This window comes from Panthera onca, chromosome C1, assembly GCF_046562875.1.
Source record: "Panthera onca isolate mPanOnc1 chromosome C1, mPanOnc1 haplotype 2, whole genome shotgun sequence".
In the NCBI taxonomy this organism is placed as follows: domain Eukaryota; kingdom Metazoa; phylum Chordata; class Mammalia; order Carnivora; family Felidae; genus Panthera; species Panthera onca.
This window is the reverse complement of record NC_138346.1, coordinates 176,949,761-177,238,118: the sequence shown is the minus strand read 5'-3', so window position 1 is coordinate 177,238,118 and position 288,358 is coordinate 176,949,761. Positions and strand designations below refer to the sequence as shown.

Below are 288,358 nucleotides of genomic sequence, written 5' to 3'. Positions count from 1 at the left end.
AGATATACAAAATAATCTTGAGCCCTGCTGGTGTAGGGAGCGTCTTTTTGTTTTGTTTTGTTTTGTTTTGTTTTAAGTTTCTTTATTTTCAGAGAGAGAGAAAGAGAGAGGACAGGGAGGGGCAGAGAGAGAGAAAGATGTAATCCCAAGCAGGCTTTGTACAGTCAGATGAGGGCTCAAATGCACAAACTGTGAGATCATGACCTGAGCTGAGATCAACAGACGGACGCTTAACCTACCAAGCCACCCAGGCGCCCCTTCATCTCATTTCATCCCTACCATGATCCTGTGAGTTTCATGGAATCCCTCCCCCACCTTTTGTTTTGTTTTTGTTTTGTTTTGTTCCAAATGAGGAAATTGAAGTCAAGAGAAGCTAAGGGCAGAACGAGGATTTTAACTCAGATCTGTCAGACTGTAAACCTCATGTCTTTCCGTTGCACTGCTATACCCACCCGCCACGGGCCTGGCACGGAGGGGCACTTAGCACAGTCTTTCTGTGACTTAACTGTGCACCGGGAATCTTGCTAAGATGCACAGTCTCATCCCGGCCATCGGGAGTGGGGTCGGAGACTGCATTTCCAGCAAGCTCCTGGGTGATTGTGACGCTCCTGGTATGAGAACCACAGGTTGAGAAGCAGGAGGTCAGAGCTCCCCTCTCATTCTGCGGCAGAAGAAACAGAGGTTTTGAGAAGTAGAGTGCCTTGCTTCCAGCCACAGAGCGAGTCAGTGGAAGGGGCAGGATAAGGATTCGGGAGCTGGCTTGGAGCCCCTAGCCTTTCCTACCTGGTGTGTCAGTTAGTAAGCTCCTGCCTTTCAGCTCCAGCCCTACCTTTTCACACTCGGCCGCTCTGAGGCTGGAGCTGGGACCGAGCAAACCACATGGGTCCGCTTTGCCCAGTGGCCCCGTGTCAGGATCTGTGCGCCTGCTCCCTTGGCAAGTGAGGAATGGGGAAAAGAAGAGAGAGGGAGAGGGAGGAAGCACTTGGCCAGCACTGGGTGGGTCGGAGAGAAGGGCCTTGCTCCTTCCCTCGTGCTTCCTGAGCACGTCGGTGGCTTTGATCTTCCCCGCGGGCCTCACCTCGGCGACACCTCTGTTGCACTAGCAGCTCCCTCCTGATCCAGTGCGTGGTTTCCCCCCTCCCTGAAGAACATCCTCACCATGCCTCCGCCTCGGGGGCACAGTGCCAGGGACCTGCACCTCTTCCCCAGGGGCTGGGTCCCAGGCCCCCGGGTCCCTTCTCCAAGAGTTCACTTTGAACAAGTCCAGCCTCTTCCCTTCACCCACCCCCAGCCCTAGGAGTGAGGCAGTCCCTGCCCTTGCTCCCTCCATGATATCTCAGTGTCTTCTTCTTGACCTTTCCGTTCCCGCGTCAGCCATTTTGAACCAGCTTTCATTTCTGCATACCAAATTCTCTGCTGGCATAACTGGACCTTGGCTAATATACTCTATGGTATATTAACTTAAAAATAAACGAGACATCTGGGAATGCAGGCTGGTGCAGCCGCTCTGGAAAACAGTATGGAGGCTCCTCAAAAAGCTCAAAATAGAACTACCCTACGACCCAGCAATCACACTACTAGGCATTTATCCACAGGATACAGGTGTGCTGTTTTGAAGGGACATGTGCACCCCCATGTTTATAGCAGCACTATCCACAAGACCCAAAGTATGGAAAGAGCCCAAATATCCCTCGATGGATGACTGGATAAAGAAGACGTGGTCTATATATACACAATGGAGTATTACTCGGCAATCAAAAAGAATGAAATCTTGCCTTTTGCAACTACGTGGATGGAACTGGAGGGTATTCTGCTAAGTGAAATCAGTCAGAGAAGGACAAGTATCATATGACTTCACTCATATGAGGACTTTAAGAGACAAAACAGAGGAACATAAGGCAAGGGAAAAAAAATAACATAAAAACAGGGAGGGGGACAAAACAGAAGAGACTCATAAATATGGAGAACAAACTGAGGGTTGCTGGAGGGGGTGTGGGAGAGGGGATGGGCTAAATGGGGAAGGGGCACTAAGGAGTCTACTCCTGAAATCATTGTTGCACTATGCGCTAACTAATTTGGATGTAAATTTTAAAAAATCGAAAAATAAAATTAAAAATAAATAAATAAATAAACAAGACATCCATGAGACTCTGAATTCCTGGAGGCAACTGTGGTGAGTCTAGCAACTATGGAGTGAGTGCCGGGTGTGCAAGTATACATGTGCGTGTCTGTGCACACACACACACACACACAGAAGGGATGAAGCTGTTGTACGCTTTTCTCTAATGCTGGACACACAGAAGGGCCTTTTATTACATAAATGCTGATTGCACGGAAGATACGTTTTTGGCTTTCCTACCGGTGGTGAGGACTGAAGGAAAGCCCAGGTTTCAGAGTCGACAGGACTTGGGCTTCTAATCCCAGGTCTTGCACTCAGCAGGCAGCCTTCCTCTCCATTTCCTCCTCGGGAAGATGGAGATGATAGTCCCTACGTTTGGGCTATTTTTGGGCCGAGAGGGGAAGGGCTGAGGCTATGGTTGGAGTGCACTGGGAGCACTGCCAGGGCACAATATGTTAAAAGGGGATTAAATGGATGTTGTTCTAATCAGGCTCCAGCAGAGAACAAGAAGTGCACGGGAGCTAGGAAGGTTAAATTGTCCATGAAGACCAGGTAGATGGGAGGCGATTTTCTAGCAGGGATGAAGTCGAGGTCTAAAGGCTTCTGGGGGAAGGTTCTGGGTTTATGAGGAGCCCGGTGACCACATGAGGACCCTCCACGTGCCAGACCCAGCCGGGCACTGGGGGCACGGAGATGAACAGGACAGTTGTCTGGGAGTGCAAAGTACATTCAATTCGTTCATTCCCCACCCCACACCCCCCGCCCCCACAGTGTTATTTGTGCTGGGTGCTGGGCCAGGGGCTGAGGCTACAAAGGTGAATTAAAGCGGACTCTGACCTTGAGAATTCAGGATTTCTTAAGGGGCCAGTGACACCAAAAGAATCACAGGCACATGAAGCTTAGAGGCCAGCCTGCTGCTTAAATGGGCTTATGGCCCCCATCTCTCCCTCTGCAACTCGTTCCACTAACTCACGGCCACCGCATTCACAATCCTAAAGTTCAGCTCTGCCCCGAGAAAGAGCTCAGCGGCTGAGAACTCTGGTTCAAGAGACAGGCATATCTGGGTTCGAATCCTCGTTCCGCCGCTTGTTCCCAGGGTGGCCTCGAGCAAATCTGGGCCACATTTCATCTGCGAAATGGGATAGCACATAGCCTCACAGGGATGTGGTGAGGGGTGCCTGGCACATAGTAACTGCTCAACAAATAGTTATTAGCTACCTTTTATTAAAGGCCTACTATGTGATGCGTGCTTTAGGTACTTTGTCTCATTTAATATTCAGATAATCATGGAACATTCAGATAATCCTGCAAGGTGAGAACTATGCGTTTACTTGAGAAAAACACAACTCTCCCATTGCTTCTGTCTCTGTGGAGGAGTGTGGCCAACATCTCGGTTCCCTGGGGGAGTGACTCAGCTGGGAGGTTTTAGAGAAGGAAATGAATGTGAGGGTCCTGTGTTTTGGGGAGGAGGGAAAAGGCCTGTCCTTGGCACATACAGGTTGTCTGACTTCAATACCCATTCCAGCCCATCACCTGCTCTATTCCTTGCCACTTTTCATGTCTCACAGCTGCTCAAAAACCTGCGATGGCCTCATTGCCTACGGACTAAAGCAGCAACTCCTTATCCTGGCATTCAAGGCCCTCTGAATGTGCCCCTGCCCTACCTCTCCGGCCTTTATTCTAAACTATTCCACAGCATGCCTTTTGAGCTCAGGACCAGCGTGGGGGACGGCACGTTCTCTGAGTTCTTCCCTGCCATGGCACACGGGTGCACCCTGCTTCCTCAAGCCAAAATTCTCTCAGAGCACTCAGTGCTAAACCTCTTCCCAACTCTTGAGTCCTGGAGGGTGGCAAGTGCCATACCCAGAAGCTGCGGGCCCTATCCACGCTTTCCCAGCCCCCCCCCCCCCGCCCCATGCAGCTGGGGCTTTGCAGTCAGAGGCATCAGCCTCTCCGGCTCAGTCCCAGCAGCTCGAGGTCAGGGAGGCAGGGACCGTGTGGACTCTGTCGTGGTGAGGGTGGGGGCAGCGGCCGCAGGAGCTCCGTTTGGTTTCCCGAGGCAGCACAGGACCCAAGTCATGGTGTTTGCTGTGCAAGCCAGAGCCACTGCACTGTGGCAGCAGTAGGGGCTCTAAGTGGCCTTGTTCAAGGCTACGTATCCTCCGAGGCTCGTCCTCCAGGCCTCCCAGAGTTGCACTGAGATGCCCAAGATCCTTTTTTTTTTTTTTAATTTTTTTTTATAACATTTATTTATTTTTGAGACAAAGAGAGACAGAGCATGAACGGGGGAGGGTCAGAGAGAGGGAGACACAGAATCTGAAACAGGCTCCAGGCTCTGAGCTGTCAGCACAGAGCCTGACGTGGGGCTCGAACTCACAGCCCTCACGGACCACGAGATCATGACCTGAGCTGAAGTCGGCTGCTTAACCGACTGAGCCACCCAGGTGCTCCTGCCCAAGATCCTTTAATGCATTGCTTTTCTGTCCAAATACCTGGAGTTGGGTTACGTCGCTTGCAAACGAATCTCACCGTCCACGAGTTAAGACACTGCACTATAGTAGGAAGTATAGTAGGGTACAGTAGGAAGAAGGGTTGGTTCCTGCTCTCAAGGACACACAATTAGTGGTGACGGGGGGCAAGCCAAGTCACCTTGTGCTTATTAATTCAACTAATTTTTTTGCAAGCATGAATGGTACAGTGGTCGAGGCCAAAACTAACGTGGGGAAGGGACAAGAGATCCACTTTTTCTTCCCATCCAGTTGGGCTAAGTGAAACCCTGCCTGTTCCTTGAAGTCAAGCTCAGTTACCGACAAAGCCCTCTTCGACCAGTGCCCCTGCCCCACCTCGTTTAAACCCTGGTTGTTCTTTATGCATTTGGAAGCAAGGTATTGCACACCCTGGTGGGGTCTATTCAGGGAACGCTGAATGAGAGCTCTGATGTGCTGAGCTCCGCAGGAGACTCCGAGCAGCCAGAAACAACAGTAAAAGCGCGATCCCTGGCAGCTGTGGGCTGGCCATGTTAGAGACATCACCTTATTTCTCTCAGCCACGCTATGAACAGGCAACATGAATCTACTTTTAGAGATGTGGCATAGGCCCAGCTCAGTTATGGAGCCATTTAAAGGCAGAGTCAGGAAATCGCTGCCCGCTGCACCTGCTCAGCCCGTCTGCCTTGCTTCCTGGCTGGGGTGGCCTTAGCATCAAGTCCCGCCTCAAAACGTGGACGGGTTATCACGGATGGAGGAGCGCCGGCTGACAAGGAGAGATTGTTGCTCCCGTCTACTGGCTGGGCCGGACCAAACCCCCAGAGGCCCTGGCTTTCCCGGCAGCTGCCCAGCGGCCAAGCAGCACGTTGTGGCAGTGCAGGGGGCTAATGCCCAGAGTGAGCAAGAGACGGGAACAATCCAGCAAATAAATCGCTTGCCGCCTGCCCTGCATGCTCCAGGGCTGTTCCAAAATACAGTGAGTCTGTCTTAGTCTGGTCAGGCCGCTATAACACCGTAGACTGGGGCTTAGACAACAGACAGGTGTTCTCGCAGTTCCAGAGGCTGGAAGTCTGAGATCACGGTGCCAGCAAGGTCGGTCTCTGGGGGAGGGTACCCTTGCCAGCTTGTAGACAGCAGACTTCTCATTGTGTCCTCGCATGGAAGACACAGAGAGGAAGTTCTCAGTTGTCTCTTCTTACAAGGACGCTAATCTCGGGGCACCTGGGTGGCTCCGTCGGTTGAACGTCCGACTTCGGCTCAGGTCACAGTCTCATGGTTCATGAATCTGAGTCCCGCATTGGGCTCTCTGCTGTCAGTGCAGAGACTGCTTCAGATAGTCTCTCTCTCTCTCTCTCTCTTTCTCTCTCTGCCCTCCCCACCACTTGCTCACTCTCATTCTCAAGAATAAAAATAAACTTAAAAAAAAAAAACTCAGGACACTAATCTCATCATGGGGCTCCACTCTCATGATCCTGTCTAAACCTAATTACCTACCAAAGGTCCCACCTCCAAATTCCATCACACTGAGGGCTAGGACTTCAGTATATGAACTCAAGGGACACAATTCAGTACATAGCAGAGTCTATCTGACTTCTCTAAACCCTTGCATTTACTCCTCCCCCCACCCCCCCCCCACCCCATCTCATTTCCCTTTCCCCTCCCTCTTGCTTCCTGGGAATGGTACCCTTTAACAAAGCTTTTGCCTCAGGTTCTTTTTATAGGAAACCTGGCTAAGATAGACATCTAACCCTCAGTGTGGTAGGTGGAAAACAAAACTGTGTACAAGGCACAGAAGTAACACAAGCAAGGCAGGGATTTCCCTGGTGGGGAGGTAGATGAAGCAAGTAAGTTTCACACAAAGGAAGAGTTGGACTGCATTTTGAAGGAGGAATTCATTCATTCAGTAAAGACTATTGAAGACCTTGCTGCCAGGGCCGTTCTCCATGATGGGGACACAGCAATGAAGAAAACAGACAAAAAAACTCCCTTCATGGAACCTACATTCAGGTGGAAAGAGTCAAACTGCAGAAGGACAGATGAATGTGTGGGCAGATGGATAGATGGATGGATGGATGGATGGATAGATGGGTGGTGGATAGATGAACAGATGGATGGATGGGCAGATGGTTGGACGGACAGATGACATATTTAATGACAGATGGAGAAAAATAAAGCTAGGAAGAAGAATAAGGAGGTCTGGGAAGGAAGGTCTACTATTTGAAAGGAGGTGAGGGAGAGGTGACCAGAAGCTCACCACATAGAGGATGAGAAGGATAAGTGAGGGGTTTCCATGGTCCAGACAGAGGTCATAGCAAGTGTAGACGCATAAATGAGTATGCTGTGCTCTGGGTACTCAGGGCATTCAGCAGGCTGGAGGGCACAAAGAAAGGGGCTGGAGAGGAAGCCATTCTTCAAGGCCTCAAATACAAAAGCGAAGAGTTTGAATTTTTCCACTGTTTTTTTTTTCTCTCTTCCCCTATCTCTCTCTTCCTTCTCTCCTGTCCGCCTCCCCCCACCAAACTCCCCTCCCTGCTCCTGTCCCCTCCTCTCTCCCCTCATCACTCCCTCTCTCCTTTAGCACACACCTCCTGAATGCCTTCAATGTGCGGGCAACTGTGTTACGCACAGGGACACAAAATCTAATAAGACCTCGTCCTTGCCCTCAAGAAGCTGATCTGTACTGTGAGATTGTGACAAAGGGTGGACAACACAATGACAGTAGCAGCACGTGCTCTGGGGGCATGGGAGAAGATCCCGGGAAGATGTCATCCCCAGAGCAGTGTTTTGAAAGACAAGTGGGAGCTAGGCCACGTGGGCAGGGCCCTCCTGTGTGGGTGCCCGCCGCAGGAGTTCCTAGAGAGGACTGGTGGGGTGTCAAGGTGAAGCCTGGGCAGAAGCGGCTGTGCCAGCCCCTAAGTACAAAGTGCAGACATTGTGCCCTTGGAAACAAGCCCGCGCAAAGGCATCAGACCAAGGGTAATATGACGTCGAACCTTTAAAAGAATCCTGTTTCAAGGATTTCATGTTGGGGCCTGAGGGGAAGATGGATGGAGGCAGAGGAAACTATCAATATTATCATTGATAATGATCAATGGCCTGGAGAGAACTGAGCAGGTGATTCAGAGAAGCCAAATGAGTATAATTGTCAAGTCTTTAACCCCTGCAACAGTGGAAGCAAGGGGCCAAGCATATGTTCTGCTGGTGGAATAGAATGTGGAACAGTGAGTGGCTCAGCCACAACACGAAGGATCAGAGGGAGCCCCCAAACAAGAGGCTCCTCCAGGAAGAGGGGCGGGGGGCTGGGATTCCAGACTACTGAGTGGAGAAAAATGTCTTGTCCTCCTGGCTCCCTTCTCCGTCCTGATCTGGAGATCTCATTTGAGGAAGACCTCTGTCTAAAGCCCTGGATAGGGGCCTCAAATGGAGGAGCCAGGGATACAGACATGTGTAACAGATTGGCTAGCCAGGCCTAAATGCTGACTGCAACTCCCCTCCAGGCGCACGGTGCATGGGCTGTGGGCCCCATGTGGTGTGGGCAGGCAGCCTCCCCCGAGGCCTGTCAGGTACAGCTTTGTAACAGCCATGGTCAGGCCTCAAAGATTACTCATCGGGTTTTGTCCTGGAGCCAGACTCCTGGAAACCAGGAATGGCTAACATTTATCAAGCGCTTATTATATGCTAGGTGCTGTTTCATTTATTTCCCATGAATGGGCTCATTCAGTCTCAGGAAAAGCCCTTGAGTGTACATGAAACATTGAGCACTGCAGGTCACACAGAGTAACCTGGTGCAGCTATGATCACTGCCCCTTTTTACGGGAGGAGGAGACAGAGGCTCAGAGCCATGAAGTAACGCGGTTACACAGCAATCAGCAGAGCCGTAGCACCAAGGCCCTGTTTCCTTGTTGACTACTGGCTGTGGCCTCTTTCTCAACCCTCAAGGCACCCGCATTCCTTCTCACGTGGCCCCCCATCTTCAGCAATGACGTGTCAAATATCCCTAGTGCCGTGGAAGCTTTGCTTTTCTCTTCTGCTTGCCAGCCAGAGAAAAGTCAGTGATTATATCAGACCCACGCTAGGCATCTTTCCTTCCTAAGGTCAGCTGTGCCATGTGATATGTAAGGTAACATAATCTTGGGAGCAATATCTCACCCTATTCCTAGGTTCCCGGGCTTCAGATATGGGGCTGGGGCAGAGCAGACAGCCGGAGGGAGAACAGGCAGGTGGGCAACTGACCTGTAACTTACCCAAAGTCACATTGCTGGGAAGGAGCAAGACTGACCATTCTCATCTCCATGTGCATGACCCTCGGGCCTTTCGATCTCACGCTGCCTGAAACCCTACCTGTCCGTACTCTCTTTCAAACCCAATCCTCCCCCAGTGACCCATGTCAGGAAGTGGCACCCTTGTGTATTGGCGGATAAGCCTGAAATCTAGAAGTTATGATTCTGGATGCCCTCTTTCCCTCCTCCCCATTTCCATCGCCAAGCCCCACTGATTTTGCTTTCTATGAATATCTGCAGTCAAGAGACTTCTCTCCCACCATCTCCCTAGCACAAATTGCCACCATCTGTCTCCTGGTCGCACAACAGCCTCCTCACAGGTCTCCCTGAAAGCCGCTTGGGCTCATTCCGATTCACTTTCTAGGTGGCACCAGGTGTTCTTTCTAAAATAAAGCACCTGATGTCAACCCTCTGCCTGAAGCCCTCACTCATTTCCCACTGCTCCTGGACGGACCTGGCCTGCAAGACCCAAAGCGGTCACCCACCACCCTCGATGGGCTCTACTTGCCTCTCCCTTCCTTTTCTCTCTGTGTTCTGGGCACACAGATCTCTTTCAGCACCTGTCATAGACCAGACTCCTGTCCTCCTCAGGACTTTTCTATGGACTTGTACTAGTCTGCGCAGGCTTCATAACAAAATGCACAGATTGACCAGATAACTTCACGAACAGAAATGGATCTTCTTACAGTTCTGGAGGCTGGAAGGCTCATATCAACATGTCAGCAGGCTCGGGTTCTGGTGAAGCCTGTCTCCCGGGCTTCCAGGTGGTCACCTTCTCTCTGTGTCCTCACATGGCCTTTCCTCTGTGCTCCCACAGAGAGGGAGGTCTCTCTAGATCTCTGGGAGATCTCTGGGAGATCTGCTTCTCTTCTTATAAAGACCCAGTCCTATTGGATTAGGGCCTCAACACTGTGACTTCACTTAACCTTAATTAAGTCTCTAAAAGTCCTATTTCCAAATATGGTCATATTGGGAGTTAGGGCTCCAACATATGAATTTGGGAGACACAAGCCAGTCCACACCCAGTGCTGTTCTCCTCATTCTTACTCTTCAGAGCCCAGCTCAAAAGTTCCTTCCCCAGGGAAGCCTTTCCTGAGAGCACCCAAACTAGAAACGATTCCCCTATTATTTTGCTTTTATGGCTCCATGTACATGTTTTTCCATGCATTTATCTTGGTTTCAGATTGTATATTTATGTGATTATTTGGTTAAGCTCTGTCTCTGCCCCCAGACTGTCAGCTCCATGAGGGTAGGGACCAGCTCTGTGTCGCTCTCCATGGGTCCCCAGTCCCAGGATAGTACCCGGAACAAAGTAAGTGCAGCCTGGATTGTCTGGTCCAGTTAATCTACATGATTGTACATTCTCCCCAACCCATAATGGGCAATCCTCGAAATCCCAAAAGACATAATACAAACAAAGCATACACTTATCCATAGGAAGGAGTCGTAAGCTATTGAGAGAGCATCATGGACCGCGGCTTTGGTTGAAATTACATCCCAGAGTGGGCATACTGGTGGTCTGTTGCTGATTAGCACTTAAATATTTCTTTTATTAGGGAGATGGGGAGGCAAATTTACTATGATCAAATCAACTTAGACTGGTTTTACCCTAAATCTTTGAAAGCTTTAGCCGTTGGGGTGAAAAATAACTCAAGCTCTCCCCATGAGACCACAAGGTGGCAGCACAAAGCAGCAGGTGACCGCATGTGCGGTGGGGGGGGGGGGGGGGGGGTGGTTCCCTCCCTCCTCCCTGAACAGGAGAAGGTGAAGCTGGTCTGACTCAACAAGAAATCCTAAACTAGGAAGTCTGGGCTCTGCCACCACTGGCTTTATCCAGGACGCCAGGAGACAGACACTGCCTCGCGCCCCTTGTGTCCAGCCCCCAAACCGAGTGATTTAAGTAAGCATAAAGGCAAGTATTCTTCCCTTCTTACCTCACCACTTGTTAGCCTTTCATCTCTGAGCTGATATCCAGAGACTCCCAGGCCCAGCTGGGCCCCAGGACCCCAGGTGAATAAGCCTGCTTTCAGCACAGCACATTACTCACTGGCAAGGGGCAAGAGGCACACAGTGGCAGAGGAGTGCCTGGGTGTGGCAGGGGACATGGAAGAGGGCAGGCAGGGCGCAGGTGGTCTGGGTAGAAGAAACCACTATGCAGGGAGGCAAGAGGGAGAGAAGCCACGGGTGGTTCAGGACGGCTGCTGTCCAGTGGGAGGGCGGGAGGCGGGGGCACTAGAGAGGTGGGCAGGAGCCAGTTTGTGGGGACCCTCAAGGAAGGTGCTGGGACTGTTTCCTGTGGAAGGCCTCTGGGGGATCGGGAGGGCTCTGTGGCAGAGGGATGGTGACAGACCCACACAGCAGGCGGGGAGGCCGGCAAGAAGGCAGTGAGATTCCTAGCCACAAGAACCAGGCTGAGTAAGTTGATGCCTGGATGCAGAGCTTTGAGAGAGAATCTAGAACCCTCCCAGGGGGCTCCTGAAGTGTGGAGTTGCACCCCCTGGGCAACATCATGTGACGGTGGCTGTGTGGGTGCGCGCTCACATGCGTGTGCATGAATTTGGGGTCGATGGGCCCCATTTTTCCCTCCAGCAGCCCTTGCACTGCACGGTACTCTCCAGGGAACGGCAGAGCAGAGCAAAGCATGACCCCGTCGCTCATCAGAGTGGCTCTGGCCTTGAAAAATGGGATGAATGAGACCCTCATTCCTGGAATCTGGGAGGATGGACATGTATACTCACTGTGATGGCAAAAACGCCAACCCTTGGGGTCAGACCTGAGCGTAGCCCCAACTCCACCTTGAACTAGCCAGGAGACCTTGGGCAAATCCTTTCACCTCTCTGAGCCTCAGTTTCCTCTTCTGCGAAACAAGGAAATGGTATCTATTTTGTGCGACCGTTGTGATGGTAAGTGATGTCTGTGGAGCACTTAGCCACTGTAGATACCTAAATACGAGTTTCCTTCCAGTCCTTTCTCCCCCACCCCCACCCACTGCAGCCAGCTAGGCGGGGGCGCAGCTCCTGAGACCGTAGCTAAGTTACCCGCAACTCGAGGGGTGCAAGGGGGGTGATGTTCAAAATGGCCCACAACTTCTTTCTGTCCAGATCAGTCCACAGACTGCCTGACCTCCCTCCCTGGGCCGTGGTGGGGAGGTCTGGAGCTCTGTAACGTCCCTTGGAACACTGGCCTTCCGTGGGTCTGGGGCCAGGCTCTGCACACCAGCCTGCATCCCCAAGAGCCTGTGGGGATTTATTTTCAAAGCTACCTTCGGCATTCATTTTAGGGAAATGAAGGGGAAATGAGACAAACAGGCTCCCTATGAGTCAGGCACTGCAGTAAAAGCACACGTGCAGACCTCCCACGACCCTCCAATTTAGAAGAGGAAATCAAGCAGTGCCTGGATGGCTCAGTCAGTTAAGCATCGGACTTCAGCTCAGGTCATGATCTCACGGTCCGTGAGTTCGAGCCCCGCATCGGGCTCTGTGCTGACAGCTCAGAGCCTGGAGCCTGTTTCAGATTCTGTGTCTCCCTCTCTCCCTCTGCCTTTCTCCTGCTTGCACTCTCTCTCTCTCTCTCTCTCTCTGAAAAAAACCAAAAAAACAAATAAACATAAAAAAATTTAAAAAAAAAAGAGGGAATCAAGTACGGAGAGGTGAAGGCACACAGCTAGTAAGTGAAGGCCACTTCCACCTGGAAGTGGTGGAATCACAATTGGAATGTCCATCTGACCCCAAGAAGCTTCTGCTTCTTCCGTCGCTCCACCGGACCTAGAGCCACAGAGCCGAACATGGGGCCTCACTGCTCAGACTCAGGGACCTCAGAGAGGAAGAGGAGTCTACCTCCTCTTTGCCGGGCTACATTTTATCATATAGTTAACCCAGGCCCAGAGAGGGCAAGTGGCTTTCTGGGGTCACACAGCAGCCTAGCTCTGCTCTCTCTCCCGATCTCCACATGCCCCATCTGCCAGCTTTAGATTTTATTTTATTTATAACTTATTTTGCTGGCCTCCACCTGCTTTACTTTTTGCCTACTTGCTCCGGGAAAGAGTTGCTACTTCCTTTTCTTTAAAAGCCTCAATTTCTTTTTTTACCTGACCTATTTCTTTCTTTATTTATTTAGTCATTACCGTCAGTTCTTAGGTATGAATAAGGGAAGCAAGCCATCTCCGACATAGGAAAGTACTGAACAGTTACTATTCACGGAGCTTGACTACAGATGAACATGTTTTGTTTTGTTTTTTACTTTTTTTTTTTTTTTAACGTTTATTCACCTTTTGAGAGACAGAGACAGTGTGAGCAGGGCAGGGGCAGAGAGAGAGGGGGACACAGAATCCGAAGCAGGCTCCAGGCTCTGAGCTGTCCGAAGAGAGCCCAATGTGGGGCCCGAACCCACGAACCTCGAGATTGTGACCTGAGCCGAAGTCAGACACCTAACTGACTGGGCCACTCAGGTGCCCCTTGTTTTTTACTTTTTTTTTTGTAACCCCCCCTTCCTCCATTTCTCTCACCTCTACCCTCACCTCGGGCAATCGTCAATCTATCCTCTGTATTTATGAGCTTGTGTTTTTGTTTTTATTCTTGTCTGTTTGTTAGTCTTTTAGATTCTACATATAAGACGGATCATCCAGCATTTGTCTTTCTCTATCTGACTTATTTCACTCAGCATAATGCCGTCAAGATCCATCCATGTTGTCGCAAATGGCAAGATTTCATTCATTTTTTTTTTTTTTTACAGCTGAATGATATTCCATATGCCTCAATTTCTTTATCCATTCATGCATTGATGGACACTTGGGCTGTCCATCTGTGTCTCTGTTATTATAAATAATGCTGCAAGGAACATGGGATGCATATATCTCTTCAGGTTAGTGTTTTCATTTTTCTTTAGGTAAATACCCAGAAGCGGAATTGCTGGATCGTGGGGTATTTCTGTCTTAAATTGTTTGAGGAACCCCCATACTGTGTTCCAGAGTGGCTGCACCAGCTTGCATTCCCACCTGCAGTGCAAAAGAGATCCTCTTTCTCCGCATCCTCGCCAACAACTGTTGTTGCCTGAGTTCTTAATGTTAGCCATTCTGACAGGTGTAAGGTGGTAGGTATCTCATTGTGGTTTTGATTTGCATTTTCCCTGATGAGGAGTGATGTGGAGCATCTTTGCATGGGTCTGCTGGCCGTCTGGATGTCTTCTTTAGAAAAATGTCTGTTCAGATCTGCCCATCTCCTAATTGGATTGTTTGGTCTCTTTGCTGCTGAGTTGAATGAGTTCTTAAAGTCTTTTGTGTATTAGCCCCTTATCAGATATATGATTCGCCAATATTTTCTCCCGTTCTGTATGTTGCCTTTTGTTGATGGTTTCCTCTGCTATGTGGAAGCTTAGTAGTTTGATGTAATTTCACTTGTTTATTTTTACTTGGGCTGCTGTTGCTTTTAGTGCAAGATTACAAAAACCATCTCCAAGACTGATGTCAAGGAGCTTACTTCCTATGTTTTCTTCTATGAGTTTTGTAGTTAAGTCTTATGTTCAGGTCTTCAATCCATTCGGAACTAATTCTTGTGTATGATGTAAGAAAGTGGTCCAGTTTCATTCTTGTGCATGTAGTCGGCCAGTTTTCCCAGCACCATTTGTTGAAGAGACTGTCCTTTCCTCGTTGTGTATTCTTGTCTTCTTTGTTATAAATTAATTGACCATATATGCATGGGTTTACTTTTGGGTTCTCGGTTCTGCTCCATTGAACTACATGTTCGTTTTCATCACAATACTACTTCTAATACTTTAATTACTATAACTTTGTAATATAGTTTGAAATCAGGGAGCATAATCTCTCCAGCTTGGTTCTTCTTTCTCAAGTTTGCTTTGGCCATTCCGGGTCTTTTGTGGTTCTATATAACTTTTAGGATTGTATGTTTTATTTCCGTGAAAAATGCCATTGGAATTTTGATAGAGATTGCATCAAATTTGTAGATGGCTTTGGGTAGTGTGGACATTTTAACAATATTAATTCGTCCAATCCATGAGCACGGATGATCTTTCCATTTGTTTGTGTCTTTTTCAATTTCTTTTATTAATGTCTTGTAATTAGGTCTTTGACAAAAGACACTGCTGGTCCCAGATGCACGTTGAGGAGCAGGGATTTAATGGGTATAGGCCAAGCACTGGGTACTATTAAAAATAACTTCTTCACATATTAATTTTGTATCCTTTATATATCCATTCTGCACATTTCTCCTACTTTTGTCCCCTGGAGGTTTTCTACAGAGAAATTTCCATTGCTCAGATTTCCCTTCTAGAAAGTTGACTCAGGTTGTAGCACAGAGAGATAGCCCTGGAGTCAAGAGTGGAGGTGGTGAGGTCCATAAGTAGGCCTTAGAAGTTGTACAGGATTGAGACTGGTGGTTTGGACTAGAACAGTGATGGAAAGGAGAGAAATGGAAGGATGCCCATCATATTTAGGTCTGCCAATTGGGTAGGATGGGAAGGTGGGGAGACCGGGGAGTATCCCCACTGTGGAAGTGGGTACTATTGATGGGCATGGGGGATGGGGAGGAGGGAGACTGAGGCAGGGAGGGGAGAAGTGGCTCTGGCAGGAGCTCAGGACATGGCACCCCCTGGGATCAAGGACCCACTGACCCATTTGCCTGGGGAGTGCTTGGGGCCTTGGCCTTGGGCCATCAAAGACCATTTGTGAACTCTCTGGGCCTGGAAGTCTGGGCTTCGGGCCCTGGGGACGCAGCCGTGTGGAGGTCTTTGGAGCCCTCACTTTTCCTGTGGCCCTTGTGGCCTGGGAAACCACAGCATTAATGTGTCCTCAGTTGTCGAAGCACCACAATTAGACATGTAATAGTGGCACTCACCACAAGGTGGCACTCACAGGGTTTGTTTGTTTGTTTTTAATTTTTAATTTTTAAAAAGTTTATTCATTTTGAGAGAGGGAGAGAGAGAGAGTGAGCAGAGGGAGGGGCAGAGAGAGAGAGAGGGAGAGAGAGAATCCAAGCAGGCGCCTTGCCCAGCACAGAGCCCATCGCAGGGCTCTATCTCAGGAACTGTGAAGTCATGACCTGAGTGGAGATCAAGAGTCCGATGCTTGACTGAGCCACCCACGCGCCCCTTTAGTGTTTATTATTACCACTCCCCCGTGATAAATTTGGGATTCTTGTGTTGCTGAACAAATTGAACCCTGACATAGTGTGCACAGGTTAGGAGGCCGTCTCCAAGAGCTGGTGTTTCCTACTCTGCATTTTGCAGCTGCCCCCCAACCTGGGAAATACAGGCCAGGATTCTAAGAACAAAACATAGGTCCTCATTCAAACAACTCCGTTCGGATGGCAGCCACCATTGGTGCAAGAATGCAACTCTTTGACGAGTTGTGCGATCTTGGGCACATCATTTAACTTCTCAGAACTTCAGCTTTCCAAAAATGGAAAATTGGGATAAAGATGATTCCTATCCTGAGGTGCCCGGGTGGTTCAGTCAGTTGAGCATCTGACTCTTGATTTCAGCTCAGGTCGTGATCTCACGGTTCCTGAGTTCGAGCCCCACATGGGGCTCTGTGCTGACAGCACAGAGCCCACTTGGGATTCTCTCTGTCACTCTCTTTCTGCCCCTTCCCCCTTTCTTTCTCTCAAAATAAATAAATAAACATTAAAAAAAAGGTCATTCCTTTCTCATACAGTTGTTGGGGGGGGGAGTAAAAACACATGGAAGCTGGTTGAATTATTCTTATTATTTTTAGTCAGAGCCCCTCAAACCCAGTACTGCACTATCACCTCAGTTGGATTCTTCCAACCAACATTTACAGAGTCCCCCGCTCTGTCCCTGGCCCTGTGCTGACTGCTGGGGGGAGGGGGAGGTGGTTAAAGGTGAATGTGAGGCCTGCCCTCGGGTACCCATAGCCTGGGAGAGTCTCTCATGAGGGTAGATCCTCCCTGGGCCCAGGATTGTGAGCGAGCCCCCCGGGGTCTCACAGCCAGTATGTGGCCCATCTGGAGCTGGACCCTGAGTGTCCTAACCAGTATGTGGCCCATCTGGAGCTGGACCCTGAGTGTCCTAACCATCAGCCCAAGATGACAGGAGCTCAGAACAGTGACTGCAGCTCTCACAGGTAGAACAAGGTTTCCTCTGCTACCTGCCCAGTGCGTGTTAACTCACTAGCATTGGGTTGTCCTGGTGAGTAAGGCTCCAGTTTGCACTCCCACGTTGGGATTTCCAAGGAAGCAGAGTCAATGGCTTCCAGGATGCCATGGCTTCCTGCAGATCTGGGCCCTTGGGAAACCATAATAGGAGCCATTGTCCACTTAGTGACTCAGGGCCTCCTGGATGGTGGCGAGCATGATACACGCCTCCTTGAATAAAATTCCCAGGAAAGGTTACCCTCTGTGCAAATGGTTTGGCCTACTTTCTCTTCCTAGGGAAGAGACAAGTGAGGCTGGTTTTGCCTGGATGCCTGCTAAGCCAGGGAATGACCGGAAGTCAGATTTGGTTATAACCAGCCCTTTGCCAGAGGCTGGTCTCAGTAGCTCTTTCTGCCCTTTTCAGCAGGCTCTGTTGACTTAGAAGTATAGCACTGTAGTATGAGCCCAGACCCTGGAGCCAAACTGTATGAGTTCAAATCCCAGCTCTGCTACCTGCTAGCGTGGTCAGGTGACTTAACTTTGCGGCGGTTCGGTTTCCCCATCTAGGAAGCGGGCTGCCGGGAGAATGAAATGAGGTGATCTTGTGAAGCGCTCAGGACAGTGCCTGCCATGTCACAAAGCGCTATGTGAGTGCGAGCTATTATGCGTCTTCTCCCCCTGCCTTGTTTTGCCCTCTGTCGAGGGGGTTGCAGTAGAGAGCAAGGGACACAAGCACGCGGAGGTTCCTTGTGGGGGAGCGGCAGATGCCAGGTCAGCCCCGCTGTACAGAAGTGACCAAGTCCTCAGCAGCCAGGCTGGGGCTTCCTCCGCTGTCCTCCTCATCTCTGGGCCCAACTGCTAGGCCCTTCATGGCCTCGTTCACTCACACAGTCCACATGCACCAGATACCGACTCTGCATGAAGCTCTGTGTTAGGTACTGGGCTGTAGGGATGAAAAATTCCTGCCTCTGAAGAATGTGATCTAAGCCCTGGAGAAATTGAGAGATAAGCAGGCCCTTTATGGGGAATCCAAAAACGGGGGCACTCATCCATTTTGAGAAGTCTTCCTCAGGAAAGCGATGTGTTGGCTGGAACGGGAAGGATGAGAAGGGCGGGGGTGCGCCAGCAGAGGGAACAACATGTGCAAAGCCTCGGGACCAGGAGAGCCTTCAGTCCCTCTTGACTATGCTGAAGCACAGAGCTCGGGGGGAAGGGACCGACCATCTGGACAGGCACTTAGAGACAGCCTGGTGGAGTGGAAAAGAGCCGTTCAGTCAGCCTCTCTGACTCCTCTGTGTAGCCTTGGGTGAGTCACTTAACCTCTCTGAACTGTTTCCTCTGCTGCAACATAGAGATAGTAGCTATTTCCTCTTGGGAAATGTTTCATTAGGGATAAGGAATAACTAAGAATTATTAATTAAGAAAATGAATATAAAATGCTAACGTATTACTTGGCACATAATAAGCATTCAGGAACAATCTATTTAATCAATTCCAAAGAGGCATCCCCCTCCCAAACATTAACATCTCTGATGTTGGGGTTTGTTAGAAAGGTCTCATTAGCAGCCTCGTTTCTTCCTCGGTGGTACTTAAGCTGATGGTGTCATACGACTGGTGACGTCTTACCATCAGTGAGATATGGTGGTTGTTTGGAAGGTCTAGAATAGAGGTCAGCAAACATTTTCTGCAAAGGTTCAGAAAGTAAATATTTTAGGCTCGGTGGGCCATCTGGTTTTTGTCACCGCTACTCAACTCTGCCACTGCAGGGCAAAAGCAGCCATGGACAGTATGTAAACGAATGAGGCTGACCGTGTCCAATACAACTTTATTTATAGACCCTGGCTTTTGAATTTCATGTAATTTTCATGTGTCCCCAAATATTCTTCTTCTTTTGATATTTTTTTTTTTCCCAACCATTTACGGCTGTAAAAACTACTCTGGGTTCAAAGCCTGTTCACGGGCTCAGCTCCCACTACAAAAACAGAAGGCAGACTGGATTTGCCCCATTGCACCCAGACCACAGTAACATCTACTGAGAGACAGTCAAGAGTGGCTCTTCACAAATGTCTGTGTTTTATGTTTCTGTTGCTACCCGGAAAGCTTCCAGATTTTTTTCAAGCCTTACTAGGAATTATTTGCCATGACGTGTGTGGCTATCTAGAGGCAATCTGAGTCTAGAAACTCAGCTTGGGTAGGCTGGAAGGAGGGATGTTTTTCTTTTTTCTTTTTTCTTTTTTTTTAATTTTTTTAAACGTTTATTTACTACTGAGAGAGACACAGAGCGTGAACAGGAGAGGGGTAGAGAGAGGAGGAGACACAGAAGCCGAAGCAGGCTCCAGGCTCTGAGCCATCAGCACAGAGCCCGATGCGGGGCTCGAACTCACAAACTGTGAGATCATGACCTGAGCTGAAGTCGGTCACCCAACTGACTGAGCCACCCAGGCGCCCCAGGAGGGATGTTTTTCTGAAGGAGAGGGCCCATGAGCTGAATTTTGCAGGATAAATTGAAAGTATGGTGTGGGGATGGAGAGGTGCAAAGTGAAAAGTGAAGCCAACCCTGTCCCTGTAGGCGTGGCTGAAGAATAGGTTCTGGGCAGAGGGGAGTGCAGAGGGGGGGAGACCAGATCATGCCAGGAAACCAGACAAAGGACTTTTACTCCAAGGCACGAGTTCTTAACTTGAAATCCACAGATTGAGCTTGAGACGGTCTACAAATCTCTTTCTCTCTCTCTCTTTTTAAAAGTTTTATTTATTTAAGGAGTCCCTATAACCTACTTGGGTCTCGAACTCATGACCTTGAGATCAAGAGCCGCATGCGTTGTTGCTGACTGAGCCAGCCAGGCACCCCGCCATCTCTTGAAATTGTATGCAGAATTTTGTGAGGACGTGCGTCTTCCTACGGAGGCCTGTGCCTTTGATCAAATTCTCGAGGGCCACGTGACCCCGACTGAAATGTAAGAGCAGCACTAAAATGAGTGTAGAGACATTTGCAGCAGCTACCATTAGCCCGAGTGGCTGCCTGCCTTGCTCAGTTTCCCTCATCTCTAGGAACGTTCTGATATGCTGAGATGGGCCCCGTGTGGCCATTTCCCTGCTACATGACCCCACTGCCTGGCTACAGGTGATTGGTCTGGGGCGGACACCTCACCCAAGTGATTGCCCCTGGCACCGTTTGAGCTTAGAACCAAAGCTTGTAGTTGGTGTTGGTGGTGATAGAGGGAGGAAGACAGGATCTATAAAGCTTGGCAACGGCAAGTGGCCATGTTCCCCATCCCATGGAGGGGAGAAGAAGGAGAGAGTGAAGAAGGAGAGAGTGAAAGCAATTGCACCAGGAAAGGCAGAAACGCAAAACGTCGAGCGAGAATCCTGGGAGTATTTGAGTCAAGGCAACATGGCCTTCATTCCAGCCCTTTTCACGGTTCCTTGAGAGAGTCCATTGCCCTAATGTTAAATTTATTCTTGCCTAGCCTTGATTAAGTTGGGTGTCTGACAAACTGAAGCATCTCAAGCAGAGGGCACCGCATGATCAGAGGAGAGTTTGCAGTAGATACTCTAGCTGCCAGGAGGGTGGGGCGGGGCGAACCGGACAGAGGAGGCAGGGCTGGGAGGGCATTTGTCGCATGGTCTTGGGGAGAGATGCCGAGGCCGGAAACAGGGGTGGTGGTCTCTGAATGGAGAGGAGAGGGATCTGGATGAAACATATTTCCAAGGCAAAATCAGCAACATGGTTATTGATGAGATGTGAAGGGTGAAGGAGGAGAAGGGACAAGGAGGGGCACTGGAGCCTCAGGAGGGTGCTGAGGGTATGGTCATGTGGTGTTGGAAATCCAGGGCAGTGGATCTGAAGTTCAGGGGAGAGGGGGCATGTAGAGGTTTATGGGCTTAGAAGTAGTGACTGAAGCCATGCCAGTGACCAGGACAATGTAGAAAGGGCCAAAGTCCAGTGTGGTCAGAGGACATCTGGTCACCAAAGAGGGTGGGGGTCACAGACTTCTGCCCAGGGCACATGGGAGTGGGACTGGGCCATATTATTTTTTCTTGGGGGTGGGATGTGGGAGTGGCAACGCCCTCCTCTGCAAGCATCAGAGAAGAGGAAGCTAGAGTTTGCTTGGTTGTATATTTCTTTCCCCACTTTTCATTTTTTAAGGGCAAAGTAGCATGGGACTAGGCAGGTGGTAATGATCTGTGCTTGTTGGAAAGAGAAAGGGGGGCATTCGAGGACATGGGATTAGTGGGGGCAGAAGAGGGCCAAAGGAGAGCTGGACATTATTGCTCACATCTTTGAGCAATGTTGCTCACATTTTAAGCGAGAAATACACCGAAAAGCCTGCGAAGATAGTGGGTGAGCCCAAGTGGCCCACAGAGGCCCTCATTAGCCGAAAAAGCGGACGTGGTGAAGGGTGTTAAGGGTGGGGGCACATAGGTGGAATGAGCTTGGATGACGTGGCCATCACTCATGCCTGTCAAGGAGACAAACCGATTGTGATTACCAGTGAGCATGCTCATGGCATGAGCAGACATGTCGCAGTTAAAAATGCAATGAGGGGAGCGTGGTCCCAGAGCTGTGTAACTAACTGTAAACCAAGGAAAAGCAAACAGATGTCCACTTTGATTTATTTTGTCCCGACGATTCATCCATGGCTTCGGATACTGGGTCAGAGACATTCGCTTCCGGAGTCGAAAGTGTCAAGAAGGGAAGGGCATCTGCCAGTTCCTGGGTCTGGACACAGATCAAGGTCAGGCAGCCTCAGCCACTACTCACGGTACCGTCTTCTCTTGCCCCACACCTCACTCCAAAAACTCTCCTATCGATTAGGGTGATCATTCAAGTTGGATTACTTGTTTTATTATGTTAAGTGGTCCTTGTATTCACTTATTTGATATATCATTTCATTATAATTTACATTATGGTACATGTCCTTTGAAAGAAAACAAACACAATGTGTGCCCAATACTGTGTAATGTCACTGTGTGTCAATAACATGCAATGAGGTCAGTACCTCATATTTTATAGAGGTTATGTACTTCCTATTATGTAGACACGCTCAGTGATTTGTTAAGTAGATGTTCAAGGGTGTTTTAGTGAAATTCAGAAAATTGGTTGGGCTTTGTAGATAGGCTGTGAATGCAATATTAATTTTTTTTTTGTTTAAAATAATGGAATATAAGCTCCTGCTGGCCAACTTTTCTCTAACTGCTTGGGGAGCCAGGGTGATTAAGGCACCTTCAATTGTTCCGAAGAACAATCTGGAAGCTTCCAGAATGATGAGAGGAGTTTTAGCTAAATGACCTAAGAGGCTTAATCTCAGAGTGCCAGAATATCATAGGCAGGAGAATAAGGGCCCCAGGACAGCAGGTAGGCCAACCTTCTCCATCCTATATAGGGGGAAACTGTGGCCTGACCTCAGAAGGAACTGGCCCAGGGCCACAAGGCGAACTGATAACTAAGCCTCCTGCTTTCAACATCAGTGCTTTTTCCACTTCCCCGAGTCCAAAACTCCTCTGGTCCAACCATCTCAACTACTGATGGGGAAACAGGTCACAGAGAAGAATGACTTGGCCAGGGTCACTTTGCAGGCTAATGATAGGTATGGAATAAAATCAGAGCATCCTGGCCTGCAGCAGGCTTAGACACCATCAAGTGCAATAGACGCTGTCACATGCAACCCTCGTGTTTTACCCGTTGAGAAACCAGGCCCAGAAAAGGTGGCGAGTGATTACCTTTCTGTCGGCATCCGGCTTTGCTGCTGCTGGTGAGTGGGAGTGCCACCTGCTGAACATTGGCCACGTGAGACAGGGCATCTTAGTGGGGGGGGGGGCGGGGATGAGGGTTTGGTTTGAATAGGCTGAGTGGGAGGTGCTTATGGGAGCCCAGCTGTTGGGTGAGTGGGGCTGGGGCTGGGAGTGGATTAGTACAGGATGCAAGAAATCCTGAGTTAGAGGCAGGTGACTCCAGAAGAGCCTCCATATACCTGCAAAGAAAGCGCTGACACTGGAGCACCAGTGTCCAGGATTTCTAGTAAGACTTGGATGGGAACTTGTAGACTAGCGAGTGAGTCCTTCAGGATAAGAGGAGCACGGAAAGGAAGAAAGAGAATTAAGCCCCGGAATAGAGTCCAGGAGCTGAAGAGGACCCCCAACTTTTTACAGACAGGGAAACTGAGGCTGAGAGGGGCACAGACTTGGCCAAGGGCACAAGTCACAGTCAGGACCCAAACTAGCCCCTCCTGTCTGCTAGGGCACCTCTCTCCCCCACCCCCACTCCACCCCATTTCAGCATATTGAGAGGCGGGCTTGCCGTATCTTTCTCAGGATCTCTGGAAACAGAGAGAACGGCTGGCTTTCCCAGAATCTGAGCCCTTTTACGTGTCTGCCCAAGCTCCCGGACGTCATCCCTGGAGTCAAGGCTGTCGCCAGGCCTCCATCCACAGACTGTCCCGGCTCTCAGCCCTTTGTTTTGGCTCCCAGACAAGATTTCCTCCTCAGACCCGACCAGGGCTATCTCCCCCATGCTCCAAGGCAGCCAGCCTACTCTCAGCCCTTCCAGAACGGGAGGCCCCAGAATAGCCTGGGGCCGTCTCACTCGGGCAGAAAATGTCTTCCAAGGAAGCTGAGGCCTTGAAGTCCTAATCCTCTTCTTACCCACAGATGGCAGTTTCCTTTTTTAGAACAGGAACTCAGAGGACGCAGCGTCTTGCCTGTCCGTGAATAGTCTCCCAGGCGCAGAGTTCCAGGAACCCGTGCGCCACTGGAGAGATGACCGGCCTTTCAAGGTTGACTGCGGGGGAAGAGCACGTCCCTTGCAGGGGTGGCTGGAACCAGCTCCAAGAGTCTGAAAAATTCATCCTGGGAGCACGTCGGGCACAACTGTGGCCCAACAGTTATGGTGTGGATTTCCCACCACCTCACTCTCTCACCTCCAAGCACCCACACTTCCTTACTCATCCTCCCCTTTGCTCAACAAGCATGTATTGAGCACCTACTATGCGTCAAGCCTCTTCTGGGCACCAGAACTTTTTGGATATATCGGATAAAGCAGACAAAGAGCTCCGCTGTGAAGAAATTAATATTTTAAAAGGAGAAGGGTTCAGAGACTTCTATACTATTTTATATATTTATCCAGAGGCAGGACCTATAGAGCTCTGATGTTGGACGGCCCGGAGTTTAAGCCTGCTTTGTTCTCTGATCTTGCGCGGCTGTTTTCACTTCTCTGAGCCTCAGTTTCCTCAACTAAAGTGGAGATAAAAATTCCTCCTTTATCCTCAGTGGGTTCAGTAGAGAGTTAGCGCATGAGCTAGGTTGTACACCTGAGGGAAGTGAAAACATACGTCTCGTACCCGAGCGGTCGCAGCAGCTGTCTTCATAACAGCCAACAAGTAGAAACAACGCGCATGTCCGTCAGCGGACGAACAGGGAAACAACATGTAATAGATTCACACAATAGAATATCTGGCAGTAGATAGGAACGAAATGCTGTTACACGCCACCACACGGACGAACTTTGAAAACATCATGCAAAGGAAGGACGTCGTTGTGTAAGACCACGTAGGTGTTTCCAGGTATATGCGATGTCCAGAGTAGGCAGAACTGTGGACCCAGGAGATTCGTGGTTGCCCTAGGGCAGGGGGCGGGGCACGGAGAGACTAGAGGGTGATGGGAAGGGGCACGGGGTTTCTTTTTGGGGTGATGAAGTTCTAAAATTAGTTACGGTGATGGATGCACAACTCTGTGAATATAATAAAAGTTACTGAATTGTTCATTTTTATTTTATTTTATTTTATTTTTTTTTACTAAAAACATTTTTTTTTTTTTTTATTTGAGAGGGAGAGAGTAAGAGAGCAGGGAAGGGCAGAGGAAGAGAGAGAGGGAGAGGGACAATCCCAAGCAGACTCCACGCTCACTGATGTGGGGCTTGATCCCGGAGCCTGATGTGGGGCTTGATCCCACGACTCTGGGATCCTGACCTGAGCTGAAACCAAGCTGAAACTTAACCAACTGAGCCACCCAGGTGCCCCCAAACCGTATACTTTCAATGGTTATGTTTTATGGTATGTGAATCAAATTTTGCAATAGAGCTGTGAACAAAATTCCTACCACATAGGGCCCTTTGAGAATTAGGACCTAAGTACACGACCGTAACTAACATAGTGTGTGGCATTTGGGAGGCAGTCCTTGGATGCTAACTTTGATTCTGTTTTAACCTTGAATAGGCTGGTTTATACAAAAGCTTAAAAATGTGTCCGTTGTTGGGGCGCCTGGGTGGTTCAGTCGGTTGAGCGTCCCACTCTTGATGTCTGCTCAGGTCACAATCCCAGGGTGGTGGGATCGAGCCTGGCATCTGCCTCTGCACTGAGCCTGCAGCCTGCTTAAGATTCCTTCTCCCACTGCCCCTCTTCCCCACTCATGCGCGCGCGCTCTCTCTCTCTCTCTCTCTGAAGTTAAAAAAATATACATGTCTATTGTCCACTTAAGAATGACATAATACCAGTCATCTGCGTCATGCCTTGAGCAAGCGGTCCTGCCTACCGCCAGTCCCGGACCTTCCCTTGCTTGTGGAAATCCTGCCTGCGTCACAGCCCAGTTCAGACGCCTTGGTGAAGGCTCCCCTTTGGTACGCCTAGAAATCCTGGGGCATGCAGAGGCAAGGTCTGCTCCCTATCTGCCTTGTTTCTGAATTCTTTCTGAACACCGTCTCTCCACGCGGGCGGTCTCAGCAGCAGGCGCACAGATCGCGATCCTGTGACGACAGTGTTTATGACACACGTGCCGGGTCTCCCCTGGCACAGCCCCATGGTGGGCAGAATTCTCAGATGGCACTCATGACCTTTGCCTTTTGGTTACACAGCAAGGGGAGTTTTGTAGATGTGATTAAGATTATAATCAGCTGACCTTAAGACAGAGATGAGCGAACCTAACCTCTTCACAGGAGCCCTTCGAAAGCAGGGTTTCCTTCCAAGGAGAGCAGAGAAGGCAGTCAAAGAGATGCAAAGGTGCAAAGATGTGAGGCTGAGAGAGGGTCTCTATTGCTGAGATGGAGGGAGCCTCAGGGCCGGACCAGAGGGCGACCTCTGGGAGCAGAGAGCGGTCCCCGGCTGCCCCCAGAGGGAAAACAAGGTGTCCGTCCTCAGTCTCAAGGAACAGGATTCTGTCAACAACCTGAATGAGCTTGAAAGCAGGATTCTTCCCCAGAGCCCCAGAAGACAGCCCAGCTCAGCCCACACCTTGACTTGACTTTGGTCTTGTGAAGCCCTAAGCAGAGAACCCAGTTGAACCCACCTGGACTTCTGACCTGCAGTGCCCTGAGGTCACAAACAGGCGTTATTCTAAATGGCTAAGTTTGTGGTAATCTGTTATGCAGCAATAGAACACAAATATAACACTCAGCTACGGGAAGACATTTTATCCCAGTTTTGTAGGTGAGGAGGCCCAGAGAGTTTCTGTCACTTGCCCAGGATTGCACAGCACATTGGTGGCAGGGCTGAGGCAGAAGCTTGAGCAGGCGCTGGCAGATATTTTCTGTATAGCCCTGGAAGTTAGTATTTCAGGCTTTAGGGGCCATCTGGTTTCTGTCACAATACTTAATTCTAATGCTGCAGTACAAGAGTGACATAGAAAGAATGAGCATGCCCGTGCTTCCATAAAACCTTATTTGTGGACATTAAGATTCGAATTTTGTACACTTTTGATGTATCATGAAATATTATTCTTCCTTTGATTTTCTTCAACTATTAAAAAAAGCACAAAAACCTTTCTTAATTCTAGGCCATACAAAAGCAGGCAGTGAGCGAGATCTGTGGGACATAGTTTGCCAACGCCTGTCCCCCACCCCTAAGTATCTGACTCCTAGCCCAAGGCATCAGTGATTCTGGATAGTGGCCAAGAGGCTGGTAAAAAGAGGCTCTGGCCATAAGGAGTTCCTCTTTTACTTAAGATTCTCTGTGTGACTTCAGGCAACTCGCTTTCCTTTTCTGGGCCTATAAAATAGAGATCAAAACAGATCAGTGGTTTTCAAACCTTTTCTCCACCCGACCCCTACCTCCAGAGGTTTTTTCCTTCCCAAAGAAAAGCCAGCACAGAAGCCTAGTAGCAAAAACAGACACAAAGGGCCCCTGTGCTGACTGGGAATGGGGCCAGGGTCCCTGCTCCCCTCTTTCTGTTCTTTTTTTTTTTTTAATTAAAAAAAAATTTTAAATGGTTATCTATTTTTTTGAGAGAGAGAGAGAGAGAGAGAGAGAGAGAGAGACATAGTGCGAGCAGGGGAGGGGCCGAGAGACAGGGAGACACAGAATCTGAAGCAGGCTCCAGGCTCTGAGCTGTCAGCACAGAGCACGATGCCTGCCGAACCCGTGAACCTGGAGATCACAACCCCAGCCTAAGTCCGACCAGAAACTGACTGAATGAGTCACCCAGGGCCCCTCTTTCTGTTATGTACAAGAGACACTCTGGTAAGTTTCCTTTAGCAGTTACATGTAAATTTCAGAGACTTTCCTAAGGCTCCTAGGAAAATGGGGTTGACTTTCTGGAATCTCAGGTTCATTCTCTCTTATATGTCTTTATATTATACAGTCACATTTATTTATTTTTCCTTCTCTCTGCAGAACACTGAAATCCTTTGAACCAAGCAGTCTCCCAAGCCTAAGTCTCAGCCAGGGTTTCTCAATCTTGGCACCCACACCTGGGATAGATCATTCTTTGCTGTGGGAGCATTATAGGGTGTTTTTAGCATCCCTGGCCCCTGCACTCTAGATACCCGCAGCATCCCTCAGCCCATCACTGTTGTGAAGGCAAAAGTATCTCCATACATTGCCAAATGTCTTCTGAGGAATAAGAGTGGGCAAAATCACCGTGGGTTGAGAACACTGGTCTAAACCCCCTCTTTCATGAAGCCGAGCCTCAGAGTCCTGCTGCCATCTGGCATTAGGGAATGTGCTCAGAGATTGTTCTTTAAAGATATTCCCACTCCTTGGCCTTGACTGGCTTTGGCTGCATTGCTGGCAGAACCTGCATCCCCTGGGAGCCTTCTCCCCTCCCTAGGGACATGTGCTGTGCTCGTAGGCAGGGAACAGAACCCACCACTGCACGTCCCATGCTGTTCGTGACACACACTCACAGTGGGCTTATGGTGTGCCAGCTTTGAGATGGCACGGGGTGGGGGAGAAGGGTGGGCACGGGACATGAGATGTCTATCTATGCCTGCCCACAAGATGCTGTCTGTAGGTGAGTGAGACATGTGAGCAAATGATGAGAGTGCAGTGACATGTGGAAAGGTATCCAAGATAGACTGTGTTAAATGAAAATAGAAGCTTATTAAAAATGGTATGCAATGCATGATCAGATTTTTGTAAGACGTGCACTTTTGGAAAAGCATTATGTCATAATGTCACAGGGGCTGGTTGTCTCTAGGTGGTGGGTGGTCTTGGAAAAGGCCAAGAAGCAGGAGGTGGAAGAGAGAAAGAGGATGCTCTTCCCAGAAGATCGTGGATTCTCTCACTGCTTCTTTCTTTGTACAGATAGAATAATAATAATAGTAATAATAATAGCCAATATTGCTAACACTATGAGCCAAACACTGTTGCTAAGCACATTATATAATAACTCATTTAATCCCCATAACAACCCTGAGAAGCCTGATTCCAGTGCTAATTTCTCGTTGCTTCTCCAAATGTGGCCCGGGACCATGGACCCCAGAGCAGCCTGCTCGAAAAGGTGAGAGTGCGAGGGCAGGGGTGAGAGAGTGAGCAGACCCTGTGCAGATGAGGCTATACTCAGGGAAATGTTTTTCTTCTCTTACAGGTCTCTGTATCTGTGAAGGCAGATATCCTGATTTCTTTTTAAAGTTTTTTTTTGTTTCAATGTTTATTTATTTTTGAGACAGAGACAGAGCATAAGCAGGGGAGGGGCAGAGAGAGAGGGAGACACAGAATCGGAAGCAGGTTCCAGGCTCTAAGCTGTCAGCACAGAGCCCGACACGGGGCTGGAACTCACAAACCACGAGATCATGACCTGAGCCTAAGTCGGACACAACCGACTGAGCCACCCAGGCGCCCCTGATTTCTTCTAATTTATTGATATATTCTAAATTCTCTGCAATCTCCACTATTTTTTTTTAAGTTTATTTATTTGTGAGGGAGAGTGAGAGAGAGAGAATGAGGGAGAGAGCGTGCACAAGCAGGAGAGGGGCAGAGAGAGGGAGACACAGACTCCCAAGCAGGTTCCAGGCTCTGAGCTGTCAGCTCGGAGCCCAATGCGGGCTCCCAGCGCAGAACCCACAGACTGCGAGATCATGACCTGAGCGGAAGTTGGATGCTTAACCGAGCCACCCAGGCGCCCCCACCTATTTCTTTTCATTGGAACGGAAGAAGGGAAGGCGTGTGGTTTTGTGTCGGCAGGCTCAGGGTAATGATGGACTTTACAGACTTGTAGGAGCTTGGGAGAGGGACCAGATTGTTCTGCTTTGGGGCATTGAGGAAAAGTCACCCAGAGGAGGTGACCTGTGACTTGAGTCTTAAAGGAAGTGTGTGAGCTCATCAGGTGAAGCTCACCAGATGTAGCAAAGGTCTGGCATTGTGCTTGGAACACCCTGGAACATGAGTTCAGGAGTGGCCTGAGGGGAGCACGGGGAATGAAGCCGGGGAGTGGATACTCGGCAGCTGGGGTCATCATTCTGAGAGGACCAGGGAGCACAGAAAGTCTTAGGTGGGCGAGGGACTGGAGGGACTGGTTGGGGTGCTGGTTTAGAGGCTCAGGCTGGTGCAGCATGAAGGGCAGACAGTCTAGGGGCAGAGAGGCCAGTGAGAGGTGTTAGCAGCAGCCCTGGTTGGAACCGAGGAGGGGCCAATATGGCTAAAATGGAAAAGTGCATATGGGTCTAGAAGATTCAGACCCATGTGGGTTTTAGAACCCCCTCTCCCCACCCGCCTCCCCTCACTTACTAGCTATGTAACCCTGGCATTCTCACTCAGCCTCGATGACTTAGCTGAGGTGACAGCTAATGGGAAAAGCAGATGGCCGGTGACATGTGATAAGCGGGTACAAGCGGTAACTCTCTTCTCCACCCCCTTGAGGCAGAAGCTGGTCACCGATTTTCTCCTGCGAGTCGCCCAGCTGGTGCCCAGGAAAGTGTGAGGTTGCTTGCTCAGGAAGGGTCTACGAGCACTCTGGTCCCGGCGGTGCTGGGCCTGGCTGGGTCCTGAGCCCAGCCACATCTGGTCCCTGCCCTTGGGGAGGTCACCATCAGCTAGGAGAGAATCACAAATAGAGCCACGATGCCATGTGAGAGTGCACCCAGGCCAGCTTCTTATGCATAAGGCCTTATTAACCCTCATAGCTACCCTGGGAAGGAGGGGCCATGATCTCCACTTTATAGATAAAGCAACAGCAGGCCCAAGAAAAGGATGTGGCCAGGGTCTTCTTGCCTGGAGGTGGCTGAGTCGGGACAGAACACAACCTGTCCAAGTCCAGGGCCTGGTGTCCAGCCTGGGCCAGGGGACTCAGGTTTAAGCAGGGTCAGGGGTGTCCCCAAGTGGGGACCTCCACCTCACCAACTTGTGACGTACCCCCGGTCCTACTGACGGAGGAGTGGCGGGGTCGATGGGTCCTGATCAGTGAGGGGCTCACGCCCTGCATGGACGCCTGCCCCTGCAGGAGTGAGTGGGGCAGGGTGCTTCAAGGAGGAGCTTCCTCCTCTTATCTCTGTCCTCGGAGCAAGTCCATGAGGGCACCACGGGGGCTGCTGGGGGCCTTTGGTCCCCACCAGCTTGTCCCCACCTCCAGATTGAGAACAGCAAAGCTGAAGGAGGTTCTGGTCTGAGGTCAGCTGCTTCTCAACTCTCTGTAGGCCTCCCAAGCTTCCTGAGGCTCACACACAGCCAAGATGAAAAGGACCTCACAGTCAGAGGAGTCTGTGCTCAGAGAACACTAATGCTCTTGGGTGGCATTTCCTTGGAGACGAGGAGTGAAGGAACCGGGGACCTGGGCCCCGCTGCTGACCTTCTGTATGACTGAGGCAGTGGTTTCCCCTCTCTGAGCTTTAGATCCCAGCTGGACAGGCTGCTCTGACCTTCTGTGTCCCTGGGCTGGAAGGACAGTTGGTCGCCACCAGTTTGGTGGGGAACTATTGGCTGTGGCTGAGGGGAATGTGGCCCAGTCCCCTGGCTTGTTGGAGCAGCAGGAAAAGACAAAAACAAAACCAGGACCTCAGGTAGTCCAGGGGCTGGCTCTCTTTGACCAACATGGATCTGTGGATTTTGCCCAGGCTTTGCACTCACTGCTCCTTCAGCCTGGACACGACGCCCCATTCCTGACGCTCTAGGAGTCCTCAGGTGTCCCCCTGTAGAAGACTCCATACACCTCCATACGCCTCACCCGACCTGCAGACTCCTAAATCACCTGTCCCCTCAGACCGCCTTTAGCCTGCACTTGGTAATGGCCTAGCACTTAACCTGCCCCACTTAACGCATTCAGTCCCGGAAGACCTGTGAGTTGGAATCATCAGCCCTCCTTTGCCACAGAAGGAAGAAGGTGCAGAGAAGTTAGGTCACACAGCAGGTGGGAGGCCCTGCTCCAAGCCCCAGTGTCCCCAGCCTCTCAGGGCCAGGGCAGCGACCTCCTGCAGGGACTGGGGGAAGCCGTTATTTCTGAGAACGCCTTCCTCCTCAGGATCTGAGGTCCTGGAGGGAGGCCTGCTCTCAGATTCAGTGCGCTGAGAAGCAAAAGCCAGTCACTACCAAGAAGTATGCGGTAAACCCTCTTTGGGCCTCAGTTTCCCTCCCTGTAGAGTGAGAGCGAGGAGGCATGGGTTCAGGTCTCCTAGAGCCCTCTCCGACCGGGACTGAGGTTTGGTGGCTCTGGGAGGAGTCCGTCTGGGCTCTCAAGCCCGCTCCAGTGGGGCAGCGGGGCGGGACGGCTGCGAGGACAGCCAGCTCCCCATGGTGGCCACCCTTGCCCGGCGCTCCCCGCGGCCTAGAAACCCTAACCCCTCCCTCCCCGGTCGCGCTGTCGCTTTAAGGTCGGGCGGGGCAGGCGGCCGCCGAGGCGCGGCACCTGGAGCTCCCAGAGCGGCCACCCGGAGTCTCTGGCCTGACCGACGGCACGCGGCACGCGAGGACCGGGATCGCAGGGGAGGTGGGGCGGCCGGTGCACCCCCAGCTCGAGCCCGAGTCAGGGGTGGAGGACGAAGCCCAGCCCGCACACGCCTGGCGCCCCAGAGCGCCCCTGCAGCTCGCAGAGCCCCTGCAGGGATCACAGCCCCCCCGGGGCAGGCACGCGTGGGGTGCGGCCTGCTGGGCACCTCGCTGCACCGCGTAGGGGGTGGCGGGAGCGCGTGGGACACACGGCGACTGCGGGCGGGGGGGGGGGGGTGTGCATTCGGATACCCTTGGACCAGACGGAGAGCCCGACCTTGGGGCTTTCGGGGGAATGCGGAAAACCGGGCTAGGGGACCTTCAACAGGGCTGCTCCCTAACTCCAGGCGCCTCCTGAAAACCCGAGGGACAGCCATCCCCAGGATTGCACCTCCCTCTGGTCCCTGCGCCTAGACCACGCCTGACCACCTGCCGCCTGATGGCTTCATCTGAGGTGGGTATAAGCTTCCTCCTCTCCTTCCTTCCCGAGCATTTCAGCGCCTCCTAATGCTGACCCCGCCTGGACCCCCTCTCTTCACCTTGACTTCGGTGGCTTGGCGGTGCAGAGTGGACACCCAGGTCCTCTTCCTGTGTTCTAACTGGCCGGGTGGCCTTGAGCATGGCAGTCAGGGCCTTAGTTTACCCAGAAGTTGATTGGGATGGTTTGGACCACTTCCTGTTCAGATGGCTTAGCTCTTCCGGAAGGGTGGCACTTGGAGTTCCCTTGTTGGTTGCACAGACAGTGTAATGGTGCCCATTTTACAGAGGAGGGAGCTGAGGCACGGAGAAGCTAGATAAATTGCACAGTGTCAGAGTCAGGGTCCATCCTTGTCCAGCTCTGTATCACCGTGCTTCATTACAGCTTGCTGTCTTGCCGCCTCGTCTTACCACTTGCTCTTCCCTGAGAGGCAGAATTTGAGCTCAGAGATGCTGAGCAGTTTCAAGGTCACAGGGCTCATGGAATGGCCGCAGTTAGAGGGAGCGATAAATCGGAGGCAGGGATAGGCCTCCTCTGGCTGGTGGGAGGTGGGGCTGTCAGCAGCAGGTGGGCCTCTGGGAGGAGGTGGTGTTTGGACTGGGTCTTGAAGGGGGGGATGTGAAATGAGGGCCCTGGGTGGGGACAGACGACTCCCCAGGACAAGGTCCCCAGGTCCCCAGCATTGGGTTCAAATTTGGCACTGACCCCAGGCAAGCTGTCACCCTCCAAGCTCCATGAGGCTGTTGCAAGGATTCAGTCGGGGGCACCGATAAAGCGCGGGGTGGTGCCCAGCCCGTGTAAATGCCCAGCACACTTCTGCTGCCTCCATCATCATGTACGTAGGGCAAGGGAGAGATGGAAAGGGGACGTTTCACATGCAGGTCATGTTCATCCTGAGGGGCGGAAGCAATGATGATTCATATGTTGCATTTTGATTCACTTCTGGGGTCCTCTCTTTTTCTCACCACGAGCAACTATTGCTTTTATAGAAGTCTAAGGGCATCTGAAGTTGCCCTGTGCAGAAGCAAGTTCTTCAAGGGTTGAGAAGCAAAGCAATTTCTGGCTTTGGGCAGAGTCCTCCACCTTTCTGGGCTAGGTCTCCTCATTTGCAAAGCAGGAATTTTCTTGCCCTGCCCTACCCACCCCCCTCGGTTGTGGGGAGTGTGAAGAGGGGCCTTGGTATACAGTTATGATCAGTTATGAACTGTTACTGATCTGCTGTGGGTTTTAAGTGGGTTTTCCAAGCTGTTTGCTGCAGCTCTCCCTCTCGACAGCCTCTCGTAGCTGTCTAACTTTGGAGAGGGAGGAGTCGGGTTCATCTCCTCCCCCCACAATAATGGAGACAGGAGGCACTTGCCCCACAGACCGATTCACAGGAAGAGAACGGCAGGTGATTTACGGATGACATTTTTCTACACGCTGCTGGCGGTCTGGGGGCTCAGAAAGATTTGGGGTCCACTCTTAGAACACCCCTGCTACATGTATACATTCTCTCTCATAGGTACACATGTACACACACGTGTATGTGTTTTTAAATGTTTGCTTATTTTTGAGAGAGAGAGAGAGACACACAGACAGACCCAGAACGGGGGAGGGGCAGAGAGAGAGGGAGACACAGAATCCGAAGAAGGCTCCAGGCTGTTGGCACAGAGCCCTACCCGGGGCTCGAACCCATGAACTGCAAGATCATGGCCTGAGCCAAAGTTGGATGCTTAACTGACTGAGCCGCCCAGGCGCGCCCCTCCCCCCCCCCCCCCCCCCCCCCCCCGCCAACGCACGTGTGTTTTTAAACAGAATTGACGACATGCCCTTTTGAAGTCTAAAGCTTCACCTGCTGTATCTTGAACATGATGCCCCTCAGCTCTCCTAGGAGCTAGCAGCTACACAGCAGGGCATTGTTTGCGTGCAGCATATTTGGCCGGGTAAGCCCTCATTTGGAAGGCATTCCTGATCCCTGAAGTCTCAGGTCTGTGAGTTCCCCAGCCCCCTGCTTCACTGACTCAGATTTTGGAAAAGGACGGTGTCTCTAACTTCTCCTAGCTGCCTGCTAAAGAACCTGACCTTTGTAAGGGTAAGGAAACAGGCCCGGAGCGGCTGGTAAGCTTACCCCAGAACTGCAGAATGGGGACCAAGGCCAGGTCTCCACTCCGTGGCTGGCTGTTGCAGTTGCCGACCTCCTGTGTCGCCTCCCTTGTCCTGGCCCCTCCCAGCTGTAAGGGAGGCTGTTCATATAACAAGTGTTTGCCCAGTAACGCCTTCCCTCACTTAAGAGAATTTCTTCAACAAATGTTCATTGAGCAGCTACTATGTGCTAGGCACTGGGGGATACAGCAGTGAATGGGGCCAATATGGGCCTGTCCTCAGTGTGCTCACTGGCTGGTGGGGAGGACAAGCAAAGGAGAGGCTGAGCACAGTCAGAGAAGTGCTGTGATGCAAGAAGGCCCGGGCACTTGGTGTTGAAGTGAAGGCTTCTTGGGTGAGGACCAATCTGAGACTTGAGGGGAGATAATGGCAAGTTATCAGACAGAGGGAACAGCATGTACAATGGCCTAGAGATTGGCTTTGGGGACAACGTGGACGTGGGTTTCAGCCTCTTCCTGTCTGTATGCTCTCGGGCCAGTTTTCCTCCCAGTTTGCGTTTTTCCTGTGCATTTTTTCTTTGTCCGATTGACATGCTACCCTATGCGTAATTTGGCATACAAAGCTGAAAAAAGAGGGGCGCCCGCGTGGCTCAGTCGCCTGAGCATCTGACTGTTTTTTCCGCTCAGGTCATGCTCCCAGGGTCATGGGATCAAGTCCTGCTTCCAGCTCGTGCCGAGTGTGGAGCCTGCTTAAGAGTCTCTCTCTCTCTCAAAAAAAAAAAAAAAAAAAAACTGAAAGAAGGTAGATATACACGTCTCCCCTGTTGTTAAACATTTGTACTGAGCTTGTTTTTTCAGACGAGTTGTTGGCATCCCATCTAGAGGGTACACCATGGTTTATTCACCAGTTGCCTATAGTTGGACGTTTAGACTTTTTCCAAATTAGGACCATTATCCATAAGGCCATGGTGAACACCTTTTTGCACAAAGGTGCCTCAGGTCGTGCATTTCAACTCGGGACTTCACTCTCGCTCCTTTACCCGCCCTGGGTTTCGGTGCCTTCCTCTGTCAAATTCGACCTCTTGGGATTGTGACCAGGGGAGGTGAGGCAATGCAGAACCAGCAGGTCTCGACCCTGAAGGCCTGCTGGACTCAACAGGTGTTCACTCTCTTCCCTCCCAGCCTGTAGTAGACGGGGTGGGGGTGGGGTGCGGAGTCATACCCACCAGGCTGATGGGGCCTAGGAGGCCCGGAGAGGCCCAGAGTGAACATAGCCACCCTTACTGAGCTCCTGGGCCCCAGGCATGGTGCTAGGTAACTTGAGACACATTCTCTGTGGCCTTCGAAACGGCCCTGCGAAGTCGGGAGTGTCATCTCCGTTTAACAGATGAGGAAACCGAGGCACAGAGGAGTCAAATGGCCTCTCCAAGGTTACACCGTGACCTCAGACAGGGGAGGCAGTACCTCAGCAGGCCTGTCTCATGGCCCATTACCTCCTGTCTCCCCTTCTCTGTGTTCAGACGTGTGACGTGAGCCGAGCGGCCTCCACGCTCCATTACTGCATGACGGTCAGCGGCACGGTGCTTCTGGTAGCTGGGACGCTCTGCTTTGCTTGGTGGAGTGAAGGAGAAGCAGGTGCTCAGCCCGGCCAGCCGGCCCCTCCCACGGGGCATCCGGTGCCTCAGGCCCCCAGTCCCCTGCTCAGGTCCGTCAGCTTCTTCTGCTGCGGTGCAGGCGGCCTGCTACTACTCTTCGGCTTGCTGTGGTCCATCAAGGCCAGCACCCGGGGGCCTCCCCGATGGGACCCATATCACCTCTCCAGAGACCTGTACTACCTCACTGTGGAGCCCTCGGAGAAGGAGAGCTACAGGTCAGCAGGGCAGGGTGGAGGTGATGGGCGGGAGTGGTGGATAAAGCACTGTCATCAGCAGAGTCCTGGAGGGGTTTCAAGCCCTTTGACAGACTTTGACAAACCAGGCTAGTTAGAGCTGTCAGAGAGGGATGGACACGGTCCTGTAGAGACATGGAGAAATCCAGGAAGGCTTCGTGGAGGAGGTGGCAATTGAGCTCAGCATGGTCCATACAGGGCAGAGTAGCAGAGGGGTTAAGAGCCCAGGCCCAGGGGTAAACCTCCTGGAATCCTCTCCTGGTTCTATCACTAACTAGCAAGTAGGGCTTCAAGTAGATTGTACAACCCTACTGAGCCTCAACTTCCTTATCTGAAATAAGACAGGAATAAGAATAGCACAATAATAGCAAATACCTGCACTTACCATCTGTGGGACACTGTTCTAAGTGCTTTTCATATATTTACTCATTTTGTTTTCCCAGCAGCTCTCTGAAGTAGGGACTGTTATTAACTCCATCTATAGATGAGGAGCCCAAAGTGCCAAGACATTAACTAACTTGCCCAAGGACACCCAGCTAACGTGTGTGTGAGTCGGGACTTGAACTGAGTCTGCACCCTCACTGCTCCCTAGCTCAGGGGACGTGGGGGAAATCCAATGAGATGATGTCTGTGTAGAACGTAGCCCAGCGCCTGGCACACAGTAGGTGCACAGGAAGTGTCAGCTGTTCCTGAAGTGGATAATGTAGAGACATGGTTGGGACAGGCCGAAGAGCATGTGCAAAGGCTCCGGGGTGGGTTGGGGGTGGAGACAAAATCTTGCATTAAGACCGTATTTCTCAACCTTTTTAAAAATTATCTCTCCCTCTAAGGAGCCTTTTAGGCATTTTTTTTCAATGTTTTTTTATTTATTTGTTTGTTTTGAGAGAGAGAGTGCGCGAGCGAGCCGGGGAGAGGCAAAGAGGGAGGGAGAGAGAGAATCCCAAGCAGGCTCCAGGCCCCGTGCTGTCAGTGCAGAGCCCGACGCGGGGCTGGAACCCACGAACTGTGAGATCATGACCTAAGCCAAGATCAGGAGTCTGACCCTTAACTGACTGAGCCACCCAGGCGCCCTGGCATTTTTTTCTTAATCCCACACCCCCTCCGTGAAATTTTCATACCACAGATATATTGCATATTTGTCTGCTCTGTATGTATCTCTGTATTATATACATCTACAGAGCATCACCAAGATACCAAGAGCTCTTTTTTTTTTTTTTTTTTTTTTTTTTTTTTTTTTTACCTGGGGGAGAAAATGATGCATTATGTGTGCCCTTGTTATATATGTATTCATTCAGTCAAGCATGGGCTGTGCCTCCATATTGGGCAGCCCGCATGCATCCCCAGTCTTGTCTGCCTGCAAGGTAAGAATTTCTGTTGCCGTTTATGGAAGAAGAAGGTGAAGGTTACACAGCTAAAAAGTGGCAGAGCCCGCTGGCTGCAAAGCTTGTGTGTGTTAGGGGCTAAGTCAGACACTAGCGAGCTGGTCTGGGACCTGGACACCCTTCTTCCCTTAGGGAGAGGGAAAAACAGTATTGTGAGTTAAAGAATGTAACAAATTCTTCCTGCAACTGGCCTGCGATTCCCTGGGGTCAGAGACAATAGAGTATTCACCAGGGGCCATTTGGTACAATGGTCTGGCCTTGGTTTGACCCAACTGTTAGAGAGGGAAGGGCAGGGCCTCCAGCCAATCCCCTCACGTCTCAGATGAGAAGCCCGGGTCTCAGAGAGACCAATGACCTACCTGGTCACACAGCGAGGTGGTGGGTGAGTGGAGGGGAACCAGGCCACGCCTCAGGGTGCTGCAAATGTAACCTGTCCCTGCTCGCCCTCCTAGCCTGGCCGGACTGCTGGGGGCGGATGTTGTCTGTACACACAGCCGTGTTGACTCAACGGGGTCTGGGCCACAGTAGCATCTGTCAGGTGGGACCAGTTGGATTTCATTCCCAGCAGGGCTGCGGAAGAAGCCTGCTCGGGCCGGTGCTCATGGCCCATCAGGTTCTGAGACCCAAGTCTTAGGTTCAGAACTAGGATGGCTGGATGTCGGGGAGGCTGCTTCTGTTCATGCCCCTTTCTTGTCCCCGAAAGCTGACACAGCCCAGCCTTGCTGCTGGTGAGCCCCGCATCTGGCCCCGCTGGTGGCTGGACAGGAGGCCTCCCAGGGCCCCTGTCCTCAGTGAGTATAGCAGAAAAAGCACGGGTCGGGGCGCCTGGGTGGCTCAGTCGGTTAAGCGTCCGACTTCGGCTCAGGTCATGATCTCGCGGTTCGTGAGCTCGAGCCCCGCGTCGGGCTCTGTGCTGATGGCTCAGAGCCTGGAGCCTGTTTCGGATTCTGTGTCTCCCTCTCTCTCTGACCCTCCCCCGTTCATGCTCTGTCTCTCTCTGTTTCAAAAATAAATAAACGTTAAAAAAAAAATTTAAAAGAAAAAGCACGGGTCTATTCAGACGTGAGGGTGTCAGCGTCAGCTCTTTTCTAAGCTGTGCGCCCTTGAGCGTGTTACTTAGACTCTCCGAACCATACCTAATTCTTCATCTGTCATGTGGCCGTGCCAGAACTTTCTCCTGAGATTGCTGTTAGGCTCAGATGAGGTGATAGATGGGGAAGTGTATGCCTGGCAAAGTTCGTGCACACTTTAGCTTTGTGGCTGCGTATGACTATGCCTTACAGCTTGCAGTGCACTCTAGTGCCCGCTGCCTGATTTGAGTCTCAACGGCTTGGGAGTTAAGTGTTAGGATTAGGCCTGTTTCACAGAGGATGACGCTAAGGTGTGGGGAGATTCAGGGCTGGGATGGGAAGAAGGGCGATAGGTGCCGTTGGCTTGAGCTTGGCAATTAGGACTGGGGGCTCTGCTGCTTGGTTGATGCTTGGCCTTTACTCATCTGTGCTGTGGCTGAGAGCCGAGCCCCCAGGGTAGTCCTGAACACGTTTAGGGAGTTTACACGTTGGGCAAATAGTATTCCGTCCTTGTCCCTTTCCTTTTCCCGACTGTGGTTGCCTGACTCAGCTGAAGGGTGGCAGAGCTGAGGCCAGGCCCAGGCCTCCTGCCCCTCCGGGGCCAGCCTCAGCCTCCCCTGGAGCTTGCTGGCCTGGGGACCAGAGCGGCGGGCCCACCCCACACCCCTGCAGGGCGCCGTATCCAGAATATACCACCCGTGTGTGTGTGTGTGTGTGTGCGTGTGTGTGATATGGCAGCTCTGCATGGGGCCTCCTGTTCCCCCAGTTCCCAGCCTCTGGACCATAGGAACAGGACTTGGGGCTGGCTGGGCCAGCAGGTGGCACGAGGGCCACTCCACGTCTGCCCTCTAAGCAAACTTCCTGCTGTGGGGTGAGCTTCCCTGGCATCTGTGCCCTGCCCTGCCAGCTGTTGCCTGCTGGGGTGGTCCCAGGCATACCCCAAATCTGTCTGGCATCTCCAGGGCTTGGGGAACCAGGGAGTGGCAGGGGTGTGGCTGGGGCGGGTGGTGGGGAGGGAGACATAGGGCTCTGGAAGCTGTATTACCTGCATTTTTCCGAGTGCTGTCAAAGCTTTTTCCATTTTCCCCTCCCCTGAATCTATAAAATGGGAATTCTCATCCCCATTTTACAGATGAGGAGAAGGAGGCTCAGAGGGGCCATGTGAACAAGGCACAGCACGAGACAGTGGAGTCTAGCCTGCTTGCCTCCAGAAGCAATATTCTTTGCCTGCCCTCACGTGCAAAGGATGCTGGGAGCTGAGGGGAGAATGAGACCCCTTATCAGCTCCCTCAGTAGCAGGGCTCCCGGGCTGCCTTCCAGAGGAGGAGGGTCTGTGGGAGAGATGTGTCACAGCACCGGATGGGGAGCCCAGATCTGGCTCCTGGCCGGTGCCCTCTATCAGATTGGCATGCAGGCTGGGGGTTAACCCTGAGCTCCCCACCAGCCTACTCCATGACTCCGTCTATGACTGGAAAAGCAAGCCTGCCTCCCCAGTGGGTCACATTGATGGCTGCGGTTGGCTCAGGCTGAGAAGACATGCTGTCCAGAGAAGGGCCATGTCCCCGGCGGGAGGTGGATGCTCAAGTGAGGGGTGACAGCAGGTACCCAGCACTGCCCCGTACCAGCCCCTGGAGTGAAGTTCCCTCCACTACCTCCTCCGACCCCCCTGGGGCCAGCCTCCTGCCATCAGCCCCTCCCCTGTCTACACCAGCAGAACCCATGGTATGCATTGAACTGCTTCCCCACCAGCTCCAGACTGATAACTTTGGGCAAGCGACAGCCTGTATGGCACTTACCGTGCGGGTGATCTATGATAACTTTTGTCCCCCACACCCCTTCCTCACAGAGACTTTTGAGATTTTGTTATCAGCTCCTGTTCATGGAACATGTGCTAAGTGCCCCTTCCCCTGTATTATCTCAATTAATCTTCATAAAGTCCTGGGAGGTAGGTGCCCTTGCTGTCCTCATTGTATAGATGGGGAAACTGAGGCTCAGATTAATGGAGTTACTGACCCATGATCTACCACCAAGAATGTGGCAGAGCAGAGAGTTGAACTAGCCACAGCCCAGGCTCATAACCAGCCCTTCAGCCACTTGGTGCGAGAAGCAACCTTCAAGGTCACTTGGTCAGCTCCTGTATCTGGCAGGATCATCCCCAAAGGGGAATCAGCTCAGACGTGGGATCAATGACACTCCTGTCCCCTGGGGTCCTGGGAAGGGAAAGAAGCACCACCTCCCCAGAGGTGACCCGCCAGGGTTCTGAGAGGACTGAGGGCCAGCCTCGTTCCCATCAGGATTGAGGCTAGAATACAGGTAACCTGTTTTTTGAATCTAACCTGTGGGGGCCGGTCACAGAAGCCACAGAGGACCTGGTCTGTGCCTCAAGTCCCTTCGGGGTCATTCATTTGTTGGAGGTAGGGCAAGTCACAGGAAAGCCAGGCTGTTTAGAGATGGATGTGGTTGACCTGGTAGGTAGTGAGCTCTGCATCTCTGGAGGTATGCAAGTGGAAGTAATCACTTCGCAGACTTGCCATATTGGGGCCTCAAGCATCCAGATGGGCAGGAGAATCGATGTCTCCCATCCTGCCTGGAGTATCTGCAACTCCGGATCTTGTAAGGGATTATTACAATAAGCTAGAAGTCTTTCTGCCGATGAGCCATCCTTCTTTCAACAAACATCCCCAGGCACCTGCCCTCAGCCCATGGTTGCTCAAAGTCCATCCTTGCCCTGAGGGACAACCTAGGGGACCTGGTAGGGTCAATGCAGTATCGGGGAAGAGCCCTCTGGGAGCCCAGAGCAGGGAGCGAGAGCTTTGTGCGGAGAGGGGGGACCAGTCAAGAAAGCTTCCCAGAAGAGCCTCAAAGGACAAGTGGGGATGGGCCAGCAGGGAGGGGGCGGGGGAGGATGGACCTTCCCGGCAGAGAGAACTGAGGAGTTGCAGCGAGCGAGCGCGTGTGGGGAACTCACAGGATGAGGCGGGCAGAGTGGGAGGGCTGCGGTTGGCAGAGCTGACTCATGCCAAGCTCTGAGTGTGTACCTGGGGCCCACAACGGGTTTGGACGGGGCGTGAAGTCTTCCCCAGCCCCAGCCTCCCTTGCTCTTTCCCTGGCGTGCAGTACCTTTGCCCTTGCCCCTGCTACAGCCTCTCTTCTTCTGTCCCGCAGGATCCCAAAGGTGGTTGGCATCCCCACTTATGAGGAGGCCGTGGGCTGGCCACTTGCCGAGGGCCCCCCGACGCCACCTGCCGAGGGGCCCCCGACACCCCCTGCGTACCCCGCGGAAGAAAGCCCGAAGGACTGTGCCTCCGGGGATGCCCTGCGTGGGACCCAGCCCCCCTTGCCACCGCCCAGCTACGAGAGCATCATCAGTGCTGTCAACGGCCTCTCTGGAGAGACAGTCCCCGCCACCGCGTGCTCCTGCCCAGGCCCGGCTCAGACGACAATGGGGGGAGGCACACTCCAAAGCTGGAGACAGATGAGCTTCTAGTGCATAATACAGTGCCTGGTACCCAGGAGGCGCCCAGCAAATGTTTGTTGCTGAATGCTGTTTTATCGACCTACGGCTGTGTAACAAACGGCTTAAAATAAATCCATTTTATTCTCTCTCGCGACCCCGTGGGTTGTCTGGGCCCAGCTGGGTGGTTTTTCTGCTGCACACGATGCTGGTGGGGCTGCAAGTCATGGGGGGGGACCCAGCCAGAATGTCAGAGATGGCTCATTCAGATAGCTAGCAGCCGGGAGATTTTGACGTGCAGATGAGAAAGTGGGGGCCCTCGGGCCACACACTGAGTTTGTGATCAGAAGAATGTGGGCTCTGAATTCAGACCGCCTGGGCATGGATTCCACCGCGTGCCGGTTGAGCGACCTTGAACAAGTGGCTTTGCCCTCTCTGCCTTGGTTTCCTCATGTATATGATGGGAATTGGGAACGACAGAGGCGTCGGCCCCTATCCGAGGAGCTGGGTTGTGACAGATAGACGAGACGGTAGCAGCTGGCGTTGTGAGCTCGCGTTGACCCTGTAGGCGCAGTACTAATGCATCAAATAACAAGTGCACGTCTTAACCCCATGGCAGGTGTCGATTAGCGCACAGTTGGTCTCTGCTCCCATACCTCCTGGGACAGGGAGCTCATTACCTACCCTTACTTTCCAGATCATGGCAGAAATGTCTATTTTCTTCCCAGCTCCATTCTGCATCCTTCTTTTCTACCTCCCCCCATTCGCCAGCTGAGAAAGCCAGCTCCGAGAGGTTAAGTAACCTTCCCAGGGCCACACAGCAAGCCCCAGGGCTCAGTCAGCTGGATCGGGGCAGCATTCCCTGAGGGCCTACTGTATGCCATCCTTTCACATCATCAAGGCTGCCTTGCTACAGGTGGTGTTCCCATTTAGCAGGCAAGGAAACTGAGCCCTTGCTCTGGCTGCAGAGGGTCCTTGCACTTGCCTTCCTCCTCTCCCACAGCCCACTCCTCACCTCCATCCCATCCCTCTGTGCCCCCCTTCCCATGAACTCCTTGAGCACTCCGGTAACACAGAAGCCCCCAGCCCCCCCACTCCATTGTTTAAATAACGCCTGTCACCGTTTAACATCTTACCTTTTAAAATTGGTTCTCGTTTCTTTGTTTATTGTATGTTTCTCTCCATCAGGAAACTCTGCTAGAACAGAGGTATTTCTTTCCTTTACCTCGGTGTCCCTGAGGCCTAGAAACGGCGCCTGGCACGTGGAGGTGCTCAGCAAATATTCGCCGACGGACCGAAGGGATAGATGTCGCTACTGTTCTCATTCTTGGGCCCTCTCAGCCACGCGAGCCAGATCTTGTGGCTCTTCTGTAATGTTCTCCCTCCCCATCACCGACTCCTGCCTCCTTCCCTTCCTCTCTTTCTCTCCCGTCTGTCCCGACCCTTCCCACTATTGTGGAGACATACATTGGAATCCTGCCTCCACCCTCCCCTTCCTGTGTGATGCTGAGCTGGTTACACACGCACACACACACTCTTCAGAGTCCCACACGTATCATGAGGATGGGGAAGGGGGATTTATCAGATCTCTGCAATTCCTAAGGAGTTAATGGGGTCCCAGGCTGGGACCCCAGAGCCCAGGGGACGCAGGGCTCTGGACGCAGAGCCCAGATTCCCTCCTTCCCCTAAACCGAGGAATCTCCCCAGCCAGGTGGGTCAGGGAGCCAGCAGCGGGAGCTGGAGGCGGCAGGGGTGGGTGGGGCTTATCTGTAAGAGCCCCCACTAGGGGCAGTGACTTGTTCAAGGTCACCAGTGTCTTGGAGGCCGAGCCAGACCACAGAGCCAGTCTCCTTGCGAGGCAAGCCACCGTCCCCTTCTGAGCCACAGTGGCCTGTCAACTGGGGACCCTCCGGCAGGGTGCAGGACGGGGGAGCCCCGTGAGGCTGGGTCAGCCACTCCCACAGCCCCCAGTAGGCACCAGCTTGCTTCCTGGACTCTTGCCTCCTGGATGCAGCCGTCTGGTTTCTTCACCCACCACTCAGGGTTTATATGTGGTGCTGCCGCTGGGCCTGGGACATCAGGCCCCTCTCAAGCTGTCCCTGGGCTCCTCCCAGGCTTCTGTTTCCCTCTGGGCTGGCTGGTCACCCTGTCCCCTGAAGCACGCCACCTCAAATCAGTCCTAAATTTTCCAGTAGGAAACTCCCTAGCTACCCCCTGGCCCCTACCCTCAGCAACTAATCGCTCCTAAAAATTGTTCACTTTAATTTTCCTCTCATAGGCTTCTGCTAGAGCCTGGCAACTGCTCCTCTCTTCCACCACCCTGTTTTGCTTCTTCCAACCTGTTTTTGGAACCAGAGAATAATTGTAGAATTAAAATCTCATCCATGTTACCCTCCCCTGCGTACCCCCTTTAGAGACCCCACGTTGGCCTCTCAGAGATGTCAGATACCTTGGCATGACCCCAGGAGGCCCCCCTGCCCGTGCTTCCCTTTCTGGCCTCCCTCTCTGGTGGAACTTCTACCCATCCTTCCCTTCCCCAATATCAGGGGAGAGCCTAGCCGGTTCTAGCCTCTGGGGATACAACAGTGCACAAAGCAAAGAGACAAGAGACAAGGCAAATAAATAGTGTATATAGCATGATAGATGGGGACGAGTACTATGGAGAAAAGTAAATTGGTAGAGAGGACAGGGAACACCTCGGTAGCGGGGCGGGGGGGGGGTTCTGCAGTTTTAGATGTCACAGCAGGGAGGCCTCAACATGAAGATGACATTTGGACAAAAGCTTGAAGGAGGTGCAGGCGGCGGAGGGGGGGGGGCATGCAAGTGTCTGGAGGAAGAGTTTTGCAGGCAGAAGGAACAGCAGGTGCAAAGGCCTTGGGGTGCCTTGTGTCCTGAGAAAAGCACGGAGCCAGGGCGCTGGGGTCCAGTGAGAGGGGGCAGGGCAGGAGATGGGCTCAGAGGGCAGAGGGGGTGGGCGGCACGGGCAAATTATCCAGGGCCTGGGGGCCATTTTGAGGTCTCTGGCATTTACTCTGATAAAACGGGGCCCCCTCCCAGGGTTCTGAGCAGAGCAGTGACATGGTCTGACCTGGCATTTGGGTTGAAAAGAGACTTCGGGGGGCAAGGGTAGAAGCAGAGACAATTACGGAGACAGAGATGATGGGGGCTGGGACCTGAGTGATGAGCAGCAGTTGGGGGTGAAAAGTGATTGGATTCTTACATCTTAGAGGTAGGGCCAACAGGATGCGGATGTGAGAGGGGAGGTAAGGATGCTGGCCAGGATATCCAGGTGATGGCCTGAATAATGCTGGAAGGATGGAGTCGACTTGGGAGGGGCAGGTCTGAGGAGGTAGGGGAGTGGAGGGGTGGGGAGGTGCATGGCACTTAGAGTTTTGGCTCCAGCCATGTGTCAGTGCTTGCTTGCCCCTGGGCCTTTGCACTTGCTGATCTCCTTGTCGGAACTGCCTTTCCTGCCCTGACAGAACTCCAAATGACTTCTCAAGGATCCCCTTCTATGAATCTGTCCCTTCATTCCTCCCACCTCCCCAGCCCCCTCTCCCCGCCCCCCCCCCCCCATCCCTCACTCTGCTTTGTGCATATACTGGACCTCACCCACGTCTCAGAGCCTTTATCTTACTGTGCCCCCCAAGCGCCATCACTCTCTGAAAGACCGTATTTATCAGAGTGCCTCCCTCACACTTCCCAGAGCATGTGTAGTAGGTGCTCAGCAAGAGACTGACTGGGGACCTGGTTTGAATTCTTGGCTCTGCTATTTACAGGTGTTGCCTCCATGAGCCTCAGTTTCTGCATCTGTCAAATGGGTGTGATCTGCCCTCCCCCCCCCCCCCCCCCCCCCCCCCCCGCCCCACGCCTCCGAGGATTTCCAGAGGATCCTGAATGCATCCTGGAGGAAGGAAACAGCGGTTAGCGCGCCCTCTGCTGGAAGATGACAGACCTCTGAACCGCTGCTCCCACGACCGCCCTCGAGGTTGGGAGGAGGGTGAAGGCCACCGGCAGGTGGGAGGGGAGCGGGAAGCACGGAGGGCCGAAAGTTTCCAACGCTCTGGACAAACATGTTCCCATTGAACCGCCACCGCGGCTCTGTGGAAGAGGTGACATCAGACCCATTGTACTGACCACATACTTGTCCCAGAGCTTACTTGTCGCTCCCCCCCTTTTTTTTAAGAGAAAAGGGGGAAAGGAGGCTGCGTCATGGCGAGGAACTAAAAGGTGGGGCGCAGAGGAAAATGCTCTGGTGACTTGGGAGGCTTTCCCTGAAAGTCTAAGGACCAGATTCATCTACACTGGGGCTGGGGCTGCACGGGTCCCGGTCCTCGTTTAGCCACCGACCCAGTTTAGGGAGATATTGGCCAGTCCCTGCTACTCCCCAGGCTCGGTTTCCTCGCCTGTGAAATGGGCACGATAACGTGGGCTGAGGGGCAGAGAAGGCCTGATTGCCCGGACCGTGAGCGTCTTGCAGAGCGGGTGCTACGACGGCCACCAGGGGGCGCGAGAGGCTCCTGCTGGACCGCGACCCCGCAGATCCACTGCCTGCCTGCCTGCGCCAGGACCTACCCGCATGGGCTGAAGCCCCTCTTCTGGGAAGGGCGCTTGTCGCTTCCGTTCTCTGAGCCTCTTTAAGATGATAATAGTACTGCCCTGGAGGGTCCGGCCAGGTTGATAATCAGATTGCAAAGCACTTGTTCCTCCATTAGGTCACTGCCTTGCCCGGTACCTAGGAGGTGGCCTGATAACCACCTATGGTGTTCAGGTGACAAGTCTCAAGTCCAGAGTGGAGCCACCAGCCCAAGTTCACCTGGGGAGTCAAACTTGGATGTGACCAGGTGACTCTCAGCCTTTCTTGACCCCTCAGCAACCTCTCACTGTGAGGGTCTATTACAGGGGATCCCTCCCCCTCTCCATCCCCCCCCCCCCCCCCCCCCCCACCAAGCGTCCCCTGGAAAAAGCGTTTGCAAGCCATAGCACCAGGAAGAGGGTGGGAGCGCAGGTGTGGTGCCCCGGAGCGAGCACAGCTCAAGATGGGGAGGAGGGAGAAGGTGGTGACAACAAACAGAACCCCCCTCCTCCCCCCCCCCAAACCTACTAAGTCACAACACCATCTGAAAGCCTTGTGTCCCGCGGTGGCAACTCAACCCTGTTAAGAACTACAAGTTATCATTTTCTTTTAGAGATCCTGATGGCCTTTGTTTCCATATAGTCCCATGAAGGAATCTGATGTGTCCCATCAGCCTGTTCCCAGGACTGACACCCCAACACGAGAATGCCATTCTTAGGGGCGCCTGGTGGCTCAGTCGATTAAGCATCGGACTTTGGCTCAGGTCATGATCTCACGGTTCGTGGGTTGGAGCCCCACGTAGGGCTCGGTGCCGACAGCTCGGAGCCTGGAGCCCGCTTAGGATTCTGTGTCTCCCTCTCTCTCTGCCCCTCCCCCACGTGTGCACTCTGTCTCTCTCTCTCTCACTCTCTCTCTCTTAAACATTTAAAAAATGCCATTCTTAGAATTAAGGCATCTTCCTAGGTCAGGGTGTCAGTCATTCACACCCTACAGGGGCATTAATGCACAGAGACTTTCTAGGGGGCAGCTCTTTGTAAGCAGGGGAGCACAGGGTATGAGAAAGGAACGAGGAACCCAGGGAAGCCAGGCCTGGCGGTCGCGCTGGTCCTGGGAGGTGCTGTTATTATCCTCCTCTGTTATTATACAGAGGAGGAAAACTGAGACACAGAGAAGTAATTTAATCAAGGGCATACTGCCCCCCGCCCCCAATAGAGGAACCAGAATCCAAGCCTGGCCCCCAGAGCGCGCCCTGCAAATTTTCATCTACAGTTAGGCAATATCACATGGTCGCCAGGTGCAGAGCCTCTGGGTTCAGATTCTAGTTGCTCTGCCTGTGTGACCTTGGGCGATTTACCCCTCTGTCCTCATTTGTAGCGTGGGGGTAGGAGTAGTTGCCTCCCGGGATTCTCCTCATTGGGTTAAAACCTGTGGCACGTTTAGAACAGTGTCATGCATGCAGCCGCCGTCCAGCAAATAGGAGCCATTATTCCTGAACCCCAGAGGGGCACACGACCTTGAAGAGTCCAGAGTTCTTCAGGACCCTCAAATGCTAGCCCGTGGGGCTCTGGAATCGTCCAGCGGCCTGCTAACGTCTTTCGGCCGGGGCCTCTTTGTGCCCTGCTTCCCGTGGCCGGATGGCGTGGGGCCACCCGTCCAGCCCAGCTCAGCCCCACGCAGGCAAATGAGGTGATGTCAAAGCCTTGGCCGGGGCCCAGCCCCTGAAACCTGCCCTGCTCCCTCCCTCATGTTCTCCCTCGCCCAGATTCACACGCGCACACACACGCACACAGGCTCTGGCCGGGCCCAGAGGGAAGGCGAGAGGGAGTCAAGGTGGGGGGGGGGGGCGGCCCTGGGCCCATCGAAGCGTAGCTCCTGCAGCCGGGTTGAGCTGTGCACCCCCGACTGGAGCTGGACCCGGAGGTTGCCGCCCTCCCTTCCACCCGAAGCCCAGTCCCCGGTGGTCCCGGAGCGCCCTCCTTCTCTGTGTGGGTGTGTGCGGGCGCGTGCCCTGGTTCCCCGGCCCCCCAGGCAGCCATGGCTGATGAGAAGACCTTCCGCATCGGCTTCATTGTGCTGGGGCTCTTCCTGCTGGCCCTCGGCACGTTCCTCATGAGCCACGACCGGCCCCAGGTCTACGGCACCTTCTACGCCATGGGCTGCGTCATGGTGATCGGGGGCGTCGTCTGGAGCATGTGCCAGTGCTACCCCAAGGTAGGTGGGGGTGGCCTCAGATGGGCTGCGGGCCCGGGCCCAGGGAGCTCGGGGGCCCTGCCTCTGTTCCCCGCATAGCGCCCCCTCCTTCACTGGTCTTTTCCTCCTCCCCTGTTTTACTCTCTTTTCTTCCCTCTGCCCTCATGAGCATCCATCCATCCATCCATCCCTTCCTCCTCATCAGGATTGATCAGAAGCCCCCTGGACCCGGAGCCCTGAGCCCTGTGGGAGACACAGTGAAACCCCACGCACAATCATGTGCTTGACATCAATATTAAGGAGCGTTTGCTGCCTGCCAGGCATCCCTGCACGCACGGTGCGGTTGTCCTCGTCCTGCGCTTTTTGGTACCGTCTGTAGTTCCGTATTCTCTTATCTTTTAAGCTTATGTATTGATTTTTGAGAGAGAGAGAGAGAGAGAGAGAGTGAGGGAGGGAGGGGGGGTGGAGAGAGAGAGAGGGAGAAAGAAGGGGCCAGAGAAGGGGAAAGAGAGAGAATCCTAAGCAGGCTCTTTGCCAACGTGCAGACGCGGGGCTCGAACCCACGAACCGTGAGATCATGACTTGAGCTCAAGTTGGCGGCCTAAGCGACTGAGCCACCCAGGTGCCCCTGTAGTTCCATTTTAGAGTGGAGAGGCACTGGGCTCAGGAAGTGAGGTCCCTCAGCCCCTAAGTGTCCAAGTTGGGGCTTAGAGCTCAGATGTGTGTGTCCACCTCCGAGGGCTATCCCTGTGTCCCAGAGCCGCTGAGAGTTCTAGGGTGGGTCAGGGGTAACTTTGACCGTGTGGCTTGGGCAGTGCTCTCTTCTTCAGTTTTATGTACTCCTAGCCTTATGAGCGACTTAATGATGAGAAGAGCACTGGTTTGGGAGTCCTGAGTTCTAGTTCCTGCTCTGTCTCAAACTTTCTGTGTGACCTTTGAGTGTCTGAACCTCAGTTTCTTTCATCTGTAAAATGGGCCCCAAGCTTTTATTTCTCCCAGCCTCCCAAAGTTATTATGAATAACAGAGAAGAGATGGGATGTAGGAATGTTTTATAAACTGTAGGGTGCTGTATTTAGGAGAAGGGCTTCTAATCGCACTGTTAATGGTCTCCCCCAGCAATGTGTGGGGCATGTCAGGCGTTGTGATCTGTCAGTGCCCAGGCAGGATGAGTGACTTTTCCAAGGTCACACAGCTGGTCAGACAGACCCAGGGAGACAAGGAGAGAAGCATGGATTCTAACTTGGGCTCTGTCTCCAACCGTCTGGAAGACTCTGGGCAAACCCCTTCCTTCGCTGAGCCTCAGTTTCCTCATTTGTACAACGCGTGTGTCAGGCAGAGGGTGCCGGAAAGGGGGTGCATCGAAGGGCCCTGCGGGTCCTGACATGTAGGGCTCCGGGCCCCAGGCAGCCCCCACAACCCGCACCCCCCTCCTCCCTCCCACCTGGGTGGCTGTGCTCAGGGGTTCAGGGGAGGAGGGAGGGAGGGAGGAAGCTCCTGGGGGCCGGGACCTGGCTCTCCCCAGCCCTGCCCCCTCTGTGGGCCAGCCCCGGGCTGTCAGTGTGTTTGGTGCTGGGGCGGTCTGGACTGGTTTGTAGTCATTCACCAGGCAGTTTACAGTCAACTAGCCTCTGTCTGTGCAATGCCCTGAGTGGAGGTCACCAGGAGAAGAGGTCCTCGGGGCCCCTGCCACCTGTGTCACCACCTCCGTTGTCACCCTCCTCCCAGAGAGGAGGCTGCATCCTGGGGCCCGGCGAGGGGACAGCAGGGGTGTGGAGGGCGGTGTCCTTCCTGCCCTCTCCCCCTTTACCCGAGGTTGGCTCTGGGGGGCAGGTGAGGGCCCGGGTGGCGGTGGGGAGTGAGGGAGCGAGGGGAGAGGGAATCTTACTGGGTATTAATGAGTAACTGTTGATAGATCCACGTGTTCAGCTGCTGTGGAGGCAGCGCCCGCTTTGGTGTCTACCGGGCCTAGAGGCAACTCCCTCCTCCCTACGCCCCTCTTCTGTGACCTTGGCAGGGGCTGCCCCCCACCTCCGGGAGCCTCGCGTGGCCCAGGGGGAGGAGTCAGGGAGGTCTTGTATGTGGGGGCCCCGTATCACACTCTCGTCCTCAGAATTGGCGTGTGTGGCGTCGGGCAGGCCTCTGAACGTGTGTGCAGGCGTGTGAGCACCGGTGCGGGGCTGTGTGGGTGTGTGTTTCAGAGACGCAGGCTGTGCGAGCTGGCATACCGAGGCCGGGAAGGAAGGTGTGTTGTTGGCTGGGGAGGTGTCGCCGGAGGAGAGGCCCCGGCCTCCCACATTGTCTCAGGGCCTGGGCCGTCGGGGCCCATTCTCCCCTGCCTCTCAGTGCCCGACAAATGGGAATTTTCCGGGTTGAAGCAAACACAGATATAAGGGAACGGAATCAGCCAGTTAAGATATGAGAGTAACGTGAATGAAGCGGTCCCTGTCCTGAGGGGCTGGGGGTCTCATGGGGGAGACCATTTTCTGCCCGATGGGGAGAGAGCAGGCTTCACGGAGAAGACGAGCTGGCCTCTGTAGGTTAAGTAGAAGTCCACCAGGCAGAGAAGATGGGGAGGGACTTTCCAGGAAGGAGGAACAGCGTGACCCAAGACACGAGGTAAAAGGGCAGGGGGAGTGGGTCGACGTGACTGCTGCAAGGGGAAGGTTGGAAGGAAGGTGGAGACGGAGAGGGCTCAGCTCCGCGGGGCCTGGGGACACGATTAGCCTTGCAGTTCAGGAAAGTTCCCAGGCTGACATCTGAAAGGATGGAGGTTCGGGGGCAACAAGGCCAGTGGAGGAAGACTACTCCTCACCGGTCCAGGTGAGAGATGGTGGGCCCCTGGACTGAGGCAGAATTTGAACCCAAGCCTGTAGGAACCGAGAAGAACTAGTTCATCACATGTGCAGGGCCTGCTGTGGCCGGGCATAGCACTGGCACGTCTCCTGAGTTTATCTCATGGAATTTCTGAAGTACACTTGGTCAGATGTGGTGGTCGGCTGGACCTCAGGCATGACAGAGGCAGAGGAATTGGGGCAAATCGGGTAGATGGGGCAGCAGGGATGCTGTGCCCGTAGGCTGAGGTGAGGCAGGGCTCCTGGGAGAAGGGAAGGGCTGGCAGAGAAAGCAGGGCCTCTCCCTGTCTGGCTTCTGTTTCTACCCACAGTTCCCCCAAATCCCTCTCCTGCTGGCTCTCCCGGAGCCCGGGACCAGGCCCCCAATTGGCGGCTGATGAATCTGTCCTCTCTATAGGTCTCCCTCGCTCCCTCTGCCACCTCCCTTTGGGGACTGCTCACTGCTCTGCCTGAACACAAATCTGCCCGTGTCCTCGTCTGCCGAGGACTCCTCCAGGGCTCCCATTGCTTCTGGGTAAAGACTGAACTCCTTAGTCTGATGTTCTGGGGTCCTCGTAGTCTGGTATCCCCTCACCAGTTTCAACTCTGCCTGTTCCTCTCTTAAAAGGACTTGTGTTCTAACATGCTCCAGCCTTTCCTTCCCCCTCAGGCTTTCCACTGTGGTGACAGTAGTGATGGTGTATCATGATGATGATGAAGGTAATCGTGATGATGATAGTGGTGTTGATGGAGATGATGGTGGTGATGGTGATGGAGATGATGTTGATGGAGATGATGATGGTGGTGATGGTGATGGTGATGATGTTGATGGAGATGATGATGGTGATAATGATGACGATGGTGGTGATGGTGGTGGTGATGATGTTGATGGAGATGATAATGATGGAGATGATGATGGTGATAATGATGATGATGGTGGTGATGGTGGTGGTGATGATGTTGATGGAGATGATGTTGATGGAGATGATGATGGTGGTGATGGTGATGGTGATGATGTTGATGGAGATGATGTTGATGGAGATGATGATGGTGATAATGATGATGGTGGTGATGGTGATGATGTTGATGGAGATGATGGTGATGATGATGGTGGTGGTGATGGTGGTGGTGATGGTGATGGAGATGATGTTGATGGAGATGATGATGGTGATAATGATGATGATGGCGGTGATGGTGGTGGTGATGGTGATGGTAAGGATATACTGATGATGTTGATGGAGATTATGACTGTGGAGGTGGTGATGCTGAAGGTGATGATGTTGATGGAGATGATGATGATGGAGATGATGATGGTGTTAATGATGATGATGGTGGTGATGGTGGTGGTGATGGTGATGGAGAGGATGTTGATGGAGATGATGATGGTGATAATGATGATGGTGGTGATGGTGGTGGTGATGGTGATGGAGATGATGTTGATGGAGATGATGATGGTGATAATGATGATGATGGTGGTGATGGTGGTGGTGATGGTGACGGTAAGGATATACTGATGATGTTGATGGAGATTATGACTGTGGAGATGGTGATGGTGATGGTGATGATGTTGATGGAGATGATGATGGTGATAATGATGATGATGGTGGTGATGATGGTGGTGATGGTGGTGGTGATGGTGATGGTAAGGATATACTGATGATGTTGATGGAGATTATGACTGTGGAGGTGGTGATGGTGAAGGTGATGATGTTGATGGAGATGATGATAGTGGTGGTGGTGACGGTGACGATGGTGGTGTGGTTGTGACACGATGGTGACGGTGAAAGAGATGATGGTAGTGGTGGTGATTGTGGGGTGCTAATCGTGTTGTTGAGGAAGAGGAGGAGAAGGAGGAGGCGGAGGAGGAGGAGGAGGAAGGGAGGGAGGTGGTGACTGAGCCATGAGGTAATGAGATAGAGGAATGGGCAGCTTCTAAGAAGTACAGAGCCAGCTGGCAAGTGCAGGGCATCCTTGGTAGGTGTGGAAGATACCAAGACCCTTGCCTTATTTCTAGACATTTGGGGGGAAGCTTACCACTCATAGGAGTTCTAAGAACCCCTCTACCCATCATCCCCTGCTCCCCAGCAGGAGGGAGCTTTTGCGGTGCAAACAAGTGTCTTTTACTTATCGCGCTCTGTAGGAAGAGAGAGACTATTCATGACTCTCGTATATTACAGTGGGGTCTCATCACATATTTGTTGAACGGATTTTCAGTTGAGGACAGCAGACTCAGAGAGGCCAGACAGCTTCATCCCCCGTAGCATCAAACTATGGTTTACCGAGCGGCCCCTATGTGCCCAGCATTGTTCTGGGGAATTCCTCATACGTTGTCTCATGGAATCCGCACAGCAACCCCAGGAGACGGGTCTCGCTAGCCCCATTTAACAAACATGGTGGTAAGATACACATCGCATGAAGTTTGCTGTCTTAACCATTTTGAAGTAGGGTTAATTAAATTCACATTGTTGTGCAACCGATCTCCACAGCCCTTTTCATCTTGCAAAACTGAAACTCTATTACGCCCATTAAACAATAACTCCCCACCCCCCTCCCTCCAGTCTGTGGCAACTGCCATTCTATTCTCTGTCTCTATGACTTTGACTATTGAAGGCACCTCATACAAGTGGACTGGTACAGAATTTGTCTTTTTGTTACTGGCTTATTTTTTTTTAATGTGTATTTTTGAGACAGCACAAGCAGGGGAGGGGCAGGGAGAGGGGGATAGAGGATCCGAAGTGGGCTCCGTGCTGACAGGCTGACATCAGCGAGCCCGATGTGGGGCTTGGACTCACAAACCGTGAGATCGTGACCTGTGCTGAAGTCGGACGCTCAACCTATGGAGCCACCCATGGCGCCCCTGTTACTGGCTTATTTCTTCAAGGTTCATCCATGTCGTAGCCTGTGTTAGACCCTCCCTCCTTTTTAAGGCCGAATGACGTTCCACTGCATGTATGTACCGCATTTTATCTATTCATCTGTTGTTGGACACTCGAGTTGCTTCCACCTTTCGGCTGTTGTGAACAACGCTGCAAATATCTCTTCGAGGCTAGCCCATTTTACAGAGGAGCACGTAGAGGCTCTGAGAGGAGGGATGAGCTGCCCGAGGGAGGAATCTCCCCGGTCTCCTGGATCCCCCAAAGCAGGGCTCCTTCTGTCTCATCCCACTGCCTCCTTTATGACCTGCCTCCCCTCTGCCACCAGACGCCCACCCCATCTGCTGCACCTGCAGAGACCTCTTGATCCCTGAAAGTTCAAGGACAGGGACTAGCGGGTGCAACGTCAGCCATTCCCTTCCCTTCCCCTGCCGCAGCCTCTGTGCCCAGAAATCGATGACAATGATCTGCTTTCCACTCACGGGCCAGATATGGATGAAGCACCCACTGTGTGCCAGGCACATTCTGGGCACTGGACGAGGACCCCGGGAAACGAGAAGACACCACCTCCTCCAGCGCAGGGATGTTTGTCTCATTTGCTCACTGCTGCCCCCTAGGGCCAAGGAGCATGCTTGACACACAGCTGGTGCTCAATAAATGTCTTTTGGGTGAAATGAAGATCCTGGTGGGAGTAGAAGCCTAGAGATCCAAACACCCTCCCCCTCTTCTCCCGCCGCCCCTGCCGCTGCTGGGTCCTGAGCCGGCCCCTCTCCTGTCACACGGCGGCGGGGCGAGGGCCCCCCTGGTCAGGATGGGCAGGGGAGCTGCAGAGAAGCCTTTTCTCCTTTGCTTCGCAGATCACCTTCATACCCGCTGACTCTGACTTCCAAGGCAACCTGTCCCCAAAGGCACTGGGCCTGCTGGAGAATGGGCTCGCCTCCGAGATGAAGAGGTAGGTGCCAGGCCCTCGGGGGTGGGGGTGGGGGGCAGCGGCAGCCCCTCAGGCCAGGCCAGCCTCCTCTTACAGAGGAGAGTGATGGAGTGATGGGAGGGGCGGGCGGTGTCTCCTCTGCTTTGCCGCAGGTTCCCGCTTTGCCTCCCCACGCACTGGGAGCATGCTATTAATAATCGGGGATTGTTCTGAACTCTCAATTCTACGACGTAGGCATTATTATTCCCACTTTACAGATGAGGAAACTGAGGCTCAGGGACTTTGCCCTGTCTTGGAGTGACGTAGTGGTGGGGCCAGAAGTCAAGAACAGGTGTGGCCCCAAATCCCAAATAGCTGTGACGGCTACTATGCCTTGTGACGGCAAACAAGGGGCATGTCGATGGCCAAGCACAGCCGTGTGGGATTTGGGGAAAGCGACTTACCTCTCTTTGCCCCGCCTGCAAAATAGGGGTACTGATAGCACCTTTCTCCTAGGGCTTCGGGGAGAGATAGGTGAGATAATATAAGCAAAGTACTGAGAACAGAACCTGGTACATGGTAGGCCCTCTCCCTAAGCGTGTCACCATTCGTAGGAACCGCTTCCTTTGCACCAGAGGCTAAACCGGTAATGCATTCGTGACTTCCTTCAGTCCTCATAGAGACCCTGTGAAGTGGGGGGGATCGGGGGGTCAGGCCCTTTATACAGATGTGGAAACTGAGGCTCAGAAAGGACAACCACAGGCCTTAAACCTCGTAGGGAGTCAGTGATGGGCCAGACCCTGGAGAGGGAGTGGGACCGGCCACCCTCCCCAGCCCTGGAGGTTGTGGCTCTGTGCTCAGAGTGCTAAGCTGCACGTCCAGGGTCTGTGACCAGGGCCCTGGAACTGTCTGCGTTGCCTAGGGAAGGAAGCAGGGATGGTGTTTTCTGTTCCTGGCGCACAGAGTGACCGAATGTCCCCAGGGGAGTGAGGTGGCTAGACCCTGGGTGGGCACAGGGGTCAGCCTCGGGATCGGCCCCACAGGAAGGGCCACTGCACAGAGCTGCTGCTCAGGCTGCTCTGAGTTCTGGGCTCACCTGTGTGATCCTGGGTGAGGGAGCTAGGCTCCGAACCTCACTTTCCGGAGGGGCTGCAGACAGCATAGAGAACATGATGGCTGGAGCCCTAGCTCTGCCACCTGCTGTCCGAGGCACGCCTTCTTGGCCTCAGTGTTCTTATCCACGAACTGGGTACAGTTACATCCCCCCCAAAGGCTTCTTGGAGACCTGGGGAGACCGGATGTCCAGAACAGGGGGGCCGGGGGAAGAGGGGGGAACGCCGATGTCTCCTCCTGTGTGGACCTTTGCCCACCTAACTGTCTGTCCTGTCTCCGCTGTCTGCTGTGCGCCACCCAGCTCCCAGCCCCCATACGTCAGGCTGTGGGAAGAAGCCGCCTATGACCAGAGCCTGCCTGACTTCAGCCACATCCAGATGAAGGTCATGGGCTACCATGAGGACCCCCGTCCCCTGCTGGCCCCTGAGCCGGGACAGCCGCAGCTGGGAGCCAGTGGTGGAGGAGAAGGTGGCCCTTGTGAGGCTCAGGCCTGGATAGAGGCTGCGGTGGTCATCCACAGGGGCTCAGATGAGGACGGGGAAGAGAGAAGCCCGACTGAGAGCAGGCTTGGGTGAGTGCACGGAGTGCAGGAGTGGGGATGCTGCCCAGTTCTGGGGTGAAGGAGGAGGGGCTGTAGGCCACTGATGGCTGGTGGGGGAACATCTGGGACCAGAGAGGGCATGGGGGTGGGGACACCCTGAGAGGCAGCAGATGTAGCAGACGCATGAGTCTGAGCTTGGTCAGCCGGGCCCGGGTTCGAATCCCAGCTCCTCTCCTGCGTAGCCTTGGTGAGCTTCTTATTCCCCTGGGCCTCAGTTCCCCCACGTGGGAATCATCACTCCTACCTCAGAGGGTTGTTGTGAGAACTGGGACAGTGCTTTCAAGTACCAGGCCCACCACCGCCCCCTGCACTCTCTGAATGCTCATTGTGAGTTCCCCTGGGGGCAGGGAGCCTGACGACCTGAGTTCAAATGCGGGCTCTGTTGCTGAGGTGCTCTGGGACCTCCGGCAGGGCGCTCCCCACCCAGCCCTTCCCTGGCTGTTTATGAACTGGGCTTCTCCTGCGTCCATTTATTCATTTATCCTACTGCCATTGCTGGAACCTACTGCCTGCCCCCCACCCCGAAGGCCCCCCACCCCTCAGGAGCTCCTGTGTCTGATGTGGGAGGCAGACGAGGGAACAGAAGGTGACCCCTGAGTGGCTGGAGAGGCAGAGGAAGGACCCGGTGTGGATAATAACATAATAATGCCCATTTCTTGAGCACCTACTATGTGCCAGGCATTGTGCAAAGTGCTTTGCACCCACTATGCGCTGTAATCCTCTGAGACAACCCTAGGAGTGAGTACGATTACTTCTCCCACTTTACAGGGGAGGAAACTGAGGCCCAGACAGGTGAACTCACCTGCCCCGGGCCTTGCAGCCAGTGGCTGGAATTTGGACCCAGGCACTCTGACTCAGGGCTACCCTCACCCTCTCGGCCTTTGCTCCTGCAGCCTCCGGGCCTGTCCCCAGGGCCCTGCACCCCTGGCTTCCTTCCAAGATGACCTGGATGTGGGCTCCAATGAGGAAGGCAGCCTCAACCCATCTCCGCCTGAGGAGGACGAGCCTCACCCCCCACCCGGGGAGCCCTGGGCCTGCAAGTGCCCGCTGGACCGCTTCCATGACTTTGCCCTGATCGACGCCCCCACGTCAGAGGACGCACCTCCAGAGCGGCAATGGTGGGATACCGCCCTGTCCAGCTATGGGCAGCAGTCCCAAAGGACAAAGAAGGAGGAAGAGGAGTCTTCAGACATAGGCACGGAGGAGCCAGAGCAGGAAGGGGAAGACTTGTACTATGGGCTGCCGGACAGCCCTGGGGACCCCCTTCCGGACAAGGAGCTGGGCTTTGAGCCCGACGCCCAGGGCTGAGATGGGACCATTCCCCGGGTTCTAGCCCTGCACCACTGCTAACCCTCATGCCACCTCACAGGGCCTCGATGCCCCTGTCTGCCAAATGGGGCTGTGTGGAGGTTTGCACAAGACAGTGGACCCGAGAGCACTCTGGGGGCTCCAAGAAGTGCATGGGGAGGGGATGTTTGCTGTCACTGGGCCGTTGCTCTCCAGCTGTTAGTTTCCTGTGGTGAAGCTTTCAAGGTACGCTGTGATTCACTGAGAAGATTCGCTGCCGCGGGGGCCCTCAAGAGCCTTTTCTGCCTCCCCCCAAAGCTGGCCTCTGAGCAGGACCCAACTTGGTGCTACCCTGATCCTCTGTGAAGGCCTCTCAGGGTTCCCGATCCTGCTCCCCGCCCCCCAACCCCCCATCCTGCCCCACGCCCCATTCGGAGCGAACCACGCCGTCTGCCTACGTCCCTCCTGTGGCCCCCTCGGCCCCAGATCCAAAACCTTCCATGAGTCACCTCTGCTGACCTCCGACTGTCCCCCTGGCCGGCCCCACGCCACAACCTCCTCTCTCTAATTCCACGCCCCCCTCCCACTACCGCGTCCCAAGCTGTCCCCTCCACCAGCGTGCCCTTTGCTTCCTTGCATGTCTTGGCAACTTCATGCTCAGCCTTCAGACCCTGGCACAGATGTCCCTCCTCTGAAAGCTTCGCCTGGTGTTACCGCCTCCCGGAATGAGTTACTTCCGGCTCCTCTGTGCCACCCTCGGGCCTCGAACACTTACCGCCGGAGCAGGGCTGGCTGCTCGAGGCTAGCACGTTAACTCTCCTCACCTCAGTATCTCCTGCGCTCCGGCCAGTGGTCACTGAAGGCTTACAAGCCTGAGCAGAGCCTTTTGTAGGTGGTTGCCCCCATCGCCATCCCCGAACTCTCAGCCCCCCACCCCTTCATTCTCTGGCATTCAGACCTCCAAATGGCATGCACAGGAGTCACAAAGGCGGGCAGAAAAGCCCCCACAGAAACCCCCTTCCCTGCAGAGTACATCTGCGTTGGCTTGGGACTGTGGGTGAGACGAAGCCTCCTGGCTCGATTCAGCTTGATTCCGGTGGTGTTTACGGAGCACCTACGGTGTCCCAGACACTACGCTGGACTCTTTAGGGGGAGAGAGACACGAACCTAGAAGGTTCTTGCCCACCAAGAGCTTACGATCTACTGAGCTTGGCATCTTGTAAGTTAGGAACAGAGTGCAGAGTGCAAGCCAAGGCGGGAGCCGAGGGGTTGACAGTGGACACACCGGGGGCAGTAGAGTGACAGCTGCACAACCGTCTGGGGCCATCGAATGCAGCGACGACTAGCTCAGGCTACCTGAGCAACCCCCGAAGGTATCACTGTCCCGCAGCCTCCCGGTGTAATGCTTGTATGAATCTGATCTCTGCCAACGCCTGTGTGCCCCAGCATGGACAGTGGCAGCGTCTGAGAGAAGGCCAGTGACAATGCTTCCCACTCAGAACTTGCACCCGGGGCCTCTGGGTTAGAGTTGGGGGTCTCGGCTGAGGGAGGGGAGGGACTCAGCCCTGTGCTGAGTCAGAAGTACACGCCCCTGGAGACGCACTCCCCCTTCATTCTGGGTCATTACCACCCCCACCCAGTAGGAAATCCTCTATGGTGAAGGGCGCCGTGGGGCACCTCCCCTCTGCCGTCGCATGCTCCTGCCAGTGGCCCTGAGACAGTGGACAGTAAGGTGCAGCGTCAGGGGAGCAGGTGACCTGCATCAGAAGGGGCGTCTGGGCAAACAGCTAAAATAAAGTGTTCGATGTTTAAAGGGGTCACCTTCACCTGCAAATTCTTTTATGTGAAACTACCACCCATCCCCTCTCTGGGCGGGATGAATAAGGCATCGTGCCCGGCGGGCACCGTGGGCACTCTCTGGAAAGTGAACACCACCCGCGGTGCGGTGACCATGTGGGACAGCTGTGTGGCACAGAATCTCAGGAGCCGCCCGTGCCCCTGAATCACAACTGCGGGGCGTTCCCCAGAGAACCCAGAGCCTCTGGCTGCCAGGCCCGCCAGCAGAGAGCCTAACCCTGTCCCAGGGAGTGGCACGTGGGGGGGGGGGTTGGGGCAGCAGAGAGAGATGGCGAGGCTCAGGCTTTGCCAGTCCTGGGTCCCCCCCCCCCATGTCTTGCAGCATGATGGGGATCCCGTATGCATAGCCTGCGCTGGGCAGTCCTGGTCTATGCCCACTGTCCCCACTTATTATTCGTGGACCCTTTCACTATCAAAATTGTCCCAGCTGAAGGATAAATTATGTATTCACCCCGCTCTGCAAACTGGGGCAAGTCTGGTCGCCTCTGGGGCCTTCACGTTCCTCGTGTGCAAAAGGGAGGTGAGATGGCCCCCTGCCTTTGACTTTTGCAGAGTTAGATGTTTGATAGAATCCATCTGCCAGTGCCCTGCGGGAGAAGCCCACCCAGAGCTCACGCATAGTTAATAGTTGGGTTCACTATGGCCGTGAGGGCGACAGACCCCAAGGCAGCCATGTCCCAGAGGGGGTGAGAAAGAGCTTATTGAGGAGTTAGGGGTTTCGAGGGAGGGTCTGGGGAAGTGGGGCTCTGCCCTACATCGGGTACTGGCGGGAAGCAGGACTAACCCTCTGATTAATCCGTCCGATCTAGAAGGAGGGAAGGCTAGGCCCAAGCTAATGCTGTCGTTGGGTCGTTGGCAGACGGGCAGAGCTCACGGACCAGCCACGAGAGGCGGGTGTGTGCTCACTGTTGTGTGTTGTGTGTTGTGTGTTCCTGCTTGCCTGGGCTCAGCCACAGTTAACGCAGTGGCCTTGATTTGCCTTGACCGTCATGGGCACAGAGGGGCCTTCGCCTGATGCCGATGTTCCGTGAAATTGTTCATGTTCAACAGGACTTGGAGGCCTAGCTGTGAGGGCCAGGCTGGCTCCTGGCTGCCAGGCTCTTCTTCCTCAGGGCTCACTGCCTGGGGGTCCTCTGTGGGGGGCTTGCCAACGACTATGGGGACGTGGGGGTGCCGAGGAGAACATGATGTGGATTCCGTTTGAAAGGAAGGGTCTGCAGCTTTTTAAAAGTTTGACGAGCAAGGGGGCAGCGGGGCTCTCGTTCCATTTGGCTCTGACCTTCCCAAAGTCCATGATTTGCCTCGCTGGCTTGTTACACCTGAAATCCCATCGCTGCGCTCTGTTCCCTTGGCCTTGACGACTTTCAGTCTCCTCTAAGAACATGGGCCTCTGGGACGGCCCCTCTCACTGGTTGATGAACTGGGAGGAGGGCGGGTGAGGTCTTCATGATGGTCCAGGGGTGGGTGGGGTGCCCTTCAGGTCTGGAGGCCTTGGTGAGCCCGGGGATGTCAGCCCTCAGCCCCAGGCTCCAGATCCATGTACCGTGGCAGAAATTCCGGCTCTTTTCACCCTCCAGTTGGGTCAGAGGGACTTGGGAAGTTTCCACTCTCTGGGGAGGAAAAGGCCCTGGAGGGATAGTCCCTGCCCTTAACTGGACAAAAAAGTGGTCCCGGGGGCAGTGAGCTTGGGCTTGCCCTGACCTTGGGCAGGTTGTAGCCTCCCCTGGGCTTCTGTCCCTGTTCGCCATGTGACTAGGTGGACACAGACAAGATTTCACTTTTATTAACAGTCCTTAAACACTGTGCCTTTTATCCCAACTGGTCCTCACCTACGACATGTTTGTTCTAAATCCCACACCCTGGGGCGCCTGGGTGGCTCAGTCGGTTGGGCATCCGACTTCGGCTCAGGTCATGATCTCGCGGTCCGTGAGTTCGAGCCCCGCGTCGGGCTCTGTGCTGACCGCTCAGAGCCTGGAGCCTGTTTCGGATTCTGTGTCTCCCTCTCTCTCTGACCCTCCCCCGTTCATGCTCTCTCTCTGTCTCAAAAACAAATAAACGTTAAAAAAAAAATTAAAAAAAATAAATCCCACACCCTGGACTTGCACTCAGCCTCTGCCAGTTCCTTGCTGTGTGACTTTGGACAAGTCGCCGTCCCTCTCTGAGCCTCAGTGTCCACATTTACGCAATGGGGAGGACGTCATGGAGGATTAAGGGATATCACGTGTCTGGCACACAGCAGGTGCTTGAACAACGTCAGCAAGTCCTTCCTTCCCACTCTGGGCCTCCGTGTCCTCGTCTGCACAGTGTGGATCCGCTCTGTCCTGCTTACAAATTGGCAGTCGGAGAGTGATGGCAATCCTGGGTGGATGTCAGGTCAGGACTGAAGCTTGGGGGATCCAGTCTCCTAGATTCCCCAAGGTGGACCACAAGCCCCGCCGTGCAGAACGGGGAACCCTCGGTTAGAGGCGGGATCTTCTGTGGGAGACACCAGAGTCCTGGCCAAGGCAGCCTAGTTCAGAGACTGCTTGGGGGGGGGAAGGGCAGTGAGGGCCCAAGAGACCCAGAAAGTGCCCAGGTCAGATATCGGGTCCCACAGGTGGTTTTTCACAGGGTGAAAATTTCCCAGGCCACCTGCACATCCTCCACGTTTAAACCCGGACAGGAGCAGACTTGAAGCAGTGGGGGGTAGGTGGGCAGCTGTAGGCCTCGGATGCCTGATCAGCCAGCCTGGGGGCAGGGAAGGGTAGGGGTAGACTTCATTATTCCTTCCTTCCTCCATCTATTCTGGCTACAGACACTCATCAGGCCCCTGCTTGATGTCACCCCGTGTCCCAGGCCCTGGGGATAGAGAGAGGCATCTGACCCGTGCCCGTCTGGGGGGCCCACGCTCCCATGAGAAGCACGGTGGGGGTCTGGCCCCGCCTGGGGAGTTCGCAAGAGCTCCTCAGAGAGGTCACTTGAACCGAGCTGAGTCCTGAAGGGTTCACCAGGGAAGAAAGGGGTGGGAGACCGGCCGGAACGAGGGCTGGGCGCCCCGAGTCACCCCACCACGTTCCAGGAATTGGCCCAGGGGTAGGTGTGCGTGGAGCCTAGGATAGGATGAGAAAGGCTGCAGGGGACACGGGCGGGTAGGTGGGGCCCGATCAGGTGGACTGCGGATGCTTCCCTGGAGCAGGTGCGGAAGGCCCGGCCGACGGGACTGACCAGGACAAGCTACAGTGTCCGTAGAAGGAGGACCTGGGACACTCGGAGCCGCCCAAAGAATGAGCAGTCGCATCTGACAGACAGAGGTTACCGTTCTTTACAGAGAGAGCTAACAACCAGGCAGGGTAAGAGAAAAGAGTGCAGCCACCGGAAAGATCTGCCACCCCGTAAAAGAGACAAAGGGAGAAACACGGTCGGCTTCAGGAATGATCTAAGGAATGCACACTGAAAACACCAAGAACCCGTATTTTACTCAGGACATCGGGCCCATTTCGTAAAGAGGGTCACGACGGGTGGTGTTAGCGGAGCGTGGAGGGACAGGGCTGTTTCTTACACTGCTGGTGGGAAAGGAGAGGACACAGGCTCTGGCGGGGGGGTCAATGTGGCGGCGGGCGGGGAGCGTCTCAGCACCGCCCACCCCGCGCTCTGCAAGGCCACACGCGGGAGCTCATGCCGAGGAACTAATCAGGGGTGCCGAGATGGACCGACAGAAGGGTGTTACCTGTGGCCTTGCTCAACGTCCAGCAACAGGAGACTGGCTGATCAGCTACGGCTATGCAACATAGAAACATGGCGGCATAAACATGGCGACTCTTCTGGCCGACTTCCCCTGCTCTCACAGGGCCACACTCCTCTCCTGGCCAGCCTACCCGAAAGCTGTCCCGCCACATTTACTTGGGGATCCTTTTGGTGTCTTTCCGCTTTCCTCATTAGACCCTCAGCTCCCCGAAGGCAAGGACGACGCCTATTAGGTTCACCACTGCGTCCTCAGTGCCTAACTCAGTCCTTGCGACACAACAGGCCCTCAATAAATGCCTGTTACGTCAATGACTGAGTCTTTCTTTCTTTTTTTACTGCGGTAAAAGGCACATAACATAAAACTTGCTATCTTCACGCTTTCTGAGTGAACAGTCACTGATGTTAAGGTGTCCACACCGTCGTGCAACCATCCCCAACACCCATTTTTGAGAGAGAGAGAGAGAGAGAGAGAGAGAGACAGAGGATCCGAAGTGGGCTCTGTGCTGACAGCAGAGAGCCTGATGTGGGGCTCGAACCCACGAACCGTGAGATCATGCATGACCTGAGCCGAAGTCGGAGGCTCAACCGACTGAGCCACCCAGGCGCCCCACCCATCTCTGCTTTTATCACCCCCACTGAAACCCTGTACCCACGAGACACTAACTCCCCACGTCCCCTCCTCCAAGCCCCTGGCGACCCCCACTCTCTTTTCTTTTTTTCTTTTTTCCAATCTCCCATCTCCTCCCCATGCCCCCGAGTCTATGTTTATGGGTGTGGAAAGAAGTTCTTGGTATAAAATGAATAAAAAGAGAAATTGTAAAGCGGAACACAGCAAACGCTGTTAATTCCCTCCTTCCTTGGTTTTGTATGGAGGAATCTCATGCCCACTCCCAGGCGATGAGTTCTGATTGATCCGAAGCCAGTCATGACGATTCTATTCTCTACTGCCAGCCCGGCTAATGAGACCTGCAGAGAAATTCGTCGGCTTGGGCCCATAAGGGGGTGAACCAAAGTCAGCCACCACCGGTGTTCCAGCTCTGCGGGGTAGTTTAGCCTGATTTGTTCCAGCCACTGTGTCTGCAGTTTGAACTCATTCCCAACAGATGTAGAATACGATCCCATATAGGGGCGCCTGGGTGGCTCAGTTGGTGAAGCGGCCGACTTCGGCTCAGGTCACGATCTCGCGGTCCGTGAGTTCGAGCCCCGCGTCGGGCTTTGTGCTGACGGCTCAGAGCCTGGAGCCTGTTTCGGATTCTGTGTCTCCCTCTCTCTCTCTGCCCCTCTCCTGTTCATGCTCTGTCTCTCTCTGTCTCAAAAATAAATAAACGTTAAAAAAAAAAAAAGGAATATGATCCCATATATACCTGTGTGTAGCTGTGAATAGAAAAAACTCAAAAGAGATCATCTCTGGGTGATGGGACTCTCCTTTAGGAAATTTGTGTAGGGAGCATGTAAATAATGATCAAGAAATAGCATTTTTACACTCAGAAAATAAGCAGTGATGTTAGCTGTATTTAAAAAAAATAAAATATTGGGCTTCCAGGAAGTCGTTCACCCCCATCTGACCAGAGAATTTGAGGGAAGCCAATGGACCGCCTGGGGGCATGCTGGAGAACAGATTCCGGCACGGAGTGAGGGCCCTGAACTTGACCTACAAAGGTCCCATCTGAAACAGGGTGTTATTCCAACCTTTTGAGGGAGGCAGGGCAGATGCCATGGTCCCAGGGAAACTTGCAAACCTGAGGTTTCATGAGAACTGGAGCGAGTAAGGTCCCCGGTGTGGCTATAAGGGGCTGGGACTCACCCCCTGTGGCCCTCCTGTCCTCCCCCGCTCCCAGCCAGCCCCTCCAGCACCCCCAAAGTCCCCACCTCTCCCTCTGGGCTTTGAAGCCAGACCCCGTGTCCCCGTGTTCCCGGCCTAGGCACGTCTCTCGGCTCCCACAGGACACGTCCCTCCTCACCCTTCTCCGCTGGCCGGTCTGCCAGCCAAGCAGGTTCTCAGCGGGGCCGGGCAGGTGACTGGGTGACTAGTAGGAAGGCCGAGCTGGGCCTCAGGGCCCAGGAAGACGGGGCAGCTGTGGGGTCTGCAAGGTGGGGCTGACAGGCAGCACCTGTATTGGCTGCAAACACAGGTTTAGACCGAGTGGCATTGCTATCTTTTCCCCAGACAAACCCGGATTATCTCTGTGAAAGTGACCCTGGGTAAAAGCAGGGAAAAGAAGAGGAAAAAGCCAGCAGAGACCGGTGTTGATTCTGTACTTGGCAAATGTCCCCAGGGTCACCGCTGTGCTGCGCGGGGACACGGGCTGTCCTGACGAGAGCCAGCATTCTTCCGTGTGCCCCGTGGTGCTGTTTGCTGATTCGTGAACACGTTAGCTAATTTGATCTTCGCCCCAAGGGTGGCAGGTAGTGGCATCCGAGATGAATCAAAGAAAACAGCCCTGAAGGAGAAGCAGGGGGCAGAAATTTACCAGGGGCAGGGATCACTTAGGGACAGCAGGGTTTTTTTCTTTCTGGGATGGTGATGATGGTGGCGGGGGCAGACTGGACCATCAGATGGTTTAGGCCTGTGTTCACTCCTCCGAGGAATCTGGATTATCAGCTATGACCCTCTCCATCTTTTTCCTTTGGAAAAAGTAAATCGGTCTGGGACAGTTTGATGTCCCCAGTGACTCCAGTTTTCTTCTCTCGCTTCCTTTCCTGCCTCTTCCTTCTCTCTGCTTCCTTCGTCTTCTGCAGTGTGATGTTCAAACCGTCTGCCTGAGCCTCGGTTTTTCCGATCAAAGTAACAGGATGCCAGTCAATGCCACCCCACGTCTTCCCCGGGGAACACCTTTATCTTCCCTGGCTGAGGTGGGGTGTCCAGACCCTACCCCTTATTCCCTGCGGGATCTTCCCCAGCCTCAGTTTCCGCACCCCTGCGATGCAAGGCCTGAGGGCGAGGGGCAAGGTGGTTAACTGCCCTGTGGATTTCAGGGCTTCTGGCCATGCGGGCTCAGATGGCTGCCTTCCCTGCATCATTAACACCCTGACCTGGAGGTGATGGAAATATTTTGGCCTGGGGGTGACGGGGTCAGTGGCTGGGAGCTGGGATGGCACATTCCTCCCAGTCCCCACCCCCACTTGCCTGGGGCTTTGGGTCTGCTGGCCGATTCTCTCCTTGCACCCCAGACCCCGGGGCAGTTGATGAAAATTGGGTGCAAGCACTTGGGGTCTTCTGGATGCCAACTGGTGATACAGGGGCTGTTTGTATGGAGGGATGCGACTGCCCTCCAACCGTTCCCCGCCTCTTCCACGCGTGTCCACTGTGATGGACCCCTCCCCTTGTGCCATGAGAACATAAAACATTGGCAGAACTGTCACCTCATCTGGCCTCACATCTCCTTGGAGAGGTCGGAGTTACCGTCACCATTTTATGGATGAGCACACTGAGGCTCGGAGAGGGGCAGTGACTCGCTCTGGGTCGCACCGTGGGTTCAGTTGGCAGAGCTGGGACTAGCACCCTGTCCTGGAGCCCAGCCTGGGGTCCCGTCTCATCGGCCTCCCAGGCCTGTCTGTTTCTGAGAGTACTGCCTAGAGGAGGCGGCCCTGAGGCCGTCTAGAAAGATGTACGGGCACTCCAGAAGGGAAGAGTGGACCCGCCTGCGGCTGCGGGGTGGAGTGGGGCAGCCTGGGCCACTTCGAGCACTGCCACATGTCCAGGGAGCAAGCCCACACTTTTTGGGCTGCCTCAGAATCTCCTGGGGGAGCTTGTGAAATGCAGATTCCCCGGCCCCGCCCTAGAGACTCAGGGGAGTCTGCACTTTCCACAGACCGGTTCCCTGTCCCCACCCCAGAGTTCGGACACACATGGTCCCTGGGGCACTCTTGAGGAGGGGCACAGCAGGACTGGGGGACTGAGCCCAGCTCAGTGTGCAGGGGTGAGGGTGGGGCGGGAGGTGTGGCGTGAGCCCTGGGAACAGTGGCAGGGGCCGGACCCTCTTGGACCACCCTATCTCTAAGTGCAGCTCTCCCACCCCTCCCCTTTCCATCTTTCTCCCGAGCTCTTCTACCACGGCGCATATTGACATCTTTGCGTATTATGTTCCGCAGGAGTGAGGGCTGTACGAGGGCAGGAGTTTATCTGTCTGGGGCACTGATGTAACCCCACGGTCTAGAACAGTGCCTGGAACACATGCGGTGACGGGGGGGGGGGGGGGGGCTTTGGGTCTGTTTTGTTTGTTTTTATTCTTACTGTGGAAGAGATCTGCGTGTGCTCAGAGGCTGACAAGAGAAGGGGACCGTAAGCCTTGGTGTGCACAAGGTGGAGACAGAGAGATGTCGGAGGATGGTTCCTGGAGGAGGCAGGGGGAAAGGATGGGGCCCCTCAACCGGCTGGACATCTCCTCCCTTTAAGCCTGCAGGGAGAGAACTGGTGTGGAGAAGCGGTGTATGAATACATGTCACTGGCCTCCATTTTCTCCATGAACTGGCATGGAGGGACACCCCTGGGGAGGGGGGGGTGGGGGGGGTGGAGGCTCGTAGGGCATGATGGGTCTGGTGTCGCTCCTGAGCAGGGGCTTTGGGAATAGGTTAAAGCATTACTGAGGCTGGCACTCGGGCCATGAATTTCTTTTGTTCAGAACCTCCCAGGAACCCCCCACCCGGGACGGGGACCTCAGGAGACATTAAAAACCAGCTTCCAGTCCCAATGTCTCCAGCCGGGCCCTGCACTGCTGCCTGTCGCTTCTTTATAGCCGGACCACAAGTCCTGAGTTGCCTCCTCCAGGAAGCCTGCCTGGATCCAGTGCCTATCAACTGGATCCTATCAACAGCACCTAACCTATCTCTTCCTGTGTGACCGTCTCCTCCCGCCTCTCATCAATAAGGCCGGTGCTCCTAACTGCCTCCCTATGGGCTCGCCAAAGGCAGGCCAGGGTTTGGTCTCAGGAGCTGAAGCAGGCCACCAGCAACGGTAGGGCTCTGCCTGGCCTGGGCGATGAGGCGCTGGCTTCTCACGCTGTGCCCTGGGCGCCCTCTGCTGGTCAAGCTGGGCACCGCCACCGCTCCTGAGGGGACTTCTTCCCTGGGCCCATCCCTTCCCTTCCTCCTAGTTCCTTCCTTCCTCCCTTCCTGAAACCTGCCACTGTGCCTGCCCTCAAAATCCTGGTCCTTTGCCAGCAGCCCTCTCGCCCTCAAATGCCTCTTGGAACGTTCCTTCCCCTTCTTGCTCTGCCTGGGGTCCCCTTCCCCACCCCCTGCTCCCCCACCCCCCCCCCGCCAAGGTCACTGCTGCCTCCTTCTCCTCTCCCACAGCCTGGGGCCCGAGGTGGGGAAGGGTCCTCCTTGCTCCTCACTGCCTCGTCCAGAGCGCTGTCCTGTTCTCCATAAATGCCAACATGGAAGCTCCTGTCATCAGGTGGCATCCCTATGTACAGAAGGCCTAGCTCACGGTCACCTTCTCCTGCTGGGTGGCTCCAGGGCGCACACAGATAGCCCTCTCGGGGCTCTGGAATCCCATTTCCTCCCCTGAAAGACCTTGCCACCACCCTCCCTCAGCCCCGCTCCCTCTGTCGTGCAAGGTCAAGAACCTTGTCGCTCCCTGTGGCTGTGTCTCCTCCAGAGCTTAGGTGTCGGACACCCCCCTTTCCCGGTCACCACTTTCTCTTTTTCTTGCTCACTCCCAGCTCCCGCTTTCCCCCACGCCCACCGCACCTACCACCCTCTGATGCCTCCAACCAACTCTTCACGCCTGGCTCCCTCTTGCCTCCTCACCTGTCTCCCTGCTACCCAGCCGGAACTTCCCGGGCCAGCCTTCCATCCACCCCCAGCGCACCCCCTCCGCGCCCTTGCCCCGCTAGGTACCGTACTCGGTGGGCGAAAACCCAGCTCTGCTTCCGCCCAGCTGTCCGCCAGCTCTGCCCCCCGCACCCCCGCGGCCGAACACCGCAAGGACACGTGCACACTTTGTGGCCTCCCTGAATGATCAGCCTCGGACCTCCAGGGGGCCCTTCAGGTTGCCCCCGAAACCCACGCATTCTAGCCCTTCACCCGTCCCCTCTTATTTCATTCTCTGTTTCATTTCACAGAAGCACGGAGGAGATTGAATGGCCCTGCCCCAGAGCCCACGCCCCTAAGCCCTGCGAGATGTGCCTTGCCCTGGGAGGACGACCTCGGACCTTCTTTCCCCTCAAACCTCCAAACCTTCTCCCCCATCCTGCCTTCCAGCTGGCTCCCTGCTTCCTATTTCAGTGAGAAAATAGAGGTGACAGAGAACCTCCAGCTAAGGCTCTGCACTGACCCAGGTGCTACGGGCACCTGTGCCCCCCCCCCCCCCCCCCCCGGCCCACTGTGAACTGCGCGCGCGTGTGTGTGTGTGTGTGTGTGTGTGTGTGTGTGTGCATGTGTAGCTGGGCCAGTTTGTGCTTTTGTCCCGATTAGGGAGCCTTGCAATCTGGGCACGTGGCTCCCCCTGCAGAGAATATGCGTAAGTGCTGCCTAACGAAATGCAGTACTCCTGCGTTCCTTGATTAATCCATTTAACAAGTCTGCTGGGACGCTACTCAGGGCCAGGAGCCCCACTGGATTCTGGGGACAGAGAGGACTCTGCTGTGACCCGGAGGAGGGGACATATGAGCTGAATGCGTGCTGAAGGCGGAGGAGTGGCCAGCAAGGCAAGCAAGGAGAGAGAGAGAGAGAGAGAGAGAGAGAGAGCGAGTGCTAGCGAGCAGGCGCGCACACAGCCTGGGGCCTGAGGCCTGCCCGCACAGGCCTTCAGACAGCAATCAACAGCTGTCTCCTCTCTTCCCTTTAAAAAACCACCGAGAGCTTCTTAATGAGAAGCCCTGGGGAGCCTGCTCTTAAAATGCACTTGGAAGAGGCTGATAAAAGCACAAGACTCTGAGTGTGAGGTCTGGATGACGCATTTCTGGAGGGCAGGGACTGTCTCAGGTCCATTGCTCAGCCTGTATTGAGCAAGGACTGCAGCATTCCCAGCACTGTCCGGGCGCTGGGGATGCAGACCCAACTAGCCCTTCTTTCCTGGGGTGTCCATTTCCGTGGGAGAGAAGGGCGGTAAACAAAAACGTAATACAGAGCACTTAAAAGGTGCTATGGAGGAGAAGCAAGCAGGGGAGGGAATGTCGGGTGGGGGTGTGTTTAGGAGAGGCCTCACTCAGAAGGTGGAGGACATTGTAGGGAACAGCATTCCAGCAGTGGGAACAGCCAGGGTGAAGACTCTCACACGGGGAGCCTGCCTGGGGGCAACAGGAGCAGACAGGAGTCCCGTGGGATGGGAACCCAGTGAGTCAGGGGGACCAGAGAGAGGACAGGACAAGGTCAGATGGGGCCTGAGGGCCACAGTAAGGACTTTGGATTTTGCCTGAATGAGCTGGGAGCCCCTCAGGGTTCTGAGCCCGGGGTGTGGGTGTGCTCAGGGAAATGGGGTGTCTGACCCGGGTTGGCACAGGTTCATTCTGGCCACGGGGAAGACTTCAGGGGACAGGGCAGGAGCAGGGGGACCAGCTGTAGACAAGCGGACACCCTCTGTGACTGTCCAGACCGAGGAGTGGGGCCTCTGTGCAGGGTTGGGGTGTGGAGCACACTGGAGTCTGAGGGAGGAGCCCGCAGACCGGATGGGCTGGATGTGCGGGGAGGGCTGCGGGGACCCCTGGGCGGATGGCGTTACTGCTGACTGGGAGAGGGAAGGCCGGAGGAGGCGTAGGGCTGGGGACGCGAGCTTGCTATTGGCGTGATGGACCCGGGCTCTGCAGGCCTGGTTCCTCGTGTGCTGCTGCTGGACACGCGTTTGCTTTTGTCCCTGGGCCCTGGCAGGTCACCGTGGCCTGCGAGGCGGGCTGGATGCTGACTGGCTGTGGCGTCCTCCCCCACCCCGGGCCTCCCACAACCTGGGACCTATGAAGGGGACAACACCCGTGTGGTGAGGAGCCAAGAGTTGGTGCAGGAGGCGGGGCCGGTGAGGAGGCCGCTGGCCGAAGCTGGTCTTTGCGGGGCGGGGGCAGGCGTCCCAGGGGTCCCAGTGCCTCCCCGCCCAGGCCTGGAGCCGTGGTCCCAGGCCCTGGCTGAGCTTTGAGATGGTTCCTCCTTCTCCCTTCTTCCCCCCCCACCCCTCCACCCAGCCTGGGCCCCAAGGGGCAGGGGACACTTCTAGCTTCCTGGAGCTGTGGCGCTGGCACTCGGGGGGACGTGGGCTCCCCGCCCGGGAGAACGTGACCGCTCAGCCTCGATCGCCCTGTGCTAAGTGGAAGGCCGGGTGAGCAGGGTGCAGGTGCCGGCCCTTCCGCTATTTATGCGGGTCAAGTTGCACTCAGCTTCCTGCCCGCCACTCCCGGGCGCCAACACAGGTGGGCAGAACGACCCCGAGGGCTCCGTGAAGGAGGTGATCATCCTCCCACGGGTGGGCAGGGGGCACTTGAGGGCTGGAAGGGGCAGTGAGTGTGAAACAGGGAGATGGCTCCTCACCTGCCCGCTTTGGAGAAGCCCGTGGGCTCCCTGATTAACCGATCAGTTTCCCACACCTATGGGGGTGCAGGCTGGATAGGCGCTGACAGGGCAGTGCTTCCCCAGGTCTGGCCCCTGTTTCCTAAGGTCCGACGAGCTTCTCCACCCACATTCTCCCAGGGTTTCAGAACAGCCCTGGGACAAAGGCAGGGTCTATTCTACCCATGGGATAGATGAGGACATTTGAGGCCAGAACGAACCATGGGTCGGCCGCCGGGATACCTTGTTTCAGGTCCTCGCTCCTTCGGGAGAGAGATCTTCATCAGTTGGGTGGCCTGCGGGCTCCCCCAGTCCCGCCACTAGGGCTCACCCGGGGAGACGCTTCTGTTGGTGATATTCCTAGGTCTACGTGCCCGCCCCTGAGCCACCGGCAACGGTGCCAGAGACCCAGCCAGAGGCAGGAGACCGTCCCAGGTGTTTGATGGGCGCCCGGGGCCTGTTTCTCCCAGCAGCCCTCTTCCCGCGCGGGTGTGGTGGTGGCCGTGCGCCCAGCATGGCCTGCGGGAGGCATCCCCCAGCGCGGACTTTGCAGTTTGCACAGGAGGCCGCGGGGCCCGCAACCCATCTCACCCAGCCCTCGCTCATACCCTGTGTGGGACACACGGCCACCCACACTTCGGGGAAGAAGAAACTGGGAACCAGAGGGGGGTGGGCGGCCAGGAAGCGAGGTAGGGCCTGGACGTAAACCAGATCTGGCTGTAAAGCCAAGCCTTTTTTTACTGCACAGGTTGGGCACCCCATCTTTGTAGTAACCTTGTGAGGATCCCAAGGGGCACTCAGACCTGAGGCGGGACAGAGCGCTGGGTGAATGGCGCTGGCAAGTTCACTGTGACTGGGGGTCGGGGGAGAGGGGCTTCTGAGGGGTGGAGGGGAAAGGCAGCTCCCCTCAACTCCCCTACCCCCACCCCCACCCAAACAAGAAAGATTCCTCTATTTGGTCTGTTTGTAAACAGCTGTCTCTACTGTCTTTCTACAGCAAGCTTTTCTAGACCTCCGTTTCGCTTTTATAACTCGAAGAAATTTATTCTGGGTTTTATGGCCTTTTTATTATATGGTGACTTGTAAAATAAAAACAGCTTGGTCAGGACCATTGTCTGAGTTTGACCGTCCAGGATGATGCCCTGTTTATACGAGGCACTTGATGAGTTCCTGGAATGGCTGTTAGTCATGAGCACATATGCCTGTCGTAGGATAAAATCTGCCTTCCCTGAGTCCCCTAGGTGGCTGGGCGCCCCCTCTTTGGGAACTGGTGCCCCTGTGGCATTCCTGATTCCCAGCCTCTGTGAGGTTGGGGAGGGCAGCGGTCTTAAGCGAGGCCTACCTCTAAGCAGCCCATATCATAGATGATAGGGGAATCTGCCTGCAAAACAAAAATCCTCCCAGACCGCATTTTCTGACCATTGCGCATCACGGAAGGTGTTTACTGCCGGATGCGGATGCGAACAGCCTGCGTGCCGGGGAGGAATGGTCTCTGCCCACAGGCACCTCGCCCTGCTATGCAGAGATGGACCTCCCCTCCCTCGCCCAAGGGGGCGCAGGGCCAGGGGTGGGTTCGGTAGATCTCCACGCTGTGGCCACTCCAGGACTGAGCGAAGGGAGAGCCTTGGGTCTTGCGTAGGCTGACACTGCGTGTGGGGAGTGGGTGTGCGCCCACAGAAGAGCCAAGTGTGGAGCAGCAAACATCCCAGGGGAGGGGGGCCATGTGCACACGCACAGGACATCAGGAGTGAGACAGAGACCTCTGGGGTCTAGCGAGAAGCCCACCTGGACCAGGGACGTGATTTATGCTGGGACCGCTTGGCAGGCCTAAAAGCTACAGGGAGACGTCCGTAGGCCATCAGCCTGAGTTTGGCACATGAACCCTAAAATGATCAGGCTATCCAGAGGAGAGAACCACACAAGGCTCAGAAGACCCGTCACCTCTCATCGTTAAAGGGGGGGCCTTATTCACGTCATCAGTGCAAAGTTCCAAAAGCAACCCCAGGCCACAGGCCCAGGGCACCCCTCCCCGCACCGTGCAGAAAAAGGCCGGCGAGACTCCAACTCTACATTTTTGAAAAATTTATTTTATACCCTTAGAAGCTAAGAACTCTGCCACTCATGATCCAAATTTAGGATTACGATTCTTCCCTAGTTTACCTACTTCCTTTTGAAATTTTATAAACAAGATTTTGTACACAAGAGGTAGCAGAGGAAAATTCCAGTCTGCTTGTTCCAAGCTCAGAAGGTAACTGCACACGCCTCAATGTTAGCAGGGAGGGTGGGGCAAGATAGGGTGAGTCCGAGGACACGATGCCCTAGGTCCTACAATTGCTTCTAGTGCCAGTGACCGTGTGAGCGCTCCAGGAGAAGTCATGGGCAAGATACCTGCTGGGCTGCTCGTTGGTTTTCCTTCCCAGACGCCTCTATGGGGCAGAGCGGGCACCCTGCGGAGGGCCTCACGAAGGGAGCTTCTTGAGAACACACAGCATTGAGTTAGTTGTGCAATTCCTATTCGATGTGCAGACCATTTTGAAAGATTTATAAAAACATCTTCGTCCAAAAAATTGGCAGTAAAAATGACAACTCTTCCAAGGTAAGCCTGTCGTAATTGTCACTTTGTTGTACATTAAAAAAAAAGTCATCAGCAGGTTTGCAGACTGCAGCCGTTGGAAATCAAGTGGTTCCCGGCAAAGAGGAAGTGATGTCCACTGCAGCGATGACACAAACAAACTTAACCAGCGCGTATGACACACAACAGTGACGGGCGATCCTGATGAAGCCTTACGGTGAGGACAGCAGGTCCTGGGGGTGGCGGGGGGTGTTGTTTCCATAGGAAATAAGGGACTAGAAGTGGCAATTTCACTCCTGAATTTGGGCTCCTGAGAGTGCAGTTGCCAGCGATGATATCCCAACACAGATCATCACGGGCATTTCAAGGTCATGTCCTACGCAATCGTTGTGTGAGCATGGGGGCGGAGAGAAGGTTGAGGGTGGGGTAGGGAAAACAGTAGGACAGGGGAGTATCCGTGTTCTCAGAATTGATTTTAAAACCTCACATCTGAATTCCCAAGGACGGCAGAACCATAGACAATTTGCCAACTGCTTCTGACCAATTCTCCGAGGGCGCAGTTCTGTTCTTAAAGGCGGCCTCCCTCTGCACAGCGTCCTTGACAATGGCCGCCACTGGCCTGCGGCGGGCTGTAGACACGGGTACCGGCTGCGGCCGGCTGCACAGTCACCTCAGCGCTCAGTAGTGACGGGGCCGGGTGCCGAGGTGCACAGCAGTGAAGGGCTGTCCTGTCACGTGTCCACACAACTGGAAAGCCACCAAAAAGGCACTTTGGGGCTGGCCACGCCTCTTCGACTTGGCAAATCTAACCGACAGGGGCAACCTGGCACTTCCTAAGCTTCCCTAGTTCTGTGCGCGGTGAGTTGAAAACAAGGCAGAGCACATAACTAAAGGTAAAATGTGACTCAAAATACAAAATGCACAAAATATATGAAGTACGGTGGCATATCCCTTCTCCCCTCTGGGATCCAAATCTGAAAGGAGTGAATGGTGCTAGAATTGGGAAATACCGACGAAGTGGCCAGTTGTTCAATTACTTCCTGCTTATTTCTGGGAAAGTAAATCTTGTCCCAATCTTTTCACTGTTCGCTAGTCATGTTGCAGAGAAACAAGGTCTCAAATTCCTTCTCCCCGTTCAAATTACTACAACTCACAGAGCAGTGTTTCTCAACTCAAATATTTAACTTCATACACAACCAGCGCCAAAGGGTCTCGATAATTATGTTTTAAGCAAAAGCAAATGATTGCAGATCACATGATTTAAGACTACAGTTTATTCAATATGTCTCCAAGCATTAGAAAGGTGATTTTATGAAGTCAAACTCCGTAAGGTTATAATTTAAAGTGCTTTTTATTTTGCTGTTTTCAAAATTTGGGGAAAAATGCCACAACTTCCTTAGTGATTGATATCAAAGAATGAACCCTGTACTTCTGAAGAACACTTTTGTTTTTTTAATTGCTCTTTTCAACCTGAATCATATCAGAAAAATACCTTAAAGAGCATAATAAATTTCCCAATTTTTGATCCTGGTAACATTTCATCACGGTCCAACTTCATGCCTAGGGCTCTGATCCTGACCCGTCTGAGATTCTATACAAACAGGGAGACATATTAAATACAAAGGTCTGTGTAAACGGAGTTCTTCAACTACTATTTTACAGTGGAAAGGAATTTTATTACCTATCTTTACATCATTTTAAATTGGATATTCCTATTCAATGTTACTGCAAGATTAAAAATTTGCCCCCGCCTATCTAAAGGCAGCTTGCTTTTTTTTTTTTTTTTAAATATAAAATCCAAAGGAACTTCCGTTGTAGCATCAAAGAGAAAGCAACGGCTTTACCCTCATTCACTCTTGTATGTTTGTGAAACGAAAAAGTCTGCCAGCGGCTTTATTTCCTAGAATTTCCACAGAACTGTGAATCCACATTTGGACTGTGCCCCGGGACAGGTGATCCGGAGGAAGGCCTCCTCCCACTGCCAAACAGCTCCTGAACCTTCTCCAGGGGCCAAGAGTGCCTTCTTTAAAAACACACGCTCCTCTGGGATCATGGCAGGCTCTCCTAGTCCGAGCTTCGGGCTCTTCTAAAGGGCTCAAGGGTGAGAACTGGATTTTGAGAGGGTGCTGAACACCCAGTACTGGAGCTGTGACTCCTCACCGCACGCTGGGCATGCTGTTCCTCTAGGGGTCGACATCATCCAGGTCGCTTCTCAACTCGCCAATCATCATGGGTGACTCTGAACCCTTTGAAAAAGAGAAGGAGGTTAAGTTCATGCACGGTCAAGTTAGAGAAAAGCTTCTCAACACCGAGGGACTTATTTGTGTTCGGTAATGTCCGCATTCAAGAGCTCCACGTTTGATCAAAGGGAAATAAAAACCTAACTGTAACACCCTGTGTTTGACAGTTCCTGATTGTGCAAAACTCTCATTTCTATGCTCTCGTGTGGTCACTGAGCCCTCGGGTCACCATGTTCCTGTACAACAATGCAGGCCGCGCTCGGGAAAGCCGCGCGAACCGCTGCGTCCCCAGCAGTGTGTTGCACTGCCTGCCGAAGACCAGGAAGCTTCTGGCTCACCCCTGAATTCTGTTTCTGTCACCAGCCGTGCGGCCTTCAGCCGATATGCGAACAAAGTTCTGAATGTCTGTCGTGTGTTGGGGCTGACGTGGGTGGGGGTTGGGTGGGGAACGGGCAAGCAGTCTCTGCAAAGTGACACATAAGCCGAGTGGGAGTTAGGGGTGAGTGGGGGAAGCCCCACGCAAAAGGAAAGAGGGTATCTGATCAACTCCGAGAAGGCCATCAGCATCCAGAACTCAGAACATGAGGGGAGAGAGGTAGGCAGGGGCCAAACCTAGCAGGCCTGTGCTTAGGATTCTGGCTTTTATCCTAACAGCAATGGAGACCCATTGAGGGAAGGAAGAGTGATGCAGGGGCATCCTCAGAGACCAAGGACACTCTGGTCCTTATGAGGATGCAAGAGACGCACGGGAGATGTTTAAGAGGGCAACCTGGCAGAATCGGTGAACGGACTGCAGAGTGCGAAGGAACGTCCAGAAAGACACCTGCTACACAGGGCGCTGTTTCTAATAAGGACACCAAGGAAGGCCAGCCCTCGCTGGGGTGGGTGGAGGCATCAGGCATGTTGGCTGTGAGAGGTCTTTGAGGGAAGGAGCTGGATGGCCCCAGCTGGCACCCAGGAGAATCACAGCCATGGAGACGGAGAGACAACAGGTGGAGGGGTTGGAGGAAAGCCAGGAGGGTGAGGCACCGTGGAGGCCCCAGGGGGGACTGTGTCCAGAGGCGAGGAGCAGCCGGCAAGGTCCCATGCTGCTGTGTGCTCCACTACGACCAGGCCTGACAAGTGGAGGCCACCTGTCACCCCTGCCTAGTGGTGAGCCAGCCACTAGGCAGGGGGTCAGCCTGGAAGAGGTCCCAGGAGGAGCAAGAGAGAAGAACTGTAAGTTCTGACAATTCTTGGAGAAGTCTGACTGTGCAAACGGGGAAAGAGGGAAGAGGAAGAGAGGGGAGAGAGTCATTTTTAAAGAACAGGAGAGAACAGGGTGTGTCAAAACACTGCTGGAAGGGACTTGCGGAGAGGGAGAGGTTCCAGGTGGGCGAGGGTGCAGGTACACGCGTGCGGGGACACATGCTCCTGGGGCCTGTGAGCCTGGCAGCCGCGAGACCTCTCGTCCCACAGCTTTGATCTTCTCTGCAAACAGAGTAGGTGACGAGGGCAACTGCTGGGTCACACCACATCACCGTGCTGGGCATCCATGTCCCTTCTGTGAAGTCAGGGTAACAGGGACCTCAAGAGGCTGTTGTGAGAATTTGAAAGGTTAGAAAACAATGGCACACACAACATCAACAGGATTCGTTTAATGAGCCCTCTGTGCCAAGCACTGTGGCGGGACCACGGAGGAGACCGCCCTGGCGCAAGGTGATACAGGCCGAGAGAAGACGCGACGCTCGGCAGGACATTCACAGCTGCTTCATCGGTGAGCGCGCCAGCAATGTTTCATTCCTTTTTCTACCGGAGCGACCCGTATCGAAAGTGTTCTTTTTTTCTTTTTCTTTTTTTTTTAATAAGCTTAAAATTATTCTTTGACTCCCCTGACAAGTAGGTGTTTCGATGGCCCTTCCTTTCAAGGGTCCGTGTTTCTGGGGAGGCTGGTGAAAGCGACAGGAGGGGGGCGGTGGGGGGGACTTGTGGCAAGCCGGCAGAGTGACGTGAGCCAGCTGGAACGAAGGCGTCTGTGGCCCGGCTGTACGAGGACCATCTTGGAGGTGGTCACCCGGGCCAGCGCGCACTGAGCCCCTAGCCCTGCAGTCCCCTCCCTGCTGCTGCTGTTCTGCCTTGTGAGCACAGGGCCAGAGAGGCCCCCCCACCGACGGCATCGCTAGAGGGCGGAGCTGGGGTCTCCTTTGGTCTTGATTATGGAAATTCTTTCTGGAAAGCTTCAGAGCGGGCGCGGTGCCCCTTCCCCTGGGCCGCGGGCCACAGCCGTACCTGTTGTAAATGCCTCTCCCCGTTCTCGTTTGCGGGACTGCTCTCCGAGCCGTTACTGCTCCCGGACTGCTCTTTCTCATTCAGCAGAGCTGTGGCATATGCCAGGGTGTCCTGTGAGAGACGTGAACACGAGAGGAGGGAGTCAGGGTGTGTGGTGCCACCAGAAAGACTCCCCGTCGCTTGACCCCCAGGGGCTGCCTTCGCGGCAGCAGCCAGGGCGCCCCCCCACCCCGGCGGCCCCCACTGCTTTTCCTCTGGCACAGAATTTGCCAGCCACATGACAAGCTGTCTCTTCACAGAAACTCCCTTCTTCTGTCCTTTCTCATTCGCCACCCACACCTCTCGTTGCTCCGAGGCCGTGGCACACGCTAAACGCACTACGATGTTTAGTGTGAAACACACTACAAATCCTACCTGTGGGATTTCAAGCCACACAAAACCAAAAGAGAGGCCTCACCTGAGCTGAAATCGTTCGCTGGAAGGTTTTTCCAGTTGATGTTTCATTAGAGACGTTACTCTGTGGAGTCCAGTAATGTTCTGACATCTGAGATGGAAAGTCAAAGACGCCATCAGACAAGCCCACAGGAGTCCACAATTTCCACCATTAGATATCTGAATATAAAAAGCATTAACACAGCACACAGACCCACCCAGGTCTAACACACCAGGAGATGCTTTCTTGGAGGGTTTCACGTCCCCTCGCAAGACCTCAGTGAGATCCTACATCTTACGTAATCACCTGCTCTCTTACCTATACAGTTAAGATGCTGTGTTAAGACACAAACTTAATGTGTCATGATAGGTATCAGCTGTACTGAAAAAAGTTTGAAGTCTGACCAAACGTTGAGGCCAGTCTCTAAATGAAGAGGTTTTTCCTGGTAAGAAGTGCTCTTGGGGCGCCTGGGGGGGCTCAGTTGGTTGAGCGTCCGACTTCGGCTCAGGTCATGATCTCGCGGTCCGTGAGTTCGAGCCCCGCGTCGGGCTCTGTGCGGACAGCTCGGAGCCTGGAGCCTGTTTCGGATTCTGTGTCTCCCTCTCTCTCTCTGCCCTTCCCCTGCTCACACTCTCTGTCTCTCTCAAAAATAAACAAACAAACAAAAAAGATGTGCTCTTACTGATTCCTATGTGATAGCCAGAAAAGTTCAAAATGCAATTACCTTCTTCTGTAGCCATTGTACAGCCCAACTCCAGTGGTGGGAATTCTCCTTGAAGTACTCCTTAGCAGCAGGACACCTGGTGATTGGGGAATATTCTATCAGCCAAATGCTTTCCTTGCAAATATACTTGTTTCATCCCCTTTGATTTTGATACACAAATGCTACTTCTGCTAAAGTTCAGTTGTCTTTCTAGAGTTTTTTACTTGCTTTTGGTTCAGATACATTCATACGTTTAAACTTCAAAAGGCAAAAGAAGGTAAACGTGTAGCGAAAGGTCTCTGATCTAGGACCAGTTCATCCACTAAGTCCTATTACAATTCAAAGACGGAAACTCAAAAATAAACAAGAAAACCCCACGACACACTGTACAGTTAACTACAGAAATGATTCTCGAAAGAATCAAAGCCAGTCTTTACACTTTTGTGACGTGAGTGATAATTCCCGGAAAACCAATTTTAAAGTATGGTCCGGAGCCCCCCTCTCTCTGCAGGTTTATTTGTCCACTTAGAAAGCTGCCCCTCAGAGTCAAAGACAGCACTGACGGGGATCCTGTGTGTGTGCAATGCAGGTTCCAGGAGGGACAGAGAGGCACAGATGAAGACACTGCTATCTGGACTATGTACCCGCATCAGACATACCATGAGGCCCCAACACTACCTGGAAATGCCACTTAGGCAAGTACTTCTCATGTCATGCCGCCCATATCAAGCCTGGTTAACGAACCCACAACCGTGGCAGGGATGATCTCCATCATGTCCACAATGCTATGTCACTGGGAAAACGCACGTTCACCCATTATTTCACCAGAGCTCTCATTTAATTTGTGTAGGACACTCAAATGCAGCAAGAGTAAGGCCAAGAGATTTCTTATTCTTATTCGGGTACAAATCCAAGGATGGCAATACCCATGCTGAAGAATCGGTAAAAATCTGGGGCAAGATAAATGGAGACCCAGTGGCGTGGCATAACGTGCTCTGTAGCCTCGTTACATGACTACATGTACTGTCACCATGCAGTCACGCTGGCTTTTTGTTTGCCCGTGTCCTACCCAGGGGAGCCGAAGCAGCAAACCACGACGGTTCCTTCTAACACCAACAACCTTGGCTTTCCGAGTGCCTGTCGACCGCCAAGTGGACAAAACGTGGTAGAGCCACACCGGAGAGTATTCTGGGCTTTGAAAACGGAAGGGGATTCTGGCACAGGCTACAACATGGATGAACCTTGAGCACATCACGCGAGGTAAACTCAGCCAGTCACGACAGGACAAACACTGCGGGATTCCACTTACATAAGGCACCTAGAGGAGTCAGGTTCGTAGAGAGAGAAAGGAGAAGGGGGGCTGCTGGGGGAAGAGGGAAAGGGAGAATGGGGAGTGACTGTTTAGTCGGTACGGAGTTTCAGTTTGGGAAGCTGACAAAGTTCTGGAGACGGGTGGCAGCAATGGCTGAGCAGCAACGCGAACGCGCTTAACGCCGTGGACTTGTACACTTAGGGGTGGCTGAAATGGTAACTTTTGTGTTGTGTGTATTTTACCACAATTAAGCAAAGGAGAAGAGAACCGTTCCGTGAAGCCCATCGCCTGTGCTCGAGCCCTCGCTCTGACCGCAGGCACGCCGCTTAAACCGCCCATCACGCGGGACTAGCGGTATCCAGCCGCGCGGAGCGGCTGCGAGGATTAAATGAGAGTGGGGCAAGGCACTCAGCACAGGGCCTGGGCTCCTACGTGGAGGCAGCTACAACATTGTTCTGTCTCTGGAGAGACCGGATGGAAAGCGGGGATCCACCCGCCTGACAGAGGTGCTAGCGGTGTTACCTGGCCTGAAGCCATCTCAAGCCCGAGTGCATGAACTCTGGTTAAGGTCCCCGAATCCGCCTTGATTCCTGCCTTGCCTGCACGAGCCCTGCCGGTTCAGCCTTTGGTCTTGGATTCCGCAAGACCTGCTGCTCTTCGGACATTCCCTTCACCTCTCCTCGAGATCACGTGAGCCGGTTTCTGAACCACCCCAGCAAGCACGCCCTGACTCAGGCTCTCTAGGAACTCCAGCGAGGCAGATTTTTTTCCTGGCCAGACGGCTTGTAACTGAACACACCATCTCCTCCCTGCGTTTTGAGTTGATACTTACTTTTGAGCAAGAGTCACGAGGAATTTGACACACTGGTAGCAGCGACTGCTGTCCACGTGATTACTGTGGTGCATCAGAGCTGAGTGGAGAGAACAGGAAATTGTGACAAGAAAGCAGGTCACTGCAGGCGGGTCCCGATAACACTACTCTCTTGTTCTGAACACTTACAGCCAGCTGGTCTGATCAGCAGACAGGGGACAGACTATCAGCATGGGGGGCACGGATTCGACAGGACTCCCCATATGCTGATGGGCAGAAACACTGAATAGTATTCAAGAAACCTATGTGGCGGTGGAGGTGTGACTTTTAGGAGAGCCAAAAGGAACTAAAACTTCGACTGATTATTCAACAGACCTTCAGGCTTTTCTACCCACCATGCTACTGACAGAAGAGTGGTTACAACACTTTCAGTTTGAAAAATGGAAATATAGGGTATTAGTTCAGTTCAACACATACTTCCTGCTCTGCACTTTGGGGATGTAGAAGTAAATAGTACTTGGTCCCTGCCCTTGAGGAGCGCATGGTCTGGAAGTTACAGGGAGCCTGGGTGCTGCTCAGTGGCCTTGAATGTCACGGCTTTTTAGCTTGCATTTCTTTTCTGGAATAAGAGGTCTTAAATCTCTTACTACAGAGCAAAATCTAAAATGACTCAGATTAATTGGAAATACAGGTGGGTGGTGGATGTTGAAGAGGACTATTTTTAACCACACTTTCTAAGAAACAGCTCATTAAAGCCACTTTAGCCTTCCGACAAAAAATTTACAAGTAGATAAAAGAAATCTGGGTGCATTCATACCACAGGTAAAAACAAAACAACAATCCTATCTCATGAGAATGACAACGTCCTTTTCCCTCCCCAGTGGCTGCAGAGCAGAATGAAAGACTTCTGACATCAGAAAGCAGCCTTTTGCTGTTGAAAAAAGTCACAGCATCCCTGACTCTTATCTGCCCCAGGAACGGGACCCCAAAGTCCCCCGCGGGGAAGAGCCCCGGGGCAGACCTGTCAGGGAGGAGGCCGGCCATAACAGGCCATCTGCCCGTCTGCTACAGACGTTTCTCAGGAAGGCCAGGCTACTCACCTAATAATCCATTTTCTGTCTCAAACACAAATTTGACTCGCTCCACCTGTATGGGATCTTCAATGACCTGTGACAGGAAGGAGACAAAGGCCGGTGAATGAAAGAAGGGACTTGTGCGATGGCACGCACTGGTGCCTTTTAAAAATAATTCTGTTCAAGAGGTTTAGTTCCTCACTTAACAAAACCCAATGCAGACAACGTGTCACTGACATGTATCTCAACAGTATCTTAAATTTTATTTTATTTATTTATTTTAAGTACAACTTAGTCCCCAACATGGGGCTCAAACTCTTGAGACCTCAAGATCGAGTCACATGCTCTACTGAATGAGTCAGCCAGGCGCCCCTTAAATTTTAAACTAAAGATGAAAAACTTCAGGAAGAGTTGCAGATCCATTCGCTTCCTGTCTATGTGTTCTTACCAACTATATCCACAGCTGTCAATAGTAACCTAGCGGGCTCTAAGGACGTGTATTGCACGATCCCAAGGGTAAGAGGTTTAGGGTCTAAACTGTCTGCCAAAACCACGTGAAAGTTTTGCTACAATACAGTCTCTCCACGCTGCATGGAGGTTTATGCCAAGCCGCAAAGGGCTGGATCTGTGTCCTGCTTATGGCCGTCCTTCTTGTGCCTGGCGTTGAACTATGCACAGGGCAGTAGGCCAAGTGGTTTGCTGCTGAACAGACCAACAATACACTGTCCTTCTCCTGAGGGGCAACAATCTTCTGTGTTTTGTAAAAGTGCTAGGACTAAAAAGGAGGCAAAGGACCAGAGAGATAGGCTTCTTATAAATGGTATCCATGGTGTCTGTCCTTATTCAGAAATGTTTACTGAATGCCCACCCTGTGCCAAGGCCTAAGCTAAGTCTCAGGGACCTACCGGAAACCCGGACTCTCCGTCTGCATAGCGAGCCCTGGGCTGGGCTCTTGCCGGCCCACAACCAGTCATCAAGGTCTACTGATTGCCTCTCCCACCAAACACGTCAAGACCTGTTCCTTGCTGCCTCTACCCTGTCTCTCTGCCATTCGGACCTTGTTATTTCACACTCAGGTTACTGCCACACATGCCTGTGTGGTTTTCCAATTCCAACCCGGCTTCCTTCTTCGGTCAGTCCTTCAAAACAAGTGCCAGGGGAACCTTTCTACGACCTAAGTCAGGTCCCATCACTCCCCTGTTAAAGCCTTCCCATGCCGCCCAACAGTGATGGCAGGGGTTGCAAAGTGAAATGTCTACACAGGCCAGGACAGCAGGAAATGAACCAAGTGGGCTAGGAATGACAATAAGGAGCAGTGAGGACAGAGGGGCACTGGACAGCATGTGCCTCATCTGAGCGGGGCAAGCTGCTAACTGCTCTGGGTGACTGGGGCATCCAGGAAATGGGGCCAGTGTGTCACATGACCTGGTTTCTCAAGAACCCGGCTACCAGTGTGCAACCACAGGCCTACAGGAAAAACGCGCACATGCGTTGGTACCCGGAGCCTTTCACGATTTGGTCTGGGCTTTGTTCCCCAAGCCCTACTCCATTCCCTCTCCTCCTGCTGACGCCACTTCCTTACGGGCCCTGCAAACGAGCTGGTGGAGAGCACGGGCTCTGGGGCCGGTCACCTGGCTCAGATCCTGACTCTGTCCCTTCCATTCAAGGGTGGCCTTGGGCAAATCCCTCCACATTGCTAAGGTGCAGTTTCTACCAATAATGGACTTCACTGCTTACAGCTGAGTTCTCCCCTGCCTCTCCTCCGTATCCGGAATTGGAATGCATCCTACGGTGGATTACATTCCCGTTTCGTGGCTTGTAAGCAGGAATTTTAGTAGCACGTGGGCAATCAGCGGGGTCTTAGATGTGAATGAACTGTAGAGCAGCAATTTACGTGACGGTTATCCTGAGGTCTGAAGGAGACGGCATCTGTGCTCGGCACAGTCCCCCGGCCACCACTTCCTTGCTCTCTGCACTGTCACTGCCTATACTTGGCGGGCTCCCTCGCTCCACTGTGAGTTCCCACGAGGTAGTTTCCTTACCACTAGCCTCCCAGTCAGTAATGACAGAAACATGACTGCGGTAAAGAGGACCCACTAAGTGCAGGCCAAGCGAGTACAAGACGATACAAGGACACGAACTTTCTGTTTGCAAACACAAGCTGACTAGAACAAGCTATTTTCTATTTTTTTAATTTTAGAAAGAGAGTGTGAGTGGAGGATGGAGGGAGAGACGGAGGGAGGGAGAGAGAGAGAGAGAGAGAGAGAGAGAGAGAATCTTGAAAAAAAAATTTTTTTTAACGTTTATTTATTTTTGAGAGAGACAGAGAGAGAGCTTGAGCAGGGGAGGGGCAGAGAGAGAGGGAGACAACAGGATCCGAAGCAGGCTGCAGGCTCCGAGGTGTCAGCCCAGAGCTCGAATTCACGGACCGTGAGATCACGACCTGAGCTGAAGTCGGATGCCCAACTGACTGAGCCACCCAGGCGCCCTGAGAGAGAATCTTAGGCAGATTCCACACTCAGCGCAGAGCCTGACATGGGGCTCGATCTCACAACCGCTGAGACCATGACCTGAGCTGAAATCAAGAGTTGGACGCGCAACCGATGGAGCCACCCCAGCGCCCTGACCGGTAACCCTAGTGAACAGCACAGGAGAATCAGAACGTTTTTCACTTACCAGTATCTCATGGAGGAGCTGGAACGTGTTCTTCAACTCATGGGGTGGAGCCGTTTCTAGTTGGTTCTGAAAAATTTTTTAGAAGCACAAAAATTCCAGTGAGTCTTCAGCGGAAAGCTCATCAGAGTGGCAAAAGCAACAGGGCTGGGCTCCCGTTCTAAATCCACCACTGTCGGCTCGACCCTGGGCCAGCTGTCCTCTCTGGGCTAAGCCTGGGACTAAAGCAGTCTCTACGGACTGTAACACTGTGAGACTAGGATACCACACTACGCAATTAGGAAGGACAGAGGAAGAAAGGCAGAGAGGAAAAGAGAATTTTAAGCAAACAGGCCCAAATTTCTGTTTCTATTTCATTCACACATAACCTACTCTGTTTTCCAGAACATACGCTCTGGGGTAAGGATGCTATGAGTGATATATGTGAGAAAGGTCAGCTCACGGAATAGAAAACTCGCCAAGGCACACTAGGTGAAGGGATCACGGTTCGTAAAACTCACGCTCCGCTGGGCGCCTTATCAGCCTCACGCATGTGGACCGTGGGGAAGGACACTGTGTTACAACACTGCCCTTCAAGGTGCCAGGTCCGGTACTGAGGGGGCATTCCGCGTGTCACACTCTGTTAAGTCATACTTCCCTCCCACTTAACAGAGGAGGAAACTGCCTGAGGCCGTATAATTAGTAAAGGGTAAGAGGAACTCAATCACCTCTGACACAGGTCTTCACAGAAAAGGCTCAGGGCAAACACATTTTGGGAACAGTCTGAACACACAATCCACTGCTCACCTGCCACTTCTTAACCCTACAGGTGTCACTATTACAAGTCCTGGTGCAGGTAAGAAGGTAAGAAGGGGTGGCCGAGATTCTGTGAGCAGAAACTAATATATATGGTAACGATTCACAAAAAGAGGCCTGAAAGGACACAGCGAAGGGGACAGGACTGACCCCTGAGGTAGGACGGAGAGGGGACACGGTTGCTTGGTGGACTTTGGCCTTATCACACGTCTTAATTTTTCACAAAGAAAACGCAGGCGTGCATTATCCGTATAATTAAAAACATTCAAGATTAAAAACTCAGAAAAATATGTGCTGGCTTCAAGGTTTTTCTAGTAATTCCCAGAAAGGCAGTACGCAATATGGCTGAGAGCACAGCCCTGGAGACACACTGCCGACGTTCAGATTCCCACTTTGCCACTTGCTAGCTACGGGACACCGGGCAAGTTACTTACTCTGTGCCTCAGTTTCCTCAACTGTAACATGGTAACAGTTGTAGTGTTTACATCGTAGGACCACTTGAGGGTTCCATGTGTAAATGGCTGGAACGGCACGTGGTGCCCAGTTAAGTGCAACGTATGGAAGAGTCCAGTACTGATCAGAGCTTCCCAATGAGTTTCGTCACCTCTTCAGGAGGTAAGAAAAACCTACTTTTGATGTTTAAAATGTTGCCTGGTGAAAAGGACCTGGAATTGGAAGCCCATCTTACATAGTAACGGTGGCCACTGCATATGATTAACTATGAAGTACGTTCTAAGTACTTAACAACTGAGCCCAAGGCAAACGTGCATCGCCAGGGAGGGAATGGCTAAGTAAATGATGGTAGACGAGAGGATGAAAGGGCCTCGAAGGTAACTTCATAACGTGGGAAAATACTTATAACGTCAGGTGAAAAAAGGACACAAAGTCGTAAAGACGGTAAAATTCCAATCATGGTAAAATACACGCACAGAAAATAAAAGGGAAACCTAAGAGAAGGTTTGTGGTGATTATCGGTGAATGGAAAGACTCTGGGTTCTTTTCAGTCTTTAGTTTTTAAGAAGGGGCCTACAGTATGTTTCTGATTAGAAACAGCAACTAGGTCGCTGAAAGCAGCATCTTTCCTGGGAGCAAAGGTGCCCTTCCCTACAGTCTCGGCGGCAGGCCCCCAGCCCGCGCCGGCTCTCTCTCGGAGACCCTACCTTAATGAAGTGCAGCATGGTGAAGGAGAAGTGCTCGTTACAGAAGCAGCAGTACACGACCATCTCGATGAGCGCCAGGAGCGAGCCCGTCAACTCTCGCAAAGCAAACATCACCTAGCGGGAGGGTATGAAAGGAGGAAACTTTCTCAGGGCGGGGTTAATTGTCGATGTGTTGTTTCTGACTTCAACTGAAATAGATGTATTCAGGGTCAAGCTCTTCAACATCACCTCACAGCAGGCTTTCTTAACTGCCAGAGGCCTAAGTCGGTCCGGAAAAAAAATCTGTGCAAATGTGCACAACACCTTCTTTCCCCAGGGGAGTCGCGTTCATCGGATATTCAAAGATAAATGCCCCAAATGCACCACCACCGCCAGCACTAAATGAAGAGAGTCACTGACAGATCCCTAAAGTAAACAATGTTAAGCTAAAGAAACCAAAAGATACAGAGTACAGCACTGTTGACATGATTAAACCACCAGTATGATATACGGCTTACAGATTTATACATGTAAATCAAGTTTCGGAAGAGGGTCTGGCAGATTAAATTCTTAGCAGTAGGCAGCTCTGGGCGGAAGGGGAAGGACGCCAGCTGCAGGTCGGCCACACGGCGTGTGACACGATGAAGGGCTGGGAGCAGCCCACTCCCACACTCCTGAGATTTACCAAAAGCGTGTGCTCCAGAGCGGTATGTAGTCTCCCACACAGAAGACTGGGAACAAAACCTTTAGATAATAAACTGAGTAACTGATGGCGTCATTCACTTCCTCCTGAGACCCGGGTGGGGCAGGGGGGAAATTAGCTGGGCTGGACCCCGAGGGTCCAATCCTCGCTTGTAGAAGGACTGATAAAAATTTTCTTCAGCGGATCATTTCTTTCTGACATATACCCAGGAAGAAAAATTGATTTGAAAGAATCTTTTCTTCTCTTAACAATACTCTCCTTCGTCGGAGCGACATGCAAAATATCACAAAGGGCATGTTTCTGCAAAGAGAAAATAATGAAAAAGAAAATGGTTCCAGAAGATCAAGAACTTACCTCTAACAGGTAAGGCTTCCCTTCAGACAAGAACAACAAGGCTTCTACTTCCTCATGGAGGGGCAGCAGAGGGCTGGAGGGGGCGATGCTAATAGGTGGCCGTTGTTTAAATACACCAGGAGCTTTAGGGGACCAAAAAAAGCAAACCCATCTCACTTGATGTTATCTTACAGAGCAGACAATCTACAAGGTAAAGCGACGCTCTTGAGATTCATATACGCAACTGCTCAGTACTTACAGCCTGTTCCCTCACAGTCTGGTGGGGAAGCCAGGCATGCAGACAGGACAGAATGTTTACCTACTTCTCACAGCGTGTGCCTAAGTTGTCAGAGCGACTACTTACATCTCCAGACTCCTAGTGACCCCACCCAAGACGATCTTTCAAAGAAGTAAAATGTAAATGGTATATGAAACAAAATGCTCAAATGCCCTCTGAAGGGACACTGGACGAGACATTAGTTGCTCAAACAAGTGCCCTCTAATAATGGCCAACACCATCGATGTGAAGCAGAATCACCCCACATGGAAGGGGTGAGTTGCCCCACGTGCTAGAAAACAAGGACTCACACTCTGACTTTCTTTTACAAACCTGTCTGAGCTCACAGATTAGGTAGCCTTGTCTTTTTAGGTGTATGAGTCAGAGTAAAGAAAACAAACTACCCCACAACCATCTGAGCGCTCCCCAGTGGTCCTCCGGAGTCAGGAAGCATTTCCAGATCAGAGTGATGCCCGGGACTTCTATCAGATCTTCCTGGTCAGATGACAGGGACGCCTACTACACCTGCTGGTGATCAGAGGCTTGCGCTCACATACCCACCCCTGTGCCACTTCCCAGCTGAGGCCTGTGTAAGCTCCGAGGCCTGCCCGTGCTCTGGTTCCCCGTCTGTGGAAGGGGACTATCCCTCACAGGTTTGCTGAGGGGATTTCACACACACAGAGCACACAGCACACAGAAAACACTGAATACTTTCCAGCTGCCCTCTTGTATTACTATTGTCACTGCTGTTGGTGCTGTCCTGACAAGGCCCGGGCACGGTATAAAAACGTGGTGCACACACAGCTTAGGATACTGGATTAAGCACAGAGGCGACTTGTGTCTCAGCTGCGCTAAATGAGGACAGACTAGTGGTTCTGGGGGACAAAGCGGGAAAGGTACCAACTATTGCCTCTTATATCCAAACACATGTCCACGACATAATTCACGTCTGAATCGTCTTCAGTTTTACAAAGTACTTTAACATTTTATCTCATTAATCCTCGTTATACCTGGGGAGTTATGCTTTTAATATTTCCATTTTGTATCTAGGATCAGAAAGGTCAAGTTCACACAGCTAGGAGACTGCAACCCACACTTGGCTATTTTCCCCACTAGATTAGCTGGGCCAATTATAGTAATGAATGTAATGAGTGAACTCTGCATTAGCCTCTAATCCTAGAGTATTTTTAAAAAATATTTGTATACCCCTCCCCACCAAATAAATGACTGACTTTCTCTTGTGACAAACTAATAAGGTGAAATTTAACATGCATTAAGACAAAAAAACTTAAGTGTTCCTCAAATATCAAATAGCCAAACGAGAATAATATTCATTTAATTGCTAACATTATTAGTCTCTGTGCATTACTGACAAATTCACTCTGCCTTCTTTCTTCTGCTGTATCAAGGATATATGAAAGCTCACCAACGTTCCTTTGGGAAGAGACATCTGAATGCAAAACAAGTAATGCCACTATATTGTGAAGATTCCCAAATTCTCGTGCTTGTGCTGAACTCCACCGACGTATCTGTCGACAGTGAAAACAGACTGAGCGTCACTGTGTGGGTTAGAAGTACCATGAAAAAGAAGGGAAAGGACAGGCTGGTTCATGATGTTTTGAACCACAAGTCTTTCTCCGTGTCTGACAGAAGTCAAAGCATAAAGAAAGTCATGGGTTTTAAGCCAGCCTGTATTTCTTTTTCCTGTAGACATATTGTGCTCTGAAACAGTTCCATTTACGTCGTGAAGTCAGGTATTGCATGCTTCTCGAGTGCTGGGTAATTTTCCTATACCTGAGTTTGATGGGGAAAACCCGGGAGGCTGGAGAGCCGGAGCCATGGCCCTCCTGTGCCATTCACCGCGCTTGCTGGACGGGGGCAAGTTCTCTGCCGTAACGGCACCTGGCCTCTTTGTGGAACAGCAGAGACAACATACCCGTCCGCTTCGTGGTTGTGTGGGTCACATGAAACACTAAAAGTGAAAATGTTTTCCTGGAGGGGCTGGGGGTGGGGGGATGGGCTAAATGGGTAAGGGCCTGAAGGAAGACCCTGGGATGAGCACTGGGAGTCATACGTGAGGGATGAGGCACTGGAATCTACTCCTGAAATCATTATTGCACTATATGCTAACGTACTTGGATGGAGATTAAAAAAATAGATATATACAGAAATGAAAACCAGAAAAAGAAAACGTTTTCAATATTATATGTGCTCCATAGAAGCAAAACAATACGAATTCTATAACACTATTAATTAAATTAAATCTTATTTAAATCACAGTCAGTATCAATTAATCGTCAGGGTCAGTGGAGTCTGAGAGGATACAGCGCGAAGTAAAACAAGCCACTGTAAATTTCAACATGGTATCAACCCACGGAACACGCTGTGGAGGCAGCACTCGGTTTTGATACTGGAGAGCACAACTGGCGGCACAACGGGCGGCCGAGAGGAGGCCTGGCCCGCAAGTCTGTGTCCTCTCACAGAGGAAGGAAGGCGCTCCTACGTGATGCGTTACACAGCAGGGAAAGCAGAGCTGGGTCTGAATCTCTGTTCCACAACGCTTTAGCTCTGTGGCCTGACATGACTCGCTGACGTTCTCTGAGCTTTGATTCTTGCTTGAGAATGTGGCGGGGAGGGGAATGCTTATTTTACTGACCCGTATCCGAGGTATACTGTGTAAGGTAACTAGCGTGCCTGGCACGTAATAAACATTCCGTAACTAGTGTTCATTCTGAGTGCACATTCACATGTTTCACAGTTAAGTCTATCAAACAGAAGAAATACAATAATGGGAGAAACACAGCAATATAGAAACTCCACACAGAAGAGTCCTCTTTTTTTTTTTTAATTTTTTTTTTTTTAGTATTTATTCATTTTTGAGAGACAGAGTGTGAGTGGGGGAGGAACACAGAGCGAGACACAGAATCCAAAGCAGGCTCCAGGCTCCAAGCCGTCAGCACGGAGCCCGATGCGGGGCTTGAACTCACGGACCGAGAGCTCATGACCTGAGCCAGACTCGGACACTCAACTGACTGAGCTACCCAGGTGCCCCAGGAGAGTCCTCTTTTGCTGTAACTAGCCTGACTTATCGCAACTTCCCTTTCATTGTCCGTGAGCATTATATCCACAGCATCACTCAGTGCATCACCATTCAACTTCCCATTTGAACTCTGCCCTTGTGACCAGCACCCCACTTACAACCTCCACCAGAATGGCCTTGCTCACAGTCCCAGGTGGCAAGGGGAGGTCCCAATGCCACTATTTCTTAAAGGCTTTTGAAACCCCCAGGCAGAGCCCATCTTTCCTCCTAGGACACTTTTTGACGGATATTCTAGTCATCTCCATGAGTTATTATCAGACTAATTATCTATGAGAAACTATTATCTTTGAGGAGGCCGTAAAAACAAGTGAACTCCAAAGAATTTTAAGGGCTTCATAGTGCTAGTATCTGGACTCTTATGAAATGAAATATATTCATCACCTACAAAGGGAGACAACGTGGTGACAAAACCATGGCCATCGCACTGGGCCACAAAGTAGAGGGCGTTACCTGATTGTTTTGCCGGTTGGCCCCAAGGAGAAAGCTGGTCATGTGTCGCAGAGCTGAGTGCCTCAGAAGAAGATCGCCAGCCCGAATACCTTGCTGTCACAAGATATCAAGAACAAGTTATACATCTCTCCAGATAAAAATCTGTATTAAAAACACAGTTAAACGAGAAGTTTTAAGGGGTCAGTGAGGTTTTTGTTTTTGTTTTTTTAACATTTACTTATTTTTGAGAGAGAGACAGAGCATGAGCAGGGGAGGCGCAAAGAGAGACAGAGACACAGAATCCGAAGCAGGCTCCAGGCTCCGAGCTGTCAGCACAGAGCCCGACGTGGGGCTCGAACTCAAGAAACGTATGATCAAGAGCTGAGCCGAGGTCGGACGCTTAACCGACTGAGCCACCCAGGCGCCCCAGGGGTAAGTTTTTAAATGCTATGATTTACATACAGAAAATACGGTTAAAAATGTAATTTAAAAACCTCCGGAGTTTCAACAACTTCACTTTGCTTCACAATGGCTGCCAGACATGCGAGGAGGCACTAGTTTTCATGCAGACCCCCTGCTAGGTCTGATACGAGTAACTGTATCTACCTGTATCAGAATTCTGGCAAGTAACAGAATCCACAAATAAAGATTTTTAAGAAGCAACGCTCATAAAACCCTACATTTAGATCCAATATTGACCTGTTTAAATTTTTCCCATGTATAAAAAGTTCCTTGAGACTAAAAATCTGCTATATAAGGAAAAGATATTAGAAGAAAAAAAAATCACTTACCTTTTGTACAAAAGTGTTGAATAGGAAAAAGTACTGAGCACAGTTTTTACAGTTTTCTGGGACATCCTTATCCAACAGAGCAAGTAGGACCTCCAGTAACTGATGAAGGCTTTTTAACTGGTTGAGGAAAGACGAAATCACGTAAAGAAAAAGAATAGAAGACAGACGTTTGTAACGGAATTAATCTGAAGTAAATCACCGCAAGAACAAAAGGAAGTCTGATTGATACAATCCAGTCTCAGATTCAGATGGATTTATGCTTTGGAGAGCAAAAACGGATCATCACTTTTATCCTCCAGGGAAAGACTGGTGCTGTAGAAACAATTAAGAGGAAAGCCTAGTCTTGTTTTCTCGATTGAAGATTCAAGGGCAGGACTCATTGGCCTAATGGTCACATTTTTTGCAGAGCCAATTTCTCTCTGTCTCTTAAAAGAAAAGTGGGGAGGGGAGGTTTAAGAGGAAACATTTCTGAATCCCTCCCTCCACTATGCTACATCTTCACATAATCACAGATGCAAAGAATAAAAAACACAGACACAGGCATAGGGGCCAGAAATCAAGCCAATGGAGCAAATGGAGAGCAACAGCCTGACAGAATGACAACGGTAATATCAACTCAACTGTGAACTTACTTGAGAGCCCGCGGACGCCTCATGGAAAGCTTTGAAAAACATTTTATTTGTTTAGAAACCATTTTGGTAATCACATTGCTTCTTCTTTCCCTCCCACCCCAACTGGTTTTGGACGAGTCCCTAGAAATCCATCTGTGACTGGAGAATTAAGACCAGCTCACTACTCCTGTTAGCTCATCTCCCCTGAAGATGGTGTTCACAGGCTTCTGAAATATTCCCACCCATCCTGTCACACTCGTCATAAATACAGTAAAACCTACCATTGATATAGCACTTCGTTTTCAAAGTACTTTACAATATAAGGTGGGTGGCCAGAGGCACCATTTCCGTTATGGGGGGGAAATACGCATAAAATACATCAGCTGGGTGTCAAACAGAATTCACTGAGGCAATGGCTTCCGTGCTTACGTCCTCCACCACTCCCTTCCCTCTCTACCACCTGTAGTCCTGCCTCTAGAGGTTGGTGGACTACTTACTACGCCATAGCCTGACCCCATCTGGAGGGAGACTACACTAATTTTGCGTTTATCCTCTGTTTGGGTTGGTACACGGGAGGAAGGAGGACAGCGAGAAGGCCCTTACATTAAGTATCGTAGAAGAGCTCCGTGAGGGTATTTCAGAGCAATGGTATTCGAACTGTCCTAAGCGGCTCCCAATGACTGATGTTACATACTCTGCATCCAGGTAAGGTGAGGTCTGAAAAATGGTCCTGCTGTTTAAGCTGACTGAAAACCAGTGCCTTAGAGTAAACCTTAGCTTCCTTGGAATTCCTGGAATTGAGCCATGGTCTTCTTCTAGGGCTTCCCTAAAGGGCCTATTTGACCTCGTTGTTCACTCTGGGCTGAGCAAAGCTCCTTAGGTTGTCTTACGGTGAACTTTGGGTCAGGCAATGTTGAAGAAGCTAAGTACTGTAACTGGATTAGCATCTTTCTTCAAGGACTTGGGGGGCACCTGGGTGGCTCAGTCGGTTAAGTGTCTGACTTCAGCTCAGCTCATGATTTCGTGGTTTGTGGGTTCGAGCCCCACATCGGGCTCCGAGCTGACACTGTACAGCCTGTTTGGGATTCTCTCTCTCTTTCTCTCTCTCTCTCTCTCTCTCTCTGCCCCTTCCCCACTTGCACTCTCTCTTTCCCTCAAAATAAACTCAAAAAAATTTTTTTTAAATAAAAACAATAAAAACAAAAGGACTTGCTCAAGGTGGAACAGCAAAGCCAATGTCTGAATCTGAAGCAGCAACTCTTAGAATTTGCATTTAGTTTATTGAGACACATTGCCTCCAGCCAATGTCTATAAGGAGCCAATCGGATCTGAAAACAACATTTTTCAAAGTTTTCCATGTGGTGTCAGCTGTTTGAAACAGCAAACTTGGGAAGAAGTGCTATATTTGCTAGGACTTAATAACAGATTGAATAATAATCAGACTTACAGTATATGTCATTTATTTCCCTAAGACTTAAAACTTAGGGGGATATCTGAAATTTGAGGACAGTCATAAATACCACGGTTTAGTTTAGCACGTGTGGAACTGTGAACCAGAAAATATGTTGCAGAAACAGAATCAGGAAGAAGAAATCCAGAAGAACAGGAGCAAAGATTAGGAGTAATGGAGACCAATGAAGAAACCATCTTGGCTGCTGCTCCTTCCTAGACGGACGGCACTATTTGCTTTGGCCGCCAACCGCAGGTTTGGATCATGGAAACAGCTTGTTAGGAAAGAGACAAAGCCAAGTGCGGCTCAAAATGTCTGTGGGTCTAGACTAGAGTCTCAAGACTCAGGTTAGTCTCAGTTCAGTGAAACTGAACAGAGTCTTGAGCGAAGACTCTGAAAAAGGAGTGCTCTAGAGAGAAAAGCCTGAAGCAGACCAGAGCAGACCCAAATTCCTAGCCTATCCTGACTTCTGGGGTACGAGGAGGCAAGGACAGTGTGCCTTCTACCCTGGCATTTACCAGAAAGGCAGACTGTGGGAGGTGCATTCTCTAAGGCAGAATTACCAGACTCCAACCCTGGGCTCTCTTTCTTGTTACGTGCAATTTAAGACACTTGGTAGAGACAGAATGTAGATGTAACGTTTAAGAAATGAGACCGACCTTATCCTGATAAAACAAGGCACTGTCTAGGGTTTTCTCCAGAACGGTGGCCACGGCAACTCGTACTTCTCGCACACTGCACTCCAGCAAGAAAATCCTAAAACACACAGAGAAAAGGTGCGTGCTGAGAAGGCAGAAGGAACTTCTATAACTTAACCTTCCCAACACCTGGCCCACCTACTGTGCAAGAAAAAAAATCTCTCCAAGCTCTCGGGTCAAGGCTCCTGAGAGCTTTGGGACACTGTCTCAAGCCACTGTGCAGGAGGAAGGTGGCCAAACAGGAAAACCAGACCCCTGGGCGCTGAAAGTAGATTTTCCCCCTTCTTCCCCACTTCTCCTGAAATGAGTATTTGTATAAATGTAACAGCATAACGAGATAAATGGACATAAAGAGATACGAAAGCAAAGGACCTAAAATTTTATAAATTCTGTTGGCTAAGGGGTTCTCCCAGGGGCATCCCTTGAATTTCTCAGAGTAACGTAATAAAGTTCACAGTCAAGACCGCCCCTCCTCCTCCACCCGTATGTCAGGATTTCTATCTCTTTCCTTTCCTCTCTTCTCCCCAAGCCTTATTACCCGACCCCTAAACAAGCGGTGGTGCTTCCCTCCTTTCTCCCTCCGTGATGGGGATGGAGGTGATGACCGCAGCAGTCAAGGTCTGTTACACGCCTCGCCGTCTCAGCACTCTTGGTGGTACGGTCAGCTACTGCACCGTGCCCCGCAAGTGCACAACCTAATTCAATCCTTTACACGCGTGGAATGGTGGTACGATGGCCTCAGAGGCAGGGGTGCTGCTCTCGGGGCTGAGGGGGGTGGGAATGCCCTGGATTGTGCTTCTCCAGCCACGCTTTGTGTTCTGCTTCATACACGCACTCCCGTGTGACAACTCATTCTGTAATCAGCAAAGTGAAAACCCGTCTATCTTTTCTAACATTTATTTTTATTTTTTAACATTTATTTATTTTTTTGAGAAGAGACAGACAGAGCATGAGCGGGGGAGGAGAGAAAAAGGGAGACACAGAATCTGAAACAGGTTCTGGGCTCTGAACTGTCGGCACAGAGCCCGACGCGGGGCTCGAACTCACGGACCGTGAGATCGTGACCTGAGCCGTAGTCGGACGTTTAACTGACTGAGCCACCCAGGCGCCCCCGTCTTTTCTAATATTTCTTAACAGAAAGTCCGCATTATTCCACATGAGAGGTTTAAATACAGCCGAATGTTGATGACGTCCTCCAGGTGCCAGCAGAACGCTGCTCTGGTCCCTGTTTGCGTGCAGCACTGGTATTTCCTTCCTCCCCTTTCAGGGGTATATGGAGAGCCTGCCTTCTTTTCCCCAGAGAGAGATCAGAGCGGAGCTCTCTATGGTCACTCTGCTGCTTATTCCCCGTAACTGCTAGCTGCCCAGGAGCTACCTAATGTGCACCAGACTGAAAAGGCTGTGTTCCAAATGCACTAAGACTTTAAGTGGCAGCCACAAGAAAGTTAGAGATAACAAGTGTGCCTATAATGTTCAGCTCCAGAGGCTTTGTCAGATTCGGGTGTAATTCTTCTGGAAAGCCTGTCTTCAGAGGTCACTCCACATTTCCTATCGTAGACACCAGGAGGCCCTATGAGAATGCAGACGAATCCAGAATGTGGGGACTTCTATAGGGCAAACGGCCAGTGTGCCCCTCAAAAAGATGGCATGACAAAAAAGGAGGTGGTGGGGGAAAAAGAACAATTATAGATTAAAAGAGTCTTAACAGATGTATAAACTAACAGCGTGTGGAGCTTGTGTGGATCCTGATTTGTATCAACTCAGTGGAAGAGTAAACCTTTTTGAGATGCCTGTGGAAATCTGAATATGGACTGGATTTAGGAGGATATAAGAGAAGTATTTTTGAGGGCGCCTGGGTGGCTCAGTTGGTTAAGCATCAGATTTCGGCTCAGGTCATGATCTCACGGTCCGTGAGTTCAAGCCCCGCATCGGGCTCTGTGCCGACAGCTTGGAGCCTGGAGCCTGTTTCGGATTCTGTGTCTCCCTCTCTCTCTGCCCCTCCCCTGCTCGTGCTCTGTCTCTCTCTGTCTCTCAATAATAAATAAATGTTTAAAAAAAAAAAAAGAAGTGTTTTTGTTTAGTGTGATAATGGTAAAGTGCTTATTTTTTTTTTAAAAAACTACCTTTTAGAGACACATGCTGAAAAATTTATAGTGAAATTATATGATGTCTGAGACTGACTTTAAAACACTTGCGGAAAAAAAGCAGGCCTGTGAGTGAGTGGTGGGCGCCAGGGGGTGGGCAACAGGGTGGGCAACAAGATGGGCAAAGTGCTGGGAACCGGGCCCGGGAAGTGGCACAGGACAGGGCTCTCACTGTGGCTACTTTCTGTATGTTTAAGTGCGTCCACAACAAAACCTTTTTAGAAGATGTAAAATACTCTTCGTTTAGTAGTTTTAATTTAGATCAATTTTTAATAGAGCTCGATTTTCTAGCAATGTTTACCACAGCTTCAGGTTTTTACAATTATAGTGACATTTGACCATTGCCTAAAATATAAAGCACAGCACTGAGAAGCTCTGACCTAAGAGACGGCAGCCCTTCACACGGACAGTTATTTTAGTTATAACAGTGGCAACCTAGGTTATCTTAAGAATTCTAAAGAATTATAAAATTACAAAATGTAAATTCAGCAACTGACAGTGACAAATTGACAGTGATAAAGAGACAAAAATATAATAAACTCTCTCAGGAAGAATTCAGATTAGGTAATTCATTGGGCTTCTTGACCGTGAGGAACACTAACAAACCACACATCCTCCCAGAGGAGTCACCAAGTTCCTCCGGAGATATTTCAAAGCAAGCCTGGTTGGATATAAGGGAATAAACTAAATATTTGCAATGTTCCTTCCAAATATGTGATGATTCTAGGATATTCAGCTTCTTACTATTGGGAAGAGACTTTGGAATTACACTGGACAAACGGGAAAGTTCATCTCAGTGCAAACTCCAGAGGGCCAGGCACACATAACACTTCACATGAATGGTTACTTGCTGTCTCTCCGTGTGTTATGTGCGCGGGTGCATACACGCACGCACGCACCCACAAACAGCGGAGTGCTTACTATGTGCCAGGCTCTTTGTGTACGGTAGGGAACCAAACACGCTTAACTCCTGCCCTCAAGAAGCCAGGGTTTAGTGAGGAGACAGGTACAACAGCAGAGCAGAGCAATCGTATACTGGCTTTAGATAGGGTCATCCGAAGGGAACGGCTTCTCTGACATCTCAAGGGTAAGATGCAGGACTGGATGGGGGAACATCCCAGATAGAGGCAATAAAGGTACAAGGGTCTTTAGGCAGGAAAGTAAGCTGAGCGTGTCGAAGGAATCAACAAACCCGTGTGAGGAAACTGAAGTGAGACCATATGCAAGGCCTTGTGGGTTATGTAAAGGCTGTGGATTTTATTAGGCGTCTGACAGGGATCCACTGAAGAATTTTCAAGCACAGAAGTAATGTGATCCAGTTTGTTTCAAAAAACCACTTTTGTTGCTGTATGAGGTAGATTAGAGAAAGAAGTGGAGACATCAAGTAGGCAAATGAGTGTCTGGAGCTCAGACCCAGAGATGAAAGGAATATGGGATCAAGAGTTTCGGTCAGCTAACATGCCACCAGACTGTGAGCTCCCTGTGAAACGAGCTTGTATTTCTGAATTCTCTGTTGTCTGTTCGAGCTGAGAGATACCAGAGCATATCCGCATGCTGACAGAAGTACTCTGTAGAAAATTCTAGAAGGTAAAGATGCAGAAGTAAGAGCCGATAAAGGGTTTGCTCATGTAGACGTTCATTTTGAGAGGAGACAGGACACTCCCCCACAGTAACAGGAGAAAAGATGACGAGAACAGGCTCCGACGTGCTGGGGATAGAGGCCTGCTCATTTGTGACTCGTATATTCTCAGTGAAGTCCGAGGCAAGGTCCTTAGCTGGAGGTGGGGTGTGCTAGCATGGCAGGCATGAGGGGTGAGGAGATGAAGGAGGGGCCCACTGGGGACAAGGGACACTGAGATCACAGAGCCTGTGCGTAAGTACTGCACCCCCCAAGGACAAGAGAAACTGGCCCAAGGACGACTGGGAGTACAGGCTAAACATCCACAGTGACTGGAGCATCTAGACTTTTCACCAGAAAAAGCTAATTATGTTTTATTACAGGTATGTAGGTAAATGTACTACCATAGGTATTATACTAGTAGTAAGTTTTTGAAAAATAGCAGAATCCAAACGTAGCTAGATGTCTAATACTGTGGTAATGCTATGCAGTAACCGGGCATTGCTGACCTCTCCACCTTGCCACCAGACTGTGAGTCCCTGAGGGAGGGGACGCATATTCTGGAATCTCCTGAGCCACAGCAGGAGTTCAGGCCATGCTTGCCTGTGACCGTGTGGCTATGTGCACACATGCTTTCCTTGCGCTCACGGAACACTCGTCTGAGTCTAGTCCATCAGAGACAGTTTTACGAAAGAACGATTTTAGAGTGACCTGAACAGTTCCTCATGCTTCTAGGGAAAAAAAGTCCAAAACTGACTCCAATCGGAAAAGCAATTTCAAGTAGAAATAAAAATAGTCACAAGAAATTGCAGCTCTAAATCACTAGAAGAGACACAGATTTCTTTTAATTAATTAAAAGATCTTGACACTTACTTTATTAATTCTCGTCCTTCAGAACTAATAAAATATTCAACGAGCCACTGACAAGCATCAAAACTTTTGGAAAGTAATGCTTCAATAGTGGCAATCCATTCTTCAGTATCAACCCTTTAAAAAAAGCAAAGACAGAGATGTAAGGAGTACGACCCCCGCAAATAACCCCGCGGAGTGTCACCTTGGTTTTAGTTAACCTATTTTTGGGGGAGGTTGGGTAGAGGGTAAGTTGAATACCCAATGACCGCTGACTAACATGGCTTCATGCACCCCAGAAGCCAGTGCTTTGCATCTTTTGGTATTTGTGATGTGATTCGCCTATCCCTGTCCCTCCTCCCCACAAAAATGTGTAAAGAAGCTTAAGTCTTAGAGTTTAACTTTTATCTTTTCATCTTCTTCAAACAGTTTTAATTGGGAAAAACGTCTGCCCTGCAGCATTTTGTTTTGCTTCGACTGACATTCACAAAATGCCCACCTTCAAAATAGGTTATTACATCATCATTTTTATACTTCATTGCTATAATTATTAATATCCTGCTTTATGGAAAAAAAACATTTGGGCAGACAATGAGGTATAATGACTAAATTGCCCATGACCTCACGTAACACCCCTCCACTCTCTCAAGCCCCAAAATGGTAAATATAAACAAAATGGAAACAGTCTCCGATGTACCAACAGCTCAAGCCACCTTCACAAACAAAAGTTATGCGATTCCTTAGTTAGTCCTATGCCAGACATTAAAAGAAAGGAACATAGTAGTCCTTCTTTTCCAATTGAAGAATAAAGATCAGTATCATTTAATATATCTTAATTACGCATGAAAATGAAGTTGCCATTATATCTGTTTCTTCTCCAGTGTTTTTTGATTGCAGAGTCTTTCTAAAAAACCTGCCCATACGTGGGAGAAGTGCACGGGACTGGCGAGAGAGGACAGAACTGTCCCGGTCTTCCGACTGTAGCTGCCTTCCTCACCCGAGTCCCTCCCTGCTCCGGGTACCTCCTCCGGCCAGTGGGTAACTTACTCTTCGCCTCTCACCCATTTATCCACAGACAGCTCTTCACCCAGCACCTACCATGTGTCGGGCACCTTCCAGGTGCTGAAGATAAAAACCAACGGTGGACAATATGCCGTCCAAATCTAGCGTGCCTCTGTGCATACTGCCCCCTGTTCAAAAACCCTTCATGGTTTCCCAGTGAACAAAGGCCCAGCTCCCCTCTGTGGCACTCAACGACACTTGACGGGCTCCTTCAAAGCCCACAGGTGACCTCACTTCCAGTGAGTCCTTACATGTATGAGCACAACACTAGTCATTCATAGCTCTTCAGGCAAGTCTTATCCGTTACTCAGGTTTTCCCCTTTCACCTAGATTATTCCCTCTGTTTGTTTTTGCCTTTCAAAATTCTCTGAGAACCCCAATGTCTTTAACACCTACCCAATCCCCATATTTGGATAGGACTTTGTCCAGTTCCCAAAGACGTACAGCATTTATGCCTTGGTTCTTCTGATTTATCCTTCCTATGAGATTAGAAATTCCTTAAAGATAGGAACCATGTCTTAGTCATCTGAATATATTAGGTAGGTGCCTTCACAATGCTTTGAATTTATAAATTCAATTTTAATTGAATTAATCAGTGCCTTCGGTCACAACAGACTATCAAAACATATCATTTCTTACCTGAGTTTTTTCTTTGTCCGTAGATAAGTTTGAAAAAGGAACTGAATTGCAAGCTGTAAGCTCACCTTTGCCATGCAAGGATAATATGGATGCTTTAATTTAGTCTGAGAGAGAGTGAAAAAACACAGCATTTTTCAAAGGTGTTTTATAGATTATTACATGTTATGAATTGAATGACTTATAATAAAGTTAAACACTAATAAGAAAAATCTAGCCAGCTTATTATAGAAAAAATGTTCCATTTAAATTTTTAAAAAGGTTAAGAAAAGACATCCTCTTCATTTTTTTATGAAGCCCTCTCAAAATAGAGCCTTTAGACCACAGGATGTTAAACACTGTCAACAGACTAAGAAAGTTTCTCCCTTATTGGCAAATCATAATCATGGTACTCAAGAAAAAGAAGTACTTGGAAGTTCATCTTGAGTCTGAAGATGTCTGATGACAAATGAGGACAAATTAATCTCCACCAAGCCCAATATTCACTGACCTCGCCTCATGGCTATTCTCAGAGATTCTTTATAAAATTAAAAAGCACTTTAAAAAGCCAGTATGTGGACACCCGCACCCATTCACAATCCGCAGTATATGTTCTGAGCACCGCCAGTATTTTAATATCACCCAGTGAGTGACATTATTTGCGGGAACGTTCTGGGCATCCAAGCTGAATGCTAACAACCGAGGGCTGTCACTGAACGCTTGAGCTGACAGCTTTCACTCTGCTTTCTTAGTCCTTTACTAACAAGCCAACTAGTACTTACGGCATTCAGTGACGCTAAAGACAAAACAAAACTGAAATAATCACTACTGTATACATCTCTATTCTTCATAAACTTGAGGTTTTCATCTCTCACCATCTACAAAAGAAAATCAGTAATTATTTTTAAGAAACGGCAAAATATTCAGCACGTGGAAGATTTTTAATGACACATTAGGTAGAAAGGATTTTACATTAAGTTAGAAAAGGTTCACAAAAACCCTTCTCTAGAGCTTTGAAATTTTAAACAGGGAGAGAGGAAAATCTTCCTTTAAATATAAGAAGCTGTAAGAAGGTGAATTATTATTCATCAAACCAAATACTTCTGGGAAATTTAGGAAAACCACCATATGAGGGACAAGTGAAGTCAAACCAGTTATTTGGGGTTGGAAGGGACACACAGAGCTCTCCCAAGCGCAACCAAATTCACGTTTTCCTTGTATCAGATGGCTTAAATCTTTCTCTCTTAACGAAACACTCCACAATTTTCTTAAATTCTCTGGTTCTGGCTAACTCAGCTTTGGATTACTTATGTATAAAGCCTGGACTGGGTAGTTGGACAGTTCCGAATTTAAATCCTGGTTCTGTGAAATGGTAGGTCATTTCTCCTTTCTGTTTTTAAAGTTTATTTTGAGAGAGAGACAGAGAGTGAGCGAGTGTGAGAGAGCACATGTGCGTGAGCCAGGACAGGGACAGAGAAAGAGGAAGAGAGAGAATCCCAAGCAGGCTCCGTGCTGTCAGCGCAGAGCCCGACACGGAGTTCAATCTCACGAACTGTGAGATCATGACCTGAGCTGAAATCAAGAGTCAGACGCTCGGGGCGCCTGGGTGGCGCAGTCGGTTAAGCGTCCGACTTTAGCTCAGGTCGCGATCTCGCAGTCCATGAGTTCGAGCCCCGCGTCGGGCTCTGGGCTGACGGCTCAGAGCCTGGAGCCTGCTTCCGATTCTGTGTCTCCCTCTCTCTCTGCCCCTCACCCGTTCATGCTCTGTGTCTCTCTGTCTCAAAAATAAATAAACGTTAAAAAAAAGAAAAAAATTAAAAAAAAAAAAAAGTCAGACGCTCAACTGAGTGAGCCACCCAGGCGCCTCACATTTCTCCTTTTCTGACCTCAGTTTTTCCATCTGAAAAATGGGAATAAAACCTACTACTTCACAAGAGTTTTTAAGAATTAAGGATTTGTTTAAAGCACGTGGCACAGAGCAGATATTGAGTAATTGGTGGTTATCACTATCATACTAGTTTTACCCAAAGATACTGAACCCTAACTTCTTTTCCTCTCCAGACGGTAAGTTAGTTTCAGCAGCGTTTGTCTCTACCGGCCACTCCCTCCCACTTGTGTATCTGTGAAAACCCCCAGCCGCATAGCAGGCCAGTGACAGTGCCGGCCCCCTTGAGTCTGTGGACACCTCTGTGACCTGCTATAAAAGACTCGTGAGATGAGGTGGGTTGGATGAGGCACGCAAGGTCCAACCGAGTCCACAAGGAGGCCGGCAGGAGTACTTCCGGACCTACGGGGCAGGTTTGGACTTTTATGTGATTTTTCTCCCTTAGAATTTCTTACGTGGGTCTTACCTGGTATATTCGAGCAGGCATTTTCTCCACAAATAGCCCTTTCTTCTCACCTTTTTTAACCAGCTTGGTTAGAATAGAGAGCCGGTCATTGTTAGGCCTATGGGGCCGAGGGGAGGACTGAGGTGAAATTTCCGGTGAGGACGGCGCTGACCTAAGGACAGAATCAGAAAACCGTGTGGTATAAAGTGGATGCCATTTTAGCACTTACCACAACCCGACACACTTACGTATACAGGGTACGAGGCTTAACAATAAACTGCGTACTTTACGGATCCAATATATTTAAACGCAAATTCGTAAACAAGACGGCCTTAAAAAAAACCCACAGTGCTGGCAAAGTGCCACACTTTGACTATAAAGTTTATTCGATAAATGCTGAGATTGGAAAAAAATCTCGATTCTAGAATGAAATAGTTTACATGCATTTTTTTTTTTTTTTTTTAATATTTTGAAAGTTTGTTTATTTTTGAAAGCGGAGAGAGAGGGGGACAGAGGATCTGAAACAGGCTCTGTGCTGTCAGCAGAGAGCCTGATGCAGGGCTCGAACTCATGAACCGTGAGATCATGACCTGAGCCAGAGCTGGACACTCAGCTGACTGATCCACCCAGGGGCCCCTACGTGCATGTTCCAAATACGAAATAACTTCTGCCAAGGAAATAATAAAAAGGTGGCCATAAGAAGAGGGGTAAAGAGATTTACTCACTTTCTTTTTAGAATTTCTCTCTAGTTTGTTTAACAAGTTACCTGTAAATCCTAAACACTGTACTCAAGATTACAATGACCACCTACTGAAATCACACAGCAAACTATGTGAAAGAGAAACTCACAGAGAGAGATCCTCAGCTTCCTGCCGTACCACACTGACTCGACTCTTCTTTGGTAATACTGGGGAGTTTTGATCAGAGACCCTTTGGTAGAAGAGCATATAGGCATTCCAGTATCTTCGGCGAACATCTGTATACGGGTTTGCTTTATAACAAGACATGAAGAAAGAAGCCTTTGTAAATAGAATAAAGAAGGTTTCTTGTCTCGACGATCTAAAAGAAAGGCTCATAAACCCAGCAAATGTTTACAAAACTTAAATGCAAAGTGTAAGTAAAGTGTGTGTCCTTGTACCATACTGCTTGGAAGGTGACACAGAAGACCCGTAAGGAAGCTGTACAAAGATGGGGTAAAGAAGATAAACATTCCTAGGCGAGTCTAGATTTAAAAAGGCAAGGAACATTTAAAAAGAAGTTCTGTGGCACAGGATGGGATTATAATTGGCTCACTTAGCCATTTTTGCATAGAACAACCAAATCTAGGTAAGTTTTGGCAACAATACTGGATTTAACCATTAGAGGTTACTATTATCAGACACAGGACTACCATGGCACGGCATCAAAATCTGACACAGAAATTTTTTTTCATTTTAATTCTTAATTGAAGCATAGTTGACATGTTAGTTGTAGGTAGCCAACACAGTGTTTTGACAATTATACACGGTATGAAATGCTCACCAAGATAAATATATCACCATCTGTTGCCATACAGCTTTATGACAATATTATTGACTTGATTTCCTAGGCTTACTTTCCATCCTTGTGACTTACTTATATTCTAATTAGAAGTCTGTACCTCTTACTTCCTTCACCTGTTTCTCTTATTTCCTTCCGACCCAAATACAGGCAGAAAATTTTAAATGCCCCTAAAATATTGCAAAATCAGGTTTCAGAAATGCTAAGATCTCTACAAAATGTCCCCCCTCCCCCCCATGGCAAATTCTGATTGGATTCTGTGATGTCCTTTTCCTCATAGTTTTTCTTCTGGGGGGGCAGTGGCTGTGGAGAGAAGGACTGCCACACTACGTAATAAATACGGTTTCAAAAACAGGCGTTCGAGGGGTCTTGTCTAATTCATCGTGCCTCTCTGAAAGTAAAAAGGAAATGTGAGAAGTTTAGCAGACAACTACTTCCTCTGAAGCAATTTTTAAGGCTGAAATTCTGTGTTCATTAGTTTCTCTCTGATATTCGTTTCTTCCTCTTCCTCTATCACCTGTCCCCCCAGGGCTGCTGCAAGGAATTATTTTAAAAAACATTCTGTAAGCAGCTTAAACATTTCCACTCTGCCTATCTATGAGCTTGTGGATCTATACAGCCTGAAAAGTGGTATGTAAAAAGAATAAAATTACATTTTTATGTAAAGAATACTGCTTCCAATTTGATAGAAAACCGTAAGTTAAAAAACAAACAAACAAACAAACTAATGTGAAACATCCACTTGTAAATACTTACTTTGATCATAAACTTTTGGTCTATATTCTCCTCCAAAGCATTCGTATTCCAGGGTCTCATCATTTAGGTCAAATTCTTCTATGACTGTGTCATTAAACTTGTACCATTTTCCTTTTCCACACCCCCTGAAGCCCACAGGGAAACAAATGTTATAAGATGGAAACCCAACATCCCCCTCCCCAGCCTTTATATACTGTCTACAAATAGAGCAGATGACTCTATTTGGGTATTTTCAAATGGACAACGCTTAAATTTCTAAAACAACTTTTCAAACCAAAGAGGTAAAAACTGTTATACTAAGTTTTAAAAATCCAATATGAAATATGACCAAAGAGCAGTGCAAAAGCTTCTTTGCACTACACTCATAAGCATGGATGATAAAGTAGGGCAGGGAGAGCAGAGGAGAGACACAGGAGGGCAGGGGGAGTGGAGGAGGGATAGAAGAGGGCAGGGGGAATGGAGGAGAGAGACAGGAAGCAGGATGGAGGCAGGACTACTGGAAGGCAGGGGGAGGGACCGCGTGAGACCCCTACCGTCGGTCCTTAATGAAGGAATAGTAGTGACCCGCATGTGCCTGCCCACTGTGGACAATGACACCGACAAGTTCATAGTTTTCAGTGAGGGCAACTTTTTTTCGTGGGGATCCTCCACCTCCCTGGTCCATACTTCGCCCGTTTTCACCAACTTCAGAAGACGAATCCTGGCGAGCCATTCCTGAAACTGTGTAGGGCTCCATGTTTAGCATCCAGGGAAACTATTTAAAAGCAAAAGGACAACATTAGTGTTGATGAGTAATATCCACGGCAATACCCAATTAAGTCAGATTCAAAAAAGAGGGATGTTTTCCTAGTTCTAGCTAGGATTACCTCCCCTCTATCACCAGATAGGAGGGTTGTTTACGGATCTGCCTGTCCATGGGCAGCAGTTGCTTAAGACAAGGGGCTGTGTACCCCTCAGAATGCTGAGACCATAGCCTTTCACAGTGGGGATGAAAGTTAAAAATATAAAAAGTAACAGCAGAAAAGAAAGTGAGGTAATGGTTGTAAGAAATTTCAGGGAAAAAAAAATAAGTTACCCTTATCTGTTCGTCATATTTAATGGAGCGTCCACTCTCCCAGTCAAATCCAAATCTCATTAGGTGAATTACCAAGACGCTAGGTAAAGACTTAATGCAGGTCCTTTTCACAGTGATTCTCTAAAGAAAAGCAAAACCCAATTATCTCCATGGAGGAAAGAAAACAGCAAAGTCATACAAAGGTCACAGATTTTCACAGGCCTTTCCTGCCCATGTGAAAACAGGGAAAGACACAATTTAATGGAAGCAACAATTGGAGCTTAATACTGTTCCTACATAAAACATAAAGAGAAACTAAATGAGTAACAAATTGATCTTGTTTTTCAAAAAAGGCAAGTGTAATACCTTTTCTTTACACTTTTCGCAGTAATATGCATTACTTCCTTCTAGAACTTCTCCTCTAACAAACTGGTCCAAAGAAATTTCCAAGCTCTGACAAGAAGTAACTCCAAGATTGAGGGCCATGAAAGCTTCCTCACGCTCGTATCTGATTAGCAAATCACAGAAAGAACATAATCAACCATGGAATTTAAACAATTTAAGATCTTGACACCACCACAGTAGCAGAGACTGAACACAGGTCTACATTCGTGATCAGTGAAATTAACACGTGCCATCCCTCATCCTTTTAAAGGTACACTGCCAAATACAAATACCAGTTTTTGGCAGTTCAAAATCACTCAACAATTAGGAATTTCAACGAAGAAATTTTAGACATGGAAACCAAAGAAACTTAACTCAATAAACCTTCATAGGTTTATTGCAAGTCTGTCAACAAATGCAAGATTCACAACACACTAGAAGCACTATTTAAAAAGGACGACGACTGGGGCGCCTGGGTGGCTCAGTCGGTTAAGTGTCTGACTCGACTTCAGCTCAGGTCATGATCTCATGGTTTGTGGGATCGAGCCCCCATCAGGCTCTGTACTGGCAGCGTGGAGCCTCCTTGGGATTCTCTCTGTCCCTCTCCCACTCACACATACACTCTCTTCGTCTCTCTTTCACAATAAACTTAAAAAAAAAATACTGTTAAAAAACTAAAAAATAAAAATAGAAAGGACAACGATCATGTACATTACGACTGTAGCCAATTAGCAATTTCCATGTTTTTACCTTAATACTGAATCCTTTTTCTACTATAAAAATATTGCTTCCAAATTTGATTTCTGGATCAGGATAACCCTGAGAATACGTATTTTCCTGTTTGAGGATTTGTGACTTCCTATGGAAATCCACATACTTACAAATGAAACTTAAAGCATTCTTAAAGCTTTGCCTTAAATACATGAGTAGGAAATCTGCTTGCATCATGATTTACTTAATACTAAGCATGGCGATGATCACGAGCCTGAATATTATAGAACTTGGCTGAATAAAAATGTATCAATAAATTGTTACAGTAGCTTAGGGAATAAAAATACTATTAAAAAAGATACTAGCTGGGGCGCCTGGGTGGCTCAGTCGGTTAAGTGTCTGACTCTTAATTTCAGTTCAGGTCATGATCTCCTGGTTCATGAGTTAGAGCCCCACATCGGGGTCAGTACTGACAGCACAGAACCTGCTTGGGATTCTCTCTTCCTCTCTTTCTGCTCCTCCCCGGTTCTCTCTCTCTCTCTCTCTCCCTCAAAATAAATAATCATTAAAAAGATTAACAGCTGAGATTTTCAGATATTGTCATTTTAGCCAAGTGAAATACGGATGAAAATTAATGAATAACATGCTACCTATTAAGAGAAAAAAAATAAAAACAATGATGACATTTTTTGATGTCCGTGGTAACTTCACTAACCTGTGAGGACAATCTTTACAGATCTTCTGATCAGAATAGATGCCCTGGAAAGTATTCTTAAAAATCTGGTCTCTCCCCATTTTCTGTTGGAATCAAAAGTTAGAATTTTAGCTGATGCCCCTAGAATTTCTAGGTCACTTAGATAGAATTTTATTTAGACCTAAGCTAAAGCACAGATTTCAACTAACAGCTAAAATAAAGAGTCATGATGGTAGTTTAAGTTGGGAATGAATAGGAGGCTTATAACCCATTGGCCCCACTGGCTATTAGAAGAGACTGAACAGCCGGCAAAGGAAGAGGAGAGGGGCCAGTCACAGCTGGTGACAAGAAAAGCTTGTCATTTCCGTGACGATTCCAAACTCTTCTCCCCACGCCGCAACAACCAAGTTAGTAGCAACTCTTCACAATCTTTTCTTCCTTGTGGATAAAATGCTATCAATTCCTAAGTTATTTGAAAAAGGACATCTGACTTATGCCTACTAAGGAGAAGAGGGACAGCTAATGGCAGTGATGGAGGACGCCCTATAACTAGAAGGCAGCACCACTTAGGAAGTTTGTCACACGTTACGCTGGGTGGAAGCAGGAAGCTTTGGGCTCAAACATCACCACAAATAACTTTTTAATCTGGCCCCTCTGGCTGAGTTGGGCTGCTATGCACAGGGCCGTCAGGTCACTGGCGAGGGCAGCACTCCCGAGGCCAGGCAACCTCTGGAAGAGCACGTGGACACAAATGGTTACTGTGGAGTACAGATTAAGAATGACATACTTCTCCATCAAGTGTTGGAGGAATTAAGAAGAGAAGTCCATCATTCAGTGATCTGTGTCTGTTTTGATGTTCAAACCCAGAGGAAATGAATTACAGGTGGGGTGTTACAGATGACCACTTTCTGATCTGTAGGTTTCACAGTCAGCCCAAATCCTGCAACTCTGCTCTCGTACTACAGTTTGAGGGAGGCAGAGGGAAAATGAGATGTTCTCTACCTTGAGATATTCGTCCATCTGATCAATAAGACTAGTGAAGAATTCATATGCATCCTGCTGCTCTCTCACATAAAGTTCTTTGTTCCACATCTTGAAAATCTGTGCAAGACAAGAATATATTGCTAAAGGAAAAGCAGCAATCTCTGAATAGAGTAGAACACGGATGTGAAAGAGCACTCAAATGCTTCTAAAAACCAAGTTCACTAATAGGACATTAGACACTTGTCCTGAAGTGAGATGAGCTTGGTTATCTATGCTTTTCCCTGGCTTCTGTGTAACCGAAACAAGTCTGGGAAACCATACCGGCTGGGACCTGAGGCCACAGAACAGTTTCTGTCTTAGAACTTTCCAAACTACAGGGGAAAATACAAGGTACTCCTCCTGCGAAACAGAGTAGAACAATGTTAAAAAGTAATGTTCTTTACCTCTTGCACTGCTGGTGGGAATTTAAACTGGTGCAGCTACTCTGGAGAACAGTATGGAGGTTGCTCAAAAAATTAAAAATAGAACTACCCTATGACCCAGGAATTGCACTACTAGGTATTTGCCCAAATGATACAAAAATACAGATTCAAAGGGGCACATGCACCCCAATGTTCACAGCAACAAAATTAACAATAGCCGAACTATGGCAAGAGCCCAGAAGAGCACAGTGACTGATGAATGGATAAAGAGGTGATATATCTGTGTGTGTGTGTGTGTGTGTGTGTGTGTGTGTGTGTGTGTGTATACATTTATACAGCTATCAAAAAGAACGAAATCTTGTCATCTGTAATGACGTGGATGAAGCTAGAATGTACCATGCTAAGCAAAATAAGTCAATCAGAGAAAGACAAATAGCGTATGATTTCACTCTTAGGTAAAATTTAAGAGGGTCGCCCGGGTGGCTCAGTCAGTTAAGCATCTGACTCTTGATTTCAGCTCAGGTCATGATCTCACAGTTTGTGAGACAGAGCCCCGAATCGGTTCTGCGTGGAAAATGGAGCCTACTTAAGATTCTCTCTCTCTCTGCCCCTCCCCTGCTCATGCTGCTCCCTCTTTTTCTCTCTCTCAAAAAATAAACAAATAAATAAATAAATAAAATTTAAGAAACAAAACAGATAAACATATGGGAAGAGGGTGGGGAGAGGAGAGAGGGAAACAAACCATATGAGACTCTTAAAGATAGAGAACAAACTGAGCGTTGATGGAGGGAGGTGGGCGGGGGATGGGCTGGATGGGTGATGAGTACTAAGGAGGACACTTGCTGGGATGAGCACTGGGTGTTGAATGTAAGAGATAAACCACTGAATTCTACGCCTGAAGCCAATATTGCGCTGTACGTTCACTAACTAAAATTTACATTAAACAAAAAAAGAATAAAAAAATATTTAGAACATTAATTTAAACAAATATCCAAAGAATCAGAATAAGAATCATGAGAAACATTCAAAATTGTTAAGATTAGCAAATCCCTAGAAATTATAAATGACTTTTCTTAATATTCTAATCATCTGAAATCAAATACTGATCTTAAGAAGAATGGTACAGCCCATTCTTCTATAGGTTCTTGGCAACGGGATTAGTCTGGAGTTAATAAAGACAGAAACAATTATCACTAGATCTAACTATCTAAAGTGACTGAGTGAAATACCTTCCAGAAGTTCTCAGGTACATAATACTGCAGCTTGCTTTCCATCAAATGCCCAAAGAGAGACTGCACCTGGTAGAATACGCTGTCGTCTGGATTGTCTGTGTCATCATCTACTGAAAGTAACGACTGGAAAGAAACGCAATGCATTAAGCTAGAGGTAGTTCACTCCTCCACAGGAAACACGGACATATGCACAGGTACTTCCCACCTTGCTTTCACAGTGCTACGGATGTCTGAGCGTGGCTACAACTCTCAGTATGTTTAGCCTCCATACTTCCTAGCTGGTGGAAACATGAACAAATCATTTCTTTGAGCCTGTTTGATTACGAAAAGCTAGAATGAGGAATACCAGTTATCTCTATGAGAGGTTAAACGTGCCATGATACACGGAGATATTCTCAACACTACTGACTGCGATACCACAAGCTTCTACTATACGTTGACCCTTGAGCGTGGGTTTGAACTGTGTGGGCCCACTTACACATGGATTTTTTTGTGATAAATACAGTACAGTATTATATTTTCTCTTCTCTGGCTTACTCTACTGTAAGAATATGTAATACATATTGCACTATATTACGCATATATACATATAACGTACAAAAATCTGTGTTAACTGTCCAGTCAACAGAAGAATATTAGTGGTTAACATCAGCGGGGAGTCAAAAGTTACGTGTGGATTTTTGACTGCATGAGGGGGGTGGTCAGCGCTCCTGACCCTTATATGTTGTTCAAGAGTCAACTGAACTCTTATAAAACACTGATGACAGACCCTAAATTTTTCTAAAATACTAAAAATATTAGTAATGTTATAGAACAGAATTTGACAGTAACTTAGTTCAAAAATCCCATTTGGTCAAGTCTAGCTGTCAAACAGGCAGCATATTCCCTCAGCAGATTTATAAAAACATGTGACTGTGGGGGCACCTGGGTGGCTCAGTTGAGCGTCTGACTGCAGCTCAGGTCATGATCTCACAGCTTGGGGGTTTGAGCCCCGCGTCGGGCTCTGTGTTGACAGCTCAGAGCCTGGAGACTGCTTCGGATTCTGTGTCTCCCCCCTCTCTCTACCCCTCCCCTGCTCATGCTCTCTCAAAAATACATAAACATTAAAAAAAAAAAATTAAAAAAACCCCCAAACATGCGACTGTAAACAATGTGTTCAGATGTGCACAGATTTCAGAAGTGACTAAAGAATCCCTAGTAATGTCTAGATTTTTAGTAAACCCAAAATGCAATATATAAATTATATTTTTGACTGCATGGTGGTGGTCAGTGCTCCTGACCCCTATATGTTGCAATATATGAATATGGGACCATTTTCAGCCACTGCGCGCTTTATCTGTCATACCAAACAGGAAAGAAGAAAGCAATCACCTCAGGCAGACCAGGCTGCATATACAGTTGCTGGAAGACTGCATTCATGTAACACGTAGCGCCGCCATTCCTCAGCCCCACAAACCCTGAGCTGGACCTGCTATCCACAGGGGGAAGATACTAGAAAAGAGAGGAGTAGGAACAGTAGAGAGAGAATTAGTGTATCTGTCAGCAGCCCATTTTCACCATGCTTATCTAGATGTCTGAGAGGGAAAAGAGATATACCCACAGATTTATCCATCCAGTGGCTTAGGAGTCACGCTAACAAAACCTATGTTCTGGAAGTACCTCCGCAGATGCTAATAATACTAATACCTCTATGCTCCTTTTCCATTCATAAAGTACCTAACGTGTCATGTTTGTTTGTTTGCCCATCTAGTAGTCACGCATTCTGTCACTTGATTACCATTCAACAAATATTTATTAAGAACCTACTGTGTGCCAGCACCGTGCCAGGGATAATGTCTCGAGGAGCTCACAGCCCGCTCGATTACAGAGACATCAAGCAAGTAAACAGATCTACTTACAAACTGAGGTAGCACTCTGCACAAATGGAATAGGGTTCTATGCAGTGTTTACTCTGTAGATTCCTGACCAATCTGGATGGTCAAGGAAGCCTCATATTCCCTCCCTTCCTTTTTAAGGAAGTAAGCTTCTTCTGTGGAACCACTGCTAATCAGCATACAGTTAAAGGAACAGGTAAATACGCTAGCATTTCACTTAAAGATGCTTTGTCCTAACACAGATCCCATTACAATGCTTTTCTGGTTAGAAATAATCTAGAAAAGTCTTCCTGGATAAAGTTGAACACGGCACTTCTCAAAGTAGAAATGGATAGGACACACCTTGCAATGCCACTTAAGCAGAATCTTGGTTCTAATGCCATGCCCAGAATCACCCGTTCTGCATATGTATTAAGTACCCGCATCCATATTATAACTAACCCACAAAACCCTGCAGGTCTTTTAGACCTCAAGGAATTGCTAAATATTATATATTTTCCACTTACATTTGACATACACGTAGAGCAGGGTGATTTCTAAGATCTAATCAATACGGTAATGTATTTGTGGAGTCCAAAGCACAGATTTTAAAAAGTTACAAGATAAGAAAAACTCGTTCACAACAGTGCTAAAAAATAAGTATTTACATGAGAAAAATGTTTTCTTCCTTACGCTGACATAATCATCCCTGACTTATGAAAAAAATAACATTTCCATTTAAATCTGTCAAATAAACTATGTACAACTAAAGCACACGTTTTGTAAACTAAATGTTTTGATACGAAAACCGTTTCCAATTTACACGCTCGCATTTCATTGTGCAAGTGCGATTTTCTCTGTCTAGAACACCTTCCTTTCCTGCCTAACCTGTATGCCGCACACGACTCAGCTCAGCTGTCCGAAGGGGTAGGCCTGACTCCACAAGGTCCGTGGAAAACACAAAAGCAGCTCTCAAAGCTCAAAGCGTCCTCCGGCTCCTGGTCTGCTGCTCCCCTCCTGTAGTTCCCAATGGACACTAAGCCGCTGCTTGGCTCCACAGCTCCGCCCACGTCCTTCTCATTGTGGAATCACCTTCCCACCAGCTTGTGAAGAAGCGTTGGGAGTTCTCTTTCCAGCTTCATCCTTTCTAAGACGCCTTCTAAGACGCCGCCGTCTGGTGGTAGAGTGCCCCTCTGCGAGGAGAGCCTTCAGGACATGACCCGGATCTTACAATCGATCACATTATATTGAAATTATCTGCCTGCGGGTCTGTCTCTTCCACTCGACACCGACTTTCTTGAGGGCTGGAATCCTGTCTGCATTTTTTGAGCTCCAAAAGCCCAACACACCTATTAGTGCATTCTAAACTCCATAAATCTTAGCTGAATTTAAATGAATGTAGACCGCACTGTGACAGAGCCAACGTTCGAGTATGTATCTCCGCAGCCTGGCCCTGTACCACGCGCAGTTACTCAAGACATAGGCTGCAATGCTACTTCTTACCGAGAGTAATTATCAAGTGACTTAAAAATGTCTTCTCTTTAATTAGTAAAAAGGGTATCATTGAGTAATACAGTATTACCATGGTATGAAGTAATTTAGTAGATTATGCTTGATTAGAGTATGGGAACATGATAAGCAAAAGAATACTACTGACTTTCTTTGGGATTAGGGTAATGCAGACACAGGCTTTAAAGTTATACGTTTGATTGAGCATCCTAAAAAAAATTCAAGTGTATCAAGGTCTAGGAAACGTACATCAAACTCCTTGGTGAGAGCAGGGTCAGGCTGATGATGCATGGAAAGCAGTTCTTTTGTGATAATTTGAAGATTTGCCGGGGAACTATCAGCCAGCATCACAAGGACTTCATAGGCTGCCAGTCGGCTATTCACTGTACTACACCTACAAACAAAAGACGCAAGTCAGTTCCAACAGTGAATAATCCACTTGAGTTGGTCATTAAACTAAATCAACATTTGAAATGAAAATATTAGAGCCGCAATTCCTCAAACTGAGTTAATCGGGTCTGATGGCAGAGCTCTAGGAATCCAGCGGGAAGTGTTTACTTAAAGGAAGAGGCCATGAATACAGGAGGAATGGTTACGGTTAAGAGCTACATATCTTCTTGGCCTGATAAAGTAGCGAAATGTCCCACTTAGGAGTCCAGAGTATTTTTATCTAAGGTTTGGATCAGCAAAAATGGAGGATAAAGAGTCTGAAACTTTTACCAAGGAAAACATGAGAATAACTCTCTCTCAAAGTAGGTAGCAAGGAAGCTTTTTGTAGACATTGTCCTGAAATTCAAATATCTAAATGGCAGGAAAAGAAAGCTATGTGGATCAGAAGAGATACCCGTAAATGTTTTTTATATGTGTCTGGTGATAAAAAATTCTTCGAGGACACTAATCAACTTCATCTTGCCGAGAAAACGGAGACAGAAATACGTGGTTTGCCAAATTAATTTGTTTCAAATGACAATAAAAGGTAACTAGCAGGCAGTCTGCAGGAAACCAAAGGCTTCTGATAATTGTTCACGTTTAGAAGAAATCACTTTGGGGATGGACAGTAATTTCTCACTGTCACCTAGGCCAACCTTACATTACTGAGGAGATCACAGGTTAGGAAGGATACACAGAAAAGAGGACATCGAACCTCTGAGAGAAACATGTATGGGGTGCAGTGTGGGAGATGTGTTCACGAGGGGCTGTGGGGCTCTTAGATCAGCACTGGGCCAGGCCCTGAGGACAATGGCCAGCAGCTGGCCCTGTCCTTTGCCTCTTCCTTGGACTTTTGGTTTGCAAAGGACAGGTAAAGAACAAATAGGAGGAACTGTACACACAGGCTAAGCATTACGAAATTCCTTTGTTAGTGTTAATAAGAATAAATGTCACTTGTGAAAATACTGTGTATTTTAAAGCTCTTTCTGGCATTAGGGTTCAGACGGGAAACAGCTGGAGTCACTGTGATAAGTGAGCCTCACTCAATGCACGGGGAGGGATGAAACAAAACACTGCCTTTTCTAATTAAGGCACTGTGTATGATTAAAAAACCCAACTCCTTGCTGATGGAGGTATTACTTTTAATAAATACAAGGAGGGTTCACGAATAAAAATTTCAATTAAACTGCTAAAGATTTATTTTCCCCGTTCACTGAAAACGGAGATACTCACGTATTTCTACTACTTTAATAAAAGACTCCCCACGGAGCCAGTGCCGGATCTTCCAGAACAAGAGGGGCAGGGGTGAGATGGGAGCCAAAGCCTGAGAGACACCCCAAGAGTTCTAATGAAGGTTGACTGCCTGAAACAGATTTTGCTAGTAAGGAAAGCTACATAGAGAAATACTCATACATGAAAAGATATCGCTTGAGATTCCATGAAATCTTCTTGCTTCTTGTGCCTTGCTCGTTTCAATAACCACTGAAATTATACAGGAGTGTTTTTCACTGGTTAAATACCAAATCCCCAGTTTCTTCAGGATTATTCAGTTAAGTCTGGTTTTCGTAAGAATGGAGTAAGCTGGATTCAGAGCAAGGAAGATGGCAGCATGGGGCAGCCTCCTCCTATAGCTCCAGGAGCACCCAAGTAGGGCCAACATTCCAGAAAGATCTTTCAAATTTCTACCCATAAAAACTAACACAGTATTTGATTCTAAAATTACCACAATAAGTCACTAGCAGTTTTAATCGTCAGGACACAGGCAATACCCAGCAAATCACAAGGTTCATGCACTAAAAGCACCTACGCTTTCTTCCTAGAAGAAACTCAAGATTCAGAGCCTATTTACTCTAACTTTGGATTTAATTCTTCTGATCTCGGTTTGTCTTGGAATTTGCTACCGACCAAATTAAGCACATTATTTACTACTTACTCTTCTTATTTGATGATAATAATGGCACCAGCATCCTTGCACAGCACTCATTATGTGCCAGGCAGGCTTATCCTGAGCCCCTTTACATGCATTTCTTCATAGGGTGGATAATATCTTATAACTACACACACTCACAAGATGGAAACAAACTCCAAGTTAAGAAAAGCTTTTTGGACTAAAGTTTCGAATTAGAATTTTTACCAAAACTGAACACAACGTGCATTTTCCATACTTTGGATGAAAGTCCTGTTGACTGATGGCGGCACTGCCAGCTGGAGAATGACTATTTAAAATAATTCTAGAAGCTCGGAAAAGGAAGTCATCTAACAATGGTTTAATGAGTGATGAACCTGGAATAGAGCATAATATTCATGTTGAGGATGAACACATTTTAATTCAAAGACTCTGTTTTTGTACTTTCATATCAGAGCAGCAAAGGCACCCAATGGCAGGGCATTCAATTTAATTTGATGCTTATTTTTTGAGCACTTATAACACATGGCAAAGGTCTGTGGGGCAGAGGGGTGGGGATGGGTGGGAGGGTCAGGGGACAGGGAACAAAGACAAGTGAGGGTACCTTCCTTTATGAGCTGACAATGGAGTGAAAGAAGTCATGCTTTCACTTTGGAAACACAAATGCCAAGAACACGAGGCAGAACGGTCCGAGTGAACACTTCATTCTTACTTTGGGCATAGGGGAGTCCACAGGAGGGTTTCTGAAACTTTTAAAATCCTGCCTTCCTTAGGTAAAGTGATGTACCCTTCTTAGCCTGGTGTAGAATCACTCTTTTCTATGTATCCCCAGTAGCCAAGAAGATTTTTATAGAGCTTAGTTCGTGTGATAAAAGTGGTAATTAATGTTTTGACTTGTTTTCTGAATGTACCTTCTAATACTGAATATGCCCTGACAAATTATACATGTACCCCAGGACATTCATATGTACCCCACGAGGCAGGGGGTAGTGGTTGGGGGCTGCCTCCCAGATGAGAATTACCCTTAAAAGAGGTAAGATCTATAATAGATAATATTTTATAAGGTATGTAACAGCAAGAAGAGAAAACCTTATTTTGAACTGTAAGTTTTACTTGGTATTAAGACATTATGTGAACCAACCGTTTTGAACGCTATCAACTTCTTCATATGGTTTAATGACACAGGTAGAATACACCTGAAGTCTGTTAGCCACTAAAATTCCAGACAACCTCATACTACCTGAAGGGTCAATTTTCTACAGAGCACTGAGCACTTATCCTATTCTCCTAATTACAAACACTACTACGGCAAGGACTGAGAAGGGAGGTATTCTGCCACATGGTAAGAGGAAGCAATAATTACCAAGCATTTCCTTCTCTGCCCCGCACAGTGAAAGAAGGGTCTTAATGAGCCGTAGGTGTCCTGCCAATAAGATGTTGTCTGCTTCACTGGTCTCACATTCAGCCGTGCGATTAGGCTCAAAGTTATCCAGCCAAGTGATCTCATCTTCGAGCATGGTAGCCGGGCTGATTCTTAACTGCTCCATTTCTGAGGCTAAGAAGGAAAAAAAAAAAAATCCATTTCAAAGAAAAGAAAAAAGGATTTCCCTTCATGGAGTCCAAATCCTGAATTAAAGCAGGCAAAGTCAAGTCCCACCCTTCCATTCTGGCGATCTGAGAAAGCTGTCACTAATCAACAGTGGGCTGCATCTGCTGCCTCAGAGGAACGTGACGGCTTCGCACACTCACTCCTTCCTCCCCACTCTCTTCAGTCCTAAGCCACACATGTATTGAGGGCCCCTCTGTGCGGGTCAGTGGGCCATATGCTGAGGATAGAAGACGAAGGGGCTAATCTTGCTCCAAAGAAGCTCCTGGTCCAGGGGGTGTCAGCAGGTGCCCCCTGGGAGCACACCCTTCTAGAGAAGGCAGGGATGGAGGGTACGAAGACAGCCAAGGCTCCCACGGCATCACCTAGGCCAAGGGGGTCCCACAAAGGAGACGGAGGTCCGCAGCACAGCAGCAGAGTGCAGGTTTCCAAATAGTGCCCCAAACCCCGAGAACCACCCTGCTCTACTGTAGTAAGTTACCTTACTTTCTTGTAAGCAAGGATTAAAGCAAGGTTCCATACTGGAAGATGGGACTGGGAAGGAGAAGAAGACGGACCGTGCTCTCCTTCCACTGCACTGCAGCCACAAGCGGTAGGGCCCCACAGCATCAGGTGAAAAGGAATACTTCAGGGTCAGAGCGGAACCGGCACTGGATCTGAATCCACTTATTTACAAAATGAGGCTAACACCTACACTCAGGGTGCTAGGTATGAAGTGCCTAGTACAGGAACTGGCATATACAAAATACTCCCCAAATGGCAAACATTGCTTGTTTCCAGACATATGCCCACTCTGCCCTCAACATCCCGATAAGGGATGCTGGATCCCTCATTAGTCACTCGATGACCACAGGGAAGGCCTATGTTAACAGCGTGCTCATGCCTTCTGAAGTTGTATGTATCATGTATACAGCCAACTCACGATTCCAGTCCTCGAGAAGCAAAGCAGAACACCCACCCTCTCCGAGTCCAAACCAGAGAGCAAACCTTGCCAGCGGCCTGGCAGAAGAATGTGGCATTCAGCTGGACTGTTAGATGGACATTCACCCATTCACTTCTCTGGATGACAGATACAACAGGTCTGACCCCCGCATCGAGACATCCACTCAGACTACATTATCTCAGGCTCCAACACAACCTTTTCACTGTCCTGCTCAGAGCACCGTGTCTCCCACTTTCAAGAGACACTTTCGGGAAACTGATGAAGGCATCTGCCTTGGAGACATTTCCTGAGGCTTACTAATGACTACGTCTTCACGTGTGCATTACACGAAAGACCTCTGCACCAAGTCTCTCTCAGATTTAAGTGCTGGCAAAAAGATCTGTTTCTTTTGAGAAACCACTCGGTTTTCTTCCTTTTTCACCTCTGTCCCCCAGCAAACCTCACAACCAAATTCTGACTGTGGAGGTTGACAGCCAGCATACGTGCAAGGTATTTCTTTGTAACTGCCCAGCGCTGACATTCTTTTCCAATTAATGTTTCCAATCAGTACTTTGGTTCAGCCTGATTTTTACTTTACTTATTTTCTGTAAGATGAGGCAAATCTTTTATGTAAAGAGTGGAAAATAAACTAACAGACTCTTGATTTGAACAACTAAAACTTACACAGAGCATCCCGACATACATTCGTGTTATACGAAAGTACAATCAAAATCCAAATGCTCTAACACTAAAATTTCTAACAATACTTCAATCACCTGACACAAAATAATTAACTGGCTTCTATCACTCATTTCTATTATTATCAATATACCTCAACAGAGATTCCCTCCTTCCTTCAATGATCAGCCTTTAAAATGGTCAGAATTCACTATACTAGAGAGAAAAGATTCTTCCTAATAGTTCTGTATCAGTGTGATTATTACTATTTTTTTCTTCAAAGAAGAAAGTAATTTTATTCAGTATGAACATGTTTTCCAGTCATTCTTTTTTCTTTTTTTAATATAATTTATTGTCCAGTTGGCTAACATACAGCACATAAAGAGTGCCCTTGGTTTCCAGGGTAGGTTCCCGTGGTTCATCGCTTACACGCAACACCCAGTGCTCATCCCAAAAAGTGCCCTCCTCAAGGCCCATCACCCACTTTCCCTTCTTCCGCAACCCCCCCCCCCGCCCCATATCAGCGTAATTAAAACATGTGTCTTTGACAATTTTTAAAACCAACAAATCTTCTCAACACATTAATGGTTACATATATAATTGGAGAACAGAGAACTGGTATATGGGTTTGCATGCTATTTTCAAGAAAATAAAACTCAACTTCGAACAGTAATTATAATCTCATTTTTATCTAAGATACACTCAGTCAGACTGAGAAATGTCCATTTGGCTTTCTTTTCTACTCTTCCCTCTCCCCTCCCCCTACATGAATCAAAGTTAGACATTTACTTACTTGTCAGATCATCTAATAATTGGCACCTTAGATCAAAATACTCCATACACTGAGATAGTAGTCTAAAAAAAGATAAGATTTCAAGTATTAAAAAATGTCAGATTTTGAAATAAAAAAGCATCTCCCTTGTAAGAAAAGGCTCATAAAACAGCTGAACAAGGGAATTTTCCTAAGCATGAAATAACCGCTTTTACATTAATTCAACTTCCATATCTTAGCAAGAAATACACTCGTGACTTTGCTGATACAGATACACTATAGAAATTGTGTATACCGACATTGACTAGGCACACTATATGCTTGCAACTGTTTTAGAAGAGCTGACAAAGAACAAAAAAGACAGTCAACACATTAGAAAATACATATGTCAAAAGGTGATATTAAGAAGGCAAACAGAGTGCAGTAAGAGAAAAAACAGAAGGTAAATTCTTTTATCCAGGGTGGTCAGTGAAGCTTCTCTGTCATTATCTCAGGAAAGAGCACAAGTTTTAAAGTCAGGCGACCTTGGTTCAAATCCTGGCTCCACCACTTACAGTTGGGCGTCTAGGGACAATGTGTCTGGTTTCTAATTTCTAAAATGCTTGTTAGAGTGTTGGAAATAAACATGCACACACACACACACACACACACACACACACACACACACAAGGCTCAAGAATGCACTAATGATGAGGAGATAATGAACTGAGAAATACGATGATTAAAGACAATAAGACTGTCAAACTCATTTGTCCATTGTGAGCATTACAGGATGACTATATGCAATGAACCTGGCCTACTGCATGGCACATAGTCAGACCACAGAAGTAGCTATTGTCGTCATCACTGTTAAGGAAAACATGTATCAAACACGGCCATTAGAGTAAGTTGTGAAACACCATTTCAAATTATAAAAAACATATAACTAAAGATTCAATTTTAGGTGAAGTTAAATGCTCTACATCCGAGAGATTCTTTGAGAAGGTATGTTAAAAACTCATCCAATGCTTTCTTTCTTTCCTGAGTTTTGAGAAATTTAATATCAAATCAAACTCTTAAATTTAAGTTCTATTAAATAATCTGAGTCTTACAAAAAGCACAAGTGCAATAGCTCACTTCTTAAAAAATGGCTTACACAGAGGTACAATTCTCTGTTTGTGGATGACGTGATCCTACATGTGGAAAACCCCAGAGTCCACACAGAAAGATTTAATCAGTAAATGCAGCAAGATACAAAATTGTGACACGAAAATCAGTTCTGCTTCCATACACCAACAATGGAGAATATGAAAAACGAAACAATTCCATTTACAAAAGCATCAATAAGAGTAAAGTACTTAGGCATCCACTTAGCAAATGAAGCAAAAGGCTCGCACGGTGAAGAGGACAAACAACGGTGGAAGAATTCGACAATGCTACGGCAATGAAGCCATGTGATACTGGCATGGAGATACACACAGATCAATGGAAGAGAAACGAAGAGCCAATCAATCAGTCAGCAAGCCAGCAGTCGAATGATTTTTCATCAGTTGTCAAAACCATTCAATGGGAGAAAGGTGCCGTGACCACTGGATTACCCACATGGAAAAGAATGAAGTCGGGCACCTTATGTTACACACAGAATTTAGCTCGAATAGATCAAACAAGTAAGCATAAGAGTGAAAACTAAAAACCTTAGAAGAAAACATAGAGGGGAAACTTTGTGACAGTGGATTTGGTGATCATTTCTTGGATGCAATGCCAAAAGCACAGGCAACAAAAGAAAGAACAGATAAAGGAAATATTTTTCAGTATTAATTAGAAATGAAATCCTAACTAACACATGCTATGACATGGAGGAACCTCGGAAATAGGAGAATGGATGGAGGAGGAATGAGAGGGGAGTTACTGTTTTATGGATACAGAGTTTCAGTTTGGGATGATGAGAAAGTTCTGGGAACAGACAGCGGGGACAGCTGCACAACAATGTGTATGTACTTAACGTCACTGAATTACAGACTTAAAAATCAGTAAAATGATCAATTGTATGTATACTTTGCTCCAGTAAAAAGAAAAAAATCTAGCAAATCTAAAAATAAAAAAACACAAACAAAACAACCCACCTGTATTTGTTTTGGAACCGTCTCTTCGTGTCTTTTGCCCATTTTTCAATTTGGCTGTTGGGTCATTTGTTTAGTGATTTCTAACAGCTTTTTATATACATTATGAAAATCAGCTTCTTGTCTGGCATGTTACAAATCTATACAGCCAGTCGGGCAACTGACTTTTGGATTTATGGTATTAGTTTCCCACACAGAGTATTTTAGTTTTTATGGAGTCAAGTTTATTAGTCTTTCATTCAACGGCTTCCTTAATGGGCAGAAGGTTTTAGTTTACGATGATGAAAAAGTTCTAGAAGCGGCTGGTGGAGATGGTTGCATAATAATGAGAATATACTTAATGCTACTGAACTGTATGCTTCCAAAGACTGAGTTTGGATCCAAATTTAGGGGTCTGGATCCTTAGCCACACTTAGGGGTTTGGAGTAGATCTAACATTCCTTCCCTTCCAGGGCTCTAATTTGTAAAGCAGATACACAAAGCAAGTGGACACCGATTTCACAAATCTCAGTGGCACCTCATGAGCCCCACGGCGAGGGTTCTCTGGTGAAACTAAGTTGGAGAAAGTGGAGGTCAGCATGGGATCCCCTCACCTCCCATCCTGGGCCTAGCCCGGGGCAGCCTTGCATGCGGGCTGGCCCACTGAGGGACAGTGGGGCAGGCAGAACGGACTTACTCAAGCCGCTCTATCAGCCTGGACCGCAGATTCCCTCCGTGCCCAGGCTCATGTAAAACCAGGGAAGAAAGCCAGAAGGATGCCTCAGCTATATCTGGACATGAAGTCAGGAAGCACGCTGCTCTGAGAGAGGGATGCATGCAAGGACGTGAGGAGTCGGACCTTCAAAAAGTGATCGGGCTCCAATAATTTCAGCCTCTCACCAACCAGCTTTCAGAAAGCAAGCTCCTCTTTCTCTTGAGGGTGGCGGACCACCTGGGGTGGAGGTGAGAATGGGAAGTAATTCAAAGGGAAGAAGGCCCGGTATTGTTTCTTCTGACTCTCCTGTCCTGAATGGGGATAATAAGAATGGAAATACCCTCTCTCTCGGGGCACAAAGGGTACAAGAGGAAAGGAGAAATTCTTTTGTCAACTGAGTAATGCACTGTGGACCTCAGCAGGGGGCAGCATGCAAATCATGATTCTCTTTCTGTATGCCGTGAGCTTTTTCATCGTGATTACATACCTCTGATTGACTCCTCTCATTATACTAGTTGGGGACCAGAGAGGTAGCTGGGCTGTGAGAATCACACCTAGGAGAAACTGGTTTGGCTTCTGGACATCTGGATGAGCTGAAGTATCTGTCTGACTAAGAGTATATAGTTGATCACAGGCAGCACGGCGAATCTGAAATTACATCGTGAGTGGCAAAGGACATACACCAACCGACACTTAGACACTGCTTACAAAAGGATTTTCCTCCAAAGTCCACGACCTGAAGGATACTATAAGGGTGTGAACGGTTTAATCACTAATGGTAAAGTTGACATTAAATACCGTAGGGCTGATTAAAAACAAATGCAGTCTGAGAACGGATTTCCCAAATTATTCTTCTCTCCTACGCCAATCAATAGTTTGATAATTTGATAAAAATGAAAATAAGAAAACTCTTCAAGTGTTTCCAAGTGAATTTTCAAGGCCGTACAAGAAAATCAGAATGAGAAAATCCAGTGAAAGTTCACGGCTTGCAGCTGGTCTTTCTTGATTGTGACCAACACGTTGACACTGAATGCCAGCGGCGGACGCTCAACGCCGCTGCAACGTTTTGTTTGTTACAAACACACACAACTGACCCTAGCACTAGTCTCTGAACTTCTGAATATGGAATAGAAGGGAGGGCAGAGAGCCCAAATGGTTACTCTGCTCTCAGAGTGGTCCCCGCCCCCTTCGGAGGACTTCCTGAGAGGGCTAAATGCCATTCCTCTGTACTCCACGCAGGGTCACAGGTCTCCAAAGGGCCCTCGACAGAGCAGGACCAAGGGGATTTTTTTTAGTACAGTCAAAATTCTTACCTCAGCACTTGGTGATCCAAGCAGAATATCAATGATAAAATCGGCAACACAGGGCAAGTTATAGAAAGATGCTAACGATAAGAATAAGGAGAATTGGGGGTGGGAAACAAGTCAGCAAATGCATTTTCAAAATTCTGAAAAATTTATGCTTAACTACAGAAGAATTTCGTCTCTTCTTCTACATGGAATCGAATTCAGTACTGCCCATAACTGCCTCCACACGTCTGAGTTTCCCCTCGAGAGACTCTTGGTCATCTCTGTACCTGCACATTTCAGCATGGTGTCTCGTACATACTGGCTATAAATATATCTTGCCTTGATAAACTATCAATACCTGTAACTATAAAATGTACCCTACCATAAAATTACAAATGATAAAAAAGCTTGAAGGGAAGTTGTAATTCTTTCATTTTGATTTGAGAATATCACTAAAATAATGATAGGAAAATTGATCTATGATTATGGCATTTGCTCAAAAGCATTTCATAATGACTTATACTTCCTATATATGTCTTCAAAACCATTCTTGCTCAAACTAACCATTTGGACACTACTTACCGTTCTACAAATGTCTGAGTTTTTTCTAGCTTTACCTTGAGTGTCTTATACAAAGAGGTTGGATATTCTACTAAACACATAATGATCAATTCTACACAACAGGCAGTCTGAATTGGTAATAGAAGGGAAGAACAGGACACCTATGGGTTGGTACAATTTTTAAAAGTGGAGCTATTAAGACTTTGTTGCTGAATAAATATTTATTGAGGGCCTACTACATACTGGGCAGTATTTGGGTGTGAGAGATTCAGTAGGGAACAAAATGGACAAAAGTCTCTGTGGAGCTTACAGTCCAGATGGGGAAGGGATGATGACGATAAACATAGTAAGTAAACAAATTATATTCTATGCTATAAAACAGTAAGCGATAAAGAAGAAACAAGGTAAGGAGTTTAGGTAGTGCTGGGATGAGGGGAGGGTTGTGACTTCATTAAAAAGGCGGGCAGAGAACAACATGTCACTAAGTAGGTGAGGTTAAGCACACTTGCAGGAAATGAGGAAGAGAGAGCCACGTGGGAAAGATGGGGGAAGAACACACCAGGAAGAGGGAACAGCCGGTGCGAGGGTCCTGAGGCAGGAACGTGCCTGGAGTGCTGGGGAACAGCCAGGACGCCGGGTGGCCAAAGCACAGGGAGTGAGGGGAGAGCAGTAGACGGTGAAGGCACAGAGGCATCAAAGGGGTGGACTCTGTCTGGCCTCGAATGCCTTAGTAATTGAGATTTGGCTTTTACTCAGTGCAACCTGAGAAGCCGCTGCCAGGTTTTCAACAGAGGGATGATACAATCTGACTTACATGGTAGGAGGTCCACTCTGGTTACTGTGTGGAGAGTAAACTGCAAGGGTAGAAGCAGGGAGATTAGTGAAGGTGCTACTGCTATAATCCAAGCAAGGGGTGATGCTGGATCAGAGGGTTGTGACAGTGACAGTGGTACCAGAGGGTGGAATCTAGACACAGTTGGAAGGAGAATGTGCTGACACATTAGAAATGGGTGTGAAAAAGGAAATCAAGGATGACTGCAAGGTTTCTGGCCAGAGCAAGTGAAAGAATGAAGCCACTATTAACTAAGCTGGTAAATGTGTGTGATATGGGCCAGCTGAGCATTTCAGCTGTGGAACCGTCAAGCCTGGGAAGTCTACCTAAGAGCCCGGTGGAGGGGTCGGGGCGGTGGTCCAGGCCAGAGCTCCAAATTCAGACATTATCTGCATCTGGAAGGAGTTTGGGGCTGTGACGGTGGATGAGATCATGGGGAGAAGGGGCACAGACAGAGAAGAGAGTGTGATGAGAACACCCTGCGGTGTTCTAACGTTAAAGTAGGATCAATAACAGCCCCAGTCTGCCAAAGCCCACAAATGAAGATAAAAGGGCAAATCTGAAGTTTCGTGACTTTGACTACTAGAGTCATCATCAGTTTAGAGACTGATATGTAATTCTAGTTCTATGGTTCATGGGCTATAAATGTGGGTTGTCTTAATTCCTCAACTAGACAGTAAGCTCCTGGAGGGCAGGCATAGTGCCCTTCCAACACCTACTGTGGAACCCTGCTTACAGAAGGTACTCAATAAATACTTATTCAGAATCTAACTACTCTAAGCACTATTCTTACTTATTCCACCTGCCAACTTTCCCCCCTTTTCCATTTCTATTAGCATGACCTTATCTATGAAGGCCAACAGAAACCTGGCCTTTCCCTAAAAGAGATGAAGGAAAAACAAGCCTCCTGCATACCCAGTTGCTGGCTCCGAAGCTGCAGGCACGTGACAAGAAGAGAGAGAGCCTCCCCGGCGATCAGGGAGTCTTTGGTGGACACAGACTGTTGGCGCACGCAGATGCCTGCGTGCAGGGCTGCTGGGTCCCCTTCGCTCCCAGAGCTGCAATTGCTTCCTGGGAAGAGGCAAGCAGGAGGTTACTGCGGACCCCACAGGACCCTCACGGTACCCTAACATCCTTTTAATGCGCCCCGGGAGCCTCAAGTGAAATTAAAGGGTGCGAAGAGGCAATCTGACATTTTGGTCTAGGAAACAAGAGACACTTAATCACTTTATCTGACCCTGACTGCTTTAAAACACATTTGGAGGCACTCAAAATATGCACTTATGAGGCGAAACTCATTTGAGGTGACAGAAGGGAGAACAGTGCAGTTTGGAAGGCATGAGAGAGTCTTGTGGGGATGTTAGAAATGTTCCTCATCCTGATCTAGATGGGTTATTCGTACAGAAAAATCCCAAAAAGCGTGTACATTTAACATTTCTGCGCTTCACTGTAAGAATGCCATACGTTTTTGAAACTTTTATACTGAGGTACACACACACACACACACACACACACACACACACAAACTGAAGAGGGAAACCAAATGAAGCTGAGAAATAAAGCTATTCATAAAAGCGTAGCAGAAAATAACCAGCCAAATCAAGAAAATGACTTTCCCAGGTAGGAATTCTAGATGCGTTTTTATTACAGCCACCATTATTCACCTCTTGGCACTTTTACAACCCTCAGTGAGCTAAGAACTCTGCTTGATTTGGTTTCCCCACTTACTCTCTGCGTACCAATGCTTGTTTTCTTCGATGAAGTATGGCACAAGTTCAGTAATGTGCACAAGTCTTAAGTGCACAGCTTCATGGGCTTTTTACTCATGTTCAAAAGCAAGAGAAAAGGCTTTCTTCTCGTGACTCTGAACAAGCCTATGCATAGGTTACTCTTACAGCTTCTTTCTTGCCCAACGAGCTCATTACTCTGTCCTTTTAAATCAGTACCTGAGCTGCTGAGTCTGTTTCGAATTCCAGCAGGAAACAGAGAATTGCTTTCTTTAATTGGCTGGCTACTCCCAACGAGGTCCAGTCGTCCTGCAGCCGCAGCCCATGACAACCTCATGAAACAAGCCACAGTAGACGTGAAGTCACTTACTTCCATTGTCTAAAGAAGTATGGAAAGAGTCATGAGAAAAGGTAGTACTGGAACATGATTATTCTACTGACTTCCAGAACCTTCTCACTGGTCTCAGTTTTGTGAGACTCTTTTCCGCCAAGATCATCCAGAAGGACAGCCTTTTTCATGCTTCCATACTGTTCAAAGACTTTCAGTATCTCTCTGCTACCTGTAACACAGAGACTGATCTCCACGCTCAGGCTTTCAGACACCTGCCACTCTCCTCTCCCACACTACTGTGTGAACGACCCCGTGACCTTCCCTACAAGCTCTGTTCTGCCTCTCTACCTTTGCTCACACCTGCCCTCCTGCTGGAACAATTCTCCATGCTTCGCCATCTGTAATCTCTCCTGTCTTTGAGGCCTAACACCAATGCCACCTGCTATGTAAAATCATCCACGACAGCTATGGGTGAAGGCGATTACTGTTCTTATTCTGAAGGCCTGCAAATGTTCTGCCCTTGTAGCGCTCCCGCAACCCTTGATGGTTCCCGCCTTGAATGACAGTCATTTCTGCACTAGTGGTCTCTTTCTTGCTCACTGGAAGTTCCTTGAAGGCCATATTCACGTCCATATTCGCGTCAATAACTTCCTTCAAAGAGGAAAGATGCCACACTGCTTGAATGCACAGATCACTTACTTGTATTGCAACTCGCGCAGCAGGGATGATCTCCTCGACCCTGATAGAAGACCTGTCGGACACGGACAACTGTCGGTAGGAGGACTTCTCTGGGGTACCACACAAGGACATCTGCCTGCTTGTCTGCCGGCTGACGTTTCGGAATGGGCGAGAAGAAAGTGCTTCTATGCCATCTTTGGTGAGGTCTTCATCTAACAATGTGGGCATTGTTTGCCCAACAAGTAAGAATCTTCAAAGGAAACAAAAAGCTACATTTATTTGAGGTCATTTCATAACTACTCAAAATGATAGGGCTTGGGAAGAAAAATACTGCCTTGGGAGACTAGTAGGATGTATTTACCTACCTCGCAAGCTGTAGGCAGATGGAGTAAACTCCCTGCCTTGTTTCATAGTCTACTTCTGAGGGGATGGAATCCCTCTGCATGACATTTACAACCAAACTTAAAAGAAAAGAAAACAAAAGGGCAGAATATGAAATAAAGACTTGTATTTCTTTCATAGGAAATTTTCTCTAAGTAATTAATTGCTCATGTAAATGCTATCAATTACTTACAATTTCTACAAGGTCCTTACATACACATGGACCAGATATATTTTTAGCAATGATTTCCCATGATACCTATAACCCTCCTGGTCCCTTTAGCATTAGATTTCCTGCTTAGCAAAAAGATAGAGCATTTGGATAGTCCTCCTTCTCGCTAACTGCTGTGAGTTCATTGATTAACCGTTATCTTATCACTGGAACTAACAGTTAAAAAACATACCTGGAACTGGTGAACTCAATAAAGCTATCACATCAGCTACAATCTCTATTCCTATAAAAGCTTCCTAACTGTTCTTCCTGCTTCTACTCTTGACTCTCCACCCCCAAAATCTACTCTCAAAAGATCAGAGTGATCCTTTTAAAATATAAGTGAGATCATCGCACTGCTTTGCACAAAATCCTCCACGGCCTCTGATTTCCTGCAGAGAAGAAAGTCTTCACGCGAACCTGTAAGATTCTACATAAGCTGACCTCTGGTATGTCTATAGCCTCATGTGTCCCTGTTTTGCCTCCTTCCCACTACCCCAACCACGCGGGACTGCTGGTCTCCAAAGGTACCAGGTCTGTTTCACGCAGGGGCACACACTGACTGCCCTTCTGGACGGCTCTCCCCCAGGGATCTCCAGGTCTCGTTTCCTCACCTCTTTCAGATGTTTGTAAAACATAACCCCATCAGTGACACCTTCCCTGATCACCCTACTGAAAATCACAACCCTGTCTGTCCCCTCTTGCTTGTCTCATTTTTGTCTACAGCTCTTCTCACCTCCCGACATATGCTTTTACCTTTATTTCTTTACTGCTCATCTCCCCCCTCTAGACGGTAAGCTTCACAAGGATGTGGAGTTTGTCTAATCTGTTCACTGCTCTGTTCTCAGTGTTCAGAACAATGCCTGACATGGAGGTTAACTGACATACAAAACTAAGCCAGCAGTAAAACGCCTTTACGCCAGAGCCCTGTAAGCGGAAGTGAGTAATCAGAAATGAGTGTTCACTGAGAACACCTCTGCGATTCTGAAAACAAATAAAGCCCCAAGCGGTAGGCCTTCCATACGCTTGGGGGTTCTTTCAGGCCCATTCCCTTTAAGGTCTCGGCTCAGCCTCTTCCCCACAAGGCCTCCCACAGGAATTCCTTCAACGGTCCTCCGGCCTTCATGGCTTCCTCACCTGAGGAAACGGCAGGCCTGCTTCTTTCCAGAGCAGAACCTGGCCCCAGGGATCATCCCTTTTCCTTTGGTCGTTCTTTTTAAGACAGCCTGCAAAGGCAACCTAGGCTTCCCCGAGATAAAAACAAAGGCAGAAAAGCAAACTTTCCCCTCAGCTATTCTTCTCTTCCGGTCACTGTCACCTCCTTCTCTGCTCACCGTAAAGCAGTGGCCTGCAGTCTGACTCCACCTCCTGCCCTCACGCTCACGGCTGAACACTCGTGCCCTAACGCCACTCACACACCACTGGCCCCTCCATGTCTCCAATGCCGTTCTCCGCTCCCCTCGAGGGCATCGCGACCAAAGCATGCACTTCACCTGACCAACCACGTCCGTCCCTCTTGATGTCCCGCACCCTCCATCTCCTTCCACGCTTACTTCCCACACTGACCAAATGTTCACCATTTGCTCACTGTCCCAGGCTAGGAATCACAGGGCCATTGTGAAATCTCCTCCGGTACTTCTAGTCATAAGACTTGCCCATGTTACCCTATAAATGTCAGTTACCGGCGCCCTACATTTACAACCTGTTACTCTGCTCTGGGCCACTGACACAGCTCCGCATGGCTCTCCCTGCCTCTACCTCTCCCGCTTCTATTTACTCATCGTCCCCACTGCAGCCAAAGCGAGCGTTCCAGGCAACGCCTGGCTCTGAAACCTCCTGTGTTCCCCGGTCTAGAAGCTAAGGTTGAAGTTCCTCAGGGTGGCCCTACTTTACATACATCTCTCCTTCTGCCTGTGCTCGGGACCTCCCCAGGCTACCGTGGTTCCCAGGACAGGCCACGCACCTTAGTGCCTGTGCTCACCCCGTCCTCTCCGGCTTAGCGGGCCCTCTCATCACGAGCCCCCTAGGGGATGACTGCTCACTTCTCAATTCCCAGCTCAAACGCCATGTTCTGTGAAGCGCTTCCTAATCTTATTATCCCATGAAAATTTAACCACTTAAGCACTATCTTCCATAACCTCTGCCCCCGCCCCCAAGGACTTTCTATTAGCCTGTTTTGGGACCTACAATAACTGTTATTCTTTGCTAAAACCATGAACCACTCTAGGGCAGGGATGAGATCTAAGTTATCTCTGCATCCCCAGCACGAGTGCCTCGTACAGCAGGCGTTCCCAGGAATCACATTCACCTGGTGTGAAATGGAGGTGGGAACGAACAGAAACAGATCTGCTTCCTCTCTTCTTCAAGAATTTCCTCCACTACCAGAGGGAAGGAGATGTGCTTCTGCCGGTTCTCCAAAGAACCAAAAGGCACAGAATGAATTCAGGCGTTCCGAAGACTGAAACGTCACTCCTGATTATACCTCTCGTGACGCTTCACATAATACCTTGTAGGCAGAAGCAAGGCCTGGCAGGAGAAGCCAGCCACGATAACTACACCCGTTCTCTGCAACTCGTGTAACATCACAGTGAGACTAACCTCAACCCTCCTGCTTTGAGGAAGTTCTCACAGAAGGATTTCGCACAATTTCTTGCCATGTCATCATCAGCTGTTGGCATGAGTTTGGAGCTCAGAACCTTGAAAACAGATAAATACAATTAATCATCCCAACATTTCCAGCAGAAATTACTCCTTCACTAAGTAAAAGAATCAGATAACTCGAGTCTGAGTCTCTTTAAGTGCTGCATGCTGTTCCCACCCCCCCCCCCCAGAAGTATAAGGAGGCTAACGTGTCGCAATGGAAATATTCACGTTTTCCAAGTTCTATTCGCTTGGCAAGAGAAATCTGTTTTGTTGAAGAAAGCTGGTGTGTTCTTTTCACGAAACCAGCAAAAGTGGATGTCTCAGGCTCTCAGGCTTAGACAAGAGCAGGGGCACCTGGGGGGCTCAGTCAGTTGACCGTCTGACTTCGATTCAGGTCATGATCTCACAGCTCATGAGTTCGAGCCCTGCTTCAGGCTCTGTGCTGAACACAGAGCCTAGAGCCAGCCCACTTCAGATTCCGTGTGATAGGCTAGATACGCTTTCGAAAAAGTATATAAAGTTTTATAAAATAGCCCATTCATTAAAAATGTTAGACGAGGGGCACCTGGGTGGCTCAGTCAGTTAAGCGTCTGACTCTAGATTTTGGCTCTGGTCATGATCTCACAGTTCATGGGACTGACCCCCAGTTGGGCTCTGTACTGGCAGTGCGGAGCCTGCTTGGTATTCTCTTTCTCTGCCCCTCCCCCGCTCACTCATGCATGTGCACGTGTGTGTACTCTCTCAAAATAAATATTTTAAAAAAATGCTAGACGAGCTCTCTAATAATGATTCTCAAACTCTTATTTATTGAGCACCTACAACAAAAGAGGATGAGGCTGTTAGCATGCCTTCTCTCTTATATCTCACCCTGCGGGTGTTATGTGTTTTACTTTACACGACTGAGACCCAAAAGGCTAAGTGACTTCAAACTCCCTCCTACATCTATGCCCCTTTTATGACACTGACACATGTACCTAAAGGAAAGCTTAACTGAAAATTCTGGTACGGCAGATATTATTTCTAGTAAATAATCATACTATTAGTATGAGACTTAGTAAACAACTGCTTATTTAGTTATGATTGAAAATTTAAAAAAAGAAAAAAAAAAGACCCACTGCCTCAGTTTCCTCAAGGTATTTAAAAAAAAATTTTTTTTAACATTTAATAATTTTTGAGAGACAGGGTGTGAGTGGGGGAGGGACAGAGAGACAGGGAGACACAGAATCCGAAGCAGGCTCCAGGCTCTGAGCTGTAGCACAGAGCCCGATGTGGGGCTCAAACTCACGGACTGCGAGATCATGACCTGAGCTGAAGTCGACCCTTAATCGACTGAGCCACCCAGGCACCCCCCCAAGGTATTTTTAAAGTAGATACAATTCAAGATCCTTCTCAATTCTAGAAAAGTCTGCTTCTATGAATCCATGGGTCGTATGTGCATAGATTTTTAGCATGGGATTTCTTTTTTACAGATGCTATCTTCCTAAAGTGCTCTTTGGGTAACAGGCTCTTCAACCTCAGGTTATGAGGGTTAACAATCCTTTTCTAATCCTTTACAGTGTTTTTCTAATCCTTCCTGTGAGAGGACAGCCACATGCACGTACTCCTCATGCTCAATGGACAACAATGTAGTAAAGAAGGAAGATTTCTTCAAAGGAATGGGTATTTGGAATATCCACTTTGAAGCTACCTAGTAGGCAAATGTAAGTGGAAGACTGAAATGCAAGGAAATTAGTCTTTCAGGAGTCAGTAAAAAAAAAAAAAAAAAAAAAAAAAAAAGTGCTTTTGAAAGTATTAGGTTTTCCAAATGTTTTGTGTTAAAGCAAAAAACAACCTATCAAAGGATTTCCCTGAAACTGTGCTGGAGGTATTTTACAACCACTGTCCTTAGGCTGTAAGATGTGGCAACCTAGGTAGTTGGTGACAAGCCAGATTCATTGTCATGCCATCCCGTTTTCTAGGTGCTCTCAAATGTGGGTGTTAAGGTTTACACTTTAACTTTTCTGAGACAGTCATTCAAAGGCAAATGATAAATCTGGCAAGTACTGAAAAATTTATAAGCTTAAATTGACCAAAAATTAATGGGCAATTCTGCCTTGGAATATTAAACATATTTTTAAACGTCCACATTAAATAAAGACATACTTTATCTTAAAAACATTTGCTAAATATTTTCTCGTTTCGAACCCCACGTATTTTTTTCACAAGAATGATTACTTTAAGGCCAATATGAAATAACACAGCTTGAACACACAGGCAATAAGTGATGCAGAAAAATGAATGAATAGAATTACATACTCCAAATTAGACTGTCAGATGAAATAAAACTTGGGACAAAGCAAAATCATTCAGGGCCTTATCTTCTCCAGACCGAAAATGGCAAGAGGGCCTGACCCTTCGCTCTCCAAGAACGGGACTATTTCCACCTGCTCACTCTCCCAACGCTTTGCTCTCAAGACTCAGAGGATGTAGCCTCCTTACGTTTCACTCAAGATTCTGGAGCAAATATCTTGCCTTTTCAGTGGTCATCCTTTAGCGACCGCAATGACTTGCACACCTTATACAGTTATCAGATGTTTATTGAACTAAATCTACTAGTTTAAAGATACTTTGGGGAAAAGAGGGTAATAAACATGCACTTTTGTTTAAATTCTTCCAAACCTTTTATTAAAACCTTGAAATAAGAAGGTTAATGTACTTCCTGACCACCCCCTCGCTGCTTCATTTAGAACAACAAATTACAATCGTTCTTTAAAAAGTTAGGATGCATTTAGTAATGAGAAGACTGAGGATAACAACTCGTGTTAGACAATTTGCTAAATTTCCAGAGGAAGACGATGGCGTATTTTACTACATAAGGCTTCCTCACTATTTATTTAGATGCTGTTTTGCAACTATAGCAACATACATAGGTATAAAGTGAAAAAAAAGCCTGAGCATCTTCTAAGGCCCCAAAACAACAAAATGTTTCAATTTATATTGTTTCTTACTTTTTTTTTTTTTTAAATCTAATTTTTTCACAGATCATCCAATACAAATAGAAACCTGTTTACTTATCTCTGGTATCTAAACGCAGGAATCTGCAAACGAAAACGAATCTGTCCAAATGAAACGAAAAGAAATGAGCCTTCTTACTTCTAAATTGTAGAGCACTCGGAAGGTGGACATTCCCGGAGCAAAAGAGCGAAACAGACTTTCCAAAATCGAGCTGGCGCTTGGCTGATGCTGCTGCTTTGAGGACAGGGATGGAGACTTTGAGGACTGAGAACTCGTTTCGGACAGTAATGTTTTCTAAGTTTTTCAAGAATGAAAACCAAGAATATATGTGTTAGAAGCACAAATTAGAGAGAAACACATCTTAATGCGTATTCTAACGTTCTTTTCTCTTTATTATAATTGCACCAAAGAAATCTTCTATAAATCAACCTCAAAGACACATCGCTTTGTAATTACTAACAAAACATCAAACTCCATCACACAAACTGTACGTGCTCAACAGCGTTCCAACCCTACCATGAATGCGTCTGAGAATGTCTTCCAGGCAACACTAGCAAGGTCATTTTTATTTGCTTCCGTGTTTTTAACATCTGCACTACTAAATACCGGTAATTAAAATGATAAGATTGTAGAAGTGGTAGTTTTGAAAACGTTTTCAGCCAGTACTAGTGATATGTTTTAGAATTACGTTAATTTTCTTCTCCCCACAAATAATACCTGAGCCGTGTACGACAAGACCACGAGCTGATCTAAACCTTTAGCCACTGGTAACGTGAATTCATACCTTCTAACGGCTTTGTTCCACATGAACTTATTGAGAACATAATTAAACACTATTACAGACAAAATACAATTTCAATACATAATAAAATCCTTGAGGAACAACATTCTAGAAATTAAGATGAACTTTAAATATCAGCTGTGGAAAAAGTGAAATGATATAATTATGCAAGCAACTCAAACACATACAACAATCACATTCAGAGAGGCATCATGACAGAAGAAAAACATCTTTGCTGAATCAGAACCAGAGTCTGATCTTGGACAAGACACTTCCTCTCTCTGGGCTTCAGTTTCTTAATACAGAACAAGAAGAACATGGAAATACATGATATTCAAATCTCTTCTGGTTCTAAAACTTGATGTCGTTACTGACTCTAGATCTCTTAAAAGTCAACATGAAGTTCTGATTTCCATTTACAGTGAAAGTAATTTTCTAAAGAAGAGCTGTTATGGGAAAGATGGTATCACATGGCCTTAAAGTGATTTCCGGTTGTATTTTTACTGAATCATGACATCAAATTTCCATGCCAGTTAGGTAACTGTCCAAGATGCTTATACCTTTCTTCCTAGAGAATCAAGTTGATCCAGGGCTTCCTGAATGGCTGGGTCAGTGGGTATCAACAGGAGAAGCTTTCGTACGCGTAGAGTTATCCTGAAATTTGTCAAATACAAGTTTTGTCATGTAAGTCAGGTTCAAGAACAAAGTCATTTGTTCCTGACAGATGTAAAGTAAAAATACGCTGGGCTCCCTAACTTTAATAGCTTTCTCTTTTTCATGCTTCATAAATATTTCCATCATACCTTGGCTCCTCCAGATTGGCGAGCTGGTAAAGCATGTCAAACACATTACATACAAGTGCCATCACAACACCAGGGAGGGACTTCTCCTGAGGAAAAAAGCAAAATATAAATACAAACTGACGAAAGAATTTTCTCTTTTTCTAATCAAATAGAAATATTGTGCCAACAATAAAATGACTAATTCTGAAAGACTGGCCACTACAAAGCTTGAGGGGAACAGCGTGCTTACCTGCCCTACGGAGCAACACCTGGGAACAGACTGGCGGGACCATTACTTTCTAGTGCATCTACTTACAGGGCTCTCTCCTACCCACCTGCAGGTGAGGGGCTAAGGCACCAAAAGGCAGGCAGTGGAAGAGAGGTATAATGATGGGCAGGTATAATGAACAGAATGGAGAGTAGACACCATTAAAAGCTGATCATGGCTCATCAGGAGCAAACAAGGTAATGAAAGATTTAAGAGCAAAATTATAGTAGTACAAATGTATAAACACACACAACACGCAGAAGAGATTTAGATGTGATTAAAGTACTATTTTTTGGTTATAAAGTTAAGAAACTAGACATCGCTACAGAATGTCATTATACAAAGGAACGTTTTTAATAAATTCAGGATAAATAGGAGATAATTTGAAAATGTTAAGCTTGAAGATGTTGTGTACAGACATACTTCAGATATTGCAGGGTCAGTTCCAGACCACAGCAAGAAGCAAATACTGCGAGTCGAGTGAGTTTTTGGATTCCCAGTGCATATACGTTTATACTCTACTGTAGTCTATGAAGGGTATAGTAGCATTATATAAAAAAAAAAAACCCCAATGTATCGTGTCTTAATTACACTTTATTGCTAAAAAAATGCTAACCATCATGTGAGCTTTCAACGAGTCGTAATCTTTTTGCTGGTGGAGGGTCTTGCCTGGATGTCGATGGCTGCCGATGGTGAGGGTTGCGGCTGTGTAGGCCGAGGTGTCTACGGCGATTTCTTAAAATAAGACAACAATCGAGTTGGCTGCACTGATGGACTTTTCCTTTCACGAACAATTTCTCTGTAGCACACAAGGCTATCTGATAGCATTTTACCCACAAAACTTTCAAAAGTGGAGTCAATCCGGGACATCTGGGTGGCTCAGTCGGTTAAGCATCCAACTCTTGGTTTCAGCTCAGGTCATGATCTCATGGTTCATGAGTTCGAAGCCCACATCAGGCTCTGCACTGATAGTGCTGAGCTTGCCTGGGAGTCTTCGTCTCCTCCCTCCCCCTCTCTCTCAAAAATAAATACATAAACATTTAAAAAAATGGAGTCAGTCCTCTCCAACCCTGCCGCTGCTTTATCAACTAAGTTTATGTGATACTCTGAATCCTTTGCTGTCCTTTCAAAAATATTCACATCTTCACAGGAGTAGATTCCATTTCAAGAAACCACTTTGTTCATCCATAAGAAGCAACTCTTCCTCTGTTCAGGTTTTATCATCAGATTGCAGCCATTCAATCCCATCTTCAGGCTCCGCTTCTAATTCTAGTTCTCTTGCTCTTTCCACCCCATCTGCAGTTACTTCGTTCAGGGAAGTCTTGAACCCCTCAAAGTCATCCATGAGAGTTGGTATCAACTTCTTTCAAACTCCTGCAAATGTTGATATTCTGACCACTTCCCAAGAATCACAAATATTCTTAATGGCATCTTAATGGTGAATCCTTTCCAGAAGTTTTTCAATTTACTTTGCCCAGATCCATCAGAGGAATCACTATGGATAGCAGCTATAGCCTCAGGACTTTCAGACTTGAAAGTGGAAATGAATGACTCCTTGATCCACGGGCTGCACAACGGATACTGGGTTAGCCGGCACGAAAACAACATTCACCTCGTTGTACATCTCCATCAGAGCTCTTGGGTCACCAGGAACACTGTCACTGAGCAGCAGTATTTTGAAAAGAGTCTTCTTTCCTGAGTAGCAGGTCTCAAGAGTGGGTTTAGCAAACTATGTTGTAAATAAATGTGCTGTCATCCAGGCTTTGTCGTTCCATTTATAGAGCACAGAAACTGTAGATTAGGCATCATTCCCAATGGCCCTAAGATTTTCAGGGGTGAAGGAGCACTGGCTTTGACTTAGAGTCACCAGCTGCATTAGCCCCTAACAAGAGTCAGCTTGTGCTTTGGAGCTTTGAAGCCAGGCACTGACTACTCCTCTCTAGCTAGGAAAGTCCTGGATGGCGTCTTCTTCCAATAGAAGCTCTTTCATCTGTACCGAAATCTGTTGCGTAGTACAGCCACCTTCATGAATTCTCTGAGCCAGATCTCCTGGAGAACCTGCGGCAGCTTCCACAGCAGCACCTGCTGCTTCCCCTTGTAATCTCATGTTATGGAGACGGCTTCCTTCCTTAAACCTCGTGAATCCACCTCTACTAGCTTCAGACTTTCCTTCTGCAGCTTCTTCACCTCTCTCAGCCTTCCCAAGAAGTGAGGAGAGTTAGAGCCTTGCTCCAGATCAGGCTCTGGATGCTGAGGCATGGTCTGACCTTCCATCCCGGCCACTCACACTTTCTCCGTATCAGCAATGCGGCTGTTTCCCTTTCTTATCCTTTGGGAGCTCACTGGAGTAGCACTTTCAATTTCCTTCAAGAACTTTCCCTTGTACTCAAAAGTTGGCCAAGTGTTCGGTGCAAGAGGCCTAGCTTTCCGCCTCCTCACTAAGCTTTGTCATTTCTGGCTCTTGACTGAAAGGGAGACACGTGCAGCTCTTCCTCTCACCTGAACGCCCAGGGGCCACAGCAGGGTTATTAAAATGGTGGCCTGATCCCAGTATTGCTGTTGTCTCAGGGAATAGGGAGGCCCGAGGAGGGGGGTAGAGAGAAGGGGAAGAGCTGGTTGTGGAGCAGTCGGAACGCACACAACATTTACTAAGTTTACCGTCTTCTATGGGCACAGTTCATGGTGCCCCAAGTAATTACAGTAACATCACAGGTCAGGGACCACAGGTCGCCATGATAAATGTAATAGTAAAAAGTCTGAAATGTTGTGAGAATTACCAAAACGTGACACCGAGACACAAAGTCAGCAAATGCTGTTGGAAAAAAATGGTACCAGCAGACTTGCTTGGTGCAGAGTTGCCACAAACCTTCAATTTGTAAAAAAAAAAAAACCCAAAATCTGCAAAGTGCAATAAAGTAAAAGGATGTTTGTACATTTTTTTTGTTGTTAATTAACTGTCATAATGCTACTCTTGAATGGGATCTTCCTTAAATTCTTACTATAAGTACGGTTACTTAAAAAACAAACACATTATACTAATACTGACCCTGAGGAGTTGAGATCAATGGCAAGATTATGCTAAGGTAAAAAAACATAATACACAAAGATCTTTTAATTGGAAATAAGGCAATATGTGTACATATATACAAATATGAAAAAAAAAAAAAAACCTCCACATGCTATTAGAATACCTTTACATAAGGTCTGGTGTGATGTTCCTTGCTGGACTGTAAAAGCTAAGAAGCACAACCAGTCTCATTGGTTTTTATCTCTGGTGCCAAGCTCGGTCCTGACACAGAGAGGGTACAAAGTACACGGGCTGATTTCAGGAAATCACTCAAAAAATCCTGACTGTGTACCTTTTATGTTCTAGGCACTGTTTTAGGTGCTGGGGATACAACAGTGAGCAAAACGGGCAGAAGTCTGCTCTCATGGAGTTTATATTTCACTGGGGAGAGAGAGACATTACATATGATAAAACACACGGTACGTTAAAGAAAACGTTAAGTCGGGACGGGAGATACGAAGTGCAGGGCTGGAGCTAAGAACGTAAATAGGATTGCCACCAAGAAGGCAACATTTGAGTGAGAGCCGAAGAACGTGAGAGGGGACCACCTGGATATTGGGGAGGAACGTTCCAGACACAGGGACGAGCAAGTGCACGGACGCTGCTAAGTCTGAGGACCAACGTGGAGGCCAGTGCAGCTGGAGGGGTGGGAGCGAGGCGGGGCCAAGGGAGGAGAGATCAGAGAGGTTCCACGAAGGTCTGTGAGGTTGGCCCTGTGGGGCCCGGCAGACCCTGGCTCCTACTCTGAGATGAAGTCCTGGGAGTCTTTGGGCTGAGGGTGGCACAACATGACTGCCGTTTAAAAAGACCCCGGGCTGCCAGGCACTGTACAGAGAAGAGACTGAACGGGTCTAGGGGCAGAGCCGTGAGAGCAGGGAGGCACTGTTGGAACACTCCAGGCGAGGCATGGCAGGGGCCTGGACCGGTGTGGAAGCCATGGAGGCAGATGACACTAACTAGGTTTTAGGTGTATTTTAAAGGTACAGTCAACAATCTGCTGCAACCCTGTCTTCACTCGGCTGTCAGGACTCACTTGGCTTTTCCCTTCCTCTCTGGCTCTTCTGTTGTCTCCCCTGCTGGGTCCTCTTCACCCTTGATCTCTATACAAAGAAGTTCCCTGGCTCGGTCCTTTGGCCTCTCCTCTGTCTACGCTCATTCCCTTAGGAACCTCATCGTGACCGGTCAGGACGTGTCTGGGAGAAGAGGACCCGGTCATCCAAGTCTCCGGGGGCTTCCTAAATTCTGACTGGTCACCTGACTCCGGCACCCCGTACCTGCTCCATGGCGTACGATGAGCTAAAGGCCCCACTGCCGCTGCTGCTGGAGCTGGTCGAGGAGTCCGCGGAGCTGCCGGATGGGGTCCCGCTGCCCGAAGTCTTCACCGTGAGGATCTGTTCATCAGAAAAGCCCAGCTGGTGGAGGAGCTTTTGATCTTTATTCACGGTCAGCTGCGAAAAGTGGTTTCTTAGTTACTGGCAGGAAGAGGAAGGCATTGACGGCGGGCTGAAGGGCCACAGAGTGTGGGTTTAAACCTACCAGACTATCGTTCGTAAATATCTGTATGTTGTCCACAGGTGAGCACAACTGCTTGGCTATCTTCCATCGCACGCTCCCTATGGTTTCATTACTGTGAGCCTGTACGACAAAATTAAACGCTGTTGGGAGTCTTTTGTTTACTTGTCCGTTTAAACAACTGCTAGTGAGCACGGACTACGTGCCAGGCACTGTTCCAGAAGCTGGGAACAGAGCAGAGGACCCACGGACAAAACTCCCCGCCCTGTAAGGCTTCCCTTCTGCAGTAATTCAATGTCCCGTCTTCCCACCCCCCATGCCTCGCCATCTCCTGTGAATCAAATCTCGAGTCCTTCTGCTGCTGCCGTCTCCACTCTTTCCCGTTCTCTCTACACTCCCCTCATACCAGCCACCTTGCTTGTCACTCAGGGAGCCACGCAAGTCCCTCGCCAGGGCCTCAGTACCTGCTGCTCCCTTTGCTTGGAATGCTCTTCCGCAGAAACTATTTGTTGTCACTTCGTTCCACCTTTGTTCAGATGTCACCACCTCGGAGAGAACTTCCCTGCCCATTTGATGACATTTCACACATACGCATTGGCTCTCTACCAAATTATTCTGCTTTATTCTTATTCTTCAGAACACTCATCACCACCCGATGCTATATTATATACTTATTCATGTGCCTCTGTACACCCATCAGTTCCCTTTCGCTGCAGGCCTTTAGTCTATATTTGTTTGCTAAACAGCTTGCAGAATAGTTCCCCATGGAGCTATCCCGCTCCGCAGTGCTCGTGGGAAGGAATCGAGACAGTATGAAAATGGCTACAGGGCTTAACGTAAACCTACCTCTACAGTGAAGGTATCTTTGGTAGACTCATACGTGACATTGAGAGTTAAAAGATGTCCATGAAATGAGGCACCATGAGGTAGAATAGTTCGTGGAACAGAGTAAAAATCCTTGAAAAAATAGAAGTCAAACAAGTCAGACGCACAGCGTCACTGTTAAGTCTCCAACGTACACACCTAACACGAGTCTAAAGACAGGATGATAAAGTTGCTTTAAAAAGAAAAGAGGCTTACCTCTATAGTGATCACATAGCGTTCTGCCAAAAGCAGCAGTCTCTCGATTATTACAAGTTTAGTGGATCTATAGATTAAAAAACTTTTTTTGAGCATATTTGAAATGAACTGAAGACTTGAACGTATTTGAAATAAGTCGCACGATTCCAGTCTGCTTCACCAAAACCACGCAGTTAGCCTCAGTGGCCGAAGGCTTAAATCTGCAAAGACTAAACTTCCCCGTCACCCAGGGCGGGAGGCGGCTCAGCCAGCTCACAGCCGTTGTGCATTGACGGAGCAAGGGAGGACAGGCAGGCCCCCTCCATGTTTCCTTTTCTGTCCTTTCCCTTCTGTCTTTTTACACAGTTGTTCCATAAAGGAGGACCTGGGCCTCCAGGCCTGTCTGTCCATCAATCCACCAAGAGTGAACAACCAGTAGGTTTGAGTCTCAATCTTACCACTAAAATATGCCACCTAATTCTGTAAACACATGGAATCTGACAAAGTTCTGAATTGGCTGAAAACCAGTAAGTGTACCACAAGTAAGACTTGCTGTTCTAAATAGTTTAAGAATGAGGAGGAAGGAAGGACAAACAACTGTTTATCTGGTTTAAATGAACATTCTGTAGAGTTAAAACACACAAGTGTGGGGCGCCTGAGTGGCTCAGTCGATTAAGTGTCCAACTTCAGCTCAGGTCATGATCTCACGGTCTGTGGGTTTGAGCCCCGCTTCGGGCTCTGTGCTGACAGCTCAGAGCCTGGAGCCTGCCTCACATTCTGTTTCTCTCTCTCTGTGCCCCTCCCCTGCTCACACTCTGTCTCTCTCTTTCTCTTTCAAAAATAATTTAACGTTAAAAAGAATTTAAAAAACACACACAAGTGTTAAGAATTATTATCCTATAGGTTTTCAAAGTGCTTGAGAAATCAACACTCATCAGGGGACAACCATCTCTGGAACAGGCAACATATAGCAAGGTTAAGTGCTAGCTTAACCCCTGAAAATGAGACCCGAGATCCCTTTTGGTCAGACTTAGGGAATATTACTTATTATCTGAATTAACGAGACTCTAACGTCCAGCAGCTTATGTACTCACAGCTCCATATTTGATTCTAAAGACAACATTACGTGTGTTAACATCAAGAGATGGAAATCCAAATGTCCTTAATTTAAACATGTGCTCTCCCAGAAAAGAAAGTCTAGGCATTTCAAACAGGCATCTTTCTAAATCTGAAAAGAGGTACTAACACTTTCTAACAATTGGTCTGGTTGGCTGATTAGCAGTACTGAAAATTCTACTTTAGAAAGAGTTTGTTAAATACGCTGTAATAGTACTGTTAAATATATTTAACAGAGTTCTAAATTCTTTCAGGCTACGGGCAAGAACTAGAATTTGATATTCAGGTGGGGAAGCTTGAGGAATATCTAAATGCTATAGTAAGAGGATTATTTAAAAAAAAAAAAGGTTTTTTTTAACATTTACTTATTTTTGAGAAGCAGAGTAAGACAAAGCGTGAGCAGGGGAGGGGCAGAGAGAGAAGGAGACACAGAATCTAAAGCAGGTCCAGGCTCTGAGCTGTCAGCACAGAGCCCGACGCAGGGCTCAAACTCATGAACCATGAGATCATGACCTGAGCTGAAGTCGGACGCTCAACCGACTGAGCCACCCAGGTGCCCCTATAATAAGTGAATTATTGAGTGAACTATCTTAATTGTGCCTCAATAATGAATTAAATCTCAGACAACATTGCAGACCACTGTAGAGATGAGAGAATAACTTTCCCCCGTCCGCCACCAAAGGTGGAACTATGGTCACTGAGAAGTTCTCTCAAAACCAGTGAAATAAGAAACTATAATGTCGTGGTTCAAATGCAACTTTGAAATTATACACTCCTATGAACAGTGTTTGCAGTTTATAATAAGAACAGTTAAGAACTATCCTGTGGCTGTGCTCTGTAGTCAGTCAAATATGAAATGAAATGATTCAGAATAAAAAACACTTAGTAAAAAGAGAGAAAAATAACACACTTATTTAAAGATGTTGCAGTTTGGAAATCCCAATCCAATAGTTCAAAATTGGATTTCTATTCTGGTTTGTCAGATAAATGAATCATTAAGGACCTAGGTCATAAAGATGGACCACATCTTACAAACATGTAACTAAAGACTCTTAATATGCATTTTTTAAAAGTTTATTTATTTTGAGAGAGTGAGTGAGTGAGTGAGCAGGGGAGTAGCAGAGAGAGAAGGAGAGAGAATCCCAAGCAGGCTCCGCACTGCCAGCACAGAGCCTGACGCAGGGCTCGAACGCACGAACCATGAGATCATGAACTGAGCTGAAACCAAGAGTTGAACACTTAACCGACTGAGCCACCCAGGTACCCCTACTCTTAACATGCATTCTTAATGAGAGTCTATTTAAGATACACTTCCAACAATGTGGGAACGCAAAGGTCATGAGTTGAATCTATAATCACTTTCCGCCATTTTAACTGGGTTTTTTGGGTAAGATTTTATCTTTAAGTAATCCCTATATATAACGTGGGGCTTGAACTCACAACCCCGAGGTCAAGAGTTGCATGCTCTACTGAATGAGCCAGCAAGGTACCCTGCTTTCTGGCATTTAAAAAAAAAAAGTCCAAGAGGGTTGAATTTTATTGGAGCCTCTCTAATATTAGTATCACTACATAGTACTCATTTATTTTTTATTTTTATTTTTTTAAATTTTTTTACATTTATTTATTTTTTGAGAGACATAGAGAGACAGAGCACAAGTTAGGGAGGGGAAGAGAGAGAAGGAGACACAGAATCTGAAGCAGGCTCCAAGCTCCCAGCTGTCAGCACAGAGCCCGACATGAGGCTCGAACTCACAAACTGTGAGATCGTGACCTGAGCCGAAGTCGGATGCTTAACCAACTGAGCCACCCAGGCGCCCCCACAGTACTCATTTAAAAAAAGATGATGAATGTGAGCAAGGCTATTGCTTTGATTCCTATTCTAAAGGGAGCCTTTAAAAACAAGAAGAACTGTAAATAAAAATAAATAACATATGTACATACATAGAGTCATTCCGAGCAGAGAGAGACAATATGTGCACCCATCACTTAGAGGGCAGCAGAGCAGGCCTCGTTCTGAACACCTGCCAAGGTTTCCTGGGCATCAGTGATTGGGGGCTGCTTACTAAGAATAGAAGGCTCAGAAAACCTCACAGTAGCATCTGAGCTATGCTTCAGTCTAATGTTTCTGAATACTCACCTATGTTCCTCACTGTATCAAAGAACTATAGCAAATACTGAACTCGGGTTTCACTGATAATATTTGAAAACACTAAACAGGGCAATCTAACAGGAGACTTCAGCTCAAAGTTTGAACACAAATATCTGGGGGTTAAGTTCTTGTTAGAAGTTATTGAAAACTAATTTTAAGGAAATAATATTTTAACTATGATGTTATTATAATGCACAGTTTTAATTAATTATTACCGTCCGTCTCATTTTGCGCGTGCTGTTAAGTGCCCTGGATTTGGGCACCAGGAGACAGGTTATGTCTCAGTAAGTACATACTTCAAACTTGAAAAATTACTCTTCACACAACGAGTATATCTTTAGTCTGTTGTAAAGAGTAGCTTACTCCTATTTACACAGAGTCAAAGTGAAAGAATTCAAATTTAAAAAAAAAGTAACAAAACAACAAAAGTTGTCCAGTAGGCACAGGATCGGGGCAGACCACTACTTGGTTCTGGTGACAATGACCTACGGATCTTCAGAAAAAAAATGCAGATCTGGGATGTATGACAGGAATACGCAATTTCTCAGGATACGACTCTCTGCAAAAACTATGATACAGAATGAGCAAAATCAACCAAAAAAGAAGCCAGTTATTTTTCCAAACAGGTACATGTGTATTTACGCATCGTGTGAGTACGTGCTGTAATTTCTGCACACTTACCTATATGGAGACTGAACGGATGTTGCTACGGTTGGCATAGCAGTTGCCGTAAGCATTTTTGTTGCTCTGGTCACTGCATGCGTCAGAGTGGGGCCACCAAGTGCTGAGCTGGCCGCCTGTGAAACATGAAACCATCATTCTATTATCAGGGTTTCTCAAACCTCGGGCCGATTGCTACCTTGGGCTGGATGGACGCTTTTCGTTGTTAGAGGGCTGTCCTGGGCTTTGCAGGATGTTTAGCCACATCTCTGATTTCTAGTCACTACCCACCTACTGCTACCAGAAAGGTCTCCAGACATTGCCAAATGCTCTCTGGGAGGCAAAATAACCCCTGGCTGAGAACTACTGTTTTACATATGTGAATACTTAAACAGTACCTCATTTAATTAAGGTACTTGAATACTTTAAATGGCTTTTTATGATGACAGATTTGGGTGAAGTCACAGATTTGGGTGAAGAACTATGAAAATCCTGCACAGATTCAAGCATGTATTCGTCATCACGAGGTTTAACTTCTTGACCTCTGGGGGCAGTAGCATTACGTTTCTGGAATAGGTAAAAAACTTAAACACAACTTAAGAACAGAAATGACTGTTTAACGCTTTAACCATCATGCTGGAGCCAAGGCACTGGAAATGTATGTGAGATAGTATCACACAGCAGGCTTCTAATGGACAAAGGCAACCAATACCACCTGCTATGGCCTTTAATAGCATCTAAGATATAATCGCAGCTGAAACATGGGCAAGGGTGGGAAAAACAAGTTCTTGCATAAAAACCCTGGGCAGAAAAGGAAAAAGGGGAGAAGAATCTACTAGAAATGTGGAATGTCGAGTAGGCCCGTTTTCTGAAGACAGTTCCCATACCCCAAAAGGGGGGGGCGGGTGGAGCGGGGAGGAGACGTGGTGGAAAGAGAAGCAAAGCTTCCCTACGGAGGACATTTCTGTACTGGGGGAATCCAGGCAAATGTCTGTTCCCTCTGTGACAATATAATACGGCTGACAAATTCTTCGACAGAATCCAGCCACAAATATCAACATGACACATGATCTCAAACAGAAAATTACAAAAGGAAAAATGTCAAAGCATTTATTTCAAAAACATGTTAAATAAAATTTGCCACTCACTTCTAATCTCGTGTAACAATCAGCAATAAATTTCTTATGTAACGATACGGAATCCTAAAAGTAAGAGGTACATGGAAATTAAAATTAGTCCGACATTTAATTGCCATCATTAGTAACGAGAAAACATCAAAATAAAAAAGCCAATTTTCAGGCATGCCAAAGGTCAGAACTTATCAAAAAATATATATATATAATTTTCTGTTTTGTCTGTAAGTACCTTCTGTCCTTTGATACCCACCTTCTTCAATCTGGGATTTAGATTAATGTAACTATAGTTTATGATTAACTGAATAGCTTCATTAGCAATTTCTTCATCAGGTGATTCCATGGCTATTTTCCAAATGAAATCCATTCCTATCAATTCCAGCTTTTCTACATACTGTTCAAAAGAAAAAAATCATACAGCACACCAAGGTCACAAAATTACAATTATTTTCTGTTATATCATTAAGTCCACACCTTTCAGTTTAATATGCATTAAGGCTGCGAAAGCCAAGACATATGAGAGCACTACTGTACTATATTTTAAATCAAAAACAACTAACCACAGAAACACTGGGCTATGTCCATGGCAACCAGGGGAGATATGGAGAGTTTTCTCCAGATGTTCCTAAACCCAAGCTGGAAATCTACCCAAGCAAGTTACAGAAAATAGCACAGGAGTGAAGGAGCACCAGCTTCAGGAGCTTGTCCTCAAAAGGAAACAGAGCCAGGCTAGAAGTGGTTAATAATCCTTGAGGCTCAATCGGGTCTTCCCAAAGCGCAGTTCAAATGGCAGGATCCAAGCTTACAAGATCTTGTAAAAATTTGTACCATGCACGAAGCCAGGCCTTGAACCAAAAGAGTTAGGTCTTAAAAAAGACCATTATTTACTGCCTTTCTTTTTTTAAGGTTCACATGTAAATATAAACATAAGTTGCATACATTCGACAGATCCTCACATTCTCCTGCTTCACTGTCTGTTCCTAAAGTTTTCTCCCCAAATCCCTGTCGCTATGATGAACCGAAGATTCATCTTCAGAATGAAAGATGTTATTTTTTTTTAATCTTTTATTTATTTTTTGAGAGAGAGACAGAGTGTGAGCAGGGGAGGAGCAGAGAGAGAGGGAGACACAGAATCTGAAGCGGGCTCCAGGCCCCGAGCTGTCAGCACAGAGCCCGATGAGGGGCTCGAACTCACAAACCGTGAGATCATGACCTGAGCCAAAGTCGGACGCTCAACCGACTGAGCCACCCAGGCGCCCTAAGATGTTGTTATTTTTTAGGAACACATCCATTACTGGATCTGAAGAGCTGGAAGCTTCGATAAAACTATCCCTGTCCTGCATTCACATAGCCACAGGAGGATGCTGGCTGCCCTGGGTCAGCAAGAAGCACAGAGGGATGAGAAGTCAACTTTGTTCTCCCGGGCAGTTAGCGAGGTGTCGCTGTGCCAGAAAGGGAGCCTCCGTTACGCTCTAAGAGCTCTGTCATCAAAGCAAAAGACGCAGTTGAGGCGATGCCCATTCTTTAAAAAAGGTCATGTTTTCTCTCAATTAGAACACCTTTTTTGCCATGTTTTACTAGACTATCCAGATTATCCAGATTTTGGAAGAAGGTACTTACCAACTGAGCTCCTTGTCGTTTCAGTCGATGATCACAAAGATTCACATTTTCAAAAAAAGTCTTAAATAAGTTAAACCCTGAAATTACAGAAGGTCAGATAAATTCATGCACTCTAAGTAACACAGATAACCAAGGAAGAGACTCAAAGTATATCAAGAGCCAAAACTGTAAAACTCTTGGGACACAACAGACATAAATGTTCAAGACCTCCAATTAGGCAACGGTTTGTTAGATATGGTACCAAAAGCACGAGCAGCAAAATAAAAAGTAGGTAAATTGAACCTCATCAAAATTAGGAGCTCTTGTGCTTCAAAGGACTATAAGAGAGTGAAAAGACCACCCACTGAATGGGACAAAATATATGCAGAGTGTCTATCGGATGAGGTGCCACTAGGCAGAATATATAAAGAACTCTCACAACTTAACAATAAAAAGACCAACAGCCCAATTCATGATGGGCAAAAGGTCCGAACAGACATTTCTCCAAAGAATATAGACAAACAGTCAATAAACACATGAAGAGATGCTCAATATCCTTAGTCATCAGGGAAACGCAGACCAAAGCCACAAGATAACACTTCACACACACCAGGACGGCTAGAATAAAGACGACAGACAGTAACGAGGATTGGTGAAGATGTGACAAAACTGAAACCCTCAGATGTTGCTGGTAGGATTATAAAACGGTGCAGCCACTTTGCAAAATAGTCTGACAGTTCTTCAAAATGTTAATTATATGATTCAATTACACTCCTAGGTATATACCCAAGAGAAATGAAAACTAATGTCCACACAAAAACTTGTACATGAATGCTTACAGCGGTGTTATTAGTAATAGCCAAAAGTGATTAACACTTCAGTATCCATCACTGATGAATGGATAAATAAAATGTGGTACATTCATACAATGAAATATTATTCAGCCATAAAATAGAATGATACTGATAAGTGCTACCATTTGACAACTGAAATGGTAAGGCCATATAATTTAAAGTGAATCACGAGATACTATTCACATAAAAAGGAATTAATCTGTGTATATAAACACAGGTATACACAGATATGTCTTTATACGCATAAAGAAAAGTCCAGAAGGATAATCCAGACTGCTTAGTTGCTTCTGAGAAGTGGGCTTACAGGGAAAGGAAAGAATCACATTTCTTAAAGAACTGAGAAAAAAAGACTTGAAGTTTTCTTCCTACCATTCATGGTGATTTCATATGACTCCAATTTAAGAATTTTCTCCTTGAAAAGCTGCTGCTGAACGTCACTCTCGAGATCATGTTGGCCTTTTGTAAACCATTCAAAACACATCTGTGGATTAAGACAAACATTACCCTATAACTAAAATTCATTTTAGGCAAATACTTATTCCAAAGTGGGAGACTTTGTTCTCCTGATAGCCCACTGATAGGCTATGTTCAATGCTGCAAAAATTTGTATTACCAGGGACAACGGAAATGCCTGGAACGCCAGAGCCAAATAAAGCAGTTCCTAGCAGCCCTTCCCTCAGATAATGAAAATATACACTCCTACTGTTCAATGAAGGTTAGACTTGGGCTTGCCCACTAACGTTTATTCATAAGCCTTGTTGTGTGCCAGCCGCTGTGCTGGGCACGGGCATTTATTCAGTCCTTTCAACAATCCTAGGAAGTAGTTACAACTCTGCAAACGGAGATGAGCACACAATTCATCGTTACAATACGCCAAGTCAGGTGTTCTGCTCCTGGCTTAATCTATTTTCAGCTGTTTAATTATAGTCAGAAAAAAATCTGTCTGGGCATTTATTCTTCTTTGTGTTTAGAATACAACAAAGAAGTTTGTGTTTGTGCTTCTGCCGTACGACATCATTGCAGGAACTCAAAGTTCTTGGTTGGTAACTTGAAATTAGTTCCATGGGAGGGAGAAAAATTATAAGACATACCGAGAATTCTTCAGCTGTGCTCTTTCGGCTCAATTTGGTTTTGTCCAGAATGGTATAAAAATTACCGAACTCATATGTTTATGTCATAGATATATATCATATAATGTATTTTTTCAGCACTTACAGCTCCTGGCCGATCAGCATAAATGTGTGCTTAGCAAATTGAGAAGCATTTAGAATCGACGATATGAGACCCATAAAAAAGGTAAACTATAGAAGCCCCACCTCTACCTTATTTTAGCCACACTACCATCTTCTTACCTCTCTATCCAATTCACAAACATCCTGGCCAGTCACAAGACACTCCCAGATTTCCTTGGCACGATTCCAACCCAGATACAGAGTGGCTTCTTGCAAGAAAAATGCTAGAAATTTTAGATGGGCCTCTAAATACTGCAAAAAGAAGTAATGCTGATTAGTTAACTCCAGGCATTCCTATGCAAAAGCAAAATTAAAACACACTTTTTAAAAATTAAAACAAGAATTCTACCTAACGCTTGCACATATAATTTAGGGTAAAATAAAAGCGAGACATCTGTTAACAGCACGATACAGTGGAAACTACTTCAAGTCTGTTACAACTTCTAGTCAAGTTGGATGGCAGTAAAATATCATCTCCGTAACCTCAAACTGAAATACCGCAAACACTGGTTAAGTTTTTTTTCTAATTTTTAAAAACAATATTACTAATCAACTGATTTGAAAAACGAAAGCAGTTCTCCACAGCATAGACCATTATCATTTCATATGAAAGGCAGAGGAAACATGGTCATCTTTATCACTTTATCGTATGCAGTTCTAAGGTGATTTGCTGAATGATTCGCCCACAAATAACAACTTCCTAAACTGTTATTTTAAAATGGTTATAGTTGGGGCGCCTGGGTGGCTCAGTCGGTTGAGTGGCCGACTTCGGCTCAGGTCACGATCTTGCGGTCCATGAGTCCTAGCCCCGCGTCAGGCTGTGTGCTGACAGCTCAGAGCCTGGAGCCTGTTTCAGATTCTGTGTCTCCCTCTTTCTCACCCTCCCCCGTTCATGCTCTGTCTCTGTCTCAAAAATAAATAAACGTTAAAAAAATAAATAAATTAAAAAAAATTTGTTTAAAATGGTTATAGTCAAAACATAAAACTGCTCCATCGCTACAAAGAAACCTCATGCCACCTCTTTAGCGCGACACCCTACCGGTATCGTGTTTATAGTTCGCGCGCAAATAGCCAAACGGATGCTGTAAAGCGCGACACGAAAGCACAGCTCCGGATACCTCCCGGTAAGTGTATCGGCCATCCACCAGCGTGGAACCAGTCAAGCCTCCGGGTCCAGCCACAGCGGCTGCAAGTCGATGACAAGCTATCAAACTTCCGGTCACCAACTTCACGATTTCAAAATTTTTCTTCAAGTCTTGAATGATGCTCTTGGCAAAAAACAACAAAAAGAAAAATGGCATGAGAATCTGCAGTCATTTTGTGAGTTTAGCAGAAGCTTCCGCGTCAGCACGTAGCCCTAGTGAGGGACTGCAAATCTAAGGATTGCTTCACTGAGGATTCATTCCCTACACAAAAGCAAACAAAATCATCTAGAATGTGCACTTACTAGGGAACTCATAAACTTCTCTGCTAATGTTCTGCTTCTAGAGACATTCTCTCTTTTTTTTAAAAGACGGGTTTCAGAAAAGAATCTTTTCGCTTCTTGCGTACTTTTCAGGTCTTTCCTCCCAAGTCTCGTACACTGAAGAAGCTCTGGGTCCTTTAAACAATCTCATCTTCCTGAGATCAAATGTCTTTAAATCTTTTCGAACACAGTTCTAAAATACCATTCAGCCTTTTAAAAACTGGCATAATCATGTCAATCAATTAAGGAAATAAAAAGGAAATGAATCAAGGATGTTGCAAAAGAAGAGCTCTTGTAGAAATGAAAGCAGAATGATGTTTGAACTCAAGATTATTAAAGAATATAAATGAGCTGTTTTAATAATCATAAAGATGTAAAATAGTGACTTTACAACTCAGCCATTTTATTTATGTTTTGTTATTAGAGAAGTTGTGTAAGTAGGTAGAATTGTATGCTGATCAAATATAGCTGCTCTCTTACCTTGTCTTGCTTTTGATAGGTCTGCTTTATAAACGAGCGGGTGATCTCGTGGAGCTGACGCAAGGCTGGCACCACCCACACAAACTGGGGATTATTAAGCTGAGACGACTAGAGTTAAAAAGAAGTTACATGAGTTACATCTAGAAATAAATGGCAGGCAAAATTTATTAGCTATAAAAATTTCCCAAGTCGATTAGGTTTGATGCTAGACATTCTATTATTTTTCTGTCCACACTGCTCATTTACAGCTCATCTCCATGCACTCGTAAGTCAGTCTTCAACTTCTTATTCTGCATGCAATTTCCTAAGGCCAAGAACTGCAAACAGGAGTGGATGTGAAGTGACAGTAAATGTATAGCGTACATCAGCAAAAAACAGACGACAAGGGATTAGCAATTTCAGAGGATAGATTAAGTAGCACAGGCTGCTAGGACATGTTGACATGATCAAATGAACTGACGGGCAAAGTTTAACTTGGATAATACTGGACTGGCTGGTGAGGAAAATGGTATAGAAGTATGATTTTCTACAATTATATGATTAAGATACCAATGATATGATCAAGACACTGATAGTGGTCTATATATTCAAGAAAATACTCATGACCTGCTTATATCTCCTAGTTAAAAACAATTTTGCAAGAGAGAATTCAATTTTTATTAATTATTACAGCCACTTTACATTTGTACTTTGTATTTTTCAGAAACACTTTCAAACGTTATTTCTGAAACTGGTACAGAACAATCCAGATCTTCGTAGTACGTATCTGAAAAGTCTGATGTTCGTGAAATAATCTTTAAAAACAGAACTGCTCTCTAATATAGAACAGCTTTCAAATTAAGAGATCTGTAAAATTTGGAAGGCTGTCAGTTTAACACTATTAATCAAATAATCGATTAAGTGTCTAAAAAACTGAGTACAAGTTTTAGGTCCTTAGCCTTTATTTTCAAGGCTGAATTTTGCTTTCGTTTTCAAAGCCTTCTTGCTTCTTCACGTCTTTCAGTAACCTGAAGACCTTTATGGGGCAGAAAATACTTCTGAAAAAACCTACTTTCTGTCTTTGGCAGAAAAACAGCATACTACTGAATATGTAAATGAGAGCGAGCTATTGCCCAAAACAAGACTGGTCTTCTTGGAGATCAGCCAACCAATCGCAAATACCGTATTTCCTGGATTCTAAGATACAGGTTTTATAAATTTCAACATTTCTGAAATTGACACTTTTTACAATTTTGTCAAAAGTAACTGAGCAGCCACTAGGGGGGGAGAAAGTTTTGACACAGCTGTCCTTACCTGCGTACGTGCACCCCTAGCTGTATATGAAAGGTATCTACTTGTTCGTCTACCCGTCATGTTAGTTGTGACCTCATATATGTAGCACCAAACAAGGATGGCTTCTTAACTTGAATTTAGATCACAAATTTGTTACTTAAACTGTCAAAGAGATGACACTACGATGGAACAGGATTAGCCTGTCGTGTCTGTCAACTCAAAAGCAAAGAATCCTGCCAGTGGTCTCAGTCTCAACGCCAGGAGAATTTGGTGTGACAGACTCATACCCTGTGAAGGGCCGTGTCACCCACCACTAAATGTCTCTGTCCGAAGGTTGCACCCAAAATTCAAGAGAAGCTGTTTATCTTGTAGTATACACAACTTGACTCAGTTAAGGAAAAAGCAGCTTGAGTTTTACAAAAAAGGACAAGGACACAAAATTCCATAGTCTTTAACATGCCTCAGAAGGATACAGTCATTCTTACGGAGGTCAAAGTCACTACCAGATAATGAAAAGCACTGTGCCAGTGAAGCCGTACAGACTGGTCAGAAAGAGGCTTAGATGCAAACTCTTGAGTGTGAATTTAAACTAAAGAATGGTGAAACTAAAATGGAGCTTCTTTTTTCCTTCTCTGCAACTTACGAAATCTGTGATGCGGGTTGCAGTCACTGGCATCTTAGAATCAGAGAAATAAGGTACATATTAAAGGCCAACTGTTTGCAAGACCACCTACGTATTTGTGCTAAAACAGAAGAGTTGCAAAATGACAAAGATTAAAACCCTAAGGCTTAAGTCCAAACTCATACCTACCAAAAGGATTATAAACATGAGGATATAAATATGAACCCTCTAGCAAATAATCAAATATATTAAAAAGCAGTCTTAGGACGATTTCAGTTAATTATGGTTAGAATATTTTTATTTAACATAGAAAATCATCCTTTGAAAGTAGCTCACCATCCAATAAAATTCAGGAAATCAAATAAAATTGGAATTTAAAAAGTATTTCTGATATGGCCTTTCTAAAGTTTAGCAAACAGGAAAGATGTTATTTATTCCATCATATCCACGACACGATGTTGCTCAGTTACAAGAAAAATTTAAATTATTTTTCTCCGCTTACCAAAAGGGCAAGAGACTACGGTGAACAATTAAAATGAGCACATTTGATAATGCCTGGTAATGGAGCTGAGATTTCATAAGTAGGCGGTAACGGTATGTCCAAATTAGACCTCAATATCAGATGAAGCCTTCAAAGTCAATTGGTATAGCCTGCAAACCTATGCCTAAATCCTCAGTCACTCTGGTTTAACGGCTAGTCTCCTAGTGCTTCCCGTGATGAGGAGACAGTGCATTCTACCGCCGACTTCTCACGGAAAGTTCACTGCTCTCTCATATTGAAACAGGCCTCCCGCGACTTCTTGGGAGACATAAAAAGTCGGTGGGATCAAACTTCTCTATCGCAATCTAAGTCTCTAAAGAACACTTTCATATTCTTTCTTGAATTTTCTTCTCAAAGCTGAACATCCCCCCTTTCTCATCTGTCTTCTTTTTCCAGACCTAGCCATTTACCCTAGATTCAAAGCACACATTTTTGCATGGGAGGACGTTTTTAAAAAAGTATTTCCTCCTGTGCTAACCACATCACTGTGAGGCTGTACTGAGGACATCTTGCTACTTTTGCTTTGAATTACGTGCTTTGGCAAGTAGAGGCCACTCCACTCTGGGTAAGTAATGATTTTAGTGTCCTCACAGGGTGAAGGGGCGGAATAAGAGGAAGGGGCGGGCATCCACCTAGAAGCTGCCAGGCACTGTGCTGGGGGGCAGGGGTGGTGCTGAAGAGAATGACTTAGGGAATACCCAAACACTGCTACTTGAGTAAAAACGACTTTTTTGGCTCAGTGATTTTTTTTTTTTTTTTTTGGATGCGTACATTTAAATTTTTAATTGAAGGGAGAAAAGGAGTGAAATAAGAGGGAGAGGGTTGGGGGTAAACAGTGGAAGGTATAAAGGAAGCAAAGGAAAGAGGACCAAGGGAGCCAAGGGTAGGTATCCTGGCAGAATCTACAGAAATAAAGTTAAGAAATAAGGGTCGGAACTTCCGAACACAACAGTGGAATCTGGGAATTTTAAAAGTGTCAAAAGCAGAGGGAAGGGGAATCAGTTGGGGGAACAGAGGTAGCTGAGGGTGGGAGGGGAGTAAGAGGTGGGTGATCTTGTCTTACCCTTTGCTTAGTTTCTGTGTAGCCTGGCAGGGAGACATAATCCCCAGTCAGCCCACCTTGCTGCCTGGCAGGAAAGGGCATAGCATAGAAAAACACCTTTAGTGGCAGGATATAACTCACCCCCCTGCCTGGAGCCAGATCCAGGGGGCTCTGATCTTCCCGCTGCCCCCCTCAGCCATGTGTACTTTCAGAGCGAATGTGCGAGAGCACTCAGTCCATTGAAAAGTGCTATGTAAACGCAAGGTATTATTTGGAATGAAATCATGGTACATCAGAATTTCTTTAACTGGGAGCAGTGGGAAATAAAAACGGAAGGGCACTCCTTTCAAGTCTCACAAAATGACTCCAAAAATCGCCACGTGACTTGAGCTTTGTTATAAAACAACAGGCATGAATGAAGTGACCGCAAAGAGGGGCAACAAAGAGGCACCGACACTACGACTAGAAGAGCGAAGTCATGCTGAGCCACGGCGAGGAAGGAGCAGGCGGCGGGAAAGGGGTGCTGGGTTCAAAAGCCATTTCCCTGGAGGCAGGAAAAAGTCCCTTGAGCTGGGACCCTCAGATTTATAGAGAAATGTATCTGCTGCTGAGAAGACAAGACTGTTTGTCTACAGATACCTTTTTGTCTTGCTATTGCTACTACTAGGGAAGGGTCTGAACTCCTCACACAACTCACTCTGGATGAGGGTCAACCGCAAAGACAGAGACTGCAACAAAGTATCTGAATTGCTAAGCTGAGAGAACTGGAAAAATTCACACTGTATCTGAGAGCGAGAGCAATGTTGTTGAATTAAAGGAACAATTCCTTAAAACCTGAGCATCATCACCTCCAGTTTGTGAGTGACTTTTTGAAAATCTCTAAGACTAGGTTATATGTAGAAAATTCACCTGATCACATTTCGGCATTAGAAATCTAAAACACAAAGTTCTTACGTGTCCCTAACTAAACTTTATGACCAAATATAACTTAATAAAAGCTCACTGAATCACCACGGCCTCTTAACAAGAGCTAAGAGTCTCTGAATATACCAATGAAAATTAGCAGTATTCAAGAACTTTTAAAGAAACACTTATTAATGAAAGCCAAGAAAAATGTTTAGCCAATGAAATTACTAAGCCACATTCACCAAAACCTTTTTTTATGTTACAATAAAACGAAATCCCTCCTGTTATGAGGCTTTCCATTTGGTCTGGGCAACCCAAGGGCCTCGGCTAGAGGAGGGCACTGCTTTGGCGGGGCGGGGGTGGGGGGTGGGGGTCCTGCCGCAACAGGGGAGGTCGCTCCAAGGAGCCGCCCCAAGATCAGCCCTCCGGAGCACAGACTGGATGTCTAAGCACTGCAGGGACGGGAGAGCTACAGTCATCACTGCTTACTCTGCTAACCATGCTTTCAAAGGGCAGCCCCTAGGTGCCCAGCAGGCTGGAGGCCGGAGCCCTGAGGCAAAGGGCTCCCAGAGCAGTGGCCCCATTGGCTGTCACCGCCTACGCCTGCCTCCTAGTATTGGGTCCTAGCAGCAAGACTCACCAAGGAATCACTTTATGAACACCTCTGAACTAGGCACCTGAACGACAACTATGTGCCAGCACTGAATGAACCTCCTTCTTCCCTTCTCTTTCTTCTCCCACTCTCCACTTCTCCCTCATGGCAGAAAAATGGGCATGGTATTTATGCAGAATCCATTGGACTCACTAAAACGGTGCACACTTCACATTTAGTTTACAAAAGAAGAAACTAAGTTAAAGGTCTTGTAATTTTATGAAAATAATAAAACTACCCTGTGAACGTGACCTTGGATTTGTGAATAGACGGCAGTTTCCGAGCATTACTCAAAGAAACACCAAAACACTTATTAAAAGAAATTATTAAATTAGTATACCTTTTGGGCGGTTCCATGTGAAAAGTCTTACCTTGAATCCGTCCTTCTTGTTTTTTTCCAAACCTGACCACTCTCCGGGCTGAAATGAATTTTGAGAGAAATGTAAGTGACTTGGTAGAAGTAGTACCTACAATTTCCAAATCTTGGACTCTAAGGTAAGAGTTTCCAGGTCGCACATTTGATTTACATAATAGGCTAAGAAATTCATTGGGTCCTAATTACTCAGACAATGCTACTGATGCTCTGACAACAAAAGGAGGTCGAAGGTAAGACCAACCCTTTTAATATCTTCTATGCACTTAATGATGTAGCTTCTCTTGATTGCTTCCTTCACCGCGTATGCGTCACTCAGGATCGTCAGGTGCTCCTCCAGGGCTTGCTGGATAAGGCTACTGGGCAGGGTCGGAAGATGGGCCAGTTCCCAGAGTACATCTAACACCTACAATAACACCACACAAGATGAGCCCACACATGCACGAACAACCGCATAAAGTATGTGGAGCTGGAAAGATTAATTTCATCCTCCTGCCTTTCCAGATGTGGTCTCAAAGCGAGCTTCCCGGCCTATTCGTCCAATCAGGCTCAACAGCTTCTGTCTTACTCTATCGCTTTCCGTCTCCCAGCTCTGCGGAAGGGAAAAGGCAAGACAATCCAATTGTATCAAACCGGCAAAATATGCAGAAAGTTTACACCTGAGCTAGAAAGGTTCGATAAAGCAAGAAGAGTGTATGTTTAGATGCTTCCAGCTTAGAGGGGGAAGCTTCTTTTAGAAAAAACTTAAAAAGCTAGCACGTTTGACTGGACACGTACCTTCTGAATGAGAACAAACAAATGATTAAGCTGATCTGAATTAAATTTGACAGCTGCTGCAGCAATAATAGTATGGATGTTCTCGATCACAGTAGATGATTGTCCCGACTGGAAAAGGAAACATGGGGGGCAAGTTAAGTCCTGGAACTTGGAAAAAACCTCAGCCTCCCATCCCCCCCTCCTGCAACTGACAGAAGAGGAAAGCAAAACAGCAATAAAGATAAACTGATTCTAGTTTCATTGGCATTTCCTTGCATGAGAATACTGGCAAAACTAAAGGAAGGGACCCTTGTTAATGGCCATCAGTTGGCCTTGGTTAAATTCCTAGCAGTATTAAATCTTTCAAAAGATGACAATTAAGTGCTCAATCTGACATATTCACTTCAACGGGAGTGCAAAGTATTTTCGACTGGCAAATAAAGATTCAAATTGATTTCAGGACTTTACATTCACTTCCGGCTGAGGGGAGTCTTTACCTCCTTTTCTATTTTGCTCATAGATACATTGTAACTTCAATGAATAGCTATTTATTCCTTGGGCAGTAAGTTTCTGCTTCAGAGATGTAGGTCCTGTGGCTGTCCTTACGGCTGAAACTCACTTTACGACCTCAACCATGACTCCATCATGCCTCACTGCTCACCATGTGGAGGACTTGAAAGGCAGGGACTTTTTTAGAGTCAATTCCATAAGAATTTTCCAGTATCTGCCATATACAAACATTCACCGCATGCAGTAGGGATATACATTGTATCCATCATGATCTCTAATCTTTAGCCTTATGTGGACTCACAACTTACACTCAAGACATTCTGTGAGGGTATTCAATCAACGAAAGTGGACATGGGAAGTAAGATCTGTAGGACCCAGGATGGTTTTCTGTCAGTCCTGCACCTAACGTTCTAGAGTCTGCTCCCTGCTGCCAGGCTGCCAGACTGCCAATCACATTTCCTCTACTAGCTATGCTCCCGCTAGGTCCTGCCCAGGGGAGGCACTGCGGGGAGATGAGAAGGCAGGGGGAAGAAAGAGGCACTGCTCTGTGCTCAGGGACTGGACGCAGGTGCTGGCCCTGGTGGCAGCACGGGCTTCCAGGAGCCCTGCTGGGGGTGCCAGGCTCACGGGCAATCCCGGCATTTGCAGCGAAAGCATCTCCAAAAGCAGATTCCTTTCCTTGCACTTTGTATGCCCTTTCCCCACTCTGCTCCTCCAGCATTCCTGCTTCTCTCTTTTGCTCTTCCCCCCTAGCAACACCTTTGTCAACAACCCCCAGTATCCACTTCCCTCTGAGACACCTAGCGAGGCTTCTGTTTCTTGACCAGGTTCTGACTGATACGATGTCTAAGAGGGTACAGTCGAGGTGAGCTCCGGGCCTCTTTCTGGCTGGGCAACTAGATGAAGGCTAACACCATTACTGAAACAGACCGAAAAAGGACTAGGTACTGACATACTGGATTTGAGACGCCTACAAGATGGCATGCATGAAGGCACAAGAGTTACATGTACATTTACATACACTGCACTGGAGGACCAAGAAGAGGTATGGATTAGGGACAGAATTCTGAGAGTCAGCAGCATCCAAAAGCAGTCAAAGCCACAGGAGTGGAGGAAACTGCTTAATGGAAAATTATACACTGAGGAAAGGGCTAAGGACTAAGGCTTGAAAGAAACTAACATTTACAAAGTAGAAGAGAATAAGTTAGTAAAGGAGACTTGAAGAGGGTGCCAGAAAAGTGGGAGGAAAATGAGTCAAATGGATATTAACAGAGCAAAGGAAAAAGAAAATGAAGGGTGTGGCTGACTCTGTCACAGCTGCTGAGGGTCCTGGTAAGCTGAGGTCTGTAAACTCAGTGTTACTTTCATCCTCATTTAACAGAACTGAACAGGAAACACCTATCCATGAACATAGATAAGCAAACACAGTGAAAAGAACAGGAGACTGACAGACAAAAGACATATAATTCCTAACCGCTGTGTGGCCTGTGGTAAAGCTTTTCATTTTTTTTCAATCTGAGACATGAGAAGACTAGACTAGCTGGGTAGTTTTACATCTTCTGAGTAGTGCAATCCTTTTTCACATATACAATCTTAGCAGAAGCCCTGAACTGCAAAACAGATTGGAGCAGCTCCGCTTTGACTAAAGCAGGATACAAGACCCATTTCCCTGCTTGTTCACCACTCTCCTTCCCTCTCCTTCTGACAGAAATGTCAGAAAAAGGCAAAATTAATTCTGATCAACTTACCTGTATCTTCCAAATTTTAGTAAGTTCATCTAAAGACAATTTACTGCCCAAGAGTTCAATAATCCCCTTTATACGATCACAGTATTGTGCTTGGTCTATGTTGCCTAAGGGAAGAAACACCCAAGAGGCAGACAGATTCAGTGAACATTGACTTTCTAAATACGATTCTATTAATTCAAAGCAATATTAACTCGCTACCAGATTTAAAGGCTAATACAGTCAAAACAACATTTTCACACCTTTCTTTGATATAAAAATACATCACTTACAACTACGTGTTAAGAAATATATGTTTTTAAAAAGCAACTTACCTTCCAGTGCAATGGACAGAACTGAGTTTTCAACCAGCCAATCTAACAATCTGTCTGTATCTATAGCATTCTTCACAGATTTGGATAAAGTGCTATCTTCTATTAGTTTGGTTACCTAAGAAGACAGGATTATTGTGACAGAATCCAGCGCAAATATGCACAATCAAAATCTTCATATATATGTATACATACCCTGTGACTTTTACAGTGTTGCAATGTAGTCTGATAATTAGCCAAAATGTATCAAAGGCCAGTTACTGTAATAAGTTAACAGACTACTTATTCCTGATGTCTCTTTAAAAAGAACGTGGAGCCGGGGCACGTGGCTGGCTCAGTCAGTTGAGCATCTGACTTCAGCTCAGGTCATGATCTCGTAGTTCATGAGTTCAAGCCCCACATGGGGCTCTGTACTGACAGCTCAGAGCCTGGAGCCTGCTTTGAATTGTGTCTCTCTCTCTCTCTCTGCCCTTCCCCCACTCGTGCTCTGTCTCTCTCTTTCTCAAAAATAAATAAAAAAATTAAAAAAAAAAAAAAAAGAATATGGAGCCAACAAGGGTACTCTCTGGGCAATTTCACAAAAACACTAAATATTTCCAAATATTTCAGAGAATGAATTTTGAATGTAACACATGTAGGAAGATCGCGTTAACAATTACGAACACAGATACCATTTTATATACAATCACTGTTACCTCTTTTTTGTACGATTACAAGAAATTATTCTGCTTCATTTCTCAACATTCTGATATTAATGACCGCAAGTTCTGGCAGAACTTAAAGCGTCTGTGCTTTAAGTCTTCTACAAACAAATACAAAACTTACTTCTTTGAGGGAATTCATTTTAGCGCTAAAATGTGGCGACTTCAGCATGCGCAGTAGGATGTCTAATCGAAGGTCATCCACCACGGTCACCAAATCCGGCTGGAAGCGCATGCAGAGTAACTTGATGGCAGACAAGAGCTCGGGGATGCTAACCAATCTCTTTTATTCAAAGCACACACAAACAGAAAAGGAGCCATGAGAACGTTTTGCTCCCAATTCAGACACGGGAGTACGGGACATTTTCAACAGCAATGGTTGGTGGTATCTCATACTCCATATGGTCAATTAACTAGTTTGCTTCTAAACAAAAGTTAGCACACAGGTGAGCAAAGGGAAGGATCCTGTGAGAATTTCAAGGTCAACAAAATAAAGACTGTTAAACTTAAATGCTAAAATTACTTTAAACAACTTTGGATAAGCTTGTAGTACTGAATTATTTAAAAGCTTCTTCAATGCTATACCTGTTAGAATACTCTCTAAATCAACACGTTAGTAAAATTCTGAATGGTATCACTTACTGAGAACCCTATAATCACTCTATTGATTTAATGCCAACCTGGTGCTTCAGAATACTGATGCTTTACAAAAAGCATTTCTTGGTTAGAAAATGTAAAATGAACTTGATGTGAGTTGTATATGACCAGAATCCAAAGAACGATGGTGTGTGAACCCTGCCCCGAGTCCTGGCTGTGCTTTGAGGACTAATAGGCTCTGGGGCCTACCTGTCTGGAGACGGGATTTACCTTATCTTTGAGGTCCTTTTCCTCCACGCTCCGTACATCCTGGATCGCAGTGAGGATGACTGGGTCTAGCATCGGCTGCAGAAAAGACATGCTGCGGTTAATAAAGACTCCGGATTCTGCCCCAGAGCTAGAGAGCAGACACTTCTTCATTCACACTTCACAAAGGACAGAGTGCAACGGAAGGATCTCAATTCTAGTACCCAGAGCCCCATAGCTAGCTAGCTCCTACCATCCCAAGTAGGCCCATACCCGACTCCATGCCCCAGCTCCTTTAATACCACATGGGTGCAATCCCTGTCATCACTATCTCAGAAGGGTCCTTTCAAAGAGCAACCAAAGACACATAAACTAACTTTTAAAACATGAAGCATGAGTAGGTATTATTTCTGTAATAAAGTAAATATTTGGTGGTTGATTTTAACAACTGCATATAAGCACAGACCACGAAAAAAAAAATGCTGTGATATGCACTATTTTTGTGTGCTGATATAAATGAGGCCTACAGACGAGACTCCTACAACACATAGCTCCGGGATGGTAGCATGATCAGATAACTAACTCTAAATATTACATGAGGAGGAGGAAAATACTAGCTAGGTCTAAATGCTCACTTCCAACTAAGTAAAATAATTTTTAAAAACTTATCTGGTGACAAGAGAAGATAGACAGCATATGGCTGTCAAAGCCAAGAAGACATTAGCAAAGAATTAAAATGACACCAGGCGATTATCCAACTGGGATTTCTTCCTCTACGCCTGCGTCCCCTGTCCAGGGAAGACTGGGGGCTGCTAGGGTAGGAGGCAAGCAGTGTTGTTCTCGTCAGTGGCACCCCCCGGCTGACTTCTCACTGCAGCTCAAAGGGCATGATCACCATTTTATAGACAAGAAGGCCAAAACACAGATGTTACATATGTCTTCCAAAGCATACAAGGGGCAAGTGGTAGAGACCGTTGTTAATTTACATCAGGTAATACGATGTGAACATGGTATGAGAATAAATTCAGAGCATGAATATATTGCTGAGTAAATTGAAGGTTGGCTAATTTGAAGCAGTCAAATATGCTTTGGTTGGAAATTCAATACTTTTTACTTTTTGAAGTCTGCTGTGCTTATTTATCTAAAACTTAGAATTTCTTTGTTAATTTTTTTTAGTCTTTATTCATTTTTGAGAGAGAGACACAGAGGGAGACAGAACACGAGGGAGGGAGGGAGGGAGGGGCAGAGAGAGAGAGGGAGACACAGAATCCGAAGCAGGCTCCAGGCTCTGAGCTGTCAGCACAGAGCCTGACGTAAGGCTCGAACCCATGAACTGTGAGATCATGACCTGACTCAAGGTTGGACGCTTAACCAACTGAGCCACCCAGGCATCTCTAAAACTTAGAATTTCTAAAGAATTTAATATTAATTAGAAGCTAGAACATTTATGCTAAATCTCTTTCCACAAGGCAATGCATGGGTAGGGAGCATTTAAAAATCCAATCCTGGCCCTGATGATTAAAAAGCCAATTATTAAATTATTAGTACTTATTATTAAATTATTAAAAAGTCAAATAATTTTGCCTCTTATATCTTAGTGTTTCAACTATAAAATTAATGATTATATGTTTAATAAGGTGAAAGAACATAAAATGTTTCTAATGAGCTCAATATCCAGAATGAAGAAATACATAAATAGCCCACCATCTGATTTCATGTAAAAATCTTGCAGGATTACTCTGACATTTAAAGAAAGCATTTAACACTTAGAAATGGTAGAAATTTCCTGAACCTACTAAAAAAATCGTATCTCCCTTGTTAAAATGAGATATTAGCAAGAAGGAACAGTGCATACAAAAACACTGCTCCCAAAGGACTCTATGCTTTCAAAGCCATTTATAGGGATTTTAAAAAAAATCTCTGGGAAAGTTACAGGTTTCACAGACCTATTTACAAAGAAAATAAAAAATGAAGGTATTTCAAAGTGACACTTTATTCAGTAAAACCTGTCAACTGAGATGGAAAGGAAGCAAGAAAGTATAATAGGCCTTAAGCACTAGAAAACTGACATGCACAGCTTTGACTCTTTGATGGCCTGTTGACTTACAACCTGCAGGGACAGGAGATCAGACAAGACGCGATGTTAAGCTGTTATTCAGCAGTGACTTAGCTAGCAAGGAAGCCCAGTGGGTTGTTCAACACTGATCTCATTTAATACATAATGGCTCTGAATCCTTAAACAATCCTGGGAAAAGGGTTGGGATATATGTCGCCTATTTTACAGATAAGGAAACAAAAATACATGCAATCATATATAAATTCTATTTGATAAAATGATAAACTGAAAAGGTAAATCATCTTTTTAAATATTAGAAGTCTCCTCTACCGGGGCACCTGGGTGGCGCAGTCGGTTAAGCGTCTGACTTCAGCCAGGTCACGATCTCGCGGTCCGTGAATTCGAGCCCCGAGTCAGGCTCTGGGCTGATGGCTCGGAGCCTGGAGCCTGTTTCCGATTCTGTGTCTCCCTCTCTCTCTGCCCCTCCCCCGTTCATGCTCTGTCTCTCTCTGTCCCAAAAATAAATAAAAAACGATGAAAAAAAAAATTAAAAAAAAAAAAAAAAAAAAAAGAAGTCTCCTCTACCTTATTTTTTCGTTATTTTCTGAGAGTATTTTTATTAGAAAAATATTTGATAAAATGATAAACTGAAAAGGTAAATCATCTTTTTAAATATTAGAAGTCTCCTCTACCTTGAGTTATTTTTTCGTTATTTTCTGAGAGTATTTTTATTAGAAAAATAGCTAATCTGAACAAGGAAAAGAAATAGGGCACAATTCTGACCAACTGATAAAAAGGTAATTATTACTGTCTGTATGTGTTAGGTCACCTTCTGAAGCAAATGTAAAGTGGCCTGTCTTACCTGAACCACCGAGGAATTGAGGTACTCCGCACACACCCCCAAGGGCTGCACCAATGCTGAGACCGCCTGAAAACAAGGACAGTGAAGGTCAGACATCAGTGTGAGAGGGTGTGTTTCCTTTCAGCATTATACACGTCCCTTTCAGGGACAATTTGAAATGGTGACTAGATCAAGTCACGAATGAATGACCAGACAAACCACACCCCCCAGATGGGAAGAACTGGTAACAAGACGTCAATCCATTTACATTGTTCCAGAAATTTAATAGAACTTAAATCATAATAATGCCAATAAAACCTCTTTGGAGGACTGGATGAAAGACTTTTAAAACTTATATTGTAGAATACTAACAGTCTTTATTTGAAAAAGAAGGGGATAGTAGGCGAAGGAGTGAAATGTGCCTTCAACAAACCACCGAAGTCTTCCGTGGAGGAAATTATAAAACTTTACTGAAACGCGTAAGGGAAGGCCCAGGTGAACAAGCAGATGCCATGTTGCCAAACGGAAAGAACCAGCACTGCAATTCTCCACACAGGGACCTATACGTTTAATACAATTCCAAACACAATCTCTGGGGGATTTCTGCAGGACAACCTGGCATGTTGATTATATTCAAAGGGCAGAAATACGAGAGCAATCAAGGAGATCTGAGAGAAGAAGGACGTGGGGCAGACTGGTACTACCAGGAAGGAAAGCTGTGCAGCAATAGTATAGAAATGGGCAAAGAACGAACGAACAAACCAACGAAAGGAACACACCCGCGTACACGTGGGGCTGTGACATGTGACTGAGCCAATACGTCAAAATAGGAGAGAAATCAGGGATTAGCCATTAGAGGCTCTGATGACAATCAGTTACCTATTTGGAAGAAAATTAAACTGGATCTCTATCTTATGTAATATATAAAAATAAATTCTAAATGAATTCAAGAACCAAGTATAAAAAATAAAACTGTAAAAGTATAAAATAAAACAGGTATTTTTATAACTTTGAGATGGGAGAATATTCCCTAAGCAAGTTAGAAAACTCTTAAAGCCATTAAAGAAAAAATGGGGAATTTTTATAAAATGTGGAAGCTTCTGTTAGCAAAAGACACTATCAATAAAAATAAAAAGAGAAGCAAAAGACTGGGAGAAAAAATTTACAGGTACATAAAATGGGCATGGCATTGATATGCTGAACATAAAAAGAATTCCTGAAAGTTAACAAGAAAACCCCAAAGAAACCTAAATAACGATGTCAATTATAGAAGAAATGTAAACAGCCAATAATCACATGATGAGATGCTCAAATTCACAGGAAATGAGAGTACAGCAAATTAAATAACAAAATACTATTTTTGTCCATTATAATGAAAAAATTAAAGATGGAAAATATTCAGTACTAAAGAGAGAAATAGGAAACGAGTTTATGGGAGTACAGACTGGTCCAAATAAATCTCTTTTTTGGAAAGATATTTATTACTATGAATTATATTAAAAATCACATTTTCCAGGAATTTGTCCTTCCGAAATGGTACCATATGCACATAAAGACAAATTTACATATTTACATGGTGCCCATGAATAAATGACAGCATCATGGTACAACAGTTGCAGGAACACATTACAGCCATTAAAATCAATGACAGCCGGATCTGGAAAGATGTCCGTGATATAATGTTAAACGAAAACTTGCTACTACATATAGCTTGATTACAATTCAGCCTTAAAGAAAGAGAAAGCAGGAAAGAACGTGCACAGGTATATTCCACATAAATTTAGGCAAAAGTCAGAAATGCTATGAGTTAAATGGGTAGCTATTACCTAGGAAGAAGGTAGAGGTGTGGGGGTTTGGGGGGATGGAGGACAGGCACCTTCCATTCCTTACTTTGTGCAGGTAATTTAAAAAAATTTTTTTAACGCTTATTTATTTTTGAGACAGAAAAAGTGAGAGCAAGCGGGGGAAGAGGCAGAGAGAGAGGGAGACAAAGAATCTGAAGCAGGCTTCTGGCTCCGAGCCGTGAGCAGAGCCTGATGTGGGGCTTGAACTCATGAACCGTGAGATCATGACCTGAGGTGAAGTCGGATGCACAACCAACTGAGCCACTCGGGGGTCCCCGTGCAGGTATTTTTAACTGATCAATTGTGAATGTTGCTTTTTCACAGTATTTTTCAAATTCAAAAATATAAAAATATAAATGTAAATGTAAAATGAATGCATTTACTTGTACTCAGTGGCCTATATTTATTCTAGGACACAGTCACCTTAACTGCTCAGGAAGCAGGCATTTATTGTGAAATTTTAATCCTTGTTTGATAAAATCAGAGTCTTAATCTTTGGAATCTCTTTCTCCTATGCCTGAATTTCATCATCATCTCAAATACAACTAAGCAATATAATTCTCTACCAACTGCAGCAAACAACACGGTTGTTTGAAAAATGGTCTGACCTAAGGGAAAAATCTTGGAGGAATCTTTAACCTCAAGATATTTAATAATAACGAGGGTAAGTCCAGATTCCTATGTATCTACTTTTAAGCCAATTTTCTTCCAAGTAGGGTAGAAACTTGGACTGCTCTGTATTTTTTTTTTAAATACATTAACTCTGCCAGAAATTAGTATTTTAACATTTTAAAAATATGAAGCAATTTCTTTTTTAAAAAAGTTTATTTATTTTGAGAGAGAGAGAAAAAGAGAGAGAGAAAACATGCATGCACACGGTGAGGAGAGGCAGAGAGAGAAAATCTCATGCAGGCTCTGCACTATTAGCACGTAGCCTGATGCATGGCTCGAACCCACAAACGGTGAGAATGTGACCTCAGCCAAAATCAAGAGTCGGATGATTAACTGACTGAGCCACTCAGGCACCCCGAAGCTAATCTCTAATATGACCAATGACCTATACAGCCAGTTTTTGAGAAATAAGTAAATTGGATAAAACCCTGTATCTGAAAAGGTTTTTGGTTTTAAATGGTTTTGTTTTAAAAAAAAATTTTTTTTATGTTTATTCATTTCTGAAAGACAGAAAGAGACAGAGCACAAGCAGGGGTGGGGCGGAGAGAGAGGGGGACACAGAATCTGAAGCAGGCTCCGGGCTCTGAGCTGTCAGCACAGAGCCCGACACGGGGCTCCAGCTCACAGACTGTGAGATCATGACCTGAGCCGAAGTCGGATGCTCAACCGACTGAGCCACCCAGGCGCCCCATAAACGGTTTTGCTTCTTAAATCATTACCCATTATTTTCCAGATCAGTAGTCACTTCTAACATGCTTGGTCCACTCAATGGGGATCAAAATGACGGCCAAACAGCCTAGTTAACATTCAGGGAAGGGAGAAGACACTCCCTGGTCAGTGTCAGCAGAAGGCTTGGCAGACACTTAATCTTTCAGGATAAACAGTGGGTGGCAAGAAAGGGTCAGTTTATTACCAAGCATACCATCAGACTCTCTCCTGGATGTTACTTCCCTCGCCCAAAGACGGACCAAGCGAGTTAGCTGATTAGTCGAGGTTCCACAGGAGCAAGCACTGCTCTAAGCACAATCCTACGTCACTTAGGGGCAACGGATGACTTTACCCCATCACCTTCTGTTCTCAGTACATCACGGTAGCTAGCACAGTGTCCTACATGTGGCCAAGTACGTAACGAGCAGTTAAGTGAACAATCAACCAGAAGACAGAATAAAATGCTCCTAGTTACAAACAAGTCAGCCTTCTGTGAAAAATAAAAGATTAAGTTATTCCCCTCACCATAAGGTTAAATGTCTTTGAGAAAATGAAGTCCCATGTAAAAAGAGGATGTACTGATTCTGAGGGAGGATTCTAAGCTCCTGTGACAGCCCTGTGTTATCTAGGAGTCCTATAATACCAAAAAACTTCCTACCAACCTTAAAATGAAATATTTTATTGTGCCTGGCACCAGGGAAGACTTTCTGATGTAACCGAGTCATAACACTGTATGTACACATATCTTTGCCACATACAGCAACTGTCCTTAAAAAGCAAGATGATTTCACACAACCATCACAAATTAGGAGGCAAATGCCAAAAGCAAAGGGAAATGGGGGGGGGAGGGGGAAAGCAAATACCCTACACTGAAATTTGGTTATGATTAGGAGCAAACATTCCTTTATCAGAGCCACTGAAACTGCTCCTGCAGAGATAACTTAACACTGTAACGTTTCATTGACTGTGTCCAGACCACGTCTCCTGGGTAACATACCAGCCCGAATAAAGCGAACTTCTGCTGTGGGCACACATACTGGTTTAACTTACCCCAAGTTCTATATCTTCCGAATGAAGCTTGGCTTGGATTGCTGCAAATCCGCCTAATTCTCCAAACTGAGAAGAGAAAGGGCACAAATTAATTTTAAAATGCTGTACGTTAATAATTTAAACAAGAAACAAAGGCTACCGTTCTACTCTGCCAACGTGCTCTGTAATACTGATCTAGAGAAAGCCATCACAAAGATAATTCTATTGCTCCTGTGATACACTGCAGGAGATGTGCTAAATCCTGACGCTGGTGCTCATCTGTATAAACAGCATATGATAAAGAAGAGGAGGAACTGAAAAAAATTCTTATTGTTCTTTCTAGCTGTCATTTACCTAAAATACCAAACTCTAAGCAATTTCATTAAAAGAAGGAAAATACGACTATATTAACAAAAGTTATATACCTTATTTACCAAATCCACAACCCATCCATGAGGCTCCTATGAGGAAAGAAAATAGAAATTGAGTTGGCAATATGAGAACTTCCCCATGAGCCCACAGATGTTTTTTTGTTTTTTTTTTTTTTAATTTTTGAGACAGACAGAGACAGAGCATGAGCAGGGGAGGGGCAGAGAGGGAGGGAGACACAGAATCCAAAGCAGACTCCAGGCTCTGAGCTGTCAGCACAGAGCCTGATGTGGGGCTCGAACCCACAGACTGTGAGATCATGACTTGAGCTGAAGTCAGACACTCAACTGACTGAGCCTCCCAGGCGCCCCTACCATAGATTTCTTTTTAACCTAAGTGAAGAGTTGGGAGAAGAAAATATTAAGATTTGAAAAATATTTCAAAAGGCTTTTCTACATGTTTCTTAATGTGAGTCTCTGACATTTGTATATAATTTTAGGAGTCTGCACGTCTGTACTTGGATGTCACTGCTACAGTATGGAGCATTCTTGCATTTCTGGGTAGCTGACGTCAGTTGTTTAAGCTCTCCAAGGTACAGGATAACTTGAGTCAAATTCTCTAAGAAAATTACATTTTAGAAATCCAGAATTATTACTAAAGAGGAGCAAATCAGGAATAAAAAGGTTAAATTTTAGCCCCTGTTGTCCCACTAATTGGTGCCCTGGAGCAAGTGCTTTCTTTTCTCCTCTTTTCTTCCTTCCTTTCTTTTTCTAAGCATTCACTGCTCTGGGGGCTGAATAATATTTGGGGAACAGTGACTATGAAGAGATGTGGTACCTGCTTTCACGGAGCTCATACTGGAGCAGCTTCAACAGAAACAAGCAAACCCACACACACCTAACAGGATTCACACTGTGCTAAGTCCCACGAAAGGAAAAACCACAAAAAGGTCTTCAAATGAGAGACAGAAGGAGCCTCCTTTGCTCAGAGTGGTGGTCGTGGAAACCCTCTCTGAAGAGGTGGTCTTCAAGCTGGATCCTACAGGATGAGACCGGTTTAGCCACTCAAACAGTCCAGGCAGAGAGGCCGAAATGGCAAAGGTCCTGTTTGGGGACGGCACTCAAGAGTAACTGGGGGACCTCCCCCACTACCCCGCGGGGACACAGCAAGTCGGGAGGAGCAGCACAGGTAGAGCTGTGGAGAGGGGCAGAGTGCACACCATGCAGAAACTTGCAGGCTGCGACTGGAAGGAAAGCAACAAAGTGCTTAAGCCAGAAGCGATGCATTTCATGCTTTACGATGACCAGTCTTGCAGTTGTGTGGAGGATGGAATGGGCCAGATAAACGAGAGTGGAGGGAGAGATAGTAGCTGGAAGACTAATGTGGTAACTAGATTAGACGGGATGGTGTCGGGGGGCAGGATGGCAGCAGTGGAGGCAGAGAGAAGGCAACTGAAGACACCTTTGATATGAATTCAAAGGACATGTTTATGGTTGCTTATGGGTCGTAAGAAAAGGGACAAATCGTGGCCGACTCCTATGCTTTTGGCTTGAGCACCTAGGTAGATGGCGATGTGGTTTACAGAGAGGGAGAAGAAGGAAGGCTGGCGAGACAAAAGGAAGTTCCATTTCAAGCACACTAAGTTGGAGACATCTGTGTGGCGACCAAAAGGAATGGTTGGCTCGTCAAGTATGGTGTGCTCAGAGGAGAGGTTTGGGCCACAGGGATACAAACCGAAGGGCCATCAGCACAAAGACTGCATTTGCTTCCGTGAGAAGGAAAGACAGTTCTTGGGGGAAAGAATACTGAACAAAGAGAGGGCGGCTCTGGATTAAAGCTGGACAGAAAGCAAGGAATCAAGAAAGGCAAAGTGACGTAGGAGGTAACAAGAGACTGCCAGACGAACCGATTTCGGAGAGGGACAAACTGATGGTGACCAACCACTGCTGTGGGTGGTGTTAAGAGACGTTTCCTTGGGTTCTGGAAACTTAGAAGGTGCTGGTGCCTTACCGAGGGTGGTTTCAGTGGTGCGGCAGAAAAAGAAGGCAGACTGGCACACTCTGAAGAGTTAATGGAGACTTTTGTCTAGTTGCCCTAAACACCTCTCTGACAGATGAAAACATTTAAAAAAAATCTTTAAACACACATAGCTGAGTTGGCACAAAGTGCTCAGAGGCTGAAAACAAAGAGAAAGCAGAAATTGTGTGGGGTAAACAGACTCAGGCTAGCCTTCACCGTGCAGGCGTCTGTGGAACCCTGGTGACCTCCTGCCTCCATTTTCACAGCCCTACGGTGCCTGAGAAACAGGACCCAAAGCCAAGGTGGGGGCTGGGAGACTAAGAGGAGGTAGTCACTTAAAACTGGAGCTCAAAGGGCTACAGCCTCAGGGTAAGGTGAGCTGAAAGAACTTACCTGGAGAAAGGGAGAGCAACAGGGAAGCCTGCCTACGTGGACTCTGGTACTGGATGCAGGGGAGAAAAAAAATTCTCTAAGAATCTGTGGCCACTGAACTGCCCTCACACGGCTTCACTTCTCAAATTCACGCTGATTTCACGGTCTGAAATACCATAAGCTGAGAATTTATTCTAGAGTGGCCCCAGACTGTAGTGGTTCCAGGCACCTGGAAGAAGTAAGTAAATCCTCCTTGGAAAGAAAGGAACTTTCCCTCACTCCAGGCCTCAAACCATCCTCCCAGATTAAATTCCAAGAAACAGGACTTCACAGAAAAACAAACAAGTGTAAATTTTTTTTCTGTGTATATACATACAGATACAAAACAAGTTAAAGTTAGCCAGAGCCAGCTGAATCAGACTTGTAGATATCAGACACAAGACAAACACACAGGAGAACGAAAATATGTGTTTAGAACATGAGATGGTAAAAAATGACAAAACAAATGAGAACCAAATAGAATTTACATAAATGAAGGAAAGTAACAAAACTGAAGACTTTTAATGAACAGGGTAAACAGCGTAACTGACACAAGCAGAAACAAAATTAGTGAACTAGAGCAGAGCTGAAAAAAATGATCACACCCTGTCAGAGCACAAGGACACAGAAAGATGGGAAACAGAGCAGAGGTTAAGGGACATGGAGGACAGGAGGGACGGCTTAACATGTATCCAATTGAAGTTCTGAAGGAGAGACTGATTAATGGAGGAGAGGCATTATGGACATATTTAAGAAGATAGTGGCTGAGAATTTTCCAAAATTGATACAAGATATTAATCCTTAGATGCAGACGCCCAATGTTTCTGATGCAAAATAATATGAATACCACAGTCAGTCACAGGAGAGTCAAACTGCCAAACATCAAAGCGAAACAGGAGATCTCCAAAAGCAGCCATGGGGGGAGAGGTGGATTTCTTACAAAGGAACAACAGATCAAACAGCAACTTGTCAACAGCAATAATCAAAGCCAGGAGACACTGACAGGGTATCTCTGATATTCTGAAAGTGTAACAGTCAATCTAGAATTTAAAACCCAGGGAAAACATTCTTTAAGGCATGGGGATTAACGTTAAGTTTAGGCCATCAAAAACAAAGACGTAATCACCAATGGACACTTACTAAAGGACATATTAGTAGGCAGGCAGAAGAAAAATTATCCCAACGGAAGAGATAGAGAAGGAATAGTACACAAAGAGAGAACGCCTAAATGTGGCCAAGTCAAAACACCGTATAAAATAACAATGCTGATACCTAGTTGAGCATAAAGCAAGGCGGGAAAAGACTAAGATGCCGCACGCTAGAGGAACTCTCAGAGACTAAGTCAATCAGGTGGGAAGTGAGCACACGAAACATTCCAAGGTCTAGGTACTGCTCAGAGGAACACAAAGATATTAATGAAATTTTGGTTTTGTTTAATTAAGTTAAAGTTTTGGAAAACCAGTAAAATAACTGGGAAAGGAGAACGTGGAATCTTCTCTGGTAAAGGTATGGAGGAGACGAAGAACCGTGCTGAAGCTAGACAGGGATGTGGGATCAAAGGCAGAATTTTTAAAGACAGGAAATACTATGGGGCACCAGGGTGGCTCAGTTGGTTAAGCATCCAACTACTGATTTTGGCTCAGATCATGATCCCAAGGGTCCTGAGATCGAGCCCTGCATCAGACTCTGCGCTGAGCGTGGAGCCTGCTTGGGATTCTCTCTTTCTCTCTCTCTGCCCCTCCCCTTCCCCTGCATGCACGCACGCTCTCTCGCTCTCTCTCTCTCTCTCTCTCTCTCTCTCACACACACACCCACACACAGAGTCTGCATTTCTCAACTTAAAAAAAAAAAAAAAAAAGATGGAAAATACTAGAGCACATTGTATACAACAGGAGTGATCCAACAGAGAGGAAAAGACTGAGGATGCCAAACAAAGGATAGAAAACAGGAGGAAAATGCCTCAGAAGGCAAGAGGAAAGGGGATGAGCAAGGGCCTCTGCAGGAGAGAAACTCCTTTGCAATAACGGGAGGATATGAACAGACTGGACCTTTCTGGGCCCCAGATGTCACGCATGTTAAGCTGAGGGGAAGAGAATGACCTTCTGCTGGGCACTTGCTACAGGGGAGCGCCGTGCTTAGTGTTTTGTATACTTGCCCTTTAATCTTCACAACAAAACTGAGGATCAGATTTTCATACTTCGGGAAGTAAGACTGCGCGTAGCTAAAGAATGCAGACTAGAAGGCTAGATTACATGGGTTCTTCCCATGAGTACTAGGTTTGCAGACTTGGACAAGGACTCAACCTCTATGTGCCTCAGTTTCTCATCCATGAAATGGGGTTAAAAGTAGTACCTAACTCACACAGTTTTTGTGGGGGTCAAATGCTGCAGTGTCTCCTCACTGCCCTCTGTGCGCGGCTGTCAACCTCCTCCTCCTCCTCTCTGGGGACTGCCTGGCTCTGCGAGACGGGACCACTCCCTCGTGCAGGCCATATTATTACAAGTGCACCTACTGCCTATGGTCCTGTAATATGTTGTTTTCCCATCTCCTCCACTATGCTGTAAGCTAGGAACCACGCCTTAGCACTCTTTATAAGACGGCTGAGCTAAACCTCTGCTTCCACTAAAGCAATGGACAAGTTTTCTATCTACCAAATTTACCGCTTTCCACTGTTTCTCGAAAGCCAGAGTTCAGTCAACAGATTGTTTAAATTATGTACTCTTTGTGGGTATCATGTCACTGGCACATTGTAGACCTTTAAATATAAAATGAAGATATTGGTTCTTGGCTTGAAAGAAAACAAAAGCTTTAATGCTTATGGAGCTTAAAAGAAAATGATGCACGAAACTAACTTCTAAATTATTTTTTCTAGGCTTAATTAGTCATTTCAAACGATTTCAAATGCTCTGGATTCTCAAACATCTATAACGATTTCAAATGCTCTAGCCTCTCAAACATCTATAAGAAACTGGGACACCCATTAAACTGGGGTTCTGACAATTCAATAAATAGGGCATTGATGTCATGCGGTCATTCCACATTTCACTAAACATCATTTCGAATCTATAAAATTCTTTATGATGTTAGTTAACAGCTATGGAAAATTATGCAATATCTGAAAAAAAGTTAAGCGATTTTATGAGCCATATGGAATAACTGTCATTTTTCACAGACTGTTTTAATCTTTCCACGTAAATTTTTATAGCACAGAAAAACTTTTTCAATATATTTCTCTATAAAATGACAAAACTAGACTATATTTACCTTTTGGAAAGTAGACACAGGTGAAACAGCAAACATATTTCCCTCCCCAAACACTTCTGTCCAATTCCTTTGAGATGTTTTCATTCTGTTTTTAAAATGGTACTCATTATCGGGATTGAAAGCCTAGATTCAAAGAGAACAGAGAAGCATTATTATTACCTATTTCTATAGCAACAATATTAGCAGGAGAAAAGAAGAAAAATATAGCCTTGGACTCCTCCATTAGCGGAATCTTTCAAATATCCCTACAGCGCATACTCCTTAGCCGGTGCAGAGGAGTGAATGCCTGAAGCAGGGCTCTCCTATCCGGTTCAGGGCTCGCTGGGAGGGAGACCAGGATTCGGGCCAGGTGAGGCCCGTGCACCAGGGGCCCTGGAGCTGCCACAGGGACAGGTGGGCCGCAGGGCAGTAAAGTCCCCTTCTTCACACAGCTACTGTGACCAGTCAGGGAAAAAGGCCAGAAACCAAACCGCAAGAACACCCCATGTGAAAGCATTTATGTGAATAATCAGGAAGACATGAGGGAAAGCTATTTAATCGTTCTAAGAGCTGAAAAAGCTATTAAAATTAGAAAGGTATTTCGTTAAAACTGAAAACACAGAATGAATGGCTGCTCTGTGTTTAAAATAAAAAGCAAGGTCCCTAACAGCTAAATTAAGATCTTTAACTATATTAGTTATCACTCATCATTAATTACAAGTCAGAGGACAGACAGAAGGTATTTTAAATAAAAGCAAAACACAAAGTGCTTCATTTTAGAGATACTGTACCATCGTAAGCACACCCAGGAGACCTGTGGGAATCGGATCTTGTTTAATTCTCTCTGCAACCAGTTCTATTAATAGCATCAACATGTTGTAGATTCCTTCGTGAATTTCAGTACCCCACTTGTGAACAGCACTTGATGTTAGGAGCTACAAAAACAAAGGGCACTTTATAGAGTCGCACTTGAAAAGAAAAAGTCTATTGTTTACCAGTTCAATCTTGAATAATCAAGAGATTATTACCATAATATTACTCTTATGCAGATGTCTTGCTTTAAGGAAAGCCTGTAGCCCGTCTGCTCGTTCCTTTATTTCAGAGTCAACACTGAGTTTTGTTTTTGCATGTTAATTCCCTTACATGGAAGCAGTTTGTTTAAAAGAAAATTTGCATTTGTTTCTCTACTTTTCATTATTACTGGGGGGAGGTCAAGTGGTGTAGAGCAAGTGAGAACATGAGACCAAATCCTGGAGCTACCACTGTTTTCTAGCTGTCTGATCTTGGACAAATTTACCTGAGTTCCCAAGGCTCGGTTTCTTTCATGTAAAGAGGCAAATTCTTACCCACTTCACACAGATGTGCTCAATGTCAAAAGATAAAACAAATGTGAAAAGGTATCTTATACATAGTGCAGTACTGTTATTAGATATATCGTGGCCGCCAATACTAACTGATATTCTTGGAATCTAAGCAATGGATGCTATATTTCGTGATTTGAACACACACATTCTTGTCAGATTTTTTATATGTCAGAACTGCATCTTCCCACCTGTTGACCAGATGGCAACAGGACTACGAATGTGGAAACAATTTTAGAAATATTTTATAGACTTTGCTTACGTTTTCCTTTTTGATATGTATAAAAGTAATATTCAGTTTTTAAAATTATTTAAGCCAATCTAAAATAGCTCTAAGTGATAAGGCACTGTAATGCTATTTACTTTGGCACTGCTTCTCTTAAATATAAAACATAAAATACACAACAATTGTGCATGTTACACTCAGACAGCATCTCAGATTCATTAACAAGGCGGGAAAAGGTGCACAGATGAAACTAAGATAATCATCAGTGGATTTCTCCACGCCTCAGGCTTCTAGTCCTTGGGGAAATCTAATGCAGGAATAACTTCCCAGAATGGGGAATGAGAAATCAAAGGGTTTCACTTAATAAAATAATGGCAAATTGGTATGCTGGTTTCATGTTTTCCAAAGATTTCCCTTTAGAGGGAAAATGCTATGCAATAAAAATGCCATCTTCGTCACACTGAGAATCCCTTAACAAGAGCAGCCTGAAAGAGCCCAAACTTCTCTAGCTGCAGAGAAAAACCTCAGTTCCAGATTTTCTAAATACCAATTAATCGCACGATTTGCTCCAATGAGCAATAATCATAACACCGACTTTATATAAACCAATGAGTTACTACTTTTTTTGCAAGAATTTTTTGCCTGCCTGTATATTCCTCCTATACCTAAATTATAAAGCAAGATGAAGCAGAGATTAGCACTCAAGAAGCTTCATACGACTATAAAATAAAATTCAGCACCACTCCTTCTGTTGCCATCTCACTGTTCAGTTTTTAATCTGAAAAGGGAATTCAACCTACCTTGCAGAAGAGGGGAAAGACAGGCAGCCCTTTGTGGGGAAGCTGTGCTCAAGGTTTAAACGTAACTATGCGCTATGGCCAGACCTAGATTTCCTTCCCTGCTTGAACACATGGTAAAGAATCCAGGCTGGCCTGAAGGTAACAGGTGAAGAAGGCAGACACGACAACAGAGTCCCTTTTGTGCGCCTCATTCGTACAATTGCTTATTACTCATACCTTCCTTCTAATAAAACATTTGAGGTGGCTTGTAAGAAAAGCCAAGGGAAGAGGGTAGAAAAATAGTCATCATACCCGGAAACACAGCTAAGGAAAGCAATGGCAATTATATAAAATACCACTGAGTTTTCTCGTAGCCAAATCAAAGGCACACAGAGTCCTTAGCTCTTCTGATTTAAAAAAAAAAAAAAGGGGGGGGGTGCCTGGGTGGCTCAGTCAGTTGGGTGTCTGACTTCAGCTCAGGTCATGATCTCAGGGTTTGTGAGTTAGAGCCCCGCGTCGGGCTCTGTGCTGACAGCTCAGAGCCTGGAGCTTGCTTCAGATTCTGTGTCTCCCTTTCTCTGCCCCTCCCCTGCTCATGCTCAGTCTCTCTCTCTCTCTCTCTCTCTCTCTCTCTCTCTCTCTCTCTCTCTCTCTCTCCCCCCCCCTCCAAGAATAAATAAACATTAAAAAAAATTTTTTTTAAAGTATGCTTTTTTGATGGGGACAAGAACCTTTTTAATAGCTCTTAACTGTAAAGGGAACTTAACACATACATTTTTCTATAAACATTGAACAACAGAACGTAGGGTACCTCTGTGCTCGTAGTTTTCTGGGAAAAAACAACCTAGCAACCAACCGCTGGACCACTTATTATGCTATTACAAACAGCTGAGCACATAATATAAAACTGTTCTCTGGACTGTCTCTGCACACAGAGTAATATACTCCAAATATGCAACTTGCCAATGACCCACGTTGACACAGGGCTCTCTGGATCTGGAGATCATCAACCTAAAGGTCCTCTCCTTACACTGATAAATCCTTTTCCGCGACTTTGAATAAGCCTGCATTTTCTTTGTCTGTAAATTTATACATACAGTGCAATGTGCTACAGTATTGTCACACTGTAAAAATTCCGCTATTAAAAAAATTACTGTAATTCTTAACAGAATTCATAAAAGTTTAAAATAATCTTAAACGATAAATTGGTAGATGAATTCATCCAAAATGAACATAAGCCTTGATTCCATATAATCCCCGCCCAAATGACAATTTTAAAAGATTTTGCACTTTTTTCAAAGATGCAGCTGTTTTTGTTCCTAAAATTAATTTTGGTATTTTTTAAGCCTTGAAGCGAGGGAGATGCTACCAAGATGTAGATGAGAGTGATAGTTTACAAATGAACAGTTTATTTTACGGGGTTTTAAGATAAATACAATCTTCACCCATCTGTAGTTCTAGTGACTTCCTTGCATATGGGACAAAAATGGATGTCAAAACCCAGAAGGACAAGACAGCAGGAGACTCATTTATTCATTCAACAAAGATTTACTGAGCTCTTTCCCAGAAGAGGCAGGCGCGGGCTATGCACTGGGGAAAACTACAGTGTCTATGACATTGTCTCTGCTCTTTTGGGGATTCAGGACTCATGTCCCGCAAAGGGAGTCATGCTGAGTTAGACTGCTTTCAGAAACACAAGTCCTGTGATCTCCTATTCTCCCTGTTAAGAAAAATTGCTTTCTAAGCGATGTGACCGGAATGGGAGGAAGCACACTGCTCTAGCTCTGACAGAAATGCTGCCATACTCGTGCCATTTGCCATGAAACATACTCAACCCAGTCAAACTTTGCATGGTTTAAAACCCCTGCTTCTGCCTCGGTAGAACAATCAGATTAAATGGCTTGTATTTGGATAAGTATTATCTTTCCCAATGCCACAGGCCTGAGTTTAGGAAGATGTGCAATTTCCAAGTGTAAGTAAGCCTTCACCTATTCCTCGGCAATTAAAAAGATGGAAGTAAATGTGACAGGGCGAACAGTTAAATGTAAAAGTGAATCCTTCGTAAGCCCCAAATTCATGTGCATACTGGGGGATTCTTCACATGAACAAGACCCATAAACTGGCCTCCCACAAGAAACTAAAACAAAAAGCCTGTTTGGTCCCTCCCCCTCCAAAAAAAAAAAAAAACCCAGACTCGCGCATTTTTTCTTACCTTTTTAAATGCTTCAGGCATACACCTATCCATAAATCTTTTACAATTCTCATCAGACTCGGAAAGACCTTAGCAAAATAAATGAAACAATATGCCTTACTAAGATTTTAGGCAGTTTGCAGAAATCATATGTATCATTCCAAATTCATGCCCATGGGACTAGTTATTTATAGAAAACTTCTTAAGGGATTATTAAAAGCAGAATATATATATATATATATATATATATATATATATACACATACATATATGTATTTTTGCTGCTGAAGGAACAGACCGAGAAACAATCACAGTATTAATGTATTTGTTAATAGCACAATATGTTAATATGAACCAATTCCTATGCATTGGTTAATAGTATAATAAGTTACTAATTAGAAGTGAAACGGTTGAACTTAGTTTTCCATTTTCAGAGTAACTTCAAATGATCTGATTAAACAGCTAATAAAACACCAACAGCAGCTTCTTACTATCCATTACTGTTATCTTAAACAGCTCTATAAAAACAAAAGTATTCTCAACAGATACCCAAATCACTCTTCTTCCCTAAAACAAACTGATGAACTCTGTGTTATCAAATGCACAGAACTGTGTCTGGCACACAGTAAGTGATGAATACTAGCTAAGTGAATGAATGACTCCACTGCAAATTATCCTCTGGAATACATTAAAAACACACACACACACACACAACACTTAAAAATGTATTTTGCTTATCACTGGGAATACCGCTGGACACATTTTCTTTTTTTCAGACCCACCACGTAGCACAGCACCCACATCCTAACAGGCGCGCAATAAATGCTGCTGCTGAGAAGCCAGTCAGAACGTACCACGAGAGGCCACGAGGATTAAACCTGATCCCAGTCAAAATATTTCCTTTTGATGTGCCTCATATTTAATCATGGTGGTAAATTAAACCACGTATACTTTTAATGAGGAAAAGAAAATCACAAAACAGTGGACCAATTCATCCTATAACTGAACTGAATATGAAAACTATTTTTCTTCAGTACACAGTCTAGAAGCGTCCTTACACTGATACCCATTCTCCAACCCAGAGATAGCTTATTACTCTATTAGTTTAATATTTATAAAGTACTGAAGACAGTGCCAAACATTTAATATGCGCAAAATGTTTGCTAAATAAGTAGTACTTTTTCTCTTTAAGGACAAAAAGCCACTGAACTGAACCTTAAAATGCTCCAAGCTTTTGTGGACAATGTTCCTTTCAATTTCTACAAAGCTTCTCAATTATATTTTGAAGACTCTCATACTCTATTGGAGCTAGGAGACAACAGGTGGTTCAATTCAAAGCTTTTATTCCACGGGGGCTAGACGGAGACCAGGAGAGTAAATGATCGAATGTCACCCAGATGGGCAGGGACAAGAGGGAGGATTAAGGCCAGGCCTGGTATCAATCCACCCGCCCACCCCCTCCTCCTGGGGCCTGCGGGGGGAGAGCTTACCGAGTCTGGCCAGGTAGGTGGACGCCAACAGGCATTTGCCCAGTGATTCTTCCCGCTTGTAGGGGATGGACCAGTGATCGGTCAAAACGCGGCTTTCCAGCTCGTACAGATTCGTGGTGGGGAACTCGATCCCTTCCCCCGAGCAGTTTCCGTTTTCATCATTCTTCTGATAAACAGGGATCACAGCAAAAACACAAGCAAACGCATCAGTGACTGCGTGACAATGCGTGTACGTTGAGCTCAGCGGAGATGCATGCCCAGCGGTAGCGCCCCGTACGGAGTGTGGATCCCCTACGGCTCCCTCACGGTCACATCTGCGGGACCAGCTGGGCCACTGTCCACTCCCCTCACAGTGACATCCCGCTCTCGCAGAAGTCATTTCACCTTTCTTCAAAAATGAGCTCTCTCAGTGTCTCATTACAGAACAGCAAACTACCTTCACCTACAGCCATCCTTGCTCTCCCACTGCCAGAGGGGACGGGTTTCTCCAAAGGGTCCTCTGTATTGCTGTCCCCATCTCCCCACACCGAGTGACCCCTGACCCCGCACCAGTATGGCTTTTCCAGAGTCCTCACTCTCCCACAGCCACTGTTGCTCAGGCCATTACTGGACGCCACGACATTAAATCCAATGAGCAGTTTCAGTCCTCCTCCTCCTTCCCCACAGTGTCTGCCCCTCTGCCCGCTCCCTCTTCCTGCAAGACTAGCTCACCCCTCACCTCCCTGGGGGTCTGGCTGTTCTGCCCTCTCTCTTCGCCCCCTCTTCCTGGCCATCAAATACTGGAGCTTCTCAAACCTCAGCGCTAGGCTCTCTTCTCTCCTCTCGGTGTTCTCCATCCCAGTGAAAGGCACCACAGCCAGAAATCAGGGACTCGTTCTTAAAACCCTGTGTTCCCATCCCCACTCCAAGACCTGGTGATAAGACCTCCTAAATTTCTCTCCAATCCATCTACTTCCGTCTACCCCCATGGAGGTACCACTACTCCTGAATTCACCCATCCACCTTCTTTAACCTATGTAAACTCCTGTACATCCTTAACTCTTTCAGAAAAGCCTTTCCAGAACATCCGAACTATACCAAATTTCCCTAATTATTTTATACTCTTGCCATCCTGAGCTTCTCCTCGTAGCTCAGCTCACAGATCTAATTTTACATTTATTTGTGATTGATTTTTGTTTTAAGTTTATTTACTTTGAGGGAGAGAGAGACAGACAGACAAAGAATCCCAAGCAGGCTCCACACTGTCAGCACAGAGCCCGATGTGGGGCTCAAACCCATGAGCTAGCTGTGAGATCATTACCCGAGCCAAAGCCAAGAGTTGAACTAACCAACTGAGCCACCCAGGTGCCCCATATTTGTGAATGATTTTATGTTTGCCCCCACTAGACCAAGCTCCATGAAGACAGGAACCCGGGCTGGTTTTGACCACCTCTGTATCTGTATCTCCAGAACCCAGTGGCTAACACAGAGTACGTGTTTAATATATATATAAGGTGGAAAAAGACTTTGTGCAAACAAAGTTTCAACTACTAATAGGGGACCTGCCAGGCTTTCCATCAATTCTTACCACAGTAATCTGTTATAAAGCAAACTGGGCCCCTCCTCCAAACTGCCTCATACCTACTCTGGTTTCTTTAAAACCTAAATATTTTCACAACTCACTCTATAATCATTCCATTAAAAGAAATTACCTTTAGCCTCAATTAAGGAAAAGACCATAAATATACAGCAGAAGTGATAAAAATACACAGAAGAAAACAGTTTTCAATCCCACATGAGGGCTAAAGGAACGGGACACTCTAGTTTTTTTAGGTTCACGGTTAAGCTGGGAAGAAAATAAGACAATAACCAAAAAGGTGATGAAAAGCTAAAAATGAAGTAGACAACAATGGAAACTGGGGGTGAAGGGTGGGGGTGGACCAAGTAGGTTTACAATCGTAACATATGCGGAAAACTCAGTTCTCTTCAGAAAGACACGTAATTAATAAGTTCTGTAAATAAAATAGTTTTACTTAAAGGAAGCTGAGGACACTCTAAGAGTAAAGATTCTGTATACTTTCAAAATAGCATACTTGCTAACTGCCTCAATTTATTAACTTAGGATCAAAGTACAACTAAAGCATATACAAATAAAATTCAACTGGATGACAGGTTATGTCATTACTATGAAATATCTATTGTTAATTTCCACAGGAGTTAATAGATCAAATCATATATGAAATCATCAACTGCACCCAGCAGTTACTAAGTGAAGAGCCCCCAAGAGCTTCCTAAGAGTCACAAGAGAGCTGCGTTCTCTCCCTGCTCTCTGCCAATGTGAGAGGACACAATGAAGTCGGCAGCCTGTGACCTGCACAAGGCCCGCACCAGAACCCAGCCATGCGGGCACTCTGATCTTGGACTTCCAGCCTCTGGAACAGCGCAAGATGAATTTCTGTTGTTCATACGCCAAAACCAACCAACCGAAAAGCTAAGAGCTTCCTTTGGGGGGTAGGGGTGCAAGGTCTTTAACAGCATCAGTAATGAGACGAACTTCATGTGCATACCAAAGGGACGTACCGTGAAGTCACGACAACATCACTGCTGGGGTATTCCTGCCAAAAATGCGGAACCCGAATCCAGTCATGAGGAAACCCAAAATGAGGAACACTCTAAAAAATAACTAGCCTGTATTCTTCACAAATGCCAAAGTTATGAAAGACGGAGGGTGACCAGACAGCCATAATAACTGAATGCAGCATGGGCTTTTGTTTGTTTTAGCTTATTTCTTGGCTTCAAAGACTTTCGTACTGGATCAGTGTTAATTTCCTCGTTTTGGTAACGTACTAAGGTTAAAAAAGAGAGTATCTTCATTTTTAGGAAATACACACTCAAGTATTTAAGGATGGAGGGGCATGATGTCTGTAATTTATTCTTAAACAGTTCAGGAAAAGCAGTAACAATACATACACACACGTATTTATATACACGTGATAATATACACATACAGAGAATGATAAAGAGAATGTGATAAAAGGTTAACATTTGAAGAACCTGAATAAAGGTTATATAAAAATTCCAGATTTATGGTAAAGTTGTAACGTCCTTTTTGCAGTTTGTCTGTAAATCAGGAATTATTTCAAAATTAAAAACTATTTAGTTAGATAAATATATAAAAGGCATAGAATTCTGGTGCCATACAGAATCTAAGAAAATTCCGTACTTTACACAGAAGAATCTAATGAATCTAGAAAGATAGGGGTGTACCTATAGGGGTTAAAAAAAAAAAAGTTACATTATACTTAGTATACTCTACTTAAGAACTCCATTACAGTTGGTAACATAAATAATTTAGCTTCTAAATACTTTTATGTTTTTGTCTTAAATTACTAAATAGGTACACATGTTCTTAATAGAAAATACCAAAAACATGAATAGCAAAAAATAAACCTACCATTTATTCCACCACTTAAAAATTAATCACACTGACATTTTAATAACTATTTTTCCAGTAAAAGCTATTTCTTTACAGATTCTATTTTCTTAAAAATGCACAAATGTGGAACTAACCTTGCTCTCACCACCTCCATGAGCCCCCATCATCTCGCTCATATAAAGACAGTATTAATGTAGTATTTCTTCTCCTACCTGATTTAAAAGGCTGATGCACAAAGCAATAATTATAAAACTGGTAATGGAGCGATGTTTTGTACACTATTGAAATTAAGTTGATACTAGGGGCGCCTGGGTGGCTCGGTCGGTTAAGCGTCCGACTTCAGCTCAGGTCATGATCTCACGGTCCGTGAGTTCGAGCCCCAGGTCGGGCTCTGTGCTGACAGCTCAGAGCCTGGAGCCTGTTTCAGATGCTGTGTCTCCCTCTCTCTCTGCTCCTCCCCTGTTCATGCTCTGTCTCTCTCTGTCTCAAAAATAAATAAACGTTAAAAAAAAAAAATTTAAAAAAAATAAAAAAAAAAACAACAAAAAAAAGAAATTAAGTTGATACTAATCTGAACTATACTGCTACAAATTCAGATGTTAATTATAATCCACAGGGCCACCACTAAGAAAATAACTTAAAAATATATATATAGTGAAAGAAAAAAACAAGGGAATTAAAATGGTATACTCAAAAATACCTACTTAATACAAAAAACAGGAGTTATGGAAGATGGAAGAACAAAACAGCATAAACCATAGAAAACAAACAGCAAAATGGTAGATGTAAATTTTGTCTTCTCAATTAAATTACAATTATCAGTAATATGGTAAACATAAATGGACTAAACACTCCAATGAAAATGGGAGAGATTTGCAGAATGGATTTTAAAAAATGATCCAACTATATGCTGTCTAAAGCCACACTGTAGATTCAAAGACACAAAGAGGGTGAAATAAAAGAATGGGAAAAGATATATCACACACACATAAAGGAGCAAGAGTGGCTATACAGGTATCAGACTAGATGTTAAGACAAACGTACTGCCAAAGATAAAAAGAGACGTTTCATAACGATAAAAAAAAAAAAAAAAAAAAAAGGTCAATGCAGGAGGAAGATAAAATAAAAGGATGAAAAAAGACATACCATGAAAACAATAACCAAAAGATAGCTGGAGTCGCTACACTAATATCAGAAAAAAAAGATAGATGTTATGTGAAAATTTGTTACTAAAGACGAGGGATTTTTTTATGATAAAGGGCTGATCCACCAGGAAAACATAATGATTACCAAAAAATGCATGCATTTAACAAAAGAGACTCAAGGTAAAGAAAGGAAAAAGTGACAGAATTTAAGACAGAAATACACATTCGACAAGAAAAGCTGGAGACTTCAATACCTCACTTTCAGTAATAGATGGAGCAATATAAAAGATGAACAAGGATATAGGAGAGTTAAATAATACTGCAAACTAAATCTAAAAGACATTTACAAAACTCTTTAGGATAGAGCATGTTAGGTCCTAAAACAAGCCTCAATAAACCTGAAAGGATTAAAATAATACAAAGTGTTTTCTGACCACAGTGGAATGAAATTGGAAATCAACAGCAGAAGGAAATTTGGGAAACCCAAAAACATGTGAAAATTCAACAACACAATTCTAAATAACTAATGGATCAAAAAAAAAAAAAAAAAAAGATAATGAAAATGAGAAAGTGCTTTGAGTGGAATGAAAGTAAAAATATAACAAAGCTTATGATGCAGTGATTGGAGGGAATTTTTTTTTTTTTAAAGAAGAAAGATCTCAAATCAATAACCTAACCATGAACCTTGGAAACTAGAAAAAGCAAACTAAGTCCAAGGAAGCAGAAGGAAGGAAATAATAAGGATCAGAGTGGAAATAAATGAAAGAATAGGAAAAACAATGGAGACAATAAAAAAAAAAACAAATTGGTTCTTTTTTTTTTTTTAATATTTTTTTAACGTTTATTTATTTTTGAGACAGAGAGAGGCAGAGCATGAACGGGGGAGGGTCAGAGAGAGAGGGAGACACAGAATCGGAAGCAGGCTCCAGCCTCTGGGCCATCATCAGCCCAGAGCCCGACGCGGGGCTCGAACTCACGGACCGTGAGATCGTGACCTGAGCTGAAGTCGGATGCTTAACCGACTGAGCCACCCAGGCGCCCCACCAAATTGGTTCTTTGAAAAGAGAACTCCTTTCAACAAAAAGGAGAAATTTTTAGCTAGACTGACCAAAAAAGAAAGAAAGAAGACTCAAATTACTAATATCAGGAAAGAAAAGAGGGGGTTATCAACACTGACCTTTTGGAAATAAAAATGACTACAAGGAATACTATTGATTGATTACATGCCAACAAATTAGATAATCTAGATGCAATAGACACAGTCCTAGGACATAAACCGGCAAAACTAACTCAAGTAGAAACAAAATCTGAAAGGACCTACACCAAGGAAATGGAATGCTTTGTAATCAATAGCTTCTCACAAAGAAAAGCCAAAGGCCAGATGCTATTACTGATGAATTGTACCAAATGCTTAAAGAAGAATCAACATCAATCCTGCACACTCTTCCCCCACTCAAAAAAAAAAAAAAAAGAAAAAAAAAAGAAAAAGAAAAAGAAAAAAAGAAACAAAGAAAGAAACAAAGAAAGAAACAAAGAAACAAAGAAAGGAAGGGAACATTTACCAACTTATTTTAGGAGACCAGTATTACCCTGATATTAAAACCAGACAAAGATACCTGCCGTCAACAGATGCTTGATGAATAAGTGGATAAACCAAATGTGGTATATACACACAATATATTGTCTTTAAAAGGAAGGAACTTCTGATACATAGTACAACAGGCATGAACCCTGAAGACATTAGTGCTCAGTGAGATAAGCCAGTCACAAAAGGACAAATATTGTATGTTTCCACATTTATGAGGTAACTAGAGTAGTCATATTCATAGAGATAGAAAATAGAATGGCGGTTGCCAAGGGATGGGCGCAAGGGACAATAAGAAGTTACCGTTGAATGAGTACACAGTTTCAATTTGGGAAGATGAAAAAATGCTGGAGATGGATGGCATGAAGGTTGTAGAACAATGGAATGTACTTACTACCACAGAACTACGCTTGAAAATGGCTAAAATGGTAAATTTTATGTTATGTATGTTTTACCACGATTTTTAAAAAATGGACAAAGATATCAGAAAAAAAAAAAAACAAACTATGGACAGACCAATATCCCTACAAATCTGGATACAAAAATCCTCACAATAAACTAGCAAACCAAATCCAGCAGTATATAAGATTATACAGGAGAGGAAGTGTGATTTATCCCCAGTATGCAAGGTTAGTTTAGCATACAAAAACCAATCAATAGAATACACTACATAACAAAAGACAAAACAACAACAACAACAAAAACCATGATAATCTCAATAGATCAGAAAAAAAAATATTCACAAAATCCAACACCTTTTCACGATGAAAAAAAAAAAAAAAAACCTCAAAAAAGAAAAGGGAATTTCCTCAACCTGATATGAGGCATCTACAAAAAATCTATAGTTAACATCATACTTAATTGTGAAAGACTCAATTATTTTCTCTAAAATCAGGAAAAAGAAGGATATCTTGTAATCAAGTATCTGGCCAGAGCACTTAGGCAAAATAAGAAATAAAAGGCATCTCTTCATGTCGAAAAGGATGAAGTAAAACTATTTACATTCACTGATGGCATGATCTTGTATACAGAAAATTCTAAGGAATCCACCAACATCCTGTCCCCCAAAAACCTACTAGAATAAATGAGTTCAGCAAGGCTGCAGTTGCAGAATACACTATATTAAACAGTAAAATTCAACTGCATTTCTATACACTAATCATGAACGATACTAAAATTAAGAAAATTCCATTTACAGTAACATCAAAAAGTATAAAATACTTAGGAAGTACAAGACTCATACACTGAAAAGAAAACATTATGCAAAGAAATTAAGGAAGACCTAAATAAATGGAAAGACATCACATGTTCATGGACTGGAACTTAACATTGTTAAGATGGCAATACCTGCCAAATGAGTCTATCGATTCAGCTTGGCATCAAAATTCCAGCTGACTTCTTTGCAAAAATTGACAAGCTGACTCTAAAACTCACACAGAAAGGAAAAAAAAAACCTGAACAGCCAAAATAATCTTGGAAAACAAAATGAAGAACAGTTTGGGGATCTAGACTTCTCACTTTGAAAACGTGTTACAAAGCTACAGTGACCAAGACAATGTGGTACTGGCATAAAGATAAACATACAGATCAATGGAAGTGAATTGAGATTTCATGAATAAAACCCATACATTTTGGTCAAATGATTCTCAACAAGGGTGACAATGTAATTTAGTTAATCTTTGACAAAGGCATAAAAGCATTCAATGGAGGAAGGTTAGCCTTTTCCACAAATGGTAGTCAACTGAATATACATAAGCAAAAGAATGAAACTAAACCCCCACGTCATACCACACATACAAATTAACTCAAAATGTAACATAGGAATCAATCTACGTGACCTTGGATTAGGCAATTATTTCTTAGATAGGACACCAAAAACACAATGTTAAAAGAAAAAATATATAAATGTTGAATTTTGAACTTCATCAAATTAAAAACTTTTGTGCATCAAAGGACATCATTAGGAAAGTGAAAAGACAATCACAGAAAGGGAGAAAATAGTTGCAAATTTCATATCTGATAACAGACTTTGATCTAAAAAGAGCTCTTACAACTAAAGAACAAAAAGACAAACACCTCAATAAAAAATGGGCAAACGAGGGGCCCTGGGTGGCTAGGTCAGCTAAGCATCTGACTCTTGATGTGGGCTCAGGTCATGATCTCCCAGTGGTGAGATCTGGTGAGACGGAACCCCCTGTTGGGCTCCACGCTGAGTGTGGAGCTTGCTTGCGATTCTCACCCCCCCCACCCCCTCACCCCCCGTCCTCCCCACCGCCCCATCCCTCCCTCACTTGTATGCACTCTCTCTCTCTCTCAAAATAAATAAACATTTGTTTTTAATTTCAAAAAATGGGCAACCAATTCGAATGGACATTTCTCCAAAGAAGATATACAAGTAGCAATGGCCATTAGTACATGAGAAGATGCTCAGTATCATTGGTCCTCAGGGATATGCAAATCAAACCCCAAAGATGCCACCTTCACATACATTAGAATGACTAAAAATAAAGAGAGAAATAAGAATCGGTGAGGATGTGGGTAAACCGGAACCCTCATACATTGCTGGTGGGATTACAAAATGGTGCAACCACTTGGCAAGACAGTTTGGCACTTCCTCAGGTTACCCAGTTACCACAGGACACAGCAACTGTAGTCTTCTCTATGTTTACAAGATATACCCTAAAGAGAGGAAACATATGTCCACATAAAAACTTGTACATGAACGTGCACAGCAGCATCGGTAATAGTCGAAAAGTAGTAAAAACCCAAATGTCGTCAACACTGAAGAATGAATAAATACGGTATATCTGTACAACGGAGAAACAGGGATAACCTTCAAAAACACTATTGTAAATAAAAGCCAGACATAAAAGGCCATATATCATATGATTCTGTTTATATAAATGTCTAGAATGGGCAAATTCACAGACAAAGAAAGTCGATTAGTGGTTACCAGAGGATGGGAGGAGGGAGAAAAGGACAGTGGCTGTTAATGGCTATAAGGTTTCTTTTGGGGCGGGGGGGGGGGGTGATTAAAATATTCTAAAATTAAAGAGTAGCGATGGTGGCACAACTCTGTGAATGCATACTTTAAGAGGGTGAATTTTATGGTATGTGAATTGAATCTCAAGGCGGTTATTTGAAAAAGTTGAGTAACAAAAATGAACTCAATAGTTGTAGTCACTAAACATGAGTGAGTATGTAAATATATCTAAGAATTTCAAAACACAAGGTTGTACCTAATGATCTGTAGTAAAAATAATACATATGCCCATTTGACAGTTTTCAATCTGCAGTTTTAGAAGTAACATATTTGAGATTTAACAGGCAAAAAATCTCATCCTAAGCAGTTAACATTCTTGACCTTGAAAGAAAAGAGAACTGGCACAGTATACATGAGGGCTAACGAACGATTCAGAGCAGCGTTACATTTACAGGAGGTTGCTGCCACTACGGAGAGAGGGAATCGCAAGAGAGGAGGAAATGGTGACACGAACCCAAATTCAGGTTGGTTTAATATTTTGAGTCATCGCTTTGAGTAGAGCCTGTCCTTGGCAAAAATTACCTATTGAGCAAGAGGACACACGCAAAAGCAGCTCAGAATCGTCCTATTGCAAAATAGCTCCCAACAGAAATGAGGTATTGGGCTTTTAATAGGAATTAAGGAATGCAATACACCATTTTCTCATCAGATGCCAAATCCAAACAATACCCAAGTAACCATGAATGATTACTGGTTCTAAATCAATTAGAAATACACTTATCAAAAGCTTTCTACGTTCCAGCCAAGGTGCTCAGCATTGGAGAGAGATAAAGACACAATTCTTGTCTTTAAAGAACAGGATAATGTGAATGTTGGGGGCCGGGGGATCCACTAGCCTCTGGGTGTTGTGCATGCATTTGTGGTGGGAATGAGTGTATACACAGCTGAAGAAGTTTAAGGGAAACAGTAACCCAAGCAAAAGGTTACAGAGTGTTATTTCAAAACTAGTATTATTTTTCAAGTACATTAAGTAATAAAAACTCAGTTTTCAGCCTTTTGAGGCAATGCCTTTACTTACTGTGATATTCCACCAATGTCATTTAAAATGTAAAAAAAACCCTTAATTTTAAAAACTATTTTATAATATTTATGTAAATTTAGCATTTGTTAGAGATGCACAATTCTGTCATTCAGGCAACAGAGAAATGAGCTTGCAAACAATTCTTGAATGTCATTTTTAACCTGAAAATTTTCTATTAACGCTGAATCTTGTGTTTAATCATCTAAGGAAAATAAATGAGTTCATGTTGTTAAATTAGGGTTTCTGAATAGGCCAGAAGGACAATCAAAACAATTAATATTACTGGATATAATTTAGCCTGTTTCCTAAATAAATAATGTTACTTATGCCCATAAATACGGATAAAAATATAAACAAAGCCTCTGTAACTCCCCTAATACTTCACAGTGCTATAAACTAGCTAGGAATTCAAGCAGTGGCAGTTGTAATTCCATCTATTGGCAAACTGTTCAGAGTGAGACTTACTATTTACTATTTACCTACTTAAAATGGCAACTTAATCCTTAGTACTAAGTATTTCCAACTTAGGGAGTTGGAAGTAAAGTTTTTCATGGAATTGACAAATGTTGTCAAGTGTATAGTGTAAACCTACCTACACAGTTTAGCAAAGATCTTTAGATTGAACAAGTAGGTTATTCTGACAAAAGTATTTTTCCTTTTATATTTACAGTTAGATATGTTAAAATATGTCACTGCCCATATCCAGAAACTTGCCTGTTTGAAAAGCGCAGCTGAACCAATGTCAATACAGGCAATACCTTACCTAGTGGCTGAGTATACAAAACAATATAATTTACTTAACTCTCGTAAATGAGCTTTAAAATATCGTTACATAAGCTTTTAAGTTAATCACAGAGTTATTTATTTAGAAAACTGCCTTTGAGTTTTAAAAAAGTCTTGAACTCAACAAGGATGTATTATTAAAATTTAAGCCTTTTTTGATCAAAGAAGCAACACCTACTCAAGTAGGCACAGCCTGTCAGTTTACAGATAAGTTCCTATCTGCCCACTGACTCAACAAATACAGATAAAATTATTCAACTTAAAGGAGAGGAGATGGGCAACGTTGCATCAAGTATCTTTTAATAAAAATTCATATACTGAGCTATTTTATTAGCCAACAATGTACTCAGAAGAGAATCTACATTTCCGACCAATATAGAAAAATGAGGATGCCAAACTGATCTCTCTATGATTTTAAAAATAAATCTATTAACTCAAATAAACATATTGCAGGACACCTGGGTGGCTCAGCTGGGTGAGCATCTGACTTTGGCTCAGGTGATGATCCTGCGGTTCGTGAGTTCAGGCCCCGCGTCGGGCTCTGTGCTGACAGCTCAGAGCCTGGAGCCTGCTTCTGATTCTGTGTTTCCCTCTCTCTCTGCCCCTCCCCTGCTCACATTCTGTCTCTATCTCAAAAAATAAATAAACATTAAAAAAATTTTTTTAAATAAACATATCGCATCCTGTATGTCAAGTACTTAAGGAAAAACGTGAAAACACGAACACTTGACTCCGTATCACGAATTTGTAACAGTCACTAAATCTTGAGATGGTCAGTCTTTTGTATTAAATATTTTTCAAAGTAATTCAGAGACAGTGATGTACAGATCTGGTGTTCCTTCTATTATTTCGGACCAGAGAAAATGATTCCTAAAATACTGACTGCTTCCTGGAAAAAGAGAGATGACGGACAAGGGCAGGGAGTCCCCAAGCTACTAATACATTGTGTCTCGAGTCTGGTTGCAAGTTATTTTTCTTGGAATTCATTTTCATTCTTTTATAAGCAGCAGAGAATTTTCTAACTTTTCTACTGACATTTCTTATGGCCCTTCTTTCACAACTCTTAGTGGGTATTCATGTATTTAGATGATCACAGAAATGAGGTTTTCGCGAGAAGTTGTCTTGTATAGGTGAAACTTGAACAACACAGGTTTGAACTGTGTGTGTCCGCTCATACACGGATTTCTTTGATAAATACAGTAAATACCGTCAATGCATTTTCCTCATGATTTGAAATAACATGTTCTTCTCCCTAGCTTACTTAATTGTAAGAATCTAATACATAACACGTATAGCATGCCAAATGTGTGTCAGCCAACTGTTCCAGTTACAGGAAAGGATTCTGATCAACAATAGGCTGTTAGTAGTGAAATTACAGGGGAGTCAAAAGTTACAATGTGGATTTTCAACTGTGCAGGTGGTGTTTCCTAGCCTTGTTTTCATGATCCCTCCTTCAGGGAGGTTTTTCCATATGTTCTTCCCAATCATCTCATCTCCGTTAATTAAATATTAAAGAGTAAGGCTGTGTTGGGGGGGGGGGGGTGAGATCTGGAGAAAACCACCAGAATACCTAAGATTTCTTTTCACCCCTCAAGAGCCAGTGTTGGTCCTTTTGGAGTGCCACTGGCCTTTTGAGAGGCTGAGTCTCTTGGTTTTAAATACCACCTCTAAGCTGAGGCTCTCACACTTTAGCTCCAGTCCAGACAGACACCTTCCCCCGACTCCACGCATCTATCCGATTTCCTCTCTGACACCTCTCCTCGGACGTTTAATAAGCGTCTTGAGCTAGTAAGCCCCCCAGACAGACTCTGGATCCTTCCCACTAGGTCGTGTCACCTTCCTGTTCAGAACCCTCAAGGCTTGCCTTCCTCCTTCTGACAAAGAGGCATCAGCAGAGTTGCCTCTGAGGCCCTGGTGAGGACCTGCCCCCTCCTTCACCTCGGACTTCGTTTCCTGCTCTTCCCCTCTTTGCTAAGTTCCAGCCACGCTGGCCTTCCCGCTGCCCCGCAAGCAGGCCAGCCTTGCTCCCCGCCAGGGCCTCTGCGCGAGGCGTTCCTCCACTTGAGCGCAGGGGTCGGCAGGGTACGGTCCCCTCTCTCCTTCTGGATATGAGGCTGTATCGGAACACAGACCATCTTGCCGGTTTGTGTAGTCCGTGGCTGCCTTCGCACTGCGACAGCGAGCTGGGTAGCTACAACAGGGACCGCTCGGCCCGCAAAGCCTAGAATATTTACTGTCTGGCCCTTTACAGAATCTGACTCGGAGCGCTTTCCCCTCGGACGACCACACAGTTTGCTCCTCACCCACTGCAGGTCTTTGCTCAAGCGCGACCTTCTCAGCGAAGCTGTCCGCAAATAACCTATTTTAAAAAGTGGGCCTGCCATACCCATCCCCAGCCCAGCGTGCTCTCCCCGCCGTCCCCTGCTTTCTTTTTCTCTGTGGCACTTCTCAGCTGCCATCCTGCTTGTTACCCTGTTTGCTGCCTGCCTCCCTGAACCTAGGATGTAAGCTCCACGGGGGCGGGACTTTTGTTTTGTCTGTTGCATTATGTGCAACGGTCCCCCGACACAGAGCAGGTGCTCGATACGTTTTGGTGAGTGGATCGATGTTAAGCACCAAGTGAATTAAATCCTTATGAAATGAAAGAGAAGGCGACGGGATTCTAGGCACAGAGAATTGTGTGTGAGGGTCTGCCACCAAAGGCAGAGTGCAGCATAATGAAAGTGCTTTCCTCTGTTCCCAGAACATCAGACACTGAGGTACAGGAAGCTTTACCTACTCACAGGTTTGGCGTCCCAATTAGATCGTGTTACTCAATGACAGAGCCACATCTTGTCTCCATTCTACTTCCAGTGTCTGAACTTATATCTGATATGTAAATCCCTTCTATACCCCCAGAAAAACCCCAGAGCCTCTGCTTAAATATGTCCAGTGACCAGGAGCTTACAACATTTTGAGATGGCTTGTTCCTTTTTTGCACAGATAAAAGTTCAACTGCAATCTCTCTTCATGTAATTTTGACGAATACCCACTGAAGCACAGTCAGACGGGATATGTCACTTTTTGTGAACCTTTATTCCCTCGCTTGTGAAAAGGAGACGGCCACTTGTTTGCTTTTAATACAAAGGGTTTTGGTGAATACTCAGTAAGATAATATATGTGAAAGCGTTCTATACACTCAAACATCATATAAACAGAAGTGAAGTGCTATTATGATGATCTAAACTGCTCCTAAAGGTTATTCTGCACAGATTTTTATTATAGGAACAAAATTCCACTGAAAGCACTTTTATGTTTCTCTTAGAAAGATACTCCATGCTCTCTCCAGCAATATGTTCTAATCCATCTTAATCCTTATAGCCAGAAAATAATTCACTAGGCTTAATCAAAAGGTTCAGCATGAAGAAATGAGGATGAAGGGGCGGGGGGGGGGGGGGATCAACGGGAAACAAAGCAAGGTGCTGTGTTTTTCACGTGTGGACAGAAGACAGAACTGACAGTCAAGAAATGAGTTTAAGTCCCGCAGTTAGCTGTGTGATTTTAGACCAGAGTGTCTTAACCTTAGCATCACTGACAGTTTTGGCTGGATAGTTCTTTGCTGAGGCGGGGGGGGGGCTGTCCTGTGCACCGTGAGATGTTTAAGCAGCATCCCTGGCCTCTACCCATGAGGTGCGAGAAACACCCCTTTAGTTGTGACACCCAAAAATGTCTCCAGACACTGCCAAATATCTCCTGGGGCAAAACTGCCCCTGGCTGAGAACCACGTTCTTGCATAAGATTTGGTATCTTCATACTTCAGTTTCATCTCTAAAATGAAAATGCTTACCTATGGATCCAAGTTCTCTTCTGAAGCTCTAAAAATGCTAACGTTTTGTAAAAGTCAGAAAAAGATGATTGAAAGTGCAGCCATACTAAGGAGGAAAAAATTATGTGGTGGAAGAAGTTAATATTTTTGTTCAGTTTTCCTTACTGCCTTAACAGATCATGATAAAACTTCCTTGTGTATTTTTCAATTATAAAATCTTTAAAAAACAGAAAAGAGAACTGGGTTGTTTTAAAAAATGTCAGTATGTCAGTATCCAAAGACTAAAAAGATACAAAGACTATTCTAGAAACTACATTAAAGGGACATACTGAATCCAATGCACATTCTTTAGTTCAATCCTGGGTTATTTTTAAAATGTCTATAAAGGCTATTTTTGGTATAAGTGGGGGGAATCTAAATATGAATTAAATGATGGAGAATATTAATATATCATTGTTAAATTCCTTTGCTAAGATAATGGTATTGTGCTTCTGTAGAAGAATGTCTTTGTCCTTAGGAGATTCATACTGAAGTATTTAAAAGTCAAGTGTCATGACGTTTACAACGTATTTTCAAAAGATTCAGAAAGAAAATGCGTGTGTGCTCACGCGCGCGTGTATGTATGTGTGCCTTTAGAGAGAGAGGAGAAAGAAAGCAAATGTGACAAAACGCTTGCAAATGTTGACTCAAAGTGAAGGGTACAAAAGGTGTGCTATTGTTTTAACTTTTCCATAGGGTGGAAATTGTTCAAGATGAAAACTTGGGAAAAATACATCTAGCATACCAATCAAATTACATCCACACTGGATTTGTAGCTGACCACAGAACACGCACCTTTTCTAATGCTTTATTAAGCAGTCTTACCCCGTACTCCCTACTCTGGCATATATCCTGGGACAGCTGGAAGCTCTGCTGGGGACAAGCTATTCTGAAAAAGCAACCCAATTGATTCTGACCTGGTGCTGGCCATCCCTACCCACCATTCATAACCACTGCAATAGGCTGTAAACTCCTTAAAAGCAGGAACTGTGTTTTAGCAATCAGAGAACAGACTAGAGCCAAAGGCATTCAATAAATATTTGTTCAGTGTTAAACAAATGGTTCCCATACTACTGTTTCTTTCCTCCTCCTTCTTCCTCTCTACACATCTTTTTTTTTTACATTGGGGTGACAAAAGAGGGATAAAAAATGAACATCTTAATAGCTTTACTTGAAAATAAACCCACTTAAATCAACAGTAACATCATTAATGATTATTATAGTGATAAATGAAACAAAAGAATCTGAAACAAAAACTAACAATAAAAATCCGTTTCCTGTTTTAATTCTACTGGAGCATGTTTTCTCTTTCTTCTCCAGAAACGATAATCTCTGCAAATAATCTTCTCCCTACTGAAGTAGAGCTCAATGAAGCCATGCAATAAAACCATAGAAAAACAGACTGGCAAACCGTCCTACCTAAGGCTAAAAAAAAGGCTTGCTTCTTCCAGCAGCCATCACGTTTTTTCCTGTGTTCAATATTTTTCTGTGCAAGCCATAGAAAAGTTTATAAAGCAAAGGGAGTGGTACTGCATACCAAAGTTGAAATTTAATGTGCTATTATGCACCAAAATGGTGCCCGTTTTAACGACGCTGGCAACAGTTCAAGAAAAGTTCCTTCCCACAAACTGTAAAACAAGATAAATCCCACAACAGAAATCTGTTATAGGACTCCCAAAATGTTTATGTTGCCTTCAAGCTATGGAGTAGGTTCTTTTAGGCAAGATTAGCTTTCAGATGCTATCTGATACTTGCAAATGAAGGAAAATGTGTTCCAGAATGGTGATGCAAACTACCTATTTTCCAGATCAGAATTTTTCACTTCATTTAGCACCTTCTATGTCAAGTGTTACCCTGAACGCTACAGGAAATACAGAAGATCAGACCCTGTCCTCAGAAGACTCACAATTCAGTCTGCATGACAAGTAAGTGAATAATTCCAACGGGAAAGATAAATGCTGTGGCAGGGGAATGTAAGGATCTCTATTCAAAGTCAAGGAGGGACTTTCAACCAGGAAAAACAGAACCATGAATGGGAGGAAAAATAATGGAAGGTATCAAGCCCAACCAGAAAACCAGTAGCAAACCTGATCAACAGTACATGTGGTATGTTAGCATTAGGATTGGCTGTACTGAAATAAGGAGGGCGTTCATTACTCTCCGTCAACCGCAAGCCTGTATGAAATCTACTTTGTAGAGAAAAGATGAAGTGCAGAGATCACAGAGGCAGTGCTGTGGACTAACTTCCATGGTCCAATATGACAAGAGGGGAAAAGGGGTAAGGAGGACACGCCAGGTAGGAGAAAAAGCACGCACACAGTCATTAAAAAAAAAAAAAAAAAAAACCCCTAGCATATTTAAAGGCTGGTTTTTTCAAGTTATTCTCTAAGGGTTAATCAATATACACTGTTTTATTTCTGTACTCATTAAGATATTTAATCTAAGGCACATATTATGCTGTTAGCATACTGATACCTTTCAAGGTATCATTAAAAATGTTTAATTTCAAACCTACAAGTGTATAACACATCCCATTGATATTTATTTAAAAAAACTTTTTTTAATGTTTATTTTTTAGAGAGAGAGAGAGACAGAGTATGAGTGGGCGAGGGGCAGAGAGAGAGGGAGACACAGAATCCAAAGCAGGCTCCAGGCTCCGGAGCTGTCAGCACAGAGCCTGACATGGGGCTCCAACCCACGAACTGTGAGATCATGACCTGAGCCAAAGTCGGATGCTAAACCGACTGAGCCACTCAGGCGCCCCCATCCCAGTTGATATTTATAATAAACACTGTATCTGATACGCAGAAAAAAAAAAAAAAGTTAAGGAAGAGATACACATGTAAAACAAATTAGGCGGTATACTGTTTCAAGACATTTGCATAGTGATTATTGAGCTTATTTTTAAGTACCCAGCGCATGTGTGCAACTGTGGGTGGACCAAGGATATCACTAATCCTGGTCAGCTATACAGGGATGCTAAAGTGGACAGACACAGACCTTCACAAGTGACAGCACTTACTCAACCTTCCCTTCTTCAACCCTTACTACCTTTTATAAACATCAATAACCACGGACATTAAAAAACACTGAATGAGAAAGCAAGACAAATACTTGGAGGGGGGGAAAATGAATCAAATATCAACTTTGCCCATGTAATGCAAACTAATACCTAACAAAGGAAATGGTGGTGATTAAAATACAGAGAGTTTAAGAGGAAGGATATATTAAAGATGACCTACAGTCAAAGACTTCCTCGTGTCAGAAGGACAGCGTGAAGAATACAAACTACACGCTGAAAGAGGCAGAAGGCTAGACTCCCTTCCTGACTTTGCTAATGATCCAGGGTCAAGGTCCTCATTCCTAAATTGGCAAGATTTAACACCACAAGATCCCCATGGTCCCTTCCAGCTGTGAACAAATCTTCCATTTTCATCCTTAAATTTACCACTTTCAGGGGTTTTTTTCTCGGAGTAGGGAGAGGGGCAGACAAGAAACACTCTCAGTTCTACAGATAATTTTTCTGTCTCATAAAGTGTATCTTGCTAAGCATTGTTGATATCTCTCTCCCACATTATAATCACTATGAACTGGGTGAATCTCTGGTCATCCTGCACCGATCCTCATCTTTGATCCCCCTTAACAAATGCTTAGAATTCCTCTATCACAGACATGGTTTATACTCAGCCATAAAAACCTCAAGAGTAATGAATAGCAAACAGGACCCACTTGTTACTCTGCACAGATGTAAGTGTATCTATACACATAACATGAACCAATTGTTTTTACGGCACACGTTACACACACACACACACAGGCCTGGCGTGATTTCAACACTTACAGTACCAACTGCCCAATAGATAACTGACATTTTCTCAAAAACAAGTATGATGTCGAAAGGATGAAACATAGGGTGATCTGTGCTACTGTAACTCCCCAAAACACTTCAAATGAGGCAGATATGAAAAGTAAATCTTACAAAATGAAAATTACTAATTTTTTTAAAGTATTTTAGGAAAGACAGTCCACTCCGACGTAAAACTGACCACAAAAACCAAAATACTAATAATAAACTAAGGACTTCTTATGTTACTAATCCCAGACAAGTTTTCATTTACATAGTTACTGCTATTTCTACCATCCCAAGTCTTTCTAAAATCAACACTGCTCTAGCTTTGAAACAGCCTCTTCTGTATGATCCACAACCATAAGGAATGTTTAGCCTGAAATCAGACCAGTTTCTAGAGTAATTTCTCATTTCTGGTAAAAACGCATACCTTCATGATTTTAGAACAAAAAGTAACAGAATTTGAAGGAAATAATTAGCACCATTCTTAGAAGAGGTCCTAGTTGAGAGAAACATCAACTACTAATATTAAACATCCAACAAGTAAATAAATACAAATTCTGTACATTCCATGGTGCTAAAGACGTATCACTTGAGAAAAATACCACTTGATTTCCGGGCAATGGATCCCACTATAAATCAAATTACCACAAAAGATTCTTGAGGCACTATTTAAATGCTTTTGATAGATGTAAGCTCTTTCATATTCAACCCCCGATTCTTCAAAGCCTCTAGTTTCTGAATTAGAACATCATGATGTATTCCACTTAGAGCACAAGAAATCTACCAGACTTCAAACTATCACAGAGAGGACACTATGTGTGACTGGTTCACCATTATATTCCCAACACTTAGCTAAGTGCCTAGCACACCATCACTGCTCAATAAAAACCTACGGAATCAAGGGCTGTTTTGGTAAATGGGCTATTTACTGTTCTGTTGCTCTAACAATTTTCAGCTGAATGTCTGTTTTTATCACTAGAATGTGAACTGTATCATTATTTCAGACGTATCTAGAGTTTTTATTGTGAGAACTCTTTAATTATCTTCCATTTAATAAGAATACCAGAAACAGCCATCCCACCGTCTTAAAATTGTGCAAAAAGACATGAGAGAGTACTGTCCATTAAAGTATATACGTGACAGAAAAAGTCGAGGGAGTGGAATGCTTCTTGGAAATAATGGATGAAATTGGTTTGGAGCCTACTAAGAGCCCAACGATCATGAGTAAAACTGCTTTAGGTCACAGGAAACAGGTTGACAAGGGAAGGCTGTGTTGGCCAGACACACATCTCTACTCCATACCTTTGGCAAAGCAAAACAAACAAAAACCCCTCTGCTCTAAAGACAGCTGGTTTCAAAATATAGTTGCAGACCTTTGAGGGTCTTTAAATGCTGGCAGATAATCTAAAGGCCAATTAAAACATACTGGAGTCATCCAAAAGAATATCCTAAAACCAATCAACAAGGCAAAATGCTGAGATACTCGGTGGCAGGGGAGAGCATGCAAAAAAAAAAAAAAAAAAAGAAGAAGAAGAAAAAAAAGAAAAAACCCCACTGAACAGAAACTCTATTAAAGCTTAATCTCTGACTCAAATTTGGAAAGTCCTACTGAATCACATCTTCCAAGCCATGGTTTTCTTAGAACTAAAAATAATTGGAAACTAATAAGTAGATAATCAAATATGAATTCTAGGTTAAAAGAAAATTGTTCCCAGTGATATGCTAGGAAATAGTAATCTTTTTTTTTTCTACATTTTAATTAGATAAAACACAAATGAAACAATAGCACAATTATAAAATAATTTTGGGGTCTAGGCAAAATTTTCCTAAGACTCACAAAATACTTTTTTTTTTTTAAAGCTATTTCCATTTTAATAAACACCATAGTTTGGTTGGTCTTTTTAAATAAAGTTTATATACGTTTTTAAAGCTCATTAAAAATTCGTTTTTTAAAAGTTTATTTATTTTGAGAGAGAGGAGAGGGGGAGGGGCAGAGAGAGAGAGAGAGAGAGAGAGAGAGAATCCCAAGCAGGCTCTAGTCTGTCAGTACAGAGCCCGAAGTGGGGCTCAATCTCATGAACCATGAGATCATAACCTGAGCTGAAATGAAAAGTTGGATGCTTAACTGAGTCACCCAGGAGCCCCTAAAATTTTTTTTAATTGAGAAATATAGTAATCCCATTAGCCCAAATAATAGTATTAATACCTTAGCACCAGCTTACTTTAAACATTAAGCGTATATATTTACATACGCTGTTATCTGAGAGGCCTCTTCGCTTTTAATTTCTCAAAGAAGTCAATGAATGAAAAAAATTAACTACAGATCTAGTCCAAGATCACACTATTTTACAGATGAGAAAATGCAGACTCGGGGGCAAACTGACTTGCCCAGTGGAAGAGTTAGCAAGCAACAGAACCCTGAACAAAAGGTACCATCTCCCAAACCACAGGTTCAATCCTCTTTCCAGTATCATTTGACTTTTTATTTCATTTAAAATTTTCTTTCCATTCATTCGTCACTCTATCCAATCAAATATTGTGAGCTGGGGTGCCAGAGACAGAGAGATAAAACGAGACCTGTTCCTCAAGCCTAGTGGAAAAACAGATACATGTAAGGTAAACATAACTTTTTTAACTAAAATATGACCACCACTTTACTTTTGCCTTAAAGAGATATGGCACTGGAGCTAACAAGAATGAATTGGTGTTAGTCAGGCAGATGGAGACTGGAGATTAGGAGAGCGAGTGGGCCAAGAGATGGCCCCTGAACTGCAAGGGAGAACACAAAACTGGGAAGTCAGGAGATAGGAACAGATGGGTAAGAATGGAGACCTTGAAAGAAAAGAAGTTTGCATTTGGATTTTACCTAGAGAAGATGAGGAAGCACCAAACATTTTTGAGCAAGGTTATCATGGGATTAAAATTTGCATTCTAGAGAGATCATTCTGGTGCCAGTGAGTGGCAGAGAGAAAAGGTAAGAAAGGAATAGAACACAGAGCAGTAACAGTGGGGATAGACAGAAGAGGCAGGAGAGATATTTAGAGAATTAATAGGCTATACAATAAGAAAAGAAAAGAAAGAGTCCCAGAATAAATTAAACAATTGCTAGATGATGTTGCCATTTGCAGTGTGGAATACCTTGAAAATTTCTAGGATCTGTAATAGATTTTAAATCGTTACCAAAATGCTTCACTCTAGATTTCCAGCTACAGGTTTCAGAAAGCATTTCAGTTTTCCACCAAAATTGACAATGTAGAGGTGAGAAATGAGGGGGGTGGGGGGGAATGCTGACCTGTTTTTGATAAGCTGGATTCTTAAAAGCACACAAAGCAGAAACTGGAAAGTCTTGACAACAGAATATCTAACCAATAAGTCTTTCTGAAAAAGATTTTAATTTCAGAAACCATTCGGAAACTTATGATAAAGAATGCACTGGGGCATCTGGGTGGCTCGGTCGGTTAAGCAACTGACTTAGGCTCGTGGTTCGTGAGTTTGAGCCCCGTGTCGGGCTCTGTGCTGACAGCTCAGAGCCTGGAGCCTGCTTCGGATTCTGGGTCTCCCTCTCCCTCTGCCCTCCCCTCCTTGCACTCTGTCTCTCTCTCTCTCTCTCTCTCAAAAATAAACATTAAAAAAAATTTTTTTTAAAAAAGCACCATGCCTTTTACTCAGTTTTTTGGTTTTTTTTTTTAGCAAAATATTTCTAACACAAACACCTTAAACTTAAGTGAAAGCATATCAAATAGTGTCAACTGAATTTTATAACACAAATAACTGGCTGTGATACCACAGAAAAGCAAACCGGGGTCTGGAACAAGGAAGCTCATCTTTAGAAGTGAGAAGACTTGGGTGGGCACCTAAGAGGTTATTTATGTGTTAATATTTATCTGTAAGAGGAAAATCAAATCTTCAACGCAGTCCTACCAAAAGATTCCACAGAACTCTGCATCACGGCTGAAGCATTTCAATTTCTGGAAAGATTACCAGAATAATATTTCGACTTAATTGTGTTAGCTCTTCTCTTCAGAACAAACAAAAATAAACCAAATGTACAGCTATATGTTCTATTAACCAGCTTAAAGTTAAGAGCTAACACCAAGTAGACTCCACTTCCCTTACACACACACACACACACACACACACACACACACGCACACACACAATGTAAGCCAATGGTGGAAGCCAGGTTTCCCATTGCTGGATAGAGAAGTGAACTCACAAACATACCATAAAAACAAAAAGGCTACAAAACGCTTTGCCAAAAACTCACCATAGAGATGATCAACACTAAACAATAAATAATACCTCCTACTGCTAACATGCTAATTAACAAGTAATTTTCATAAATCCAACTGTGAGTAAAAAATGTTCCAATACTAAGCAATAAAAATTCTTATGATACTAATGAGAATGAGAATTACTAACTTAAAAAAGAAACTAAAACACCCTAGGAGGAAGGTGAGAGAAAACATTTATTCTTTTAAAAATGAAGCACAACCTTCTTAGCAGGGCCTTAGCAGTCCAGAGCCCTTCCATTGAAATGCCCCATGTGTCTGAATTTCCAAGGCACCTGAAGCTTACTTCCTCATGCGCCCAACTTTCTTCTCCTTTCCTTCTCTTGGTTAAAAACTAAAACCTTGCTAAACTGTACTCCACATTCCTGACCCATTTTTTTTTAAGTTTATTTATTTCTTTTGAGAGCAAACGTGCATGCGGCAGGGGCTGGGGGAGAGAGAGACAGAGAGACAGAGACAGAGAGAGAGAGAGAGAGAGACAGAGACAGAGACAGAGAGACAGAGAGACAGAGAAAATACCAAGCAGGCCCTGTGTCCAGCGCAGAGCTCAATCTCATGACCCTGGGATCATGACCTGAGCTGAAATCAAGAGTCAGACACTCAACTGACTAAGTCACCCAGGTGCCCCTTCCTGACCCTTTTTTTTTAATGTTTATTTATTTATTTAGAAAGAAAAAGAGAGCTCGCATGTGCTCCAGCATGCGCAAGCAGGGGAGGGGCAGAGAGAAAGAAAGAATCCCAAGCAGGCTCTGCGCTTAAAAGACTGAGCCACCGACACTGGGTGTTGTATGGAAACCAATTTGACAATAAATTTCATATATTGGAAAAAACAAACAAACAAAAACTGAGCCACCGAGGTGCCCCAGCGACCCTTCCTAAACGGCATACTGGAACCTTTTCTTGAGTGCAACATCACTAAGACCAGCCATCCTCTGGGGTCACGGAGCACACAAAGCTGTTTTATTTGGCCCTGTACACACGGGCCGGCCTGCTTTGGGTGGGCCCACGTTTCAACTTTTCCTGTCCCCTCCTGTACCACTGAACTGCTACCTGTCACTTCTCACTACTATCAAATATGGTTCCCTCTAAATGCTCATCGCCTCATGTTGGGACTGCAACAAAACCTCTTCCAATTTGCTAGGACGTGGAATAACAGCATTTGCATGAACTATGTTTTTTTAAAAGAAGTTAAAACAATAAATGAGTGAAGCGCATGTAGTGAACACACTGAATGTGGGGGCATGTTTTGCAATGGCTCAATGTTACGTATTTACGTGTCTACTTACTTCTCTCCGGGTTCAAATGTGAAAATTTCCTGGACAACTGAACTCTAGATATAAACAGTATTATTGGACTAAATCTTTCTAACTATAGTTCTTATCAGAAGTGAAAACTTTTCCTCTTCATACTCTGATTCAAATAAAATCAATGTTATATGGTACCTGGCAGTAAGTACGGAAGTATGCAGTACACTGATATCTGCTATTTAAGTTGTATTAAAGTTGAAATCCTTGCTTCAAATTGTTAAAACCGAAACATCTACTTTTCTACCATCGCGACTGGTTTCCAATTTTAAGCTAACGGCACCATTATGCTGTATAAAACTGTCACTACCTCCTATGATTCTGCTAGAACTGCACTCACCAACACACAAAAGGTGCTTCCTTTGTGCCAAATTACACTCGTTCTAACAGCATATGGCCAGGTAATTATAAGGTGAGAAGCCAACTGTTAGATGAACTCATAGGCCTAATTCCCAAAGGAGATTCGTATACTGGATTATAAGGAAATACTTATTTCAAAAATTAGGCTATGCTAATTAACCTTGCAGATTCCCTATTTTTATGTCATCACTTTCAACCAATTTTTTGGAATTAGTTTACTTCTTAGTTTAAAATCTGTATATGGATTCTTCTTTTTCCTTTTTTTTTTAATTTACCAAATCATATTTGATATTTACCCCACACTCAAATGTAGCAGGATTGTTTTATTTGAGGAATATGAATTTTAAAATAAATAATATAAGCACTGATGATACTAAAATTTTAATTCATTTAGAACTATCACATACTATCAAAGGAAAAAAAAGAGGCAGAAATGAGGTAAGTTAAAGAACTACAAATTAATGTGATTTAGATATACTGGAACAGGACCAACTTTGGGGCTTTAATTAAAAAAAAGAAAGAAAGAAAGAAAGAAATATAGACAGAAATCTTACAAATACTTTTCACAAAATACCCCCAGAAGTTAGGTCCACATTAAAAAAGGAACAAAATAAGAATTTACCAATATTTGTCAGATCACAGTATTAAATGTCACTTCTGGGAATATTATCACAGAACTAGACAGTGAAGAAAGGTATTTCTTGCTGTTAGCTGATATCTCCTTACAAAAAAAAAAAAAATCCATTTTCAGTATTTTCTAAAAAATAAGACAATAATGAATAGAGTACGTATCGCAATTGTTCAATTGTCTCAAATGCCCACAACAGCACCTGGTTGATTCCTACTGATCCCATGGACCAGATCAAGGATCACAATGCTTAAGGGAGAGATTCTCCCAGCTCTGGGAAGGAGAGAACCAGAGGGCATGCCCTTAGTAGTGGCCATCAGGGTAAGAAACAGGAAAAAATTCTGAGTGGGGGTGATAAACATCTGGATAAGTTACTTAGGGCAGCTGTGAGATTCCATTTTCCTAAATAATAGAACAAACTCTTATCTGCCTTCGGCAGGTTTTGAAGTAATGCTATTCAGAATCAAAACTGGGTAGTTTCTCAAAGTCCCTTCCAGACACTGAGCCCATGAATCCCGTGTACCCAACAATACTCGTAGCGACCAAACACAACATGTGTGAAGCAACACCTTTACTTAATTGGAGGATATGGCAAAGGTGGCTTTCTGAGCAGTTTCATGTGTTCTGGTACATTATCTGGGTGGGTTGGTTTTTTTTTTTTTTTTTGCCCCCTGTTAGCTATCTGGGTGTTTTTTATCTGCATTCTTCTTGCTTCTCCTGAACCAGAAGTTAACTGCTTTTATTTTCCAAAATTTAATTTTTATACCAAATCCTAATTACGGCATGGGCCCAAATTACTAAACTGATTGCCCTAACTAACTACATGACCTTGGGAAGTCGCTTCTTGTAAAATGAGAGGCTTGCACTGAGAGCCACTAGAATGTAACCTTCACCTTCACTATCTACTCCCACGCCCCCCCCCCACCCACCCCCCCCCCCCCCCCCCCCGCCCAGGGGACACTGAAGGCACTGAATGTTTACTGCCTGTTTCCAAACTACAAAAACAAATGTAATCCTTTTTTTCTTTTTTAACGTTTATAATTTAATCTGTTTATCCCTAAAACGTTCTGAAGAAGACACTAAAACTGAAATTTCCTGTGCACCAAAAATAACTTTACAGAATTTAAAATAAGGTACTCATTTTTTAAGAAACAGAACAGGTAGGTTCTATAAGAGCTGATGAACGTCAGCCAGTTTGTTACACTTCCCTTGTCTTCCTCCCCATTAAGCCACTGCTGTAGCCTGACCCTTCTTCATCTGAAAGGAAGGCAGTGGGAGGGAGACAGTGCACGGGCCATGCAGTGAGAAGGCCTGAGTTCTAGATCCGTTTCTTCCATGAACTGGTTCTGTGGGGACAAGTCACTTCCCCTTTGGGCCCTGCCAGGCTGTTTGTTTAAACAAAAGAGCTGAACAAATTCTTAATTTCTGAAGTCTTCCACCCTAAAGATCTATCATCCTTTCATTCCACTCATTATTCTACTCCTAATGCCTTGATTCAGTGCTTGCCATCATTCCTAGCCTAGTTCCCCAGCCTCAAAATCGTCTTTTTCCCTCTTAATTTTTCTTTCTTATGCTAAAATGAAGCCGATCCTAAAACCATGAGGAGAGCAGAGTAAAAAAAAGCACACTGTCTTTGAAGCCCTAAGAGCACCAGGTTCAAGAGACTGCCACGAACTAATCGTCTCTCTCAAACAGTGATGTTATTAACAACCTCACTGAGGACTAAAAGAATGTATAGTAAAGCATCTGCTACAGTGCCTGACATGCTGGAGATGCTCAACAACAATCAGCATCCTTCCCAGGATCAAAAGCCTCAGTTTCCTACTGTCTACAGCAAGGATGACCACCCAGCTAGCTGCACAGGTGACAGGCAGAAGATTTGTAAATCTAGAGGCAGAAATTGGGTTAAACGTTCTCAACAGGCTCCCCATGTGCCTGCAAAGTGTCTGCTCGTAGCCCGCCAGTATGCTTCTGGGTAAAGCAGCCTCAGCCAGGAGCCCCTCCTGAACTCTCCAAATCAATGGTGCAGCCTCCCCAGGCCAAAAATCCCCGGGTCAAGAGGAAATGAAAACTTGACACAATTCTTCGAAAAGATAAAGATTCCCTGGATTTTACTTAAAATCAAACTCCTCTGCCCGTTATTCATGTGAAAAGATGCCAGTCCCATTTCTTTGCACTTAAATCTATGGACGGTACAGCTGATGCTGAAGTACCACCAAGCATCGTTTAATTTGATTTTTCAATTACAGACAATTACAAGGTGTGACAAAAGAAACAAAGAATAAGATTCCTCACAAAATGAGGATACAATGAACATCATAGTTATACAAATACTTGCAGAAAAAGCGACGGCTTTCTCCTTGATTGCAAAACTGGGTCAAAACTGGAATGAGCAAGTAGGGGAGTGATGGGGACTTGCAAAGAGAAGCTCATTTCTTAAAGTGACTTAAGTACACTTACTTAATAATGTGGGATTATTTCCCCAAATCAGGAATAATAACAATCTTTACTTTCACACACTAGTCAATCATATAACTGAGTTACAGGCTAGTTAAGGGCGACCAATCACGTGTGTGGAAGTCTGGGCACCTAAGAAATCTTGTGAAGAAACCGGTTTTTTGAAGTGCCACCTTCTCCCCCCAAGTGACTTCAGCCCGAGCAACTGCTGCAAAAGCATGTAATTAAAAGGCTATAACATAATTTAGGGAAAATGCTTTCAGAAGGCTTAGCTTCATTAAGAATTATGCAAATTCAAGTCTCTGTTTTAAAAACACAAGCCCACTAATCTGAGATCTGTGAGATCTGCGCACTTCTGGGATTGGGCCAAGCTGCTCTCTACCTGACCCTCAAAATGCACTATTCAATGAATCTGACCAAAATTCTTCAGGTGAGCTGCCATTTTCCTGCAGAGCAATTATTTCACAAGCACTGGTGTTTCTGGTTGATCTCTTTTAAAATTGCAGTTAAAGTCGGTTTTCCTCCCCATGGTCTTTGCTCACATCCCCAACCAAACAGGCCTGATTTTCTCCACCCAGACTTGAGATCTGTGATCAGAGCCATTCGCTTAGATGGAACCCTTTCTCCTTAACAGATGCCTCCACTCCTCCCATTTCTGTCCCACCGTGTCCCCTGTCCCTCTGCACAGCACCCTCAGTATGACTGCAATCCCTTTTCCCCTCTACTTTTCCCTCATTCCTGACCTTGCCTGTGACCCGTACTTTCCTTGCCCAGACCTGGTCCCAGCTTCATCCTTCAATTCCAGGCCTCTTCAGCTTCGATTCCCAACCTGGCCTCTTGCTTCTAACCTCCTCAGTCCAATCCCCACCTGGCCTTATTAACGTCAATCCCCCCAACCCAGACCTTATTGCACGTAGCCCCCTCCCCCGCCTGCCTTATATCAATTCCTCTCCTCCCTGGTCCCTACCAGCCCCTCTTCATTTTTTAGACCCTGTCCAATCTTCCCTCTTTCCGGCCCTTGGCTAAAACCCCAACCCCATTCCTAACCCCAGCAGTCCTCCTCTGACCCTAGCAAAGGCCACTACTCTGGCTGGCCCATCCCACTTTTTCTCAGACCCTGAACCTGGTGCCTCCCCTACTCCTTCACTAAAAGCCGGTGCCACGAAATTGCAGCCCCCAGCCCGGCCTACGAGTATCCCATTTCTGACCCCTCACACACGCGCCCTCCCCATCACACACTCCAGGCTGGCGCGTCGATCCTCCCGCATCGCAGATGCACGCCTTGGACCCTCCTTCCCATCGCCGGCCGACCGGCCCTGCGGCGTGCAGAGCCCGAAGCCCACGAGACCCCCTCCCCACCCTGCCGCGCAGCCCTGCCCCGCGTCCCTTAAGGCCCATTCAGCCCCTCCGGGAGGGGTCCCTCTCCCCACTTGACCCCGGCCCGGTGACCTCCGCCCCCGCCGGGCCCGGGACTCCATTCTCTCCGTTTCCGAGCCAACCCCCGCCCCAAACGCCCTCCGCACTCCCAGCCCAGTGGGGTGTGTCCCCCGTGCCCGCGGAACTCCAGCCGCTGGCCTCTCCCGCGGGGTCACGGTCGCCCTCCTCACCTCGGCGTCCACCACCTCGTGGTAGGCGGGCGGGGGGTCGAAGCCGCCGCCACCCCCGGTGCTCCCGCCGCGGGAGGGGCCGCCGCCGCCGTCGCCGCCGCCGTCGCCCCGCGAGCCCCCGCCGGGCCCGGGGCTGGGGCCGCCGCCGCTGTCCATGGGCTCGTAGCCGCCGTAGTCGAGGCCCGGCCGCTCGTTGGTGAGCAGCGCCACGGCCTCGTTGATGTCGTTCTTGGCCAGGCGCAGGGCCTTGCGGATGGTGGCGGGGTCCGAGAAGCCCATGCACAGCAGCGTGGTCATGTGCTGCTCCTCCTCCGATTCCATGGCTCGGGCCTCCGAGCCGCGCCGGCCGGCGAGCGGCGAAGCTGCGGCTCCCCGGCCTGGCGGGCCGCGCGGCGCTGCTTCCGCGCCGCTCCCGCGCCCGAGCGGGCCCCTGCGCTGCCGGCCTGCGCGCTCCGCTGCCGCCCGGCCAGGCTGGGCGCGGGCGTGGACGCCGGGAGCCGAGCGAGGGCGGTGGGGCGCTCAGGCGCGGCGGCGGCCCGGCCCAGCCCTGCGCGCCGCCATGTTGGCCTCCTCCTCCGCCTGCGCCTCCGCCTCCGCCTCCTCCGGCCCGCGGGGCCGCGCCTCCGCTCCCGGAAGCGGCCCGGGCCGCCCCAGGTTCGCCGAGGACGGGCGCGGGTGTTGGGGGGGGCTTTTTTTTTTTTTTTTTTTTTTTTAATTTAGACAGCAAAGGGAGGGGCCGCGCCGCGGAGCGTACTCTGGGGTGAAAGGGCCGCGCAGACACCCGGGCGCAGGCGAGGGAGGGTCCTCGGCCGTCGCCACCGCCCGCCTATTTCTCCGGCAACAGGTTCCCGCGGGAGCGGGACGGGTGGAGGCGAGGTGCCCTTCGCTGCGCGGAACGTCCCCGAAGTCCCCCGAGCCGTCCGTGCGGCCCAGCCCCGACGGCGGTCCCCTCGCACCCCGAAGCTGCTCAGAGCCCCCGCTGGACTCCTCTCCCGGCCTCGCTCGCCCCCGCGCGCCCGAGACGCACCCCAACCCGGGTGGGATTCATTCGGCCGCGGCTGCACTTCGCCGCCAGCCCGGCCTGAAACGCGCGCCGCAGTCCCAAAAGAAATTCGCCCCAAACCACGGAAATTGGCCCGCCGCGCTGCCTGAAATACACCCCAACGCCCTCCTCAATTCATGCCCACACAGGGCACATCGGTCCACCGGGGCCGAAAATCACCCCCACGCAACCCGACCCAGATCCCTCCAGCTCTCACTGAAACTTCCCCAACCTTGCTGAAATGGATTCCCAGCCCTCGCTGAAGGTTCCTATCGTCACTGGCCACCTGCCCCTCACCAAACCCCACCGTATTCCACCAAACTCTTAACACTGAAATCCCCTGGGCGTCTGAAACGTATTTTTACGAACTCCGAACCCCAGCGCTAGCGAAAACCTCCGAAAAACTCAGACTGCCTCACATGGCCAGCCACAGACTCATTCGAACTCCTTGGACCTGTGCTCCCCTCCTGATGCTGACCCACCTACTCATACTACTGTATCTCTTGGCTCCGGACTCTGTTTCTGCCTTTTGAAGGAGAACCCTGCCCCCTCTGCTTCTGCCCTTTACGGGAGGACCCCACCGCTGTTCGTTTCTCCCTTTAAGCACTCATTCCTCTTCCCTTTGAGGCCTATTTGCCTTGCTTTCTTTTTCCACCTTTAACATTAGCCCCCAGGGGCTGCGTCTTTAGTTTCCTTGACTCCACTGTCCAAGCCTTGGCCCTTGCTCCTTTCCCCCTTCAGTTTCCTTTAATTCATGCTTCTAGGTTCTTTCCCCACCATCTCCCAAGATCCTGATGTCTTTTCTTTACCTCACTACGTATTTAACTCAGCTTATCTCCTAATGCCCTCACCCTCGTTTCTTCCAGAACCCTGAAGTCCGCTAACCTTTCTCATCCCATCAAACCCCTCCCTGTGACAACCCAGCACTTACTGAAATCTCCACCTGTCCCAAATCTTAAATTAGGGTCGGTACCCAGAAAATTCTCTGCACTCTGTTAGCACCTCTTCCCCTGGACCACAGAACCCTTCTTGCCTATTACTTGCTACCTATATTTTTAAACACCAACAATTTGATTTCCAGGGTGAGTTCATCGCTGTTTACATTTAAATGAAGTGACTACATTTGTTGTATACTGATTAAAGGTTGTATTGTGGAACAAAGGCTAGGCCTTATCCCCAAAGGAAGTAAAGTCAATTTGTGAATGGAAATAAAACAAATCCTTCTTACATTTCTTAAACAGTAACAACAACAACAACAACAACAACATCAACAACAACAAAAGAACCTACCAGGGAAGAATGCCTGGAACTGAATCAGGTTCCAGGGTAGGTATTGAAATAAAATTTTACTAAGTGGCATTAACTTTCAAGTACCTCAATGGTGCTTAAATATTTATGTGTGGTATATGAGGACCAAAAGTAATGTAAATGAAACCAAGTAGCCGATCATGAAGTATACGCCAAGATACTTCATTTATTCAACAAATATGTGCTATTTATCAGGAACCAGGTACTGTTCTTGGCACTGGTGATGCAGGGCTAAACAAAGCTGACAAAATTTGATGATGGAAAAGTGATGGCATTCATTTTCGCCCGGTGTCTGACGAGGTAATTCGGTGACCAAATTAAGAAACGGATTACAAGGGGGGAATAAGTAACAGGTAAAGGGAAAAATTGTTTGCCACTGAGATTTGAGACAGAACCCAAGAGGTAATGAGACCGAGCCGGCCAATTCAGATGGCACATAAAAAGACTCATCAACAGTGGCAGGTTTATAGAACATGACAGAGGGAGCTGTGCCGAGCTGAGAAGAGGAAGCAGAGAAAAACAAAGTCTGTGATAAAAACTGGAAAGGAGCCACAAAAGGCTACAAAAAACAAGGAAGGCCATTTTTGAACCGGATCCTGGAGTGGCTGAAAAGCCAGAATGTCATTTGAGGATGCAAATAGTTGTAATCACACTTTTTTGCATGTAAGAAAGCAAGTGAGGCCTTAAACCCTATCGAATTGGGATAATAGGGGACGGGCCTGTGGTGTGAGTAGTCATGCTTTCACTCACATTTTAATTTTTATTGCAGTAAAATCTTGAAAATGTTATAAGGACTAAAAAATTTTAAATAACATTCAGTTCACATTTATCCTTCTCTAGAATCTTCTAGAAGAAAAAAAAAAAAATAGCCAGGTCTTGAAGAGAGGTATGATGAACTGTGTGGAAGACAAAATATGAGGGCTTTCTAATATTAACAGGTAATTTTAAAAATATTTAGTGAGGGTTTATTTTGAACCAGGCTGAGGACTAGAGAGACAACTCTAGGTGTCTAGGGAGCAAGACTAGAGAAAAAAAGACTAGAGAACAGGACACAGTTCCTGCCCTTTTAGAACTTGCTGTCTTTAAAGGGAGACAGACAATAAAGGAGTAATCATAAAGAGTGATAGGTGCTTTGATAGGGAAGTTCAAGATGTAAGGGGCAAATTTCTTGCCTTCTATGGGGGTAAAATTACCGAGCGTAGGAAATCTGGAAAATTTTCCGGAGGGTATTTAAACTATAATCTGCCAGGAAGTAGGAAAGCCAGGAAAATGAATATGAGATGAAAAGAGAGCGATCCAAAGACTGCAACAGTATGTGCGAAGGTCCTGGAGTGAGTAAGGGGAAAGCAACTGAGAAGAATTAAAAGCCAGCGGAATATGGCTGGAGCTCTAGAGAGGTAATAGTGGGAAGGGAATCTGGGAATGTGGCCAAACACCAGATCTGAGAGGACTCCTTAAACTTGATAAGGAGTTTGCACTTCATTCCAAGGGAATGGGAAGCCACTGAAATATTTATGTGAAGGAGAGAGGTGCTGTTATTTAAATTTTAGGAAGAGTACTGTGTGAAGGATGATCTAAAAGGGAGAAAGGCTAAAGGTAGAGAATTGAGTTGATTGATTAACTTGGTTGCTGATTAATCAGCAAGCCCATTAAAGGGAAAAGCAGTGCCAGATGACGGGCTTACCTGTCTGTACTTCCTTTCTCTTTGCGATTTGGCCCTTCAAGTTCTCCCTCGGAAGCTTTCAGTGCCTTCAAGCACCTATTCTATTCTGCCCAGCTTGTCTAGTTGGTGTCAGTAAGAGGGATGATCTTAAATAAGCAAATCTGTCATAACTGGAAGCAGAAACCCCATAGAAGAGAAGAAGATGGAGAAAATTCCTTCAAGGCAGTGGGTAAAAGGAGCAGACCTTGACAGAGGGAGATTTTCCAAGACTAGGAGGAAGTTAGTATTTTGGATATTCGATGAGGAGGAAGAGCCTTGCCTTGCTAGCTTGCAGTGCTCCAGGAAGTAGAAAGAGCTCAAAGGGAAATGACGGCCTGAGTCCAAGATTTGCAGCCTCTACAAAATCCCCCAGTCTCTAGCAGGGCAGGGAATCCACAGAATCACCTTCCTCCAAAAGACCTTAGCCTATGCAGGCTTAGATTGTGATCCCTTCCGTGTTAATGAGTATAGACCACAGGCCAGAGGACTCCTTCCGATGATGCTGTAGATGCACAAGCCTGTACAATTTGCATAAATCCCCCCTGCAGTAGGAGAGGGAACCCTAATTATGACTGTTATTCAATGTCTCAATACACTGGCAAGGGGGCATTGAGTGAGCTTTAATTTGTTTCTGAAAAAATAAAATGACATTAAATTTTTTTTTTAATATTTATTTTGAGAGAGAGAGGGGCAGAGAAAGAGAGGGAGATACAGAATCCAAAGCAGGCTCCAGGCTCTGAGCTGTCAGCACAGAGCCCAACACAGGGCACGAACCCAAGAACTGTGAGATCATGACCTGAGCTAAAGTCGGATGCTTAACAGACTGAGCCACCCAGGTGCCCCAATGTTTTTTTAATATTTACTTATTTTTGACAGAGAGAGAGAGAGACAGAGAGAGCATGAGCAGGGAGGGACAGAGAGAAGAGGGAGACACAGAATCCGAAGCAGGCTCCAAGCTCTGAGCTGTCAGCACAGAGCCTGATGCAGGGCTCAAACTCACAGACTGTGAGATCCATAACCTGAGCCAAAGTCAGATGCTTAACCAACTGAGCCACCCAGGTACCCCTAAAATGACATTTAATGTCCCACATTTAAAAAAAAATTTTTTTTTAATGTTTATTTATTTTTGAGACAGAGGGAGACAGAACATGAGTTGGGGAGGGGCATAGAGAGAGGGAGACACAGAATCTGAAACAGGCTCCGGGCTCTGAGCTGTCAGCACAGAGTCTGATGCGGGGCTCGAACTCACAAACCGCGAGATCATGACCTGAGCCGAAGTCGGACGCTTAACCGACTGAGCCACCCAGGCACCCCTAATGTCCCACATTTTGATGGAAGCAAATTTATCCCCATTGTATATGTTTAAAAACCAATGAAAACAGCCACCAGAAAAATTGGCATTAATGGCTACACCATGAATACTCTACTTGGGCATTGATATTTTTTTCTTTTCTCTCTTTCTTTTTTTAATATGTAACAGCTTTCTCGAGAGGTAATTCACATACCATACAGTTCACCCATGTAAAGTGTACAAGTCAATTTTAGAACAGTTTTCATTACCTAAGAAGGAAACCTCATACCCTTTAGTTATATCTCTTCTGTATTCTCATTCCCCCCAGTGCTAAGCAACCACTAGTCTACTTTCTGTCTGTATGGGTTTGCCTGTTCTAGAAACTTCATGTATATGGAATCTTACAATATGTGATCTTTTTTGTCTGGCTTCTTTTACTTTGTACACTGTTTTCAACCTTTATCCGTGTCCTATAGCATGTGTCAGTATTTCATTCCATAGTCTGGCTGAGTAATATTTCATTATAGATATACCATATTTTGTTTATCCATTCATAATGGACATTTGATGTCCATTGTTGTTTTTACCATTTGGGTATTATGAATGATGCTGCTATCACTGTTTATATGAATGTTCTTGTGTGGACATGTTTTCATTGCTTCTTGGTCATTTGGTTTTTGTTTTTTAATTTTTTTAATCTTTATTTTTGAGAGAGAGAAAGAGAGAGAGAGAGAGAGAGAGAGAGAGAGAGAGAGACAGGGTGTGAGCAGGGAGGAACAGAGAGAAAGAGGGAGACACAGAATTCAAAGCAGGCTCCAGGCTCCGAACTGTCAGCACAGAGCCCGACATGGTGCTTGAACCCATGAACTGCGAGATCATGACCTGAGCTGAAGTCAGATGCTCAACCAACCGAGCCACCCAGGCATCCCGCTTCTTGGTCATTTGTATATCTTCTATTCAAGTCCTTTGCCTTTTTTTTGAATTGGGTTATTCATCTTTTTATTATTATGTTGTAGGACTTTTGTATTCTAGATCCAAGTTCTTTACTAGGTATATTATTTGTAACTATTTTCTAATGTAATGTGGCTTATCTTTTCACTTTTTTGCTAGTGTCCTTTGAAGCACATAAGCTCTTAGATTTGATGAAGTACAATCTATTTATTTTCTTTATTGCTTGTACTTTTGTTGCTTGTACTTTTGGTGGCATATCCACGAAATCACTGCCAAATTTCCTATCATAAAATGTTTTTGCCTGTGTTTTCTCCTAAGAGTTTTATAGTAGATCTTTGATCGTTTTGAGTTCATTTTTGTATATGGTGTGAAGTAAAGGTCTAATTCTATTCATTTGTATTTGGCTATCTAATTGTCCCAATATTATTTGTTGAAAAGATTATTCTTTCCCCATTGAATGGTCTTGTACACTTGTCAAACATCAATTAAACATGGACACATAGGTTATTTCTGGAATCTCATTCTATCCTATTGATCTATATGTCAATCTTTATGCCTATAGCACATTGTCTTGATTAAAGTTTCTTTGTGGTCAATTTTTTTAGTTTTTATTTTTTAGAGGAGAGGGGAGGGGCAGACCCTGGGATCCTGACCTGAGCCAAATTCAAGAGTCCAACCAACTGAGCCACCCAGGCGCCCCTAACTTTGCTCTTTGTCATGATTGTTTTGGCCATTCTGAGTTCCTGGCAATTATATGTGAATTTCAGAATCAGTTTTCCAACTTCTACAAGGAAGTCAGCCGGGATTCTCATTAGGGATTCCATTGAGTCGGTAAGCAGATTTGGGGACTGTTACCATCTTGCCAATATTAAGTCCTCCAATCCATGAACATGTTACTTCTTTCGTTTCTTTTAGTAGGTGTTTTGTGCTCTTCAGAGTACGTCTTGTACTTCTTTTGTTAAATTTATTCCTAAATACTTTACTCTTTTGGATGCTACGGCACATGGAGTTGTTTTCGTAATTTGGATGGTTTGATTGCAAATGTATAGAAATACAGTTGCATTTTATAGATTAATCTTCTAACCTACAACCTTGCCCAACTTGTTTATTAATTCTAATAGGTTTTTTTTTTAGTGGATTTCTTAGGTCATGTTATCTGTGAATAAAGATAGTTTTGCTTCTTTCTTTCCAATCTGGATGCCTTTTGTTTATTTTCTTGTCTAATTGCCCTGGCCAGGACCTCCAGTACAGTGTTGAACAGAGATGCAGACAGCAGTCATGGTTGTTTAGTTCCTGATCTTAGGAGGAAAGCATCTAATCCTTCCGTTAACAATGATGTTTGCTTTGGGGTTTTTGTATATGGCTTTTATTATTTTGAGATAGTTTTCTCCTATTCCTATTAAGAATGATCAATGTGGGGGCGCCTGGGTGGCTCAGTCGGTTAAGCGGCCGACTTCGGCCCAGGTCACGATCTCGTGGTCCGTGAGTTCGAGCCCCGCGTCGGGCTCTGTGCCAACAGCTCAGAGCCTGGATCCTGTTTCAGACTCTGTGTCTCCCTCTCTCTCTGCCCCTCCCCTGTTCATGCTCTGTCTCTCTCTGTCTCAAAAATAAATAAACGTTAAAAAAAAAAAAAAAGATCAATGTGGTTTATGTTTTTTATTCTACTGATATTGTGTATTGCATTCATTGATTTTTCATATGTAAAACCAATCTTGCATTCTGGGATAAATCCCACTTGGTCATGGTGCACAATACTTCATATATGTTACTGGATTCAATCTGCTAATACTGTATTTTGTTTAAAAACACAGTAATAATATTGCTGGGGGAAAGAGAGCGATTGCTTTTATTTTTTATTTTTTTTACCATGAAAATGGAGTAACTTATGAACTAAAATGATACAAAAATAATGCAGACCCAATTTTGTATTTTATAAAAGCAGAGTTAAAAAGGAGGAAATACTGTTTTTGCAATCAAATGCCTTCATGTAAAACTCACATAGATAGCTTCCCCCCCAGAATTATCTCAAGATATATTCTAAGACTTGCAAACCTTTTGATACTATTATTATTATTTTATTTTAAATTTTTATTTTAATCCTGATTAGTTAAGAAATAGTGTTCTATTAGTTTCAGGTGTGCAATGTGGTGATTCAACACTTCCATACATTACTCGGTGTTCATCATGACAAGTACACTCCTTAGGTGAGGGGATGGGTCAAATAGGTGATGGGGATTAAGGAAAGCAATTACTTTTAGAGGGATGCGATTCTGATTATTTAATGTAAAAAAAAAATCAGTATGAAAAATGGAGAACGCTAGAAGAAGGAAGAGGAAAACATAATTTTTAAGTCCAAGGCTCCTCCCACCCTTTACTAAAGACTGTATGTTGCCAAATGGGGAGTCATTTAAAAGTTAATGTGGTATTTTCCTTCACTTAAGAAGATGATGTGACAGGCCTGATGGTAGTCCAACATTAGATTTTGTTTTTTTTTACCAGCAGCCGGAGTGAATTTTCCCTGGCGCCCCGTGACTAATGGGCAGAACTATCCCCTGGGCGTGCAGATTCCTTCCCTTACCTCCACTTTGGAAGGCCTTTCCCTTGTAGCAGGTGAGTTACAAATCCAACCATCCACAGCATAAATATATGCTATTAGATTGTCAAGTGGAGAGGAGGCATGCAAGGTAAGGCCAAGGAGTTGACTGCCAAACCGAGGAGTTTTCTTTAATTTGTTAGGCAGTGGGCAGCCATTCAATGTTTTGAGTCAGGGAATGATGTGGTTGAATGTGCTTTCTGGAGATTAAAATGGTATTAATGTGTCGGACACAAGAAATTAAATAAGCAGGTGTGTGTGTGGGGGTGGAGAATGAAAAGAAACATATGCAGAAGTAGAGTAGATTCTTCAGGATTTGGCGATTGGATTTGACGATCCAGGAAAAGGAAAAACTTCTGGATTTGAAGGCTAGGTAATCTGAAGTCAGAGTTTGAACCAAAAGGGAAGATGATGACTTTGGCCCTACATGAGCTGACATTTCACTAGGAAAGTTTGCGTGCAGACTTCCCCAATCATATCACACGTGTACATTGGAAACAAAACAGTTTAAGCTGATAAATATTTACAAGGAAAGGATACTGGGGATATTTAATTTGGAAAGTGAAACGACTTTACAAAAAGAGAAAGATGAAAGGACCCATTTATTTCTCTGATGACCTAGTGCCTGGCCTTTAACTCAGCACACTCACCTCCACATGGCACTATGTGCCTGCTGAAGAAAGCAAAAAGCATTTTAGGAGAAGCACACACGCCCATCTTTACCCACTGCTCTTCATTTTCATCTCCTTGCTCCTGGGTAGCTGGTTCCGTATCTCGTTTCACAAACTGAGCCCTGTACACGGAGGGCCAGGAGAGACCGACGCAAGAGGCAGACCACTCCATCACTCCATGTTAGTAGGTGGCAGTTTTAATAGGCAAGCAAACTTACTTAAATGAGGCTTGTCTTGGGTGGCCATAAGACAAATGAATCTCTGCACCTGCCTGCTAAATCTTAAAAGTCTATGTAGAGGCATTAACAGGGTTCAGTAATGTATACTGTTCAGATGGTCTCAGTACCACATTGTTATCTCAAGGCTCTGATGGGGTAGCTTCTAGCATGGCGAAGGCAAATGAAATGCCCGTTCTAAGGACAGGGAAGGTGGGTGAGAGGCCTCTGATGGCCCAAGTTCAGCTTGGGTCAACTGGCAGTCACGTCTTCTTGACGACCTTCACAGCACCATATTCGAGCCTTCCATATTGCTTTTAATCTGCTTGTTGCCTCCTGTCTACAGTAACATGTGATTTCCCTCCCTGCCTATTGGGTACCTCTTTCCCTGGGCTCAGATTTCAGCAATCTCAGTTTCCAGGAAAAGATTTCCTCTGCTAGTCTGGCCCTCGGAACCCTCCTGCTCAGGCTGACCTCAGGGTCTCTGCCAGAAGGTAGAGATTTGGACACTTTGTCTTCATTGTATCAGCAGGTTTCATTTCTCCAAAGTTGCATTTTAAAAGTCATACATTGTATGACTATAATGTAACAGGCTGCAATTCTCCGACTGACTGAAAATTGCAATAAGGGATATATTTACCTTAATAGCAACGTTGAAACTCGGTTGTCGAGAATACAGTGAAGGACTCCTCTATCTTTAGCTAGAAAATCAAGATTTGAGGCTTTTAGTTCCCTCTGAAACCAGGAGGACCCGGCTCTCAGACTTCAGCTGGATTCCAACACGATTTAGAGGTCTGTTTCATTTCCCCAATGTTGACTCACCAGGCTGGATTAATTTTCCAGGGTGTTGTGCTAATTATAGGCCAGTGGAGCTAATGGGCTGAATCAAAATGGCTACAAGTGAAAAAGTAGCAGAGCACTCTGGGTTCTGCTAGGATGCGGAGCTATTTATAACTTCACAATTGCATGGTTACTATTAATTAGTGAGTATTGCAGTGACCCTCAATTTTCAAAGGCGTCTCCCATCATTTTCGAGTTAATCTCTCCCATCCCTCACTGCGTTTGTTTTATATAAAGGGTGGAGCTGACGAATTACTCGCCTGAAGTCATGTCTGTGGGAAAGCCAGAATTAATACTTTAAACGTTAGGAATAGTAATAAAAATAATATATTCGTGGAGTGCTTTGCAGTTTTCGAAAGGTTTTCTCTTTGGCATCTCATTGACACTTACCAGCATCCCTAGGAACACTACGGGTTCCTGTTGGTTAGCTGATGGTCACAGAAGAGAAGAGGGTTTGGTTCACAGCTGTCTTGATCACATTTCAACTGAATAAGAACGGAAAGAACCCAATGCTTTTCAGGACTCGGAGTCTGAATCGTGACAATCTTTGCTCTCTGCCTCTTGCTGAAGGGTTTTCTTGGCCTTTGAGGACCCACAAGGGAACATTGTGTCATTTTAACCTTTTGTTTTATGAGGCCCCATAAAACAATATACAAACCCATAGAATCCAGTACTATTAGAAATTTCAATTTAAGAGAGGTGAGAAAATCCAGAGATTGCTATGCCAGAACGTTGGCATAAGATCCCCCCCTCCCCCCAAAATGGAGCTGGTTCTAGTGATGGCTGTGAGCCCTCATTGCATTTCCCTGTTTCAGCTCACTTCTCCCCACTCAACTGCCTGGGCCGTTTTTGACCTTCCTAGGCCCAGAGTGTCCACTGCCCCCTGCATTCAATCCTCTCAGAACCTTTTATAATCCCACGAGCAGAGGCCTGGGTAATGGGATGGGTTCTTGGATGTCGTGCAGTCTATTATCATCACCTTACTGGTGACCGAAACGGAGACTCAGGGAAAGCAAGTGACTTTCCAAGGCTCATGGCTGGTAATCATCAGAACGGGGGATGAAAAGCTGCTGGACTTCTGCTTCAGTAGAAAAAGGACTGCATGACAGTCAGGTTGTCCCCGAAGCAGTGTTTGTGATAGCACAACTCCTGAATTGGCCACAGAGGCCGCGGTTCCCAAAACGTGTTCACAGATGCTTCTTGACGTAGGGCCCTGTGGTCATGTGACTTTGCCCAAGCTGGGAATTCAAGAGGCAACATAGAAGACTGGAGACTCTGGAAAGTCCCTTGGGAAAGAGTTTTGTTTAACCAAGCCTTCATCAAATTATTTAGTCATTTTTTCAACTCAGAGAAAACCTAGTTACAGCCTGTGTAGTTAGAGTCCCTTGGCACGCACTGAAGAACAAATAAAAGGTACCTGTTGAGATGGGACAGTCACAAGCCGGGTGAAAGCTCACTGGCAGTTTCTTCATTACATGCTATTTTAATTTCACCACATCTGAGGTGTAGACGTTATTAGGTCTACTCACGGATGAGCTCAAGACTCTGGTTGCATGGGACAGATCTGAATGCAAATTTGCTTCGGTGAAGAGGGGCGTCTTTTGGTTCATGCAACTGAGAAGCTTGGAGCATTGAAACCAGCAAGTTCTCTTTCTTGTACCTCTGCTTCCGTCTGTTTGCCAAGTCTGTTCATTCCTTTTACAGACTGATGTCCTCGCGAGAAAGGACACAGGCCTATGCACAGCTTAGGTCTGTGTGCAGCCAGAGAGGAAAGGATCCCACGGCCCCCCGCCCGCCCAGCCAGTGCCACTTAGCAAAATCTTAGAAAGTAACTCAATTGGCCAGTGGGGGTCATGTGCCCCTCTGCTGTCCATCTCCATAGCTGGGAAAGGGGTATTATGGTTGGTTTTGCTGTCTGACTCCAAAATCTGTGTGTGTGTGTGTGTGTAATTTGTTTCAATAAGATACAATCTCCACTCTTAAGGAAGGAATAGTCTGCTAGGAAAGATGCACACCTCTATAGTAACAATGGTAAAAGGTGTAAGAAACAGAGACATTCAGAAGATGGAGAGACCATATCAAGATTATATCATAATCTCCAACCTAAAGTTCCTAAGTCTTTTGGCATTATGGGCACTTTTGAAGATCTGATGAACCCCTTGAACTCTTTTTCCCCAACACACACACACACACACACACACACACACACACACACACACAGATTTTTGTATCCATTTTTAACATGCCTTTGAAAGATTTATGGACTTCTACAAGCTGATCCTTGGTTCTCCAAGGAACTTAAGACTTTGGGTTAATACTGCTTTGAAAATATACTTATGTAGAAGAACCAGTTCAAAAGATCTGCCCTTGCTGTAGAATCATGGTATTGCCAGCAGTAAGCTGATCAACCTCAGATCTGGCTTTCAGTACTAGGAAGGCAGGCCCAGGAAACCCAAGTTAGATCCATGTAGAAACAGGAAACGCTCAGGAAATAATGTATTCCTTGGAACACACTTTAGGACACGCCGATAAACAATGAAATGGTACTTGACCAAATGGGGCAATCACAAGCAGGTGGGAGATATTCTTAAGAGTTACCACTGCTATTTTTAAAGTTTTTATTTGTATTTATTTTGAGAGAGATATAGAGCAAGCAGGGGAGGGGCAGGGAGAGAGGGAGACAGAATCCCAAGCAGGCTCCGAGCTGTCAGCACAGAGCCCGATGTGGGGCTCAAACCCACGAACTGTGAGATCGTGACCTGAGCCGAAATGAAGATTTGGACGTTTAACCACGTTGGACGTTTAACCAGAGTTGGATGATTGAGCCACGCAGGTGCCCCCCCCCCTCTATTTTTAATAGAAATAATAGAATCAGAACCATCTAGCTTGACCTCATTTTAAAGTAAAAAGAAACATGGAAAGGGTAAAGAGATTTACTCAAGGACAGACAACCAAAGAATGTCTATGTATGGCTTAACCAAGCAAGGCTCACTGATGCTCTTGTTCAACGCTCTCTTCGTTCTGTGGCACCACACAGAGGGAAGCGAATGAATTGTAAATAATAGCCTTCAGGTATTGTAACACTCGCCCCATTTCATTATACCTTCTTTTTAACTGTTTTCTCTAGTAAACTGAAGACTCTATGGGAGCAGGACCTCCTTTGCTACATTCCCAGGACATCATGGACAGTGGACACTCAGTACACGTCCCTCCTCTGAATGACTGGAGAATGGCTGGCTGGCAGGAATTCCACTCCTCCAGTGGGAATGAATGCATCCAACGATGTTTAAGTATCTCCTGGTGTGGCGGCTGTCACCCCACCCTCGCTTTTCTCCCTTGGAACTTTGTGCAATTTCCCAGTCCTCCTGACTCATGTCAGGGAGGCCTCCACCTTCCATACATTTGGAAAGCCCAGGGACTTCTAACCACTGGGTGACTGGCTGATTGAGCCCCGGAAGCCCTGTGCTCTCCCATGTTTCCTTCTTGGTTCTCAATGGGAGAATTCCAGACCCCTGGGAAACAGAGGCCTCTGGTGTGCCTAGGAGAGGACCAGCCACCCCATAGCAAGTAGTTCTTCCTCCTCAGTAGCTGCCACCACCCAGCCCCAAGGGAGTTAAACCTGTTCTTTATCTCCTTGAAACCCAGGCCAACTTTGATAAGAGGAAAAATCTTTCCTGGCGTTTGTTAATCAAAACAAATGTCCTTACTCACTCGGTAGAATGTGGGCGTGGATGCTATGCTACGTCTATCAATAGGTAGTTTGTGTCTAATTTATCCAAAGGAAATGTCTGTGATGTGCTTTTTTTAAAAAAAAATTTTAATGTTTATTTCTTTTTGAGAGAGAGAGAGAGAGTGCAAGTGTGGGAAGGGCAGAGAGCGAGGGAGACACAGAATCTGAAGCAGGGTCCAGGCTCTGAGCGGTCAGCACAGAGCCCGACGCGGGGCTCGAACTCACAGACCACGAGATCATGACCTGAGCTGAAGTCAGACGCTTAACCGACTGAGCCGCCCAGATGCCCCTGATGTGCTTTTAATTTACTGAAGACGGATAAGTGTTCAAACCTTTGCAAACTTACACTGAAATTAAGTTTTTAAGGTCCACATAGCTGCAGCTCTCTCAAATCATCCTTTAAGACACACTTCCTTGGGGCACCTCAGTGGCTCAGTCAGTTAAGCATCCAGCTCTTGATTTCGGCTCAGGTCACCATCTCACAGTCATGGGATTGAGCCCCATGCCCAGCATGAAGCCTGCTTAAGACTCTCTCTCCCCCTCTCTCCCCCACCATGCTGACATGCACCCACGCACACATATTCTCTCTCTTTCAAGCGAAAACAAAAAACCCCACCCTTCCTTTAAAGTGTGACTAGCCATGATAAATTATACATTTTTATAAATGTCATCTCTCCTAGTGTTGTGAAACTTAAAGAAGATGAAAACCACCCAAGACTATCCCTGTTATATCAGTTGCCTTTAATTCCTATACAGGCTGGTGATAGTTTTGGCTATAAGTAGCAGAAAACTTAACACAAGCACTTAAAGGAATAAGTGCTTTCTCCCTTATACAACACCAGGTCTGATGGAATATGCAGATTTGGTTTTAGTCTGGGAGCCCAATGAACCCACAGCCAGTGGCTCTTCAATTCTCTTGGCCTTTTCCTCAGGCATATTGCCTCATGGTTCCAAAATGGCTGCTGCAGCTCCAGACATCATATTCATATCTGAGATAGGTAGGAAGGGTAAAACATTCATGTAGTCATTATACTAGAAAAGCAAAAAGCTTTTCCAGACCACTATCCACCCCCCAGCACTGTCATGTCTCACTGGCCACTCAACCTCACTGGAAGTTGGGAAAATGAATGCTTAACTTTTCCAGACTTCCTAGTTGAAGTAGACAGGGGACAGGTGGTCTGTCAGTGGTTCTTCCACCATCCATCTTGAAGTGTTGCCGCACTGAAGCTTTCAGCATGCCTGTTAGCTGTTCTGCAGAGCTGGAGATGAGGGTTGAGGGAAACAGCCTCAGTAGCAAAATTCAACTTTTGCCTTCTCCCCTGTGTCTAAAGACTCAGCATAGTGGGATCCCATCTGGGACATATATGGGTCTATTAAGCTGCACCGTGGGGTGCGGGAGTTGGATCCTAGGTGTCATGAGAGCCAATTTCTAAATTTTTAGGAACGTTTTGAGCCAGCTGATCCATACAGTCATTAAAGTTGAATTATATGAACTTCTTTTTTTTTTTTTTTAATTTTTTTTTTTTTAACATTTATTTATTTTTGAGACAGAGAGAGACAGAGCATGAACGGGGGAGGGTCAGAGAGAGAGGGAGACACAGAATCCGAAACAGGCTCCAGGCTCTGAGCGGTCAGCACAGAGCCTGACGCGGGGCTTGAACTCACGGATGGGACCGTGAGATCATGACCTGAGCCGAAGTCGGACGCTCAACTGACTGAGCCACCCAGGCGCCCCGAATTATATGAACTTCTAATTCAATAAATTTTATTGAAAAAGGCAATACTCAAAGAAAAAAAGCCCCATCACTTCCTAATATGTTACTACTAACTATGCTTTTTGACGTCCCATGTGCTGTGTCTGTACGGTGTTTAACAAAGGTACTACTATGCATTTCTTCCCATCTCTGTGTTTAGTGACAGCATGTTGGTAGCTCTGAATTGGCCATGGTGGGAGTATTTGCACCACAGATCCCAGCAAATGTTACAACTCTGTTTTGTTTTTGTTTTGAAGGAGTCCACTGTTGGACATTTATCGGTACACCATTATGCACAGTCCTAGAAAACAATAATTTGGAGATTGGATGCATGTACATTTGAGGTAAATAGGTAGGCATTTCAAAACAATTTTCAGAGCCCTGCCAGAGATAAAACGCTCAGAGATAGTGCCCTGGTGATTTATTTTTTTTAATTTATTTTTTTCCTGGTGCTTTAAACCAACAAAGAATGCATTCTATAGATTGCTTTAAAAAAATTTTTTTTAATGTTTATTTTTAAGAGAGAGAGAGACAGAGAGACAGAGCACAAGCAGGGGAGGGGCAGAGAGAGAGGGAGACACAGAATGTGAAGCAGGCTCCAGGCTCTGAGCTGTCAGCACAGAGCCCGACACAGGGCTGGAACTGACAAACCGCGAGATCATGACCTGAGCCGAAGTCAGATGCTTAACTGACTGAGCCACCCAGGCTTCAATAGATCGCTTACTTTTTTCAGGAATGCAAAGTGTCTTTTGTTCAGCTCCTAGTACTTAAGAGTCTTCTTCAAACAATACTGTTTCTCTTCATGGTCACTATCATCATTAATAAACATCTACTGCTTACCTATTATGGGTTAGATTCTAAGTTTGACTAAGCACTATTGAATATGGTCTTTATTCTCAAGGAACTTCGACTACACCGGAATATGTGCAGAAATGAAAGTAGTCTATTCCAAACATCCCATACTTTGTCTTCACAGCACGTATCTTGATTTGTAGCTCTCTCTCTTTACAGTGCATATGCACAACATATACATATACACACAAACATAATGTGTACACATATATGCTTGTGTGAACCTTTATTTAATGCTAGACTATAAATTCCATTGCATCCCTTTTGGTCACAGCTGTGTCCCAGTATCTACAAAGTGCCTGGAAGATAGAAAGTGCTCAATGAATGTTTCCTGACTGCATAAGTGAATTAATTAAGTACAATGAGTAGTGTGGACAGTAAGAGCTGTACGAGCTGACAGGAAGGAACAATTCCCAGCTGACTGGAATGGTTAGGAAAGCTTGAGGTGGTTCCAAGATTTGAATGACATCTTGAGGGCAGGGTAGGGCATAAACAAGGTACATGGCACGTCGAACACAAGGACTTGTATGGCCGGAATGGAAAGTTTCTTTCTTCTTGCTGGAGTTGGAGCAAACTCATTGGAGTTGGTGGGTTAGGGTCACCAGGGTTATATTCAATCAGATTGTAGTGTTCCTTGGACCCAGGGAAGGCAAACATAATTTCAGAAGCAAATGCAGATTAAGGTTGAGGGAGAAGCTCAAGGTTGAGAGAAAATAACAACATTTAACTAGTTTACTAACTGCCAGTCATGCCCTTCTATCCATTCTCCACCAAGAAACCAGAGCAATCTTTTAAAAGTAGAAATCAACCAATATCTCTCAGGAACTTAGGTGTAAAAATACCCAACAAGATGTTAGCATAGTGAATCTGGCAATATGCAAAAGATTTTTTTAATTAAGTTTTATTTTTATTTTAGAGACAGAGCATGAGTTGGGAGGAGGGGCAGAGGGAGAGGGAGAGAGAGAATCTTAGGCAGACTCCACACCCAGCATGGAGCTCAATGTGGGGCTCAATCTCATGACCCTGGGATCATGACCTGAGAGAAAATCAAGAGTCTGATGCTCAACTGAGCCACCCAGGTGCCTCAATGTGCAACAAAATTATATACTACAACCAAAAAGGTTGTTTATTCCGGGTATGCAAGGCTGGTTTGTATTTGAAGATCAATCAATGCAACCCATCATATTAACAGGCTAAAGAAGAAAATCCACATGATCATATCAATAGATGCAGAAAAGGCATTTGACAAAAATTCAATACCCATTCATGAAAACTTTCAAGAAATAGAAATGGAAGGAAACTTCTCAACCTGATAAAGAGCACCTACAAAAGGAATCCTACAAGCAACATTATACTTAATGGTGAAAAACTAAATGCTTTCTCCCTGAGATTAGGAAAAAGGTAAGAATGCTCACTCTTACCACTTTCAGCATAGTACTAGAAATCCTCGCCAGCACAATAAGGCAGGAAAAAGAAAGAAAAGACATACAGATTGGAAAGAAAGAAATAAAATTGTCTTGATTTGCAGACAACATGATTGTCTATCATGTAGACAAACCCAAGGAATCAGTGGGGAGTGGGGAAAAAGCCCACAAAACCTCCAAAGGAAACAAAACAAATCTCAGAACAAATAAGTTCAGCACGGCATCAGATTACAAAATGAACACACATAAAATTCTATACACTAACAAGGAAGATGTGGAAGTTGAAATTAAAACCACAATACTATTTACAACAGCCCCTCAGCAAATGAAATACTTATTTATATCTAAATATAAATCTAACAAAGCATGTACAGGATCTGTATGCTAAACGTGATAAGATGTAGATGAAAGAAATCAAAGAAGGTAAGTTTCCTTTATTATTCATTTACTGAAACTCAACATGGTGAAGATGTTAGTTCTCCTCCAGTTGATCTACAGGCTTAATGAAATTCCTGTCAAAAGCCTAGCAAGAGTTTTCATAGATTAGAGAAGCTTATTTTAAAATTTGTCAAGGCAAAGGGCCTAGAACAGCTAAAACGGTCTAGAAAGGAGGAGTAACTTGGGAGGAATCACTCCCAAGTTAAGTTTACTATATAGCTGCAGAAATCAGGACAGTATGGCACTGGCAGACGGACACACAGATCAATGGCATAGAATAGAGGACCCAGAATTAGACCTAGACATACGCCCAGCTGATTTTTCACAAAGTTGCAAAAGCAATTCAATGAAGAAAGGATAGCTTTTGCAAAAAATGGTGCCAGTACAACTGGGCATACATAGGCAAAAAATAAATAGAATCAAATAAGGTAAGAAATAAAAATGTGACTTAATCTTCACAGAATTAGCTAAAACTAGGACCAAGATTTAATTGTAAACCTAAAACCACAAAGCTTTTAGGTAGAACATAGAAAATCTTCAAGATTTAGGATGAAGTAAAGATTCCTTAGATTTGACACCAATGGCACAATCCCAAAAAAAGGAAAAAATGATAAACTGGATGTCATCAAAATTAAATATTTTTGCTCTGTGAAGACTTTGTTTAAAAGACGAAAAGATAAGGCGCACCTGGGTGGCTCATTCGACTAAGGGTACAACTTCGGCTCAGGTCATGATCTCACGGTTTATGGGTTTGAGCCCTGCATCAGGCTCTGAGCTGACAGCTTGGAGCCTGGAGCCTGCTTTGGATTCTGTGTCTCCCTCTCTCTCTGCCCCTCCCCTGCTTGCACTCTGTCTCTCTCTTTATCTCTTGCTAAAAAATAAATATTAAAAAAAATTTTTTTTTAAATGAAAATATAAGCCACAGGTCAGAGAAAATATTCACAAATCACCTATTTGGCAAAGGGCTTCTCTCTAGAATATACAAAGATCACTCAAAATTCAACAGTAAAGTTCAAGAAAGAATCCAATCAGAAAATGGGCAAAAAAACATGTTGAGACACTATTGAAACACAAAGGATAAGCAATGACAGAAGAAGGTGTTCAATATCATTAGCCATTAGGTAAATGGAAGCTAAATCCACAAATAATAAACTCACATACCATACAATGCAGAAATTGCACCCTTGGGCATTTATTCCAGAGAAATGAAAACTTATGCTCATGTGGAAGCCTGCACACAAATGGTTGTATCATTCATAATAGCTAAAACCTGGAAAGAACCCAGATGTCCTCCAATGGGTAGTACATACCTACCATAGAACATTACTCCATAGTAAGGAGGAATGAACTCTTGACATGGGCAACAAGTTGGATGATCTCAAGGGAATTATACCCTGTGCAAGAAGCAATTTCAAAAGATTACATACTGTACGATTCCACTTATGTAATATTCTTGAAATGTTGTAATTATAGAGATGGAAAACAGATTAGTGATTGCCAGGGTTAGTGCTTGTGGGGAGAGCGTAGGCATGGCTACAAGAGGGCCACACGGTGGGTCAGCTCTGAATCTTCATTGGGGAGGTGGTTGTGCAAAGCTCCGTAGTACAAAATTGCCTAGAACAATTGCCTATAGATACTCGCACATGCACACACACACACACACACACACATGAGCACATGTCTACTGGAGAAATCTGGGTAAGCTCTGTGGATTGTAGCAATGTCCATTTCATGGTGCTGTTACCGTACTGTGGTTCCATAAATGCTAACATTGGGGAAGGGGGGGTATAGGGTTCTCGAGACCTGTCTGTACATTTTTTGTGTAACTTCTTGTGGATCTATAATTATTTCAAAATTAAAAAGTAAAATACTTAAATCAGATCATGTCAGATTTCTTACTTAAAATTATTAGAAGGCTTACTATGCCAATTAAAAGAAAATCCAAGTTCCTTACCTTATGTCATCTGTTCCCTGCCTCTGTCTCTGACCCCATCTAACTTCATTTTATTTCAAAAAAGTTTTTTGAGTTTTTATTTATTTATTTGAGGGAGAGAGAACGAGTGGATGAGGGGATGAGTGGGGGAGGGACAGAGAGTGAGGGGCAGACAGAGGACCTGAAGCGGGCTCTGTGGTGACAGCAGAGAGTCCAATGCGGGGCTCGAACGCACGAACCATGAGATCATGACTTGAGCCGTTATCAAGAGTCGGATGCTCAACCAACTGAGCCACCCAGGCGCTGCTCCCCCCTCCCCCACTCTTTATCTTACCGATGAAGTCGAAGCCATGCAAGGGTTATGAGGTCAGGCAACCTTACCCCTCAGCTCTTGGTCAGCTTGGGACTGGGTTAGCCCATCCTTCTCCCACATCTGGAGCATAGGTGCATGCTAGATATTTTGTGGATGGAAGAGGGAAGAAGTAAAGGCTGTGATGAATTCCTGGATCATCTCTCTCATTGGGTTTGAGGAAAAGGCACAGAGGTAGGCCTGGGTAAGGGTACAGGACTCGGATAGAGAATCTGTATATGGAAGGTTAGAGACATAGGGAGGAGGCAGCCAATGGGAAATCTCAAATGCTAAGCCAAGGCACTGGGGAGCTGTTCAAGGTGAAGTTGGGGATGCTTGTACATTTTTTAACTCCACCTTCACCTGCTCATTTACCTAGGTGCTGTTTTCATTATTTGGAGGAGGCGTGAATCATTGCTTCCTCTAGGACTAAGCTTACTGCCGTACTCAACGCAGATACAGTATTAGGCAATCCATCAGCCGTAATGGTGTGTGTGTGTTTACCACAACTCTCCTGTGTCAAAAATAATAAAGGCACACCTAACATGCCTACTTGTCAGCTACCATAAGGTGCCATAGCAGAGTCAGAGGAAAGGAACAAAGATTAGGTGGAATGTGGGCTATGCAAAAGTCGGAGGCATAGACTACACTCCAACTCCAGCGAAAAGAAGACCTTAAGAAAGACGAAGTGACGTCTCTCTTCTGAGCCACCACCACCAGTGTGGCCACCAAAGGACCATACTGACCCACTATTACTCAACAAATACTCTCTTTTGATGGTTTCTCCATTTTTTTTCTCCGGGGGTACGAGAAAGAGACAGACAGACAGACAGACAGACCTGGGGGGATACAGGAGTGAGAGCCTGCTGTATAGGAAAATCAGATACACTGCTTTGGAATTATTCCAGGACTCTGAAGAGCTGTCACAGGTCACTAACAGCTGAGTATCACTAGCTACCTTTTCTCCTTCCTTTCCTCCTCTCCTTTCAAAGCCCCGGAGCAGCATGAAGGGAGGACACAGGTTTTTTACTTACTTCAGAATTTTACATACTGCCTGTTTATAGAAGCCAACTCACTGAAAATTAACAGACCTTTCCTTGTTAATCAGTGTTGCTCGGTGTTGCAGGGGGAAAAAAAAAAACATCTAAGTCAACCGACCTTCGGAAATGTCTTTTGGTCGGAAATTTAGCCACGTTGGTGAGAAACACGAGCCGCGCCCACCAGGAAGTGTTTCTGAGGCAGGTTGGGGGAGTTTGCTTTCAAAAGTCAGGAATGTGCAAAAATTCGAGTTGAGTCCCTGCCTGACAGTCACTTCTCCCGTGACTTTATGGTTGTGTGACCCCTGTTGTCATTTGATTTTTCAACCGTCTAGCCCCTGCTCCCCTAATGAAAAGGGACAAGGGCAGGTGTGTCAGTCAGGGTCCTGTGGCAGGAAGCAGAAATACACCTGGATGGAACTTGGAAGTGAATTGGACAAAGGGATGATTTCATAGAGGCAAGGGCAGGAAGGGGAACTGCCAGGACTGCGGGGGCGACCGGGACTAGCTGCGGTGGGCAGTCTCCGCCACCACTTAGGCCTCTCTGGAGCTGGAGTCATGAAGGAGGGACTCCCCGGGGTTGGGGGCTGAGGTCCTGGAGGGGTGCAGCCATTACTGGCACGTGGAGGGATGGGTCTAGCTCTCCATCTCCTGCCAGCGCCAGACCCAACTGGAACTCAGAGAACAACGGAGCCCAGGTTTGTGGCCCACAGCATCAGCTGCTTGGGACGCAGAGCAAGCGCAGGAAGGAGGGGAGTGTGGTGGAGGGTGGGGGGTGGGTGGCAAAGAGAGCGAAGTTTCCCGATTCACGATTCACGTCGGTGGGTTTGGTATTCCCGGTGAAGAGAAATGCGACGCAGCAGATTCCCTCCGGATAGGACCACCCAGGAGAGGAGGTGGAAGTGGATGAGAAATTTCGTGGTGGTTTCTTTTTCTCGAAACAAGCGACGAAATCGCCCAGACCTGGACTCTGCAGGGAACGAGTGAAGCAGAGGGAGGAGATTGGGCGCTTGAAGCTCGTCTCCAGAGGCCACGGGCGGCCTGGCTTTGAAGCAGTTGTGCTATGTTGGGGGTGATTTCTGGCCTGTTCCTGCCAAAAATGTGCTCCGTTTTGCAAGGAATTCAGGCAAAGGTTGATTTAAGAGGCCTGGGCTCTCTGAGAACTCGTCTTGGCCGAAGAGGAGCTAACTTAGGTCGCAAGGCCACACTCAGAGGTACACCTTTCCTCCAATCTTCTCTCCTGACATTCAGAGCCTCGTCTTTTGCCCTTTCCATTCAAAAGTCTCAAAGGCACCTCGAAGTCCATTTACTTAAAACCAACCTCATGGTGTCTCTCTCAAAACCAACCCTTCTACACTGCCTCTTTTGGTGAATAACTTCACTGACTCTCCAGCAATGTGGCGTCCTTCTTAACACCTTCTCTCCCATCTCCTCAAACGCCGAGTCCTGTTGATTTTACATCTCTCTCCAGTCTGATCCTATCTCCTGACTCTAAGCTACCATCACCTCCCCCTTGAACTCTGGCCACCACCTGCTAATTTGCTTGCAAATACTCCCCTCTAGTCTCTTCTCCAATTCGTTTTCCACAGGGCAGCGACGGCCATCTTTTCAAAGGACATATGGCCACGTGTCTCTCCTCTGCTTAAAATCATCCCATGCCTGCTTGTTGCCCTGAGCAGACTCCTTCACAAGGTTTGTAGGCCCTAAGTGACCTCACTCCACCCCACAGTTCAGCCCAACCCTTCTCATTTTTCCCCTTGCCAGGCACATTGGCCTTCTTTTAGTTTCTAGTCCTGGGCTTCTCTTTCGGGACCTGTGAAGGCCAATCCTTTGCCTAGAATTTTCCCTCCCCTCTTCCCACCAGATGAACTTAACCAACTTTTAGATCTCAGCTCAAATGTCACTTCCTCAGGGAGTCTTCCTTGAATTCTAGACTAGAAAAGGCCCCTCGGTGAAATGCTGTTCTAACAGCCTATCCTTTTCTTAGTTATTGTGTTTGTAGTTACACGCCTGTGCGATGATTTGATGAACATCGGTCTCCCTCCTGCCCTGTGATGTTCATGGTATCTGAGTCCATTTCTGATTTCCTCCCCATAGGATCCTTAGTGCTTTGTGTAGAGTCAGGCATGTGGAGGTACTCACTGAATCCTTTTCAGAGGAAAGGAAGCTTCTAAAGAGACTTTGTAACCTGGAAGGGCCCAGAGGGAAAGTGACTGAGGGTAGGTAGGTTATGACATTTGGAATGACTCGGGAAATATATAAACAATTTGGTGGGTAGGCCATGACAGTGGTGACCCCCGGGGAGGAAAGTACGGACCTGTCCCGCTCTGGTGGTGGGTGTGGGGGAGGCATCCGAGATGGAGCACAAGTCAGGGACAGAACACATCTTCTGTGCCTCTGTAAGCCTGCACCCATGTGAGAGAAAGCACCCTAAACTGTGTCAGGGGCCTGCTTTTGAGGCCTGGATTTGATGCGAACTAGATGTGTGTTTTTCCCTCTCGTTCTCTTTTTTTTTTTTTAAACACTTTTTTTTTTCCAATGTTTATTTTTGAGAGAGCGTGCGTGCACGTGCGAGCGAGTGGGGGAAGGGCAGAGAGAGAGAGACACACACACAGAATCTGAAGCAGGCTCCAGGCTCTGAGCTGTCAGCACAGAGCCCAACATGGGGCTCAAACTCGCGAACTGCGGGATCATGGCCTGGGCTGAAGTCGGACCCTTAACTGACAAAGCCACCCAGGCACTCCTGTCCTCTCGTTCTTAATTGCTTCTGTAGAAAACAGGGTTGGGTTGTTCAGGCACTCAGGGTTCTTAGTTGTAAAGAACAAATATTGCCTCTGGGCAATTTAAACAGAAAAGGAACTGATTGAAAGGACATTGGCCCGCTCACAGGCTTACCGCTCACAGGATTACCAGGAAGCCTGAAGAACCAGACCCTGAGAACTGGCAAGAACAAGGAAGATTATACAGGCCAAACCAGGACCAGAATCTCAGTGAGGGACCAGGCTCCATAAAGCCACTGCAGCCCATGTGCCACCAAGTGCTTAGTATCATGCCACTCCTCTCAGCAGCGGGCACTGGACCATTGGCACCATTGGCCACAGTGCCCTTGGGAACTAGATGTCGCTGCCTTTGCTGTTACCCTTGGAAAGAATTCTTTGCCCTCCCTCCTTCTTTGAGTCATTACCTTTTGACTCCAAAGCCTGAGCAGGTGAATCTGACACCCTGAGTTTGGTCATATGTTAGAGCCCCAGCTCCAGTCGCTCTGGGGCCACTAGAAGACAGCTTCCTAGAGAGGGAGGCAAGTTCTGTTGATCGCCAACCCTCCTCAGACGGGGGTTCCCCACCGTAGGAATCAGAGGGTTCAGACTGGGGGCAGCCAATCCACATCAAATATCCAGTCTTAGGTAGTCTCTAAGGTCCCTTTCATGCTAACAATCCCAGCAAAATGAGAAAGGATAAGGCCATCACCCCGCCCCCCCCTTCCCATTAACCTGAGCAGCCTATGAAAGCTACGGAAAACTTTGCCAAATCATTGCTTTGCCACAGAAAACTTTGTTCTGCTTTATTAAAAGCCCTTAGTTCTAGATACTTTGGAGACGTACTCTGAGTGTCCTTGCATTATGTGTTTATTTGAGCCACTGAAGCCAGCCTGTTTTTCTTGGCCTCCCAGCCCTAAAAATAGGGCATTATTAAATAGCCTAATAACCTGGTCAGTGCTCTCAGAGTGCGGCAGGACTGTGTTGCTTCATATTTTTAGCGGGCAGATGCTCTTTTTATTGGAGTATCTATTTTTAAATTCCCCAAATGTCAATTCCCTTTCAACTGTCGATCCCATTCTCAAAGACCTGCCAGTTTGTTTCCCGTTTGTTTTTATGACAGAATTTACTGTGCAATGCAAAAGACACACTGTTAACGTTTTTTGGGGGGGGTGGGGGGTGGATAGAAGTAACTTTTTTTTTTTCTTGCCCATACTTCCTTCTTTTTATGTAGCTGAGAGCTAGGAGAATCAACTAAGAAGGAATTCTGGAAGTAAAGGGTCCAGGATCTTGGAGTGATTTATGAACCTTCTTTTAATGCCGTTTCCACCCTATCTGCTTCCTTAGGCAAGTCGCTTGCATTTAAAATAGCCAGGCTGTGGGAGCAGAGAAAGTGTTATAAAATCATTCAGTGTGAATAGCTGATTCCAGCTTAATTTGTTACTACTCCAAGGTAACATAGAGGTGTGAATATAAAGTAATGTGACTGAGGCTTTAAAAACCTCCAGTGATCTTACACTTCCAAATGACTGCAGAACTCCTCAAAGAACCTCCTTTGGGAGGGAGGCACTGTCTGACATCATCGTTTCGCTCAAAGCGATTTTTGGAGTACTCTTTTCTGAACTGCCTTCCCAGGTGCGGCTCAGGCTCTGGGATGTCCTCGGTGACGGCAGCCCAATGTGCTCGGGGAGGGTGGGGGGCCACCACAGGAAAAGATGCTGTCCTGTCCTGGTGGCTGCAGGGGGTTGTTGGGTGGGGAGGCATGAGCGTGGTCATGTGGAGCGGGTGTGAGCTCTGGGGTAAGAGGATGTGGGTTCCAATCCACTTTCTACCCCTCAGGAGCTTCGTCAAGCTGCTTGACATCTTAGAATTTCAACCGCGTGGAGTGGAAAATGAGGGACATCCCACCTCCCTTGCGGGGTGGTTGTGAATAAACGTGTTCGCATGTGCGGGGCTCCAGCACCTGGTAAAAATCCAAAAAGCGTTAATAGCCTTTTCTACGCCACGGTTTTTCTGACACGCTTGGTCCCAGCCAAATGGGGCTGCTTTGCTCTTCCGCATTCAAGGTCTCTGGGTCTCTATCGATGTTCTTTCCCGTCCTGTCCTCCACCTCTAGGTCTCCTTCCCCCATACACGCTCTGTAGGTCCAAATCCCATGTCTCCTTTAACGTCTGCTTTGAATAAAAGGAATACTGGTGAACAGAGAGGTTGAGCACTTTGCCCGAAGTCTCACAACTTTTTTTTATTATTAAAAAAAATGTTTTAATCTTTATTTATTTTTGAGAGACAGAGACAGACAGAGGGAGAGAGAGAGAGAGAGATTGAGAGCAGGAGTGGGGGAGGAGCAGAGAGACAGGGAGACACAGAATCCAAAGCAGGCTCCGGGCTCCGAGCTGTCAGCACAGAGCCTGACTCGGGGCTCGAACTCATGAGCCGTGCGATCATGACCTGAGCCAAAGTCCGACTGCTTAACTGACTGAACCACCCAGGCACCCCGCCGTTTTTTCTTAAAAAAAAAAAACAAAAAAACAAAAAAAAAACTTTCCTAATGAAACATTACCTTTCCACATGACATTGTGATCATCTGGCAACTAGTCTCATTGCCCTGCTACACTGAGTGAGTGCTCAGCGAGGGTTATTCTGTTTCCATAGTGTTCTTCTTAGCGTTTTGCATGATCTTTGTAGGTCCTCAAGAATATCCGTTCAGTGAATTGTTTAAAAACGCAACTCTGGTCATGTGTCTCCCTTGCTTAAAACGTTCCATTTACTTCAGGGTCAAAACCGGATTCCCCAGCAGAGCCAGAGGGTGCGAAGTGATGAGTCTCCATGCCATCTCCTCGGCCGGCACAACCCTCCCCCCTAGCTCACTGCTCCCAGCTGCATACGGCTTTCAGCCCACTCTTCTATCCACCTTACTCCCTCAGGGCTTTCCCTTCCTTTCTTGCTCCCCGGAAGACTGCGCCCTCTTTCCCCACCTTGACCAGGTCTCTGGTCATGTCTACTCTCATGACCTATGCTTGTTATGTCGCCACTGGGTACCCGGAGGAAGCATCCCCTGCTCGGGGATAGATGTGTCACGTCCTGGCCAGGCCTGCCCCTCCCCGTGAGAGGAGACCCCCCTGGTGGCCCTGGCTCTGCCCTCACTCTCTTGCTGGGAAAGTCAGGCTGGGTGACACTTGGGGATTGGGGTCTGCAGGGGCCTCTGGGGCAACGAAGCCTGCTTGTCCAGTCCAGCTTGGCCTGTCACAGAGGAGGCACGCTCTGACTTCATGCCACAGATTGATCCTGGCGGTGGCGTTTTCTGAAGGGAATTGTACCCTTCATCTCCCCTTGGTTCATACATTCTGACTGCCAGCAGGCCTGGCACAAAGCCATCTTGGCAAAGAGGAATTTTTATAGCCTGATTGGTTTAATTTTGTTTTCTTCCCAAATTCCTATCCCCAGGCAGAAATAATCTCCAAACAGCTTTTGTACCGTGGGGGATAGGATGAGGGAGCCATGCAGGGAAGGAAAGAGGACGGGGCAAGGACATCTAGACTGGAAGTAGGTTAGTCTCTCATTTAGTAATAATGTGTTAATTTTATAATACTCGGAAATATTTGCTAAGAACTAATAAGTTCCCGGGTACCGTACTAGGAATTTGCACATGTATTAGCTCATTTAGTTTTCCTAATTCTAACCCTTTGAGTTAGATTCTATTATTATTCTCACTTTATGGATTAGAAAGTTAAGGAGGTCAAGGTCAATAAGTAGCAGAGGTGGGCTTATAACTGAAGGTAGGGGAGCCCTTCCTGAAATGTTGGCCTTGGGGTTAAGAATCTCAAATTAAGTCATGGTTTCCGGTGCAGGCACCCAGCAAAGAATGATCATCAACAGAGCAGATTCTGGCGAGATCCACGCATACCCAGGACATCCCCCGGGTGTCTGTCACCTGGCCGTGATTGCTTTTGAGATGCTGATTCCAGTTCACTGGGAAGCAGTCCGATGTCAAAGAGAGAACGTGAGCTTTGGAGTCCCACAGACCTGGGTTTGAAAGTGAACTCAGCCTCTTCTGTCCGTACAGCCCAGGGCACAACATCATTGTGACTCAGTGTTCTCATCTTTAAAATGGTCATTGTGATTCGTAACTTGCACGCCTGTGAGGATTAAGTCCGAAAAAACAATCAAGCTTCTTGCACTGGGCCTGGCATGTAGAGAGTGAGTAATAAATGGTAGCTATTAATATGACACTAATGTGAAGCCCTAAGTATTTTTATTATCATTGTCCTCCTCTTCCTCCTCCTCCTCCTCCCATATTTTGTGACGAGCTGATAAATTCCACCATTAATATTTGCACTAAGGTGTGCTGTCTCTGGAATACCTGAGTAAAAAGAAAATACCGTAAAGGGAAAACCCGTTGAACTGCGATCAAGCTAAACGATTTAAGTCCTAATTAGTAATTAAGCTCTTTCCTGTGCAAGCTGGAAAGTAAGAGAGTAACTTGGGAAAAAAAGGAAAAATAAAAAGCCTTAAGTTAGTAATGCCAACAATGCCTGCCTCCATTTAGTTAGGGTTTATTACGAGTTTGATGCCTTTTATTTTATTGTTAATCCTTGATGATAATACCAGTCCCCTGTGGGGATGGTATTATTACCATTTGACTTATGAGGCTTAGGATGAGATTAAGCAACGTGTATGAAGCCGCCTGAGAGTCAGCGGTGGGTAGAAGATTCAAACACACACCTATCCATGGCATCCACGCTTTTCCCCCTTATGCCTGTCTTCTTTAGGACTGGTGTTCCCATTTTGGGGAAAGTGTCTTTTATTTAGTATAAATTTTTTTTTTATGTTTATTTATTTTTGAGAGGGGAGGAGGGGCAAAGAGAGAGGGAGACACAGAATCCGAAGCAGGCTCCAGGCTCTGAGCTGTCAGCACAGCATGAACCGGAAGATCATGACCTGAGCCGAAGTCGGATGCTTCACCGACTGAGCCACCCAGGCGCCCCTTGGACAGAGCAGTTTAAATGTATTCAATGATAGAGAGGGAAAGGATACATAGAGAACCAAGTGTTTTAAAAAACGAGGTAGCTTTTTTTTTTTTAACTATCTAGATTTAAGTGCTGAAACTAAACACAAACAGAAAGTGATTAGTATCTTGAGAGGGATTTATTTATGACAATGTTTCCTCATCTGGAATTTGAAGATTCTTCGAGATGTGTCAAGGTAACGAGAGAGGGGCTCTAGATTTTTGCTGTATTTGACAAAACATAATGGAAATCTCACAGTTTGGTTTCATCATCTTGGCGATAGCTAAGGGCACTAGAGTCTGAGTTCTGTTATCAGATCACTGGAATTTGGATCTCAGCTTTGTTATCTGCTTGCTAAGTGATGCTGGCACGTTAATCTGGTTCCTTGTCTGTAAAACAGGGTCGATAATAATGCCTACCTCAATGAGTGACTGCGTGGCACAGGGTGAGTTTTCTGTAAACCGTTCTTTTTCTGTTTTTTTTTTTTTTTAAGGTTTTATTTTTAAGCAATCTCTACACCCAACATGGAGCTTGAACCCACAACCCTGAGATCAAGAGCCCCACACTCCACCCATGGAGCCAGCCAGGCGCCCCTTAGTAAATGATTCTTAAACTATAAAGCTTCTTTCCTTTGATCTGGGATTATATCAATTCAGCCCTAATTTTGTTACCTCAAGCAAATCAGAAGACTCATTTGCCAATTGTTCCAAGTACCTTGGAGCGTCTGTCTCAGTAGATCCTTACAGCAAGCCTAGGCAGCGGGAGTTATTATTTCCCTTTTGCATTTGAGGAAACGGAGGCAGAGAGACAATGAGAAACTGGTTCAAGGTCAAAGGCTAAACAACCAGTAAGTGGAGGGGCCGGGGCAAATATCTCCAGCCAAAGACATTCCTTGAGACCTATCTCACAGTGGCAAAACATCAGCAACACCCTCAACTGGAGGCAAACAGGTGGGTAAATTAGGATACCCCCCTAAAAACGGAATGAGGGTACTCAGGTTGTCCCTTGCCCCCATCCTCTGCAGAGACTCTTGCCACTGTGAGGCCAGAGGGACACCAACGTGACAGCAAAGATGAGGGGGTGTGCTGAAGACACTGGTATGGAAGGCACTGTGACAGGTCAGGGAACAGAAGAGAGAAAACGGGAAAACAAACGTTTAAAGACCTATTCTTATCGTATGCATCTCCTTCCTGGGTGTTGGAAAACACAAGGGGCTGGTGTTCTCCAGCAAGCACTTCCTGGTGGCCGAGCTCAGCTTCTTCGGCAGTGGAGGCTCTTTGCAGCAGGGCCAGGGGAATGGTTTTACCTGTACTGACACGGCATTGTCGCAACGTCAAGGGTTGACGCTGCCGGGCAGAGGGTCCTCGACACCACCTGCACCGGAAGGGCCAGGCTGAATAGGCAGGTACGGAGAAATTCCCAGGTGCCAGTGCCGGAACCCCATTCGAGCAGGGATATGCCACAGCCCTGGGCTTTCTGGAGCTTCTGGCTTAGTGCAAGATGCAGACACAGACCCACGCGGTTTTGCCATAGGGCAGTCAGTGGCCTGGTGGTGGTCTATGTGGCAGGGTGCACAGGCAGAGAGGAGCTCTGCTTCGCTTGGCAGCGAATAAGGCTTCCTAGAGGAAATAGCAGCTGAACCAAGTCTCGGGAAAAGAGAGAAGCGGGAAGATGTTCCAGAAGGAGGGGCTTGTATGGGCAAAGATAGAAAGGCAAGAAAGAGCCTTATGCTCTCAGGGGAAATAGAAGCACCTCACTGTCACCAGAGAAGCGAGTCAGAGGTGGGGAGTGGATGCCGCTGGGGCTGAGGAGGAGATTGGGACCAGGTCCGGGCCACTGTGGCCTCTTCAGGCATCTGGGCCACTGGCTCTTGACTGTAGGGTTTAAAGCAAGGGGCATTTTGTTGCTTGGCTTGCATTTAGGATGGGAGAGACTTGAGCGAGTCTGCGGGCTTATTGGTGGAGGTGAGACGGCAAGGTTGGATACCGGAGAGAGGAGAGTCTGCGTTAAGGGGCTGGGCCCTTAGGGAGCAGGAGGCATTGTGGTAGCAGTGGAAGGGGCAGAGGGAAGATGGGGATCTGGGTGCAGAGGTCAATTCTCCTGCAGCAGGACAGAAGGCTCAGGGGGCACATGCACAGTCATGTCTCTTCTCGAAGAAGCTGTTCAGAGTGTATGTGTTTTAAGGGGTGGGCAATAATGGAACGAGACGGAGAGCAAACCACCCCAGTAGCTAAGGCTGTCAGAGGGGAGGGTCAGCTGATAGGGAAGCCAGGAACCCGTCTGCCAGTGCCATTTTCTCCAGCAGCACCTGGGGAGCTGGGAGCAGGAGCTGAGAAGAGCAACCGAGAAAGATGAGGCAGGAGCGCAAGGTTGATGAGGAGGTGGAGGAGGGCTGCTTTCAGGCAAACCAACCACGGGCTGAGCTTGAGCAGCAAGGAAGGGACAGGAGATAAAAAGGGGGCTCGAAGGCGAAGCAATTATAGCTAGGCCCGTAGTTTCGCCCTGTGCTGGCATGGCCTGCTGTTTGTTGGCTGTACAACCTTGCTGCTTGGCCTTGAATGAGTAATTTCACCTTTCTGGGCCTTGGCTTCCCTATCCGTAAGATTATATACTCAGTATGGGGTTCTCCAGCTCCAGCCATGTACGGTTGTGCAAACCAGCATGTTCCAACCTCTTGGGCCTCCGGGTGAGTCATTTTCTGTACCTTCTACTGGAGCTGCCGAGCCAGTGTGAATCATTTTCTGCCCAGAAGGAGCCAACCCTGGAGTTGGGAACGTGATGTGAGATCTCAGTTCATCAGGGCCTGGGCCAAGCTCTAGCTGCCATTGGCCAAAAGTTCACACTCAGGTTAGTTTGCCTCAGGGGTCTCAGTAAACGTTAACTACATACCAGCTGACCTCGGACAAGCCACTGAACAATTCACCACTTGGTTTACTCAACCATAAAGGAGTAGCTGTACGCTCAGGGTGGCCACGAAGAAGCGTGTCTCAGAATGGCTGGGGAACAAAGGTACAAATAGAAATGAGTATTCCTGGAAAGGCCACGGCCTTAAGTTGGATCCCCTAGAAGCAGAGCCTGAGACAGGTATTCTTGTTTAAGAGGTTTACTGGGAGAACACTCCCAGGAGAAGGGGAGAGAGGGAAGTGGTGTAGGGCAGAGGAGAAAAGGCAAGCAAGAGTGTGGTCAGCTCCAGCGTCTGGTTCCCATCTGCTCTCATGGGAATGTTCTGGAGCACAAAGCGTGCCATCTCACAGTAAGCGACTGGGGCTGTTGTACCCGAATGTCAATCCGTTATTGGTTGAGGTCTGCGGACAGGTGGAAAGGAAGAAGGAGGAAGGAGTGGTATAGCCTCTCTGGTGAGGGCTCTCCTGTTGCTTCAGGGCAATTCTGTGCAGAAGATGGCAGCAGAATTTTGTCAGCAATATTCACACCGGGTAGGGAAGGGGGCACCAGTGGGACCCACTATAATCCACTCTTTTCCTAGAAATAATAAGCAGAAGCTGTATCTTCATATCTGTGCAGGATGGAAAATGATGCATAGGTAGTTTAAAAAAAGAAGAAAACAATGGTAGCCTTACCATTTGTGCAGAATTAAAAGTCGTAAAGGTCACATACATCTCATAAACATTACTCACCATTTCAATAACAAAGCACTAGAACTGCTCTCAGCCTTTCCACACATATATCGTACATTTCACACTGCCGTCAAAGAATTAATACGCTTAATATATAAAGAACTCCTACAAGTCAATAAAAGTGAAGACCCTCATAATTATGTAGGTAGAATATATTAATCAATGATCTACCAAGGGGGGAATACAAATAGCTAACAGGTATTTAAAAATTTTTTTCAACCTTGCTGATAAAAAAACACAAAGGAAAGGAATATACAAATTTTCACCTATCAAATTACAAAGACTTTACCATAAAAGCACATACAGCTGGCAAGGATAAGGAGAGACGGGTGCTCTCTACACAGCAGGTGGGAACGTAGATCAATCTAGCCATTCTCAGAAAATATTTTGATAATGTGTTTCATGAGATTTAATAATGTTTCTTTTTTTTCAATGTTTATTTATTTTTGAGAGAGAGAAAGAGAGAGAGAGAGACAGATGCAAGCTGGGGAGGGGCAGAGAAAGAGGGAGACACAGAATCCAAAGCAGGCTCCAGGCTCTGAGCTGTCAGCCCAGAGTCCGACGTGGGGCTGAAACCCACGAACCGTGAGATCATGACCTGAGCCCAAGTTGGCCGCTTAACTGACTGAGCCACCCAGGTGCCCCTAAAAATGTTTAAATTCTTTGATTTGCCCTTCTACTCCTCCTTAGAGTCATTCTAAGGAAAGAAGCCGAATATTTCGCTGTTATACACAGTAGTCCCCCCTTATCCATGGTTTTACTTTCCACAGTCTCCGTGACCCATGATCAACCACAGTCTGAAAGCGGATGATCCTCCTTCTGATGTGTCTTCAGAAGGTCAAGAGTAGCCTTGTGCAGCGTCACTATGCCTTCCTCATCCCCCTTAGCACAATATCATCTTGAGAGAGAGAAACCACATTCACGTGACTTTTATAACAATATGTTGTTATAGATGCTCTATTTTATTAGTTGTTGTTGCTAATCTTGTACTGTGCCTAATTTATAAATTAAACAACATCATAGGTTTGTATATACAGGAAAAAAACCTATAAACATAGGTTTAAATATACAGGTTTTTATATTTATATATATGGTTCCGTACTAGCTGAACGTACTTGGATCTTGGAACGTACCCTCCATGGATGAGGGAGGACTACTGTCATGGGATAGAGAAATTGCTACATGTTAGGCATTGTGCATGAATATGCATTATTTATGAATTATTCACATTAATCATACTACGTTATCAATATGAATTATTTTATTTAATCGATACAATTGCCTTATCAATCAGGTAGGTACTTTCACGAAGTCTTTCTTTACAGGAGAGGAAACTACAGCCTAAGGAAGTTAAATAAAGTTTAACTGCGAAGAAGGAGGGAAGCTGGGATGATCTGAGTCTGGTGTATGAGCTCTTAATACCTTTACTTCCTCTAGGGACTCATTAATACACAGGTCCAGGAAGAGGGTGAAAGACTATCTTTTTTACAAAATAATTAAGTCAGGCAAATTGTTCCTTGCTCCATTGATCAGAGAACCTCCGTGTTTCTAATTAAACCAGAGAGATTTAATTAGGGTTCCTGGGACTGTCACCTAGTCCTTTGGAAAGTTTTGTGATGAGTTTTACATAAAAGTATCAAACAGTCCAAGGTTCCTGTGTAGAATGGTGAAGTCAGCTACTGGATTTGGCACCTTTTTAGGTCGGGAGAGCGGTGAGCTAACAGAGGTTTGTAACAACAAGCTGTTGCTGCAGCAATCAATTGTTTATACTCGCTTGGTTGCCAGTGTCTCCCCCGAAAGTGCGAGCTCTCTAAAAGCAGGGATCGAATCTGTCTCAGTCATTAGGATAAGCTTGAAGGTGAAAATGGACTGTGGGAGAGCTTCCTGTGGTGTTTGCTAAGCTCTAGTGTGTATAAGAAGACATGTCACAAGAATGGTTATTAAGTGGCATTGTTGGCATTTGTAAAACATTTGCAAGGACATCTGGATTGTTTCTAGTTTTTGACGATTTACAGACAAGCTGCTGTAAACATCTATGGGCAGGTTTTTACATAATGGACATAAGTTTTTGTTTTTCTGGAATAAATGCCTGGGAATGCTATTGCCGGTTTGTATGGTAGTTGCCTGGTTAATTTTTTTTTTTTTTTTAAACTGCCATCCCGTTTTCCAGAGTGGATGTGCTATTGTACATTCTGACCAACAATGCATGAGTAATCAGTTTCTCAGAATCCTTCCCAGCAGTTGGTCTTGTCTCTGTTCTATTTTAGCACATTGGAATAGATTTGTAGCGGTATCTCCCTGTGGTTTTAATTTGCATCTCCCTAATGGCTGACAATGTTAAAAATCTTTTCATATGCTTATTTACCATCTATAGATAGTCTTCAGTGAAATGTCTCTACACACATTTTTGCTACTTTCTAGTTAGATTGGTTTTTATTTTGACTTTCAAATTTCCAGCGATATGTATCTAGCCCTTTGTCAGATACGTGGTTCGCAAACATTTTCTCCCAGACCGTAGTCAGTCTTTTTCTTCTCTTCACAGGGTCTTTCATGGAGCAAAAAAAAAATTTAGTATCTATAAAATATATTCTTTCCATTTTTCCTTTTATAGATCTTGAATGTTTTTTAACCCCTATGTTTTCCCCCCAAGATTTATAGCTTTACATTTTATATAAAAGTGTGTAATCCATTTGAGTTAATTTTTGTAGAAGGTGTGAGACTTAGGTTGAGGTCCATTTTTTTTCTGCTACTTTGGATGTTTAATTACGCCAGCACCATTTGTTGAAAGGGCTATTTTTCTTCCATTGGGTGGCTGTTGTATTTGGGTGTATTTGTGTGGGTCTATTTCTGAGTTCCCTCTTCTGTTCCACTGATTTATGTGTTTGTCCCTCCACCAATGTCACACGGTCATGATTACTGTAGCTACAGAATAAGTCTCAAAAGCAGGTAGTCTGATTCCTCCCACATTCTTCTTTTTTGAAATTGTCTCAGCTATTTTAGTTCCTTTGTTTCCGTATACATTTTAGAATAAGCTTCTCTATATCTACAAAAAGTCTAGCCGGAACTTAGACAAGAATCCCATTACACGTATAGATTAATTCGTGAAGAACTGACATCTTTACTGTGTCAAATCTTTCAATCCATGAACTCCGTATGTCTCTCATTGTTCTTCTTTGAGTTCTTTCATCATCATTTTGTAATTTTTATTTTTTTATTAAAAACATTTTTTTAATTTTTTTTTAAATTTATTTTTGAGACAGAGAGAGACAGAGCATGAGCGGGGAAGGGACAGAGAGAGAGGGAGACACAGAATCTGAAGCAGGCTCCAGGCTCTGAGCTGTCAGCACAGAGCCTGACGCGGGGCTCGAACTCACAGACTGTGAGATCATGAGACCTGAGCTCAAGTCGGACGCTTAACCAACTGAGCCACCCAGGCGCCCCTAAAAAATTTTTTTAAATGTTTATTTTTGAGAGACAGAGAGAGAGTGTGAGTGGGGGAGGAGCAGAGAGAGAAGGAGACACAGAATCTAAAGCAGGTCCAGGCTCTGAGCTGTTGGCACAGAGCCTAACACGGGGCTTGAACCCATGAACCTGAGATCATGACCTGAGCTAAAGCCAGAGACTTAACTGACTGAGCCACTCAGGCGCCCCAATCATTTTGTAATTTTTAGCATACAAGTCTTCTACATGTTTTGTTAGATTTCCACCTAGGCATTTACTTTTTGAGTAAATGGTATTTTTCATTTGTTAGCGTATACAAATATAATTGATTTAAGTATGTTCATATTTGATGACCTTTCTGAACTCAGTTATTTTAGGAGTTAAAAAAATTTTTTTTGAGGATTTTGGGGATTTTCTACATAGACAATTACATCATCTGAGAGTAGGGATAGTTTTACTTCCTCCTTTTCTATCGATATGCTTTTTATTTCCTTTTCTTGCCTTATTGCACTAACTAAAAGTCCCAGAAAGCTACTGATTAAGAATGGAAAGAACAAGAGAACACGCATCCTTGCCTTGGTTCTGACCTTAGGGAGAAAGCACTCAATCTTTCCTCATTAAGTATAATGGTAGCTGTCGGATTTTTTTGTAGATGATCTCTGACAAATTAAGACGTTTCCTTCTACTCCTATTTTTTTTTTCTGAGAGTTTTATCATAAGTGAGTGTTGAATTTTGTCAAAAGACTTTCCCCCATTGATTGATACGATCATATGATTGTTCTTCTTTAGCACAGTAGATTTTTGAACACTGAATCATTTTTGCATCCCTAGAATACATGTTACTTGGTCATGGTGTATAATTCTTTTTTTATATGTCCTGGATTCTATTTGCTGATATTTTGTTAAGGATTTTACATCTATATTCATAAGGCATATCGATCTGTGGTTTTCTTTTTTTAGGATTGTCTTTGTCTGGTTTTGGAATCAGGGTAATATTAGCTTCAGAAAACGAACTGAGAGGAACTCTATCCTCTTCTATTTTCTGAAAGAGTTTATGTGGAACTAGTGTTAATTCTAAATTAGACCTTTAGTAGAATTGTCCAATGAAAGCATCTGAGGCTAGATATTTGCTTTTGAAGAGTTTAAATGGATCCAAGTTCATGAATAGACAGGATTATAGAGGAAGTGAAAAGATTGCCGAGTGTCAGAGATGTGAGAGGAGAAAGGGAGGGGTGGTTAGGGGAAGCAGGTAGGAATTTTAGCGCAGTGAAACCATTCTACATGAAACTGTCATGGTGGATACGTGTCGTCATCCATTTGTCAAAGTATGTACAACACAGGAAGTGAACTCTGATGCAAACCACTCACTTTGGGTGGTGGTCATGTCCCCACGTAGGTTCATCACTGTAACACAGGTACCGCTCTGGTGGGCGATGTTGACGAGGGTGGTGGGCTAGGCTTGGATGTGCGTGGCAGGAGTATGTGGGAACTCTACATTCTGCTCAGTTTTGTTGTGAAGCTGAAACTGCTCTCAAGAATAGACTCTTAATTTAAACCCCCCCCGAGTCTGTGTGGTTACAAAATGGGCGCCTTATCCTCCATTGTCCCCATCGCCATTCAGCCTGTGACGCCTGTCGTACCTGTATTCAGCTGCCCACACATAGACTCCTTGGGTCTTCTTTCTGTAGGCCATTTTGCCTAAGCCTGGGGCTGCCCTCCGCTGACTCCTCTGACCTGCTATTCCTGCCATCTCCCTCTTCCCTGTGACTTAGCAGGTCTTGAGCCTGGGGATCCACTGGCTTGAGTGACAACCTCCCTAAGCCCCATTTCCTCCTCTGTATACGATGGGGGATACCTGAGATGAGGATACGAGGTACCCAGGGTGCTGCCGGGAACAAGGTAGGATTTCTTCCCTTTCCTTCCTCCTCTCTCCATGCTGCTGCTGAGGGTGCTGTGGAAAGGTAGCCCTTTCAGAGTAAGAAGGAGGGACACCCAGTGAGGGAGAGAGTGAGGAATGGGGACCCTCTGGGACCTGCAAGCAGCCGCCGGGCAGCCAGCACCCTTCCCCACAACGGACGCACATCTCAAGATAGGTTTGTTTCCCGGGTCCCCAGAGAGTGGGGGTGGGAGCAGGGAGCACATGGGGTTATGGGGGAAGGATGTTGTTTTTCAACAGACAAGAGTGACTCCATTTCCGATTCTCACAGGCGACCTGAATGCCCGTCACATCAGGCAGGGAGAGCTGCCCAGATCTGACACTATCCCCTTGTAGCAGCGGCTGGCAGGCCCCAAGGGGCGAGAGGGGATGCCTGCGGGCTGGTGGAGGCTGAATGAATTTAGTGCCTGTGAATGAGGCGGGATTGGCAGCCCTTGAGACAAACTCCCTCTTTGTCCCTGAGCTGTACCTCCCAGACGAGGGCAATGCCAACTTTCTTCGCTCCATCCTGTCCACATTCTTTGGCCCAACTCAGCTGTGAGGAGAGGCACAGAGGCTCCCATGTTTTAGGCCCCCAAAAGAATCCGTTAATTTGCGCCTCGGAGACCCGCAAGCAGCCTGCAGCCTGCGTGGCTGGAGTCACAGAGCCGACAGTTGCCAAGACAGCAGTTCTCGAACATTTCTGACTATAGCCCACGGTGAGAACTGAATTTCGCGTCATGACCCAGGGACACACACAGACATGCACGTTCATGTACGTTCTCACACAGAGTTTAGACACGGGAAAAAGGAAGCGGAATAGTGCAGGAAAGACGGATTTTATTTTGTGCAACTTGTTTCTGTGCGCACGTGCGTGTGTGGTCGCGATAGAAATCATATTTCTGGCTGTGGATGGTGTTAAGAAAAGACCGAGAAACACTTGTGTAGATCACGCTTCCCCCAACTCTATATTAAACCGCCAGCTCGGAGAGTGACGAAACATGTTAGCATATTTTAGACCCTGGAGATTCCTGCAGGAAAGAGATTTGTTGGCTTTGCTGACCAAGTGCATGAATTGTCTCCCTCCTTTTCCTGAATGCTTACTCTACTATCTCACGGAACCAGTATTTCACAGAACGGAGGCCTGGAAGGAATTGGAACAGTCCTCTAGAATTTCCTCAGGGGTGTTAGTGACAGGGTAAGAGGGCGTCTGCCTCAGCAAGAACAGAGCTGGTAAGTCAGATCATTGGTTTCCAAGTAAGATTTTGCTTGAAAAAGTCCTCTTGCCGAAAATGCTTAAAAACTACAAGTCTAGTCCAAATCTCTCATGGGAAACGGAGGCCCAAAGAAGGGAAGTGACTAGGGCAGGTCACCTGGGGGGGGGGTCCTGTTAGAGTTGGGACCCCCTTTTACTGAGTTCTTTTTTTTTTTATGTTTTATTTATTTTTGAGGGAGGCAGAGAGAGAGACGGAGCAGGAGCAGGGGAGGGGCAGAGAGAGACACACACATAGAATTTGAAGCAGGCTCCAGGCTCCGAGCTGTCAGTACAGAGCCCAACGTGGGGCTTGAACCCACAAACCGCGAGATCATGACCGGAGGCAAAGTTGGACCCTTAACCGACTGAGCCGCCCAGGAGCCCCTGCTGAGTTCTTAACTGTAAACCTTCTGACTCTAACTCCAGGGTGAGGTAAACACTCTGGTGCAGGGGGGCTGGAGGTCTGGGGTCTGGGGACAGTGGGGGGGGGGCATCAGAGGGCCTGGCCTTGTCCCTCTTCCCTTGCTCCGTTGTTGACCTTTTGAGAATGGTTTGACTTCTCCATGTTTGAGCTTTCTCATCTGTAAGATGGTGAGTAAAGATACTACCTTAAAAATGAGATAATTTGTGGCACTTTGAAAAGACAGGTATTATATAATAAATATAAGGAAATTATTTATTTTTTCTAAGCCTCGGAAAGGAAATTCTATAGTACTAACCAGGAAGTTTGTAGCCTCATTGTACTGTAACTTAATGAAAACTTTGTTGTCCAGTTGTAAGAAAAGTTGCTCATTACTATGTTAAAAAAAATAAGGATGTTTAGAAACTCCTCTTTTGTCCAAATAAAACTCAATTATTGTTTTCCCAGAGGTGACTTTGCCTAGATTGTATTCAAACTAGCAAAGAATGTCTACTCCTTGTTCACGGGGGTTTAAAGTGAAGTTGGTTTACATCCAATAGCGTCTTTAAACAGTACTGTTCATTCAGCTTTTGTCGGACAGATATATGTTTGAATTGTGTGTGATTGCTTGTACTTCTGATCGTCTCTCTGTCCCCTGCCACCCTGCTCCTTGTCCCTGGAAGCTATTTTCAAGGGACTCCATCAATGGTTTTCCTGCCTTTGGCACCTGGTTGAGGTTGGCCTAATGGAAGCCTGGCAGGAGCTCAGAGGGCAGAGGAGAGTGGGTCTGGGGTATTTGTTCCTTGGCTGCTTCCTTGTACTGAGGGCCGCAGCTCCCTGCTGTGTAGGGTCCATTACCCGCTCCCTCCTCTGGGTCTGGCCTGGGGTAAATGTCCCGTAAACTGATCCTCTATTCCACTCTGATTATACTTCTGAAATTCCTTTATTCACTCTCTCCAACTGACCCAATTTGAGTGAGACGTCTATTTTCTGCTGAGACTTTGACTTTCACGTTGTTTCATATACACGTTCTCGTGTTTCACATTTTCTTGCCTTTTTCTGTTCAGTGTCACACAAAATGTGCGAAAGTATAGAAGTCCCAAATTTTTCTTTCTTGTGTATCCTTTGTGTTGAGAGGCAGCGGTAAGCAGGACATCACCCTGGGGTGCTTTCAAAATCACTGATGCCTGAACCTCCCCCAGAGATTCTGATCACTGGGTCTGGATGGGGACCCAGTGTCCCGTTACCAGGATCTCTATCTCTGTGTGGGACCCACGGACGTAGGGAAGGAAGTCTGGCTCTGTAATTTGTTTCTGCCAGGTCTGCTCGCTGGGTCTTAGTGCCGTGTGTGTGTGTGTGTGTGTGTGTGTGTGTGTGTGTGTTGGCACCTCCACTCTCTGACCCTGGATCTTATATTGCTTTTCCTAATGCTGATCGCAGCAGCTGATGGCAGGGGGAGACCTTTGGTTCAGGCCACACACACCGCTGCCCTCTTGTGGACGTGGGCACAGCTGTGTCGGCGGGCCGAAGTGGCCGCCTGTAGCATTTTCTTCTTGCCACCCACCGTCAGGATGGAATAGGGTTTCAAGATGCAGTTCAGTCAAGAGTAGGAGGAGGCTGCCCATAACCACCCCCAGAAGATACTATGTCCTGTTCTCTAACAGCCTTTGGTAAAGAGCTCCTCTTAATTCCTGTGCGTTCTTCTTTTAACAGTTTCTTAATTTGTTTAGGATTAGCTCTCCCTGAGGAGGGGTGGGGTGGATTAATTGCGGTGCAGAAAGGTAGCACGTTTAGGAAACAATTGAAAAGGGCCACAAATGAGCCTCTGGGAGGCAGAGTCTGCAGATCAGAGTGAACGAGTCCTGGGACAAGGGAGTTTGCTGTGACTGGCCAAGCTGCTGGAATGCCGTACCCACTCTCCTCCCTGGAGCCTCTTGCTGTGCCTTGTCTAACTATCACCTGGAAATTCCCTCCTCTGGCTTCAGCCTCCTCTTGCCCGGGTCTCCTGAACTTGTCAGTTCCTGCCTCTAAGCACGCTCCTGGCCACACACCTGTCCCTCTGTCCCCTTCCATCCAGTAGACGTCCACTGGCCCCTTCATAAGAGAGTTGGTAGCAATCCGTTAACTGTTTTCCATCAAACAATTCATGTGATATATTGTGCGTTAATTACTAGAATGTTTTAGATCATATTATCATTGTTAGCAGTGATGTAAGAGGAAATATGCGTTAGTGATTAGTCTATTTTGTATCAAATAATTTTTATTAATTTCTTGAGGGCAGATCTAAGAAAAAAAAGGATAACTGTGCTCTTAAGAAGTAGATGTAATTTTGACCATTTAAACTTACATTAAACAGGGGCGCCTGGGTGGCTCAGTTGGTCAAGCGGCCGACTTTGGCTCAGTCTGTCATCTCAAAGCTCATGAGTTCGAGCCCCGCATCAGGCTCTGTGCTGACAGCCCGGAGCCTGGAGCCTGCTTCAAATTCTGTGTCTCCCTTGCTCTCTGCCCCTCCCCTGCTTATGCTCTGTTTCTCTCTCTCGCTCTCAAAAATAAATAAACATGGAAATATTTATAAATTTACGTGAAACAAATTTTTGTGCCATATTTGGAGAACTCTTATCATGATTTTGGGTTATCCTTGCTGTCTGCCGTCACTCGTGTGCTACCATTATCTGGGTTAATGTGACTCCGCTTGGGGCGCCTGGGTGGCTCAGTTGGTTGAGCGTCCGACTTCAGCTCAGGTCACGATCTCACGGTCTGTGAGTCCATGAGTTCGAGCCCCGCGTCGGGCTCTGGGCTGATGGCTCGGAGCCTGGAGCCTGCTTCCGATTCTGTCTCTCCCTCTCTCTCTGCCCCTCCCCTGTTCATGCTCTGTCTCTCTCTGTTGCAAAAATAAATAAACGTTAAAAAAAAAAATAATGTGACCCCGCTCACTTGTTCAGTAGTGTTTTTTGAGCACTGACCCTGTGCCAGGCACTGTTGTAGGTTCCAGGGAGGGAGAAGGAACAAAACCATCTCTTTTCTCAGATTCTGATGGGAAGTTAATGTATACATATTTGCTTCAACAGTTCCTTCTCAAGTTTTGGAACTAGGACCAATCCCTCAAGCTCCTTTTTTTGGGGGGGGGTGGGTGTCAATTCTTGGGAACACTTTGCTCTTCATTGGCAACTTCTGGTGATGGAATTTGATGAACTGTTCACAATCTAGCAATTTTTCTAGTAGCTGAGATCGCAGTAGGAAGAGGAAAAAGGGTTGGACGAGTTTTCATGGGGCCACTGGCTTTTGCACAAAGCTGTGGGTGTGAGTCGGGCTGCATCGAGCATGGCGGTCCCCACCTTGGGCCCTGCAGACACAGATCTGGCTCCAAATTCTGGTTTTGCCACATATGTATCTATAACTGCATGACTTTGGGCCGTTCACAACCTTTCTGAGGCTCATTCTCTGCCGGCTCCCAACCCTACCTCCCACAGAGGAGAAAAGTGATAATAATCTACCGAAGTGGCTCTTGGAGTGATCATTAGGTGAGATTATATATATATATGTATGTGTGTGTATATTTATGTAGTGCTTAGGGTAGTGAGTGTCTGGAACAAAGCTCAATATGATAGCTGCCACTACTAAGTATAATTTAGTGTTTCTTCCTCCCTACCACATTTACTGAGGTATGATTAACCAATAAAAACTGGATATATTGAAGATGTACAACATGATGTTTTGGTATGCGTATACATGGTTCAATGATTGCTACAATTAAGCTAATTAACACATCCACTATCTCATGTAATTGCTAGTGTGTGTGTGTGTGTGTGTGTGTGTGTGATAACAACACTTGAGATCTACTCTCTTGGCAGATTTCAAAAAAATTTTTTTTAATGTTTATTTTTGAAGGAGAGAGAGAGAGAGAGAGAGAGAGACAGAGTGTGAGTGGGGGAGGGTGAGAGAGAGACAGAATCCAAAGCAGGCTCCAGGCCCCGAGCTGTCAGCACAGAGCCCGACGTAGAGCTCAAACGGGAATGGTGAGATCCTGACATTATGGGGACTTCTAGATTAATTGCACTGTAGTCAGAGAACATATTCCAATAGTCTGGCAAGTGCTGAGACGAGGGAAATATAGGTTGATACTGTTGCGTAGAGCAGGGACACCTGACAGTCTAGGCAGGCTACCTGGAGGAGGGGTGACTATTAAGCATAACACTGAAGGATGAGTAGGGCACTGGTAGAAAAGGTGTATATGTATGCTTATGTGTGTGCTGGGAATATAGCAGCAGAGGGACCTCAGTCTTATGGGGGAGACCCTTACTTGGACAGGACAGGTTCAATGTAATGTAGTAAATGTCATGACCGAGGGAAGCCTTGAAACTTTGGGATTGTGGCAAAGTATAGCGGTTCTGTTTCATGAGGTTATGGATAGGTAAAGCTAAAAGGTATGGTCAAGTTTGTTGGGGCCAGCCCTGGGTTCGGATACTCTTTTGCCTCTGAATAATTTTACCACCGTCTAGATATTAAAATTCTTTTTTTTTTTTTTTTATTTAAAAAAAATTTTTTTTTTCAACGTTTTTTATTTATTTTTGGGACAGAGAGAGACAGAGTATGAACGGGGGAGGGGCAGAGAGAGAGGGAGACACAGAATCGGAAACAGGCTCCAGGCTCCGAACCATCAGCCCAGAGCCTGACGCAGGGCTCGAACTCACAGACCGCGAGATCGTGACCTGGCTGAAGTCGGACGCTTAACCGACTGCGCCACCCAGGCTCCCCTAGATATTAAAATTCTTAAAGCCTCAGTTTCCTCATCGATGCACCGGGGGGTACAAATATCCCCACCTGGCGGGATCGACACGATGCTATCTGAGATTCGTCAGATACAATCAAGCAATTAGCAAAAGGCTGGTGTCAGGGCTCTGTGAGCGGGAGTGGCTTTAATCCCTGGGTGTGAGTTCTTATGATGTCACTCTGGGTGTCTGGCCCTCAGAGGAACTCTGAGGTCCCTCTGTCACTACAGAATACCCAGGAGGCAGCGGTGGAGAGGACAAGAACAGCCAGGAGCCCCGACCAGCACGGAATGCTGTGGCCAAGGCAGAGCCGGACAAGCTGGTGAGTGCTGAAAAGCCACATACGCAGAGCGCCTGGCCTGGAGGACTGGCCTGGAAGGTTGTCCAGATTCGGCAGGAAAGAGCATTCAGATCAGTGCCATCTGCCCTGAGTGACAGGGGAGGGTGGCATGTGGGTCATGTATTTTCTACCCCTGGAACTTGGCAGGAACACCTAATCCTTGTTGCATGCTTATTTTTTTTAACAACACACCACACTAAATTCTTTACGCGGCTTGTATCGTTTAACGTTCTTAACCCTATAAGGCCGGGACTCTTACTAGTCTTACTTTACAGATGCGGAATCTGGCACAGAGAGGGTAAGTAACTTGCCTTCTGTGTCACGGTCATTGGTTGTGGCTCGTCTCTGCCACGTTTCACAGTCTATTGAGACTGGAAGCTCTTTGAAAGGAGGGGCACGATTGTATCTATTTTGGACCCTCCGTGGCCTCGTAGGTGTTTGGATGGTATTCATTGCTACACTGAACTCAGTGGTTCTCGTTGGACACACGGTCGCTTGGGATGTTTCAAAAGCTTCTCGCATCTGGGCCCAACCTCACATTACTTGCATCTGGGTCTCTGAGGTTAGGGCCTGGGCATCTGTGCCTAGGGAGTCTCAACAAAGCTGAGAAACGTTGGGCTAAACAAAATTCTTTGTCAAACTGCAAGCCTTTCTTCCCGCCTCTTGGCACTGGGGGGTGCTGTGGGATAGTCTAAAAAAAAAAATAGTATTTCCTTTAACCCAAGGAACACATTTCTTTTTGTTTGCAAATTTATTTTGTGTATCTCCTCTCAGGGGCTTGGTAGAAAGCTTGTCAAGACAGGTAATGGCCTGAACTAGCCTCTTTGTGGCTCTTTTGAAGGTAGACCACTGAAATTTAAGCAAGGCAGACCTAGAAAATTTCTGCAGTCTGCAATTCATTTTGTTTTCAGCCTTGCTTCAGGAGCAGTTGGTCTGTGCTCAGGACGAAGAGGTTTGCAAGGAATCACTTGAGGTGCGGCAGGCTGAACAGCCACCCGGAAGGTGTCCCTGTCTAATCCCTAGGACCCGAGACTGTATGACCTTACATTGCGAAGGGAGATTTGCAGGTGTGATTAAGTTAACCATCTTGAGATGGGGAGGCTATCCTGGTGGGATAACCAGTGTTCTCACAAGCCACAAGCCTTAAAAGCCAGAAGAGGGAGCAGAGGGTTGGATCAGAGAGGGAGATAGAGGAAGGAGGCAGAGTCAGGGGGCACTCTAAGACCCTAGGCTGCTGAGGAGGAGGGGCCACAAGCCCCGGCTGAGGGCAGCCTGTAGAAACTGGAAAAGAGTTTTCCTCTAGAGCTTTGCAAAGGAACTCAGCCCTGCCGACACCTTGACTTTAGCCTGCTGAAGCCCATTTGGGACTTCTGACCCCCAGATCTGTAAGACCCTAAATTGGTGGTGTTAACCACTAATAAGTTTGTAGTAATTTGCTCCAGCAACAATCTGAAACTAATACATAGAGAATGCCTGAAATGCCTCCCCTGGGAAGCATCATTGCTCGTCTGCCTAATGGCCATTTCTAACAACCCTCCTTCCTTGCCTTCTTCCCAAGTACTAATACTCCCAACCTCTTTTGCACTCAGGGATGATCAGGAGACCCACGGAGTTATAAGGAAAAGCCAGCTGGGGAAAGAGTCTCTTTCGGATAAAAGGAGGTAAGTATTCCACAAGAGCTCTCTTTTACTGCCTTGGCCACCCCCTTGACGTTTGACTTTGGAAACACACTGTGAGAATGTGAGGTCTAGGGATACAGCAGCCATTTTGGGACCATGAGGTGAAAAGTCCATGCAGGATACCCTGACCTGTCCTTAGGATTTGAGACCACTGTTAGCTCAGTCCTGCAGTTACACTTCACCTTCCCGAATAGGCCTTCAATTACTGTTTCAGGAGCCACCATTTCTTACAGAAAATCATAGAAAACCAATAAATACTTAATTGAATGCCCCAGGCTCTGGGCTGGGACAAAGGCACAGAGGAAACAGGCCTGTTCTGGAGGAGTTTGCAGTCTCTGTTAATCAGATTTCCTTTGGTTGCAAGTGCCAGAAACCCAGCTTTGCAGCGGTGAGGGCAGGGAAATGAGGCAGGACATAAACCTGAGGACCCAGTCTGGTGCTTAAGAAGTATCAGTGTTCTTCTCATAGTGAGGACTTCAGTTTAGAAAGCTCTTTCACACGCTTCTCATCTCTATTTCCACCTGCACAAAGATCTTGAAGATAAGAAGAATAGAATTGCGCAGGGCACCTGGATAGCTCAGTCGGTTAAGCGTCCGACTTGGGCTCAGGTCATGATCTCACGGTTCATGGGTTCGAGCCCCGTGTTGGGCTCCGTGCTGACAGCTCAGAGCCTGGAGCCAGCTTCAGATTCTATGTCTCCCCCCTCTCTCTGCCCCTCCCCTGCTTGTGCTCTCTCCTTCAAAAAAAAAAAAAATAAAATAAACATTAAAAAAATGAAGAAGAATAAAATTGTTGTTCTCAATTTGCAGGGGAGGCAGCAGAGACCCAGATTTTGAGATCCTTCCTCAGTGGCACTGAAAGAGGCAGGGTGCTGCCATGGCCCCAGGTTTCCTGATTTCTGCTTTTTTTTTTTTTTTTTTTTTAACCCCTCATAGATCACACAATGTCAAGACTGGTAAAAATCCTTAGAAATTATCTAGCTCAGGGATGGCAAGTAGGTTTTACTTATTTTATGTGCCAGTTCTGGCCTCTGGTGACAATGGCCTGAAGCACTGGATTGTGTCCTACTTCCTGGGAAAGGGTGCCGAGATTGATTAGTAATGTCTGCATGGGCTTTGGTGACTGAGCTCATGGGGCACAGACACATACATGCTTTAATTCACCTAATCTAACCTTTCATTTAAACAACAAAGAAATGAACCTCAGAGAAGGGAACTGACTTACTCAAGGTTATACAGTGAACTAGGGGCAGAACTGGGACCAGTGGGTTTTCTCATTGATAGTCCAGCTGCCAAGACTGCCAATCAGACTTAAGTATTTTCTTCCCACTTCAGGATTTCCACTGTTTATCTCACTGAGGTAACCTAGACCATTAGAGGCCATAGGTTCTAACACCAGCTGTGGCGCTGTGTAGCATTAAACAAATTGACTAATCTTTTTGTGCTTACAGATAAATCTGCTTCCCCTAGATAGCTTCCTTTATCTCGAAGAAAATGCACACTTTGTGCGTTATCAACTAGACTAAGAAATGTCAGCCAAGAAGGTCAAAATGAAAGAAACATGGTGGCTTAGCATAGCCTTGACAGGCAGCCGGAGTTGGTAAATTGGGCTCTCCTTGTCTGTTCCGGGGCCGTAAACTTCAGGGGAAGGACAAAGGGCTAGATTTGCCCTTTGCAAGAAATAAAACAAAAGAAGCAATCCTTTTATTTCTCGGGTTACAGAACTCTGGCTTGATTCCATTACATGTGATTGGGCATTCCAAAGAATCCCGTTTTCCCATGGGCTTTTGGCCCTTTGCAGGTGGGATGGGTTGCTCTCTGGTTTTCAAGTAATTTTATAAGCCCTGGGCCCATGGGGTTTGGAGGGAGAGCAGTGACCCAGGCTGACGTGGGGATCTCTGGCTGGCTATTCCAATCAACTGTAGAGTCCTTAGCACGGGGATGTATGAGTGGCTTGTAAACTGTGAAGCACCTTCAGATGAGAACTAGAACTCCTGTGGTCTGAGCAACAACATAAACTGAACATAATTTTTTTTCACTTTTCAGAGATGGGCATGGGGAAAGAGCAAGGAGTCCATGGAAATTCTGCTTGTTAGTGATGGTGAACTGGAGTGGCCTGGATATTTGAACCGGCACCCTGGGTTTTTCAGCAGATACCGGGGTTTTTCAGGTATTTCAGAACTACACAGTCCTTCCATGTTATCATCCTGTTGACTTTCCACAGTGAGTGGAAGGGGTCATTCTCCCTATTTTAGAGAAGAGGAATGGAAGTCCAGGGAGGCTGAGTGACTGGAGAGCAGGTCATGTGGCGAATCATCGGAGAGGCTGTGATGTGAACTTGGCTTTTTGGGTGCTGAACCCAGCAGTATTTCTTATCTCATGGTGGTGACCTTTGCAGGGTGACTGGTTTATCCGGCGTTCTGGTGGATTGGAGGTCAAGGCCAGGGGAGAGGCCTGTGTGGTTAGAGCAGCTGGAGATGTTGAACTTGGGGTGGGTTTGTATCGGTGGAGGGCGGGGTGGCCAGGATTCTGGGAGCAAAGGACATGGCATAGCCAGGAGACTGGTTTGCTATCAGCTGCTATTTACTGAGTTGTTTTTTTGGCGGGGGGCGGGGGGGGGGGCAGTGAGGGTGGGGGGGGGGAAGGGGGTTGGTCAGCCAATGTGTTAATTTGTGGGCAAACGCCATTATTTTTAGGGTGTGAAACCTGAGTCAGGGAGGCTGAATACCTTGGCCAAAGTCACACAACAGAGCAAGGGATGGAGTCCGGATTGTGAGCCTGTAAGGTACAGTGTTGGGAAATAAATTTGTAAAAATCGGCCAGGGCCAGTTGGGGAGGCTCTGAGAGGCCAGATTAAGGAACTTGGGGCATTGTTGTCTTTTGGGCAGCAGGGAGCCACTAGATGGGAAACACAGGCAGAGTCTGCTCCTCCTTCCCCCCTCCAATGAAGTTTTACTTGCTTTTTTATTAAAAAAATTTTTTTTAAATCTTCATTTATCCCTGAGAGAGAGACAGAACATGAGCTGGGGAGGAACAGAGAGAAAGGGAGACACAGAATCCGACGCAGGCTCCAGGCTCCGAGCTGTCAGCACAGAGCCCGACACGAGGCTCGAACCCACAAACCATGGGATCGTGACCTGAGCCGAAGTCGGCCGCCCAACCGACTGAGCCACCCAGGGGCCCCTAAAATGGATATTTTACTTGTAAGTCAAGTGGGCACACACATGGTAATTGCTTCCGCCCCATTTCCACGGGCTCTCGTGCTGCTTCACCCCCTCTGAGAGGGATATCGTTGTTCCCGCTGCACTCTTCCAATTTCTTTTAAAAATAAAATAAAAATTATTTAAAAGCCTCTTTTGGCCTCATAAATTCTGGAGCCATTTTTGCCGAGAGTTTGGCAAGGGTCCTGTGAGGGTGCAGAGGGACGGCCTTGGGCTCGGCCGACTCTTGAATCTCTCTGGCCAGCAGCCCGTGTAAGGCTGTTCCCCGGGGACTGCGCACTTTGGCGTCCCCAACTTACTTCACAGGCCCCTAAATAAACCATGTGGGTTTCAATGCTCCCACAGGGCCTCTCTGGAGAGAAGAGTGTTCCTAAAACAAAACCTCGGATGACATTCACGGATGTCCAGCTCATCAGGCATGCTGCCGAGGGACTGACTTCCCAACGTCCTCCCAGGTGGTCATCACTGACGCTGCAGGGTCGGCCGGACTCCTCGCTGGCCTCACGCGTCAGAGCAGAGGTGGCCGTGAGGGATCTGGGAGCTTGCCTGGACCTGTGGTCGAGGAGTGATGTGCGCGCGGTCATGGGTATGACAGAACTGGCTGAGACGTGTCCTTCACTGGAGATGTGGCTTCATATCTGTGCCCTCCTGCCCCCATCACATGTGATGGTGCGTATCTGTAGATTGCTTTATACTTGAGAAGGATGCAACGCATTCACGAGCTCACTGGATTTTCACACGGCAACTCCAGGAAACCCAAGCTCTTATCTGAAATGTATACGTCAGAGCACTGAGCACTGGTGGGTGTCTCTTGGACAAATCCCAGTGTACTATCCTTCTTCCCTGCAAACGTGGGATCGGGTAAAACTGGATTTTAAAGACTGTTGAGTCAGGCACGACAGGGAGCGATCTTTAGGAACACCCCAGGGTGTGCTGCTTAGCTGAGGGGTTGTATGCTGGATCAAATGCCATTTGTCCTTCCAGCCCCATTCTCTTCTCTTCTTTGCCCTGTGCCCTGGGAAGTTGATCCTGAAAGACTGCTTCTATGGGTTCCATTGCCCTGTGGCTTCTTCTGGTTGGAATCAGACAATGGCCAGCACCGGTAGGAGATTGGGGTGGCAGGAGGGGGGCATCGCAGGGTATTCTCCCAGCCAGGAGACCATGGCTAAGTTCAGGGAGCCTTGCTCCTGTGGACCCCAGGGAGTTGCAATACTCCTTGTTGGTTTCCTTACACTCGGCTCGCATCTTTAAGAAGAGCCCCTTTTTGCACTCCCCCGCCCCCGTTGCAGATATCATGTACTACCTGAATCTGCTGGGAGCTCATACAATTCACTATGCAGGTAGGGAGCGGACTTGAAAAAGTGGTTTGTCACACGCATTGAAGAGAGTATTGAGTGTAGGCATCTGCTCTTGATCGGCAGGCTGAGTAAGGACCGGCTGTGTCTCTCCCGGCACTAATTGGTGGACTTGAATCATCTCTCCTGACAGATAGCTTCTTTTCCTCCAGTTCCTGCCCCGTCAGGAATTTTCCACATGGTAGGATTTCCAGATAATGAAATGTCCACTTGAGAGGCTCTGACTCTGAAAGAGTGGCCCAGGGGCCAGTGGAGTTTCTCCTGGTGCCGGCGGGGGCCGTTTTGTGCCTTGTGTCCAGTGGGGTGCCAGTGCCAGTGATGGTTTCCGGGGTCCAGAAGGGTCCACATGGTCCCTGCCACAACAAAACTCCTGGTTGGCGAGAAGGCTGAACTTAGAGCCCATTCAATTCTGTACAAGTGCTACTGTTCGTCGATAGCTTTGTAAACTACGTGTGAGGATTATCATAGCAAACCCTGACCAAAGCAGAGAAAGGAGAAAAATCCACGAAGAGTTCTGGGTCTGATGCAGCTGTGCTCTGATTTCCAGGTCAGGAGTGGCACTATCTCTGTTTCTTGAAGGGAGTGGACGGTTAATCCTGCAGCTCTGTGCTCTGACCAGAATCTGTCATTTGTATCTGGCCGATGGCTAAACAAGGCCCCTGTGGGTTGATTTCTCCTAGGTCCACGTCCCTCTGTGCTGTGTCCTCACTGCTCCTCCCACCCACTGGTGGGGGGTTCATTTCTCCACCCTCTGGAATCTAGGTTGGACCTGTGAGTTGCTTTGGCCGGTAGAATGCGGCAGAACGGACATTCTGAAATTTAAGAAGCTTTTTAAGAGAGCTTTTGCTTTCAACTTGGAGAGAAACATACTTGCCGTGTAAACAGCCCAGAGTATCCATAGAGAGAGAGGTCACAAGGAAGAAAAAAAGAGATTTCGGGGAGCAGAGAGGAGTGGTCCCTAACGAGCCCTGCCAGAATTTCTGATCTTTAGTATCAGGAGCGAGTGGAATGATTGTCTTTTTCTGCCACTAAGATTTGGGGCGATTTATTAGGCAGCAATAAAAAAATGGATACATTATCGGGGCGCCTGGGTGGCTCAGTCGGTTAAGCATCCGACTTCAGCTCAGGTCACGATCTCGAGGTCCGCGAGTTCGAGCCCCGCGTCGGGCTCTGGGCTGATGGCTCAGAGCCTGGTGCCTGCTTCCGATTCTGTGTCTCCCTCTCTCTCTGCCCCTCCCCTGTTCATGCTCTGTCTCTCTCTGTCTCAAAAATAAATAAACGTTAAAAAAAAATTAAAAAAAAATGGATACATTATCATGTTCACTTTCAAGTGACACCCAGGGTGATGGGGTTGGAACCCTCGAATTTACAAATATGAAACAAATGTTTTTTTTAGTAAATACTTTATGCGTTGTCATATATTGGAGAGAGTCCAGTCTTGGATCTGGGTTTGGATCCTGGCCCCCGTGAGTGATCTTTCTGACCGTGAGTTTCCACATTGGTGAAACGAAGGAAGAGTATCATGAGTATTATAGGAGATAACAAAAGTAAAGCATATGGGACATAAGGAGCACCCGACAAATGATGGCTATTAGTTTACTTTTGTTACTGCAAAGAAGGTGGGTTGCTTGCTTCCAATAGGATTACCATTTAGTGACTTTGGGGAATGAAGATGATAAATTCTAGACTAACCGCCCAACAGTACAGGCAAAGGAGAGAGGGATTCCTTCCGGGGAGTGGCTCCTTAGAGGAGGTGGCATTTAAACCAGGACATGCAGGCGTGCCTGGGTGGCTCAGTCGGTTAAGCGTCCGACTTGGGCTCAGGTCATGATCTCACGGTTTGTGGGTTCAAGCCCACATTGGGTTCTGTGCTGACAGCTCAGGGCCTGGAACCTGCTTTGGATTCTGTGTCTCCCTCTCTCTCCACCCCTTCCCCTGCTCATGTTCTGTCTCTCTCTCTCTCTCACAAATAAATAAACATTAAAAAAATTTAATAAAAAAACAAACAAACCAGGACATGCAAAAGACTTAAGATCTTAGCAAGCCAGTGTCCTAGATGACAGGCAGTCTCCTTAATGACAGCAATTCTTGTCCCCTGGGGTTTTATGTATTGTTGAGTTTTATTCCTTGTTTGTCTTTACAGCTTTTTTTCTTTTTTTTCTTTTCTTTTTTTTACTTTTAATGTTTATTTATCGAGAGAGAGAGAGAGAGAGACAGAGCATGAGCAGGGGAGGGGCAGGCAGAGAGCAGGGACACAGAATCCTAAGCAGGCTCATCGATGGGAGGAGGCCAGCATCATGGTATGTGAGAAGACAGCAGGTTTGAAGAAGGATTGGAGTTCAAATCCAGAGGCAACCGCTCACTGCCTGGACGGCCTTGCGAAAATTACTTATACTTCCCGAGCGCCCGTTATCTCATTTGCAAAATGGGCACCCAAATACCGCCTTTATGCAGTCCTTAGGAGCTGAAACGACCTCACGAAGGAAACACACCCGATCCGGGGGGCTACTAAGTATCTCTTCCCTTCCTCCAGGAATGTGTAATCCCCTCCCACATTCCAACTTGTGTTTTGGCCAATAACTCTGGTTTGTACATACGCTTAGCAGGCAAAAAACCGAAGGGACTGAGTTTAGTAATGCCCCTTGGGTTGTGTCCTCTGGTGACTCATCTGGAAAATAGAGCCAGGTTATTGAGCCAGTGTTCTGTTGGCCTGTCCTTGAGGTCTGGGTGTCCTAGCTAACGGGATCCAGTTTTCCCAGACCAGGTTCTGGAAGGCTGTGGTTCAGGGAGGAGTTGGATTCATGGCCACTGCGTGCCAGATGCTGCCCCAGGCCCTGGGACTACAGAGAAACTCTGCCTCTGAGTAGCTCAGAGCTTAGCAAAAGAGACCCACTGATGTAAGCAAAGGGCCTGACCTTGTAGCTTGGGCTGCAGGTATGGTTCTCCCCAGGGGTGTCCTGGGATCTTCTAACTGTTTCCTGTTCTTATTACTCCTCCTGTAACCCAGTGAGATGCCCTGGGCACTTACGAGTATGTGAGGAGGCCCGGTCCTGTGGTCTCTTGGGTCATCACAAGAAACCAGGAGTTAAACCACCCTCTCTAAGGCAGGAAATCCCCACCTTCCCTATGAGACAGCTGGTGCTGGGTGGCTGCCTGGAGGAGGCAGCTGGCACTGCAGCAGCAGGAGAGGGAGTCTGAAGGGGCCTTTCCCCTTTATTTTTCTTGCTGCTATCCATCAGGTTTCTCCTGCCCAAGGTGGTTTCTGTCTGGTTTTTGTTTTCAATCAATTTACTTAAATTCTAGTCAATCTCCTTCCCAAGGCTAAACTTGGTAACTAACCAAACAGACAGAATCTTGCCCGATAAACCTTGCCAGGTATGGCCGTAAATGCTTTACTCACCAACATTCGTGTTCTTTTTCCTTCTTTCCAGGCGTGGAGCTCGACGACATTTCCAGACTCCCTTGCAGCTGGGTGTGGCCCTGTGACTGGGGTCTGGCCAGGGAAATGGGAGTGGAGGTCGTTCCACCTCTTCTGCTTTCGATCCTTATTCTGTCCCTTTGCTCACCTGCTGCACGGAGAGGTCTCTGAGCGCCTGGACGGTGGTGGGGGTGGGGGGTCCGGGTTCCTGGCCAGGGCCGAGTCAGGAGTCCCAGATGAAGGAGAAACAAGGAGCCCTAGGGCAACAAGTTAAGATCTTGAGTCCTGTGAGAACTGGCAGTGTTGCCTTGCCTTTGGGACGCAAGCCTGGGGAAGGGCGTTTGCGATTCAACAGGAGGTGAAGCCATCCGAAGTTTCTGCACTGCTGGAGATTGGCTGGACCTAGGCAGGTTCTGCAGGGACGTGCCGATGTGCATCCGAGGTATTCCGGGTAGAGGGTGGCGAGGGATGGTGGGCTTGGGATCCGGCTGGATTTGGCGACGCATGGGAAGGGAGGAGTCGAGGCCAATACCTAGGTTTTTGGCTCTGGTGTCCAAGTGGATGGTTGTGCCCGTCATGCACAGAGAGGACAATGCTGCAAGTTGGCAGAAAGAAGAGTCTGGTTTAGGGAGTCTTGAGTTTGAAAGGCCTCTGAGACATCTGGTAAGAGAAGTTAATAGGAGTCTGGGACTCGTGCGTAAGGTGGGAGCTGGAGGGGAGTAATGAGAGGAGCAGGTCAAGACGGACCTTTGCGGGACTGATGGACAAAGGAGGGCTGGGGAAGGTCCTACAGGCCCCCTGGCTCCAAGCACCAAGCCTCCTTTCCTGCTGAGAACACAACCATGCAATGCCTGGATGGTTTCTTCAGCCTCAGCAGCATCCTCCTTAGACCAGCTATCGGCCGAGGCCCAAACATGCCCCCTTGGTGGACCCCAGCCACCAAGGCAAGTCCCATTCTGGATTGGGCCCCTGCTCTCCTAAGGCTCCTTCTCCATACTTTGGTTTTCTACCTTCCTTGCCTCAGCCCTGGTGCTGGATTTGGAGTCGGTGGCATAGGCCTCTGGCTGCAGAATTCATTATGGGCCCCGCTCTCCTCCCCACTGACAGTCTGACTCAGGCGTGAGTTCACACTTTGGGAATTTTAATGAATGCTGAGCATCCCAGCCAGCCCAGGTTTCTCTGTTTCTGTGCCAATGTCTTCTCTAAGGTGATCCCTTCCCATCTGTCGTCCTCTGTACCAGACCTCTTCTGGCCACTTAATTAAAGTCCCCCTCAAAAGAAGAAAGCATTTGCAAGGTGTGGTGAATGTTCCATTAAGCTAATTGACCAACATGTCTGAACATTCATGTGGTTCTGTTTACAGAGTCTGACCTGGGTCAGATACATTTGCCTCAAGGGGCTCATTTTTTTTTTTCCTTCTTGAAACTTTTTTCTTTCTTTTGTTTCTTTCTTTTCTTTGTTCTTCTCTTTTCCTCTCTTTCTTTCTTTCTCCCTTGCAGATTGATTTGAGCCCAAATATTCCTCTAACCTGCAAAGCAGATAGGTCTATCTGCTTTGGTGTTACAGGCTGTAGAATGATCAGGTTTGGTAAAAACCACTCAAAGGACTTCTTGCAGACCTCACAGAAGCGTTATTGGGCACTGCTCTTGACATCCTCAGTCTGGAGATGCCACCGTGGTCCTTGATTGACTCCCTTAACCACTGGGATTCCCCTCCTATATCTAAGTCTGCTTTTCCAGAAACCACCAGGTGGGGAGTGGTCTCATTTGTTAAGAGAGGATCCTCCAGCCACCCTGGAGGCTAGAGACTCCACAAGGAAGACAATGCAATCTGCCACTCCAGTAGAGAGGGGCAAGCCTTATGTTTGGACTGGATCTGATAGGCCTCTGTCAATCTCAGGCTAAACAAAGCTATCACCGTGAAGTTAGTTTTAGATTGCAAAGGGCTGATGCAAACGTTGGTCATTTGTTACCATTTCCAGTGAGTTCTGAGACCCTACACTCTCAGAAGACAGGAAAGGGAGGGGAGGCGAGGGCTTCAGCTGTGGGTTCATGAGAGACAGCCGCCCTGGTCGGTGAGCAGCGAGCAGGGAGGAAGCACGGTGCAGGATTACCGGTGCTAGGATTGCAGAAGGTTCATTTTTCTAAAGTGCAGAGTAACAGGTCTTTGTGGTGAAAGGGAGCTTCTGAAGTGTTGGACGGGAAGGAGGCCACCGGGATTGCTTAACCCACTTGCCTTCCCTCTGCTGCTCTCTCTCCTTCCCACCCAGGACTCCACAGTCAAGGGAGCCGGGGTCCAGGGAGGAGAAGGGACCAGCCAAGGTGTCACAGCGAGCCAGCGACAGGCCTGGACTGGAGTCTGGGCCTCCTGACTGGCTCCAGCTATTTTTTCTCCCTATGCATTTTTTTCTGGTTCTTGGTCAGGGACACTCTTAATTCAATAAAAAACAAAACCCACAATTTCCTTTCTAACCGAAGACATCCCATTCTGTCTTTGGGTGTAGCAGCACAACTATAAACCAATTGGCAGCCCGGCAGTGTGCTCTCTGACAGGCTGGGTGTGAGCTGGGCCCTGGCCTGGTGCCTGCGTCTCTGGGGCCACTGATGGTTAGGAAAAGGTCAGCCCAACAGTCGGGTGGTGGTCACGGCGGGGTGTGGGAGGGGCCTCCCAGCAGGCCTGTAAAAATAACCAGGTCTTGGCACGCACTGGACAGTCCAGGGACACCCTGAACTTGCCCGCCTGGAGGCCTGCTTTGCCCTAAGCCCGTGGATGCCTCTCCTGCAGGCTCCGGGTCCCCGAGGCACTCTGACTGGGGGGCAGGTCTAGCTGTTTGGCCTCAGCCGTCTCTCCCTTAGTGGGTGTGGAGTGGTCTCGCGGCTCGGAATGAGGCTGGGGTGGCCCGCGTGCCTTAGGAGGATGGCAAGACCTAACGCTTACTGAGATGTCACAGTCCGCCAGGCGTGACTGGAAGTGCTGCACTAAGTGCTGCTCTAAGTGCTGTTACTTCTAAGTGTTCAGTCCTCCTGACAGCCCTCGGAGGAAGGTGCTGTTTTGAATATCTGTAGCATGCAGATGAGGAAACTGAGGCACGTAGGGCACCCCTCCACAGCCAAGCAATAGCCGAGCCTCAGCAACCAGAGCTGTGATGTCCAGCTCTTTGGACCCCAGTTTCTGGCCTGGAACATGGGGTGATGCCTCAAAGCTTGGAGGGCTGCTGTTGGGATTAGAGAGCCTGTGTGTGTGCACCGCCCAGCTTCGGTGCCTGGGAACTCACTCGGGCCATGTTTGTGACTGAGGCTCACGGCTCTGGACTTGAGAACCATCTCTAATGAGGACCCCAACGTTAGCTGGTGGATCCTGACGTTAGCTGGTGAGCATGACAAGCCTGGGGGGCTTTTTAGGATGGGCGCCACCTGTGAGTGACCAGCTGCTGTGTGTCAGTCTCAGCTCACTTGGGCGATGGCAGAGCACACAATCCAGAAGATCAAGAAGTGGCTTGTGCGTCACTCAGAAAATGGCAGGCACACTCAAATGAGGACCCACCGGGAAGTTCATGTGGGAGCTCTCCATGGCGCCGTGGCAGGGTGTAGGGAACCCACAAGGGATGTTGTTGAACCCTGGAATAAGCAACAGAGAGGCTCCTTTACCATCCCCAGCTCTGAAGGAGCCAAGGAAGAGAAGGCTGTGTGAAAGCCCCTGCCCGGGGTGGCAGCTAGACCCGGGTAGCAGGTGGGAGATTCAGCCAGCCTATGGCGACCAGAAAAACAGGGAACTGGGCGGGGGGAGGAATAAGTACACCAGCCTCTATTTTCTATTCCTCTAATCTCCTGATTGTATTTTCCATTGTTCCCATTGTCCAGAGGGCAAGGATGCCCAGCCATATAATCTATACAAGTTAGCCAGCAAGAAGAGAAACATGGTCAGTGGTGGGAGGGGTGTGGGGCTTAGCGGACATATTGGCAGGTGACCTTGTTTCTGCCTTGGGGTTAGCGGAGATGTGAGTGTTTATTTACACAGAGGAAAAAGTGCTATGCTGACCTGGTCTATTGTCAGTGCGGACCACGGGCTGTTTCAGACCAAGGGAGGGCTCTGGGTGGGAGAAGAGAGATGAACCCAAGACAAACCACAGTTTAAAGGGTGGGGCCCACTTTAGTGAATAGCTTCTGACTTTCGGAGGAGGTGGGGCTGGAACCGAGAGGTCGAACATCCACCTCCAATTCTGAGTGGTCTTTAAAAGCACAGGCTGCCTGAGTTCAGATTCTAACTGTGCCAGCTATGCAAGCTTGGGAGAGTTACTTAACCTCTCTGTGCCTCACTTTCTTCATCCGCAAAATGGGAATCATGCCATTACCAGTCTGATGGGGTAGTGGTGCAGATTAAATGAGTTAAAATATTCAAAGCACTTAGGACAGAGTCTAGTATATTGTAAGTGTTCAATACTTGTTAGCTACTATTATTGTTACCAGTAAGAGTGCTGAACAGAGTCTTTAGACTCATATACTAGTCTTTGCTCTCCCATGACTTCCTTTGTGACCTTGGGCAAGTCATATTCCCACTTCGGCTTTGGCTTTCTCTTCCCTAAAGTTCCTGAGCACACATTTTGGCTAAAAAAAAAAAAAAGTTCCAAATGCTGCAAGTCCCAAGTCCATCACGGATTTTGCAAAGCCCCCCGCCCTGGGGAAATGTGTTTCCAAGGCTTCTCTGACTCCTGCCAAAAGAGAGCTCAGGTTTCTTCCCTTAGCATCAGCTGGAGGAGTTTCCAGCAAGAGGGTTGGTAAGGCTCCTCCCTGCAGGTGTCTCAGGGCTGCGTGCTAATCTCTTTTTGATGGCCTCCACCTGCAGTAGGTCTGGAAGCTGCCAGGGGAAAGGACAGGCCCTCTGCTGCTGGTCCTTGGGGCAAATCTCTCACTTCTGAAGGTCTCCCCCTAGAGGCCCGAGGCCCGCCTTGCGGAGGGCCCTGAGCTGGGGGTGGGGTGGGGTGGGGTGCAGGACTGCCAGGAGGCTGTCACGCCATCCCTGGCTGGGTAGCGTGGCCCAAGGCCATTGCATACTCTGAAATCCCATCCTGGGGTTTTCAACTGCCAATGGGATCTCCGATGGCTTGAACTCAGGAAATTTGCCTTCTAGCCCTCTCTCTTCCTGTTTCCTCCTTGTGTTTTTTCTGTTTCTTTCTCTCCATAAAACAGAAGCCCCTTAAACACGGCCCAGGGCGTCGGCCCAGAGGTATATTCCAGCTCTCCTGTTGTCAGTGTTTTCTCGTTCTCTGAGCTCCAGCTACTCTGGCGGCCTCCCTGTGCCTGGATCATGCCACGTGTTCTGCACTTCAGGGACTCCGCACATGCTGCTCCCCTGCCTGGAACGTTCTCTCCAGTCCCTCGTTAGCTCACTCCTACTCATCCTTTGGATCTCAGCCTGAAGCCCATTTCCTCCCTGGAGCCTCCCCTGACACCCGAGGTGACCAGTGGTTTAGAGCATGTGGTCAGCATCTATCTGGATGGTGATGGCGATGGTGAGGGCAGGGCCGTTTCTGCCCAGTTCACGCCGGACCCCCTGCACCTAGGACGGAATCTGGCCCCAGTCGCTGTCTGCAATGACTCGGTCCTTCTCCATTCGTTGCTTCTTCGCTTAGTCCTCCTTCTTGTTTTTTTCCTTCCCATTTCCTCATCTACAATGTAAACCTGGGGATGTCAGACCCCTACTAAAGACGGTCTGACTTTCTCACCTTCCTGGCTAAAGGTTTGCCCCATGAGGCTCAGCAAGGACAGCTGCCCTGCCCGCTGCACCTGTGCCCACCGCATGGTCCCTCAAGTGCACACTGTGCTTCCCTGGCTCCAGGCTTTGTGCAGGCTATTCTCTGCTCCATCACCCTCACTGGCCATTACCTGGTTATCTCCAGTTCTTTTGGTTCACAGCTCAAGGCTTCCTCCTCTTTTTAAAGTTTATTCATTTTTTGAGAGAGAGAGAGAGAGAGCATGAATGGGGGGAGAGGCAGAGAGGGAGAGAGAGAATCCCAAGCAGGCTCTGAACCATCAGTGCAGCGCCTGTCTCATGAACCGTGAGATCGTGACCTGAGCCAAAATCAAGAGTCAGATGCTTAACTGACTGAGCCACCCAGGCACCTCTCAAGGCTCCCTTCTCTTGAAGATCTGCCCACAACCTTCTGGGCCAGCCAGTTTCCTCTTCCACCTCCCACAGTCCCCTGAGCCTCCTTTCCGTGGGGTTCTGGCCGTGCTTAGCTGGACTTGTGTCTTTGCTGGTCTGCATTCCTCCCTGCAGTGGGAAGGACCTTAAAGGACTATGCTTTTCACTTCAGAATCCCTGCTACCTCCTTATATGGATTGCCTTGCACGTAGCAAGTACCCAGCAAAATTTACTGAATAATGGGTTTTGTTAATGATCTTAGTTAACCAGGTCACATCCAGCTTTGTAGGAGAGGACTTATCATTTACTACCCGGATGACATTGTTGGCTGGGTACATAACAGCTATTTTACCCTTGCCGAGGACACTCAATTTGGGGACATCCTGTGCTTATGGGAGACTATCCTCAGCGCCAGGAGGATGAATCGTGACTGGTTTAAGCCATCCTTGGTGGTCTCAAACTCTTTGTTAGGATTGGTTTGGGTATGGACATATGAATCAGTCATATGGGAGATAGGACCTGAGCAGAAACCCCTTGGGGCTTCTGGGAAAGGATTTCATTGCTGATAAGAGAAATCCACAGCAAAAAAAGTGTCCTCTTTGTTTGGATAATGTGTCCTTAAGTGACCCTTGCTGCAGCCATCTTGTGACCACGAGGAGAGAAACCAGCAACGTGCTGAACCTTTGACATCTTCCTGCCCTCGAGTTAAGCAAACAGAATCTCCCCTCGTTTCCAGTTCCTAAGCCCTTTACTGCTTAAGCCATTTTAAATCAAGTCTTCTGTTACTCTTAAGCTGAAAACATTTTAACTGGTTTACTGCCTGTGTGTGCATGAGCGAGTCACTTATTCCTGCTAAGTGTTGGCTTTTTTTATCCATAAAAAAAGATGCCCAGTCTTTCTGCACATCCATGCATCAGCATCTTATAAAAGAAGTGAATTTACTTGGAATGAGGGCCGATCTACGCAAATGGAAGAAGGGGTCGGCATTAGCCCCCATTTGGGGGCTGGATGAGATAAACACGTTCAAAATAGCTTGTTCTTGGGGCGCCTGGGTGACTCAGTCGGTTAAGCGTCCGACTTCAGCTCAGGTCACGATCTCGCGGTCCGTGAGTTCGAGCCCCGCATCAGGCTCTGGCCTGATGGCTCGGAGCCTGGAGCCTGCTTCCGATTCTGTGTCTCCCTCTCTCTCTGCCCCTCCCCCATTCATGCTCTGTCTCTCTCTGTCCCAAAAATAAATAAATGTTAAAAAAAAATAGCTTGTTCTTTTTTTTCCTCTTCCTCCTTTATTTTTTGATCAGGTAAGAGGCTTACACATCAAAAACTCTTGAATTAAGTTCCAACAAAGCAGGAGGCTGGCTCTTTCTGAGCTACTCTCCCACAAGCTGCAAAATCCAGAAGCAACAGGAATAGATGAAGCTCTACCCGTGTCAAAATGTCTTCACTAGATTGATCCGGGCACATAAATTGTTTTTTCTAATTCACCAGAAATCGACTTCTAAAGAAACGGGGAAAAAAAGCCCAGAGTGACATAAGGGGAAAATTTCCCCTCCAGCCCCCTCTCCCACCTGCTAATTGCCCGCCAGTCCTCCCAGCCAGCTGCCGTGTCTTGCTCATGTCGTTTTTCTACCTAGAGATGTGTTCTGTGCATACAGCCATAGAGCGCACAGACACATTGTACAATTCCCACACGTTAAAAAAAATTTTTTTTTAATATTTATTTTTGACAGAGAGAGAGAGAGAGAGAGAGAAAGGCAAGGAGGGGCGGAGAGAGAGAGAATCCCAAGCAGGCTCTGCACGGTCAGCGCACAGCCCTATGTGGGGCTCAAACTCACGAACCTCAAGATCATGACCTGAGCCAAAACCGAGAGTTGGTCGCTTAACTGACTGAGCCACCCAGGCGCTCTGCCCGCTTAATCTTAATCACGGAGTCAGGCCCAAAGGAAAAAGACTTCAAGTCCCTCTTTTCGCCGCCCTCATACCACACCTGTTCCAAATATTATCCCGGGCCAGTCTGATCACCTTTCTTTGCTCCGCAAACGATCGTTGTGGACATAGGACAGGTATTCTTGTGGAGGGGCCCTTTCCGAATGAACGAGCTAGAGGAGAGCCTAGAGGTGATGCAGCGAGGAGGACAGGAAGCCCAGAGAGGGGCAGTGATTTGTGCAAGCTGTCTTCTCTCCATCGCAGCGCTCTTCTGGAAACCTTCTCAGGAAGACCTCCACGTGATAAAGGTCACGTCTTGAACAGCGTTCTCCATGGTCTTCTCACCGTCGCGTGCACGGTCCTGTCCCGTGGCACGGGACCACGTAGTTCACTCACTCACTCGTCCACTCACGTTCACTGACATGGACCACGGTCTCGGATGGGTCACCGGAGGTGGAGGGGCTGTGTGCAGGGGGTTGCTCTGCCCTGCGCTGGCCGGTCCTTACCAGAAGCAGGGAGGCCGGTCTGACTTCCCAGGCCTCCATTCCCTCCACCTGCTGATATCGCTTTAGAGAGGATCCGGTGTTAACACCCTCATTTTATAAATGGTGAAACTGAGGCTCAGACTGGCCGGGGGTCACAGAGCCTCATCTCAGCGGCCGGTCAGGATTCTTATCAAGGTCCCTGGGGGCGCCTATAATGGCTCAGTCTGTCAAGCATCTGACTCTTGATTTCGGCTCGGGTTATGATCTCACAGTTCATGGGATCGAGCCCCACACTGGGCTCTGCGCTGACAGAACAGAGCCTCCTGGGGATTCTCTCTTTCCCTCTCGCTCTGCCCCTGCCCTGCTCACGCTTTCTCACGCTCTCAAAATAAATAAATAAACTTAAAAAAAAAAAAAGGGTCTCTGGACTTGGGGGCTAACGCTCTTTCTGCTGTGTCCCCGTGCAGGCCAGACACCTGTCAAGCTTCTTCAAATGGAGATTCGGATTCCCAAGGTCCAGTGGGGCCCGAGGTTCTGAAAGTGTAAGGAGCTACGAGGGACCAGCCTTTGAGGCGCACAGCTGTCGGGGACCACAGACTTTGGAGAGTAGGAGGTCCCCGAGAAGCAAAGTTTGCTGCCGCAACCTGGTGTCGAAAGGCCGGGGCCTGCTCCTCTTCCAGCCACGCGTAATCCAGGTGCCGTCACCAGGCGGCAGGAACACCTGGTTGTGGGGGTCACAAATTTGCTCAGGAGCCTGCCTGTTCCTGACGAGGCTCCCCACTAAGTCAGTCATCTGACAGAACAGGCGTGGACCACCCGCAGGGGGGGGGGGGCTCACAACAGCGGGGCCCCAGCAAGGGTGTCCGCAGCCCCGGCTGCTCTCGGGTGGGCGGGAGCCAGGCCCAGGTTTGGGGCTGGGACCTGCTTGCTCCTCATTCACCGGGCCGCCTGGGGGGAGCAGTGTCCCCACTCTGGGCCTCAGTTTCCTCACCGGTGAGACGAGACGGGATTTGCCTCCTCACACAGGCCGTCGGGAGCTTAAATGACGCAGTGAGAGTAAAGCCCTCAGCTGGCACGTAGCAAAAGCTTGATGGATGGTCGTTTTCCTTTTCACTTTTATGGGTACCCGGTCTTCTAGGGAATTTCTTGGCAACGCGGGACGGAAGAGAGAGGAGTGGAGTATTTCTCAGCCTCCTACACGTGGGGCTGGCAGGCTGGGGTAACCGTGGGAGGGATCCTACATCCTGACATCCACGGTGCACTGGAGCAGAAATCTGAGTGCCATCTTGGCCTCTGCCCTTTTTCTCACTCCCCACATCCGGTCAATCACCAATTCCTCTTCTTCCTCACTTCCGACCATCTTCCAGCTGATCTCTACCTCCAGAGCCTCAGTAAAGGACTGTGCTTGGTGATTTACCAAGTGTACGTAACTTTCCCAGCCCCCCTGCAAGACTCATGAGAGAGAGGGCTTACCATACCTGCTTTGCAGATAGAAAGATCTAGGCTACCACGGTCAAGTGGCTTCCCCAGCCAGTCAGTGGCAAGATCAGGATGAACCCAGGCCTGTCGGATAATGGAGACTGTGCCTTAGCTGTGAAATGAGGGATTTTGCTGAGCATTTTTTTCTTTTTAACGTTTATTTGAGAGACAGAGACAGAGCGGGAGCGGGGAGGGGCGGAGAAGGGGGAGACACAGAATCTGAAGCAGGCTCCAGGCTCTGAGCTGTCAGCACAGAGCCTGACACGGGGCTCGAACTCACAAACCCCGAGATCACGACCCGAGCCGAAGTCGGACGCTTAACCGACTGGGCCACCCAGGCGCCCTGCTAAGCATTCTTTCCGTTTCGGTACATCTATCACTCGATCATGCCTCTGCTGGAGGCCGCTCTACCCCACCACTGGGCTGCCTCCCTTCCCTCTCGGCTCCAATGGCCCCGGCATCACAGCTCAGGGGCAAGGCCTGGCTGCCTGCCCAGGGCCCCCTCAGTCAAGCACATCTTTTGATCAAAAGTAGCACAGATTCGTCCTGATGTCCTGCATTTCCTCTGGAGAAATTATAGAAATGACTCTTTCACCACAGATGACTGCTGAGCTCCTTGAAATCCTTTGTACACCTCCCCTCCCCCATCTCCATCGTCCCCAACCCAAGCCACCGTCATCTCTTGGGTTTCCTCTCGAGCTTCTAGAACCGGCATCTTCACTGTTCCAACCTCCACCGTGTACTACAACAAAGCCCAGAATCCTCTCCTGGACCTACGGGGGCCCTGTGAACCCCTCCCTTCCGACCCCCACTTCTTCCTTTTCATGTCCACTTCCCTTCTGCAGTCGTGCTGGATGTCCCTCTGTTTGCACACCGGGTCTCCGCCCGAAGGCTCTCCCCCACGGCTCCTGCCGCAAGCCTCCTAGGGACGGCCTCAGCCCACACAGCCGGGCCTTGACTCTCTGTTCCATCCCTCCCCCCCCCCCCCCCCAGAATCCCACGCCTCTCTACGCCCATGGGCCCGGGCTTTTATAACCAGGGCCTGGTACAGGTGGATCTCGGTGAGAGGTAAGCACAAGACAGCTTTGCTTTCCTCCAATCATGGCCTTCAGATGGGCTTGATGGAACGTCCCTTCGTGGCAGAGCTGAACGTTTTCTGGCCTGAGTCTTCTCCAACGTCAACCTCGTTTCCAGTTTAGAATTCATTTTCTCCCTGTTTAAAAATTTTTTTTAATGTTTAGTTTTGAGGGAGGGAGAGAGAGAGAGACAGAGGGTGAGTGGGGGAGGGGCAGAGAGAGAGAGAGAGAGAGACAGAGAGACAGAGGGAGACACAGAATCCGAAGCAGGCTCCAGGCTCCGAGCTGTCAGCACAGAGCCCGACACGGGGCTCAAACTCGTGAACTGCGAGATCATGATCTGAGCCGAAGTCGGGCACTCAACCCACTGAGCCACCCAGGCGCCCCTCATTTTCTCCCTGTTTTAGGCCAGGCTTTGGCCTGAGGGACCTCCAGTGGGGAAGGGAGGTACCTGCCCTCTTACCCCCACCCTCACTCCTCAGCTTTCTGCTTCTGGGTCTCTCAGGGTCAGGGATGCCACGGGGCAGGATGGGGCAGCAGCACCTATTATGTGTTGATATTTGAACTGAATGAACGAGGGCCATGGACTTTGGAATTAGTCCCAGTTTGGGGATTAGCATTGACTCTTACTCAGCACCTTGGGCGAGTTATCTGCCTTCTGTAAGCCTCGCTTCCTTTACCTCTAACGTGGGGCCGATAATCTCTACGTGGCAGGTTGGGGTGAAAGGAGATATGAAGGGAGATGACAACTCTAAGTGTGTTAGTGTAGCAGCGAGTGCATAATTGCTGCTCTGTCAATGTGAATTCCTCTCCCGCATCTGGGACTGGGGGAGGGGTGGTAACGCATGTCCCATGGGGCTGTGCTCACAACTCCATCTGATAACGTGGGAATGGGGGATCTGAATAAAAATCATTTCAGGGGCCCCTGGGTGGCTCAGTCGGTTAAGCCTCCGACTTTGGCTCAGGTCATGATCTCGCGGTTTGTGAGTTCGAGCCCAGGGCCGGGCTCTGTGCTGACAGCTCAGAGCCTGGAGCCTGCTTCGGATTCTGTGTCTCCCTCTCTCTCTCTGCCCCAGCCCCACTCATGCCCTGTCTGCCTCTCTCTCAAAAATAAAGAAAAACATTTAAAATAAACAAAAATCATTTATTGCATTGGGATCCCCAAATGGTCTCTACTGATGCCTCTCACTTTAGGTGGTAACCTCAAGTCTCTAAGAGACACAGGCCAAAATTTAGGTTCCCACTGTGTGCTAGGCTCTGTCCTGGGCGTGGGAGGCACACACGCTGGATGGACCCCATCCCTGACCCCGGAGAGCTCAGTCTCACGGAGGACAGAGACACTCCCGGTTCAATTTTTGGACAGAGTGATGTGTACTTTTCCAGGATGCGTAAGAGCTGTGGGAGCAAATTTTCTCTCGTGTGCATTTGATGCCAAAGCTGCCATAGGCTTGTAGAACTTGGAGGAACTTTAATATGACCCCAGCCACCCCTATATTGTATGAGTGGAAAAGCAGAGGCCCAGACTGAGAAGGAAATGTGTAAGGTCATACCGCTATGCGTTGGTCGGCCCAGGAGCTTGGTGCAAGGGGACTCTGAATGATACCCCTTCCTCTGCCCTCGCTCCTCACTTCCTCTGGGGCTCTTTTTAATAACGCCGAGGAGAAGGGCCAGGAGAAAGCCCTGATGCGTCCCGAGGACAAGAGACAGGGGCCTTTGAGGGGGTGAGGAAAGACATTTCTCAGGAAAGGTCATTTACACAGGACCAGAAGTAGGAATGAGCCAAAGGAGAGGGGTATCTGAGATGTGTGCCGTGTGTCCAGAAGATTTAACTTGAGTCTAAATGGAATTTTTAATGATTTTTTTCTTAGAAGCCAAGAGGCAGGGCAATGGGTGATGATGACACTTCAAGTCACCCAGAGCCTTCCCAGGGGAGCAGGTAATTCTGAGTCCCATGGATCTCATGTCACCAAAAACCTGTGTGGGCAGGGCATGGTGGGGTGTCGATGGCAGGGGCCCAGGCACAGGGCATATCTCGTGGGTTCCATCCACTGCTTGGTCTGCTGCATAGAGAGGCTTCCTTGAACCAGCCGAGGAGGCAGTGGCTGTTGCCAGTGGTCTGACCGTTCATTTGCTGCCCAGTATACCCAACCCCACTGGACACTGGCCCACATCTTCTTCTCCTCTTAGCTGTGTGACCTTGGGTAAGTACACACCCTCTCTGGGCTTCATACGTTTCACCTGTAAAATGGGGATAAAAGAGTATTCAGGGAATAGGCGTTCTGTGAGGATGAAACGTCAACACAAGCAGACTGCTCGGATAATGACCCAGTAACGAATGTTGATGGAGGGCCGTGTTCCAGGCCCTGTTTGCTTTCCCTGAGAACCGTGTCTGGCTCTGAATGGGTAATGGTATTAATATGCCAGGGCTGCTGGAACCAAGCACCACAGACTGGTTGGCTTCATCTAGAAGAACTTGTCTTCTCAGAATCCAGGAGGCAGGAAGTCCAAGGCTAAGATGTTGGTTCCTTCTGAGGGCCCTCTCCTTGGCTTCTAGATGGCGGTCTCCTCCCCGTGTCTTCACGCGGTCCTCTCTTTTTATATGTCAGGGTCCAAATTTCCTCTTCTTGGAAGGACACCAGTCATATTAATTAGGGCCACCCTAATGACCTTGCTTTGACTTAGTTATCCCCATGAAGACCCCATTTCCAAATACAGTCACATTCTGAGGTGACTGCAACACATACATTTGGCTGGGGACACAATTCGGCCCCTAACAGTAATGAAGAGAGGGTTCCTGAAAAACTGAATAATGGGGTGTGGGAAGGCAAGGGGATTACAGGTGCAGGCTCTAGAATTAGGTCTGGGCTCAAGTCATGGTTTTTGCCCTCTAGAACGGTGGGAGCTTTTCCAAATCACTTAGACCAGGGGTGGATGCCTTTTTTTTTTTTTTTTTTTTTTCTTTGAAGAGCTGGCTAGTAAATGTTTGAGGCATTTTGGGTTCTGTATTCCCTGTTGTAACCACTCACCTCTGGTGTTACTGTGCAAAACCAGCTGTGGGCAATACAGGGACGGATAAGCAGGGCTGTGTTCCAATAAAACTTTATTTACAAAAACAGGCCATGGGCCAGTTTGCTGACCCCTGAGCTTCATTTTCCTCATTCGCGAATGAAGATAATACTACGTTCCTCTCTGGGTTATTGCAGGAGTAAGTATGATAGTTAATAGCCCTTAGCTAAATTTTCCTGAGCTCTTACTCTGTGCCAGCCCTGTGACATTGTTACTATTATTATTATTATTAGTGTTAATTTTGTAGCAGTATGAGAGAAGCATCCTGGTACAAGAGCTCTGGATTAGGAACCAGGAGATTTGAACCTGTGACAGTGTTTCTCATCACTTACATGGTCTGGGACAACGATTTCCCTTCTCTAAACTTAGTGACTCCATCGGCGCGGCAGGGACCATAATGCCTGGCTCGAAGGCTAGAGAGGAGATGGGAACCTGCATGGCCTGTCCTCATGGCCCTGTAACCACAAGGAAAGGAAAGGAAGTCGCCCACCCTGCTGATGTTAGGTGAGCGTGGGAAGGCCTTGCCTCCGGCCGCCAATGGTTCCTGGCTGATGGCCCTCCTGTCGCCCCCTTTTATCTGACATCTTGAACCCTCTTCCTGACTCGTTTCCCTACTCAGGCTCTCACCAAGCACCACTGCTGTGGAACCCGGCCTCTCCCACAGATTAGAAGGGACCCTTACGTAGGAAGTGCTTCAACTGGCCAAAATGGAAACCTTTCACGGGGCTGTCCAACCTGGACAGTGTCCAGGGCTGTGAGGAAGAATTTCCTTTCCGGCGGCTGGAATGGGGATTGGATGGGGGCAGGGGGGACAATGTGAAGATAACTATGCAGCAAAACTGCTCACAGCCCTGGAGGAGACAGACCCCAGAGCTGTTCGGGTTTTAGGCAAACATTCTTCTTCTTCTTCTTCTTTTTTTAATGTTTTATTTATTTTGAGGGGGTGCAAGTGGGGGAGGGGCAGAGAGAGAGAGAGGGGGAGGCAGGGGATCTGAAGCGGGCTCTGTGTTGATAGCTGTGAGCCTGCTGTGGGGCTTGAACTCACGAACCGCGAGATCATGACCTGAGCCGAAGTCAGAGGCGAACGTTCTTTTGAGGGCGGTGATTGCCTCGCAGAGCCAAGACTCTTTCCGACCTGACCCTCCCCTGTGTTGTGCGCATGTGTGTGTGCCCGTGTGCACGTGCAGGTGTGGGGGGCAGGGAGGGGTGGCTGCTGAAGGGCTTCACCTGTCGCTGGGAGGTCAGAGCTTGCCAAGAGGGTGTGAAGGGGGAGGCTAATACACCTGCTGTCTCTCCGGCATGTCTGTGCACCAGGCGCTGCCCTGGGCGGTTTATATACATTATTTCCTTTAATAATGAGATAGCATTACCCTTCACCATTTGGAAATGTGGCGACTGAGGCTCAGAGAGGTTTTCTCCCCAGGGCTGGGAATGGAGTGGAGGAGGACATAACTCCAGTGTGCCTGGGTGTGAGAGTGCACGGAGAAACTTCGCTCTGTCCTTCCTTTTTTTTTTTTTTAAGATTGTATTTTATTTATTTTTAAAACATATTTATTTATTTAGAGAGAGAGCATGATCGCAGGGGGCGGGGCTCAGAGAGAGAGAGAGAGAGGGAGAGAGAGTCCCAAGCAGGCTCCGTGCTGTCTGCACAGACCCTCGTGTGGGGCTCGTTCCAACCTTCCTACTGCTCAGCTCCAGGCCCTGGTTAGGCTTAGGCTCCTGGAGTCCCCTCTTCCCAGCCAGAAGGTGGAGCTAGAAAGAGCAATAGTTATCTTTTGTCTCAGGTGTTTATACACCTGCTAACCAACCCCCCCCCACCCCCCCCCCCTCCCCGAGGCGAGGACCTTCATCCCGCTCCCACTCCGGCTGCATAGGAATGACTACACTGGGTCTGCCTTTGGGGCCAGCACATCTCTCTTAGGTCTCCCTCTGCACACGCTCCATTTCAGTGGCAAATACAGCGGCTCCCACCTCCAGAGCTGCCCCTCTGTGCCAAGGCACTGGGCTAAGTGACTTTCACATTTGCTTAATCCTCTCCCACCTCCGTGAGGCAGGACTCGACGCGTCCTTGTCGCAGATGACGAAACTCATCTGTGGAAAGCTTCACTGACAAACTGCGCAACTGTAGGCCGCAGAGTTGGGTGGTGCCTCCCGGTCTGTCCAAGTTCAAAGTCTACTCCCTGAACTGCTCCGCTTTCCTGGCCCCCTTGCCCCTTGGTGTGACATTTGTCCGTGTACAGGTCTGAGTCCTCGCTGGAACATGAGGTCTCCGAGGGGAGGACCCCTGGGTGGCGGGAGACCCTGGATTTGGTGTCACAGGAAAGTGGTTGGAACCAGAGCGTTGACATTTCCTAGTCGTGTGTGCTCGACGCTTCATTTCTCTAAAGCTTGGTTTTCTCCTTTGAAAAATAGGGGTAACCACGCCCTGGGTTGTTATATGACCGTGGCCCTCGGATTCACGCTGCTATCAAAACGCCCAACATGTGTGTGATCAGTGTTTGAGGAGTGGACGAATTCAGTCTGAGCCTTCCTGGCCTGCCGAGTGCCTCCCTCCACCCTGAAATCCTAGGTGGGAGAGCAGAGCTTTTCGCCGTCACGTTCTTACACTGGCAAAAGCTTCTGTGGGACATGCCTGCCTGGTACTCTAGTGGGTGGCAAGAGTCCAAAATATTCTTCCCCCACCAAGACATGCAACGTTAGTAGGTTTCCTACGACCCCCTCATGCTTCCCTCTTCCTTTCCCTCTCCTTGACTAAAATAAACTGTGCACATCAAAACTCGCTCAGCATCAAATGGGACCCTTGGGGTCTTGAAAGCCAAAGGCTTCCTCCGTCCCTAGGGAGAGGGGCCATGTTGAATTTCTTAAGAATTCCAGTTCAAGAAGTGTGCCCACTCCGGGGGCCCATGGCCTGAAGCTTTCTCGCTCTTCCCTCCCTGTCCCCCGTCCCTATCCCGGCTCCTGAAAACTGAATGGGGGCTGAGGAGACACTCTCAGAGAGAGACCTCAGGATGGACGGGAGAGGTGAGCGGGGACGTAGGGGCGGAGTTGGTTGGCTGCTGGGTTTGAGTCTCAATTTCACCTTCTGACCACAAGGCCTTGGGGTCGTCACCAAATCTCTCTGCGCCTGGTTTTTATTCACAATTGGGAGTAGTGTTACTTAATTGGCAGATGGGGGTTAAGTGACATGTTGTCTGTAAATTATCCAGCCCAGCGTCCAGCACTTAAAAATGCCTGCTATTATTAGACACCGAATGCTCTACACGGATCTAGCTGAGCCCCGTAGAGCCCTAGAGAGGGCACAGGCCAGCAGAGGCACTGGCCACTGCTCCCTGGCTGTGCATGTGTGGGATGGTAGCTGCGGAGGAGGAAATTTTGTTCACAGAGGTGAGCCAGGAGAGGAAGGGTGTGGGAGGGGGAAGTGGACCGAACCACATTGCTACTTTGCTTTCCTCATCCAAATCCAAGGTGTAGGTCCTAGTCTTCTGCATAGAGGGGTCTAGTGACTACAGGTTTGTTTTGTAAAAGCTCATTATGAGATCTGCATTCCAGGCAGGACGGCTTTGAGGCCAGCTGGCAGAGCAAGACACAGATCTAGGGGAGAGCCCCTTCGTCAGTGATGCTCAGGGTGCAGGACCACTGAAGAAATTGAATCAGTCATTGAAAATCTCTCACTAAACAAGAGTCCTGGGCCAGATGGCATCCCAGGGGCATTCTGCCAGACATTTCAAGAAGAGTTAATACCTATTCTCTCAAACTGTTAAAAAAAAATAGAAACGGAAGGAAAACTTCCCAACTCATTCTGTAAGGCCAGCATTACTTTGATTCCAAAACTGAGACAGATCCCACTAAAAAGGAGGATTACAGGCCAATACCTCTGATGAACCTGGATGTAAAAATTCTCAACCAGATCCTAGCAAATTGAATTCAACAGTACATTAAAAGAATTATTCCCCATGATCAAGTGGGATTTATTCCTGGGCTGCAGCGCTGGTTCGATATTTGGAAATCAATCAACGTGATACACCACATTAATAAAAGAA

General features: G+C 46.7%; 3 protein-coding genes across 7 annotated transcripts; 2 read left to right on the top strand and 1 right to left on the bottom strand.

The window, feature by feature from the left end:
* Positions 1-32,012: 32,012 nt before the first annotated feature.
* TMEM61 (transmembrane protein 61) lies at positions 32,013-42,622 on the top strand. Of its 3 annotated transcripts, none has more exons than XM_060624030.3 (4): positions 32,013-32,113; positions 32,460-32,566; positions 36,192-36,541; positions 42,177-42,622. In XM_060624030.3, the coding sequence occupies exons 2-4, from the start codon at positions 32,552-32,554 to the stop codon at positions 42,496-42,498; spliced, it is 687 nt and encodes a 228-aa protein (XP_060480013.1). In that variant the 5' UTR covers positions 32,013-32,113; positions 32,460-32,551; the 3' UTR covers positions 42,499-42,622. The 3 variants fall into 3 exon arrangements, with proteins under 3 accessions (XP_060480013.1, XP_060480012.1, XP_081652550.1); XM_060624029.3 differs by having other exon boundaries at positions 32,013-32,261; XM_081796424.1 differs by lacking the exon at positions 32,013-32,113 and having other exon boundaries at positions 32,283-32,566.
* A 6,263-nt stretch (positions 42,623-48,885) lies between these two features.
* BSND (barttin CLCNK type accessory subunit beta) lies at positions 48,886-59,260 on the top strand. The gene is made up of 5 exons (XM_078450610.2): positions 48,886-49,252; positions 55,794-55,888; positions 55,933-55,945; positions 57,268-57,530; positions 58,454-59,260. Exons 1-5 carry the CDS (start codon positions 49,076-49,078, stop codon positions 58,866-58,868), a joined length of 963 nt encoding a protein of 320 aa, XP_078306736.1. The 5' UTR covers positions 48,886-49,075; the 3' UTR covers positions 58,869-59,260.
* Positions 59,261-74,972: 15,712 nt separating this feature from the next.
* Positions 74,973-215,400, bottom strand: USP24 (ubiquitin specific peptidase 24). Of its 3 annotated transcripts, none has more exons than XM_060624012.3 (69): positions 214,830-215,400; positions 185,496-185,661; positions 184,027-184,094; positions 180,240-180,383; positions 179,470-179,592; positions 173,832-173,867; positions 173,428-173,493; positions 169,175-169,240; positions 166,281-166,355; positions 165,538-165,696; positions 164,716-164,830; positions 164,405-164,508; positions 162,168-162,275; positions 161,887-161,982; positions 161,635-161,796; positions 161,389-161,436; positions 159,481-159,540; positions 155,983-156,090; positions 155,156-155,305; positions 154,158-154,289; positions 153,175-153,286; positions 151,973-152,049; positions 150,606-150,746; positions 150,368-150,421; positions 149,241-149,356; positions 145,316-145,382; positions 145,082-145,192; positions 144,260-144,358; positions 143,998-144,171; positions 139,410-139,495; positions 139,167-139,260; positions 137,964-138,119; positions 134,787-134,884; positions 131,962-132,057; positions 131,618-131,846; positions 130,807-130,966; positions 129,776-129,931; positions 127,492-127,562; positions 126,666-126,826; positions 123,407-123,468; positions 120,771-120,962; positions 119,667-119,784; positions 117,322-117,466; positions 115,082-115,201; positions 113,708-113,833; positions 112,075-112,173; positions 111,094-111,176; positions 109,650-109,791; positions 109,305-109,424; positions 108,763-108,983; positions 108,230-108,354; positions 106,784-106,925; positions 105,956-106,106; positions 104,387-104,482; positions 103,629-103,732; positions 101,952-102,065; positions 97,278-97,374; positions 94,558-94,674; positions 93,788-93,880; positions 91,664-91,766; positions 89,982-90,103; positions 88,946-89,059; positions 86,994-87,059; positions 84,345-84,411; positions 83,266-83,344; positions 81,143-81,218; positions 80,443-80,529; positions 79,986-80,096; positions 74,973-77,723 (listed from the first exon to the last, which is right to left on the bottom strand). In XM_060624012.3, exons 1-69 carry the CDS (start codon positions 215,148-215,150, stop codon positions 77,661-77,663), a joined length of 7,920 nt encoding a protein of 2,639 aa, XP_060479995.1. In that variant the 5' UTR covers positions 215,151-215,400; the 3' UTR covers positions 74,973-77,660. The 3 variants fall into 3 exon arrangements, with proteins under 3 accessions (XP_060479995.1, XP_078308005.1, XP_060479996.1); XM_078451879.2 differs by having other exon boundaries at positions 185,496-185,658; XM_060624013.3 differs by lacking the exon at positions 159,481-159,540 and having other exon boundaries at positions 214,830-215,399.
* Between the last annotated feature and the right edge of the window lie 72,958 nt (positions 215,401-288,358).

What these genes read in the sequence shown, in the direction of transcription:
- USP24 (XM_060624012.3), bottom strand. Translation starts at nt 215,150, where the DNA reads ATGGAATCGGAGGAGGAGCAGCACATGACCACGCTGCTGTGCATGGGC. An exon ending in CGGAAGATATAGAACTTGGG is followed by an intron (nt 169,241 to 173,427) that starts GTAAGTTAAACC and finishes CCTTGTTTTCAG; the next exon opens with GCGGTCTCAGCATTGGTGCA. An exon ending in TGTAAAGATTGTCCTCACAG is followed by an intron (nt 109,792 to 111,093) that starts GTTAGTGAAGTT and finishes TTTGCTAATCAG; the next exon opens with ATACGAGCGTGAGGAAGCTT.
- BSND (XM_078450610.2), top strand. Translation starts at nt 49,076, where the DNA reads ATGGCTGATGAGAAGACCTTCCGCATCGGCTTCATTGTGCTGGGGCTC. An exon ending in TGTGCCAGTGCTACCCCAAG is followed by an intron (nt 49,253 to 55,793) that starts GTAGGTGGGGGT and finishes TTTGCTTCGCAG; the next exon opens with ATCACCTTCATACCCGCTGA. An exon ending in CCGACTGAGAGCAGGCTTGG is followed by an intron (nt 57,531 to 58,453) that starts GTGAGTGCACGG and finishes TTGCTCCTGCAG; the next exon opens with CCTCCGGGCCTGTCCCCAGG.
- TMEM61 (XM_060624030.3), top strand. An exon ending in TCGGAGAAGGAGAGCTACAG is followed by an intron (nt 36,542 to 42,176) that starts GTCAGCAGGGCA and finishes TCTGTCCCGCAG; the next exon opens with GATCCCAAAGGTGGTTGGCA.